Genomic DNA, 288,358 nt, shown 5'->3' with positions numbered 1-288,358 from the left:
GAAAACTCTGTAACTCATCTGCCATTTATTTGTTCATTCAACAAATATTTCAGTTCCTCCAGTAAGTCAGGATTGTTCTAGCTACCGATGATACAGCAGTGGACAACATAAACAAGGCCTCTTCTTTTATTAAGCTTAGTTAGGAAAACATAAAAAAAAAAGAACAACAGGCCAGGCATCAACATGGGCAGACTGTTTGAGTTCAGGAGTTCAAGACCAGTCTGGGCAACATAGCAAGATCACATCTCTCTAAAAAATACAAACAATTAGCTGGGCATGGTGGTGAACTTGTGGTCCCAGCTATTCGGGAGGCTGAGGTGGGAGAGTCACCTGAGCCCAGGAGGTCAAGGCTGTAGTGAGCCACGATCACACCACTGCACTCCAGCCTGGGCTACAGAGCAAGACCCTGTCTCAAAAGAAAAAGAACAATTGGAGATGTGATCTGAACACAATACAGTGAAGTCATGGAGAGGCCTCCCTGAGACAATACCATTTGAACAGAGTGCCAGTCAAGGAGCCAAGTAAAGATCTGGAACAAGTGTTCCAGGTAGAGGAAAGGGCAGTGCAAAAGGCCTGAGGCAGAGAGGAGTTCAAGGAGCAAGAAAGTCTAAGGGTAGACTTCAGTGGGTGAGCAGGAGGGTGGGAAGAGAGGAAGCTGAACACAGAGGTGAGGGAGAGGTTAGAGAGACCAGGGAGAGGCTTTTGTGGCAGCCCTGGAAGAAACAGCTTATTCAGATGAGTGACTGAATTAATTTTAATTCTCCCAAGAAGCAGCAGAACACTATGCAATACTGCATGTGGATAAGAGCAGAAACTGAAACAGACTGCCTGTCTCTACCACTAACTAGTAAGCTGTGTGATCTTAGGCAGGTCACTCAGTCTCTCTGTGTCTCAGTTTCCTCATCTATTAAGTAAGGATAACAGTATCTACTTCATGGGACTGTTATGAGATTACATTAATTAATACAGGGAGAATGCTTAGTGCAGCATTTGGCACACAGTAAACATTCGGTAGGGCTCCTAAGCATATTGATCTGTACTTTGATGTATTTATTTTATCATGCCTGCATGATTTTTTCACGGTATTTGTATATTATTTTTATTCCAGTTATTGTATTTTTCAGTTGTATAATTTCTACTTGATTCTTTTGTATGACTTCTATTACTTTGCTGAGGTTTTCAAATTTTTCATTTGTTTCAAGAGAATTCATAATTACTTGTTGGAGTATTTTAATAACGATGGCTTCAAAATCCTTCTCAGATAATCCAGCATCTGAATCGCCTCAGTCTTGGCATCAGGTGATTGTTTTTCTCATTCAAACGGTGGCTTACCTTGTCTTTGGGATCATGGGTAAGTTTCCATTGTATCCTGGGAATTTTGGTTATGTTAGGAGACTCTTGATCCTATTTAAATCTTCTGTTTTAGACAGAAGGCAGTCGCCCTGTTTAGGTTTAGTGTGTAGGTTCTGGCCTACTTCTGTGGGCTGTGGGTCCAATGCCAGCTCAGTTTCCTGAGCCTTTGTGTGCTATTCTGGTCTGCTTCGTTCTTCTGGCACTGCTGGGACTTCTGATTAATCCTTACTGGTGCCATCTGCAGGAGCTCAGCCTACTTCCCTGGACCACTTTCTATGGAGAGTGCAGAGAGCCAGAGAGGCTGGGCCTGGGTCTCCTTATGCCCCTTGGTGTCAGGAGGGAGACATCAGGCTCTGCCAATGTTGCCATGTGGGTAGCATGACCTGCCCTTTCAGTGCCCCACATGTGGGATGGGCATTGAATTAACCCAAGGCTTCACTACTGTGCATGCAGGTGGATAGCAATGACCCCACGTGCACATACCCAGAGCACTGGCAGGCAGGCTGATCCCGATCCTGAGCTTACCTGCCATGCTCTGGGTATGGGTATATGGAGCATGGAGGTCAGTCTACCAGGATTCTGAAGCTGCTGCTGTGGGCAGATGGGTCACCAAACCATGCCCTGGTTGTGGAAAGAGGATTGCAACTCCCTTCTAGGTGTCCACTGGGCTTCCCTTCCCTTTCCTAGTCCTTTGGCCAGAGTACAGGCTTTTCTTGGGATTTATGCCTATGCCTATTGAAATAACAGACTGTACTGCACATTTATCCAGTGCCCAGTCCAGGGGTGTGTGGAAGACAAGCAGAAAACCCGGAGAACCCACCACATTGTCATTTCTCTACTCCCGTCATCTCTACCCAGTCTACCTTTTTCTCTCCAGGTTTCGGAGTCCTTCTATCATTGTCTGTAGAATAATTTCCACAAATTTAGTTGTATTAGAGGCAGGAGCAAGGAAAAGTGAATCTGTACCACCCTGTTCCCTGTACATGATTTGTGATATAAGCTACTACAGATACTTTTTGAAAACAAACCATATATACATTATGAACCAATACTACTAGTGAGCAGAATGCTTAATTATATGACTGTGCCTTCAAAATATGATCAAGATATGATCAGTTCATATTTCAAAATATGATAAAAATACTTCAAAATATGATCAGTTAAAATACAATGGCAGAGACTTCTGGTTGGGACAAGATGAACCTATTTCTCCATGCCCCTCCACCCTAAGCACAACTGTAAACCCTGGAAATAATGCAAGAGGCAACCAAAGGAAAACTCTGAGAGGTGGTAATAAAAGAGTGAGCTGGTTTGGGACCCCAGGACTGTACAATCAGCACTGCATCAAGCATCTTGCATCCCCCGCCTGCACCCTGAAACCCAGACCCAATGTTTCTCAAGCCTGACCTAGCAAGAAAAGGCAACCCAGGTAGATCCATTCTTCCTTCCTTAAGTTCCTCTAATAATATCAGGCAAAAGAATTTTGGGGGTGGTTAATAGAGATAATACTCTCCTTCCTCCCTGGGTCTGAGACACCCCTTTTCCACCACAAGATACTGAGGGTGTGAGCCAATCTGCCTAGAGACCCAGCTTCAATAAGCCTCTTGGTCCAGGAAGCCTCTTTTTCTGCAGCCTCACACTCTTCCATTCCCCAGAGGCAGCCGGGAGCATCAGTAGGAGGAGCATCTCCCTCAAGGAGAGAAGTCCTAAAATCTAGCCTGGGGAAACCCTTCTCCCTGCTCAGGTAGAACCAGCAGGGAGCAGTGGGAGCCCCAGAGGCACCAGATAAACCAGGCAGGCTGAAACAACACCACAAAGGCTCTGAAAACAAAAAACAAAGAAAAAGAAAACCTGGAAGCAGGCAGAAAAGTAACACATTACATGTAACAGTGATTTGAATGACAACACATTTGTCATTGAAACCAAGAAAGCCAGAAGGAAGTGGCATGACAGGTTTCAAGGGCTGAGATAAGAACTGTCAGCTACAATGTCTTACATCCAGCAAATTTATTTTCAGGAATGAAAGGGAAATAAAAATATTCTCAGGCAAAGGAAAACTAAAAGAATTTGCCACTAGCTGACTCACCCTTAGAGATTGGCTAAAGGAAGTTTGTCAAAGAGAAAGGAAATGATGAAAGAAGGAATGTGGTAGCACAGAAAAGAAAAAACAGGAAGAGCAGAAATATGGATACACACAATACACTGTCCTTTGCCTCACAACTTCTATGAATCGCATTTGATGAAACAAAAACTATGCCTCCATCTGGTCCCTAAGACAACGATATTTAAAAAGTGGGGAAGGTGAAGAGTCCTGAATGGAAAAAAGATTTCCACACCTCGCTCAAAGTGGTGAAATACCGAGAACAGACTGTGATAAGTCGCATGTGTCTATTGTGATATTCATGCAACCACTGTGAGAACTACACAAAGATATGTACTCAAAAACACTACAATTAAATCAAGATAGAGTCCTCAGTGCTGTTTAAAGTAACCCTCAGAAAGGCAAGAAACGAGAATAGAAGAATAAGAACCAAAGGGAACGAATGGAAAACAAGTAATAAAGTGGCAGACTTAAGTGCTAACATGCCAAGAATTACCTTAAATGTAAATTATCTTATATAGTCAGTCAAAAGACAAGACTGGCAGAGTGAACTTAAAAAGAAAAAAAATGGACTGGATGCTGTGGCTCACGCCTGTAATCCCAGCACTTTGGGAGGCCGAGGCGGATGGATCACAAGGTCAGGAGTTCAAGACCAGCCTGGCCAACCCTGTCTCTACTAAAAATACAAAAATTAGCTGGGCACAGTGGTGCATGCCTGTAATCCCAGCTACTCGGGAGGCTGAGGCAGGAGAATTGCTTGAACTGGGACCTGGGAGGCAGAGGTTGCAGTGAGCCAAGATGATGCTACTGTACTCCAGCCTGGGCTACAGAGCGAGACTCAATCTCAAAAGAAAAAGAAAAAAAATGACTCAAGTATATACTGTTGCCAAGAAACTCACTTCAAATTTAATGGCTTAGGCAGGTTGAAAGTAAATGGATGGAAAAGACGTAACATGCAATAGCAGGAGTGGTTATGTTCACATCTAATAAAACAGAATTCAGAGCAAAGAAACTTATTAGGGACAAAAAGGGACTGACTTAGTCCATTTTCTGTTGCTTATAACAGAATACCGGAAACTAGGTAATTTATAATGAAAATTTATAAAGAAATTTCTTTATAAATTTCTTACAGTTGTGAAGGTCAGAAGTCCAAGTTCAAGGGGCCACATCTGATGAGGGCCTTCTTGCTGATGAGGACCCTCTTCAGAGTGCCAGGGTGGCCCAGGACCTCACATGGCAAGGGGGCTGAGTGTGCTGGCTCACGTCTCTTCCTCTTTTACAAAGCCACCAGTCTCATCCCCATGATAACCCATTAATCCATTAACCTGTGAATCTGTGAATGAATTAATGCATTCTTAAGGGCGGGGCCCTCATGATCCAATCCCCCACCTCTTAAAGTCCTCACACCTCTCCATACTGCCACATTGAGGATTAAATTTCAACATGAGTTTCAGAAGAGACAGATATTCAAACCACAACAGGGACATTACATAATGATAAAAGGATCAGTCCACCAGGAAGACACAACCATCCTATATGTGTTCACACTGAACAATCAAATTGCCCTTTCTTTTTGTAGTGTAACACTGTAGCCTTACTTCAGTGAATTCAGGTTATTCTAGCAAATCTCACCACTGGGCTGGGGATTTCCAAGACCACCTCCGCTTTCAGGGATCCAGTAGAAAGAATCACGCGACTTAGCATACAATTGTGACACAGTAAAGACATCCAGGATCATGATGGAAAAAAGGCAGAGTCTGGTGGAACCCTTCTGGGGCTTCCTATGTGCTCTCCCCACCCCCCATGAGGGATCATACAAAGTGCACTCCTCCCCCGGCAATGAAATGCAGCAACGTGTGTTTGAGGTTTCTGCCCAGGGAAGCCCATTAGAGACTCGGCACCCAAAGTTTTTACTGAGAGCTGGTCACGTAAGCACCCTCTGTCTAGCACATGCCAAAATGATAGACTCTTAAAAGGAAAGCAGGTGTTCAGCATAAACCATGATGTTTGTACAGTCTAGGCACAGGGAACCACTCTTATCAGTTAACGGTTGACTGGGAACACTCCAAGAGCCAAGTTCCCAGACCCTAGCCAAGGGCCAAACTTGGCAGCAGAGCTTTCTACAGAGAGCAGTCTCAGGCCTGCAGTGTTATCTCTTTTCTGCATAGCTGCGTAACCCTGTGGATATGCTTTTAAAAAACATTGATTTGGACTTTTTAAATAGGTGAATTGTATGGTATATGAATTATCTCTCAATGAGTTTTTTTTAAAAATCCCACCCAGATTTTCTTGTAGACATAGCCAAACTTATTCTAAAAATTTATATGGAAAAGACAGTTGCTCAAACAAACTTGGCAAAAAGGAATAAAATGGGAGGAGAACATTCTTCCTTACATTAAGGCTCACTGTAGAGCCACAGCAGTCAGGACAGTGTGGTATCAGTGGCAGCATGGACACGCAGATCACTGGAACGGAGTGGAGGATACAGAAATAGGTCCACTTGGCTGGGCGCAGTGGCTCACGCCTGTAATCCAGCACTTTGGGAGGCTAAGGCAGGTGGATCACCTGAAGTCAGGAGTTCAAGACCAGTCTGGCCAACGTGGTGAAACCCCCATCTCTACTAAAAATATAAAAATTAGCTGGGTATCATGGCAAGTGCCTGTAGTCCCAGCTACTCAGGAGGCTGAGACAGGAAAATCGCTTGAACCCAGGAGGTGGAGGTTGCAGTGAGCCGAGATTGTGCCATTACCCTTCAGCCTGGGTGAGAAAAGTGAAACTCCATTTCAAAAAAAAAAAAAAATCTCAAATATGTTGAGATTTTTGACATATGTTCCACTGATTTTTGACAAAGGTACAAAATTAATTCAGTGAAAGGGGCTGCTTTTCAACAAATGGTGCTGGAACAATTAGAAAACCACAGGCAAAAAAATAAATAAATAAACCTCAATCTAATCTTTACAACGTATAATGAAAATTAACTCAAAATGGATAGCAGACTTAAATTTAAAACATAATATTACACTTTAAATACATGGGATAAAATCGTTGGGACTTGCACTAAAAGTTCCCAGACGGGAAACCAGAAGCACAATCTAATTAAGCTGGACCACATCAAACTCAAAACTTTTGCTCTCAGAAAACCCATGTGAAGAGGAGAGAAAGACAAGCTACAGACTGGAAGAAAATATTTGCAAACCACATAGCTGACCAATGATTAGTAAGTATCTAGAATATAGAAAGAAGGCTCAAAACTCAGCAGTAAAAGAAATAAACAGTCCAATTAGAAAATGGGCAAAAGACATAAACATACAATATACCAATTGTAAACAAGCACATGAAGGGACACTCAGTCCGTTAGTAACTGTGGAAATACAAATTATACCCCAATGAGGCTGGGCACAGTGGTTCACGCCTGTAATCACAGCACTTTGGGAGGCGCGGTGGGTGGATCGCCTGAGGTCAGGAGTTCAAGACCAGCCTGGCCAACACGGTGAAATCCTGTCTCTACTAAAAATATAAAAATTAGCCAGGTATGGTGGCAGGTGCCTGTAATCCCAGCTACTCGGGAGGCTGAGGCAAGAGAATCGCTTGAACCTGGGAGGCAGAGTTTGCAGTGAGCCGAGATCGTGCCATTGCACTCCAGCCTGGGCAACAGGAGTAAAACTCTGTCTCAAAAAACATAAATAAATAAAAAATAAAACCACAATGAGATATTACTACACACCTACCAGATTGAATAAAGTAAAAAGTAGTGACAGCACTCAATGCTGGCAAGGATGCAGAGAAGCTAGGTCACTCACTGGATGAAAAGGTAAAATGGGCTAGCCACTCCGAAATACAGTTTGGCAGTTTCTTATAAAACTAAACATACAATTTACCATCCAAACCAGCAATTTCACCTTGGGCATTTATTCCAGAGGCATGAGAACTGATATCCATATGGAAACTTACATACAAACATTCATAGCAACTTTATGTGGAATGGCCCAAAACTGGAATCGGCTTAGATGTCCTTCAATAGGTGACTGTAAATAAACTATGATCCATCCATACTGTGGAACACTACTCAACAGTAGAGGGGAAGAAACTATTATTTTGAAGCAACCTAAGTGTCCATCAACAGATGAATAGATAAAGAAAATGTGGTACATATACACAATGGAGTGCTATTCAGCCGTAAAATAGAAGCGGATCCTGTCATTTGCAACCACATAAATAAGAATGAATAAGACCTAATATTCGCTAGCAGGTGATGATAGTGAATAATAATTAAATTATTAAATTATTAAATGGCTGTATTTAATAATTATTAAATTATTAAATTGATGATAATAATAATTTAATAGTATATTTTAAAAATAAAAGTAGAATGGGATTGTTTGTAACACAAAGGATAAATGCTTGAGGTGATGGATACCTTATTTATCCTGATGTGGTTATTACACATTGCCTATATCAAAAATCTCATGAACCCCGTAAATATACACACCTACTGTGTACCCACAAAAATGAAAAATTAAAAAAAAGAGTAACAAACTATTGATACACAATGACTTGAATGAATCTCCAGGGAACTTTGCTGAGAGAGAAACTCCAGTCCCAAAAGGTTGTATAGCATATGAGTCCATCTGTAAAATATTTTGAAATGACAACATTTTTGAAATGGAGGACAGGTTAGTGGTTGCCAGAGGTTAGGGACCTAGGGGTGGGAGAAGCTAGAGATGGGTGTGGTTGTTTGTGGTGGTGGATACGTGAACCTGCACGGGTGATACAATTGTATAGAACTAAATATACACACAAATGCACAAATGAGTTTAAGTAAAACCTGGGAAATTTGAGATCAATGGAGTGTCTCAATGTCAGTGTCTGGGTGGTGATATTACACCACAGTTTTTGCAAAAGGAAACCATGGGGAGAAACTAAGCAGGGTGTAAAAGGGATCTCTCTGATTTCTTTTTTTCCTTCCTTTCTTCTTTCTTTTCTTTTCTCTTCCCTTCTATTTTTTTCTTTTCTTTTTTTTTGAAATATCTGTCACCCAGGCTGGAGTGCAGTGACATGGCATGATCATGGCTCACTGCAGCCTTGACCACTTGGGCTCACGCGATCCTTCTGCCTCAGCCTCCTGAGTAGCTGAGATCACAGGCATGCACCCTCATACTAGGCTATTTTTTAAAAATTTTTTTGTAGAGACAGGGTCTTGCTGTGTTGTCCACACTGGTGTTAAACTCCTGGCCTTAAGGGATGCTTCTGCCTCAATCTCCCAAGTAGCTGGCAACAGTTGTGAGCCACTGAACTTGGCTAACTTTTTTTTAAACATTTTTTGAAAGAGATGAGTCTACTGTGTTGCCCACGCTGGGCAACTCCTAGGCTCAAGTGATGCTCCTGCCTCAGCCTCCCGAATTGTTGAGATTACAGGCGTGAGTCACTGCACCCAGCCTGAATTATTTCTTACAACTGCATGTAAATCTATAATTATCTTCATAAAAATTTCAATTACAAATAATAAATCAAGCAGAATCCTGTAATTCAGGAAAAGACATCATGGCAGGCCCCATGAAGTATCCCACAGCCCTCCCCTGTGCATTTCTCGGGGGGGGTCTGAGGTCTCAGAGTTTCTTTCACTGACACCCATCCTCTCTTCTCAGGGTTGGAGTGCAACGCCTTCCTTTCTTTCAAAGCACTCTCCTGGCATTTTCATCCATGCATACAGTTGCTTTTCCTCTGGTCACACAGGCATCAATCATTGCCTTTAACAGACCCAGAGGAGGGATCCTTAGCAGAGGGAGGCCAGCGGCCAAGAGAGGACCATGGCACTGCCCACCTGGAGGTGTCAGTCCCCACAGTGTGCAGCTGTGTGTGCTCAGGATGCGTTCTCTCACACAGCTTTTACGACTGCGATCTCTATTGTGTTTAAAACCCAGAAGCAAGCCTCCAACTAACCCACGATGAGGATGTTGGTCTTTTCCCAATGTTTTATGCCTGGGTGAAGCAGGCATTTCTCTATGTGTGCAGCAATTGAGGACTGATTTACAAAAACTCTCCTACTAATATTTGCCTAAGGGAGGAACTGGAATTTCATTTTGGTTAAGGGTGGGTGTGGTTAAAAAGAGCGTGCCCGGCTGCCTTGCTGGGAGCATCTTAGAGTAGAACATACAAGCTCTCCTCTCCCAAAGCAACTCTCAGAGTCACAGAGCTGTGCACAGGCTGTTCAAGGGCATTTCATTTGTCTTTACCTCTTCTTTCTGGATCTTGTGTTAAGGAAAGAAATGGAAACACCAATAAGAGCATCGTTGTAGAGAGATTTGGCCATGAACCAGGATTGTAGCAAAGGGGTGACTTTTCTCACTATCACCAAGTACTCCAAAGAAGCATAGAATCTAATTAATTTCCTCCCTATTGCTTCCATATTTCCCCCAAGCCCCATAAGTTTAGAAATTCTGATTCCCAGGCCCCTGAACCTGCACATCCCACTCCTCCCTCCACACCCGTGTGCTGAGGAGGGGAGAAGAGAGTGCCCACAGATACAGCAGGGCGGTCACGACCAGAGCCAGGAACCAGGGCACTGGTGGTCCACTTAACTGCACACCTGGAGAGTGGCTGAGCAGCGGGTGGGTGCGTTTCTTTTCACTGGGGTGAGATGGGGATTGTGGTGAATCATGCTGAAAACTGCAGAGGCAGCATCCATCCTCACCAAGGAGAGACCAAGGTTTAATTTTTAAAACAAATGAACAGCTTGAGCCTATTTTTTTAAATGACAATGACCAAAAATGTGCAGTGTGTGCCATACGGAAAAGACTACCTCACAAAATCCAGAACATTCTCCCTCCCTTCCTGCTCCCCCGTCAGGGCAGAATGGCCTCCCCAGATTCCCATCCCATTTAGTTGGCAACCAGATTGAGGCTTGGATCTGGGTATAATTGCTGATCTACAAATTCACGGAAGAATCCAGGCCAAAGTATAAAATACTTTATTATTGTCTAGGGGAACAGGGGAGTGGAGAATGTGTGTGTGTGTGTGTATGTGTGTATGCACATGTGTATGTGTGTCTACGTGTGTATGTGTGTGTGTATTATATCACATCTAGAGAAATAGCTCTGTGTAATTAACCTTTATTCTGTATCTCTTAGGCAAAATCCCTGGGTTTTGTTTCAAGGATACATTTTTTGTCATTTTTCAAACATGAACCCCCATTCTGTGTCATGTAAAGTCTGCAATCAGCCATTGGGAGTCTCGGGTTTCCCTTGGGGATATGTGGAAACTAAGCCTCGCCCTCATCCCTCCCAAAACATATACACTCTCCTCTCTCACTCTGTCAGCTTTTTCAACTCAGCTTATTAAAGGCCTTTAAAAGCTTCTAAAACTGTGCCTTCAACACGCCGTGCCTTTGTTCTTCCACGCCTTTGTTCTTTTGCCAGCCATGAGCTCAGGGGGCTGCCTGGCGGGCCTAAGCCTGGGGAATGCAGGGCGTGGGTCCACAACTGGCTATGCCAACGGAGCAAAAGAGGGAAAGGGGCTCATCTTCCAGGCTGCATCACGCTGGGGGCGAGCGGGTTCACAGGGAGCCGGCGGCAGTGGACACCACAGCCTGGTGATGTCAGACACCAGCGGTTTTCAGAGAAGTCTCTCCAGCCCCAAGCGGCAGCCTGTTTTCCTTGTGTGTGTGCAGCCAAAGCCCCTGGAGGGGCTGAGAGTGGGGGCTGAGTCTACCTTGGGCCAGGGCCCCCCCACAAGGCCTCCGATGAGTCCTGGAGGATCTCCCTCTCAGGTACTAATAAGGTGTCCAAGTTGCAACACGCTTTTTGGCCTTGTCCACCCTATGGTTTTCAAGGCTGCTTAAAACTTGCTAATGTTAAAATATGTATTACCTGCTTGTTGTCTGGCAGCTTAAAATACCTGTGTGGAGAATAACAGCCTAGACGGCACCCATCCTTGCTGAGAAAGGTTTTAAAAGGAGGTGCCGCTTCGAATACCCCTCACATCAGGAATTGTATCATTTGTTCACAGCGTTGCTCACTTGCCGATCTCCAGCAGACAGATGCCTGTGCAGTGCAACGTGTTATTTGCTGTCTGCCGGTGAAGCTTGACTCCCAGTGGCTGAGTTTTGCCTCAAGAAGGTGAATGTGGATGTCTTATTCTTCCCACACTTCCACAGGTCTCCCCCTAGGCCATCATTTTGCAGTTAAGCTGTTCATAAAATCGAATGGGTCAGGATACAGTTAAGTGATTTAACAGTAGTGGCCCCAGTGCAGAAAACAACGAAACCACAACGCACAGAAGACCAAATTGGAAAGCAAGATTGTTCTTGGTAATTTTCAGATTCAAAAAATTGATATCTTACTTTTTACTTCTTGTGTACGTTATTTTCTTGGTCACACACGTGATTCTATCTTAAAAGACAGAATCATAGAATAGGTAATATTCCACTCGGAAGTCAGAGCTAGGTCTCCAGCTCTATGAATTCTGTTTGTCCTTCTTCATCTGCAAATTGGGGATAATTCTTATCTACCTTCCCCACAGGTGTTCATGATAACTAGGGTAAAACAAGTAAAACATTTAGGATGAGTAAGTGCTGAGTGCATTTTAATGATTAATATTATTAGTGTAATCAAAATTATATTAGTTTTTTGAAATCATAATGACATATGTCTTGATGTGAATATATATATTTACTATTTTAACATATGTAAAAATATTCATCAAGTCAAAGATATCTTCTCTTAATCAAAATGAAAATAATTATTTCATGTGCTTTGAGGACGAATTGCAATGGAAGCCTTTAATAATTGGAAGATGAAGCGCCTTTGCTCTGAAATCTGACACGGAACAAGTATGGTCCATGAATTAGGTTTTATTACATTTTTATCCTCTTACCTTTGTAATTGCTTCAAGTTGTTTCACCACTGGTTAGAGTGATTTGCAAGGGCAAGTTATGATGCCAAAATGATGTCAATGAAAGTCTGGACTAATGACAAATGATGTCAAAACCTGAGAATGTGAATGCAGATTGTAGTTAGACTAAGAGAAAGTTAATGCCAAGAAGCACATGAAGCTAATGCTACACGTGAAAGACTATGGGAAAAATTAAAGAAACGAGATGAGATATGTGCCATATAATCGTGTCTCTGTCCTCTTTATGCCTGACTTTTTTTAGACAAATTGATCATAAAAATTAATTAAAGTAAAAAGCGGTTCTCAGTCTGTGTCTTCACTGTACTGAGTGAATTGGACAATTTGCCGGTGCCCAGAAGAAAGCAGGCCCTCCTCCATTACCTCTGTGTGAAGCCCAGAAGGAACCTCCAGACTGTTGTGTAAGACCTGGGGTACCTCTGAGTCCTCGTATTCCAGTGGAAGCTGGAAAAGATCTGGGGGGGTCGACAAATTCCAATCCTTCCCTTTATAGGGATGCAAAATTGAGGCCCTGGTGCTCATGTGACTTGTTCAAAGCAATTATTGCCAGCTAGCTGCAGAGCTGAACAAGCAGGCCTGTTCCATTGTGCTGGGGAAATTCTCAGCCCTCCTCCCTCCCAGGTCTTCCCCATCTGGGGTCCCCTCCCTCCAACCCCAGCTGATGGTTATTTATTCATTTATTTATTTCCCTCTAGTGGTTATTTATTCATTTATTTATTTATTTATTTATTTTTATTTTCAATGAGCATCAAGTTCCACTCTCTCGTGGTTATTATATCGTAACATCCCAGGCAGGGTGTTGGTTTGGGCCCCTCGGAACAGCCACTGAGGGGGCAGCTCCCGAGGAATGCAAATGATCCGAGGATGGACTCACCTGGGGGTCACTCCTGTGTCACGATCTGCCTTGTGCTCTGGTGTCTTGCTCTGACTTAGTGACTTGGCACTGTTAAAGCATCACAGGCCTCGGAGAGCAGGTGGAGAAGACGCCTTTTGGACTGGAAGCCCTTCCTTCACAACGAGGCCAGCTCTGGATGTTGTGTGTGGTTTCCTCGGCACCGTATTTTAGCAATGACTGTGCTTTTGATCACAGCCTGATAAATGTCCCAAAGGCCTGACTCAGAGCCACACTCTGGAAATGACGCAGAGAGCAGTAAGCCCAAAGACACAAAGCTGTCCCGATGGGCACTCTGAGGGCTTCTGTCTGAAACAGTCACCTCCAGGCCTGCTCTGGCCTCACACCCCCTGCAGCATCGCTTGGGTGGTGGCCCCATATGGGGAACTGCACTGTGGTGGAGCGCTGGTCTACCACAACCTCCCTTTCTAGCCTAGCCCAGCCTTACCTGCCAGATGACAGCCCGGCAATGCCTGCGGTGTTCACTCCTCCAAATTTGCCAGCTCATCGGGGTACTGACGACCTGAACGTGGACCCTAATGAATCCCCACCTTGCTAGTCTCCAGTGACTCTCTGCTCACCTGCCTTGTAGCCCAACTATGTTGTGCCTCTTAATCCCCTGTCACTTGAATATTTTGGATCTTTGTTTGCAGAAGCCTCGGAAACTAGATGATTTTAGAAAATAAATATGATCTCATTAAACCTACATATTGACCTGTGTTGTGAGCCAATCTCTTAAATTAGGGCATTCCAGAAGTGTAAAGAGACAGCTTTGCCATTCATTCCAACAAACAAGCTGTCTTTGTCCAGCCAATTAGAGATGAGGACTTTTTCATAGATGATCCCATTTCTCCATGAGGTTGAAATATTTTCTCTTTGTCACCATTAGATTAATGCACAAAGTCCCCCAATTAAATGCTAAAAAGTAACATAGCTCTCCCAATAAGGATTCCTGCTACACACGGGCCCCTATATGGCAGGCAGCTCTCTTCAGGCTTCCCTATAAAGATGAGGAGGGTGATGCCACCTTCCTTTCAATTGCTGTTGAATTAAACCCATATTCTGCATTGAACACAGGCAGAAATTCGGGAGTATCATTTAGGAACTCAAAATAATTGAGAGCATTACTCAGTTGTAATGAGTATTACTCATTACTCCAAAGCTCCCAGAGTCGGGGTGGAGGGAGGGATGAGTGATAAAGTTGAAAGTTTTCCTTGTCCTTTTTCAAGTCTGAAAGCAGACATTCTAGGTTTGAAATATCTGTTTCTGAGTATCTACAGGAATACCCCATGAAGATCAATGTCTCCATTCAAAATTGTTTAATAAGTGCTATCTTCATATGGTGATGTGAGGAACACCAACCAGATGAAGCTAACTGATCACAAAGGCATCTCTCCTGAGCTCATCAAGCTGCCGATGGACAGGCATGTGCACTGCTGGACTAACAAGAGAATAGGATGGCCCCCTGATATACGTTTCCCAACACTTCAGCTGTCATAAACCTCACTCAACATCTTTGTGACTATTTGTTTGACATTTTTCCTCCCCCATAGGCTATAATCTCTGTGAAAACAGACCTTGTCTCCCTGGATCACAGCTATATCCACCAAGGCCTGGCACAATGACTGGCATTCAGTAGGCACTCAATAAACATCTGATGAATGAATGAGAGATGGATTGATGATGGATGGATGGATGGATGGATGGATGGATGGATGGATGGATGGATAGATGGATGGATGGATGGATGGATGGATGGATGGATAGATGGATGGATAGATGGATGGATGGATGGATGGATAGATGGATGGATAGATGGATGGAGCTCAACGTATTCATATTGTGGTCTTGCATTCGTTTTCCAAAGAAAACATAGGAGTAGCATGCTGACACAATGTGGAATTGGGAGAAATTGCCCTTCCTCCAATTTAATTGAAGAAAGCTTCACATGTAATTTTTAGACTTCTCTGAAGAGTGATGACCATATTTTTCTGGTTACATTTCTTTTCTATGAGCCCTTTATTTTGTGAAATTTCACTTCTAATATTTTCTTCCATCTAATTCCATTCTAGTCTTTATTCTAAGTTTGATTTATTTGTTGTTTTTGTAGCTATAATGTCCCAGGATCTGTGGCAATGGGCTGTTTATAAATTTTACCTGAAGAAACTGCATAATTGTCACACCTACCCAAGATATATTGAGATATGATGCATTCCCTTGGGCTGTCATAACAAAATACTACCGACTGGATGGTTTAAACAACAGAAATTTATTTTCTTACACTTCTGGAGGCTGGAAGTCCAAGATCAAGGTGCCCCAAAATTTGGTTTCTGGTGAGGGCTCTCTTCCTGGCTTGCAGTCAGCCACCTTCTCACTGTGGCTTCACATGCTCTTTTGTTTGTGCACACGGAGAGAGAGAAAGATAACAAGTTCTCTGGTGTCTTCTTTTAAGGACACCAGTCCTGGATTGGTTTAGGGCCCCATTCTTATGACCTCACTTAATCTTAATTATCTCCTTAAAGATCCTATTTACAAATACAGTCACATTGAGGGCTAGGGCTTTAACACGGGAATTCAAGGAGGATGCAACTCAGTCCATAGCACACGACAAATGGAATTCCTAAGACACTCCAAATTCTTTGCCTGTGGCTCCTCTAGTGTTGCCCATCACCCTATGTGCATGTGCAGGACTTATCTATATACTCTTTCGGGTGGAACAGATACCGTGTTTTGCAGCCGTTGGAAAGTCCAAGGTAAAATTTCTGTTTTGATAACAACTCTTATTAAAAGATGAAGTGCCTTTCTAGTGGGTTTGTGTCCAGACCCTGAATCTATGTGCCCTGTTTGGAAATAGAACATTATGTGAACATATTTATCAGATGTGTATCAAGCATTCTAGCCAGTTTTCTATGACTTAGTTTGGAGAATGGACTGACCTAAACCTTCAGAAGCGAGCCCATAGGGCTTTCAAGAGGCTGGGTAGGACATAGAACCATCCTGTGTGGAAGGAAAGCCATTTTCCTCCACCTTCCCTCTGCCTCCCGCCTCCTCCCAGGTCCTTCCACCTGGATGACTATTGTCCAGCTTCCAGAGCGCAGCAAGAGGCTGCTGACTTCCTCTTCCCTTTTTTATGTTCAGATAGAGCTGAAACCATCAGTCATGATGTGTGTTGACTTGGAGAGGACAGAGACACCAATGTCATGTCTATCCTTGACTCAGCCACAACTCTGGGGCGGAGAGGCGGAGAAGTGGAAGGAGACATCCCCACCTCTGGCTTCTTGAGAACGGACAGTCCCTGGTGCAAGTGGACTGGGCTCACAGTTTCTCGAATGCCCATAATTGAAAAAAAAAACACACCGTACCGCATGGATAGGACTAAATCTATTATGCACAAACTTCTCCGTTATCGTATATGAATCCAAGAGCCACGGTAAAATGAAATTTACATCTGTATTATTAATTACCAGTTTCTTTGTCCTATAAAGGTGTTCTACTATATCCATCAACTCAGAGGCTATCATTTCTGTATTGATCATTTAAAATGCACCAAAATCAGAAAATAATAAGATTTCACGTTCATGATGATTTCTCTTTTCCTACAAGAGCGAATTCTACCCATGATGATATCATATTCTTGCTTCTGAAAGAAATAAACCTTAAAAAATAAATGCGTAGTTGTTCCAGTTAAAGAAATGGATTTTTTAAAGCCTGAGGCATATGATCATTACTATTTGTGGATAGAAACATGGCAGAGGGTTTTTCAATAAAAGTTACACCCTCCCAAACAAATAACCTTGCTGCAAAAGAAACTTCATGCTTCTGCTCAGAGACAGGTGTCTTGCTAAAATTATTTCTCTATTATCTGTTCCTTCACAGTGGAGATGCCATTGCGTTTGAAAAATCTACTAATTCTAACAGCATTATCCAACAAGAAGAAACAGTGAGTGTTGAATCAAATAGATTTACTATAATAGACCCCCAACCCAGCAATACTCAGTGATTGCTTAGTTCGATGCAGCTGTTTTACTGTGTGTAATGTGCTTTCTCCAGGTAGCCCCTAACCATTCACCCATCTGACCATGAATGTTGAGTGCTCACCACCTTCCACACACTGTGCCAAGAAAGACATAGCCCCTGTCCTTAAGGAACCTACTGTTTGGCTGTACATTCCCTGCTTAACTGTGTTTCTTCAGCTAAAATTAAAAACGATATATAGGCTGTTGGCAATAAATGTGTCTGAAGCGTCTCCCTATTACAGTTATAGCTGTGTGAATTAGGACACCAGAACTATGAATAACTAATCTATGACATCACGAGTTGATTTTGTTTTAGTGGGCCAAAACGATATGATAGTACTTGGATACTGTCTTAGCACGAGCTGCAAATTATCATAGACAGGGTGACTTCAGCACCAAACATTTATTTCTTACAGTTCCAGAGGCTGGAAGTCCCAGGTGCCAGCATGGCCAGGTTGGGGGAGGGCCTTCTTCCAGGTTGCAGACGACTTCTAACTGTGTCTCACATGGTGGAAAGAGAGGGAACTAGCACTAATCTCATTTATGAGAGCTCCACTTTCATGACCTAATTACCTCCCAGAGGCCCCACCTCCAAATCTCCAAATACCATCACATTGGGATTAGGGTTTTCTTTTCTTTTTCTTTTTTTTTTGGAGACAAAATCTCGCTCTGTCTCCCAGGCTGGTGTGCAGTGGTTCTAACGATTCTCCTGCCTTAGCCTCCCGAGTAGTTGGAATTACAGGTACCCACCACCATGCCCAGCTATTTTTGTATTTTTAGCAGACAGGGTTTTACCATGTTGGCCAGGCTGGTCTTGAGCTCCTGACCTTAAGCGATCCATCCCCCTCATCCTCCCAAAGTGCTGAGATTAGAGACATGAGCCACTGCACCCAGGAAGAGATTAGAGTTTTAACATATGAACAAAAGGAGTTACCAATATTCTGTCCATAACAGATACTGTCTTGTTGACAAGTGTTATTGAACAGATAACCTTTTATAAACCTGTTTTGTGACTAGCCATCTTGAGGGATGAATGGGTTGTGAAAGAACAGCAAACACCAAAGCCCCTCTACTTAAGCAGAACACAGTTTTGTAGTCGGAAAGCTAAGACAGACATGGAACAATGGGCACCATATCAAGTGGCCAGTGCAGGCCATGAGTGGTTTGGGAACGCCAAACTGGAGGCGAGGGAGAAGGGCTATGGGAGGCAAGTGTGATTAGGGGGAGCTGCCCAGAAGAGTGTGGTTCCTACTGTTGCTGTGGCAAATTAGCACAAACTCAGTGACTTAAAACAACGCAAACTTATTCTCATACATCCCTGGAAGTCATAATTCCACGCCATTCTTACCAGACTAAGATCAACATGTTGGCAGAGCTGTGTTCCTTCTGGACATTCTAGGGAAGAATCCATTCCTTTCCTTTTCCAGCTTCTAGAGGTCACTCTCATTCCTTGGCTTACAGCCTCCACCCCATCTTCAAAGCCAGCAAAGGCAGGCCAGTTCCTTCTCATGCTGCAGTCTGTCTGGCTCACTGCAGCTGGGGAAGGTGGCCCTCTCTAAAGCACCTTTGTGGTGACGTGAGGCCACGTGGATAAGGCGGGAAAACTTCCCCATCTCAAGGTCCTTAACCTTAATCACATTTTCAAGGTCCCTCTTGCCACACAAGGTAACATAGGTTCCAAGGTTTAGGGTATGAACATTTTTGGGGTGGAGAGGCCTGATTCTGCCTGTCACACTGCCCTTGAAGCTGTCCTGGAGAGGGCGCTGGCTCCTCTCTTAGGCGTGCATTCATTTTGAGGGTGTAGCCTGCATTGGAGCTGGGAGGTGATGACAAACGTGTGTGGACCCCAGCGTGTGTATGTTGGGGAGCGGCGCACTGGGCAAGGTAGGTGGAGAGGGTCAGAGTGCACAGAGCTTGCCAATGTTAGGTGGAGAACTTGAATTTGACCCAAGAGACTGTGGGGCACCATCAAGGCATCTTCAGAAGAACAACAGGATACGTTTACTTTGGGGACAATAATTCTGGGAGCATCCAGTGTCTGCAAGGATGCAGGAAGGATAAAAGGCATTCAGGAGAATTGATGGGGTAACTCAAAGGAGGCAGATGGTGCCTGGTAAAGCAGGTGATGGTGGGAAGTTGTCACACATCAGACTCCCAAGGGTGACACCTAGTGAGCGCTCACTAAAGAGTAAATACATGAATGGTAGCATGTAACTCCAATGACATTTCTTGAATTTATCGAAAATCTCAGACTGCATTTAATATACCTAAATGATCTAAGTAGAATTTCTCACTTTTTTATTTGCCATTGTTTTAGATATAGCTTTTTTTTTTTTTGCCACGTATTTGTCATTATGCAGTATTTATGTATTTTATTTTTTAGAGACAAGGTCTTGCTCTTTTGCCCAGGCTGGAGTGCAGTGGCGTGATCACAGCTCACTGCAGCCTTCAACTCCTAGGCTCAAGTCATCCTCCCACCTCAGCCTCCTGAGTAGCTAGGAATACAGGTGCATGTCACCATGTCCAGCAATGTTTTTTTATTATCAATATTATTTTTATAGAGATAGGCTCTTATTATATCGCTCATGCTGCTCATGAACTCCTGGCCCCAGGCAATCCTCCTGCCTCAGCCTCCAAAAGTTCTGGGATTATAAGCATGAGCCACCACGCTCAGCACAGTATGAATTTAAAAATTGGTGGATTTTTAAAGACTAATATATAATAGATGCATATATTTTCTGGATACATGTGATATTTTGATACCTCTGCATACTGTGTGAAGATCAAATCAGTATAATTGGAATACCTATCACCTTAAACATGTATCTTTATCTGGGGGCAGCCGAATTATTCTTTCTGGGTATTTGAAAATATAAAATAGATTCTCGTTAACTATAGTCACTCTGCTGATTGATCGAAGCCTAGGTCTCATTTCTTCTGATGGTCTGTTGGAACCCACTGATCAACTTCTCTCCATCCCCTTCTTTGCTTTGCTGAATTATTGTTCCTGCACGGAATTCCTCAGCACGCTTCCTGAACGCCTTCTCCTGCAGAGTCTCCTGCAGGGATCCACACTTGTACTCTACTTTTACTTTAGATTTCTGGTTATGTTGTTAAGGAAATATTTCAATTTATGATTTTAAAAATATTGTTTGGGAAAGACCAATTCTTTTCAGTTTTGAATGGAAGGATTATGGCTATAAGTAATGTCTATGGAGAAAGAGCCCTCAGGGAATTGACCTCAAAAGCTCATGAATTTGCTCTTTATTATGTTTTGTAATAAAACACTTGTATATTCTCCTTGTAATCATTTCTTGATTATCCCAACAGTACATTGTCAGATGTCTTCTTCTGAACAGGTGATGCTGTGTTCTATGTGCCATGTTGAAATGTAGAGATTTCTGCAGCATTCAACAAAGAACCATCTGCCTAAAGCTGCAGTTCTCAGCATGGACAAGCAGAAGGCTCAGTAGGGAAGCTGGTTATACATCTAGAGTTCTGATCTCATTGGATTCCCTAGAGGCCTAGGAACATGGATCTCAAGTGCCCCAAGGGATTCTGATGTGTTTGAAAACACACCTTTGGGAGTACCAGCAGTAGCAGTCACTCAAAAAACATTGACATAACCAGGAGGTCAGGGTGTGAGTGCTATGGAAAATGTGGCTGTAGTTGGGGCCTTGCAGTATGGGCAGCTAGCCCAGAGTTGAAACTGAGGATTCCTCAGTTCACCTACAGAAGCGCTGATGATCAGGCCAATGAACTTCACGGAATAGCTCCATCCTTCTGCATGATGAACTTAAGCATCACCCACACCCACTTACAAGAAGAGCCATCATCCGACAACTTTGAATAAAGCCAATATTCTAAAGTGCGGTATGAATGAGGCTTGGACAGCACCCAGTAGACAGACCCCTTTGATTTGTCACCTCTCTGTTTCTGCTTTACATTTATTTAGACATCTATATCCCTACGTCATTCCAATAATATTAATGGGGGAAGTTTTAATGTGGCATCTTGATAATACTGTATGCATAGTATGCATTTTCTCCAGGGAGATAGTCAGTTGCTTTCATCAGACTCTCAAAGAGGTTCAAAATCACAACAGAGTTATGAAGGACAGATTTTAGGGCACCGAGAGGACAGTTGAGCATTCTCCCTAAACTCCTCTGATCCTCAATGCAGTACTGGTTGATACCGGGGCATCAGAGAGGAGGAAGACACAGTGGTGTCTGTTTTCTTGTGTGTGCAGCACTGCGTGGGATGACGGCTGAGCTCACTCCTCCTCTAGGGTGGGCACAGGTGGTCAGAGAAGCTGACCTGCCCTCTGATGCCTTATAGACAGGAATGAACCAAAACCCACAGAAGCAATTCTATAAGTAAGTAACTTAGTGAGGCTTGGGGTGTGTAAGGACTGAGCAGGCTAAGGATGGAATGCTGACCTAGGAACTATAGGGTCAGAGGGAGGGTCATGAGATTGAAGAGAAAATGGCGTAGCAGAGTTGGCAGCTCAATTTTCAACTTGGAGGAATTCTTTCATCCTACTTTATTGTAAGGGAAATTATTCAAAAGCAGTTTATGACAATGCTGAATAAATCATTTCAAATAAAATTCATACCCTTTATTCAGACTAGGAGTCCTCCCCGTGGCCAGAGAGCACAGCAGCATGAGTAACACGGGGAGGAATGTCACACTTGCTTTCTGCCATGCCACCTTTCGTCCTCCTTCCCATCCTGTAATTGGTTCTTTTTTTTTTTTTGAGATGTAGTTTCACTCTTTGACGCCCAGGCTAGAGTGCAGTGGTGCGATCTTGGTTCACTGCAACCTCCACCCCCTGTGCTCAAGCAATTCTTCCACTTGTCTTCTGAGTAGCTGGGACGACAGGCACCCACCACCACACCCAGCTAATTTTTGTATTTTTAGTAGAGATGAGGGTTTCACCATGTTGGCCAGGCTCGAACTACTGACCTCGAGTGATCCAACGTGCCCAGCCCTGTAACTGGTTCTTCTAAAACAAAGTCTGTGCTCCTCATTTTCCTCATTGGCAATGGCCCTGAGATTTCTGTTATAACCAACCGTTGTTATGAAATAGGCAGGATGACCCAAACAGGGTATGATTTTACTTGAAGAAGGAACAATTACATGGACAAGGGTTGTAGAGGTATATGTGATATTAAATAACTCATAGATAATAGTATTATTATACTTTGCTATACAGGATTTGTAAATAGATGACCACAAGAGTCATACATTTGGGTAATATATTAAATCCTAACCCTTTCCTGATGGCCATTGTTCACAGAATTACAGATGACAATTAGCAGCATTTGGAATAAAATACGAGGGGAAAGCTGCTGGAATCGGTAATGTGTGCAGAGGTGTGGCTAAAAGGTTATATACAATATTAACTTAGAGTAGTGAGATCATAAGATGATTTATATGCCAGAAAATAATGTGTTTTACTTTAAAGACATAATCCATTGCAAAAATGAATTTTAGTGTGAAGATCATTCACCAATTAAGACAGACCCAGTTGGATCCCCTTTGTCTGAATTCAGGAGATGTCCATTTTGGGAGCAAGAACTGGCAAAGAAGCACTCCTATAAAACGGTAGGTTTACACTCGTGGGGAGCTTAGCCTTTCATGCCGTGTGATGCGTAGGGCAGTAAATAGCTTCCTTTTGTGCCTGTGGCCATGGTTGTTTCACATGGAATTTTATTTGCCTTTATGGGACAGTGAGGACCAGCAATCTTCCCTGGTTTGATGGTGCTCAGGAAGTTCAAGGCTCCCTATTACATCCTATGGCAAGGGTCCTCCTGGGACTGCTTCTTCCCCAAGACAAAAAAAGGAACAGATACACAGATTTTCTAGAAATTAGGGCTGAGGATTATGGAGAGGGAAAATTGAAGTTTAGAGAAAAAGATGTCAACGTTTGGTGGCCTTTGTAGTGGTCGAACAAATCTGCAGATATGAGTGATAACACTGAAGTGAAAGGCATACATGAACTATCACCCTAGAAGGTCTGCATTACTTTATAGAAACAAACAGACAAAATGCTGTGGTCCAAGTGAAGAGCCCAGCTATTGTCATATGAGGATTGCAACAAGAGCAGCCTCTGAGAGCTTCAGAAAAGTCTGTGAGGATCAGCTCATTTTTGAAGTGGCCCACGAGCTTAAATAATTTTCCACATTCTTTCTAGATGGCCTTCCTTGCTGACGAATACTGCAACTATTGTCGAGATGTTTTCCTCAACGTGAGGAATAAAGAACTTGACAGGGTAGGGTTTTATCTATAAAATACAAGCATTTATGAGTCATTATTAATCATTTTATTTGAAGAGACCCCATCAACAGATGTCCGGGGCACTGAAGTGCTTATATGCTATGCACTTATGTTGTAGTTATTGAGTTCTTGAAGGTGACATTGATATTCAGTATAATCAGTTGGAAATTCTCCAAGTCGCTAGTACAAATAACTTAAGGCTCTAAATACAAATTCAACTATTTTTTAGATCCAAATTCTGCTGATTTTGAATAAAGGATTAGTAATAAAATTCACCCTGGACTCTTCAATGGTGCTGAAGAGCCATTTTATTGATCCGCGCTAACTGAAGATGGAGCAGGACTTCGCAGCTGAGTGATCTGGCATGGGTATTGTCACGATTGGATTTTATCCTGGAATCTGCTGCGGAAAACATGAATAAACCTTTCAGCTGTTCTGAATTTCATCTTTTGCAGTGTGAGATGAAAAATCCAAGAAAAAAAATGCACATTCAAATGAGTTTTTTCCGATGCTTTGGTATATTCTAAGCACTTCAACTTTGGGTGATAACGTTCATTCAGCACGAGCTCATTTGCTACCTACTCGGCATAAAGCATTCTAGTGAGGGCGAAACCAAGATACCTTCAGGATGCCCCCTGTCCTGTTGATGCAATGTTATAAATATCTATCCACACTGCATATGTGACATATTCCTTTCCCTCTTCACTTACTCAACAAATACTTATTTAATTCCTATCCTGTGACCTACGCCATTACTGGGACTAGAAAGGTATTCTCCATAAGACTTGAGAGTTAGTAGTCTGGTAATGAAAGGAACAATATTACCCAATAAATAAGATGCAATGTGGAAAGTTCTAGAATAGTTGTATGATTAGACTGTTCTGGGTCCCAGAGAAGAGTAACAGAGAAGGCCAGGGAGTGCTTCCAAAGCAGGCCACGTTGCTGCTGACTCTAGTAGGAAAGGCAGAGGTGCAATAGACAGAAAATGGGGTAGGAGAAGGATTCCAGGTAGAGCCCATGGTACAGGTAAAGGCAGCAGGATGTTTATGGGCACGACAAAAAGGCCACTATGACTAGATTTTTTTATTATTATTATTATTTTTCTGAGACAGAGTCTTGCTCTGTCACCCTGGTTGGAGTGTGGTGATGTGATCTCGGCTCACTGTACCTCCACCTCCTGAGTTCAAGCGATTCTCCTGCCTCAGCCTCCCAAGTACCTGGGACCACAAGCGTGCGCCACTATGCCTGGCTAATTTTTTGTATTTTTAGTAGAGATGGGGTTTCAACATGTTGGACAGGCTGGTCTCGAACTCCTGACCTCAGGTGATCCGCCTGCCCCAGCCTCCCAAAGTGCTGGAATTACAGGCGTGAGCCACCGTGCCTGGCCTAGATTTTATTATTTCTAAAGAAGAGAAGCCAGAGGGGAGGTGGGAAAGTAGGCTGATACTAGAAAGGGTGTCAGATGCCCCAGGAAAAACTCTGACTCATTGAGAAGACAATGTGGGAGCAGTGATAACAGGGCTTGGCCTTCATGGGGCAGAAAGGCAGTGAGGAGGTTTTGTCACAGTTGAGGTGAGAAGCGACAAGGGTCGGATCTGTGGCAGTGACAGTGATATCAGAGAGAAATGGGGGCAGGCTGGAGAAATATTTCAGAGGCAGGCGCAACAGGGTTTGGCATCCTGTGGTGGGGGATGAGCAGAGATGGGTTTGTGGGGGTGGCTCCACTCAGACCCCCTTCCCCAAAGCACCATGCTCCAAGGTTCCCAGCCTGAGAGAAAAGGGATTGCTACACCCTGTATTGTATTTTTCAGAGTCTCTTTGGAGAAGTCTTCTCTAGAAGACTTGATAACAGGATTTTAAATCAGGGCCTATGGCCATGTGATTCAGAAGCTGACTCTAACTTCTTCCTTGACGACCTACGCATGGGGCCAATGCCTTGTCTGGTGTCACTGGCAGGTATTAGCACCAGAGCCAGGGAGGTAAGACAAGGCTGTGATGCCTCGCAGTACATCCCAAACAGGCAAGAGTCTTTATTGGCTGCAACGCAGATTGGCCACCTGGTTCAAGAACGGAAACTGAAGAGTCAACATGGGAAAAAACAGAAAAGAGGAGCCGCCATTTTGATCCTCCATGAAGCTGTCCACATAAGTCTTTAGAGAAGGCTCCTGTGTAGAGCTGCATCAGTCCCCTTTTCTTCTACAGTCGTTAGGTGACTTCTAACCTGATGGCAAGGAGGAGGTCTCTTAGATTAAGTACTATCACACCTCCCTCTGAGCTGAAAAATGATTGAGGCAGTCAGTCAGCCAGTCAACGAACATTTATTCTCTCTTGCCTGTGCCCTATGGCCCAGTCCCCATCTTAGTATAGTCAAGTGGAGCCCCCTTGTGGTCAGAAACAGCTTCCCTTCTGGAAACTGCCTTAAAATTTTAATAACGTTCTATATTATCCCATCCAACTCGCAGGCGCTCTCAGACAGGTTGCTGGAAAAAATTCTTCCAAAATACAGCTTAGAAAAGCTGCGAGGCAAAGCTTTACACGCACTGGAACAAAACTCATCCCATTGTCATCTGGGGCTAAGGAAGTATCTGGGGGAGGTCGTTAGTCTTGCGAGGTGCAAAATGAGTTTTGGCGATATTCTCTGTTACTTACCCCAGGTAGAGGACTTGCTTACTTCCTTCTGGAAGTCTCGGCCGCAAGACACAGTCATGCTGATGTCATTACCTGACGTGTGCCAGCTCTTCAAGTGCCACGACGTCCAGCTCTACAAGGTAGGAGAACGCGTGAGTCTCTGGGTTATATCCGTTGCAGACATTGGCAGCAAACGCTGGGTTTGGACCCACAGCTCCAGCTCTCTGCCGTCTCCATGGTCCTCTGAGGAGTGAATAGTGGGGTGTGCGGACCAGGAGCCCTTTGATCTCTGCCTAACACTCAGCTTTCTTTTGTGAATTAGCTAGTGGAAACCAAAAGCCGATGCACGTAGCGACCTATGGTTTCACACCAGTGAGGTCCGAACTAGTCAAGTTCTTTCTCTGGGAATTTCTGTAAAAGAAGACGTTCTAAAATGACTAATTGGAATAATTGCTTTGTAATAGGCATAACTTCAGGGTTTTTGTTTTGTTTTGCTTTGCTTTGGTTGAAGCTGTATCTCTAAAGTGATTGCATTTGGAGGGTCAGGTCTATATCTTTTCTGGTTTAAAAATGTGTTCTCCTTCAGCGAGTCATAAGCCTTATCTTTTATTATTATTATTTTTTAAATCATCTAGTACTTCCAAGTTTTTAATACAAATATTGAAAACTGGAAGCTGGGTTCAGCCCTTAAATACGTTTGGTTTGACCCACCTAGTATTGGCCAGCAGTGTGTGTGTATGTGTGTGTGTGTGTGTGTGTGTGTGTGTGTTTAATTTGAATCAGTTATCAATCTTTTAAAAACATTTGAAAAAAATTCCAATTGTGGCTGCACCAGCCTGACGGCCTGCAAGAGAAACAGTGGCGGGGCTGCGTGGTGCTGCCCCCTCAGACTGGGTGGGGACCGGCTCTCAGACTTGTTGACACACGCCCTGTCCCTGTGGCATGGGTGAGCTCTGGTCACACCTGCACCATCAGTAGAATCATAGTGTCTTGATACTTTCGTTGTAGGGAATTGAGGACGTTCTCCTTCATGACTTCTTGGAAGATGTTTCTATTCAGTACCTGAAATCTGTGCGGCTATTTAGTAAGAAATTTAAGCTGTGGCTTCTTAATGCTCTGGAGGGTTTTCCAGCCTGCTTACAGATCTCCAAACTCAAAGGTAGGTTTCAATGAAAAAAAAATGAATTCAGGGCCAGTGCAGTGGCTCACGCCTGCAGTCCCAGCGCTTTGGAAGGCTGAGGCAGGAGGATGGCTTGAGCCCAGGAGTTTGAGACCATCCTGGGCAACATAGTGAGATCTTGTCTCTGCACAAAAAAAAGTTTTAAAAATCAGCTGGGTGTGGTGGCACACTGCTATGGTCCTAGCTACTCAGAAGACAGGCGGGAGGTTCACTTGAGCCCAGGAGGTTGAGGCTGCAGTGAGCCATGATCATGTCACTGCACTTCAGCCTGGGTGACAGAGCAAGACTCTGTCTTAAAAGTAAATAAATACATAAATAAATTCTGTAAGCATAGATGAAGCATCTGATTCCATCCTGGGTGGTAGCTTTCGGCTGCTGCCCCATGCGCTCAGCTACAGTCCAGAAGGCCCAACCTGCTCAGGATTTCTGACTTTTAGTGCTGGTGATGGATGTGTGCACTGATTAAGCCACACCCCTCTTAGCTATTTCTCTTCTGAATAATAACATGGACTTTTGGCAGGTCAAGGGGTTCTAGGTGTGCATATTCACCAGGGCATTCACGCCTCATACCTGAATTACAGCATCTCCCTGTTGAGTTTCTAGACTGCTTTCCCCTTCTGTCTGGCTGCCAGGCTGCAGTCTCTGAATGCTGCTTCCACTGGGCTATTTATCTGTTCAAGGCCTGCATGTGAAATTGGGGTTGTGGGACACAAACATTCAGATCATAGTAGCACTCACGTCAGATGCTGGGGTTACTTAACTTTTCTGGCACATGGGGACATGTCAGCTAAGTGGCCCCTGCCAGGAACTCCTAGCCACTCCGAGAGGGCTGGCAGACAGTGGGTGGGGAGGTTGCAGTTTAGCCAGCTGTGCCTTCTTACCCCAAACATGTACCTCCGCTTCCCCACTGCCCACATGAGAACTTGAAGTTATATTAATAGCCATATGTGTTGTTCTTAACAGAAGTTACTCTATTTGTCAAAAGACTAAGAAGAAAGACGTAACTTTCCAACATGGCTAAGGTAGGTTTCAGCCAAGTAGATAGGAGGGAACAAAGCAGTTTCCTGAAAAGAAGTGAAAGCTCTAAGTCCCTTTTAAGAGCAGGTGGTCACTCCATCCTTCCGCAAGGCAGAGGGCAGGCTGGGTGGCCTTGCCTGGTCACTGGCAGGGGAGTCCAGGTGGCCCCTGTGACTCAAAGCTAGAAGCCTGCCCCCTCTCCGCCCCTCCTCAGGAAGGCTCCAAGCTCCTGGCCTCTCAGGGCAGGAGGGAAAGCAGGTCAACATTTAAAAGATGCCTGATGGTGAGGCATGGGGGTTTACACCTGTAATCCCAGAACTTTGGGAGGCTGATAGGCAGATTACTTAAGGTCAGTAGTTCGAGACCAGCCTGGCCAACAGGGCAAAACTTTGTCTCTATCAAAAAGAAATTTTAAAATACAAAAACTAGCTGAGCATGGTGGCACGTGCCTGTAGTCCCAGCTACACTGGAGGCTGAGGTAGGAGAATCTCTTGAACCTGGGAAGTGGAGGTTGCAGTGAGCTAAGGTTGTGCCACTATACTCCAGCCTAGACAACAGAATGAGATTCCATCTCAAAAAAACAAAAAAATAAAAATAAAAGATGCCTGAGAGAGGCCCCACACAGAGGTGACAGTGTCAGAGATAACAGTGCCTTGTAGCAGAACCTATGAAAGACAGAGAAACACATTCTTCACCTGTGTGTGTGGCCCTGTGGACTCGGTGTTGCCAGGACACCAGTTACTTCAGCTCTGACCTTTTCACTCCTGGGGCAATTTAGAGAAAGGTTGAGAAGGGCTGAAGAAAACACTCATGATGCTGGCACATGGCTCGTGGGCCACCAGGAGTTCCCTCTCAAGTCCTGCAAGTGCCCTATTGGGACAGAGCCTGGGGACTGTCACTCTGTTCCAAATCAGTCTCCTCTGGGAGGAGCCCAGCTGGGGCTTCCGTGACCCGGTGCTGGGCTCCAACCTCCCAGCACAGACCCCTCTCCAGACTTTGCCACTGCAGTCCTCACGGCCGGTCCTGTTCTCCAAGGCTCTCACAGTCCTGACTCGGTTGGTCTGGCAATGACCCTGGAGCGTGCTCTTCCACTCAACCCACGCAGAGCAACAAGCATGGGTTCTGGAGCCAACCCCTGCTCTGAGTCTTATCTTCCCACTTACTGCCCCTCAGGAAAGTTACTTCATACCCTAAGAGCCCTCGGTGTCCTCCTCTGTGAAAGGGAGGGGTAACTCGTGCCTTCTCCCAGGACTGCTGTGAGGACCACTAAGTGCATCCCAGGCAGTCAGACAGGGTCGGGGACTAGATTGTCCCCATTTGACAGCTAAGGATATCACCTCCCAGAGGCTAAATTCCTCATGGCCAAGGCTCCCACGAGGAAGGGACAGCCAGCTTCTGAATCCCGCAGCCACGCCCTCAGGATCGGTGCAGTCTCTACCTACACCTTCCTCACAGAGGCCCAATCCACGGGCTCCCTCTCTAGAGCCATTTGGGCTTGGGGTAAGTGGGGTGCAGAGAAGCAGCAGCAGCCATGCCCAGATAGCCCTGAATGCATCGATCTGGAGATGCCTTCTTTCTAAATGCTGCTTTTCAGAAGGGCAGTTTTAGAATGTGTGTAATTTTAACCTTTTCATTGTTAAGATTCATTTTTAATGGGTAATACCTGCAACAATGTTTCTTTCCCCCCACAACAAAAGTCTTGGCAATTAGGAGGAGAGTTAGGCAAAAATAAAATGACAAGATTGAATTAAGTATCATGCCTCCCCATCGTCTTTAGATTATGAGAATGGTATTGAAAAGTAAGAGGCAAGTCAGTGTTCTGAAGTCGAATCTGCAGGCCATCATCAATCAAGACACTTTGGCTACTTCTAAGAAAGCCCTGGCAAGTGACTGGAGCGGCACAGATGAGCTGGAGAACAACCCAGAGATGAAATGTAATCTTCCTTCTGCAGCTTGCTTTATTGGCACGGCGGGCATAGGTTTGGGTCTAGCATGGCCATGGTTAACTCATGAGTTTCTTAATAGAGATAGAACTTTATAACTCTGATGTTCTAACTTGTCTGCTCACACTTCTATTCCTGTAGTGGGGTGATGAACACCCCAGGGAATGCGCTATCCCTGTGCCCCCAGGACCTACCCCAGGGCCGGACAGGGCAGCAGCGCTAATACCTGCTGGTTGAGCTAATGAACGACTAGATGAGTGTGCTTGCTGCTTGACAGTGCCACCAGAATATCTCCTGTGGGGGAAAAGTTTAGTTTCTGCATCTGTGTTGTACGTGCACAGGCTCCTGCGTCTCCTCAATCATGCCTGAATTGCCTTGAGCTAGATGTCTGACTTGCTACATTCTCCCACCACTCTTTTACTTGCAATGTGAAGTTTAACAATGGTGCCTTCACCATATTTCATTACTTTCCAAACAAGTGATAGGAAACAGGTGGATATTCTTGCCCTTTGCTATTGATCATTGTCATTGTCTTTCAAGAAAAAAAAAAATCCCCCTTCATTAAAGAGCTCAAGTTGCTGGCTGGTGTGTGTTGTTATGTCCCTGGCAAGTGAACATAGCGGCAGAAGGAGCTCTCCAGACTCAGGGAGGATGTGGGAAGCAGGGAGCTGCCGAATGGTTACTGATGATGGATTATGGGCATCTCTAGGCCCTCCTATGATGGCTACAGAGAGGGTGCCAGGCTCCCCTGTGGGTGCCCTTTCCAAACACTCACTACCGGATGCCCCAGGTAAGTCAGATGGCCACTCCCTCTGTGGGCATAACGCCTTGCTAGTACTCTCGGCTGTGTCTGTAGCTGCCTGCCCAGCTCTCGTGAGCTCCTTCAGGCTGTCGGCTGTGTGTTATTCACCCTGGGCCACCCAGCATTGCACTGGCCCACAGGAGTACTTCAGTGTTTTGTGACTTGATGGATACAGGATTCGTGAGTACACAAAAGCACCACCTAAAAATTAGCCCACCCTCTTTCTTTCACCTGGAAGCAGGCCTGGCTTTGGTAGGGCTGTGCCAGTTATTAAAATACGTCCCTATTGGTGAATGACCTCGACCTCTGCCTGCTCCCCTCCACCGTTCTGTCTCTTGATAGTGTCCCCTGGCTGACCCCGATCCCAGATCCTCCCATAAGGCACTTTTTTCCCCACCAATCCAGCAACTAAAGGGTTAACACCTAATCCAGCAGGCTTCAGAGCTGTTAGTAGAATTACTAATTCTGATTAGTAATTCTGCAGTTCTTATTAGTAGGAACCCAAAAGGTCCCTGTTCCCAAGGCACTACTCACCAAACCCTGTTCTTGCCCCCAGCTGGAGCCCAGGGAGTTCCAGGAGGGCATGAGACCCCCACTCCCGCCGACCGCCAGGTGCCTTCCAGACTGCACGCTGGTCTGGCCAGGGATCCTGTGCTCCTACTGGCATCTTCGTGAGTCCCAACAGGAAGATGTAGTTCTGCAGGGAGATAGGAGACTGACAGGAGACTGACAGCCGCTGCTGATACCTGCAGGCAAATGCTTCCAATTCCAAGTCCAAGTGCACCTCTCCCAAGCCGTAGTAGGGGGCCACTGCAACGGACTCAGTGTTCCAAACTCTGTTTGGTATGCAGAAGCACTCAAAAAGCTAGCAAGGCCAACGGCCGTTCTTTCTCTGTCAGTGCTACCTGTGCAGGTGGAGGACCCAAGACCTGACCTCACACCAGGCTCCACCTCACTGAGTGCATAACCCCAGGCGAGGCGCTCACCCTCTCTCAGCAGCTTTGATGTCTGCCATCACTTAAATGACATTAATAAACCAGCCCTTTTACAAAGACGGCAAGGATAGGTGAGGTCACGTCTGTACGTGCAGTGAGCTCATCTGAAGACAAGGTCTGGATAATCGCAAGGTGTAGTTATGGTTTCAAAATATTTCTATTTCAACAAGTGGCAGAGATGGCTCACAACAGGCATGTCCATGTAACCCTGAATAGATGACCGCAGAGGTGACAAAGCCAGCCTCAGGACATCCTCTGTGTTCACAATGAGCATGAGGCCCTGGGGAGTCCCTTTGAGCTATTGTTCAGTGATGTTCCCTAAGTTACCCAATACAAAAATATCTACAGAGAAATTCTGCTCTGGTGCATGCAATCTTTTGGTTTGTTTATTTTGTAACTTTGTAGGTTTAAGAAACTTAATTTCTTTGCTGGGAATATCAACAGATCTCAGTGTATTCCTCAGCTGTCTGTCTTCACATCTCCAAGCATTTGTGTTCCAGGTAGGAAAGTGTGACTTTAAATTTTTAAAAAAAGCATGTTGACCATTCTAGGTAAATAAGTGCCCATTGCCTAGGGTATGGAAAAGAGGCTTCTTAGGCTCTGGTCAGAAAGGTGTCAAGGGTGGCCTGGGTGTGAGGGCAGGGGGTAGCACTGAACTCTGTAGTAAAGAGGAGAATGGGGGCTTGGGGGAGCACATCACACAAGTGTGTGTGTGTGCATATGTTTGCGTGCATGCGTGTGGGGGGCAAGCCTGCGTGAGCATGTGTGTCAGTGTGTGTGTGAGCATGTGTGTCTGTGGGTGTGGTGAGCATGGTGTACAGGTGAGTGGGTGCGCGTGAGCATGTGCAGTGTGTGTGTGTAAGTGGATGAGCATGTGTGGATGAGTGTGTGGACAGGTGAGCATGTGTGTGACTGTGTGTGAGCATGTGTGTAAGTGGGTGTGGGTGAGTGGGTGTACAGGTGTGTATTGCACCAATGGGAGTGTGGAAGAGGAGGAGGGGTTCTGTCTGTTTTTGGGGGGAGAGCAACGCTTGTCTGCATGTTTTGCACATATGTTCCAGTAAAGTATCTGGCTTGATTTCAAAAGCCCAAAGATGGCTTGGTTGTGGATATGGGCAGGTTTGGTCGTTCTCACCAATGTGGCTCTTGGGATTTGCTTCAGTGGCATCCTGGGCTTGATTTTCATCATCCTCTGTTGGGGGAATCACCTGTGGAGAGCTGAGAATGTCACGAGAGAAGCCACGGTCCCTCGTTCCATGGACCCAGGGCAGGTGGGGAGAGCTAGGGGCTATGGGTTAAAACCTAGAGGGAGGCCAGGCACGGTGGCTTATGCCTGTAATCCCAGCACTTTGGGAGGCCAAGGTGGGGGTATCACATGAGGTCAGGCGTTCGAGACCAGCCTGGCAAACATGGTGAAATCCCGTCTTTACTAAAAATACAAAAAAAATTAGCTGGGCATGGTGATGCATGCCTGTAGTCCCAGCCACTCAGGAGGCTGAAGCAGGAGAATCGTTTGAATCCGGGAGGCAGAGGCTGCAGTGAGCCGAGAGCCACTGCACTCCAACCTGGGCAATGAAAGCAAGACTCCATCTAAAAACAAACAAAAAACACCTAGAGGGAATGAGGCAGCCCAGGCCCCACCTCTTGAGACACTGTGCTTGCCAAGGCTGAAGTGCTTGGGAAAGGCCTTGAAGAGAAGGTAGGACTTAAAACTGGGATAAGAAGCATGTGTAGGATTAAAATAAGCTGAGAGGGGGAATCGGGCATTCAAGAGCAGCAGTGAGCCTACCTAGGGAGGAAGGAGCACTCCACACTGGTGGAGAGAAGGAAGACTCCAAGGGCCTGGGGCTGGGCGTGTGGCTTGGGGCTATGTCTTTAAGCTTCTGGCCATGTTGCAGCCAGTTCCTTGTGCCATCTGCCTTGCCTTGTCTGTATGTCTCACCGCTCAGTTGAGAAGAAAGGGGAGAAATAACAATCGAGACCAAGAAGACTGAAGGGGCTTTAGGATCTTAAACCTCCTAGATATGAACCAGAAAAATCCTCAGGAAAGAGCTCAAAAGCCAGTTCCAACCTTTGGCAGGTGTCTGGTCTCATTTGCTTCTTGAAAATAATTATCCCAGATTCTGTATGGTTTTTATTCCTCCTGTTGATCTCAGGCAAAGCTTATTTATAACAGCAGTGACCATGTCCAGAGCTGGATGGCTATTGAGACATTTATTCATTCGCTAGCTGAAGGCTTGTATTGTGCATCCTCACAGATAGCTGTCCACCGTCTGTTCCTTACATGGAAACTGGAGCTCAGCCTCCAGCTTTAACCAGATGAACCCACTGAGATCATCACCACCAACCCTGCCATCCTACATCGTAAACCACAGAGTGCTGTGTTTCCCAAGTCCGTCATTGCACCTTCAGCCCTCACAAAGGAGGCATGTTAGAAAAATGGTGTTTTTGTAACTGCATGTCTTTGAAGGCCTTTTTTTGTAAAATAGCTGAACTGGTTTTTACACACCAGATTATTGTCAATCAAATGCTCAGACTGTTAAGATGCACACCCTTGGGCTTGTCAGAGATGCCCCATGGCTTCAGCTAGCATCTGGCAGTCAGCGAGCACAGGGCAGTTTGGGTCCTGGAGGAGCTTCTATGTCCGGGGACATGAAGTGCTGCACTGGAGGTGATGGGCAGAACCCTCAATGGTGTTTATGGCTGACTTTCAAATGTTTGTGCAGAGAGAGCCCTGGTCACTCAGAGCTGTATTCCTCGATACTTTTAGGAAGTATCCTTGTGGGTTGGTTGATTTATTTATTTATTTATTGAGATGGAGTCTCGCTCTGTCACCCAGGTTGGAGTGCAGTGGCAGGATCTCGGCTCACTGCAACCTCTGCCTCCGGGGTTCAAGTGATTCTCCTGCCTTAGCCTCCTGAGTGGCTGGGATTACAGGTGCCAGCCTCCCCGCCTGGCTAATTTTTGTATTTTTAGTAGAGACAGGGTTTTGCCAGGTTGGCCAGACTGGTCTAGAACTTCAGACCTCAAAGGATCCGCCTGCCTCAGCCTCCCAAAGTGCTGAGAATACAGGCGTGAGCCACCGTGCCCGGCCAGATCCCTGTGGTTTTGTACTCACATTGTCCCTTCGGTGTAAAATCCTCTGCTGAACACCGATGGGAAGGGGCTCCTCCCAAGAGTTCATCTCAGATAGTGAGAAACACTGAGGAGGATGCTGCTACCGAAAGGACCTCATGTCCCCTGAAGCTCAGGGCCACTTTCTGGTGTGCCAAGGGTTTCGCTGGGGCAGAAGGGAAAAGAAGCAATGACAAGAAAGAGCATTTCTTTGTTCCTAGCCAGCCTCTCCATCTCTTCCTCAAAGACATGTGGTGGAGCTGTGGTTGGTCCACAGGCATGTGAGTGAGTTTGAGAAGAGGCTTGGAGCATGGCTATCAACAGATGCATTTGAAATCCATGACTTATGGCTTACAGTTGGCTTCAAGTGTGGCCCAAGGCTGCTCTCTGTCTGGGTAGAGGGAACTTCTTAGTCTGCATGCAGCAGCATCTTATTGGTACCCAGGTTAGTGCCAATGAGGCTGTCAGATGACCTTGGTTCCACTGGATGCAGGGGCTGGGACTTTCCAGTCTGGAGATCGCTTACACAGCAAGCATGACGACCAGCTTTTCCAAATAGGCACCTCTACTTTTCATCATTATGGGATTCTGTGCCCCCTTTACACAATCAGATTAGACATGCAGAAGTGCAAGAATAAAACAGCCCCCACCCCTCTCGATGGCCCTTCCCAAGCGGACTTCAGTGAGGCTGTCCCTACAGTGTTTCTGTGTCACACATCACAAGTGAGCTCTTTTTCTAAAACTGAATAGTGCTGGGCATGGTGGCTTATACCTCTAATCCCAGTGTCTTCGGGAGGCCGAGGCAGGAGGATCACTTGAGCCCAGAAGTTCAAGAACAGCTTGAGCAACACAGTGAGACCTTTATCTCTACCCCACCTCCCCCCGAAAATTAAATGAGTCATGGGCAGTGGTGCATGCCTGTAGTCCCAGGAGGCTCAAGTGGGAGGATGTCTTAAGCCCAAGAGTTTGAGGCTGCAGTGGGCCAAGATCGTACTACTGCACTCCAGCCTGGGCAACAGGAAGGCCATGTGTTCAAAAAAATAAAAAAATTGCATGGTGATTTTAAGAGAAAAAGCAAGCCAATTTTCCACGTCCCTCCCTCCTTCTCTTCACCAACTTTAAAGGGCTCTGCCCTGGAACCATCTCCATGGAAGATGGAGAAAGACCAGACATTGGCCCCACTGCCTCAGTTTCCACTCTTGTTATTTCGACTTTCTCTTCTTAGGCTCTTTAAAAATGCGTGTGCATGACAAATGTGTGCATTTGAAATCATACTATGCTTCTTGATTTTATCATAAACTGCAGCCTTTTTTCTCACAAAAACTTAATAGCCAAATAGAAGCAAAGAAGAGTTTATCAAATTGGCCGCCAGCTTCCAGCTGAGATGGAATCTTCTTCTCACTGCTGTGAGCAAAGCCATGACCCTCTGCCACAGAGATAGTTTTGGTGAGTCAGAGATTTCAAAAATATCTTGTATTCTACCTTTTAAAAATGTCATTATAGAATAAGTATTTTGCATATTGCTATGTAGAATCGAACATCTTCTTTTAACTTTTTTATGTAAAATCTAAGATACAGCAAACCATACAACACCATAGTCATTTTTATTTTTAACGTCAGTGTGATAGGCTGTCAAATAGATGGACTATGCTTTTCCTTCCTGTTTCATCAGCGTTAGACACACAGGAAGGCTCCCCTTGTTACTGAATTATGAGCTTTGTGACATTTTGAAAAAAAGCACTGAGAGAGACAACTGAGATAGAGGAAAAAAATGGGTTCTTTGGAGCACCCATACTTAACTCTCAGGAATAACGATTAGGTTGCCATTGTATGCAGATTACAGAAAGAGTGAAGTAATATTCATTTTGCAAACTTCCTGGTCAAATCATTGATCTTCCTCTGTTGGGGAAGGTTACATCTTTGATGCAGTTGCTTTATAAAAAGGGTTGTAGGGGAGGATGGCTGTGGCTAATGCCTGTAATCCCAGCACTTTAAGAGGTCAAGGCGGGTGGATCATCTGAGGTCAGGAGTTTGAGACCAGCCAGGCCTAACAGTAAAACTCTGTCTCTACTAAAAAATACAAAAATCTGGGAGGCTGAGGCAGGCAGATCACGAGGTTAAGAGATCAACACCATCCTGGCCAACATGATGAAACCCTGTGTCTACCAAAAATACAAAAATTAGCTGGGCTTGGTGGCGCACACCTGTAGTCCCTGCTACTTGGGATGCTGAGGCAGGAGAATTGCTTGAACCCAGGAGGCAGAGGTTGCAGTGAGCCAAGATCATACCACTGCACTCCAGCCTTGCACCTGGTTACAGAGTGAGACTCTGTCTCAAAAAAAAAAAATACAAAAATGAGCTGGGTGTGGTGGCAGGCACCCGTAATCCCAGCTACTCTGGAGCCTGAGGCAGGACAATCGCTTGAACCCAGGAGGCGGAGGTTGCGGTGAACCAAGATCGCACCATTGGACTCCAGCCTGGGTGACAAGGGTGAAACTCCACCTCAAAAAAAAAAAGGGGGGGTTATAGTAAGGGAAGTTCACCACTCAGCCCACCAACTTTGTGAAATGGATCATTCTTTTGAAAGGTATTTCTTGCTTTCCAGGCCCTTTCCTGGGCACTTGGCATATAGCAGTGGAAAGATAGTCTCCACTGGCAAGTGATCCCTGCACAGAGAGCTGCCAGATGCCCTCACAGCAAGTAGGCAAGAAGGAAGAGAAAGCAAGCCCTATTCTAGACCAGTTCTGCAGACACCCTGGAGCTCATGAGGGCTGCTGCTGTCAGCTGCCATATAAGTGACACTCACTTATAGTGGGACTCTTCCCTTTAATGAAGTCCAAACTGACTGTGCTTTATGCTCATGCTCTTCCAGAGCAGAGTTCACGTGCATCATGGAAAAAAATCAAGCCCTGAGCTGGGTGTGGTGGCTCACGCCTATAATCCCAACACTTTGGGAGACTCAAGTGTGTAGATCTCTTGGGCCCAGGAGTTTGAGACCAGCCTGAGCAACATGGTGAAACTTCATCACTACAAAAAAAAAAATCCAAAAATTAGCCAGGTGTGGTTGCCCAATACTCCCAGCTACTTGGGAGGCTAAGGTGGGAGGATCACTTGAGTCAGGGCAGCAGAGGTTGCAGTAAGCAGAGATTGTGCCACTGTACTCCAGCCTGGGCGATAGAGCCTGACTCTGTGTCAAAAAAAGAAAAGAAATCTAGTCTGTAGTTGTTACTTTTTCCAGTCTACCTTCTCTGTACCTCCATATGAAATCAGTGTATTCACATCAGTAGTTTGAACAGTGGTTTCAAGACTTGGACTATGATTTTCCAAGGTTAAATAGTCCAGATGATGTTGCCAAGTTCATCTCAGGCAAGGTCATGCCTTCCGCAGGTGCAGTTATCTCTCACCCAGATCCGTGAAGGAATAGAACATTACTCAGGGAAAAAACTGTGAAGGGCTTTTGAAATGGATGAAAGATTACTTGAAATGAACAAAAGGCTTTGAAATGGACAAAGGGTTGGCACAGCCTTCTGGGTTCTCTCTGCCTTCCATTGTCTTTGAGTTAATTTTACAGCTCTGTAAGTTGCAGCAAACTGATAATGCAGGTGACCCTCACCCACAGAAATACAAGCTAGTTGTGTCAGGTGGTTGTGATTGATACTGCCCTGAGGACAGAACCCTTTTGCATCTATTTGTCAGAGCGTTCTTTTCTGTCTTAGTATATATTTAGTACTTTGAATTCTCTTGTGAACCAGTGGCAACATCTTACTGAGGTAACAGTAAGATGTAATACATCATTTAATTAATGAGTTAAATAAAACCTTTGATTTGTCCATTCCATATCTGTAGAAGAGTCATGGTTTTACCTTTATTTAAAACTTATGTTCTAACAATTGCAATAGGCAAGATTTCCCCTTCTGTTTCTAAGGCAAACATTAATGATTGTTTTCCTTTCTGGGAGAGCAAAGGCCTTGGGATTTGGGGCATTTAGCTAAGTCACATACCCTCCTGTCTCTCCAATGACAGCACCTGCAGCCCCACCTGAGAGGGTGCCTCTCACAGGTGGAGCCCTAGCTGGCTTCCTTACCCACTTCCCACGCAAAGAGCTGCAGCCACAGGGTCAGCTGGAGGGGCAAGGCACTACGTTTCAAGCACCACAAAACAGCAGCAGGGCCCCTTCTGCACGCTGCCCCCATTTCCTCCCACCCCTTCTGGACGTTCCTGTGTGTCATACATGGGGCATGGTGAGGCCGAGGGGCACCCTCTCCAGCTCTGGGAGCAGCACTCAGGTCCCTGTAGGGTTTGTTTTCCTCCCATCTCACACTGGATGGGTTCTAAGTTCCTTTTCATGGCTTAGGGTATTTAGCTCTCAGTCCTTTCCGTCCAAAAGCTGCCGTGCCAGGGGTCCCCTACTTATGGACGCTGCATAAGAGGCCCAGGCCCCTTCAGGGTCAGCTATTGGAATGAGGCTCAGGTACACAGGTGTGAGCCACGGAAAAGTTGTTAGTTTCATAGTGATTTGTTTACTGTCTGTCTATCAAATGTATTCATTTTTGGTTATTATCTAAATGTAGGCTCCTGGCATCTGTTTCACTTGCTGCTTTTGGAATATGTGATTCATATACTTCAGTCATGCCTAGAGGAGGAAGAGGAGGACATGGGGAATGTCAAGGAAATGCTACCAGATGACCCGACTCTCAGCCAGCCAGACCAGGCACTTTTCCACCCTCTGAATTCCTCACTGTCCCAGGCGTGTGCCAGCCCCAGCGTGGAGCCACTGGAGGTGATGCTGACACACATGGGCCAAGGCCGATATCTCATGGGTGTGAGCAACGTGGTCCTCAGGATCCTGGGCTTCCTGGTGGACACTGCCACAGGCAATAAGGTAGGGACACCAGGACCCCCTTCCACACAGCTGTTTCAAGGGAAGTAAGAGCCATAGGCGGTTAGGAAAACCCTCAAGATCACATTGTCCAAACAATGATAAAGGATTTCACAATCATCTTTGCCCTAGGTGATTTTGCCAGTGGTGAGTATAATTCACTACCTGTAGATTACTGGTCGCTCAGGTTTGTGGTTCATTAATAAGTGCCTGGCACGATTAGAAGTGTGGACCATCTGGATGGCCTGGGTCTTTCTTGCCTTCTCAGAGCATACCTGGCTGGGCGAGATTAACTCAGCAATAGCACACCGCCAACCTCTGAGTGGCATGCACTGAAAATACTTCTAGTGTTTAAAAAAAAGGAAGCATTGAATAGTCTGAACAGAGGCTTTTGAAAAGATTAAATTGGGATACCTGTTGAAAGATATAAACATAAAAGTTTTACCTATTTACCTAATACCTACTATATAGCCCTTATGTATGTTATTTTGAAGCCATACGATCCTGTAGAATATTTGTTCTTGTCATTCTCATTCGATTGATGAGGAAACTGAGGCTCAGAGAAGCTGAGTGACTTGCACAAAGTCACACAGCAAGGAAATAGTAGAACAGAGATTGGAGCCCCAGCCTGCCTGATCTCAAGTCCATTCTTCACCCACAATCCTAGACAGGAGGTTGGTTTATGCCCTGAGGAGTGCAGGACCCAGGTTAGAGAGGTTGGACATGGACCTCAGTGCCACGAAGCAAAGTTGGACTGATGGAGGAATGACTGCAGTGCCTCCATGGAGGAGCAGGGAGTGGACTGGTTAAAAAAGGAAAAACTGACAGCAGTTGTCTTAGGACTAATTTCTCTGCACATTTGATGTTTAGCCACTATCCATTATCTTCTTTTTATGACAAATTCCCCTCTTGCGCAGATGAGTTGTGCTTAGTAGGAAATTGAAGCAGGTGCAATCATTCAACCTGAAGCAGGTTAATAGTGGTCTCGGCTGTGGCAGTGAGTCATAGCCTAAAACTCTTCATGCCTTAGAGTTCGCAGAATAATAGAAACCTTCCAGGACGCTTTCTTTCCTAAGCAAACTCTCATTCTGAGTTTTCCAATTGCAGAGATCCTGCACACACTGTTATTGAGCAATGCTTGGACAAGACACCTCCATAGACAAAAAAAGAAAAAAAAAAAGCAGGAGCCAGGGAAATGCATCTCTCAGGTTTATCAGTTCTCTATCTGCACTTGGTCTTTGTTTTCTCACCTTGAGATAGTAAGTCACATATCCAGCTGCATTCAGTGCTCTCTGTGAGGTAGATTCAGATGTGTGTCTGTAAACCTCCTCCATGAGTGTCCACGTAAAAAAGCAGACATGATCAATGAAGCATGCAATAGTGAAACACTGACCCCAACTTGGGGTTGCTGATGAGAGCTGGGCCTCCTTAGATGGCAGCAGCTAAGGTGCTTTCAGGAAGCATGTGTTTTCAGAAAGTTCGCAGAAATAAGACCCAGTTAGATCTGAAGAGGCGATGGCTTTCCTAGGCTGTGCCCAGGAGAATGGCTCTCCCTGCTGCTGTACCTGGTGGCAGAGCCCTCCAAGGGCCGCCAGTGTCAAGCACCTGAGTGTTCTCCAGGGTATTCTGTAGAGCCCTAGCAGGACCAGCATTCGTGCTGGGCTGCAGTGTCCAGCTCCAAGTGAGCAACTCTTTGCACTCACCATCTGGGGCGAGAGGTCAGAGTGTAGCATGACAACTTGTTAAAGGAAAAAAAAAACCTTTCAGTGACACTTGTTAAAGCACCATAAGGAAGGCTTTATCCATAAGGAAGGCTTTATTCAGTACCATCTCCATAGGGCTTTTGCAGTGGGGGAGGGAGACTGGGCTTAACTCTGAGAACAGCAGGGATAGGGGTGTGTGGGTGTGGAATTTATAGCCTAGGAGCCAGGTGTGGGTCAGTGGATGGGAACTTACTAAGAAGAAATGTCAGGGGTAAGGGGGATTCTGGCTAAACCCACCTAACAGGATTCTTGTAGAAGTTTGGCCAGCTGGGGTGACCAGACATCACCTGGGAGCTGGCAGAGGATGAGGAAACTGATCAGATATGGAGATGGGGCATTCTTGCTAAAGTGACTCAGCAGGGTTCTGGCTAAAACTGGATTTTACAAGGAAGTGTGCGACGGAGAAGGTTCAGAAGCCAAACAAAAGTTCAGCCAAGTGGATAATGTTTGTCAAATTGTATACACATGCTTCTTAGTCAGCAAAGTAACCAGGAATCAGCTTTTACCTCTTCAGTCACAGTTAGAAGGCGTGAAGATAGACGCTGACAGTCTCCCTGAGCCCAGTGTTTAAATGCATCTTTCATCTCAGTGAAATAGGTGTTATCATCAAGCCCATTTTACAGCTGGCATGACTGAGGCACTTGAAGGGGTTGAGGAATTGTCTCAAGGTCACCTCACTAATCACTGGGAGAACAGGAATTTACACTTCCACAGCTCCTTCCAAGTCTGTCCTTCTCAGCATTCTCTCTCTTTTCCAGAGCGTATGCTACCATCTGCTTTAATTCCAAAATTGGTCGCTTGGGATTAATTACTAAAAATACCTTCAAGTCTGATAAGGCCAATTCTGGTACATACATTTCTGCATTCAAATTCTATGTCTTCCACTTATTAGCTAGAACCTTGGACAAATTGCTTAACTTATGGAGATACTCATGTCTAATTCTATAGGGCCATTATGAGGTTTAAATGAGTTAATTGTTGTAAAATGCTTAGACTGTTTCCTAGCATATAGTAAGTACCCAATAACCACTGGCCATCATGATTATTTCTCCACCACAGCCTCCTAAGCTGAGCACTTTCCCTTAACACTCCTGGCCCAATTTTTAGCGTCTCTGAAGTTCCTTGCAATGACGTTTGACCTATATTTAATGGGTGGAAACAATAGAGATGATATTAAATACTTAATTGAACTACATAATTAAGCAATACAAGCAGATGAATGTCAGGCAATCCAAGGTAATACACATTAGAGATTAATTAAACCTGCTTCTGTTCGTTCATGCCTGCTGAATTAGCTATAATGACTTAAACAATCACACCAAAAAGTTACGCTCATCTGATTTTCGTTGCATCCATTATTCAGCACTTGCACTCATCATCAACAAAAAGCACACCCTGTGTGTCCCATCTGCATTCATCTGCCATGAGTTAACACCCCATTTGGCTGCACAGCTGTGGCAGCCTCATTCCCTGAACAATTTAGCACTGGCCTGCACCTACAGTAACAACTGAAGTCAGCATTCTGGATTGCCATATCCATCTGTTCCTCTTCTACAGTCTAGTGGTGTTCAAAACAGTCAGATGCCAATGCATGTTTAAGAACAAAGTGAAAAACTATAATGATATTAAATAATGAATTTGGGTCATGTACTCCAGGATTACAGAAGAGAAAAAGAAAAAGATTTTTTTAAGTGTCTCTTCACCTCTAGGTAAAGGTGAAAACAATTTTTTGAAAAAGAAGAAAAACATCTTTTCATTGGATGGTGATGGTGTTTGTCGAATTTAGAGAAAGAGGGAGACATACTTTCATGATCCTTGCATTTGAAGTAATCGTGCACACATCTCTATCAAAGTATACTAGCTTACAGGAGGTTTATGGATGAAATCAGACCAAGCAAATACATTTCTGTTGGTTTTAAAGGAGTCATGGCCAAAGATTTGCAAGTCTTCCAAGTTTCTCGGAGCTAAGGGAGGGATGGTATATTTGCCATTCTCTGATAGAAAGATGTGCTGGGTCAGCTGAAGTGGCTGAGGAGAGCTTCAGCTAACTTAGAACCTCCACACCTCTTGAATCTCTTCCGTCCCAATTGAGTAACCAATACCAGATTGCTGTTTTCATAGGTTCCTCCCCACCCCCATTTAATGGTTTATTTGACAATGAGGGAAGGAGAGCCTGTGTGGGAATTTGACCTGACTATGTCAGCTCCAGAGACTTGTTGAGAATGTGGGGATTAGTACCCGTCTGGAGACTCCCAGATTGACGGGTGCTACAGCCACATGGAGACCGTGCGTGCCTTTTATAGGCTCCCTCCTGACTTTCACGACCCATCTGCTTTCTCCAGTGTCTGTCTGTTCTCCAGTGTCTGATAAGGAAGAGTGTTAGTTTGCTCTCACGAGGACATTTCTCACAAATTGCAGAGCCCTCTTCCTTTCCCTAAAGAGAGCCCATCAGCTCCCCACCCCTGCACCATCTCTGCCTTGCAAAGCCTCCCACTGAGTCCTCCCCAGACCCTGAGTGTTTTCCTGAGAAATCAGGAGTTCTCTTAGTAAGAATAAATGCATGGGCCAGGCACAGTGGCTCACGCCTGTAATCCCAGCACTTTGGGAGGCTGAGGCAGGTGGATCACCTGACGTCAGGAGTTCGAAACCAGCCTGGCCAACATGGTGAAACCCTGTCTCTACTAAAAACCCTGTCTCTACTGGGCATGGTGGCACATGTCTATAATCCCAGCTACTTGGGAGGCTGAGGCAGGAGAATTGCTTGAACCTGGGGGCTCAGGTTGCAGTGAACTGAGATGGTGCCATGGCACTCCAGCCAGGGCAACAAGAGTGAAACTCCATCTCAAAAAAAAAAAAAGAAGAAGAAGAAGAAATGCATGAACTTCCCCTTTACATCCCAGGGTAGGAGCACAGGCTTGGTAGAAGAATTCAAATGGTAGTTCCTGCAGCAAGAAATAGTATAACTGTCTCTTTTTGGCTTTTCCCTTTAAACATTTCCCTCTTGCAGCGCATCCAGGTGCTGTTGGAAGATGAAGCTGCAGACAGCGCAGTTAAACTCAGCCTTCCTATGGGACAAGAAGCCCTCATAACCCTAAAGGATGGACAACGATTTGTGATTCAGATATCAGATGTACCCCAAAGCTCTGAAGACATTTATTTCAGAGAAAGCAATGCTAATGTGTGAGATTATTTATTTGAATAGAGAATAAGAAAACAGACTTGCATTCTTAAAAATATTAAACACTAAAGTTTTTCTACTGACTAAAGAAGATGTTATGTATATAATAGATGTAGCATTATCTATTTTATGTTTATATGTATTTCAAGGAGGTGGTTTTGATAAATGTATAAACTGATTTGGACAATAATTTTTGTCTCTGTTTTCTTTTGAGGATTTCCAAGTATTTCTATTTTGAGACATAACAGAAAAGAAATTTGAGAATGCCTGTTGGGAGTAAAGAAATGGCTAAGGCTCCAAAGAAAGAAAAAGTTCAAAGTATACCAACTGGTGCAATCAATAAAATGCCAGTGGTAATGTTTTTCTTCCCCTTGGTGGAGCGCCTCGATCGAAATAGAATTTGTAGATAGATCCTTCTCAGGCAATGAGGAACAGAAAAAAAAAAATCAATGTGATATCACTGTTAAATTCACTCACTGGTCCATTAAACACCTTTGGTTCACTATCCTGATTTTCTTAAAGTGAGATAGAATTTTGAATGCAACAATGTCTGTAGCAAAGGCTAATGTCCTGCTTTGAATCACTCTTTAGTTCTCTTTTTGTAGCAAAATCCTAAAAACTGCTGAAACTAAGAATAGAGCATTGCTACACAAAATCCATTTCTATGTAACTGATTATAGTATTTCAAAGCAATTTTAAAATTCGTGCTTAACATGATTTCCAGTATATATGGAAAAATAGAGAATATTTTATTGATCTCATATTATATATGAAATGAACTAAATTTCACATATATTTCATAAGGAATGAATTAAATTTACTTATGAAATGAATTTCATTTCCCTAAATGCTTGGAAATTTAAAAAAAAAAAACCTAGTAACTACATGTCTGTGGATTCATTAAGAATTACTCATCTTTATGGTTAAAAAAATGATCATTTTTAAGAGCCCTTTGCAACTACATTTAATATATTATCTCAAGCTATCTGGGAGGAGTTGTTCTTTGTCAAACAATGAGTCAGAGAGACATTTATTCTTTTGCTCACTGCTCAGTGACTTTGCATGTCAGGTGTTTGCTAATAAGTAGACAGTTGGTGAACTGAGTCACAGAACAAAGGCAACAACAGGATCTGTAAGTCTGGGAATGGTGAATTTTGTTTGCATATTTTGGGATAAACTGATTAGCAAAGAGCTAGCAGAAGTCATTCGGGCATTCCGTCCTTGAATGCCCAAGCTTACCAAGGAAAACAATTTTCATTGTTTCTCTGTAGCGTTAACATTAGGATAGGGGATGAGGATGGGTAGCAACAGAGAAGGGGAGGGACTTCTGGGACTGTTGTGATTTATATTATGGTTTCTTTCTTATTTAATCTTGAAGCCTGTCTAGGAGAGCCCTGATAAGGTGGGTGAGGGAGAGAGTAAGGTTTGGGTGTGTTGGTGAAACTAAAATGCAAGAAGCAGAGAATATTGCTCACAGACCCAGAGAGGTTAGGAGCACCGAGGCACTGGGAGGCCCAGGAGGAGTCAGAGGCAGCAGGGAGCTCAACCAGCCTGCGGCTGAGCCTGCGGAACCTGCCTTTATTAAGGCTCAGGGCGCTATTCCTTAGGCTTTCCCTCGGGACTTAGGGATCTGGGTCATTTAAAGAAAACATGCATAAAGGAGGGAACTCATTTACACGACTCCAGTGTTGACCATTAGATTTTTCCGCAGCCAGCAGCCAGCAGCTGTGGCCTGAGCTGGGTTTGGTGTCAGTGAGATGAAGAACAAGCAGACTCTATTGCAAACACCACACAGAGAGGAGAAGCCTCACTGAGGCCAAGGATGACAGGATTCAGCTGGATTTCAAACAAACAGCTTATGTCAGGCCTAAAAACGGGTGTCAAGGCTGCAACTCCATGAAGCCTATGCCAGGAACCCTCATGGTGCTCCCATTCTTGGTCTGGGGACTAGCCATACAGTATAGTAAGTTCACCTTGCAAAAAATGTGTCTCGAAGCTTGTGATTTGACTTGATTACATTTCTGCATATGTTATATATGAAAGTATATCTTAAAAAAAATACAAGGTGGCCGTGCACAGTGGCTCACGCCTATAATCCCAACATTTTGGTAGGTCAAGGTGAGAGAATCGCTTGAACATAGGAGTTCAAGACCAGCCTGGGCAACATAATGAGATCCCCATCTCCACAAAAGAAAAAAATCAGCTGGATGTGGTGGCACGTGGTTGTCGTAACAGCTACTCAGGAGGCTGAGGCAGGAGGATTGCTTGAGCCTAGGAGTTCAAGACTGCAGTGAACTACGATCATGCCACTGCACTTGGATGACAGAGACCCTGTCTTAAAAATAAATAAATAAATGGCATTGCCCACTTTATGGGGACTAGATTGGCAGTTTCTGATGGGAAAAAAGACTAAAAAGCACATGAGAGGATTTCAAGAGAAAGCGAGCTACGCTTGAAAAGCCGTCAGGTGCAGTGGCTCATGCCTATAATCCTAGCACTTGGGAGGCCAAGGCGGCTGGATTGCTTGAGCTCAGGAGTTTGAGACCAGCCTGGGCAACGTGGTGAAACCCTTGTCTTGATGAAAAATATCAAAATTTAGCTGGGCATAGTGGTGAGCGCCTGTAGTCCCAGCTACTTAGGAGGGTGAGGCAGGAGGTTGAGGCTACAATGAGCTGTGATTGTACCTCTGCACTCCAGCCTGGGCCACAGAGTGAGGCCCTGACTGAAAAAAAAAAAAGAAAAAGAGAGAAGGGAGGAAAGAAGGAGGGAAGGGAGGAAGGAAGGGAAGGAAGGAAGGAAGGAAGGAGGGAAGGAGGGAAGGAGGAAAGGAGGGAAGGAGGGAGGGAAAGAGGAAGGGAGGGAAGGAGGGAGGCAGGGAGGGAGGGAAGGATGGAGGGAGGGAGGGAGGAAAGGAGACAAGGAGGGAGGGAGGAGGGAAGGAAGGAAGGAAGCCTGGTCCACCAGAGCCAACAAGCACTGATGTGAGAACAGAGCTGCACCTGCCTCATAGGCAAGTCTTTGTTTTTAACTCCCAATCCCCCTCCTTGATGAGCTGAGACAGGAGGCCCAGCAAGGAGGAAAATAAAGAAATAATCTAACCACGTCCGCCTCACCCACCTCAGCCCTCATGTCCTAAAGCAGATAGCAGGAAAGAGGAGAAGATGTCAACTCTAATAACGTTTGACATTTTGATTATCACACTGACATGTTAATTATGAAAGAGAGATGGTTCCTATGATTGAAAGTAACTGGTGGTCTATTACCTGAAAGTGAACATGAATATGAACAGGAAATCCCCCATCCTCTACCCCAAACTTAGATTTTTCTTCAGGAGCCAGAACGAATCCACAGAGGAGGTTGCAAAGGTTGCTTTCTGCTTGTACTACAGATCAGTTCACTATTAAAGCATAACAAACTAATCCTTCATGGCTTAAAACAACCACCATCTATGTATTATTCCTCGCCAGTCCACAGTTCGCTTGGGTGGCTGGTTCTGCTGTTCTGGGCTGGACTCAACAAATCTCAGCTGGGCTCACTCAGCCCTTCAAGGTTCCTGACAGGTGTGTAGGGGACTGGCTAGTCTAGGATGGTCTCAGCTGTCCTCCGTGTGGTTCCCACATCCCTTCAACTGGCCAGTTCATGCATATTCTTATGGCAGGAGGGAGTCCAAGAGAGCAAATGTGGAAACACACAAGCAAGTTTTCACATCTCCCTTTGCATCAAGTGTGGTCTTGTCCCACTGACCAAAGCAAGTCATGTTGCCAAGCCCAGGGTTAGCAAGGTAAGGTACTCCTAATGGGTACGGGTGCAGGGAGGGGTCAAAGAACTGGAGTTGTCAACCACGTCACTCTACCACCTACCTTACCCAGTTCACCTCACTCAAAATAACATCTAAATCATTATCCCAATAGCTCTGTTCACAAGTGGAAATGACCTGCTCAGGGTCCTCAAGTAGCAGTGAGATCCTGGTCATCTGAAGATTCCACAGTCAATCACCCCCATCAGTTGTGACATTATTACAGCACTGCCCTCCATGCAACCTAACTCGATAGGAAACAAATGCATAGAGTTAATATTATTTACTGAATCAGTAATTTGAAACAGGAATAATAATGAGAACCTGTACAGACAGATATCCCCCTAGGGCACACTACTGGTTACCAATATGGTGAGTACAGAAAGAGGCACATCACGTTTCTCTTCACGGTAATAATAGCTGCACCAATATGTATCTTGGAACATAAATGTTCACTCATGATGATGATAAGTTGGAAGCCCACTACCATGCTGGCAGCAGACAGATTTTTCAGAAACATATATCTGATCAAAAATGTACAGTAATGTATTCCAAAATTAAGTATTTGCCATGGATTTTTTCTTTTACCAGGTGCTCCTTAACACTTGGAATTGTAGGGGTAGAAAGCTGTGATACCTTTCCTCACCCATCATAAAGGTCATGGCCAACACTTCTGTATCAAAAGAAAAATAAGAAAAGCATAACAAATGTATTTAATATTTGATCAATTGTATTAGACCATTCTCACACCGCTACAAAGAAATACCTAAGACTGGGTAATTTATAAAGAAAAGAGGTTTAATTCTCATGGTTCCACAGGCTGTACAGGAAGCATGGTGGCATCTGCTTGGCTTCTGGGGAGGCCTCAGGAAACGTACAATCATGGCAGAAGGTGAAGGGGAAGCAGACAAGTCTAACACAGCCAGAGTAGGAGGAAGTGGGCAGGATAGATGCTATACACCTTTTTTTTTATTGCATTTTACGTTTTGGGGTACATGTGAAGAACATGCAAGATTGTTGCATAGGTACACACATGGCAGTGTGATTTGCTGCCTTCCTCCCCATCACCTATATGTGGCATTTCTCCCCATGCTATCTCTCCCCAACTCCCCACCCTTCACTGTCCCTCCCCTATTTTCCCCAGACAGACCCCAGTGTGCGATGCTCCGCTCCCTGTGTCCATGTGTTCCCATTGTTCAACACCCACCTATGAGTGAGAACATGCGGTGTTTGATTTTGTGTTCTTGTATCAGTTTGCTGAGAATAACGGTGCTATACACTTTTAAAATGACGAGATCTCACGAGAACTCACTCACTATCAGGAGAGTAGCACCAAGGAGGGTATCCACCTCCGTGATCCAATCCTCCCAGCAGGCCCCACCTCCATCGCTGGGGATTACAATTCAACATGAGATTTGGGCAGGGACACAGATCCAAACCATATCATTGAAGTTTTATGTGATGTGGAAGCCTAAATAAATACTCAACGAAGCAGGGAAAACTGTCCATTTTCATGCTCAGGTGCAGTGAAGAATGAACAACAATGAAGAAAGTGACTGGACAAAAAGTGAATGATCTAATGGTAATAGACTGAGTAGGAAAACCCAGCAAGGCCTGTCTATTCAGATTCTTCTTCCTCCTTCTGTGTGTCATTCCCTTCCCCAAGTGTAGGGCAGGACCCCTTCTGGAATGAGGTCTCATGACCTACTCTCAGACAAGGTGGGTCCAAGAATCTCTTTATGGCCAGCTCCTATACAGAAAGGCAGAGGGGTTTAGAGTCATATTTCTAGGCTTTATGACTGGCTTTGAAGGAGAGGGGTTCTAATTTCTATGATCCATCTTTGGGAAGAGAAATTCTAGTTCCTGTCACCTGCCTTGTGGGAGAGAAGGGAGCAGGAGAAAGAAAGGTAGGAAAAGGCCAGAAAGAGATTTTGCTTCTGAGGCTCTTCCACTGTCCTTTACTTCAAAGTACTAGCATGTCAAAGCATTATACTCTAGGCATCATTTTCTGAGCCCCATCAGTATCAACCATGAATAAAATAGACAAATCTCTGCTCTTATTAAGCTTATGTTCCTGGTACGGGAAGACTGACACTGAACTAGTCAGCAAGAAAAAGCAAAATATCTTAAGTAGATAGAAGTGTTATAGTGAAAATTCACTATGGGGATGGGATTGCTGCTTTTTTTTTTTTTTTTTTTTGACAGAGTCTTGCTCTGTCGCCTAGGCTAGAGTGCAGTGGCACGATCCAAGTAACTGGCATTACAGGTGCATGCCACTATGCTCAGCTAATTTTTGTATTTTTTAGTAGAGACGGGGTTTTGCATGTTGGCCAGGCTGGTCTTGAACTCCTGACCTCAGGTGATAGGCCCACCTCGGCCTCCCAATGTGTTGGGACTGTAGATGTGAGCCACGGCACCCAGCCGGATGCTGCTTCTTATAGGGCATTCAAGCAAGATCTCTTTCATAAGGTGTAATTTGAAAAGAGACCCGAAGAAAGTAGAAACTGTGTGAGAGTTTCCTAAAAAGGGGGAGGAGAATGAATCAGAGAAGTAAGAGAGCACTACCAGGCAGTGCTAATGCCCCTTTAAAGTTAATGGCCATAAATCTGAAGTGATTAAGGAACTTAAAATCATATATATACTCTTTATATATAATGTATATGTAATTAAAATCATATATGTACTACATATAAATCATATATACTGTATATATAAAATCATATATACTACACATGTATATGACCTATATATATAGACTTTAGATTTATAGCCATTAACTAAATTATACATATATATGATTTTATGTCCCTTAATCACTTCAATATATATAGTATATATAATATATTGATAAAAGAAATTAAAGGCAACACGAGTAAGTGCAAAAACATCCCATATTCATGAATCAGAAGACTTAATTTTGTTAAATTGTTCTTACTACCCAAAGGAATATATAAATTCAATTCAATCCCTATCAAAATCCATATAGTAGCTGCAGGTAGAGGCTCACACCTTGGGAGCCCAAGGTGGGAGGATCATTTGAGACCAGGAATTCAAGACCAGTCTGGACAACATAGCAAGACCCCATTTCTACAAAAAATGTTTTTAAATTAGCCATGCAAGATGCCATGTGTCTATAGTCCTATCTATTCCAGAGGCTAAGGAGATAGGATTGCTTGAACACAGAAGTTTGAGGTTACAGTGAACTGTGATCATTACCACTTCACTCCAGCTTGAGCAACAGAGTAAGACTCTGTCTCTAAAACAAACAAAGAAGAATAGTAAACAAAATCTGCAATGATATTTCCTTACACCCATTAGAATGGACATTATAAAAAATAACAACAGGGATCTTCTGGGTCTGCTGGCAAGGTCACTGAATAAGAACAGCTCCAGTCTGCAGCTCCCAGCGAGATCGACGCAGAAGGCAGGTGATTTCTGCATTTCCAAGTGAGGTACCCGGTTCATCTCATTGGGACTGGTTGGACAGTGGGTGCAGCCCCCAGCGGGCAAGCCAAAGCAGGGTGGGGCGTCGCCTCACTGGGAAGCACAAGGGGTCAGGGGAGTTCCCTTCTCTGGCCAAAGGAAGCCTTGAGAGACTGTAGTGGGAAAAACAGTGCATTCTAGCCCAGATACTGTGCTTTTCCCATGGTCTTCACAACTGGCAGACCAGGAGATTCCCTCCGGTGCCTATGCCACCAGGGTCCTGGGTTTCAAGCACAAAACTGGGGGGCCATTTGGGCAGACACCGAGCTAGCTTTGGGAGTTTCTTCTCATACCCTAATGGCACCTGGAACACCAGCAAGATGGGACCATTCATTCCCCTGGAAAGGGGCTGAAGCCAGGGAGCCAAGTGACCTGGCTCGGTGGGTCCCACCCCCACAGAGCCCAATAAGCTGAGATACACTGGCTTGATATTCTCACTGCCAGCACAGCACTCTGAGGTTGACCTGGGACACCTGAGCTTGGTGGGGGGAGGGGCATCCACCATTGCTGAGGCTTGAGTAGGCGGTTTTACCCTCACAGTGTAAACAAAGCCACTGGGAAGTCTGAAGTGGGTGAAGCCCACCACAGCTCAGCAAGGCCGCTATGGCCAGACTGCCTTTCTAGATTCCTCCTCTCTGGGCAGGGCATCTCTGAAAAAAAGGCAGGAGCCCCAGTCAGGGCCTTATAGATAAAACTCCCATCTCTCTGGTACAGAGCACCCGGGGGAAGGGGCAGCTGTGGGTGCAACTTCAGCAGACTCCCTTCCTGACAGCTCTGAAAGGAGAAGTGGATCTCTCAGCACAGTTTGAGGTCTGATAAGAGACAGACTGCCTCCTCAAGTGGGTCCCTGACCCCCTTGTATCCTAACTGGGAGACACCTCTCAGTAGGGGCTGATACACACCTCATACAGGAGAGCTCTGGCTGGCATGTGGTGGGTGCCCCTCTGGGATGAAGCTTCCAGAGGAAGCAACAGGCAGCAATCTTAGCTGTTCTGCAGCATTCACTGGTGATACCCAGGTAAAGAAGTTCTGGAGTGGACATCCAGTAAATTCCAGCAGACCTGCAGCAGAGGAGCCTAACTTAAAGGAAAACTAACAAACAGAAAAGAATAATAACAGCATTAATAGAAAGGACGTCCACTCAGAGACCTGATCCGAAGGTCACCAACACCAAAGACCAAAGGTAGATAAATCCACAAAGATGCGGAGAAACCAGTGCAAAAAGGCCGAAAATTCCAAAAACCAGAATGCTTCTTCTCCTCCAAAGGATCAAAACTCCTTGCCAGCAAGGGAACAAAACTGGATGGAGAATGAGTTTGACGAATTGACAGAAGTAGGCTTCAGAAGTTGGGTAATAACAAACTCTTTCAAGCTAAAGGAGCATGTTCTCACCCAATGCAAGGAAGCTAAGGACCTTGAAAAAAGGTTAGATGAATTGCTAACTAGAATAACCTGTTTAGAGAAGATCATAAATGACCTGATGGCGCTGAAAAACACAGTACAAGAACTTCATGAAGCATACACAAGTATCAGTAGCCAAACTGATCAAGTGGAAGAAAGGATATCAGAGATCGAAGATCAACTCAATGGCAAGAAGACAAGATTAGAGAAAAGAGAGTGAAAAGAAATAAACAAAGCCTCCAAGAAATATGGAACTATGTGAAAAGACCAAATCTACATTTGATCGGTGTACCTGAAAGTGATGGGGAGAATGGAACCAAGTTGGAAAACACTCTTCAGAATACTATGCAGGAGAACTTCCGCAACCTAGCAAGGCAGGCCAACATTCAAATTCAGGAAATACAGAGAACACCACAAAGATACTCCTTGAGAAGAGCAACCCCAAAACACATAATCATCAGATTCATCAAGGTTGAAATGAAGGAAAAAATGTTAAGGGCAGCCAGAGAGAAAAGTCAGGTTACCCACAAATTGAAGTCCATCAGACTAACAGTGGATATCTCTGCAGAAACCTACAAGCCAGAAGAGAGTTGGGGCCAATATTCAACACTCTTAAAGAAAAGAATTTCAACTCAGAATTTTATATCCAGCTAAACTAAACTTCATAAGCAAAGGAGAAATAAAATCCTTTACAGACAAGCAAATGCTGAAAGATTTTGTCACCACCAGGCCTGCCTTACAAGGGCTCCTGAAGGAAGCACTAAACATGTAAGAAAAAAAAAAAAACTGGTACCAGCCACTGCAAAAACATATGAAATTGTAAAGACCAACAATGCTATGAAGAATCTGCATGAACTAATGGGCAAAATAACCAGCTAGCATCATAATGACAGGATCAAATTCACATATAACAATATTAACCTTAAATGTAAATGGGCTAAATGCCCCAATTAAAAGACAGACTGGCAAATTGCATAAAGAGTCAAGACCCATCATTGTGCTGTGTTCAGGAGACCCACCTTACATGCAAGGACACACATAGGCTCAAAATGAAGGGATGGAGGAATGTTTACCAAGCAAATAGAAAGCAAGAAGAGCAGGGGTTGTAATCCTAGTCTCTGATAAAACAGACTTTAAACCAACAAAGATAGATCAAAAGAGACAAAGAAGGGCATTACATAATGATAAAGGGATCAATGCAACAAGAAGAGCTAACTCTCCTAAATATATATGCACCCAATACAGAAGCACCCACATTCATAAAGCAAGTTATTAGAGACCTACAAAGAGACTTAGACTCCCACACAATAATTGTGAGAGATTTTAACATCCCACTGTCAATATTAGACATATCAACGAGACAGAAAATTGACAAGGATATCCAGGACTTGAACTCAGCTCTGGACCAAGCAGACCTAATAGACATCTACAGAATTATCCACCCCAAATCAATAGAATATACATTCTTCTCAGCACCACATCGCACTTATTCTAAAATTGACCACATAATTGGAAGTAAAACACTCCTCAGCAAATGCAAAAGAATGGAAATTGTAACAATCAGTCTCTCAAACCACAGTGCAATCAAATTAGAACTCAGGATCAAGAAACTTACTCAAAACCACACAACTACATGGAAACTGAACAACCTGCTCCTGAATGACTAGTGGGTAACTAGCAAAATTAAAGCAGAAATAAAGATGTTCTTTGAAACCAATGAGAACAAAGACACAACGTGCCAGAATCTCTGGAACAAATTTAAAGCAGTGTGTAGGGGGAAATTTATAGCACTCAATGCCCACAAGAGAAATCAGAAAATATCTAAAATACACACCCTAACATCATAATTAGAAGAACTAAAGAAGCAAGAGCAAACAAATTCAAAACCTAGCAAAAAACAAGAAATAACTAAGATCAGAGAAGAACTGAAGGAGACAGAGACATGAAAAACTCTTCAAAAAAATCAATGAATCCAGGAGCTGGTTTTTTGAAAAAATCAACAAAATAGACCACTAGCAAGACTAATCAAGAAGAAAAGAGAGAAGAATCAAATAGATGCAATAAAAAATGATAAAGGTGATATCACCACCGATCCCACAGAAGTACAAACTACCATCAGAGAATACTATACACACTGCTATGCAAATAAACTAGAAAATCTAGAAAAAATGAATGAATTCCTGGACACATACACCCTCCCAAGACTGAACCAGGAAGAGGTCAAATCCCTTAATAGACCAGTAACAAGTTCTGAAATCAAGGCAATAATTAATAGCCTACCAACCAAAAGCAGCCCAGGACCAGATGGAGTCACAGCAGAATTCTACCAGAGGTACAAAGAGGAGCTGGTACCATTCCTTCTGAAACTATTCCAAACAATAGAAAAAGAGGGAATCCTCCCTAATTCATTTTATGAGGTCAGCATCATCCTGCTACCAAAACCTGGCAGAGATGCAACAAAAAAAGAAAATTTCAGGCCAATATCTCTGATGAACATCAATGCAAAAATCCTCAATAAAATACTGGCAAAACAAATCCAGCAGCACATCAAAAAGCTTATTCACCATGATTAAGTCGGCTTCACCCTGGGGATACAAGGCTGGTTCAACACATGCAAATCAATAAACGTAATCCATCACATAAACAGAACCAATGACAAAAATCACATGATTATCTCAATAGATGCAGAAAAGGCCTTCGACAAAATTCAACAGCTCTTCATGCTAAAAACTCTCAATAAAATAGATATTGATGGAATGTAGCTCAAAATAATAAGCGCTATTTATGACAAACCCACAGCCAATTTCATACTGAATGGGCAAAAACTGGTTTGAAAACCAGCACAAGACAAGGATGCCCTCTCTTACCACTCCTATTTAACATAGTATTGGAAGTTCTGGCCGGGGCAATCAGGTAAGAGAAAGAAACAAAGGGTATTCATTTAGGAAAAGAGTAAGTCAAATTGTCTCTGTTTGCAGATGACATGATTGTATATTTAGAAAACCCCATCATCTCAGCCCAAAATCTCCTTAGGCTGATAAGCAATTCAGCAAAGTCTCAGGATACAAAATCCATGTGCAAAAATCACAAGCACTCCTATACACCAAAAACAGACAGAGCCAAATCATGAGTGAACCCCATTCACAATTGCTACAAAGAGAATAAAATACCTGGGAATACAACTTACAAGGAATGTGAAGGAACTCTTCAAAGAGAACTTCAAACCACTGCTCAAGAAAATGAGAGAACACAAGCAAATGGAAAAACATTCCATGCTCATTGATAGGAAGAATCAATATCATGAAAATGGCCATACTGCCCAAAGCAATTTATAGATTCAATGCTATCCCTATCAAGGTACCATTGACTTTATTCACAGAACTGGAAAAAAACTGTGAAACCAAAAAAAAGCCCACATATGGAACCAAAAAAGAGCCCACACAGCCAAGATAATCCTAAGCAAAAAGAGCAAAGCTGGAGGCATCATGCCATCTGACTTCAAACTATACTACAAGGCTATAGTAACAAAAACAGCACAGTACTGGTACCAAAACAGATATATAGACCAATGAAACAGAACAGAGGCCTCAGAAATAATACCACACATCTACAACCATCTGATCTTTGACAAACCTGACAAAAACAAGCAATGGGGAAAGGATTCCCTATTTAACAAATGGTGTTGGGAAAACTGGCTAGCCATATGCAGAAAGCTGAAACTGGATCCCTTCCTTACACCTTATACAAAAATTAACTCAAGATGGATTAAAGATTTAAACATAAGACCTAAAACCATAAAAACCCTAGAAGAAAACCTAGACAATACCATTCAGAATATAAGCATGGGCAAAGACATCATGCCAAAACACCAAAAGCAATGGCAACAAAAGCCAAAATAGACAAATGGGATCTAATTAAACTAAAGAGCTTCTGCATGGCAAAAGAAACTATCATCAGAGTGAACAGGCAACCTACAGAATGGGATAAAATTTCTGCAATCTATGCATCTGACAAAGGGCTAATATCCAGAATCTACAAAGAACTTAAACAAATTTTCAAGAAAAAAAATAACCCTATCAAAAAGTGGGTGAAGGATATGAACAGACACTTCTCAAAAGGAGACATTTATGCAGCCAACAAACATATGAAAAAAACCTCATCAGAGATGGATCCAAGATGGCCAATTAGGAGCAGCTCAGGATTGCAGCTCCCACCGAAAGCGCAGAGGGTGAGTGGATGCCGCATTTACAGACAGATTTTTATTGCCCACAGACCAGGAGATTCCCAGGCAGAGGAGCCCCATGGGTCACCAGCATGGCTGTTTTGGCCAGCGCGGCTGTTTTGGCCAGTGTCCTGGCACTGCGGGTCTCTGCACAAAATACATGGGTCTGGGCACCATTTTAGCTGGTGATTGGAGCTCCTGGGAGACAGAGTCGCCCATTTAACTGATAAAAAAGGGGACTGAAACAGGAAGCCAGGCCAGGAGATTCCTGGACAAAAAAAGCGCCATGAATCTCAGTGCAGCTGTTTCAGCTGGCGCAGTGGGTTGCCCCACAGGAAATCACACAGATCCCAGTGCCTTTTCAACAGGTGACTGGAACACCTGGGAAATAGAGTCACCAGTTCAACTGAAAAAAAAGGGGGGTCTGAGGCAGGGAGCCAGGTGATCAGGCTCAGCTGGTCCCACCCCCACAAAAAAAACAGCAATCTGAAATGCTCTGGATTGAGAGTTTCACAGCAAGCACAGCTGAGCCTGGGACAGTCCAGCTCTGTGGGGGAGGGGCGTCTGCCACTACCGAGGCACTCCACCACTATGGAGGTAGTCCACCATTGCCAAGGCAGCCCACCATTACAGAGACAATCTGCCATTACAGAGGTGGGCTGCCATTATCGAGGCAGTTCTAACTATACCCGTATAAACTGGACTGCAGGGAAGTTAACACAGCAGTTGGGCAGAGCCCACAGCAGCTCAGCAAAGCCTCTGCAGGCAGACTGTGACTAGGTTGCCTCCTCGCTGGGCAAGGCAGCCCTGAAAAAAGGCAGCAGCATGACATAAACTTATAAATAAAGCCCTAACTCCCCAGGACAGAGCACCTGGGGAAAAAAAGGGGGGGTTATGAGTTCAGCTGCAGCAGACTTAAACGTACCTGCCCAGCAACTCTGAATGAACAACAGAGCTCACAGCTCAGAACTTGAGCTCCTATAAAGGACAGACTGTCTCCTCAAGCAGCTCCCTGACCCCCTTATATCCAAAGAATCACCTCATAAAGGAGAGCTCAGACTAACATTGGGCGGGCATCCTTCTGGGACAAAGATAGCAGAAGAAACTGGCAGCAACCCTTACTGTTCTGCAGCTGCTGCAGGTGATCCCCAGGCAAGCAGGGCCTGGAGGGGACCTCAGCAGTCCTGCAGCAGAGGGACCTGAATGTTAGAAGGAAAACTAAGAAACAGAAAGAAATAACTTCATCATCAACAAACTGGATGTCCACTCAGAGAACCAATCTGAAAGCCAACAACTACAAAGATGACAGGTGGATAAATCCACAAAGATGGGAAGAAACCAGCACAAAAAGGATGAAAACACCCAAAACCAGAATGCCTCTCCTCCTACAAGGGATCACAACTCTTCGCCAGCAAGGGAACAAGGCTGGATGAAGAATGAGTGTCATGAATTAACAGAAACAGGCTTCAGAAGGTGGGTAATCAGAAACTTCTCTGAGCTAAAAGAACAGGTTCTAACCCAATGCAAAGAAACTAAGAAATTTGAAAAAAGATTTGATGAAATGCTAAGGAGAATAAACAACTTAGAGAGGAATATAAGTGAATTGATGGAGCTGAAAAACACAACACGAGAACATCATGAAGCATACACAAGTTTCCACAGCTGAACTGACCAAGCAGAAGAAAGGATATCAGAGGTCGAAGATCAACTCAATGAAATAAAACGAGAAGGCAAGATTAGAGAAAAAAGGGTAAAAAGGAATGAATAAAGTCTCCAAGAAATATAGGATTATGTGAAAAGACCTAATCTACATTTGATAGGTGTACCTGAATGTGATGGAGAGAATGAATCCAAGCTGGAAAATACTCCTCAGGATATTATCCAGGAAAACTTTCCCAACCTAGTAAGACAGGACAATATTCAACTCCAGGAAATACAGAGAACACCACAAAGATATTCCTCAAGAAGACCAACCCCAACGCACATAATCATCAGATTCACAGGGTTGAAATGAAGGAGAAAATGCTAAGGGCAGCCAGAGAGAAAGGTCGAGTTACCCACAAAGGGAAGCCTATCAGACTCACAGCAGATCTCTCAGCAGAAACCCTGCAAGCCAGAAGAGAATGGGGGCCGATATTCAACATCCTTAAAGAAAAGAACTTTCAACCCAGAATTTCATATCCAGCCAAACTAAGCTTCTTAAGTGAAGCAGAAATAAAATCCCTTACAAAGAAGTAAGTACTCAGAGATTTCATCACCACCAGGCCTGCTTTACAAGAGCGCCTGAAAGAAGCACTAAACATAGAAAGGCACAACCAGTACCAGCCACTCCAAAAACATACCAAATGGTAAAAAGCATTGACACAATGAAGAAATTGCATCAACTAATGGGCAAAACAGCCAACTAGCATCAAAATGGCAGGATCAAATTCACACATAGCAATATTAACCCTAAATGTAAATGGACTAAATACCCCAATCAAAAGACACAGACTCGCAAATTGGATAAAAAGCCAAAACCCATCGGTGGATTGTATCCAGGAAACCCATCTCACATGCAAGGATACAGAAAGGCTCAAAATCAAGGGATGGAAGAATATTTACCAAGCAAATGGAGAGCAAAAAAAAGCAGGAGTTGCAATTCTCATCTCTGATAAACTAGACTTTAAACCAAAAAAGATCAAAAGAGACAAAGAAGAACATTACATAATGGTAAAAGGATCAAAGCCACAAGAAGAGCTAACAATCCTGAATATATACACACCCAATGCAGGAGCACCCAGATATATAAAGCAAGTTCTTAATGACTTACAAGGAGACTTAGACTCCCACACAATAATAGTGGGAGACTTTAACACCCCATTGTCAATATAAGACAGATCAATGAGACAGAAAATTAACAAGGATAACCAGGACTTGAACTCAAGCCTGGACCAAGCAAACTTAATAGACATTTGCAGAACTCTCCACCCCAAATCCACAGAATATACATTCTTCTCAGCACCACATCACATCTACTCTAAAACTGACCACATAATTGGAAGTAAATCACTCCTCTGCAAATGCAAAAGAAAGGAAATCACAACAAACAGTCTCTCAGACCACAGTGTAATCAAGTTAGAACTCAGAATTCAGAAACTAACTCAGAACCACACAGCTTCATGGAAACTGAACAACTGGCTCTTGAATGTTGACTGGATAAACAATGAAATGAAGGCAGAAATAAAGATGTTCTTTGAAACCAATGAGAACGAAGACACAACGTACCAGAATCTCTGGGACACATTTAAAGCAGTGTCTAGAGGAAAATATATAGCAATAAATGCCCACATGAGAAGCAAGGAAAGATATAAAATTGACACCCTATCATCAAAATTGAAAGAGCTAGAGGAGCAAGATCAAAAAAATTCAAAACCTAGCAGAAGACAAGAAATAACTAAGATCAGAACAGAACTGAAAGAGTTAAAAACATCACCAAAATAGACCCCTAGCCAGATTAATAAAAAAGAAAAGAGAGAATAATCAAATAGATTTAATAAAAAACAATAAAGGGGATATCACCACAGATTCCACAGAAATACATACCATCATCAGAGATTATTACAAACAACTCTATGCACATGAACTAGTAAACCTGGAAGAAATGGATAAATTCCTGAACACTTGCATCCTCCCAAGCTTAAACCAGGAAGAAGTCAAAACCCTGAATAGACCAATAACAAAGGCAGAAGTTGGGCAGCAATTAACAGCCTACCACTCAAAAAAAGCCCAGGTCCAGATGGGTTCACAGCCAAATTCTACCAGACATACAAAGAAAAGCTGGTACCATTCCTTCTCAAACTATTCCAAACAATCCAAAAAGAGGGAATCCTTCCCAAATCATTTTATGAGACCAACATCACCCTGATACCAAAACCTGGCAGAGAATCGGCAAGAAAAGAAAACCTCAGGCCAATAACCATGATGAATATAGATGCAAAAGTCTTCAATAAAATACTAGCAAATCGATTGCAACAGCACATCAAAAAGCTTATCCACGATGATCAAGTAGGCTTCATCCTGGGGATGCAAGGCTGGCTCAACATACACAAGTCTATAAATGTAATTCACCACATAAACAGAACCAAAGACAAAAGCCACATGATTATCTCAATTGATGCAGAGAAGGCCTTTGACAAAATTCAACAGCGCTTTATGCTAAAAACTCTCAATAAACTAGGTGTTGATGGAACATATCTCAAAATAATAAAAGCTATTTATGACAAACCAACAGCCAATATCATACTGAATGGGCAAAAACTGGAAGCATTCTCTTTGAAATCTGGCACTAAACAAGGATACCCTCTCTCACCACTCCTATTAAATATAGTATTGGAAGTTCTAGCCAGAGCAATCAGGCAAGAAAAAGAAATAAAGGGTATTCAAATAGGAAAGAAGGAAGTCAAATTGTCTCTATTTGCAGATGACATGACTGTATATTTAGAAGACCCCATCGTCTCAGCCCAAAATCTCCTCAAACTGATAAGCAACTTCAACAAAGTCTCAGGATACAAAATCAATGTGCAAAAATTACAGGCATTCCTACACACCAATAACAGACTTAAAGAGAGCCAAATCAAGAATGAACTGCCATTCACAATTGCTACAAAGAGAATAAAATAACTAGGAATACAACTGACAAGGAACTTAAAGGACCTCTTCAAGGAGAACTACAAACCACTGCTCAATGAAATCAGAGAGGACACAAACAGATGGAGAAACATTCCATGCTCATGGTTAGGAAGAATCAATATTGTGAAAATGGCCATACTCCCCAAAGTAATTTACAGATTCAATGCTATCCCCATCAAGCTACCAATGACCTTCTTCACAGAACTGGAAAAAAACACCTTAAACTTCAGATGGAACCAAAAGAGAGCCCACATAGCCAAGTCAATTCTAAGCAAAAAGAACAAAGCTGGAGGCATCACACTACTGGACTTCAAACTATACTACAAGGCTACAGTAATCAAAACAGCATGGTACTGGTACCAAAACAGAGATATAGACCAATGGAACAGAACAGAGTCCTCAGAGGCAAGACTGCACATCTACAACCATCTGATCTTTCACAAACCCGACAAAAACAAGCAATGGGGAAAGGATTCCCTGTTTAATAAATGGTGTTGGGAAAACTGGCTAGCCATATGCAGAAAGCAGAAACTGGACCCCTTCCTGACACCTTACACTAAAATTAACTCCAGATGGATTAAAGACTTAAACATAAGACCTAACACCATAAAAACTCTAGAAGAAAATCTAGGCAAAACCATTCAGGACATAGGCATAGGCAAGGACATCATGACCAAGACACCAAAAGCATTGGCAACAAAAGCCAAAATAGACAAATCGGACCTAATCAAACTCCACAGCTTCTGCACAGCAAGAGAAATAGTCACCAGAGTGAATCGGCAACCAACAGAATGGGAAAAAATTTTTTCAATTTACCCATCTGACAAAGGGTTGATATCCAGAATCTACAAAGAACTAAAACAGATTTACAAGTAAAAAACAAACAAACCCATTCAAAAGTGGGTGAAGTATAGGAACAGACACTTTACAAAAGAAGACATACATGAGGCCAACAAACATATAAAAAAATGCTCATCATCACTTGTCATTAGAGAAATGCAAATCAAAACTACATTGAGATACCATCTCACACCAGTTAGAATGGCAATCATTAAAAAATCTGGAGACAACAGATGCTGGAGAGGATGTGGAGAAATAGAAACACTTTTACACTGTTGGTGGGAGTGTAAATTAGTTTAACCATTGTGGAAGACAGTGTGGCAATTCCTCAAGGACCTAGAAATAGAAATTCCATTTGACCCATCAATCCCATTACTGGATATATATCCAAAGGTTTATAAATCGTTCTACTATAAGGACACATGCACACGAATGTTCATTGTAGCACTGTTTACAATAGCAAAGACCTGGAACCAACCCAAATGCCCATCGATGATAGACTGGACAGGGAAAATGTGGCACATATACACCATGGAATACTATGCAGCCATCAAATACGATGAGTTTGTGTCCTTTGTAGGGACATGGATGAACCTGGAAACCATCATTCTCAGCAAACTGACACAAGAACAGAAATATCAAACACTGCATGTTCTCACTCATAGGAGGGTGTTGAACAATGAGAACACATGGACACAGGGAAGGGAACATAATACTCAGGGACTTGTCAGGGGATTGGGGGGCATTAGAAGAAATACCTAATGTAGCTGCCAGGTTGATGGGTGTGGTAAACCAACATGGCACGTGCATACCTATGTAACAAAGCTGTACATTCTGCACATGTGCTCCAGAACTTAAAGTATAATATAAATAAATAAATAAACATAACAACAGGTGTTAGTGAGAAGATGGAGACATTAGAACTCTTGTGCACCACGGGTGGTAATATAAAACGATGTAGCCATTTTGGGAAACAGTATGGAGGTTCATTAAAAGTAGAATTATCTTGTGATTCGACAATCACACTTATGGGTATTTACCCAAAAGAATTCAAGACAGGGTCTCAAAGAGGTATTTACACTCAAAATGTTTATTGCAGTAGTAGTCACAATAACTGTAAGGCAGAAACAACCTAAACATCCATCAACGATGAATAGAAAATGTGGGCCCGATGCAGTGGCTCATGTCTGTCATCCAAGCACTCTGAGAGGCTGAAGTCAGAGAACTGCTTGAGCTCAGGAGTTTGAGATCAGCCTGGGCAACATAGTGAGACCTCATCTCTACAAAAAATAAAAAAGAACCAGGTCTGGTGGTTTGCCTTTAGTACCAGCTACTCAGGAGGCTGAGGAGGGAAGATCACTTGAACCCAGGTTATCCAGGCTGCAGTGAGCCATGATGGTGCCACTGCACTCCAGCCTGGGCAACAGAGTGAGACCCTGATTTAAAAAAAAAAGGAAATGTGATATATGTATGTGTGGACGCAGAAGGCTAAACAGAAACTCAGAAGAATGTAACTACTTGTGTCTCACCTATCTGTGACCTGGAAGCCCCCTCCCTGTTTCAAGTCTTTCTGCCTTTGCTTCAAGTTGTCCTGCCTTTCCAGACAGAACCAATGTACTTCTTACTTACATTGACTAATGTCTCATGTCTCCCTAAAATGTGTAAAACCACGTGCCCCAACCACATTGTGCACATGTCATCAGGACTTCTTGAGGCTGTGTCACGGGAGCATCCTCAACTTTGGCAAAATAAACTTTCTATATTAACTGAGACCTGTCTCAGATTCTGATTCTGAGGGCCCAAGATATTTTCCTTTCACACATGAGATGGAATATTATTCACCCTTAAAAAGAATAACCTCCTGTCATATGCTACAACATGGATGAATTTTGAACATCATGCTAAGTAAGGTAAGCCACTCACAGAATGACAAATACTATCTAATTCCACATATAAGTGGTATGTGGTTATCTAAATAGTCAAACTCATAGAAACAGAAAGTAGAATGATGGCTGCCAGGAGCTGGGGGAGGGCAAATGGGAGCTGCTGTTCAATGGATAAAGAGTTTCAGTTATGCAAGGTGCAATTCTAGAGATTTGCTATGAGCAATTTTCTTTTCTTTTTTTTTCTGTTAAAAAAGAAGAAAGAAAGAGAGAAAAAAGAAAAGAAAAAAAAAGAATGAAGAAGAGGAAGAAAAAGGAAGAGAAAGAGGGAGAGAGAAAAGAACAGGAATATTGGTTTATTGCCCAGTCGAGAATGCAGTCTAAAAATGGGAATTGAAAACCTCTTTTATGCCAGTAATTGTGCTTAACAATGGAGACAGGAAGGAATAAGGGAAGAAAATAACAAGCAGCCAACCAATATTTCGTTTAAACCTACGAAATGCTATGCAATTATTGAGGAGTAATTTACTTGCAATTATGTAGTCACTTTTGGAATAGGTGTGATATGGTACTGATAAGAATGTATGTTTTGTGTATTTGAAGTGGAGAGTTCTATAAATATTTATTAAGTTTACTTGTTCCAGGCCTGAATTCAAGTCCTGGATATCCTTGTTAATTTTCTATCTCGTTGATCAGTCTAATATTGACAATGTGATGTTACAGTCTCCCACTATTATTGTGTGGGAGGCTAAGTCTCTTTATTAGTCATTAAGAACTTGCACAAGAAAAACTGCCAAAGTCCCTGAGGATGAATCATTGCTCCCTGTGGGAAAGATTACCCTGCAGCTGCCCAGGTACCCTGAGAGCAGGATAAAGGGAAATGCTCACTTCCCAGAGCAACAATATCAAACAGTTAGAAACGCAGTGGCTGCAGTTAATGGCTCTCTGGGCAACAGAAAAGAGCTCTTCCAATAGGAACAAGACACTGGCAAGGTTGCAGAGAAAAGGGAACACTTATACTCTGTGGGTAGGAGTGTAAATCTGTTCAACCATTCTGGAAAGCAGTACGGTGATTCCTCAAAGAGCTAAAAACAGAGCTACCATTTGACTCGGCAATCCCATTTATAGAAATACAAATCATTCTATCATGAAGACACATGTACATGAATGCTCATGGCAGCACTCTTCACAATATGGAAGACATGGAATCAACCTAAATGCCCATTAATGACAGATTGGATAAAGAAAATGTGGTACAGATACACCATGGAATACTATGCAGTCACAAAAAAGAATGGGATCATGTCTTTTGTGGGAACATGGATGGAGCTGGAGGATATTATCCTTAGCAAACTAATGCAGACACAGAAAACCAAACACTGCACGTTCTCACTTGGAAGTGGGGACCAAATGATGAGAACACATGGACACAAAGAGGGGAACCAACACTGGGGTCTACTTGAGCAGGGAGGGAGGATGGGAGGAGAGAGAGGGGCAAAAAAGATAACAATTGGGTACTAGGCTTAATACCTGGGTGATGAAATAACACGTATAACAAACCCCTGTGACACGAGTTTGCCTGTATAATAAACCTGCCCAGGTACCCTGAACCTAAAATAAAAGTTTAAAAAAATGCATCTCCACGCCCAGCACAATGCGTTTTTCTAGGATGAATACATGGCCTGCATAAGCAGCAAGGGACGGGCCCCTCCTCTATGACCATTCCTATAAAATCATGTTAGAACAATCCTGGAGAGAAAAAGCCTACCACAGGAATAGCTGCGGTGGAGAAACGTCCTTAGGGCATTAAAAACACAGACAATTATCTTCAGGAATAAACGGCAATATTCCATTTGCTAAAAGTGGAAAGTTTTCTCTGCTGTTAAATAGGCACACTGGGCTGGGCATGGTCATTCATGCCTGTAATCTCAGCACTTGGGGAGGCCAAGAAGGGTGGATCACCTCAGATCAGGAGTACGAGACCAGCCTGGCCAACATGGTGAAACCCCATCTGTACTAAAAATACAAAAGAAAAATAAATGAGCCAGGCGTGGTGGCACACGCCTGTAGTCCCAGCTACTTGGGAGGGTGAGGCAGGAGAATCACTTGAACCCAGGAGGTAGAGGTTGTAGTGAGCTGAGATTGCACCACTACACTCCAGCCTGGGCAACAGAGTGAAACTCTGTCTTTAAAAAAGGAAATACGTACACTGGTTGGCTATGTAACTCTGAGCAAGGTTTCACAGACTCTAAGAAAACTTGATTCAATCTGCAGTTTTCAAACGATAGGAGAGTGAAATCCCAGAATCAGACCTTCTGATGCAAATAAAATATTGTTGCCTGGTTTATGGTTATAGTAAATTTGATAGTGTTTATTATTTTTGTACTATTGAGCATACATGGTCCTGACAACCGTAAGCAAAGAAAGGATCATCTTTCAAGTAACCATTCTTGGATATTTCTGTGTTTACAGAATAATTCTCTTCCAAGAGCAATGAATATGCAGCTGGACACATATGGCAAGATCTGACCTTCTAAATCACTCTTCCTGGAGTTAAAGAAAACATTGTCTGGACATTCTTGTGATAACATCACAAGATGAGTCTCTTGAGCACTTATTCTGAAACCCAACATATAAATATTCTTTGTACCGAGGCCACCTTGGATTGCAGCAGCCATGCTGGCATAAGATTCAATGCTTTCCTGTAATTGTTCAGTTATTGGCCTTGAAAGTGGCTGTCATTTATTTCATCGCAATTGAGAGCTGTTTTTCCAACATATATATTTTTTCAATAAAGGGTGCCGTTCAGCTGTGAGACAAGAGGCTCACTGCTCATTCTGCACCCACAAACATAAGAATAATAATTTGGGAATTTGAAATAAGAACTATGAAAGGACAGAGAACTATGAATTGTGGAATTGTAAAAGCTGGAAACAAATCCCCAGATTATTTATGACAACTTCCTCATTCTATGGATGGAAAAACTGAAGCCCAGGCATATTTATGAAAAAGAGGGTCCCATGAGCTTTCTCAAATAGCCATCTGACTTAGAGAAAATGAACTCCCAATCTAACTCAAAAGGCCATCTGTGTGGGTCAGGACAAGCACCAGCCCAGCTGGGGAAGGGAGACGGTCTACACCCTCTGTCAATCTCGGCAGAGCTCTGTTTCTGTTGGCAGCTGGTGAAAGGGGTACATCTGTTTTCCTCCGAGGTAAGAATCATGATCATGATACTCATATACCCGGTGTGTGTTTTCCACCTCCTCTGATTCTACAGGACCAGGACAGAAAAAAAAAATCTAAGGGAGTAAACTCTGAAAATAAGTAGGGTTCCACATTTGCTCAAAGTATAACTGAAATTATGAATGTCATCATGATGAATGTCATCATTAGTGATGTGATGAATGTGATACCAGCTCCCAGCAGGAACAGTAGCAGCTGCTATCTGCTCAGTGGGTCCATCTGGGAGGAGGCACTTGGCCCTGTGGTTCAGCTCCCAATTCTACAGAACTATTTCTGAGAGTGGTGGATCCCTCTTCTACCGTGTTGCTCATCTTCTAATAACTCATTACAGTTCTATAATGAACAGAGAGCATTTCTACTCAAACCAACAGGGCAGGGCATAAAATGAGCACCCGCTGCTACCTAGGAGCACAGCAGGACCCACCGTGTCAAAGCAGGCCCCTGAAGGAATTCTACACAGTTACATACAGCACAAACTCCAAGCATCAGAATAACAGTCCGTAAGCTAAAAAGCAAGCTCAGAGTTTCCCTTCTATTACAATGTGTTTAAAAGTATGCCTATTGTCCTACATTAGAAATCTCCTATAACTTGCATTTTTTTTTTTTTGAGACAGAGTCTTGCTCTGTCGCCCAGGCTGGAGTGCAGTGGCATGATCTCAGCTCACTGCAGCCTTCGCCTCCCAGGTTTCACTGATTCTCTTAGCCTCCAGGTTAGCTAGGATTACAGGCAGGCACCACCACGCCCAGCTAATTTTTGAAAATTTTTTTTAGTAGAGATGGAGTTTCACCATGTTGGCCAAGCTGATCTCCAACTCCTGACCTTAAGTGATCCACCTGCCTTGGCCTCTCAAAGTGCTAGGATTACAGGCACAAGCCACTTGCATTTTTTAAGTCCCATGAATACCTGATTGCTCATTCATTCATTGAAGAAACATTGGTTGAGCTGGAACTATGTATCTAATGTCATGAAAAGTGAAGATGCAAAGATTAATAAGATGCAGGCCCCTCCCCTCAAGGAACTTGTTATCTAGTGAGGAAAAGAAATATATACCAAACAGATTACCAAACCCCGTACTTAAGGCGTGCTGGAGGTGCACAGGTATGATGGGCACACAGAGGAAGAGCCCCTGAGAGAGTAGGCAGGTGTTCCAGAGAAGACACTATGCTGGGAAAAGGTCAGCCAGGTGATATGGCAGGTTAGGTCAAGGGGAAGGGTAGGCAAATCCAGAGAAATGGCAGAGTAGGGTAGGCAGAGAGCCCAGGAAGATGGAAGATCCAGTCAACAGCCAAGGCAATGAGGGCCTGGGTGCCTTGTTCATGGACTTGGATGTGCCTTGCAGGCAGCGGGGAGACAGACAGTCCAGTGAAAGTTTACTGCATGGAAGTCTGCCTTTACTATGCAAAACTGGGGGCAGTGACTCCTAATATCAGGGTATCAGAGTCCATTTCTGAATCATTTCTTCAAATGAAAGTAGGACATCTTGGTTCTATAAAAACTTATTAACCTAATTGTGCACAATCCATTTACTCTCTCTGAACTCCACATCCCTCGTGACAGGTTATCAATAATTCCTACCCCTTAGCTGTTACACAGGAATGCTGAAAGCATCAGGCAACAGCTTGCAGGGAGTTACCCAAATATAAGGCGCAACCCCTCCTTATTTCATTGAATCAAATTCCAAATCACAGTTTCCTGGAGTTCTTATTCCTCACCAAGCAAAATCCTTCCCTGATGTCATTCCCGCTTCGGTCCTGAATAGCCAGGATATTTGAAAAAGCTGGATCTTAGGGTACAGGCTTGACTCCAGGCCAAGGGAACTAAATCGGTGAGACAGGTGCTAGGTGCAACTCACAGATCTGGGGATGGCCCAGAGAAGGCTTTGATCTCTGAGTCTCTCACCATCCCAGCTTTGACCAGATATTAGAATAGGTCGGCTGCAGGGGCTCTTGCCTGTAGTCTCAGTACTTTGGGAGACTGAAGTAGGCATTATCATTTGAGCCGAGGAATTCAAGACCAGCCTGAGCAACATGGAGAAACCCCAACTCTACAAAAAGCACAAAAATTTTGCCAGGTGTGGTGGCAGGTGGCATGCACCTGTAGTCCCTGAAACTCAGGAGGCTGGGGTGGGAGGATCCCTTGAGACCAGGAGGTTGAGGCTGAAGGGAGCCGTGAAAGCACCACTGCTCTTCAACCTGGGTGACAGACACCATGTCTGTAAAGAAAAAAAAGAAAAGAAAAGAAAAGAAAGATGTAAGAATAAAGGCTCAGAGGGCCAGGGAGCAACAACGCACAGCTACTACTAACAATTCATACTGATTTTAAAAGTTCACAAGCTTATCAATGTGATTCATCTTTAAATCTTCAGACTCAAAAACTGTAAAACAAAGTATGGGCGGGGAAGATGTCAAAGCTGGAGGAACATAAAGGGAAAAGGAAACAGAAAGAGTAAAGGGAAGAGGTGAGGGGTGGTGACAGGACAATGAAAGGAAGGAGGTGGGTAAATGAAATGAGGCAGAAGGGAGGCAAAGACCCTGCGCACCAGGAAGCTCACTTTTTTTGAGACGGAATGTCACTCTGTCACCCAGGCTGGAGTGCAGTGGCCCTATCTTGGCTTACTTCAACCTCCACTTCCCGGGTTCAAGCGATTTTCCTGTCTCAGCCTACCAAGTAGCTGGGATTACAGGCGTGAGCCACCATGCTCGGCTAATTTTTTTTTTTAACAACAGGAAGATTTCAATCAAAGGAAAGGCTGCCATGATAGACAGTCTCCCTTGGCTTGCTAGCTCAGGCCTTGGAGTTCCAGGAGCCTGACTGATCCCTACAGGCAAAGCCTGAAGAGGTCAGATTTGCAAAAGAAGTCTCCTTCAAGCATCCTTTTCCATGCGCCCTTTACTGACTATCTACTTTGATCTGACCTCAATGGGCCCATGTTCTCCTCCCCCTTGGAACCCCAAAGTGCTTCTCCTTATCAACCCTGCTGTAGGAGACTCCTCTAACATAGTCATTTCCTAAGGAGAAATCTGTGAATGTCTTTCAACACGTGCAAAAGCAGCTTTGGTAAGTCAGTCCCTGGATCTTTAGATGCCACCAGGGATCTGCATGGGACATTCAGTTGCTTATGAACAATCAATCAGAGCTTTCCAATCAGGAAAACTGTCTATGTGGGCTCTTTTAAAAAATATATTCGAAAAGTGCAACGTTTTCATGCAATCTCCCTGTTCTCTACCAACCGTAAGCACTGGGAAGGGTGCCCACCACCTATTGCTGAGACCTTGCCAGCAGAGAACACACACAGGACCAGGGTCTTTAAGAATACTTGTGGAATGGATGAATAAATGAATGGATGGGTGGATGAATACAAACATGTCAGAGTACAAACAAACAGGCAAAAATTAAGCATGAAAAATGAGGAACATATGTGAGCAATCCACTCTGCAAAGCAAACCCAACATGTACTGTGCTTTGGCATATGACATCATGAGGTTCCATCGCTGCCCTCATCCCTCCTTCCAGATAAGCTGCTGCTTTCACAGTGTATAGAACTCTTGTTATTATGTTTGGACTCCAATCCCATGTGAACACACAGCTGAACAGTCCAGGATGAGGCCTGGCCAGGTCAAGAAGCAAAAAGCCAGCTGCGAGTCATGCCTCCTTTAGGAAGAACACAGAGATCTCCAACACAGGCTCCAGGTGTCAGCAGAAGGCCCTGATGTTCTACAGACATGCGGTGCCTAAATCAAAGATCCTCCATCCAAAGGCACAGGACTCTCACACCTGGAAATGTGCTCCGAGAACATCCCACACCATTTTGTTTTCCTATGGATGGGAGTATCTACACACAAAAACAGCTCACTCCCAACACTCTTCATTCATGTAGCTAAATGGTCTGTTTTAAATAGAAATTCTGATGAAATGGAGAGGGCCATCAGGTCAAGGAAAGTTGCTGTTTTATAAACTAGAATAATGGATCAAGCCTTGGACTTCCTAAAGTGGGAGAATCACTTGAGCCCAAGAGTTCAAGGCTGCAGTGAGCTGCAGGGCTGCCACTATGCTCCAGCCTGGGCCATAGTATAAGACCCAGTCTCTACAAAAGAAAAAAAAAAATTGTATCAGTTGGAAATGGTGGTGTGTGCCTGCAGTCCTAGCTACCTGGGAGGCTGAGGCAGGAGAACTGCTTGAGCCCAGGAGTTTGAGACTATAGTGAGTTATGATGGCACCTGTGAATAGCCACTACACTCCAGCCTGAGCAACACAGTGCACCCTGTCTCAGAAGAAGGAAAGAAGGAAGGAAGGAAGGAAGGAAGGAAGGAGAGGAAAGAAAGAAAGAAAGAAAAAGAAAGAAAGAAAGAAAAGAGAAAAAGAACGAAAAAGGTGTATCTAGCATCCACTTGAAATCTATTTTAAATTGTTGGATTTTTAAACAATCTTAGTTTGTAAGATGTAAAACTGACTGTGCTTCCTACTGTATAATATATTTATGGATTAATTTAATGAGCCTTTACTATAAGCATGTACAGGCAGGTGTCAGAGGTGTACTGTAGTTTACATAAACTGGTAACTTCCAACTAAAAATAAAAATAAGTAAATAAAAATCTTCATCTCTGATAGTTCTGTGTGAGACAATGCTTGAATAAGGTAAACTGCTGTCTTCTGAATTATTCTTTGAATATTGAATAAAAAAAGAAATGGGAAAACAATAAATATCAAGTTTCTGATCCAAAGTCCATGCCTACAAGAGAGTTACATGCGTTTTGATGTCCTTCAGCCTTTTGAACCCAGCAGACAAGAATGTGTTGAGTAACCACCGTTTCCCATGTGCTCTGTGAGGCACTGGGAAGCAAGATAAAACAGTCTATCAAGGAGTTCCAGTCTAGTTCTAGCTCCAAATAATTTTTTTTTTTTTTTGAGATGAAGTCTTGCTCTGTCACCAGGCTGGAGTGCAGTGGTGCGATCTCAGCTCACTGCAACCTCCACCTCCCGGGTTCAAGTGATTCTCCTGCCTCAGCCTCCCAAGTAGATGCAACTCCAGGCACACTCCACCATGCCCAGCTAATTTTTGTATTTTTAGTAGAGACGGGGTTTCACTATGTTGGCCAGAATGGTCTCGATCTCTTGACCTTGTGATCTGCCAGCCTTGCCCTCCCAAAGTGCTGGGATTACAGGTGTGAGCCACCATGCCCGGCCTTAGTTCCAAATAATTTAAATCACCTTTAAGATCCCATCTTGTCGTTTAATCCCAAAACACGTCAACTGCAGCACTGCAGGACAACCACAGATGCACAGGCTAGAATGGCTGATGGCCTCACGCCCATCAATCACACCAGTGTGGGGACAGAGGGAGACCGCATCCTGCGTGCTACTGCTCCACCATGCCTTCCCTGAGGGAGTTCTGAACACTTCTACACCTACAAAATGAAAACACCCACTTTCGCTCATGGCAGGGTTCTTCTCTCTCCTCCCAAGTGCCGATCGCTGTTGACTCTTTTGGATATCTGAGGTGCCTATGACCCCCCACCCCCATGCTGGCCTTTCCCTTGGCATCCAGCAACTTCCATGAATGACTGGCCACCTCCTTCTCACTTCAGTCCTGCCGCTCTGTGGGGTTTCTCTGGTGCACTGCAAGAGGACTCTGTCCCAAGAGGCTTGCACACTTCCTTCTGCTTCATTCATTGACTGCTGGCTTCTTACTAGTTCCAAAAGTTGTATTAACCCAAACAGACAGGTCTATTTCCTTGTTGACTGACAAGCTCCATATTTACATACTACAAGGACATTCTGACATTAATTCTGTTTAGCCATGAAAAGAAGGCCACTGCTTCTGCCACAGATGTCCCTCACCTCACTCAGGACCGTATGCCTGGAGGATCTTGAGACTGCAGACAGAATCGGGGCAGTAAAGGCTTGGGTCATGAAGTCTGAGTACGAGTGTGAAGTCTTGAGTTCACACCAGGTGTGACACTACCCATGAGCACTGGGTTGGACCTGGGAGACCAGATGCTTCTCCAGACCCCTCGTGACATCCCCATGCAGGGGGCATGTTTAACCGCAAGAGGAAAGCCAAGACTCCCAGGAGCAAAGCAGTGATCAAATCTTAGAAAAGGGAGAATGACAGCTGGTGGGGAGAATTTTTAAGTAGATGTTACAAGAGAGCTATAGTAGTAGGGTTTTCTAGAGAAGTAGAACCAATAAGAGATATACATTGATTTATTGCAATGATATAGCTCATGCAATTACAAAGGTAAAAAAGTTCCAAGACCTGCAGTCAGCAGGCTGGAGACCCAGGAGAGCCAATGGTGCAAGCTGCAGTCTGAAAACAGCAGACTCTATAGACCCAAGAAGAGCCAATGTTTCAGTCTGAGTCCAAAGGCAGAAAGGACAAATGTCCCAGCTCAAGCAGTCCAGTTGGAGGAGTTCCCTCTTCCTCAGTCTTCCTGTTCTATTCAGGCCTTCAACTGTTTTGACAAGGCCCCTCACATTATGGAGAGCAACCTGCTTTAACTCAGTGTACCCACTCAGATGTACATCTCATCCAAAACACCCTCCCAGACACACCCAGAACACATGACCAAATGTTTGGGCACCACATGGCCAGTCAAGCTGACACATGAAAGTAACCATCACAGGAGCTAAAACTGAAATCCACAATTCAGGATGACAGAGGAAATTCACTTGACTCACCCCAAAGTCAAAATGCCAGCCTAGTCTCCAGGAAGACTCAGTTCTCAGCCACTAGTGAGAGCACATGCATTTTGCTTCAGATGGTCATCTTGAGGAAGTGACCTCAGTATAATGCAACCTGAGATGAACACTTAATAAATGTGGCTTTGATAAAATTCTCATGATAAAACTACACAGAAGAACTCAACGTCTCATGTTTCCATTCACCCAAGCTCAAGGAACTTTGTACCTCATGGCATCTGAGTCAAGAGAACAGCTTACCAACTCAAGCCCTACGCTGACGGAGGAGGCAGACTGAGTCACAGAGACTGAGTAACTGGCCCTCGGCACAAGACAGGAGTAAACTCCTCCTAATTAGCCAGTCTGATTTTTTGGCAATATTCTACTGGGTGTTTTTGACTGCAATTTAAACAGCTTTCAGTACTGGAAGTGGTTTAACAAGCAATCTTGGGTCAAAGTATGCAGCATAAGGCCTCACAGAAATATTCAAATGTTTTTTAAAAAAAGAAATGTTCAAATGTTCCTCCCTTGGTGTGTTTAGTGGTTAGAACTCAGGTTATTAAGTTAAACTGCCTGGGGTCAGATCTCAGGGCTACCATTTAGAGGCTGAAAAACCCTGAGTTAAAGTTGCTTTGATCTTTGTTTTCAGTGTCTTTACCTGTAAAAATGAGGCTATCAAATATGTATACACTGTCTATGATGTGCAGGCTTTTAAACAACCTGCCAAAAAGACAACAGCATTGTCCCCGTTTCCCAGTGGAGGAAATGGAGACACCACAAGATTAAGTGACTTGGCCCACACTGCACAGGCTGAGAAACCCAGATGTGAATTCAGGCCGCCTAGATGCAGTCCCCAGCATCCTCTAGCCTACCGCATCTCCCTGTGGCTGTTTGTGAGACGGTAAACTAAAATGAGGAGGAACCTATGTGCCCAGAACAGTTCCTGCTCTGTAGTATGCCCATCAACAGCCTTCATTGACTTGTGACCGTGGAAATGCATTTTAAACTATGGCAGGCTAATAAACACCATGGAAACACAATTCTATGCATTCATTGATGGTCTTCTAAATTGTGGGGTGATCTAAATCTAGTAACACTTGAAAAAAATTTATATAAATGCACAATAAAACGTTCTTTGAGTTTGGTTTTGTTAAAGTTTAATTGGTAGACTTTAATTGATAGGAATTCCTGTACTACTAAGACTTCCTGCAAATGTTTTTTGGTTTTTTGGTTTTTTGTTTTGTTTTGTTTTGTTTGTTTGTTTTGTCTAAAACACCTTCAGGATAGTGTTTTTAGTATTTTTTACTTTCCTTTATTATTATAAGACACTCATTAGTAGAGTCAGCACCAAATATGTGAGATGTATTTGGAGTTGTTTTAAAGACAGTTCTCCTGATTCTAAGCCCAAATTTTGATTTATTACCTTCCAAAATATGTGGAAGGGAGTGCGGGACTTAAGTTCAGCGCTAAGTTCACTACTGCGTGGAGGCCAGCCACACATTTCAGCTAACAGGGTTAGCCTAGTTCCATTGAAAACCCCATTGGAGATATGAAAGTAAATATGACTGATTCATTTAAAATCAGAAAAACACTCAATATTTTCTTCCCTCAATTTCTGGTAGGCAAAGATATCACATGAGTGTGACTTAAGAAAAACTTAATCTTTTTCATTTAAAATAAGCCATTTTTTAAAAACCAAATGGTTCAGTTACTAAACGTCTATCCGAGTCAAGGAGCGAGGTCACACTGCAAACTCCATTTATTTCTACTAAAGAAAAATAGCCCGGACACCCCCGCGCAGACCACCATGCCAGGACAACCCGCTCGGGAGTCGGGCCTGGAAGCAGGGGGACAGCGTCGCCTCCCTGCAGCCGCCGGCTGGGACCCGCGGCCAGCCTTTGCCCAGGCTCGCCCGGCCCCTGCCCGCATGGCGGTGCCCCACCTGGTGAGGACGTGGACTGCAGTCCTCCCTCTGGGGATGGGTCGGTGGGCTCCTCTGAGCTCCGGCGCCCCCAGAGTCTACCCCCCTCCCACTGCTCCTCTCCCCTCTCCCCAAGGTCTTTCCACCCCGCACCCCCAGGGATCGGCGCCCCTCTCCCGGGTGTACCTCACAGCTCAGCACCTTTCTCCCGGCTTCTCCCCGCACGGTTCGGCTCCCCTCTCCCCGTGGTCTCCCCGACCCCAGCTCTGCTCTCCTCTCCCCAGCTCCCCAACTCCGGCTCTGCTCCCCTCTCGCCCGGTCTCGCACGGGGATTCGGCCCCCTCTTCCGAGCCCCGGTGCCTAAGCCCCTCGCCCTCCCTCCGGGGCGCCGGGGGTTGGAGGTACTCACGGCGCCGCAGCGGGCCGGAGACTCCGGACCGGGCGGGCGGGCGGCTGGTGACTGCAGCTCCGGGGCCGGCCGAGTGCAGCCCAGCGAGGCTCCCGCCCTCGAGAACCCCCGCCGTGTCATTTGACCATATAAGGAGACGCACGCCTGCGCTCGCTGGCACCGGGCGTCGGGGCGCGGGGGACGGGCGCCCCCAGGCCTCGCGGTCGCTGGGCCCCCGCCCCAGGCTGCGGCACTCCCGGCCCGTCCCCTTTGTTCGCCAGGGCTCTTTCTTCGTGCCCTCCGGGTCCTTGGAGCACCGTGGTTATCCCGAGCGTCGCCTCGGGCGTGGGCTCTCGGGCGCGAGTTTCGGACGAGGCCGGGGCGCAGTGGCAGGGGTCTGCTCACGCCGGGACCTCTGCCTGCTCCCAGGAGCGGCGGGTAGTGGGGGGCCGTGGAGGGGGAGCTGGCGAAACCCGAGGAGGGGCGGGGGGCGGCGGAGGGAGGAAGGATAGGGCCACTTCTCAGGAGGCCTGTGCCTGGCATATATTTGCATCTTGGATTTTTTTCTTTCTTACCCTGAAGATGCTTCTTCGTGAAATGAACCCCACAGATGACCGTAAAGAATCCTTTGTGCCGGGCGCGGTGGCTCATGCCTGTAATCCCAGCACTTTGGGAGGCCGAGGCAGGTGGATCACGAGGTCAAGAGATCGAGACCATCCTGGTCAACATGGTGAAATCACGTCTCTACTAAAAGTACAAAAAATTAGCTGGGCATGGTGGCGTGTGCCTGTAATCCCAGCTACTCAGGAGGCAGAGGCAGAATTGCTTGAACCCAGGAGGCGGAGGTTGCGGTGAGCTGAGATCGCGCCATTGCACTCCAGCCTGGGTAACAAGAGCGAAACTCCGTCACAAAAAAACAAAACAAAAAAAAAAACCACCTCTTAGGGCTTCCAACTCTGGACTCAGTAATTTACCAGAAAACTACGAAATGTCAGTTTCTGGAGTGGGGGAGGGAGAGTGGAGTAGAGGTAGACTAAACATAGACTAGACTCAGGAACTCTAAACAGTTGAAAGTATTACTTCCTCTGTCAGTTACTTCACCTAGATAAACAGGAGGTAGAAAAATTGCAGCCAGTGGGTCTGAGCTGTACAAATGCTGAAATTTCATTCTCTGGGAGAGGCCAAAGGCAGAGCTTCTAGGAGTGTGCTTGAAACTGCCACCCTGTGGTGGAGTTGTGAGGGGGCTGCTGGTGGGCTAGATCCATCTGTGCAGGGACAAACAGTAGCCTCCTACCTGGATGAGGGCTACCCCAGGGGGATTAGGATGACCTCATCATTGCCAGGAAGAAAGTGAACACATGAAAATATGAGCTGGGAGGGTCAGACCTCCCTAAGTTTGTTACCCTGACTGACCACTGCCATTAAGATTTTTAAGCATTTTGTCACCGTTAAAGGATTTCACACAAGCTGTTCCTCCCACTCAAACCTTGGCCAAGAAACTGGTGGATGATTTGCGCTTGATTCAGAGGTAGTCATTCTTAATTGCCTCACATGGTTGGAAGGTGAGAAAGTGTCTAAGATCATAAAGGTTGGTGGGAAGGGGTCAGGAATGATCAAACCAGCTCCCCTCCTGGCAGCGGGGTCAGGAGGCAGGACCCTGCATGTCTTCTTATGACACAGTAGCAGATCCCAGGGCGGTGGCTCAGAAAGCTGGATTCGCTTTTTCTGAAAACACTATTTGCCCAGATCCAACAGGAAAGTCTATGGAAGATGACTCTACAGGCAGGGTCTGCACCTGCCTGTGCCCGTGGGCTGGGTGCAGTTGTGATGGCAGACCCAAGGGCCTCCAGCAAACAGGAGAAACTTGATCTGGTTACAGCGATGATCTTGCAGGATTCAAACTTTGTTCCTTTGCCTGTCAGACTTTCAGGAAAAGCTCAGCTTTCCACAAAGGGCAGGCTTTTTTCCTTCCCTTTCGGCTTCTGCCCTGCTCTGGTTAGGAGGGAACATGCTTGGCTCTCTCTCGAGATAGAAAATTTCCACATCCCATTTCTTCCCTCTCTCCTTTTTCACAAACTGATTTATTGGATGTAAATAGTGTTTAAAGCCTCAAAACATGCCTGACTTTGAGCCAAATCCACAAACAACTCCATGATTCCGAGTTTCCCATCCGTGGTTAGAGTTTATTTGGAGCACTGGATACAAGTTTCCAGTGTGGTTTTGATACCGCATTAAGAAAGGCTATGTTTGGTGCATCAGTGACCAATAAAATGGAAGTATTCACACTCACAGTTCATTTGGGCTAGTAAATGTTGCTGGATGGTTTCAGACGAAAAGTATTTCTAAGGTAGACTCTAAAAAATTTTGCTTCTTGTTTGAGATCTCTTTGTCTCTGATTTCAATCCTTTTCAGCAGCAATCTATTCATGTGTCTGCTTGCCTTCTCTTGCAGTTTTACTTCTGTTTTTCCTCTGTCAATGATTCCGAAATCCATTTAAAGGAAGTATTAATGTCCAAAGTCTGTGCAAACCTAGCAAAATTCTCTTTTGAATGAACTATTTGCTTCCCTAAAATACCTGAAATACCAGGAATTTCTGAAATGGGAGTTTTATGCCTCACTTATTTTTCAGAATGTTTATTTTATTTATTACTATTATTTTTGAGATGGAATCTCACTGTTACCCAGGCTGGAATGCAGTGGGGCAATCTCTGCTCACCCTGGTTCAAACGATTCTCCTGCCTTGGCCTCCGAAAGCGCTGGGATTACAGGCGTGAGCCACCATGCCCAGCAAGAATGTTTATTTTAAACCACACTGAAATCTGTTAGTCTTTGTGAATTAACTTTATGAGTCAACATTAAAAATTTGAAATCCCAGGTTCTCTCTCCACTGCCACCAGTCGTTTTGTGCTATTTCAGCTTTGATTAGGGTCATTAACAGAAAATCCAAATGGTCTGGCCAGAAAGAACCTGGACTGGCCAAGCTCTAGGAGGGAGGGGCGAACTCCAGGCCCAGGAGCTCCTATGGAGCAGTGTGTGTGGCCACAGGTAACACCCTTCACTTTTTGTGTCTTCTTTACCTTACCTGTGAAACAAACAATGTACCACCTCTCTTCTTACTTTAAAGAGTTACTTCCCGTTATCTATTTTTTCTTCAAGCCATTTTTATGGCTGATTGACAATTGAGAATGTCTCCTGTGGCTAATTCTGCCCCATGGTACAGATTTGTGTGTGATGAAAAGCTATGCTTTAAGTTCTTCTAGAGAGCAAGTTTAGGAATATCCTTCATGTATTTCAGAAGGTGCTTTAAAATTGGACCTGGAAGTCATAACAGAGCTTCCTGGAACAACCAAGCTTCTTTCTCCCTCATTGCATAGTAGTTGACTGCCGAAATACCAGAAACAGATTTTCTAAAATACCTGACCTTCAGCATCTCCTGGCAAGACTATCTGCCAAAAATAAAAAACCTTCAAAAATTCTGGGTCATCCTAACTCTATAAATATCCCTGAAATCATATGCAGAGTCAGAGATTCTGAGCAATTACTCCTCAGTAAGACCAGAAAAGTCACTGTCACCACGGGGGCTAGAGGGGGTCCAGCGGTGAATCAGTATCAGATATCTCAACTATTCATGTAGCCGTCTTTAAATTTGAGGGCTTTTTCTTTTCTTTTCTTTTTTTGCCTTCCTTTTAATAACTTGAAATTTGATTTCCATTTGGCACATGGCTGTAATGTAATCTAGCTAACATTTTCTGGACTCAGTTCTCTTTCCCACCCTCTTGGCATGGAGGGTCTATCTGTATTGCTGTATTGCTTCTGGTCCCTTGAGTTTCCAGGTCAGGCCAGAAGCAAATGGAGAGAATGCTTGAGAGGTTTTCTTTTTCTAAGAATACATTTGGAAAATGATGAGGACACGGAAGCAGATACTGCGATCCTGTGCAGGAGAGTCTTTGAGAACCCTCCCCGCTCATTCCCTTTGCACCTCACACCTTCCACCTTTGGCCAGTGAGGGGAGACACCTTTCATCCTGTGACTCCTGGAACTCCCTTCCTCACTCTCTTCCACCTGGCAGACTCCTGTTTATCCTTAGATCAAATAAAGTATTCCCACTAGGAAGGCTGCATGGGTAGCCATCATAGCCTCATTTTTGACCAGTCCACACCGTCTTTCCCATATTTATAATAACAGAGGAAAGACTGTGAGCAAGAACTGAGACATTTGTATCTGTGTTCACAGCACTTTGTAACTTTATCAGTATCACTGAATTTAATTCAGTTTCCTTGAAAATGCCTAAGCCAATAAAAGGCTGCTATCCATTGGCTCTATATGGCCCTGCTCAGATCAAACACATCAGGCCCATTTCCCATTTAGGCAGTTGAATTATTTGGGCTTTGCTCTGAGATCCAGTTGGCAATTAACCTGAATTAAAGCAAAGCCAAGAGTCTGGCCTTCCAGATGTCAGCAGATGCAAAGTGGGAATCTCTGCCTGAATTAATGGAAGTAACCCCCAGGTTATAGCATCCACAGGTACAATGAAGAGCTGAAAATGAGGCTGCAGGGAAGTGTGCATGTGGACGTTCTGGGGGTGGTGCTTCTGTCTCAGAGTCCAGCTTTTCTTCACTAGTGAGGGGCTGCTTCTCCTTCCCCAATCCTTCTCCACCACCACCAGCACCACCATCAGCCTAGGCCTTAATCACAGAGAAGATCACTCATGGAGGGACTTCCTTGAAGTCTGCATTCTGCAAACTGAAGCCACCATCTTCATTTTTAGGAGTCTATCTGGGGAATTCATGTCTTTAGTTTCTGCTTGGGGTGTGTTGATTTTCTAACAAATGCTTAAAAAAAATTTTCTGTACAAATGTCACATACAAAGTTAAACAAAAATTCTGTCTCCCAGAGAAATTGCATAAAGTTTCTTTCATCTCTACCAGCATGAGTATGTGTCATTTGTGGAAGCAGGCCTACTTGCCATGACAACAACTCTTCTGTGGCTTTGCAGAGGCACCCTCCACAGTCGGGGTGTGCTTTTGCTAGGCAGCCGGCAGGGATGGCCCACATAGGACCATTGCCTTTCAACCCTACCTATTTTAAGGTGGATTCACTTGGATTGAGAAACTGGTATTTTCCCCTCACTTGCACATATTTTGGATGTGTAAATATTTTCAAAAGATAGATTAGACTAATACATGCACACCTTCCTCGACCGTCAGCATCCGAACCCACAGGGATGACTGGGAATTTCCAAGTCATGTAATCCTAATGTTGATGTGAGCATGCGCAGGCTGCCTTAGAACACTGGCCAACGCTGGAACCAGCACTTTGGCACTTGCAGAATCACAGCCTTCCTTTACGAGAAGAACGCCTTCACCCAGCCAGTTGGCTTTGTATCTAGAATTCATTTATTTTGGACAGGTCTTTCTTCCTCATTTACAACTGGCACACGGATGCAGAGAAAGGACAGCAGGTCCTGGCTGGAGCAGAACTAATGGGGCAGACAGTTAGCGAGTACTGCTGATGGCCCGGATCCTAGATGTGGAGTTTGGGGGAGCAATCATTCATCATCACTACTACGACCATGATGTTCATCTTATCAGTATATTTCAACTGCTGATAGGGTGGCATTTTTGGTGTAGGAAGGTGAGACCTGGAGTGGGTTTAGACTCAGAGTCTTGAAAGATTACTTTCTTTCCCTTTCCATCTGAAGCTCTCAGAAGAGAGGCAGCAGTTTCAGAGGGACCCTACATCCAACGTGAGACCAGACTGAGCAGAGGGGAGACCAGGCTGAGCTGAGGAAGCACCAGGCCATGGTACCCTCTCTGTGGGTGCAAGAAAGCAGCAGGAGGTGGCGGTAGGAATGGCTGAGGGGAGGGGCTATGGCCCAGTGGAGGAGAATGCCTTCAGGCTACGAGGTTTTAGCTCACAGAGAAGGAGCCTCAGAGTCCACCTGGGAAGAGCAGGCCCAGTGAGAACAACAGGAGACCCTCTGCAGGAAAAATGGGCAAGTGAGGGAAAGAAAGACTATGGGGAAAGCAAGCCAAAGGAAGTTTTTGTTGGGGAAATATTCAAGGATTCTGTACTTGGCAGGTGTGCAATTTATATGTGCAAACACGGCGCTGGGTATAATTCACCTGCTGATTTCTGAAAGTCGACAATCGTTTCAGAAGAAGAAGGTGAAGTTGCCCCCGATGGTCTCCCGTGATGCCCATGTGTGGCTGTGGCCATTCCAAGTAGGCCCTGGCATTATAAGCCCAGCAAGATAGCCAGATAGGGAAGGAGAGGGGAGATTTGCCAGCTCTTCATGTCAGCCTCCAAGTTAATGGTAGATTTTACATTTTTGTGCAATAAAGGCATTAACATAATTAACAGCTTGGTGCCAGTTTAAATATGCGTGTGTGCTTAGGAACAATAATACCATTTTGTTCATAGTTTGAGAGAGCCCCATTTCTGATGTGCTAGTAAATAATGTGATATTATCGTTCACATGCCCATCTAGCCTCTTTGTCCCAGAAAAATAACACAAAGGGGTGACATAAAATCCACCTTGGAGCCATCTTAGTGCTAGTTGTTCTTGATTCCCCTGAAGACCTTGAGCTGCCTGTGTGAATCAGACTGGAAAATCACGTGGCTGCACTTTTCCACGAAGCAGGTAACAAAGCCACAGTTCCTGCCTGGGAAACCTGCCCTAGCATCTCCGCCAGGAGAGCAAGCCGACTCATGCCTGGGCTCCCACAGGAGTCCTGTGCCAAGTTCACCGGAATGAAGGGACACTGCTGAGGATCAGGAATACCAGGAGCTCAGCCCAGTTACCAGGCTGGGCTGGGGATGCTGAGACGACTTTGCAAACTCAGACAGAGCTGAAAACTGAGTCTGCCATCCAGAAGGCAGGACCCAGACAGAGTTCAGGAGTCACACCAGAATCAAGACACAGGAGAAGTTTGCTAACTTAAGTCCAACCTAGAATCAGATTCAGAGCAGAAGGGCAGCGAGACAGTTTTGTTTCCCAAAAGGAATCAGGCAGAGGCCAGAGAGGCAGCTTGCCAGCTGAGAGAACCCCTGGGCAGTCTTAAACCCAGGCAGGTTATTGGGAGTTGCTTCACCTTCTCGTGGCAACATTAGGATTACATGACTTGGAAATTCCCAGTCATAACTTGCACGCCTGCTTTCCCTGAGCAGATAACCCCACACAGCTGCAAAATGAATTGTTTTCTCTTCTTCTGGAGGGTCCATGACCAGTCTCTTGGCAGTTGGAGAGGTGAGGGTTAAACTGAATGGGAGTCTGTGTCAGGGGCCATGACCTATTTTAATGGAGGGTCTCTGACAGCACCAGTCTCTCAGTAGATATCACCTGAATGGTGCTAAGCCACCTGTTAGCAGATTTAGCAGGGTGATGCCTTTTGAAGTCTAAAGTTTTGACTGCTCATCTCTGGGAAATGTGTTGCATCCTATGCTATTATTTGGTGGTGGCGTCCAAAACCAACACTTTGGTCTTTCTCAGACGAGAAGGATTCTTGGCACAGGCAAGCAGAGGGAAGTGTGTGGTATGTGCGTCTTCCTGTATCAGCTTGTGTGTTGTGCTGGAAACCTGAGGTGTCCTCACTGGTGGACAAAAATGCTGCCAGATTTAAGGTGAGGAGCAATGGAATGAGTAATCCTTCCAGAGAGAAGTTAGCAGTGCCGGACCCTGGGGGTGGCAGTCACAGCTGCCAACATTCGAAAATGGACTTAGTTATTCTAGGAAGCCAAGTGCTGCACGTTGAGCCAACCTCAGGGGAGACGTCATGGGGCCAGTACATAGAAGGTTTTTAAGATTCTACATTCCATTTCATCATTTACAAAATGTCCGCCGTTTTGACCCTGAACCTACAGCTTGCTAACTGAATCTTCGTGAAATTTAAAAGGGAGAGGGAAACAGTAATGAGACCCAACAGAAGAGAAGTACCAGTGAGCCTCTGTGGACACAGGTGTGTGTATAACCATCATCATGCTAATCTCTAGATTCATTCTTTCTCGTTTCAGCCAAAAAACAGATTCTAAAATTAAGGCAGACTGACACCCACTATGTCCTAAACTGTAGACACATTAAAGGTTATCAGCACAATTTCCTAGTATTGTCTTTGAGTTTGATTTAAAATGTAACTTTTTAAGATAAAAACTGTCAATGCTGTCATATACCGAGTTTTTTTAAAAAAAAAAAACAAAGTATAATGTACAATGTTTTTTCCCTCATTCTTTTTCAAGCACAGCTTGATAAACCTTGTCTCTTACTCCTGGTTTTAGATAAATTCTTTTTTTCTACTTACCTAGAATCCTCACCTTAGAAATGAAGAATTTGTAAATGGTCCTGAACTTAGGACCTTTTTGACTTTAAAAGTTCTCATGGTTCCCAGCACTTTGGGAAGCCGAGGCGGGCAGATCATTTGAGGTCAGAAGTTCAAGATCAGCCTGACCAACATGATAAAATCCTGTCTCTACTCAAAGTATGAAAATTAGCTGGGCATGGTGGTGGGTATCTGTAATCCCAGCTTCTCAGAAAGCTGAGGCAGGATAATGGCTTGAACCCGGAGGCGTTCAAGGGAGGCGGAGGTTGCGGTGAGCTGAGATTGTGTCATTGCACTCCAGCCTGGGTGACAGAGCAAGACTCCATTTCAAAAAAACAAAAAAAAAGTTCACAGGGTGTCCTTCTCCTAGTACTTGGATTGAGTAGAGTGCCAGGAGAAAACTATTCAGCAGGAAGTTGTTTGCTAAGTGACTCATCCTCACAATGCCACCAAGGTGAATAAATCTCAACCATCGCTTCTAAGGCTTAAAGTCCAGTGTGACTGGAAGGGAGGGAGCCAGCTGGGTAACGATGAAATTCCATTTAGTTCTGGTCAAGGTTAAGATATGGAAAGTATACTCCCTAATAGAATCGAAAGCAGGGTTTGGAAGAAATACTTGCACACTCATGTTCACAGCAGCATTATTCACGATAGCCAACAGGTGGATGCAACCCAAGCTTCCGTAGATAGGTGAATGCCTGAGCAACATGTAGTACATCCATACAATGGGCTCTTATTCACACTGAAAAAGGAAGGAAATTCTGACACACGCTCCAACACAGATGAGCCTTGAGATCATTATGCTAAGCTTGAACAAGAATTGCTTGAACCCAGAAGGCAAAGGTATCTTAGATAACCAAAAGGTATAATCATCAGGAAAATAGAAAAAACAGGCTGGTGGTGGAGATGAATTCAAATTTGACCAATTGAAGCAGAAGCAGTTTGGGGACAGCCATCCAAATAGAAAAATTTCCTAAACTTGTAGAAACGTGAGATTCAGGGGGAAGGTTGGAGCTGGTGGTATGAACATAGGGGTCATTAGCCAAATGGTAGGTAAAAATCAGTAAAGCAAAAGAGCAAATAAATAAACCAGGAAAGTGAGTGAGGTCATGCAAGAAAGAATGTGAATGGTTAAGAGTGGGTCGAAGGTCAAGTTCCAGGGCAGCCTAAGGTTTAGGGGGCAGTATCCACAGAGGTGACTGAGAAGGAAGCATCAAGGAAGGATAGGGAGAAAGAGCCAGGAGCCAGTACAGTGAAGTCAGTGACTGACATAGCCAAGGAGTGGTGGCCAGGGGCTGCTGGGAGTGTGTTGCATGTGGCAGCACAGTGGCTGTTGGTGACATCTGGATGTGCTCAGTGGCATCATGGGGACAGAAGCACATTGCAGTGGGCTGAGGGTCAGTGGCAATGGAGGTGTGGAGATGGTGGTATAAGAGGTCTAATGGGAAAAAAGGAAGAAATTCTACATAGCTCAGTTCTACAGGTAAGGAAACTGAGGCCCAGAGAGGGCAAATAATGTGTTCAAAGTCAGAGTTAATGGTGCAGAAGGACAGGATGCAAATCAGGACAGTGTGTGATGGTGTGACTGCTCACATTTCCTGGTTCTGTCCCTTCCACCAGGCTGCCTCACGGAGCAAGGCAGTGATCAGTTTCTGAGCTCTCATGACCCATCCTTAAAGCTTCTCCTTCTCAACTAGCTCAAGAAATAAAATAGTCAAAACAGCCAGGCGCGGTGCCTCACGCCTGTAATCCCAGCACTTTGGGAGGCCGAGGCAGGTGGATCACGAGGTCAAGAGATCGAGACCATCCTGATCAACATGGTGAAACCCCATCTCTACTAAAAATACAAAAAATTAGCTGGGCATGGTGGCACGTGCCTGTAATCCCAGCTACTCAGGAGGCTGAGGCAGGAGAATTGCTTGAACCCAGGAGGCGGAGGTTGCAGTGAGCCGAGATCACGCCATTGCACTCCAGCCTGGGTAACAAGAGCGAAACTCCGTCTCAAAAAAAAAAAACAAAACAAAATAGTCAAAACAGAAAAGCAAAGCCTCTCCTCAACCCTCTTCCTTATTTCTTCACCCTCCTGACAAAAATGGACTGAACATTTTCCAAGATCAAGAAGCATAAAGCCTGATTTCTTTTTCTAGTCAGGCTAAGGAAACTATTTTCTTTCCACTTTCTTTTAAAGAAAAGAGGAACAACACCTCTCCATGGAGCTATTCTGGCAGTTAACAACCAAGCTAAGTGCTACTTACCATATAACTTTGTAAGATATCAGAGAAAAACAGTTTACAAAAATATTTTTACAGGCGGGATCTTGCTCTGTCACCCAGGCTGGAGTGCAGTGGCACAATCACAGCCCACTGTAACCTTAAACTCCTGGACTCAGGTGATTCTCCTACCTCAGCCTCCTGAGAAGCTGGGACCACAGGTGTGCCACCATACCCAACTAATTTACTTTTATTTTTGTTTTTGTAGAGACAAGGTCTTGCTATGTTGTCCAGGCTAGTCTTGAACTCCTGCCCAAGCAGTTTTCTCACTCTGGCTTCCTAAAGCCGTGGAATTACAAATGTGAGCCACCATGCCCAACCCCAAGCTGTTTTTTTCCTATTGGATGCTCACAAAACAGAACACTTCTGTAACCCCAGATGAGTGTGATTTCTCCCCCACATACCAAGCAATTCTGCAAGTGATTCTCCAGGAGACACCAGCTGGGTGTCCTCAAATTCAATTCAATTCTGACACTATATGCCCAGAGTTAGATCCCACAGGTTGAGGGTGCAGTCCCACAAGACTGCTGCCCCAAACATCAGATGCCACATCCAAGTAGTAGGTTGTCACTTATACTTCTGACCAACAGGCTATTAATTGGGGAGGGGAGTCCTAGAACCCCTCTTTGGATTCCATTAATTTGCTAGAGCAACTCACAGAACTGAGGGAAGCACTTTATTTATGTTTACCCATGTATTATAAAGATTTGTGGGATACAGAACAAGGCAGGGGGAAGGCATGCGGTCACCACCCTCCAGGAACCTCCACATGTTCAACCATCTGGATGCCCATCTGAATCCTGTCCTTTGGGTTTTCATGGAGGCTTCCTTGCATAGGCCTGATTGATTAGACCATTGGCCACTAGTGATCAACTTAACCTTGAGTGCCTCTGTCCTCCTGGGAGGTTGTGGTTGGGGCTGAAAGTCCCAACCCTCTAGTCATGCCTTGGTTTTTCCAGTGATCAGCCCCCATCCTGAAGCTGCCTAGGACTCCCCAGCCACCAGTATTTCATTAGCATACAAAAGTACTCTTATCACTCAAGAGATTTAAAGCCTTTTTGTTTTGTTTTGTTTTTGAGATAGAGTCTCGCTCTGTGGCCCAAGCTGGAGTATAGTGGCAGGATCTCACTCAGCTCACTGCAACCTTCACCTCCCAAATTCAAGCAATTCTCCTGCCTCAGCCTCTCCAGTAGTTGAGATTACAGGTGCACACTACCATGCCGGGCTCATTTTGTATTTTTAGTAGCGACAGGGTTTCGCCGTGTTGGCCAGGCTGGTCTCAAACTTCTGACCTCAAGTGATGCACCTGCTTTGGCCTCTCAAAATGCTGGGATTACAAGTGTGAGCCACTGCACCTGGCCAGATTTAAAGGATTTTAGGAGATGTACATCAGGAAACTGAAAGAAGACAAACTATCTATTGCACAATATCACCAGCTTCTTTAAAATTTCTCAGTAACCTAGGACTTACAATTTTCTCTAACACAACTGTAGTGTAAGTGATGTTGGCTTACATACCTTTTGATCCTGAAGTTATATTTGTATATGTTTGTTGTACACAAACACAGATGTATGCAGACACTAGAACGTTGTTTAAGGTAGCAAAAGTTGGGAAGCAATCTAAATGTTTATAGGTAGGGGGAAGAGTCAAGTCATTCGTCCATACAATGGAGCAAGCACTACACCGCTATAAATAGTGAGGCAAACTCTCTCTCTCCGGGCCAATCTCCAAGACAGGGTGCTAAGTGAAAGAAGAAAGTTCAAGTCATTGTGTGGAGTATCCTACCATTTGTTAGAAAAGGGTGCGTGGCCATTACACGTTTGGAATATCTCTGAAAGGATGCACAAGGAGTTGGCAATAGTAGTTGCTTCTGAGGAGAACTAAGGAAGACTTCAATGTGAAGGGAAGGGGAAAATCACTTTTAATTACTCTCTTCTGGTACCTTCTGAATTTTGCACCATGTGCATTGATTATCTGGTTAATAACTAAAATAATATAAAACAAATAAATAATTCACATCTCTTACCACAGCAAAGGCGGTTTAAATAATGCCTTTAAACAACTAAATTCAATAACACTTTTAAACAGAGATTGAAGGTGGCTTCACAATGGGCAGGGAAATATGTGACACTATTTGCAAGAAAAAAAACCCGTGTCTGTAAAAATAACATTAAAATGTGTTGGGAAACAGCCCGAAGAAAAGCTGTTCCTAAAATAGAACCAACAATAAATAAATAAACAAATAAAGTAAGCAATGCAAATTCCTTAAAAGCACAGAGATTCTGCATCTCTAAATTACTTCTTTGTGGCCCTAACCCCAAGTTAAGCAGCAGGGACTCCTTGGAACCAAATGGTACAACATGGTGGGAGCAGAGCCCAGAGGGTACAATTATCTAGATGCTTTTAGCAAAGAATACATCTATAACTCGGTGTTTTATATAATGGAAATATGTGGGGAATATTAACAAGAATTGAAACTGTGTGTGGAAACATATTCAATCAATTTCAAGTTTAATTAAACCAGCTACTCTCAACCCCTATTCTCAAAGAGTGCCTCAAGTAGCACAACCCTATATATTCTTTAATACTATTAAGGATCCCAAAGGGCTTTTGTTTATTTGGGTTGTATCTATTATATTTATGGCATTAGAAATTAAAACTTAGGAGCTAACAAATTAATTCACTTAAATTTAACAACATTAAGTCTGTAACATGTAACACAGAATATTTTCATGAAAAATAACTATATTTTCCAAAACAAAACAACTAGTAAGAAGAGTGGTGTGGTTTTACGTTTTTGCAAATCTCTTTAACATTGAGCTTAATAGAAGACAGCTGGAAAGCTCAATTTTCATGTCTGCTTCTGCATTTGATCTGTTGAATATGTGGTTTTGGTTGAAATTTAAGAAGGAAATGCAATGTTATGCAGAAATGTAGTTGGAAAAGAGAAACATTTTGATAGCCATCTCAGATCATCATCTCTCTGTCTCTATAGATAGATAGATTTTGTTTGTTTGTTTGTGTGTGTGTGTTGTCTACCTACTGTGTCCCATGCTTCTTTAAGAAAAAAGTGATACATGTGGGGATTAAAATCAAGAGCATCATTGAACTTCACCTTCCCTCTACCCAGTTGCCCCAAACTCCCCTGCCCTCACCCGTTGTGTTCCCAATCCCTTCCTTAGTGAACGAAGAACTTAATCCTAAAAGCCCTGGCACAAACCCCAGGTTCTCTTTCCCTAGCTTCTCCTCTCTCCCTGTCCCCCATTCCTAGAAGGACAGGCACCTCAGTTGAAATGCATGGGAGAGCCCAGAGTGGGGACAGAGACGGAGGAAGGCTTCCCCCTCAGGGAAAGGGACCGAGGAGTACAGTGCAGTGAAGTGAGGGCTCCCATAGCCTGGGGTACCAAAACGGGGCCCTGGGGCCAGAGGAAAGGACACTGGTCCCCCTGAGAAAGGAGACCCAGCAGCCTCAAAATCCTCTCATTGTGCATAGTCACTGCTTGATCGCTTGCCCTTCTGGCACCGGTTACAGAACCACACACGGACCACATTCTTCTCGAGCCCAAGCTGCTGGGCGATGTGGCTGATCTGCTGAAGTGTGGGTTTCGGGCACTGCAGGAACAAATTCTCCAGGTTGCCTCTCACTCGGTTCTCGATACTGGTTCGATTTCTCTTTCGGACCTGCACGAGGGCTTCTGCTTTGCATATCTCCTGAAGATTTTCATTGTTGTCAGCTTCCTCCATCCACTTCTGCAGTAAAGGCCACAGCTTACACATGTTCTTGAAGCTAAGCTGCAGAGCCTCAAAGCAGCAGACGATTGTTTGGCTGAACACGTTTCCAAACAGAACCCCCAGGGTGAGCCCCACATCAGCCTGTGTATATCCCAGGGTGATCCTCTTCTGCTTCAGGAGCTTGGCAAATTGCTCAAGTTCTTTCTGCAGAGCTTTGATGTCTTGGGACTCCTCCGGGGTTTGTTCCAGCTTCTCCTTCTCCAGCTTCACGGCACCAGCGGGGACGGTGCAGGGCTCCGGGGAGGCCCCCTCGGAGTTGCTCTCCACCCCGGCTCCTGCTTCACCCTCAGGCTGAGAGGTCTCCAAGCCGCCTTGGGGCACTCGCCCCAGTCCAACCTGGGGCCCACAGTATGCCATCCCCCCACAGAACTCATACGGTGGGGGGCATGGGAGAATCCCCCACACCTCAGAGCCTGGCCCAACCCCTGGCCCGATTCCTGGCCCTCCAGAAGGGCCCTGGAAGCTTAGCCAGGTCCGAGGATCAACCCAGCCGGTCTCCGGCCCCCCTGGCCCATCACCTCCACCACGTGGAGGGGGCGAGAAGGCGAAATCTGAAGCCAGGTGTCCCACCATGGGGAAGGAAGGCGCCCCAAGCTGGGGGCCTGGTGAATAGATAGATTTTACACCAAAATTTGACAAGTAGTTGTTTCTTAACTACTTCTTAAAGATTGCAACATGGAATCTGAAACCACATCAAGAAACGTTTCATATTCTATTACACTAAAGCCCATTTGGTCTATCTTAAGCTTCAAACAGATCTTTAACATACACATTATTTTGTTAGATATAGAAAACAGTGCTTCTACAGATCTTTCAAATGCTGATACATTTCATTATACAATATTAACAGATTACAATAATTTTTTTTTTTTTTTGAGACCGAGTTTCGCTCCTGTTACCCAGGCTGGAGTGCAATGGTGCGATCTCGGCTCACTGCAACCTCCGCCTCCTGGATTCAGGCAATTCTCCTGCCTCAGCCTCCTGAGTAGCTGGGATTACAGGCACGTGCCCCCATGCCCAGCTAATTTTTGTATTTTTAGTAGAGACGGGGTTTCACCATGTTGACCAGGATGGTCTCGATCTCTTGACCTCGTGATCCACCCACCTCGGCCTCCCAAAGTACTGGGATTACAGGCGTGAGCCACCGCGCCCGGCCAACAGATTACAATAATTAATATCACCATCCATCTAATCAGAGGTTTTTAAACACTGGGAAACTGCCGAGCTCACAGTTTCCCAAAATACTGATTTTCACCTGAAAACTCAAATTTTATCCTTGAAAACAAAAACAAATACTGTTCATTGTTTCCCTTAGAATGACAGGCTACTCTTCATTTTTGAGAAAATATCTACTACCAAAATCTAAGTATTTGTTTGTCAGTTGTTGTTTCCGGTGAAAATGGAAGAAATGTCTTGTTGAACTTACAACTTGGGCCATTGCACAACTGCCTTTCCTCAAGACAGCCACAGTTCTTTGATATGAGCAGAAGTGCTTGATGCATCTTCTCTTTCGTCGCTCAGAATATCAAAAAGATGGGTGTTGCTGGGTGCAGTGGCTCATGCCTATAATCCTAGCACTTTGGGAGGCCGAGGGAGTGGATTGTCTGAGCTCAGGTGTTTGAAACTAGCCCGGGCAACATGGTGAAATCCTGTCTCCAGTAAAATACAAAAAATTGGCCAGGCGTGGCAGTGTGCACCTGTAGTCCCAGCTACTAGGGAGACTGAGGCAGGAGAATTGCTTGAACCTGGGAGGTGGAAGTTGCAGTGAGTTGAGATTGTGCCACTGTACTACAGCCTGGGCAACAGAGTGAGACTGTGTCCAAAAAAGAAAATAATGTGTTTAAGTGTCCAGATTTAATAACAATAATTTTACTGTGGCCAGGCGTGGTGGCTCACACCTGCAATCCCAGCACTTTGGGAGGCCGAGGTGGGTGGATTGCCTGAGGTCAGGAGTTCAAGACCAGCCTGGCCAACATAGTGAAACCCCGTCTCTACTAAAAATCCAAAAAAAAAATTAGCTGGGCGTGTTGGTGGGCACCTGTAATCTCAGCTACTTGGGAGGCTGAGGCAGGAGAATCCCTTGAACCTGGGAGGCGGAGGTTGCGGTGAGCCGAGATCATGTCATTGCACTCCAGCCTGGGCAACAAGAGTAAGAATACATCTCAAAAAAAAAAAAAATTGTTACTGTTTCATCAAGGTCGTTCTGGAATGCGACGGGGCTTTTCTTTTCCCTCTTAGTGCTTGGTGATGAAGAATATCATGAATACTGGTTTGGTTTGGAGCCACCACCTTGATTCTTGCTAAGGCACCAGAAGTTTTCCCACCGTGACTTTAGTACCAGCATAAATGTCAACACAGTGAAAAGACAAGTAATTATATCCTACTAGTATTAAAACAGCTTTGACCACACAAACTCTTTGAAAGGGACTCAGGGTGTAAGAACCACATATTGAGAAACATTGAATTAAAACACTTTAGTCTGGGGAAGTCATTATGCTTTGTAATAGAAGTGGAAGTAGTATATTTTCCATCATATGGGTAAATGGTGGGGATTCAGACAGTCTGGAAAGCTAGTGTCTCATATCTGTTCCCATTCTTGACTCTGCAAATGGTCACCCAAGGCTGCCAAGGGCTCATCATTGAGATGGTGGTGGGCTTATTGAGCTGGATATCCTAACACCTGGACCTTCTGGTCTGAAAGATGTGGGGTAGCCAGACAGGTAAGCACCAGGGCGAGCCACCTGAGTCACAGGGATACACTCTCTCCAACAGAAATTATTTATTTTATTCCTATTGGAAATAAGCCACAGAGACCCAGAGGGTCAAACAACATCAACAAAAACAAACAAAAAACACACTTTAATCTCATAAGTAGGTCAGAGTTGCACATTTCATGAGAATTGGATCCAAAAGACCAGGTACCACTAATTCTCCAGATATTTCAGTTGAGCTGATTTAGTGAGCAGCTTCTGTTCTGCACTTTACATTTTTATGAATACAGCTGTGGATAAAGTATGTGCAGACATAGAGTGTTCTATTTCTTCTTTAAGGTTATATCTGTCTATAAAATGTATTTATTCTTACAGTAGCTGACCCTGCCACCCCACCTTATCTGCAGTTTCTCTTTCCATGCTTTCAGTTACTCATGGTCCACAGTGCGGCTGAAAATAGATTAAGTACAATACAATAAAATATTTTGACAGAGAGCGGCCACATTCACATGTGTTTTATTACAGTATATTGTTATAATTATTCTATTTTATTAGTATTGTTAATCTCTTGCTGTGACTAGTTTATAAGTTAAAATGTATCATGGGTATGTATGCATAGGAAAAAACATAGTATATGCGGGTTTTGGGACTACCCACAGTTTCAGGCATCCACTGTGAGTCTTGGAAAATATCCCCAGCAGATAAGGCGGGACTACTGTGTAGTATTTGTATACGAATATTTTATTTAGTATATGTCAGTCTACAAAGTAGGCTTTCCTGTACCCATACATCAGAAAGCCAGACATGCAGATCTATAGAAGGCCACTGGAGGATCAGAATATGCCACACCAAAATATGTCACACCAAAATATGCCACTTTGGCATAAAGATTTAAATTTTTTTTTTCATAGGTTTTTGGGGGAATAGCTGGTGGTTGGTTACATAAGTGAGTTCTTTAGTGGTGATTTGTGAGATTTTGGTGCACTCATCACCCAAGCAGTACACACTGAACCCAATCTGTAGTCTTTTATCCTTCACTCCCTTCCCACCCTTTCTCCCAGAGTCTCCAAAGTCCATTGTATCATTCTCATAAGGATTGCTTTGAAGTGAAGGCAATTAAGAAGCAGCAAATGCAGAAAAAGCAGGACATAGATTTCCCTTTGTGAAGGTGTTTCTCCTCTCCTCTTCCATACTAAGAGGAGAACAACTCTTGTCACTAGAGGCAGAAAGTCTGGACCAAGACAGTTCTGCATAAACATATCACCCCTACCTTTCATTGGATTCCCCTATATGTGTACTCTTCCACTCCTAGAAGCCCAGGTTGCTTTTTGATTCTTTTGAAACCCCATCTCTACTTAAAAATACAAAAATTAGCCTGGTGTGGTGGTGTGCATCTGTCATCCCAGCTACTTGGGAGGCTGAGGCAGGAGAATTGCTTTAATCAGGGAAGCGGAGGTTGTGGTGAGCTGAGAGCAGGCCATTGCATTCCAGCCTGGGTGACAGAGAGTGACTCTGTCTCAAAAAAAAAAAAGAAAAAGAAAAAGAAAAAGCCAACAGAGCAATGATGTTTCCAAAAAAGGCAAGATGCAGCTTTTAGAATGATTGGAAATTACAGTTGAATTTTGAATTATTTGCAAGCCACTTGAAGATTTCAAAAACTAATTTCATCAATTCGAACAATAGCCCTTACTGGTATAATTATCTGCATTTTACAAGAGTAGAGATTGAGGTACAAAGAGAGGATACACTATACTTGCCTGAGGGTCCCATGAAGCTTCTGACAATATCGGGGGACATACTGATACTCCTAACAGTATTTTTAGCTATTCAGTGGAAAACAATTGCATCACTTTTTTAAGATCACAGTCATTAAGGAATCCACCATATTTCTGTAATAGGAAGAATGTTTATCTCTGTGTCTTGTCCTTCTGGTTAAAGGGTATTTGCTTCCTCTTTGGCAATGTAATGACCACACTATGTCATCACTGGGGCTGTCTTTCTATCTTGGATGCAAGATTTTACCCTGTGCATTTGTCAAACTGCTCTTAGCTCTTGGAAAAACAGGTTCTCTGCTCCCATAAGGAAGTGAGAATAAAATAATTTTCCAGCTTTCTAAAAGGCAATGTGCGTTCTGTCTTAGCCACTTCCCATCACCCCTAGCCCCACCAGGAAAAGTCAGTATTCATTTTAGATGTCTAAAAGTAATTGCAACTAAGTTACCTTAACCAGACTCCATAATTCAAGTCAAAAGTAACCAAAAGCGGAATGAAAAACACATGGTAAAGAACGGAAACAGCACGTCTATTAAAACACCTTTGCAGTTTGCTTTTATCTCTCCTTCCAGACATCCTGCCTAGGGTCGCTGTCTTCTGCTCTGCACTATGTTCCCCCTCCTCCCTTCCCTGAGCCAGCAGTCCTGGAAGGCAGCCTTTGACGTGAGGGCTCCCCACTCCTGCATCTACCTTCTGCAAAATTACAGGAAGAGGCTGGAAGCCCCTGCACTGCTGCAGAGATCCTGAAAGAATGCAGAAGTGGGGCCAGGCACTCAGGCAGGGATATTTCCTCTTATTTTGTGGCACAGAAGGGAGGTGCATGAGAAAACACGCACTCCCACACTTAGGCACAAATAGTGCTGGGGTGCAGATGCTGCCGAGGAGGTGTGGGGTTGCTGAGAATTAGCCGAGTTGCTTTGAAGCTTCTCAGAGATCTCTCCTCACATGGCCCGATCGGTCTTTTGTGAATGGTGCGAGGTTTGACCTCGTGATCCACCCGCCTCGGCCTCCCGAAGTGATGGGATTACAGGCGTGAGCCACCGCGCCCGAAACATAAATCTTTATCAAAAAAAGAAAAGAGGCCGGGCGCGGTGGCTCACGCCTGTAATCCCAGCACTTCGGGAGGCCGAGGCGGGTGGATCACGAGGTCAAGAGATCGAGACCATCCTGGTCAACATGGTGAAGCCCCGTCTCTACTAAAAATACAAAAAATTAGCTGGGCATGGTGGCGCACGCCTGTAGTCCCAGCTACTCGGGAGGCTGAGGCAGGATAATTGCCTGAACCCAGGAGGCGGAGGTTGCGGTGAGCCGAGATCGCGCCATTGCACTCCAGCCTGGGTAACGAGAGCGAAACTCCGTCTCAAAAAAAAAAAAAAAAAAAAGATTTATGTTTATAGAACTGATCACATAGGAAGGCATTTCATTGACTCTAGCCTAAAGGATCAAACTAAGCCATTTGCAGCGAATGGAGGATGACTGAGAGGGGTGCGTAGGAGTAAGAGAGCTGTCTTTGGCACTGTAAGAATCCAGGAAAGGAAAAAGAAAACCTGCAAAGATGGTTTATAGCAGGACTGCAAACTTTGGTGGCAGCCCACACCCGGAAGTGCATTTTTACATCACAACCACTTCAAAGACCCTCACATTCAGTGCTACAAAAATATACTGTCATGAAAAAATTATGGAATTTCTTACTATGTGAAAAGCATTCTATCCCCTTTCATTCTATTTTTTCCTACTCTAGTTAATGTCATTTTGTTGTTAAAAATATACTGCCCTCAATCCAATGAACTGATTTCATAACCCATAACATGCACTATGAAACTGACCCTGAGCTTGAAACACTTTTGTTTCAGTGAAGCCTGGACAAGAGAGAGTGCCTTGTGAACTTGTGGAGAGGGTGGCAGAAAAGCACCCCAATTTAGAACAATGTCACACACACACACAAAAAGCTCTGGGGGTTGGGGTTGGAGATGCAACTCTCAAATGTCAATAATCAATAGGAGAAATGTGTGCCTGACTTTCAAATGGAGGCCCTTGTGAGGGAATTACTTTGTCGATCTGCCTTCTAAGAAATTGTACTTTGGCATTTCTTGTCTATCATGTGAAAGGAATAAGAGTGTTTGAGGTTGCAGGCAAGTACTTAGATGTTGAATAATCCCTCTAAACCATTATGCTTACAGCTAAGGCAGCTTCACGATGGCCTGGGTGCTTGGGTGTGAGGCTTTGGACCCTGAGAACCTGCAGTTACACCTGTGGACCTGACATACTTATTAAAAGTGCTCTCAAAAGCACCTCAGTTTGGACCATAAATTCAAAGGTTACCCTAAGTATGAATAGCTGAGGAAAGTGTATCTAGAGTATGCAATCTACTTTATTCTTACTGCTTTGTCACATAAGTACACAGCCCATGCGAATTCACCTCTGATTTCTAACACCATGTTGCTCACATTCAGGAAAGGATCAAAGTAATGCAACTGGATACCAAGTCATCCTGTCCCCAGAACTCACGGTCGTAACAGGTCCCAGGCGGCTAGAAGGCTGCTTAGGGTGTTCCCTAGTCCTTCCCACCTGGAGGAATAAAGGCCCTTTACGATTCCAGCCCTTGAGGCCCTGAGCCATCCCTGACTGGGTGGAGGTTTGTGTATACATGTAGGGGCGGCCTGTGCCACTCACAGGTAGAGTAGAGGCCTGGACATAGTTCAGCTGACATAGCTTTGGGAGCCAGGGGCTTCCCGAGCTGTGAACACCCCATCTTCCCCAAACTGCAGCTCATCTCCAGCTTCTACTTTCCCTGCAACCCCACTTCTTTTGTACCCAAATAAGGCTCGTGTCCTGTTGGCTTGCCCCCTCCCTGGTGGATCAGAGCTGGCTCTTTTGCTGGGCCTTGGAACCACGTTTGGGATCTTTCCAGCCCTGAGAGGTTAGGCTCCTCAAAGGCCGCCAGCCTGACTTGGAGCCCGCCCACCCACTGCGCCCTCCTGTGGGCAGGTCCACCCATGGCTGCCACATGACCACACTTGTCCTGTCCCTTGGCTCTGTATGCGTCAGCTTGTTCGCCACCTTGCTGGGCTGGTTCCTGGAGCTTCTATCTGTTGTGACCTGGGTCATCACCTTCTCCCTGGTCACCTGTGTGGCCAGACCTTGTGTCCTTCACTGGAGCATCCTGAGCTAGGTTGCCCCAGCTTTTCCTCACCTGCTCCTCTTTCTGTGGGGATCCTGCTTCCAGGTCTGCGCTTGGTGGCTGCGCTACACTCTGCACAGACACTCTGTTGGACAAGACGGATGTCATGGCCTGTCCCCACACTGAGCTTTCATTTCTACTTTGTAAACTACTTTTACCGAACATCTGTGGTTGCTTAAGAGTCAATAATATATTTGGAGATGAGGTGAAATGGATTGTTTTAAACCCTACCTTGATGAGATAAAACAATATTGAAAGTTAACTGTGAGACTTTGGCATCCTATACTGCCGAGGAGAAGGACAGAAGGGGATGACCTGTCTTGTTTAACGTGGCATGCAAAACCCGAATCTGGGATCCACAGCTTACCATACTCCCTCCACTGCCACAGGGAGGAAAAGCACTTCATAAACACCAAAGACTTTACTTCAAGAAATAGGCCAGGATTCAAATCACAGTTCTGCCTCTTAGTAATTGGTAGCAAAATGATGGTCTCCCAAGATATGCACGTCTGAATTCCCGGACCCATGAATGTGACACCTTACTTGACAAGAGTGGCTTTGCAAATGTGATTAAGGATCATGAGATAGGGAGATTATTCTACATTATCTGGGCAGCCTCCAATGTAATCACCAGCGTCCTTATATATGAAAGATGGAGTCAGGAGAAGCAGAGTGAAAGAGACATGTGAAGATGCTGTGCTCTGGACTTTGAAGATGGAAGACCATGAGCCAAGGAATGCAGGCATTTTCCATAAGCTGGGCAGGGTGGGGAAACATTTCTTCCCTAGAGCCTCCAGAATGCAGCCCTGCTGATACCTCGATTCTGGCCGAGTAAGATCTGTTTCAGATTTCTGTCCTCCAAAACTGTAAGATAGTAAATTTGTGTTGCTTTAAGACAGTAAGTTTATGGTAATTTGCTACGGCAGCCATAGGAAACTAGTAAAGCAACTATAGCTTCTTAGTTCAGATACTTTTTTGGATTTGTTTCCTCATCTGCAACCTAGGAATTGTAATTGTCCCTGCACCAGGTGGCTGCTGTGAAGACGGGACAGTGCAATGCAAGTCAAGTGCACCATGTACTTTCTGCCACACGGCGTGGGCTCAGTTGATGGTAGCCATGGTTATTAGCGCCTCCTTGAATCCCTACAAGTGGCTGACAAGGTTACTATATTACTCCCATTTTACAAATATGGTTCTGGGAAGTTAAAATCTTGCCTGTGGCCCGTGTGAGCGGCAGAACTAGGACCTTGCGCCCTGGCAGCCTGACTCATCAACTCCCACCCTCCTTCCTTGACAAAATGCGAGTGTAGTGGAAGTTTTTAAAATGAATTTTAAGTGGTGAACAAGGGACATTAGACTTGGATCCTAACAAGACCTCTGTGTCCAGTGATAAGCATTGTTGGGGCTCAGCAAACAACACCCCAAAGTGTGGCGCTGTGGCTCGCTGAGTGCTTGGAACCGAAGCACACTGGAAAGGCCTCTGAAGCAAAGTCTCTCTCTGATCTTCTTCTGTCCTCCTTCTGTTTTGTTGCCTCCCTTAAGGCAGGTCAGAGAAACCAGAACCACTCTTTCCCCAAAATAAAACCTAGAAATAGGCCAGGTGCGGTGGCTCATGCCTGTAATCCCATAACTTTGGTAGGCCAAGGAAGGCGGATCACCTGAGGTCAGGAGATCGAGACCAGCCTGGCCAACATGGTGAAACCCCATCTCTACTAAAAATACAAAAAATTAGCTGGACGTGGTGGCACATGCCTGTAGTCCCAGCTACTCAGAAGGCTGAGGCAGGAGAATCGCTTGAACTCAGAAGGTGGAGGTTGCAGTGAGCCGACTTTGCGCCTTTGCACCCCATCCTGGGCAACAAGAGTGAAACTCGTTTAAAAAAAAAAACCCTAGCAATATTACTCTAAGCTTTCCCCTGCCTTTTTGTGTAGGAGTTGGCCATAAAGAAATTCCCGGACCTACCTTGTCTGAAAGGAGATCCTAAGACCTCATTCCAGAGAGGTCCTGCCCTGTGTCTGGGAGGAAAGACTGCCCCATAGAAAGGCCAATTTGAATGAGAGCAGAGAGTCCTTGCTGGGGTTCCCCACTCAGTCTGTTACCATTAGGTCATACCGATCATGTCCAATCACATTTTTACACAACTATACACTCTTAATCAAATCTAACCATAAAAATGACCAGTTTTCTGTTGGATCTTTGGGTCTTCATTTCTGAAGCCTCCCATGTCATGAAATAAATTAGTTGGCTATTCTCTTGTTAATCTAGATTTTGTAATAAGAATGCCAGCCATGACCCTTATGATGAGGAGGAAGAGTTTTGTACCATTCCGACTCTACAATATGAATTACAGTCAAAAAGTTTCTAAGATCTCAAATTAAATGTATAAAAATAGATTATTCACACCTTCATCCTTCAAGAGACATTTATTTAGTACCTAGTAGGCAGCACTCACTGTTGTAGGTATTGGGGATACCTCGCTGAACAAAATAGAGTCTCTGCATTCATTGGAGTGCACATTTTGTTGGAAGAGAGATAAACATATATAGATATGCAGGTGTGTATATGTGTGAGAAGGCAAGTAAATCAGCATTAGAGAGCTAGAGATTGATAAGGAGTGTCATTTTAGATGAAGTATTTAGGGGTAGTTCTCATGCTGAGCGTGAATGAATGAAGGCTAATGATTGTCTTAGGGAAGAGTCTGGCAGAGATGCCAGCAATTGTGAAAGCCCTGGGGCAGGCAGGGCAGTACTTGGCATAACTGGATCAGGGCAGTGTGGCTGGATCCCCTCTAGATGGACAGGGAAAGACAGAAGAGATGAGGCCCCAGATTCCTGGGGCCCTGATTATGTAGGGCTCTGTCAGCTATGGTTAGAGTTAGGATTTTATTTTGACTCGGGAAGCCATTGGAAAATTTTGGGGAAAGGAGACACACTATCTAATTTAAGTTACAAATGCGATCGCAAATTTTAAACAGAGGCCTGCAGTTAAATTGAGCTCACATTGGCCTCTGGGGTTGCTTGGCTGCTCCTGCCCGAGGCCGGTGGAGGTTTGCTGACACGTCCCAGGAAAGAGTGAAGCACAGCAGACAAAAGTAGAAGCAGCTCAGGGCAGCGTGCCAGGATCCTGCCAGAGCTCATCAGCAGCCACGGTGGAGGATATGCTGCCACTGCTGCTTAATAACGGCAGCTGAAGGGTTTATCAATCCTTCTACCTAACTTTCATGATTTAAACAAAGTTGAACTTGCCACTATTCATTTCCAAACTGTCTGACTTGTGGAGAGCCCTGTCTTAATTAGAAGGTCCTTATCCCGCTCTTCCTTGCTGCCTGCAGAGCTTTTCTTCCTGAGAGTGTTTGTAGACATGGAACCGTGGGTGTGCAGATTCCTCCCCTCACTTGGATGATTGCCCATGCTCGTTAATTTGAGTGCCAACACATTTGCACCTGCTCATAGGTTTTTGCATTTTCAGTTTGCAGGAGTAGAGAGACAGGGACCCAAAAGGAGTTTGTCTCATGCACTTTCCAGATCTCAGCTTTATGTCTTACACACGCTATTATTTTTTCACTGAACCTAACTGATCTGAATGTCTTGTTTGACCTCTGTCTTTTGATTTTGGGATTGGAAGAGCATAACATTTGACCACTGGTCCTCTATTCGATATAAATAAAGTTGAAGTAAAGAGACTATTCTCTCTCACCTGCTTTTTTGGTTCCTAAATTATATTTAAAGAGAGCAAAATATTACTGTTTCCTAGTAAGTTAATTAAAAGATTCTGAAGAAAATTGGACAGCTTTTCAAAAAGAATTTTGCAGAGTTTAGAATATTTTAGCATTTTCATCCTATTCTCTTCCTCCAACACAGACAGACTCATACGGAGACACACACAGACACACGCAGAGACATATATACACAGAGACACATGTGCACATAGACACACCCACACAGACTGATACATTAGTAAATGGAAGATTCCAAATCAAAGAATCTACTCTTTAAGTAGATTATCATCAAATGTTAGTACTTATTGCATCCAAAAAATTCCATTTAAAAACCACGTCCTTGTGCTATGTATCCAAAGGTAGGGAGTGAATATGAAACCTGGTTCCCAGCCAGGATTGCAGAAGGGAAAAGTACTGGGCAAGAAGAAAAACTTGTAGCTCCTTCCTTTGGATTTCGACACTCCTAGAACTCAACTGAATTACACACAACAGTTTGGTTCAGCAAATATTTATTAGGCAGCTGTACACTGTGTGCAAGTTACAGTGCTAGCTCTCAGGGCTTGAGTAGGGTGATGAATACCCTTCCCAACCTCTTGAGAAGGTGCTGGAACTAAAGGGAGAATTAAAAATGAAAAATAAAAATAAGGTCAAAGTCCTCATTTTTCTTTTTTTTTTTTTTGAGATGGAGTCTCTCTCTGTTGCCCAGGTTGGAGTGCAGTGGCATGATCTCGGCTCACTGCAACCTCTGCCTCTCGAGTTTAAGCAATTCTCCTGCCTCAGCCTCCCAGGTAACTGGGATTACAGGCACATGCCATCACACCCAGCTAATTTTTGTATTTTTTAGTAGAGATGGGGTTTCCCCATGTTGGCCAGGCTGGTCTTAAACACCTGACCTCAGGTGATTCACCCACCTTGGCCTCCCAAAGTGCTAGGATGACAGGCGTGAGCCACCGTGTCTGGCTTCATTTTTAAGATGAGGTCCTTTCTCCATTGTGGGGGCTTTTCCAAGTGTCTAGTGGGATTAGTGTGAAGCTGGTATTGCACTGCCTGCATTCAAATTCAGCTTCCCCTGTACTGCCTCTGTGCCCCTTTGCTTCTCAGTGCCTCAGCGTCCTCATCTATAAACAAGGAAACTGTTAGCATTCCTTGTGGAGCCACCCACCCTGCACATCCTGAGTGTGTGTGTGTGTGTGTGTGTGTGTGTGTAGCACTCACAACGCTGCTGCACTCGCCATGAGCACTTGAACGCCAACAAATATTATCTCTCTAATTCAGAGCTTCATTTTATTTTAAATCTGGAATCCAAATTAGTCTTATTCCAGATACTTAATGAAAACCATGTTTTTCTTTTTTGCCCTTTTATTTTGGGGAGCCAAGAAACTTCCTTATTTCGTCTTACAAAATGTTGGGTTTTAGAAATATCCCAAAAAGAACAAAGAGAAGTGAGGCAGCCCTTGTCCTTAAGTCATTACCCAGCCCTCAACACATTTAGCACGTTTTCTGGTACCTTGGAAGGAATCTTATCACTTTCCATCTCCGTATTGTTCACATTCCTTCCCACCTGTAATGTTCTCAGTCTCTGCTAATTCCTCCTTTTGTCCAGGTGCCATGTCCCTTGCTCTGTAAACTTTATGCCAAGTATTTAAAAACATCCATAGATTTTTGCCCTCAATGCCTGCAGCATTCATTTATGTCATTCAAACCATGCTGCCCATTGCATATGGTAAGAGGGTTGCTTTTTTGCCATTCAAGTCTAAAGCCAACTGGATTGGAAAGTACCAGAAAGAAAGACATAGGCCAGGTGCGGTGGCTCATGCCTGTAATCCCAACACTTTGGGAGGCCAAGGTGAGCACATCACCTGAGGTCAGGAAGTCAAGACCAGCCTGGCCAACATGGTGAAACCTCGTCTCTACTAAAAATACAAAAATTAGCTGGGTGTGGTGGTGCATGCCTGTAATCCCAGCTACTCAGGAGGCTGAGGCACAAGAATCGCTTGAACCCAAGAGATGGAGGTTGCCATGAGCCAGATTGCACCACTGCACTCCAGTCTGGGCAACAGAGTGAGATTCCATCTCAAAACAAACAAACAAGCAAAAAATCCCAACAACAACAAAAAAGACATTATCTTTAACTTGGTTGCACCCTCAGCAATGAATAGCATGGTCCTAAGCTTCAGTTTCCTTCTCTGAAAATAGGACTAATAATAAAATTAATAATAACATTTGCCTATAGGGCTGTTGTGTTAAATGAGCTAAAACATAGTTCCTGAATATAAAGATCATTTAATAAATTTTAACCTTTTTTTTTCCAGTTCGGGTCTTGTTTTCTTGCCCAGGCTGTTTTCTAACTCTAGGCTCAAGCAATCTTCTCCCTTCGGCCTCCCAAACCAGCCATTATTCTTAATAGGCTAAATCATTCTGATTGGTTATTTACAATTTTTATAATTGGTGGTAATAATTAGAGTGTTTTATGTTTGCATAGAATTTTGCATTACTAAAACTTTTATCATTAGTTTTCATGTAGAACATTTAGTAAACCATTTAAAATGTAAAGAAAAATATAAAATTACTACTAATCTTATCCTTCAGAAATGATAATTGTATATATTTTGGTGTATTTTTTCAGTACATATATTATGAATATTGCTTTGTATTTAGAGCTTTAAAAATTGAAAGTTCTATGTAAACTTTATTTTTGATGGTTGCCTATATTCCATACTATGGCTATATTATATTTTATTTAACCATACTCCACTTTTGAGCTATTGCACTGTTTATTAGTTATTACATATTATTACATATATATATACACACACACACACACATACAATGTTTTTATGTAACCCATTGTGCCTTCATCTTAACCATTTCATCTTCTTATAAAGGATACGACTTGAAGTAGAATATTCAAATCATGTCATTTTCTATTTTGTGTTCATATGAAACCACGGGCTGATATTTTGAAATTAGTTTAGATTTAGCTGAACAGAACTAAGCCCAGGCAAAAAGCACTATGATGGCTTTTACTTAATATGAAAATAGGTGGTCCCCACAGCCACTTCAGATACCATCTAGACATGCTTACTCTTTAAACACCAGAATAACAGCACTTTGGCAGGCAGAGGCAGGCAGATCACCTGGAGTCAGGAGTTCGTGATCAGCCTGGCCAACATGGTGAAACACTGTCTCTGCTAAAACTATGAAAATTAGCAGGGTGTGGTGGCACATGCCTGTAGTTCCAGCTACTTGGGAGGCTGAGGCAGGAGAATCACTTGAACCTGGGAGGCAGAGGTTGCAGTGAGCTGAGATTGCACCACTGCACTCCAGTCTGGGCAACAGAGCAAAACTCTGTCTCAAAAAAAAAAAAAAATAGTAATAATAATAATAATAAAAGAGCAGAATGAAATTCTTGCACTTTCCTCTTCATATCTAATTGTATGCTCCCCCTTAATAAAACACATCAAGTATGTTTTCCGAATTGTTGGCTTCAGATGGTTTTAGTTCAGTTTAATTTTTCAGTATTGCTCTTTAACTGCAACAAAAGTCCTGTGTTAAAATGGATTTTTATTCCTCTTTTCCCTATCTAAAATGTATCCATTAAATTCAAATAAAGTCCCAAATTGTAACACATTAAATTACTCAGCACTTATGTTGGTTCTTCTCTATTTTTCATCCATATTTTAGTGTATTAGAGACTAAGTGAGGAGGTGCTGACAAATCAATGGTAATAAAAAAAAAATCAGTAAATCAGATTTTGTAAGGCATGGCAGGCATGCAGATCAAGGCACAAGATGGTTGAGTTTTTCCTGATTCAAAACGGACCAGTACTAGGGTAGGAATCAATTACCAGATCATACTTCAAACTGATGTTATATCGCTATATTCTAATAAAATATCTTATCTAAATCTTTATGCCCTTTGACTCTTCATCTATCCAACTATTGTGACTATTTTAATATATTGACTAACCAAAATGGGTCATAATGATGTATAGAGATAACTGATTTTCAAGGAATTAGATTTTGAATCAGCAGTAAAAGACATTGACCATAAATTGGAGAGAAAGCAGATTACCAAATAACTTGATTGATATATATGTTTCTGCTAATTGTAATTTACAGTTTCCCAAATAACTTAATGTTTTTGGATTCACCTTAAAATATCTCGTACTATGAAGTGAATGGTTAGTCTTTCAATCAAAGATACCTAAGAATCAATAAATAATTAAAATGAACAATAAATTGCAAGAATAGTTACCTTTGAGTAATAAGAGTATATATAATTTTCCATTTTCTTCTTGTTGCTGGCCTGTATTTTCTATAGTAAACACAGATTATTTGTAGAGTAAAAAAAAAAGAAAATGTAAACACTCAATATAATTTTACCTCATCCTTTGGTGGGGAGAGAATGAATTAAAATCAGTCTCTGGGCCATGTATTGTAAACATGAAATATTTTAGAGATCAGTGGAAAGTGTGTAGGTCCCTGTGCTTCAGGTCATGGGAATGCAGTGAGAGGCATGGCTTGGCCTGACCTTGGGGATTTGAAATCAATGGAGAACTCTGGAAGCTCTAAATAGAACAATGAAACTTAAAAGTATGAGATGTTCTAAAAGACAAGGTGGTGGGTGAGCAGTCAGGGAAACCTATGTTGGAAAATATGCAACTTTTCATGGAAGTAATATATTAAAATATTTTTTAATATAAGAAAAAGCCTCCAAAATGTAATCATTTGAGTGGATTAGTCAGCTATTCAATTAAATATAAAAACTTGGGTCGGATGGATCTCAACATATAATAAACCTTATTCCAGCCCATCCTGGATACCCCAAAACCCTGATTTGATCATTACACATTCTGTGTATGTACTGAACACTCACAGGTACCCCATAAATATGTAAAATATCACGTATCAATAAAATTGTAAAAGCCTAGCAATAAAATAAAATTCAAATAATATTCTTCAAGAAACAAATAAAATGATGAAAATAAACTTACATACAGCAAATGTGAGCTACAATAGCATTAACCTGTAATGCAGGTGTTTATTAACACTCTTCGTACTCCAGAATAATTTAGAAACAAAAACCGGACTGATAACTCTTTCTTTTCTTTTTAGATTAGACTTGATAAAGTGTCTTGCATGGAGTCTGGCTAGAGGATATTTATATAGATGATGTCTATTATCATATATATGGCATCCTATCAGTATTGAGATTATTACACAATTGGCCAGGGCATTACTCAGGACTGTGCATCCTGGAGTTTGCCCTGCTCTGGAAATTGTAAAATATTCATGCATTTCCTTTTTAAAGCACGCAACAGCTCTCTGGACTTTCAAACCATCAGCCACGAAGAGTCATGTTGTATAAACATACTTTCCCAGGGTAATCAGACTCATCAGTAATTTGCCATTTCAGCCCAGGCTTTCCGGAAATTCTGTCAGGGAGAAAAAATTCAAGTGCACTGTGGTTTTCCCCCTTTCCAATGTTTATAATATTTCTTCTTTTGCTTTCCCCTTAAAAAATGTTTTCCGGTGTTCAAATCTGATTCCCACTGAGTGGGGGCAGGGGTTCAATTTCATTTAAACCTCTCCTTATTCCCAATGAGCAGGGTTCTCTATCTTCAAGCCGACACCCCTGTATCTCTGGGCAGGGTGCCTTCTCTTCCTGGGCTTTGCCATTGGTAGGAGCCAGCAGCCAGCACCACCTGCATCTCTGCTGGGGTCAGTGAGCTCCCAGTGCCTGAGAGCCTTCTCCCAGGCCTGGGACACTCCCTGTGCATGGAGCAGGATGCCTACATGGCTGCTGTCCAAGCCTGCTGCAGAGTCAGGCTGGGAAGGATGGCAAGAGTGAGAGAAGGGCACGGGGAACCAGTGGTCCTTACCTGCAGTGTCAGGGTTCTGTCTTCTGTCCTCCAGCCTGTTGAGCAGGGACAGCGGCTGTGCAGGCAGACGGCCTGGTTAGATGGCCCCAACGTTCTGTGCAGCTGCCGGCCAGTTGCGCTGCCCTTGTCAGTGGCACTATAAATAAGGTAAGTCTGGACATTGGCCAGGCTCAGGAGATAAGAACCCAGCCCCTGGCTCCTACATGCCATTTAAGGTCTTCACATTAAAGGAGCCTCAGCTCCCAGATGGGAAAGGGCTGCCATGTCCTCATTTGTCCTGCCTGCCTCAAGGACACCTCAGGCCTGACATTTTCCAGTAATCCAAAGGGTAGCTGAAGTGGAAAGGCCACCAGTGCCAGAAAGGGACCTTACTTTGGCAAACAAGAGGCAAAGCCTCCAACAGGCTGCCCAGCTGCACTTCTGTGCACCCCTCAGATTAGATGCCTGGCATGGAGGCCCAGGAGTGGAAGGACACTTCCCCCACACAGCCCCTTTGTGAGCTAGGAAATGTGGATTCCTAGTTCTGCCTTTTGGAAAGAGCTCACTGACCTTCTCTTTGGCTTATGAGGTCATTTGCTTCGCTGAGAGGATGTTAGGGAAGACCGAACAATCGGCTTAATAAATGGCAGGCATGTGGGAAGCCATGGCGTGAAATACATTTGCAGAAAGGTCTCTCCCTCCCTTCCTCCCTGCTCATGCATGATTATAAGGGTTTCTTTTTTTTTTTTGAGACGGAGTTTCGCTTGTTACCCAGGCTGGAGTGCAATGGCGCGATCTCGGCTCACCGGAACCTCCGCCTCCTGGGTTCAGGCAATTCTCCTGCCTCAGCCTCCTGAGTAGCTGGGATTACAGGCACGCGCCACCATGCCCAGCTAATTTTTTGTGTTAGTAGAGACGGGGTTTCACCATGTTGACCGGGATGGTCTCGATCTCTTGACCTCGTGATCCACTCACCTCGGCCTCCCAAAGTGCTGGGATTACAGGCTTGAGCCACCGCGCCCGGCCTATAAGGGTTTCTTGAGCCACACATTGTTTTCTCTATGGAATTAAAACAGTGAAATCTTCCCAGAGCCTTTTAAAAGCCATATGCTGGGAGAGGAAAGAGAAAACTAATTTGGAAGACCAACAGCTCCTGATTCTTTTTAAATTTCTTACTTACGAGTATGCTGAAAAGGCACTCGCCCACGGCGAGGGCCAACTTCTTCCGATGATTATTTGGTGACAGCTGTCTGCATCACCAAAACAATTCTAGGCCTGCAGATTTATCCCGAGGAAAGAATAGTGTATGTGGGCAGAGATAGAGCTGCAAGGACATTTCTTGAAGCTCTTTTTTTCCTCAAAATCAGGAAAAGTTGGAAACAACGTAAATAGCTCACAAGAGGGGACTGATTAAATGAGAAATTGTGTATGGTCTGGGCGGGGTGGCTCACGCCTGTAATCCCAACACTTTAGGAGGCCGAGGCAGGTGGCTCACGAGGTCAAGAGATCGAGACCATCCTGGTCAACATGGTGAAACCCCGTCTCTACGAAAAATAGAAAAATTAGCTGGGCATGGTGGTGCATGCCTGTAGTCCCAGCTGTTCGGGAGGCGGAGATTGCGGTGAGCCGAGATCGTGCCATTGCACTCCAGCCTGGGTAACAAGAGCGAAACTTTGTCTCAAAAAAAAAAAAAAAAAAAGAGAAATAGTGTATGAAGAAGCAAAACAGACCAGTCGCAGTGCTTTATGCCTGTAATCCCAGCATTATAGGAGGCCGTGTCAGGATGAAAAATATGCACAATATGCAATTACTATTAAATATAATTTGCCCATAGTTGCACACTGAATTCCTTATCATGGTAGTTAAGTATCAGAGCTTCTGGTTTTCTCACTCTTCATTCATGTATTTACCAACCATGTGCTGAGGCACTAGGACAAGCACTGGAATTATAAGATGAAGATGATACAGTCCACCGCTCAACAACTGTATGCTATAATCTGAAAAACAAACAGGCAATTCCCATAGAGAGTCATAGATACAATGACAGGCATTTATCAGAAGACACAGAAGGGATACTAGCCCAGGTTTGTGTCAACATTGTAGGCTTTTTGGTGGAGGTGACTCATAGGTTGATAACTGAAGGATAAAGAAAACATACGTAGGATAGAGGGAAGAAGTAAATGCAAAGAGCTGGAGATGAGGACGATCACTGTGGAGCTCCATGTAGTCTAGTGTGGCTGGATGCTAGAACAAAGGGGCAGAGTATGGTGAGTGGTTAACAAGGCATAAGTATACTCTTTCTTATGATTATGTTTTCACATTTTTCACTAAAGGGATATCAGAAAAAATATTTAATGCAGTTTTTATTAACCAAGCAATGGAGAGGAATACAGTACACTACTTACATTTTATTTCAGAAATCAATGATTTGAATTTAATTCATAAATTTTGGCAACATACCTTCATCTACTTCTGTAGTTTCATTTTCTTGCAACACATGTTGCATCTGAAATAAATCAAATATTACTTATAATGTTTCAGTCAAACAAAAGACATTACCATGTAAACCTGTTGTAAGTCAAGGAGCAACTGTACTGTAGATTGATCATTCCTAATCTAAAAATCTGAAATTCAAAATGCTCCAAAATCTGAAACTTTTTGAGCATAGACACGACACCACAACTGCAACATTCCACACCTTACCTCATGACAGGCTGCAGTGAAAACAGTGAAAACTGTTACCTGCAAAAAATTACTGTAAAACATTGTAGAGAATTACCTTCCAGCTATGTGTATAAGATGTATAAGAAACATAAGTGAATTTCATGTTTAGGTTCAGGTACCATCCCCAAGATATTTCATTAGGTATATGCAAATATTCCAAAGTCTGAAAAAAATCTGCTTCTGGTCCCAAGCATTTTGGACAAGGGATATTCAGCCTGTCCTACTGGAAAAATAAAATTCCTTTTCAGTATGATAGAAATTAAGAGATTGGCTTACCAAAGTTGAACTTTGCATGATTTTCTGAAGCTGCTCAATTTGGTCGTCTTGCTTTTTAATTATATTTCTTATCGTGGAATTTTCTATGTGAAGCCTAAAATGTGCATTTAAAAATAATTACTCTCATATACAAATGTTTTAAAATCATGTAAATTCTAAACAAACTTCTGAAGGTACAGTTACACAAATTCTTAGAGATTTTAAAAACAGATGTTTGGGCAACTGTGTCATTTTTCTACCTAGGAATAATGTAGAAAAATGATGTGTTTCAATATAGTTTACAAATGAAACTTTTCCTTGGCTTCACAAAGGCATACTTATTATCATAACTGATAACAATTCTCATACTACAGTGCTCTTTTGCTTTATAAATACTCAAGTTATTTAGTGTTCAAACCGTACTTTTGTACATAGCCTTCTATATTCTCAGCACATCTTAAAGTCGCTGTAAGTTGATCCTGCATTTCCTGAAACTAAAACAAAGAATTAAACCATTTACATTTGGAAATGACCTAAATGTCCATCAGTAGATGAATAAATCAACAAAATATAATAGATATAAAATATTGTTTTAGACTATCACAGTCTTTTTTATTTAAAAAAGGTCATAATCCAGGAAAAATCATCCCATTACCTGTTTTTTTGTAACTAATTTTACTGGAACACTGCTATACCCCTTCAATCCACATATTGTTTATGGCTACTTTCAGGCTATAACTGCAGGGTTGAGTTATTTAAGAGGGATCTTACGGCTCACAAAGCCTTAAATAATACTATCTGGCCCTGTACAGAAAAGTTGACTGATCCATTCTCTAGGACTAAAACACAATATTCTTCCTGCTTTTGAATGATATTTTATTAGATAAATACTCAAATTTACAAATTGGTAAAATGTGGAAAGATAAAGGATTACCTTATGGTAAGCATTTATATTTTTGAATTCCAAACACTACCACATCAACTATAATTTGAGTTTTTTGTATGTATGCATTTAGTTTTATTATAGCAAAGCAACTTGCACATTTTTAATATTTAAAACTAAGCATCATCTTTCCTTTGTAGGAAAAGTTCAAGAAATTTTAAAAATAAGCAGGAACAAAATTAAAACAAAGTCCATTCCAAGTAAGATCTTACAAGATCATATTGACTCTCCCATTGAGTAGCAGGACTCAAGGCATCATTAAAAGAGAAGTCATTAAAAAGCATCATCCTAAACTGCAAGGTGTCCATTAAACATGCTAAAGGAGAAGCCCTGTTGTCTAAATGCCCACTTAACCCACCCAAACATCTCAAACCCACCCTTTGCTGATCTTCTATAATCCCCTTTTTAGTTTTTTTTAATAAACAAGAGAAAATAGATACATGTTGGCAAATGCTAACTGTCTATGTTCATGTAGAAACAGAGTGTACTCTCTGAGCCCAATACAGAGTAAGGATTTTCACCAAAATAAAAATTTATTCAGTAGAATGGCCTTTCTGTACAAAATTAACCTGAAATCTATGAAATAAGTATACACAGGTTCTTTATTCATTCAGAAAAGTAGAGATTAAAAATAAGATAATTTTCTGAAACATTCCATTAGACATTATCCTCTGAATTAATCTGGCTTTTCTCATCATGGCAATAGAGAAACCACTAAAAACAGACTAACAGGAAAAAAGAAAAACCTCTCTGAACTTATGTGAGAAAGGATGCATAATTCTCAACTTTCCTAAGGTTAAATATTTAAGGAAAAAATATTTGTATAAAAATGGCAGAATGAAAGCCAGAGATTAACAAATAGGTGTATTATAAAGATAATAAAATTTTTATAAAATTACTTAGAATGAAAATACAAAAGAAAGGCATCCACTATAAAATTTTAATAAAATTACTTAGAATGAAAATACAAAAGAAAGCCAGCCACTAAAATTAGTACCCCAAAAACTTTATATTAGTTAACCACCTACAGATTAACTGTTGTTGGCATGTGAAGTTTCATACATACTTGACTTCTCATCTGGCCTGCTTTCTTCTTTGAATCCTCCAGCTTACTTTCTAAATGGACGGAGTGATGCAATGACGCATCCACCAAAGTTTTTGATGTTGATGCTTTGTGTAGGGCATCATCCCGTTTTTGTTGAAGTTGTCTCACAAGTACCTGATGTTATTTTTGTTACTGGTTTTACAAATCACCTTATTATTGAACCGTTAATAATATTTAACTCTAAAGTATACACTTTGAAAAATATCACCACACAGACAGATTCACCTTCTTTTCCTCATATGTACACATTCCTGTTTATTACTGAATCCCATTAAGGATACAGAAGGTGTTATCTTCCTATCAAACTAGTATTGTTACTCACGCAACATATTCAGCTCACTAGTCATTCCTCCCCTGTTGAATTTGTAGTGCTTAAAAGCCTTCTGAAGTCTCAAAAAGAAATGAGTATGTGGGTGGGACTGATGGTAGTAAATTACACATTGTGGAATGATTTCCCTCTTTTTTTTCTTTATTAGAAACTCAAATCAACCTCAGAGTTCCTCACATTAAATCATCTGCTTAAATCCTTCCAATAGATTTCTATCACAGAACAAAAGTAAAATTCCAATGGCTTTAGATGATCTAAGTAATCTGCCCTCCACCTCCCGACCTGACCTCAGCTGCTATGTCTGACTACTCCATTCCTACTCTACATGAATCCTGCCACTCCTCATTAGTCTGAAATCCTCCTTAGTCTGAAAATTGGGGCATAGCATCACAGATGGCTATGCCTCTATTTGTCCTAGACAAAGTTATATCCAAATGATAGTAATTAAGCCTTGATGTAAAAATTATAAGCAAATTTTTCATAAAAACAACAAAGTGAATTATAAATGCCAGTAGGAAGATTAAATCAAATACAGTTTGGCTAAAATTTACCACATTTTCCTCATACTATAAGTAAAGTTAGATGCCTTTAAAGGGTGGAATGATCATATCTATATATAATTTGAGATTGAAATAGTTTCAGATTTAAGACGAACAGTTTCAGATTTAAGTCAAATTGACATGAAGAAAAACAAAACTGTACCGACTAAGATATATTTAAAGCTACTGAAGAAAAATAATTATGACACAGGGAGTACACTTCGGTTCATCTGGAAAATCTGATATTAACTGTCAAAGTACCCCACTTAATTGAATAAATTTCAAAATACCATTTTAGGTATATGCATTTCCATATATCTGATTTATCATGGTCTTAAAATGTGGCAACACAAATACATTAAAATTATTATTTCAGCAGTATAAGACTACATTAATATTAGTCTATAATAACAAAATTTCATAAGTGACACATTGACTTTAATCAGAGGAAAGCATCTCTCAGTTCTAACTTTGATTTGCTGGAAACAAGGAATGTTTCTAAGCTGATATAGCAGATATATTTATCATATATATCCTTTTTTATATTCAACTAGATTCAACATTTAGCTGTAACCAAATATTACTTTAAATTTTACTTATATTTTTCTTGATACTCACTTCTCTTTCTGCTTTCTCTCTTTCATACTGACATTGTTTTTCTTTCAATTGATTAACTTCATTGATCAACCTCTGATTCTCTTCTTCTAGCAAAATACAGAGCTTTCTGCACTCAGCTTGAACATTTTGTACTCTAGCATCACATTTGGCTTGAATATTCATTAATGTTTTTTCTTGATTGTCAGCTTTGTTGTGAGCATCATTCAGTTCCTGTTGAAGCAACATACTTTGTCTATGTAGTTGACATAATCTTTCCTGCTTTTCTAAGCATTTTTCTACTTTATCTTGGCCATTTTTGTACATTTTTTCAATGTCCTTCATTTGACACTGTGTTTGATTTAGGTCTCTTTGCATGCATTCAAAAACCAAAGTCTTGGCTTTCAGAGCCTCTCTTGTGTAACAGAGCTCAGTTTCGAGGCCACTGGACTTACTCTCAGCTTTAGAAAGTTGCTGAGAAAGAATCAGAACATGAGAATTCAAATTTTCCTGTAAATGACAACATTTATCTACTGTGCCCTGGAAAGCAAGCTCTTGGTCTCTTTCTGATGACTGACTTTGATCATGATCACGTACAACAGCATTCAGTCTACAACGGTATGATTCAATTTCTCTTTCCAGTCTTTGGTTGCTTTCCTTTTCCTTCTCCAGTTTGGAATGGAGCACTGTGTTCTCATCTGTCAGAGCAGTAAGCCGTCCACTAGAACGGGCTATCATTTTTGTTAATGTTTCCCCAATCCATTTTAGAGTCTTTTGAAGGTCTTCATTCCTCCCTTTTATAATTTCAATGTCTTTTAAATATTTCTTTTCCAGGTTTTGATATTTAATTGTGTCTCTTTCCATCCTAAGCCTGGCAATTGCATCTTGCATCAAGTGGTTTTTATGCAACAGGTCTTCTTCTTTTCCATGACTATCAGAAATCTAAGCAAAACAAAGAAAACTTTTAACTAGTACCCAATAGGATAACATATTATGATTGCTTCTGAAATTAAATAATAACCTGTACATTTATACAATGAGAGGGTTGCCATAACTGGATATCTAACTGGAAAAAAAAGTTGAGTCAAAACCTCAAACCTCATAGAGGTTTGAATTCCCCAAAGTTTAAAAATTTGAAGACAGTGAGTCTATGAAGGCAAAAAAGAAACCACTAAATAATTTTTTTAAATCTCAGAATTAAAAAAAAAGGCTTTTACTGAATTACAACAAACCCCAAGGCATAAAGGAGTAATAACTGCGACTATTTTATAAAACTGGGTTAGCACTCTAACACCTAATCTATGCTTCTCCCTAGAGTAAGAGTCGTTAGCTTGGCAGATATTTGGACAGATGAATGAAATTTTCCAAATTCTTTAAGTTCCTTTTTCCTAAAATACTGTATAGATATTCTACTTTTCTAATATTGTTATGGTCAGTTTTAAGAATGACATTTACTGATAAATGATATATCTAGGCACTGTACTAAGTACTTCTACATGCACAAATCAATGAACTCATTTACTTATAATTCTATAGTGAAAGTTTAAAAATATAAGCAAGCTGCAGGATTTTCCCCAGGTTTTCTGACTCTACTTCTAGTGCTCTTCCACCAAATCAGTTACTTCTGTTAGGTAGATATACACATACAAAAATAGTCTTTTATTTCCAAACACCAAAAGTCAAGAAAATTAAATTTATTGAGCTCCTCTTAGAAAATACGAGATTATTTACTATTATGATAACTTTTATTTCCTTTCCATAACATTTGAAACAGTAATTAACATGAAATAGGGAAAAATATGCTGAACTATGTCACTAGGAACAACATTCTTACAATACCATTACGTATATATTATTGAATATCATTGTTTTCAAAAGGTTTTGAACTAAAACAAAATATTGATGTCAAGATTTATTATAAATAATTGTAGCTATAAGTGCCATGATTCATTTTTTAAGATAAAATAAAATTTTTGGTTTGTTTTATGCCTAAATAATATATACTAAATTAAAGAGATATTATAACTAATATTAATAAAAGTAGAAACATGAAGTTTCACCAAACATTAATTTACCTGATTTGAATCATTTCTCATAGTCTCCAATTCCACCTCCAGTGATTTGATAGCCAGTTTAAGTTGTTTTATCTCTTTGGCGTCTTTCACATATTGCTCTTCTATTATTATCTTTTCCCTAACTTTTTCGTGCAACTCTTCAGAATTTCTTCCTTTCTCTTTTTCTTGTTGTGTGGCATACCTGTAAATATACTTACCTTAGAATTTATTTTATCAGTGAAGATTAAGCTCTCTGATTTTTTATCTTGCCCAATTCCTACCTAAGGGGTCCAGGGAGTCACGTTCTACAAACCATGGATTCTTATCGGATTGGTTTTATTTGACCCTGTACATTGTGACTTGCTTTTCAATCTGACTCTGGCATAACATTATGAGAAAAGGAAGAAAATATTTAATCAAAATATACTTCTTTGTCATGCCTTGAAATTGCCCTGCAAAGTCTCTTGTGGGAAAAAGTCACATTCTATACCTTCCTTTCTTTGCAGATTCAGGAGATAATCAACAAAGAGCCAGGCACCCTTTTGGGTCCCATGAGAAACATTTTATGATCTGCTTTCTCTCTCTCTGAAATCTGCTGAGAGATTCCTCTGCAAAATAAAACTTCATCCCCACAATCATTTATCTCAACCTGAACATTCTCTTCCATTAATCCCAGGTCTCCAAATAAACTCAACCAATTGTCAACCAGAAAATGTTTAAATTTACCTATAGCCTGGAAGTCCCTGCTTTGAGTTGTCCCACCTTTCTGAACCAAACCAATGTATAAAATGTATAAAACCAAGCTGTGCCCCGACCACATTGGGCACATGTTCTTGGGACCTCCTCACGGGCCATGGTCACTCATATTTGGCTCAGAATAAATCTCTTCAAATATTTTACAGAGTTTGACTCTTTTTGTTGATATCAGAAAATAAAACATTCATATGTTGGTTTATTATCCTCACAAAGTTTCTATGTTCTTAAATATTATTTTTCTTTCTAGTTCTCATGTTTTTAATTTCTCACCTCGATCTCATCCAAAGGACATGTATAAATTGAAGAGTATTGATAAAAGAACATCCTGCTAATCTGTAAATTTCTGTTACTAGTAACTCTAGTAAATACTATTAAAAGGGATGTTGAAAATTATTCAGTAAAGTTGCAAGATAAAAATTATCTTTTTTCACACAGTAATTACTCCTCAATTAGAATGGATCATTTACAGTTAACTAATTAAAATGAAGTTACTTTTTATAAATAAGTCAATACATTCACTAGAAATAAATTTTCATCTTCATGAAACATTGCAGGTATCCCTTAGCATAATTTACATTGTACGATAGCACTTTCAGATGTCTTTATGAAAAATGTATCAGCAGATTGCTGTAATCCAAGACTAGATTAAGAATCTAATATGTTACCCTACACTTTTTAAGATTGCTTTTTGGGTAACATTTTCAACCTATCCTGTTGATTAGTATATATTTTATAAACAATTTTAAAATCTGTTTTAAAACAACACAAGATCTAATATTTAAACAATAAAGAATAATCTGTGTCTTCAGCATAGAACTTTGAATTAATTTTATCTATGTAGCAGAGAGAGATGATGAATAAGCTAATCAGTAATCACTTTCCATTTTACTTTTTATTCCCCGCATATTAAGAATAAAATGATAATTTTTGTTTGTTTATTTATTTATTTATTTTTTTTTTTTTTTTTTTTTTTTTGAGACGGAGTTTCACTCTTGATACCCAGGCTGGAGCGCAATGGCGCGATCTCGGCTCACCGCAATCTCCGCCCCCTGGGTTCAGGCAATTCTCCTGCCTCAGCTTCCTGAGTAGCTGGGATTACAGGCACGCGCCACCGTGCCCAGCTAATTTTTTGTATTAGTAGAGACGGGGTTTCACCATGTTGACCAGGATGGTCTCGATCTATTGACCTCGTGATCCACCCGCCTCGGCCTCCCAAAGTGCTGGGATTACAGGCTTGAGCCACCGCGCCCGGCCTGTTTGTTTATTTTTTGAGAGGGAGTCTGCAATGGCATGATCTCAGCTCACTGCAACCTCCACCTCCTGGATTCATGTGATTTTCCTGCATCAGTCTCCCAAGTAGCTCGGATTACAGGCAAACACCACCACACAAAGCTAATTTTTTGTATTTTTAGTAGAGATGGGGTTTCACTATGTTGGCCAGACTGATCTAAAACTCCTGACCTTGTGATAAACCTGCCTCAGCCTCCCAAAGTGTTGGGATTAAAGGCATGAACCACCACACCTGGCCGATAATTTTTTAAATAATTGTTCTGGGAAGAGAAAAATATCTATTTCATGCTCTGTTGATTCAATTATAAATTAATATAAACATTCTTAAGAACAATTTAGAAACTTTGATCAAAGATCTTTTTTAAAAAGTTTCTATGCTTTAACCAGAATAATTTACTGAAAGTAAATAATTAGAAATGTAGAAAACCATGTATATGTAAAAAATGTTCTTTGCAGCATTAATACAAAAACTTTTTAAAACCTAAAATTCAATTTGTCAATTAAATAATGACATTTCCATAGGGTAAAATTCTATACACTCATTAAAACTACGATTTAAAAGAATATGCATTTAGTTATTAGGGAAGTATTCACAATTAAGAACTTGTGATATTGGCCGGGCACGGTGGCTCAAGCCTGTAATCCCAGCACTTTGGGAGGCCGAGGCGGGTGGATCACGAGGTCAAGAGATCGAGACAATCCTGGTCAACATGGTGAAACCCTGTCTCTACTAAAAATACAAAAATTAGCTGGGCATGGTGGCGCGTGCCTGTAATCCCAGCTACTCAGGAGGCTGAGGCAGGAGAATTGCCTGAACTCAGGAGGCGGAGGTTGCGGTGAGCCGAGATCCCGCCGTTGCACTTCAGCCTGGGTAACAAGAGCGAAACTCCGTCTCAAAAAAAGAAAAAAAAAAAAAAGAACTTGTGATACTATATTGAAGAATTTCGCACTCCACATGATTAAGAAGCTTTCTTTCCTGTTAAATCCTAGAAAGAAAATCAGCGATTACAAAAATTCTCCTTATACATCCTTAGTAATAAATAACTCAAACATTTCTTAAAAACTAGAATGTCATACCTCAAACTGCAGAGTGCTTTTTCCCATTCATGTTTTTCATGCTCTAACTGTGATATTATTTCTTTTTCTTCAGATAGTCTCTTTTGTAGTATACTAATCTTATTTTTCATTTTTTGAATTTTTCCTGTAAGTCGCTCACAGTGATTTTCTATTGATCTTTCACGTAAATAAATTGCATTTTTAATTTTTAATAGGTGAACACAATCTGTAAACAGGAAAAAACAAAGTAGAGATAAAATACATGAGTAGATTTTTTGATATAAAGGACTGTGCATTTTAACAAGCATTGATTCATACACTGAACAAATATGTACATATTGAATGCCTACAAGGTGGAAGACATTATAGTAAGCTCTGCAGATAAGAGAACACCTCTGCTCTTGTTTTAGCTTAAAGTACAGTGAAGAACCAAGATAAAAGGTGACAATTATAAACTCAGATAGGTACTGTGAAAAAAAAAACATAGTTATATGATTGCATAAGATAATTTGATCTATACTTCACCCAGGGAAGATTTCCCTGAGGAAGAGATGGCTACACGGAGAAATGAAGGATGAGAAGGAAATAGGCAAAGAGGAAAGCAAAGCATTCTGACCAGTTTGCAGCAGGTGATGAAGCTCTGCTGCAATCTGCTACTAGCCCTGATGGAGAACAGGTACTGATTTTTCTTCTTACCTAAAAAAATATAAAAACAAAACAGACAAAATACATTAAACAATGATTTTCAACACAGTGGACTTCAGGCAATGAAGATGGTAGGTGATCACTGAAAGGCAGAAAACAAATACAGCAGGCCTTATAAATGTCCCAGCTCTTTTAACAGAGTTTTGACAGAGGTTCCAGGCCATGACAACGGGAGAAAATCTGACACAGAGCTGGGGTGATGAAGCTGAGAGGCTAGTAAAACTAAAGCAGATAGAGATGACAGGACAGAACACTGGAGAGAAGAAAGCAGTACAGGAAACAAATCCTGAAGATGTGCAGAGATTCCCATTTGAGTATTCAGGAGAGTAATGAAAAGTCCTTGTGTGCTAGGAAACTTCCTCAGAACAATGGAAAATAAAAAAAAAAACACTTAAGATTATCAGAAATTATTTCTGGGGTTCACACCATGCCTGGAAGAGGGTCTATTCCCATGAGCCAGGCTAAAAAACCCTCATACTTCACAGGACAATGAATAATCAGAAAGGTCTTGCCTCAGGAGTGAGGAATTACCCTAAATCTAACAGCAAAAACGGAAAGATTATAAGTAAATCGCTGTACTCCAAATAAAACTCAAGAGAGTAAGTGAAGGCATGGAAGCTATTAAAAAAAAAAAAAAAAAACCGGGCCAGGCGTGGTGGCTCACGCCTGTAATCCCAGCACTTTGGGAGGCCGAGGTGGGGGGATCACGAGGTCAAGAGATCGAGACCATCCTGGTCAACATGGTGAAACCCCATCTCTACTGAAAATACAAAAAATTAGCTGGGCATGGTGGCGCGTGCCTGTAATCCCAGCTACTCAGAAGGCTGAGGCAGGAGAATTGCCTGAACCCAGGAGGCGGAGGTTGCGGTGAGCCGAGATCGCGCCATTGCACTCCAGCCTGGGTAACAAGAGCGAAACTCCGTCTCAAAAAAAAAAAAAACAAAAATAAAAACAAAAAACCGAAACCATATTTGCAAAGATGCAAATTACATTTTCAGAGGTAAAAACTACAGTGGATGGAAAAAAGACAAATTAGGGATAACAAAGGAAAAGATTCCTAAATTTGACACAATAAACTGTGAGAAACTTTCAAGCAGCTAATATAGATAACTCCGCAAATAAAAAAGAGGGGACAGAAAAAAAAATTAAAGAAAAAATGGACAAACATGTTCCAACCTTAATATAAACCATAATCCCACAGATTCAGGAAAGAAGTGTCTGGGACAGAAAAAAATGAAAGTGTATCATTGTCATCTTTTATACCATCTACGATGTATAATATTACTTGAAGGTGGACTGTGATAAGTTAAAATTATATACTAAAAATCCTAAAGTAAACATTAAGATAGCAAAACAGTTATCTCTAATAAACCCAAAAATATATAAAATTGAATCATAAAATATAGCTGACTGATCTAAAAGAAAGGAGAAAAAGAAGGGGAACAAATAACAGCTGGGACTAATAGCAATCAAACAGCATGATGACAGAAAAACATGACTATATCAATAATCACATTATAAATGACACTTGTCTAAAAACCTCAACTCAAATGCAGACTGCCAGACTCAGTAAGAAAGCAAGACCCAACTACATGCTGCCTATAAGAAATGCACTTTAAATGTAAAGACACAAATTAGTTAGAAGGTTGGAAAAAGATACATGTTAACACTTGCCAGAGGCAGCTGAGTGGGAGTGGCTGTATTAATACCAAGTAGATTTTATAGCAAAAAAAAAAAAAAAAAAATCCAGCAATAAATAACAAAAGGTCATGTCACAATAGTAAAAGGATCAGTTAATGAGGGAAAACATAACAATCTTAAGTGTTTATACCCCTAAAAACAAGCCAGCTTCAAAATATATGAGGCCAAAGTGGATAGAACTACAAAAAGAAATAGACAATTTCTAAGTAACCTGAGGTTTCAATACCCTTTACTCAATAAGTGATAGAACAAGAAGGCAGAAAATCAGCAAGAATAAACAGACTTGAACAACACTATGCTTCTCAAGTACCAATGGAACACTTACCAAAATAGACTATATTTTAGGCCATACCATAATTCTCAATTAAAGGACTGAGTCAGAAGGATTGAAGTCATACAAAGTATATGCCCTGACCACAAATCAATCAGATTAAAGACCAATAAGAAAAATAACTCTGAGAAACACTCAAATATTTGAAACTAAGTAACACACATCTAAATAATCCTGGGTCAAAGAAGTAATGAAAAATAGAAATTAGAAAATATTCTGAACTGAATAAAAATGAAAATACAATGTGTCAGAATTTGTGGAATGCAGCTACAACCGTACTTGAATACAAATGTTAGCACTGCTGAATGTCTATATTAGAAGAGTCTCAAATCAATGACCCTGACTTCTACCTTAAGCAGCTAGGTAAAAGAAGAGTGAATTAAACCCAAAGCAAGCAGAGGAAAGGAAATAATAAACATCGGCTGTGGTCTGAATGTTTGTGTTCCCCAAAATTTATATCCTGAAAGCCAATCACAGAGGCGATGGTATTAGGAGGTGGGATTTTTATAGGTAGTTAGGTCATGAGAGCCAAGCCCTCATGAATGGGATTAGGGCTCCTATACAACAGACCCCAGAGCTCCTTCACGCCTTCTGCCAAGTGAAGACAGAGAAAAAGAATGCATCTGTGAACCAGGATGTGGTCCCTAACCATACACCAAATCCAATGCATCTTGATCTTGGACTTTGCAGACTCCACAACTGCGAGAAATCAACTTCCATTGTTTGACTCAATCTATGGTATTTTGTTATACTGTTGGCTTCAGAAGAAACAATAGAGAAAGTCAACAACACAAAACACTTTGAGGAGATCAATAAATGTGATAAAACTCCATTTAGCCTGGCTGCTCAGAAAAAAGAAATAAAACAAATGACTAATTTCAGAAATAATGAGACATTATTACAGATTCTATAGATAATAAAAATATAACAATATTATAATTTCTATGTAAATAAACATGACAACTTAGATAAAATTAATAAATTCCTTTAAAAATGAAAATTAGCAAAACTCAAACAAGAAGCAGTAGATAACCTGAATTTCCCATATCTATAAAAGAAAGTTAAGTTATAACTGAAAACCTTCCTAAAAGAAAACTTCGGACCTAGCTAACTATGCTGGTGAATTCTCAAAACATTTCTGGAATAATACAACTGTACAAAAACTACCCCCACCAAAAAAACAAACAAACAAACAAACAAAACAGAAATATATCTTAACTCAGTTTGTAATGTTAGCTTTACTCTGAACCAAAACCAGAAAATAGTATTACCAACAAGCAAATTCCGTCATGAACATGAATGTAAAACTTCAACCAATTTGTGATGCAAATAAGACATCCTCCAATAGCTGAGTGAATAAACTGTGGTTAAACAGTCATACAGTGGAATATCACTTTATGTGAAAAAGAAATGAGCAATCAATCTATGACAATATGTGAAGGAACCTTAAATGCATATTACCTATTGACATAAGCTAATCTGGAAAGGCTACTTAATGTATGATTCCAACTGTATGAAACTCAGGAAAAGGCAAAACTATGGATAAAGTAAAAAGGTGCCAAAGGGTTAGGGATGGCAGGAAAGGATACATAGGCAGAGTGCAGAGGATTGTACCTTTGTCCAAACCCACATATGTACAGTACCAAGTATGAACCCCCAATGCAAATTATGGGCTTTGAGTAATTGTGATATGTCAATTTAGGCTCATCTATCATAGCAACTACCACTATGGTGAAGGATATTGGTAATGAGGGAGGCTACATATGTGCTGGGGTGGGGGTATACAAAAAAATGTCTGAACTTCCCTCTCAATTTTGCTGGGAACATAAAAATGGTACCTAAAAAATAAAAACCTTTATAATAAATTTTAAATGAGACTTTAGTAAATTGAATCCAACAGTATAATAAAAAGATAATATATCATAAACAAATGAGGTTTATCCTAGAAATGCAGCGTTAGCTTAACCTCAAAAAATCATAATTATTTACCATATAACAAAGTAAAAGACCCATAGGATCACTCCAACAGATAGAGGCATCTGATAAAATTCACTCCTGATGTTTTAAAGCAGAAACACTCAAGAACATAAGAATCCAAGGGAACTTCCTCAGCATGATAAGCAACACCTATGATGGATCTACAGCTAACATGCAGCATAGTGAAAAATGGAATGCATTTCCCGTCAGATGAGGAACAACAAGGGAATGTCTGCTGTCACCACTTGTAGGTAGCATTGTTCTGAAGATTCTAGTTAATACAGTCAGAAAAGAAAAAGAAATAAGAGGCATCCACGCTTAAAAAAAAAAAGAAAGAAAATAGTCTTTATACATAACCATGGCCATACAATAGGTATGGGTAAACCCCAACCTGTGGGCCAGCTTCTTGTCTTTTATTGGAACCCAGCTGTATTCATTAATTTATAGATGGTCTATGGCTGCTCTCATACCACAATGCCAGAGTTTATCAGCTGCAAAAGAGACCCCTTTGACACGTCTAAAATATTTACCATCCTTAGTAAAAGGGTAGTTTGAGAAAGAAAGGTTTGACAACCTTTTGTCTACGTAGAAAACCTGATCAAATCTACCAAGAACGTGCCAGAACTAATAAGTGAGTTTAACAAGATTGAAGGATACAAATTCAACATAGAAAAATCAACTGTATTTCTATATGCCAGCAATAAACCATCAAATTAAAAATTTTAAACATTTTTAGTTTTATAAAAATGTATGTTTAGATTAGCGTTGCTCAACCTGTATAAAGTCAAATACATCTACACTAACTAAACTATAATTTACAACTTCATTAAAAATGAAATACACATAAATCTGATAAAATATGGGAAGACCTATAAAAACTAAAAAATATTACTGAGAAAATTTAATATTACCTCTATAAAAGCAGACACACACTTTATTGAGGAGTAGATTCACTATTGTTAAGATGTCAATTCTCCCCAAATTAATCTACAAATATGACACAATCCCAACCTAATTTCCAACAAGCAAGCAGTCTTTATTTTATTGATAAGCTGATTTTAAAGTTCATGTGAAAATGCAAAGGATCTAGCATTGTCAAAACAGAACAAAATTAGAGGAATCATTTCAGGAATTACTATAAATCAACATTAACCAAAACAGTATGCCACAGGTACAGGTTGAGTATCCCTTATTCAAAATGTTTTGGACTAGAAGTTTTTCAGATTTTGGATTTTGGAATATTTGCATAAGCATGGTGAGATATCTTGTGGATAGGACCCAAATCTAAACACAAAATACACTTATTTTTCATATGTACCTTATACACAAAGACTGAAGGTAATTTTAAACATGACTTTTGGAGAGAGGAGCCCAGGCCGCTCGCGCTCGCGCCTCGCCGGCCCCTCCCCCGGTCGCTGCAGCCGCCGCGCCGCCGCTGCAGGTAGGAGGCTCCCCTTCCGGCGGGCCGCAGCGGGGCGGGGTCGTGGGTGGGGAGGGCGGGCCGGGCGCACGGGGGCCGCGGGCGGGGGGCCGGCATGGCGGGCTTTCGGGCCGCGCCACTGCGACCCCTGCTCTGCAAGCCGGGCGCCGGGCGGCCGCCTCCGCGCGCCGCGATGGGACTCGGATAGTTAGCGGCCATGAGAAATATAGTGGAAAATGCAAAACAACGAAATTATAAAGCCTGCCAAATACTTATCAGAATTGGAAAAGAGCATCCTGCTGGCTTTAGTAGAAAAGTACAAATATGTGCTGCAATGTAAGAAAAGTGATGCGGGAACTATTGCCCTTAAGCAGCGTACCTGGCAGGCGCTGGCCCACGAATACAACTCTCAGCTGAGCGTGTCCCTGCGGGATTTCAAACAGCTGAAGAAGTGCTGGGAGAACATAAAAGCTCGGACCAAAATAATTACGGCCCATGAAAGGAGAGAGAAGGTGAAACGGAGCGTCAGCCGGATGCTGAGTACTCACGTCCTAGGGAAGGAGAAGATCGCCAGCATGCTTCAGGAGCAGCTCTACTTCCTGCAGAGCCCCCCGAGGAGGAGCCCGAATACCACCCCGACGCGGTGGCCCAAGAATCATTTGCTGTTTCAAATAGAGAACTGTGCGATGATGAGAAAGAGTTCATACATTTTCCAGTATGTGAGGAGACCTGTCAACCTGAACCCTCTCGTGTCAGAATAACAGCCAATAAAAACTACAGGAGCAAAACCTCTCAAGAAGGTGCTTTAAAAAAGATGCATGAGGAAGAACACCATCAACAAATGTCCATCTTACAACTGCAGCTGATACAAATGAATGAGGTGCATGTGGCCAAAATCCAGCAGATAGAGCGAGAGTGTGAGATGGCAGAGGAGGAACACAGGATAAAAATGGAAGTTCTCAATAAAAAGAAGATGTATTGGGAAAGAAAACTGCAAACTTTTGCCAAGGAATGGCCTGTTTCCTCATTTAACCGGCCCTTTCCCAATTCACCCTAAGACTTTGGGGGTGGCTGTCTTGTAATTAATCTGTGTTGGCAAAGAATGTCTGGAACATGGACTTGTGGTCAGTAACCTGTAACAGAGTTACAACTAGGAAAATTAGAGTGGTAGTAGTCACTTATTTAAGAATTCATTCAGGTACCAACAGCTGCACCCTCTGTATTCCTTAAGTGGCAAAGAAGCTGTTATAGTCTTCTGAAAATTATCACTATGAGTGCTATAATTCTGAATGTAATGTCTCTTAATTAGAATTCATACAAGAACCATGAAGAAACACACACACACACACACACACACACACACACACACACGCAAAACATGACTCTTAATGATTAGGGGCATGAAACAACATTTGTATACATGAGGTCAGATGTGGAATTTTTCCACTGTGGCATCCATGTTGGCAATCAAAAAGTTTTGGGTTTTAGAGTATTTCAGATTTGGGATATTTAAATTAGTGATGCTCAACTTGTAAAAAGAAAGTCAAACACAGACAATCCCCAACTTAAGGTGGTTTGACTATTGACTTTACAATGGGTTTACCACAATTTGAGGAGCACCTGGAAATTAATAAAACTCAACAGAGAGTTCAGAAATAGATAACACATATGCAACCAGCTTATGTTTGACAAAGGCAGGATGGCAATGCAGTGGAGAAAGGGTAGCCTTTTCAACATATGGTGCTAGAACAATTGGATGTTCATATCCAAAAAGTGAACTTGAATCCATACCTTACTCCATCTGCAAAAGGAAACTGAAAATGGAGCATAGATTTACATATAAGACCCAAGTCTATAAAATTTCTAGAATAAAGCATAGGAAAAAATCTTTGTTACCTTGCGCTAGGCAAACTTTTTACATCTGACACAAAATGCAAAATCTGTAATTCAACAATTAAATTGGACTTCATCACGATTAAAACTTCTGCTCTTCAAAAGATACTACAAAGTGAGTGAAAGGTGAACCCCAAAACTGGAAAAATATCCTTATAAAAAAGTAGCTAAAAAGTAACAGTATCCAAATACATACAGAATTACTAAAATTCAACAAGTAAGTAAACATCAACCTATTTTTTAAATGGCAAAAGATTTGAAAAGACAGTTCGCCAAAGAAGATATATAGATGGCAAATAAACGCATGGAAAGATGTTCAACATTTTTAGTCATGAGGATTATGTACATTAAACCCATATTAATATACATAATACACACTCATCAGAATGGCTAAAATTAAAAAAATAAATAAATACAGCAGTAGTGTGACAACATGGCAAGCAGAATTGTCATTTGCTGCTGATGAGAAGGGAAAATAGTACAAATATTTTGGAAAACCATTTTGCAGTTTTTAAAAACAGGAATATAAAGGGGCGTGAGGAGACTTTAGTGGGTGATGGATATATGTTAACTATCTTGATGGTAATAAGTTTCACAAGTGTATACATCTGTTAAAACTTATCAAATGGTACCTTTTACATGTGTGCACTTTATCATATATCAATTATTTCACACTAAAGCTACTGATTATGGGAGCAAACACCTAAGGCACTGGCTGTGATACCGAGAAAGGAATGCAATGATGCAGTGCAAAGCTAGAGGATTGAGATCTGTACCTTACTGCAATAAGTGGCAGCTGAGTTTTCAGCAAGCAGGTAACATGATCAGTATTGATTTTTTACAACTATATAATTATGATTGCAGAACAGGCCATGGTTTTGGAAGGTGGAATAGTAGGAAGGACAGTTATAAGGTTACCACAGTATTTCAGGTGGGAGGAAATGGTAACCTGACCATGGGTAAATGGGTAAAGGCACAAAAGAGAAGCAGAGTAAACAAACACATTGGGAGTGCCATTCACACTGATAAAGGTACAGTGAAATGATCATAGCTCTTTAGCTGAGAGTGTACAAGATACAGTAGTTCTCATTCTTAAGGCATATTTCTGAAATGAACATTCTTATAACATATCAGCACTCTATGGTACAGTGGTAAGCAGTGTGTACATACACTGCTATAGAATAGAAAAAAGCCTTATATTTATGCATTATCCTACCTTTACACTGCATTCCATGTTTATCAATGAGTAATATAACTTTCTTACAATTAGAGGAAAGAGAGTCATCATCCTCTGAGGCTATTTGAGATGACTGAATTATGCCATCAAGGTCATCCCTAAAATGTATTTGGTTTTTCATCTGGAAAATAAATAACACTGTTTCAAAATGTCCCCAAAATAGTTATAACATATACTAAATGTAGAGAAGTGGGAATTATTCGACTAGCACAAACACAGTATTTTTTTTTTTAGCAATTTCCTTTATGTTGACACTTGTTCAGAAAGTCACATGGTATATATGGATAAATTAGTTTCCCAGTCCCTATGCCATTTAGAAAACTGACAGAGAGACTTGAGTTAATTAAGGAACCAGGATTAGGATAATGTCTTCCTGAGCTTGTATCATTTCAACTGCAGAAACAATCTATTTCTACATACAATAAGTATTTAGATAACCTCATTCTACACAGGAGATTTTCATAAATAAAATTTTCATAAATAAAAAATTCAAATGGATCAAATAATTGGTGAAGAGAAAAAAGAGCAGCATCAAGTGACCCTCTAATTCTTTTTGAAGTTGAACTTTCTCCAAAGCCAGGAACTCTACTTTACTTGTAATATGCTTACCTCATTCTTAAATCTACGCATGTATCACTTAATTCCACTTCTAGACATACTGTTGATGTTCTGTCATCATGTGGTGGAGAATAATGCACATTTTCTAATTAAAGTTGTATGCCTTTATACTTTTCTTGCACTACGGTTGTCATATAATGGCTTCTGGAACAAATTCTGTATTGGTTTTGAATCATTGTGTTTGTAACAACAAAAAGACTATGATCTTTTTTTTTATTATTATTATCACATGCTTCATTTTTTTGAAGCAGGTAAGCCACATATCTAAAAGGTTTTTTGAATCACTAAACTGAGGTATATGTCTGATGTTTAATTTCCAATTAGCGGTACTTTGGTTCTTATTTTTTTGTCATTTGCCTAACAACCTATTAGTCTTCATTTATTTCAACCATAACTACTTCTTGATTTCTTGCTTTTGTACTTTTCGTATTATTATAACAATTTTCCTGGTCTGGGTTAAAAACATGTTCAGTATCTGGTTTGTGGTCATTTTCACAGTCTACTTTAATTTCCATTTAAATAAAGCTTAGAAGGTGACTGGCAAGCATATTCTGGGGACCCAGAGTATGAATGAGATAGAAAGGCATTTTTGAGACTGGGTTATTTTTGTTCAGGAAATACCTGGACTACTACAGAGACAGACATGCCAGACACATCACTTTTCTGACAATCAGGTGAATCATTTGTCAAATCTGAGGGTATTTACTTAAGTTTGTTCTTCCTGTAGAGTTACCATGTAGTCACTCTTCCTCAATACAAGCAGTTTTGTAATTTTCACCAAACTCTGCTTTATTTGTGATGAATTTTAAAGCTTTTTTCACCCTAATTTGTCTTGTTTGATCCACATTCTCTCATACTTCTGCATACAAGAAAGTTCTGCATATATAAAGAAGTCCTTTCTATCACAACACTTTTTCACTACTAGTTGTTGAGACAATTTTTGCACATGCAACAGTGGAAGAGTAATTTGCTAGTTTTGTTTCTCAGATGACTTTTCTGAGTGTGTGTTTTCAAAATAACTTTAAATAATTAAGTGTAAAACGAGAAAAATTAAAAAATAATTAGAATTTAATATTAAACTTCTTAATCTATGTTTACCTACTCCCACATCACTGGATTGTAACTAAGAAGTGAAAAATAATTTGGAATAGCCTAAAATAGGTGAAAAACATAAACCATGAAACTTTCATTTGTCACTGTTTGTTTGGACTAAACTTGACTAATTCATTATGTGTTAAATTTACCAAAAATGAATTATGAGATGACCAGTGGTACTACAAAGGCACCACCACTTAAAAAGATTTTATCACTATACCTACAGTGTACACTTGAGTGTTTTTCCAAACATTACTAAATGATTAGGCAAACTTTAAATTATTAGGAGCCAAAATCAACACCAGTAAGAAAAGCAAATTCTTACATTTTAATGCTAATTATGTATTGTAATATGATTGACAGTGTTATATATTTATATAGATTATAGGCTTAAGTTCTAAGGTCCACTAATGACAGTGGATTTAATACATTTAATAATATTTACAGATTTCCTATATTGAAATACAGCAGGAAGTTATTGTTTGTACACTAATGCCAAAGATGCCGTTCTGCAAGATATGATTCTCTTGATAGACAGCTGAGTTGACTTTATGATCCATTCTCTTCCTGAACATAGTAGCTAAAGTCGGAGATCACAAGGGAAAATAAATTCTTAACTTTGGTATGACTGGCAATAAAAGAAAAAACTGCAAAGTTTGAACCACTAGCAAGAATTACTCCTTTAGAATCCAATAAAGCGGTCATCAGTGTTAAATTGTTCATAATTTCTATTGCTTCAAATTGCAATTCAATATTTGATGTACCTTCTTTATTATAATAGGAAGTTATAAAAATAGAAGTGCAAACAATATCAGGAACTTTTAACTCAATTCCAAGAGTAAAGATTAGATATAAGTTACTATAGATTCCAACACTATTTTGAGTTCTATGACTAGTTAAAATGTTTTTTAAATGGAATATTAAATTACAATCAACTGATACTAAAAGGCTAATCCAAAGGTAAATTCACTTGGAATATGCTATATTACCAAAGCAAGGAAAACAAGATTAAACCAGATATTTGGTCTAATCTATTGATTTTAAATTTTTACATACCCATGGCTGGTTATTTTCATATTCTTCAAACCTCTTTTGCTCTCCCTCTGATGCCATTTTTAAGTCTTGTTCTGCTAAAAAAAAAAATTATATATTTAGTTAAAATGAGCTACACAGAACATTTAGATAAAAGCCATAGTCTTTCTAAAAATAAAAAATAAAATTATTTTATAAATTGAGAGTTTAAATGAAGGTTAATCTTTAGTATAATATTTACTTCTTTAAGAAATGCTTTTAATCCTCCAAAACTTCAGCAAACCACTTGGGGAGGCACTAGATGTCAACAGGTTCGAGCCATACAAACATTGTCAAAGATTCACTCAGAAATTCATCCATCCAACATCAATGAACAAAACCATCAGAAATAAAACAAAAGGTAAAAATCTGGTAGAAACAGATAAAAGTAACAGTACATTGTTCTTTACTTCTTAATAGTAGCTTTATAACAACACACTGAGCCTGCTGTTCATTATTAATGATTTCCAAAATGACTGCTACTGTTTACACTTTCATCAATGTGCAGTCTCTTCTTTATATCCTAAATATTTTCCTCAACTATTCTGATGAATTTCTCTCATCTTTCTTAAAAGATGAAAGACTCAGACAGCTACGTGAAGTCTTCCTTGATTCTGGCTATCTTTCCTCAGATAAACAGTTTTATTTAATATAGGTTTTAAAAATATATATAGTTAAGATTTCAAAAGTGAGATTATGTCTCAACTAACTATAATTAAAATAGAACACTGTATCTATTCCAATGTAAACATGCTGACTGATAATGAGAAAAATACTCTTTAATAAGAATAGCAAATCATGATCCTGAGAGAATAAGTGTCAAAGCTGATGGGAGGATGCTATGGTCTGTCTTTAATGCAATCCATCAGGTTCAATTATACCATTATGCTACAAGTACTTATTATTTTCAACTATTTTTCCTATTATTTAGGAAGTACAAAGTTGTGAGGACACTTCCAATAAATATATAATTTATTTCTCATCAAAGAAACTGTTTAAAATTACACAGCTTAGATAGACAGAATAACAAAAGAACTATTCATTTTTTTTTCATTCTCAGGTGGGCTACTACTATGTCTACATTGCTCATATCCTACAGTTTGGCCCTGTCAAAAAGTTTCTTGATCCACTTATGCAAGAAGATTTTTAAAAACATCAAAATAGTGTATAATAAGTTTCAATGTGTAAATAATAGCCAAAAATGAAAAATTTAATTTTCAGACTTATTAATAACTTTTTATACTTCAAAATCAGTGCAATATTCACTGAATATATCAGTTTTGTTATTCAAATAATGAATGCTATAACTTTTTGTTTCTAAAATTGATTTGATATATCATGCTTATCTCTAAGGTACTTTCATGGAATTGCGATCTTATAAAAAAATAGGTTTCTTATTAAAATCAAAGTTTCTTAGTTCAAATACATTTACTTTGATTAATATCAAAACTTCTATATAACTTTCATGAATTATTCCCACCCCTTCTTTCCTCTTTATTTAACAGTAGTATCTTACATGTATAATTTCTATTTCCTAAATTTTTGTTCCTTCCCCTCTGGCTAGAATGATGCTCAGAAATAATAGCAAAATGATACTTCTGCTTTGACTCTGTCATGTTTTGAACTGCTATCAGATGACAAACAGGTATATGGAAAGGTTCTCAGCATCTCTAATCATCACAGACATGCAAATCAAAGCTACAATGAGGTATCTTCTCACCTCACTTAAAATGGCTTTTATCCAAATGACAGGCATTAAGAAATGCTGGTGAAGATGTGGAGAAAGCGGAACCCCTGTACACCATAGGTGGCATTGTGAATTAGTACAGCCACTATGGAGGACAGTATAGAGAGTCATCAAAAAATTAAAAATACAACTACCCACTTGATCCAACAATCCCATTGCTAGGTAACTACTCAAAAGCAAGGAAATCAGTATTATAAAAGAGAAATCTGCCCTGACATGTTTATTGCAGCACTTCTCACAATAGCCATAATTTGGAATCACTCTAAGTATACATCAACAGACAAATGGATTTAAAAAATATGATACATATACTGCTCAGCCATATGAAAGAATGAAATCCTCTCATTCGGAATAACATGGATGGAACTGGAGGGCATTATGTCAAGTAAAATAATCCAGGCAAAGAAAGAAAAGCTTCACACGTTCTCACTCCTTTGTGGTTGTGAGAAATTTAAAAAATAGAATTCATCGGGTCGGCTGCGGGCGGCCAGGCGATCCCTCTGCGGCTGCAATCTCCTCGGGCCTTGGGTGAGACGGCGAGTGCTCAAAGGCTCCTGGGACGGTGGTGGAAAAAACCGAGTCATCGTGGGCAACCGGATGGACGCCGGCGGAATGAGTGGCAGCTTTTGGGGGTGGTTTCGGCCCGGGACACTGCGGTCGGAGAGGAGCGGTTAGAACTCGGGGAGCCTCCAGCGCCCCACCAAGGAGACCCCAGTGGAGAGGGGTGCCTTAAGACTTAAGGGAAAGGCCCAGCGCGGTGGCTCACGTCTGTGATCCCAGCACTTTGGGAGGAGGCTGAGGCCGGTGGGTCGCTTGAGCCCAGGAGACCAACCTGGGCAACATAGGGAGGCCTTGTCCCTACCAAAAAGTGAGAAATTAGCCGGGCGCTATGGCGCACACCTGTAGTTCCGAGACGCTTAGGCGGGAGGATTGCTTGAGCCCAGGAGGTGGAGGCTGCACTGAGCCCAGATGACACTACTGTACTCCAGCCTGGGCAACAGAGCGAGACCTTGTCTCAAAACAACAACAAAGACTTGTGGGAAAGAACGACGCCTTGCTGACCGAGTGGGGCCAGGCCCCTGCCCACGCTGTCTACGGTCCTGCGTGGGGCCCTGCAGCGGCTCCCGTCTGCGGCCCCCAGAGGCAGAGTCGCCCTCCCAGCCCCCTAAGAGGAGGAAGAAGAGGTACCTGCGACATGACAAGCCCCCTACACCTACTTGGCCGTGATTGCCTTGGTGATTCAGGCCGCACCCTCCCGCAGGCTGAAGCTGGCCCACATCATCCGTCAGGTCCAGGCGGTGTTCCCTCTGTTCAGGGAAGAATACGAGGGCTGGAAAGACTCCATTCGCCACAACCTTTCCTCCAACCGATGCTTCCGCAAGGTGCCCAAGGACCCTGCAAAGCCCCAGGCCAAGGGCAACTTTTGGGTAGTCGACGTGTCTGATCCCAGCCGAGGCACTACGGCTGCAGAACACGGCCCTGTGCAGGCGCTGGCAGAACGGGGGTGCGAGAGGAGCCTTCGCCAAGGACCTGGGCCCCTACGTGCTGCACGGCCGGCCCTATCGGCCTCCCAGTCCCCTGCCGCCACCCAGCGAGGGCTTCAGCATCAAGTCCCCGCTAGGGGTCTCCCGGGAGGGGGCACCCTGGCCGGGGCTAGCTCCACAGAGCAGCCCAGTTCCTACAGGCATGGAGAATAGTGGGGAAGAGGCCGTGCCCACCCCACTCCTGCCCTCCTCTGAGAGGCCTCTGTGGCCCCTCTGCCCCCTTCCGGGCCCCACAAGAGTGGAGGGGGAGGCTTCCCAGGGGGGAGCCATCGGGCCCTCCACCGTCTCCCCAGAGCCTAGGGCCTGGCCTCTCCACTTACTACAGGGCACCTCAGTTCCTGGGGGGCTGTCCGGGGGGGGACACAGGGCCTCCCTCTGGGGGCAGCTGCCTACCTCCTATTTGCCTATCTACACTCCCAATGTAATGCCCTTGGCACCACCGCCCACCTCCTGTCCCGTGTCCACCGTCAACCAGCCCTGCCTACTGAGGTGTGATCTCTGAAACCCGAGGGCCCCCAGGGCTGCTCTGGGATCTAGATACCCTCTTCCAGGGGGTGCCACCCAATAAAAGCATCTATGACGTTTGGATCAGCCACCCTGGCTGATCCAGCCCTGGCAGCCCCAGCCCCAGGCTGACTGCTCTCTTGGTGCAGCCTGTGAGGCCTCTAAGGCAGGGGCTGCTCCTCCCTCCTGCTCCCACCCTCGGCTTGTTGACAGGGAGCCAAGGCTAGTGGGGAGTCTGCAACCACAGCAGCCTCAAAACAGCAGGCAGCAGCCTTGCTGGGAGTCCACGGTGTTTATTGGACTACCTGATGCGTGGCCATGGCCCACCTGGGCACAGCCCTCGCCCCGGTCAGTCATGTCTGTTTCCCTACACCCAGAGGCAAAGCTGGAGGGACAGGGCTGAGCCTGGAATTGCCCTTCCTAGTTTCCTCTTCTCAGCCCACCACCCATCCATCCGTCTCTGGCCATCACCTCCCCTCCCTCCCTTGCTCCAGGCTGCGGGAGGGAGAGCCTAATGGTGAATCCAGCCTGAAGTCCTGCCCTCTCTCATCTATCTGGGAAGGACGTAGCACCTTTTTCAGGAAAGGGGTTAGGGAGTAAAAAGACTGGACCCTACATGATCCTAGTGGTGGGGAAGATAACAGTAAAGGAATTTGCAACATTTAAAAAAAAAAAAAAAGAACTCATGGAGATGGAGAATAAAATCAATGTTACCACAGTATAGGAAGGGTTTGAGGGTGGTAGGAAATGAGGATGCTTAATAAGTATGAACTATAGTTAGATACAATAAATAAAATGTAGCATTTTATAGTACAAAAACATGACTACAGTCAGCAATAACTTGTACATTTTAGCATTACTGAGGGAGTAAAAATTAAAAGACAGCACAAAGAAATTGTGAATGCTTGAGGTGATGGATAACCCATTAACCATGATGTGATTATTACACATTGTATGCCTCTATCAAAATATCCCATTTATTCCATAAACATAAGCACATACAATTTACACATTAAAATTAAAAACAAAAATATATATATAAAGTAACACACACATACACAGACACACACCGTGCTAATCAAAACATCTGATTGGCTTAATATAATAAGGGTAACAAAACAGACCAGAACCTATAAAAGTTAAATATGTTACCAAGTAAAATATTTCATTAGATAAAAACTATACTTCGAATTGACTTTTAAAGCAAAACAAATATTTTAGAGTATCAAAATTGATCTCTTTAAATTGCTAAAAACTATTGAAATTCCAAATCAAAAACTTCAGAGTATCCAAATATAAAAGCAGAAACATCTGAATACACCCTTATTTTTCAGGTCATGTGTGGTGGCTAACTCCTGTAATCCCAGCACTTTGGGAAGCCAAGGCAGACGGATCGCCTGAGGTCAGGAGTTCAAGACCAGCCTGACCAACATGGAGAAACCCCATCTTTACTAAAAATACAAAATTAGCCAGGCATGGTTGTGCATGCCTCTAATCCCAGCTACTCAGGAGGCTGAGGCAGGAGAATCCCTTGAACCCAGGAGGCAGAGGTTGCAAGATTATGCCATTGCACTCCAGCCTGGAAAACAAGAGCGAAATTCCCTTTCAAAAAACAACACAAAACCTTATATTTTAAAAATATACTTTCCTTATGTGTGTAAATCTGATTTTTAAAAACATAAAAAAGATAACAGCTATATTATTTATAAGAAATCCTGAAATAAAACATAAAAAAAAATAATTGAGAATGAAAAGACTATGAGCATTACAAATAGATTAATGTACTCCTTTCCAGAGTTAAATTTGCATTGCAAAGTTTACCTGGCAAGGATGTTTGTACATCCTTCATTTTGATGGCTATATTCAGAACAGAATCTTTATTTTCAGTTGTAACCTGAATGGGTTTTAAAATAAAATGATTAGCACATGATGTATGTTGTATAGGATATGATGTTAATAATTAAATATATAAATATAAGAGTAATTACCTTCAAGGTGGGAAGATTTTCAGGATATTCTAACAAGCAAAAAAATATATATATAATCAATCATATGTGAATACGGTAAGGCCAATCATACATTCATGGAGTGTTAGCATCAAACTAAATACTCTTGCTTGTGTTAGTGTAGGATTTCATGTTTTTCTAGTTTATTTCTTTGAGACAGTAACATGACAGAAATACACTGAAGAAAATGAGAATACCGCCTTCAAAAAACATATACTTACAAGTTAAAAAGTGAGATTATGCACCATGTCTATCAATAAAAGAAAGTATTGCTATCAATGTGGATAAGCTAATAAGAGAAATGTGATCTAAAATCAGAGGAGCAACTCATACACCTGGAAATCAATGTCAAAGCAGGTGGTACATACTCCTGCACATCTTTCATGCAAGACATCAGAAGGATTTATACCATTATGCTACAAACATTCATCATGCTCTTTCACTTGCCCAATAACTAAGAAGATACACAATAACAATGACACTTCAGTTGAGTGTATACTTCACATCTCTTCAGTGGAAGTGTCCTGAATTGAGCCGTTTGGATATATGTTTGGTGAATCCTAGTAGATAATATTCCTTATTTATCATAACCATGTGGTGTAATAATGTGCCTACATTTCTTGTATCCTCTAGTTTAGCCTTCTGAAAGTTTCTTCATCCACTCATGGCAAGAAGATAAAATATATAAACCCCATCAAAAAGTACAATAAATTATACATACTTATACAAAATGGAATTGCTATAGGCATTAGATATTAATAACCTTTTATATTTGGAAATCAGTACAATATTCATTGAAAGTAACCATTTTAGGATTCAGTTAATGCATTCAACATTACTTTTTTCTAAAATTAGTCTAGTTTGGAGTATCACTTTAATCTATAAAGAATTTTCATTAAATAGCTATTTTAATAAAAAAGCTAGCAAAAAACCTAATGCTTTCATATTAAATTTTAACTCATCTGAATAACTAATAAAAAATATATCTCTGATGTCTGATAGTAATAAACAGGAATAATGAGTCACTGTGGTTTATCCCAATTCTACACTCCTTCCAGATTCCAGTAGTCATTGGAGAAGCCAGAAATCAAATCTGGTAGGCAAATATTCTAAATACATCTGAAGTGAGTTCACCCAGGTTTCCTCAGCAGAAGCCCCAAAATTACCTAAAAAACTTATTCCTTCCCCTCTTTCCTGCCTTGTAATCCCTCTTTCTTGATGAAAATAATTACATCAGTGGTCACATTGCTTCTCATTCTACAGAGTTTATGGATTATTATGACAACTTCTTCCCTCTGGTTTTAGCAGTACCATCAGACATCTATAATTTCTATTACTTCGTCTCTTTCTCCTTCCCCTCTCCAATGAAACATGCTATGAAATAAGAGCAAAATTATGCTGTCCCCTGATCCTTTTATGTCTTGAACTGCTTTCCAATAGTTCTTCTTCCTGATTTCAATGTACAGAAGTCTATAACCTGGCTATTCAGATCATGGCCAAGGACCAGCAGCATCAGCATCACCTGAGAACGTACTAGAAATGCAGAATCTCAGGCCTGCTGAATCAGAATGTGCATTTTCAAAGAGCCCCGTGCTGATTTATTCAGGGGTGGGAAGCCCTCTTCTATCTTTAGTGCACATGACATTAAATATCTATTGCTAAATTACCTGCTCCAGATTTTTCAACAACCGTTATTCCTGTGGCAATATTTGAAAGAGAAACTTTCTTTTTACTTATAGCCTGAATGGAATGAGAAACAAAATAATCAATAAATAATATATACTTCATAGATTATATAATTAGTAATTCAACATATAAATGAAAGAGTCATTACCTTCCAGGCCGGTTGTTTCTGAGAAGACACTGAAAAGCAAAATGGATATATAATCAATCATATGTAACTATGATAAAGCCAACCATACATTAATGCAGTGTTAGCATCAAGCTGTATCCTCCTGCCTGTACTGAAGCAGGAGATGAGGGCAGAAAAACAAATTTTCCTCCTTGCCTTTGGTATAAGCAAACTTCCCTGAGTCCTTCCCCCTCCTGTGGAACTGTACCCTGCTCTGCAAGTTTTATGAGTTTATAGATTCTTGTATTCTTGTTCTCTATAGCTAATAACTGCAAGTTTTCTGTTTTTCATCTAAGCAGCACAGTGAAGGTCATGAGATACGTCTGAGCAAGTCTGGATTGCAGCCATCTAGGTGCCATAGCAAAGGATGCAAGATAAGCTTGTGTGAGGCTCTTCAGCAACCTAGATAACGGCCATCTAGGTCACATAGCAAAAGTCGTATGTAAGCCTGAGTTATAGGCTCGTCATTGCTTGATAAACTGCCTTTGTTCTGCTCTTGTATTTTGTGTATAAAAGTCAAGCCCTGGGCCAGGCGTGGTGGCTCACGCCTGTAATCCCAGCACTTTGGGAGGCCGAGGCAGGTGGATCACGAGGTCAAGAGATCGAGACCATCCTAGTCAACATGGTGAAACCCCGTCTCTACTAAAAATACAAAAAATTAGCTGGGCATGGTGGCACGTGCCTGTAATCCCAGCTACTCAGGAGGCTGAGGCAGGGAGAATTGCCTGAACCCAGGAGGCAGAGGTTGCGGTGAGCCAAGATCAAGCCATTGCACTCCAACCTGGGTAACAAGAGTGAAACTCCAACTCAAAAAAAAAAAAAAAAAAAAGTCAAGCCTTGTCTTTGTTCAGAGCTCAGCCTTTGAATGCAAATCTGTTGAACTGGTGCACACCTTAATGAAATCCTCCTGTTCCACCAATTGGTCTCTCTGGTCTCCTGATTCCCGTAACAGTACTAGTGTAGAATTTGATGTTTTATAGATTATGTCTTTGGGACAGGAACATGAGGAAATATACTGAAGAAAATAGGAATACAGGCTTCCACAAAATATACAGTTATAAAATTACAAAGAGATATTATGCATCATATGTATATTACCAAAATAAAAAGTATCAATATCAATGTGGATATGCTGAGTGATGAGGACCAATGTGATCTAAAATCAGAGGAGCAACTCATACACCTGGGAATCAATGTCAAAGCAGGTGGTACATACTCCCGAATGTCTTTCATGAAAGATATCAGAAGAATTTATACCATTATACTACAAACATTCATCATGCTCTTTAACTTGCCTGATAACTGAAAAGATACACAATCACAATGACACTTCGATTGAATGTACACTTCATGACTCTTCAGTGGAAATGTCCTCAATTGATCAGCCTGGATATATGTTTAGTGAATCTTAGCAGATAATATTCATTATTTTTCATACCCATGTGGTGTAATAATGTGCCTACATTTCTTATATCCTGTAGTTTAGCCTTTCTGAAAGTTTCTTCATCCACTCATGACAACCAGGTATAATATAAAAGCCTCAAGAAAAAGTATCGTTAATTATCGATTTTGACATATTTCTACAAAATAAAACTCCTACACAGATTAGTTATTAACAAGCTTTTACATTCAAAAATCATTCCAATATTCATTGAAAAAAAAATTTTAAAAGTCAATTAATAAATTCAACATTATTGTTGTTTCTAAAATAGTCTTGTTTAAAGTATCATGTTATTCTCTAAGGAATTTTCATTAAATAGCTATTTTATCCAAGAGTTAGCTCCCTGAACAACGAAGACAATATATTCATATTCAAATTTATCTAATTTGTATAACTAAAATCAACAAAACATGTATTTCTGATGCCTAAGAGTAATATAGAAGAGTAATAAGTCAGGGTGGTTAATGCCAATTATAGCACTTTTTCTTGCTTCAAGTCATTCCTGGAGCAGCCAAAATCAAATCTTCTTATATGTAAATATTCAAAATGAATGTGAAATGAGTTCATTCAGGTTTCCTCAGCAGATATCCCAAAATTAAATAAATAACTTCTTTTTTTCCCTCCTTCCTGACTCACATTTCCTCTTTCTTGAGGAAAATAATTACTACATCAGTGATTTCCTTAGTTCTCATTCTACAATGTTCATGTGTCATTATGATCACTTCTTCCCTCTAATTCTAGCAATACTATCTGGTGCCTACAATTTCTTTTACTTCATCTCTTTCTCCTTTCTCTGTTTATGAAAACATAGCTGTAGATGTAAAGCAAATTATGCTGCCGCTGAGACTGTTACATCTTGAACTGCTCTCTGATGGCTCTTCTTTCCAATTACAATGTAGAAAGGTCTATAATCTTACTATTTAGATCATGGCCAAGGAACAGCAGCACCAACATCTCCCAAGAATCTCAGCCCTGCTGAATCAGAATGTACAGCTTCAATGAGCCACCCACTCATTTATTTTGGGGAAAAGGCATTCTCTTCTATCTTGAGTAAACATGACATTAATTGTGAATTGCAAAATTACCTGTCTCAGATTTTTGCCCATCCTTTATTTCTGTGGCTATATTCAAAACAGAATCTTTCTTGTCAATTGTAGCCTGAATGGGATGTAAAACAAAATAATCAATACATAAAATATATTTCATAGACTATACAGTTAATAGTTCAAAATATAAATGAGAGTGTAATTACCTTTAAGTCCAGCTGTTTCTGAGAATACACTGAAATCAAAAGGGATATGTAATCAATCATATGTAAATGTAATAAAGGTGTCCATGTATTCATGTAGTATTAGCACCAAGCTGTATCCTCCTGCCTGTATTACTGGATGCTTAGATGTTTTACACTTTGTGTCTTGAAACAGGATCATGACAGAAATACACAGAAGAAAATAGATATAAAGGTTTCACAAAACATAAACTTCCAATTTCAAAAGTAATAATATTTTCATATGTCTATTACTACAATAAAAACTTGTTATTATCAATGTGGATATGCTGAGTAATGAGGACCAATGTGATGTAATATCAGAGAGGCAACACATACACCTGGGAATCAATGTCAAAGCAGATGGTAAAGGCTCTCGTATGTTTTTCATGCAAGACATTGGAAGGATTTATACCATCATACAACAAATATTCATCATGCTTTTTGACCTGCCTGATAATTAAGCAGGTACAAAATGACAATGACACTTTAGTTGAATGTACACTTCATAACTTCTCAGTGGAAGTATCCTGAATTGATCAACTTACATATATGTTTGGTGAATTCTACTATATAATATTCTTTATTTCTCATATCCATGTGGTGTAATAATGTGACTACATTTCTGGCATCCTCTAGTATAGCCTTCAGAAAGTTTCTTAATCCACTCGTGGCAAGAAGACATAATACATAAACCTCACAAAAAAGTATGACAAATTATTAAATTTGACATACATATACAAAATAAAGTTACTACAAGGATTAGATGTGAGGAAGCTTTACATTTAGAAATCACTCCCATATTCATAGAAATAACTACTTTAAGAGTCAATTAATGAATTCAACATTATTATTTCTAAAAAGTTCTGGTTTGAAGTATAATGTTGTTCTCTAAAGCATTTTCATAAATTACTTTTTTATCCAAAAGTTAGCTCTTTGATAAAAGAAGACTAAGTATGCATATTCATGTTTATCCCATTTGAATAATATCAACAAAACATATATCTCTGATGCCTAATAGTAACGTAGAAAAGTAATGAGTCAGGGTGGTTTATCTCATTTCTAACACACTTTCCTGCCTCCAGTAGTTCCCAGAGAAGCCAAAATCCAATCTTCTTTAATGCAAATATTCTAAATGCATCTGAAGGGAGTTCACTCAGGTTTCCTCAGCAGAATCCTCAAAATTACATGAATAACTTCTCCTTTTCCCTCTTTCGTGCCTCACAATCTCTCTTCCATAAGGAAAGTAATTACTAAATCAGTAGTGTCCTTAGTTGTTGTGCTACACTGTTTATGGGTTATTATGATCACTTCTTCCCCGTTTTGGCAATATCGTCTGAAGCCTATAATTTCTATTATTTCGTCTCCTTCTCTTTCCCCTCTTGATGAAAACATGCTGCAGAACTAAAGAAAAATTATGCTGTCCCCTGAGTCTGGTATGTCTTCAACTGCTCTTTAATGGTTCTTCTTCCCAATTTCAATGTAGGGAAGACTATAATCTTACTACTCAGATCAAGGCCAAGGACCAGCAGCATCAGCGTCAACCAAGAAATTATTACGAATGCAGAATCCCAGGCCTCCTCAATCAGAATGTGCGGCTTCACTGAGCCTTCCGCTGATTTGTTCAAAAAATAGAAGTTCTCTTCAGTCTTGAGGGAACACGACATTAAATGTGTATTGCAAAATTACCTGTCCCAGATTGGTCTCCATCCTTTACTTCGCTGGCTATAACTGCAACAGATGTTTTCTTGTCACTTGGAGCCTGAATGGGATTTGAAACAAAATAATCAATACATTAAGTATATTTCATAGAGTATATATAGAGTTGATAATTAAAAATATAAATGAGAGTGTAATTACCTTCGAGGCTGGTTGTTTCACAGAAGACACTGAAAATAAAAAGGGATATATAATCAATGATACGTAAATACGATAAAGTTAACCATACATTCGTGCAGTGTTAGCATCAAGCTTTATCCCCCTGCTTGTATTAGCGTAGGCTTTGATGTTTCATACTTTGTGTTTTGGAACAGGAACATGACAGAAATACACTGAGGAGAACAGAAATACAGGCTTCATGAAACATACACTCACCGATCTAAAATCAGAGGAGCAACTCATACACCTGGGAATCAATATCAAAGCAGGAGGTACTATTCCCGCATGTCTTTCATGCAACACATCAGAAGAATTTATACCATTGTACTACAAATATTCATCAGGCTCTGTAACTTGCCCGACAACGGAGAAGGTACACAATTACAATGACACTTCAGTTGAATGTATACTTCATAGTATACATTCATATTCATACTTCATGTCTCTGCAGGGGAAAGGTCCTAAATAGATCAGCTTGGATGTATGTTTGGTGAATACGCGTACATAATATTCATTATTACTCACACCCATGTGGTGTAATAATTTTCAACATTTCTGATATCCTCTAGTTTAGCTTTCTGGAAGTTTCTTCACACACTCATGCAACACGATATGACACATAAGCCTCAATATACAGTATCAGCCTTTATCGGTTTTGACATACTTCTACTAAAAAAACTACTACAAGCATTAGATATTAATAAGTTTTACATTCAGATATCACTCCAATATTCATTGAAAATAACCATTTTTGGAGGCAGTAAATGAATTCAACATAATTTTTGTTTCTAAAATAGTCTTCTTTGAGGTATCATGTTATCCTCTAAAGAAATTTCATTAAATAGCTATTTTATCTAAGAGTTAGCTCCTTGAACAATGGAGCCAATGTATTCATACTCTAGCTTATCTTATTTTTAATAATTAAAATCAACAAAACATCTATCTCTGATGCCTAATAGCAACAAAGAAGAGTAATGATTCACCGAGGTTTAGCCCAGTTCTAGCACTCTTTCCTGTTTCTGGTAGTTTCTGGAGCAGCCAAAATCAAATCTTCTTTTACGCAAATATTCTAAATAAATCCAAAGTGAGTTCACTCACGTTTCCTCAGCAGAAACCCCTAAATTACATACATAACCTCTTCTTTTCCCTCCTTGCTGCCTCACAATCCCTCTTCCTTGGAGAAAATAATTTTTGCATCAATGGTCTCATTAGTTCTCTCATTCTACAGTGTTTATGGGTTATTACAATCACTTCTTCCCTCCGGTTTCAGCAAAACAACCTAGTGTCTATCATCCCTATTACTACATCTCTTTTTCCTTTCCTTCCTGAAGAAAACATGCTGTAGAATTAAGGCAAAATTATGCTGTTCCTTGAGCTTGCTATGTCTTGAATTGCTCTTCAGAGGTTCTTCTATTTAATTTCAATGTAGAAAAGTTTATAATCGTACTACTCAGATCATGGACAAGGACCAGCAGCATCACTGGTGCTAAATAACTTATTACAAATGCAGAATCTCAGGCTTCCTGAATCACAATGTACACTTTCAATGAGCCCCCTGCTGATTTATTTGGGAAGGGAAGTTCCCTTTTATCCTGAGTGAACATGACATTAAATGCGTATTGCAGAATTACCTCTCTCAGATTTTGATCCATCCTTTTTATCTGTGGCTGGATTCGAAACAGGGTCTTTCTTTTTACGTGTAACCTGAATGGGATTTGAAGCAAAATAATCAGCACATAAAGTATATTTCACAGACTATACAGTTAATAGTTCAAAATACAAATGAGAGTGTAATTACCTTCCAGGTCCATTTTTTCTGAGAAGACACTGAAAAGAGAAAGGGATACATAATAAATCATATGTAAATATGATAAAGATATCCATACATTGATGCAGTGTTAGCATCAACCTGTATTTTCCTGCCTGTATTAGTGTAGGCTTTGATGTTTTATACTTTCTGTCTTGGGACAGGAATGTGACAGAAAAACACTGAAGAAAACAGGAAATCAGGCTTCCAAGAGTTAGCTCCTTGAACAACAAAGACAATGTATTCATATTCAAGTTTATCTCATTTTTATAACTAAAACAAAAAAATATATATCTCTGTTGCCTAACAGTAACAAAGAGGAGCAATGAGTCAGTGTGGTTTATCTCAATTCCAGCACTCTTTCTGCTTCCAGTAGTTCCTGGAGCAGCCACAGTCAAATCTTCTTTTATGTAAATATTCTAAATGCATCTGAAGGGAGTTCACTCAGGTTTCCTCAGCAGAATCCCCAAAATTGCATAAATACCTTCTTTTTTTCCCTCCTTCCTGCCTCACAATCTCTCTTCCTTAAGGAAAGTAATTACTCCATCAGTGGTGTCCTTAGTTCTTGTTCTACAGTGTTTATGGGTTATTACCATCACTTCTTCCCTCTGGTTTTGGCAATATCGTCTGAGGCCTATAATTTCTATTACTTCATCTCCTCTTTTCCCTCTTGATGAAAACATGCTGTAGAACTAAAGCAAAATTATGCTGTCCCCTGAGTCTGGTATGTCTTCAACTGCTCTTTAATGGTTCTTCTTCCCAATTTCAATGTAGGGAAGTCTATAATCTTACTACTCAGATCAAGGCCAAGGACCAGCAGCATCAGCGTCAACCGAGAAATTATTATGAATGCAGAAACCCAGGCCTGCTCAATCACAATGTGCAGCTTCACTGAGCCTTCCGCTGATTTGTTCAAAAAATAGAAGTTCTCTTCAATCTTGAGGGAACATGACATTAAATGTGTATTGCAAAATTACCTGTCCCAGATTTGTCTCCATCCTTTACTTCTCTGGCTATAACTGAAACAGATGTTTTCTTGTCACGTGGAGCCTGAATGGGATTTGAAACAAAATAATCGATACATTAAGTATATTTCATAGACTATATATATAGAGAGTGAATAATTAAAAATATAAATGAGAGTGTAATTACCTTCGAGGCTGGTTGTTTCACAGAAGACACTGAAAAGAAAAAGGGATATATAATCAATCATATGCAAATACGATAAAGTTAACCACACCTTCATGCAGTGTTAGCATCAAGCTTTATCCCCCTGTCTGTATTAGCGTAGGCTTTGATGTTTCATACTTTGTGTTTTGGAACAGGAACATGACAGAAATACACTGAGGAGAACAGAAATACAGGCTTCATGAAACATACACTCACCGATCTAAAATCAGAGGAGCAACTCATACACCTGGGAATCAATGTCAAAGCAGGAGGTACTATTCCCACATGTCTTTCATGCAACACATCAGAAGAATTTATACCATTGTACTACAAATATTCATCAGGCTCTGTAACTTGCCCGACAACTGAGAAGGTACACAATTACAATGACACTTCAGTTGAATGTATACTTCATGTCTCTGCAGGGGAAAGGTCCTGAATAGATCAGCTTGGATATATGTTTGCTGAATACTCGTACATAATATTCATTATTACTCACACCCATGTGGTGTAATAATTTTCAACATTTCTGGTATCCCCTAGTTTAGCTTTCTGGAAGTTTCTTCACACACTCATGCAACACGATATGACACATAAGCCTCAATAAACAGTATCAGCCTTTATCGGTTTTGACATACTTCTACTAAAAAAAAATACTACAAGCATTGGATATTAATAAGCTTTTACATTCAGATATCACTCCAATATTCATCAAAATAACCATTTTTGGAGGCAGTAAATGAATTCAACATAATTTTTGTTTCTAAAATAGTCTTCTTAGAGGTATCATGTTATCCTCTAAAGAAATTTCATTAAATAGCTATTTTATCCAAGAGTTAGCTCCTTGACCAATGGAGCCCATGTATTCATATTCTAGTTTATCTTACTTTTAATAATTAAAATCAACAAAACATCTATCTCTGATGCCTAATAGCAACAAAGAAGAGTAATGAGTCACCGTGGTTTATCCCAGTTCTAGCACTCTTTCCTGTTTCTGGTAGTTTCTGGAGCAGTCAAAATCAAATCTTGTTTTACGCAAATATTCTAAATAAATCCAAAGTGAGTTCACTCATGTTTCCTCAGCAGAAACCCCTAAATTACATACATAACCTCTTCTTTTCCCTCCTTGCTGCCTCACAATCCCTCTTCCTTGGAGAAAATAATTTTTGCATCAATGGTCTCATTAGTTCTCTCATTCTACAGTGTTTATGGTTTATTACAATCACTTCTTCCCTCTGGTTTCAGCAAAACAACCTAGTGTCTATCATCTCTATTACTACATCTCTTTTTCCTTTCCTTCCTGAAGAAAACATGCTGTAGAATTAAAGCAAAAATACGCTGTCCCTTGAGCTTGCTATGTCTTGAATTGCTCTTCAGAGGTTCTTCTATTTAATTTCAATGTAGAAAAGTTTATAATCGTACTACTCAGATCACGGACAAGGACCAGCAGCATCACTGGTGCTAAATAACTTATTACAAATGCAGAATCTCAGGCTTCCTGAATCACAACGTACACTTTCAATGAGCCCCCTGTTGATTTATTTGGGAAGGGAAGTTCCCTTTTATCCTGAGTGAACATGACATTAAATGTGTATTGCAGAATTACCTGTCTCAGATTTTGATCCATCCGTTTCTTCTGTGGCTGTATTCGAAACAGGATCTTTCTTGTGACGTTTAACCTGAATGCAAATTTGAAGCAAAATAATCAGCACATAAAGTATATTTCACAGACCATACAGTTAATAGTTCAAAATACAAATGAGAGTGTAATTACCTTCCAGGCCCATTTTTTCTGAGAAGCCTCTGAAAAGAAAAAGGGATACATAATAAATCATATGTAAATATGATAAAGATATCCATACATTGATGCAGTGTTAGCATCAACCTGTATTTTCCTGCCTGTATTAGTGTAGGCTTTGATGTTTCATACTTTGTGTGTTGGAGGTGGAACATGACAGAAATGCACTGAGGAGAACAGAAATACAGGTGTCATGAAACATACTTATAATTTCAAACGTGATATTTTTCTTTATATGTCTATTACCACAATAAAACAGTGTCATTGTGCATGTGGATATGCCGAGTGATGAGGAAAACATGTGATCAAAATCAGAGGAGCAACTCATATGTCTGGGAATCAATGTCAAAGCATGTGGTAAATCCTCCTGCATGTCATGTCTTTCATGCAAGACATCAGTAGGGTTTATACCATTATACTACAAATATTCATCATGCTCTTCTACTTGCCTGATAATTGAGCAGGTGCACAATGACTATGATGCTTTATTTGAATGTATGCTTGACAACTACTCAGTGGAAGTGTCCCAGAACGATCAGCTTGGATATAGGTTTGGTGAATCCTAGTATATAATATTCTTTATTTCTCATACTCATGTGGTATAATAATGTGCCTACATTTCTTGCATCCTCTAGTTTAATCTTCAGAAATTTTCTTCATTCACTCATGGCAAGAAGACATAATATATTAACCTCTTCAAAAAGTATAATAAATTATCAAATTTGACATACTTATACCAAATAATGTTGCTACAAGGATTAGATATGAATAAGCTTTTACATTTCAATCTCACTCCAATATTCACTGAAAATAAACTGTTTAGGAGTCAATTAATGATTTCAAATTATTTTCTTTCCAATATGGTCTGGTTTGAAGTATTACGTTTTTACCTAAATAATTTTTATTAAATTGATATTTGATCCAAAGTTAGCTCCTCGAAAAACAATGTCAATGTATGTATATTCATGTTTATCTCATTTGAATAACTAATATCAACAAAACATATATCTCTGATGCCCAAGAGTAACAAAGGCTAGTATAGACAAAGACAGGATAGAATATTAAAAACATAAAAGGACACAGTGGCTTGTTAATATAATCTCAGCTACTCAGAAGGCTGAGACAGAAGTATCACTTGAGCATCCCAGGAGTTTGAGACTAGCCTGGGAAACACAGCAAGATTCTATCTTTATAAAAATAATCATGCAGGCTGGGTGCGGTGGCTTGTGCCTGTAATACCAGCACTTTGGGAGGCCAAAGTAGGTGGAACACTTGAGGTCAGGAGATGAAGACAAGCCTGGTCAACATGGTGAAACCCCATCTCTAATAAAAATACAAAAAGTAGTCAGGTCTGATGGCACACACCTGTCATATGCGTATTTCTAAAACACTGAGTGTCAATAGCAATGTGGATACACCAAGTGATGAGGACCAATGTGATCTAAAATCAGAGGAGCAACTCATACACCTGGGAGTCAATGTCAAAGCAGGTGGTACTATTCCCGCATGTCTTTCATGCAACACATCAGAAGAATTTATACCATTGTACTACAAATATTCATCATGCTCTTTAACTTGCCCGACAACTGAGAAGGTACACAATTACAATGACACTTCAGTTGAATGTATACTTCATGTCTCTGCAGGGGAAAGGTACTAAATAGATCAGCTTGGATGTATGTTTGCCGAATACTCGTACATAATATTCATTATTACTCACAACCATGTGGTGTAATGACTTTCCTACATTTAGGGAATCCTCTACTTGAGCTTTCTGAAAGTTTCATCACACACTCATGCAACACGATATGACACATAAGCCTCAATAAACAGTATCAGCCTTTATCGGTTTTGACATACTTCTACTAAAAAAAACTACTACAAGCATTGGATATTAATAAGCTTTTACATTCAGATATCACTCCAATATTCATTGAAAATAATTTTTGGAGGCAGTAAATGAATTCAACATAATTTTTGTTTCGCAAATAGTCTTCTTTGAGGTATCATGTTATCCTTTAAAGAAATTTCATTAAATAGCTATTTTATCCAAGAGTTAGCTCCTTGACCAATTGGGCCAATGTATTCATATTCTAGTTTATCTTATTTTCAATAATTAAAATCAACAAAACATCTATCTCTGATACCTAATAGCAACAAAGAAGAGTAATGAGTCACCGTGGTTTATCCCAGTTCTAGCACTCTTTCCTGTTTCTGGTAGTTTCTGGAGCAGTCAAAATCAAATCTTTTTTTATGCAAATATTCTAAATAAATCCAAAGTGAGTTCACTCACGTTTCCACAGCAGAAACCCCTAAATTACATACATAACCTCTTCTTTTCCCTCCTTGCTGCCTCACAATCCCTCTTCCTTGGAGAAAATAATTACTAATCAATGGTCTCATTAGTTCTCTCATTCTACAGTGTTTATGGTTTATTACAATCACTTCTTCCCTCTGGTTTCAGCAAAACAACCTAGTGTCTATCATCTCTATTACTACATCTCTTTTTCCTTTCCTTCCTGAAGAAAACATGCTGTAGAATTAAAGCAAAATTACGCTGTCCTTTGAGCTTGCTATGTCTTGAATTGCTCTTCAGAGGTTCTTCTATTTAATTTCAATGTAGAAAAGTTTATAACCGTACTACTCAGATCACGGACAACGACCAGCAGCATCACTGGTGCTAAATAACTTATTACAAATGCAGAATCTCAGGCTTCCTGAATCACAACGTACACTTTCAATGAGCCCCCTGCTGATTTATTTGGGAAGGGAAGTTCCCTTTTTTCTTGAGTAAACATGACATTAAATGTGTATTGCAAAATTACCTGTCCCAGATTTTGATTCATCCTTTTTTTCTGTGGCTGCATTTGAAACAGGATCTTTCTCATCATGTGTAGCCTGAATGGGATTTGAAGCAAAATAATCAGCACATAAAGTATATTTCACAGACTATACAGTTAATAGTTCAAAATACAAATGAGAGTGTAATTACCTTTGGGGCCCGTTCTTTCTGAGAAGACACTGAAAAGAGAAAGGGATACATAATAAATCATATGTAAATATGATAAAGATATCCATACATTGATGCAGTGTTAGCATCAACCTGTATTTTCCTGCCTGTATTAGTGTAGGCTTTGATGTTTTATACTTTGTGTCTTGGGACAGCAACATGACAGAAACACACTGAAGAAAACAGGAATATAGGCCTCACAAATTCCAACATAATATAATTTGTCATATATCTACTCCTAAAATAAGAGAGTTTCAATAGCAATGTGGATAGCCTTAGTGATGAGAACCAATGTGATCTAAAATCAGAGGAGCAACTCATAAACCTGGGAATCAATGTCAAAGCAGGTGGTACTATTCCCGCATGTCTTTCATGCAAGACATCAGAAGGATTTATACCATTATACTACAAACATTCATCATGCTCTTTCACTTGCCCAATAACTGAGAAGGTACACAATTACAAGGACACTTCAGTTGAATGTACACTTCACATCTCTTCAGTGGAAGTGTCCCTAATTGATCAGCTTGGATATGTTTGGTGAATCCCAGTAAATAGCATTCATTATTTCTCACGTCCATGTGGTGTAATAATTAGCCCACGTTTCTCATATCCTGTTGTTTAGCTTTCTGAAAGTTTCATGATCCACTCATGACAACAAGATATTATATAAAAACCTCAATAAAAAGTATCATCAATTATCAATTTTGACATACTTCTAAAAAACAAAACCACATTAGATATTAAATGCTTTTACATTCAAAAATTACTCCAAAATGCATTGAAAAACTCATTTTAGAGTATATTAATGAATTCAACAATACTTTTATTTCTAAAAGTCTTGTTTGAAGTACCATATTATTTTCTAAAGAATTTTCATTAAATAGCTATTTTATCGAAGAGTTAGCTCCTTAAACAATAAAGACAATGTATTCATATTCAAGTTTATCTCATTTTGATAACAAAAAATAAAAAAAAGGTATCTCTGTGGCCTAACAGTAACAAAGAGGAGCAATGAGTCAGTGTGGTTTATCTCAATTCCAGCACTCTTTCTGCTCCCAGTAATTCCTGGAGCAGCCACAGTCAAATCTTCTTTTATGCAAATATTCTAAATGCATCTGAAGGGAGTTCACTCAGGTTTCCTCAGCAGAATCCCCAAAATTACATGACTAACTTCTTCTTTTCCCTCCTTCCTGCCTCACAATCTCTCCTCCTTAAGGAAAGTAATTACTCCATCAGTGGTGTCCTTAGTTGTTCTACAGTGTTTACGGGTTATTACGATCACTTCTTCCCTCTGGTTTTGGCAATATGGTCTGATGCCTATAATTTCTATTACTTCATCTCCTTCTCTTTCCCCCTTGATGAAAACATGCTGTAGAACTAAAGCAAAATTATGCTGTCCCTGAGTCTGGTATGTCTTCAACTGCTCTTTAATGCTTCTTCTTCCCAATTTCAATGTAGGGAAGTCTATAATCTTACTACTCAGATCAAGGCCAAGGACTAGCAGTACCAGTGTCAACCAAGAAATTATTATTAATGCAGAAACCCAGGCCTGCTCAATCACAATGTGCAGCTTCACTGAGCCTTCCGCTGATTTGTTCAAAAAATAGAAGTTCTCTTCAATCTTGAGGGAACATGACATTAAATGTGTATTGCAAAATTACCTGTCCCAGATTTGTCTCCATCCTTTACTTCTCTGGCTATAACTGAAACAGATGTTTTCTTGTCACTTGGAGCCTGAATGGGATTTGAAACAAAATAATCAATACATTAAGTATATTTCATAGACTATGGAGTTAATAATTAGAAATATAAATGAGAGTGTAATTATCCTGAAGGCTAGTTGTTTCAGAGAAGATACTGAAAAGAAAAAGGGATACATAATCAATCATATGTAAATACGATAAAGTTAACGATACATTCATGTAGTGTTAGCATCAAGCTTTATCCCCCTGCCTGTATTAGCGTAGGCTTTGATGTTTCATACTTTGTGTCTTGGAACAGGAACATGACAGAAATACACCGAACAGAACAGAAATACAGGTGTCATGAAACATACACTTATAATTTCAAATGTGATATTATTCTTTATATGTCTATTACCACAATAAAATAGTGTCATTGTGCATGTGGATATGCTGAGTGATTAGGAATAAATGTGATCTAAAATCAGAGGAGCAACTTATACATCTGGGAATCAATGTCAAAGCAGGTGGTAAATGCTCCTGCATGTCATGTCTTTCATGCAAGACATCAGAAGGATTTGTACCATTATACTACAAATATTCATTGCGCTCTTCTACTTGCCTGATAATTGAGCAGGTGCGCAATGAGTATGACGCTTTAGTTGAATGTACACTTCACAACTCCTCAGTGGACGTGTCCCAGAATGATCAGCTTGGATATAGGTTTGTTGAATCCTAGTATATAATATTCTTTATTCCTCATACCCATGTGGTGTAAGGTCGGTTGCCTCGCCACGAGCTCAGACGCACACGCCTCCCCCTTTTGTCTGAAAGCTTGGACCTGCTCAGGCATGTTCCCTTCTCCCCTTCTCACACAGCCTGGCCTTCCGTTAAAGAACCCAGTATGCAAGCAGAGTCTTGTGATTCTAGCCAACAGCAGTCAAGTCTTTCTAGCCAATAGCAGCCGAGTCTTTCTAGCCAATAGCAGCTGAGTCTTTCTAGCAATAGCAGCCGAGTAATTCTAACCAATAGCAGCCAAGTCCTGTATGCAAACAAAGGCTTGTAACCTTAACCAATAGCAGTCCTGCTGTCCCACAACCAATCGAGCTCCTTCACTCCCTATAAAACCCCACATCTGAGAGGAGTCCGTGCGACTTCTCTGGCCCCTCCTGTTGGACCACAGAACCTCACCCGTGAGCCTGAATAAATTCCTTCATATTGGATCTTCTTGTGTTGGCCTCAGTTTCTTCTTTTTAAACTTGGCAAGAACCCAAGAACAAACCTTACATGTGGTATAACAATGTGTCTACATTTCTTGTATCCTCTAGTTTAATCTTCAGAAACTTTCTTCATTTCACTCATGGCAAGAATATACAATATATAAACCTCTTCAAAAAGTATAATAAATTATCAAATTTAACATACTTATACAAAATAAAGTTGCTACAAGGATAGATATGAATAAGCTTTTACATTTGAAACTCACTCTAATATTCATTGAAAACAAACCTTTTAGGAGTCAATTAATGAATTCAACATTATTTTTGTTTCCAAAATAGTCTAGCTTGAAGTATACTATTCTCTTAAAAATTTTTATTAAATTGCTATTTCATCCAAAAATTAGCTTCTGGAGAAACAAAGTTAATGTATATATATTCATGTTTATCTCATTTGAATAACTAATATCAACAAAACACGTATCTCTGATGCCCAATAGTAAATAAGAGTAGTAATCAGTTACTGTGGTTTATCCTAATTCTAGCACTCTTTACTGCTTCCAGTAGTTCCTGGAGCAGTCAAAGTCAAATCACCTTTTATGCAAATATTCTAAATACATCTGAAGTGAGTTCATTTATACTTGAGTCATAATTTTAAAAATCATTTTCTTTATACTCCTCAAGTCTCCTGATATACCTACATTTTCTGAGTTCAGCAGTTCAGCACTCTTGCCATCTGTTTGTCCAGTTTTGCAAAAACATACACGTCAACAAATAATGTTTCCTAGGAATACAACTAACAATGGATGTGAAGGACCTCTTCAAGAAGAACTACAATCCACTGCTCAAGGAAATAAGAGAGGACACAAACAGATGAAAAATCATTCCATGCTCATGGTTAGGAAGAATCAATATTGTGAAAATGGCCATACTGCCCAAAAGAATTTATAGATTCAATGCTATCTCCATCAAGCTACCTGTGACCCTCTTCACAGAATTTGAAAAAAAACACCTTAAACTTCATATGGAACCAAAAAAGAGCTTGCATAGCCAAGAGAATCCGAAGCAAAACAACAACAACAACAACAAAACAAAGCTGGAGTCATCATGTTACTGACTTCAAACTATATCACAAGGCTACTGTACTCAAAACAGCATGGTACTGGTACCAAAACAGAGATATAGACCAATGGAATAAATAGAGGCCTCTGAAAGAACACCACACAACTATCTGACCTTTGACAAACCAGAGAAAAGCAATGGGGAAAGGATTCCCTATTTAATAAATGGTATTGGGAAAACTGGCTAGCCATGTGCAGAAAGACAAAACTAGATCCCTTCCCCACACCTTATACACAAATTAACTTCAAATGGATATAAAAATTTAAACATGAGGCCTAACACCATAAAAACTCTTGAAGAAAACTTAGGCAATATCATTCGGGACATAGGCATGGGCAAGGACTTCATGAGTAAAACACTAAAAGCAATAGCAACAAAAGCCAAAATAGACAAATGGGAACTAATTAAACTTAAGAGCTTCTGCACAGCAAAACTATCAATAGAGTGAACCGGCGACCAACAGAATGGGAAAAAAGTTTTGCAATCTACCCATCTGACAAAGGGCTAATATCCAGAATCTATGGAGAACTTAAATTTACAAGAAAAAAACAAACAACCTCATCAAAAGAATGGGTGAAGGAAACGAACAGACAATTCTCAAAGGAAGACATTTATGCAGCCAACAAACATATGAAAAAAAGCTTATCATCAGTGGTCATTAGAGAAATGCAAACAAAACCACAATGAGATACCATCCCACGTCAGTTAGAATGGTAATCATTAAAAAATCAGGATACAACAGATGCTGGAGAGCATGTGTAGAAATAGGAATGCTTTTACACTGTTGGTGGGAGTATCAATCAGTTCAACCATTGTAGAAGACAGTGTGGTGATTCCTCAAGGATCTAGAACCAGAAATACTATTTGACCTGGCAATCCCATTACTGGGTATATACCCAAAATTTATAAATTGTTCTATTGCAAAGACACATGCACACATATGATTATCTAAGCACTGTTCACATAGCAAAGACTTGGAAGCAACCCAAATGCCCATCAATGATAGACTGGATAAAGAAAATGTGGCACATATACACCATGGAATTTTATGCAGCCATCAAAAAGAATGTGTTCTTGTTCTCTGCAGGGACATGGATGAAGCTGAAAACGATCATTCTCAGCAAACTAACACGAGAACAAAAAACCACATGCCGCATGTTCTCACTCATAAGTGGGAGTTATGTGGACATAGGGAGGGGAATATTACACACCAGAGCCTGTCAGTGGGTGGAGGGCTGGAGAGGGATAGCATTGGGAGAAATACCTAATGCAGATGACAGGATGATGGATGCAGCAAACCACCATTACGCTATGAAACAAACCTGCACATTCTACACATGAACCCCACAACTTAAAGTATAACTTAAAAAAAGAAGATTGTCACTAAATCTTCTACTGCCATATATTATAGCAAGATACACTCAATTTGAAACAGAATAGGAATATTTGCTGCAGAATTATAGTATATAAAAATACATAAAGGCCTAAAATTAAGTTGGGGCTATAACTGCTGTAAAGAAAATAATTCACATGACAGTCATAAGACTGTCATTTTAGAAAGACCTACATGCAAAACTGGCCCTTCACTGGTGTTTGGAAATTTATATTTTAAAGGTTTCTCACCATTTTCTAACTGAGAAAAGTAGATCACTGTACCTAAACTGTTTGCATAAACAATGTAGTTGACTCTGAACAGCTGCTTTTCTTCTGGAAGTCTGGAACTTTTGCACGTGTGAGAGAGGATGCCTATGTAACTAGCTTCCATAAAATCTTTGGATACTGTGTAAGTCTCTATGAGACTCATAGTGGTAAACAACATTGCACATATGCTGTCAAAATTCAAGGCTACAGGAATTAAGCACATCCTGGTAACTCCACAGGAGGGCTCCTGGAAGCTTGTGCCTGGCTTCCCCCAGATATGCCACATGTCCCTTTGCCCTGAGCTAATTTTATTTTGTATTCTTTCACTGTAACAAATCAAAGCCCTGAGTATGACTGTTTGCTGAATCCTTCTAAGTGAATCACCAAACATAGAGGCAGTCTTGGGAAACCCTGACACAATTGCATTACATGAGATTTTTTTTTTCCTTCACGTGACACAGACGGTTTATTCACACCTCTCCACCTGCCACAGTTCCACATCCCAGCTCATTTAAACAGTGCTTTTTTGTAATCAAAACATCCTTATTCTTTTTTATCTATGGTAATACCATCGAGAGTAATTCACTGTTAGAAATCTTACCTGGATTGCTATTTATAGAAAGCGCTTTAGATTTCTTTTCTTCTTTGTATTCAGAAATTAGTTTGAGAATGCTATGCATAAAATTAATAAAGGAAATTTACATGTTAATACTATTATTAAAAAAATTTACCAAACATACTAAATTACTAGAGTATTTTAAACAGTATCAGGATGTTAATTATCCTACACACTTCTCTTCTGTAAGCTCTACAAACTTCTTAGTACCTTTCGAATTAAATAATAACGACAGGTGAAGTACTCATGAAGTGAAGGCAGTATAGCTCATAAACTAACTCACATCACCTTGACATAATAGAAAGTCACCTTCCTGGCTCTTACTGATAAGTCCTGGCTCTATAGCCTACAGGTATTTCCTGTTAAACAGGTTGCTTCTCTTAGGCGCAATGTCTTCTTCTAGATTGCACTGCCTTCTTTCATGAGGTTGTTTTACATGTTTAATGAAGTAGCATTTTTAACATTCACAGAGAAATAGTAAAGTAGTGGAATCTGTTCTTAAATTTTATTGCTGGAACTATTTTGAAATCCCAAATCAAACCCAATTTGTGTTTTTTCATAGGTTCTAATATTCAAATGCTTCAGTTTAAGAAAAATGTTGTCCTAATTTTGTTTATTGTTCTATTATTTGTGGCTTATAATTCAGGGCATCTCAATTATTTCATAATTTGTAAATCAATTTATTTATGAATACATTATTTCATTAAAATAGGTAACATGATTGTCCACTATTACTGAGCTCATCAATTCCAAGGAGAGAAAACTAACAGATGTAAAGATCTGGCTTGGGCTACCACTATCACTTCTCTACAGATTCTAACTGAACCAGCAGATGTTTGCTAGAGTGACAGTTAATCTCCATGTTATCTCCAACTGACATGGAAGACAAAGCCCTACTTTCATTTATTTTAAGTTCCATAAAATAGATGAAAGTTGACATTTTCTCATTTCCAAGATACATACTAACAAAATATTTACACAACACCCCATGTGTTACTTAGCTCCATTCTCAGTTTATAGATCACCTTTGTAACGAAAATCACAATTCTAATATAAGGTGCCACCCATTTTGTTTTGATTCAAACTATTACTTAGCTGGCCAGGAGCCAAATGACCTTCCTGTGACTGCAAAATATGAAATGCTTCACCATGCTAATTTTCTTTGTATTGTTCCAATTTTAGTATTTGTGCTGCCAAAGCAAGCACAAAACCTTTTACATATAAACGCTGATGAGCCATGGATGAAACTTAGTTCTGTTAAATCTAACTAACCAACTTGAGACTCAGATAATTCTGATGAATGACTTCCTATAAAGCAGAATTTAAAAATATTTTAAAAACTTGAGATAGCGATGCAAGCAGCTTGAGAGATCTTCATTATTATAGAAAACAGACCACTTGAGGGGCCAACCACAAGTTGATGCCTACTGCCCTAAGGAAGGATGGCATAGAAGCTTCCACTACCTGAGAAAAGCTCTCACACTGTTTATTTTAAAAGTCTCAGGGTACATATCTGGTAGCAATAAAAAAACCTGTAATTTCTTTCTACAACATTATTTGAATATCTCTGACAGTTTAGAACTATCCCAACTAATATTTGCTTTAAAGAGAAAAAGAAAACAACAAAAAAACCAAGGGACTCAAAAAATAACTCACCACAAAGGTCTTGAAGTCCAGCTTAAAATGTGGGCTCTACATCAGGTTTTGAGTGTGGGTGAAAGTGTCAATTTGCTCACTATGTGTATTCATAAAGTTAGAATTCCAGCTAACAGAGCAAGGTTCTGGTGTTTTGGAAACAATGGCTGAACATATAAGTATATGCATGTGAACTAAAAAATAGTTGTAACTTTGAAGTTTTTTAATGGATCAATGTGAAGATTGAGTGATCTCAAACAGAAAGGGCATCAGGGCAACCTGGGTGGCAAAGGTTAATCATTACCAGACTGTAGGAGCACTTTCAATGGCAAGAAAGCAGCAACAGAATCAATGAAAACAAAACAATGATTAACATGTCCTTTCCCCCTCCCTTTCTGACTTATAAAAACTATTTGTCTTCCTTGAACTTATGGAACCCCTTAGGTTCTTGAAAAATTCAAGGATCAGGCTATAGTAGATGGTCCCCAGTAAACAGCACAAGATTTTTTTGATAAACTGGACATTTCAAGATCCAAATAACTAATTAGAAAAATCAAAGATGTGAAACTACTTTATCCTATGCATAGGGGTTATACTTGAAATAAAAAGAACATTGGAATCCCTAATGAGAAAAGTCTTAAAAGTTTCAATATCAAGAATCCTGTACGTACTGCCACTTATCTGGCCTTTTGCTTGATTTCTGGCTGATGAAGTTCCATAACTCTTGAAAACTTAAAAATTTGCCACTTGAAAACTACCTGAACCAAACTATGAAGTCTCACCTGATACATAAGATGCAATTGTTACAATTATTTTAAACTTCAATTTAGTGTTCACTAGCCTTTTTATGTAAAGACTTACATTTCATTTTTAGCAGCAGCAGCATAATTTTCTGCGGTCTCCCCATATACATCTTGAGAAAACACATCAATATTGTGCTGCAGAAGAAGAATGACTATATCTCTTTTTTCAAGACGAACAGCAAGTGTGAGGGCTGATCTAAAATAACAGAGAGATAATTAAGAACTTTAATAATGTTTTTAAAAGCTAAATATATATACTTTATCAACTTAATATCTTGCTTGTCCATGTAGAATTAACACAATTACATGTACTAATAAACAAGCATCTTGGGTGCTCAAGGGTTTATCTTTGTAAATTATGACAAAGGTTAAAAGCAATGAACAAAAAGGAAGCCTCTTGTCCCACTGTGGTATGACACAGTTAAAGTTGTTGACTTAAAGTCCTTTGATGGGCAAGAAACTATGCTCTGGCCACCTATCTAAAGTAGGTAATTTTAAGTGAAGAATTATTCATTTCTTCCCTAGTCTGATATATTATAATGCAAAATCAACTAAGGGGTCAGATAAGAGCTATCTGTAGGCTTAAAACAATAAAGCCTTAGCTTCAGTTAATGACACTGATAATCATGTGCTAGGCATTTAATTAAATGTCACATATATATATGGAGGATAATATATCCTTTAAGGGTGGTTGTGTGCGCACACACACACACACACACACACACACACACATATATGAGCACATACTTACATGCTTAGCCATTGTTTCCAAAACACCAGCACCTTGCTGTGTTAGCTGGACATTCTAACATTTTATATATATATAATGACTTATACAAAACCACCCTTGAAGAATATATTATTATCCTCCTTTTCACGTAAGAAAACATACTTGGTGATAAGTAATATTCCCAAGGTCACACATCTAGCAAGTGGGAAAGCTTGGGATTAAACCCAGTCCTGTGTGAACCTAAAGCTTGTCTTCATTAAAGTTTTACTCATTTAAAGCTATCTTTTCTCCCTCTCCCCATATCAATTAAAAACAACATCAAAATACAGTAGAAATGAAAAACATGAAACTCCTTTAGCTAATATAAAATCATACAATCAAAAACATCACATTATTACATTATAAATAACACATCATATTACAAATAACAAACATCTGTCAATATACAGAGACTTCTATATATAGAAGCCTTCTATGTGTATAATGTCTATATATAGAGACAAATCCTACCAACACTCTTATGTTACTCATCCAAATAATTGTTTTTCTACCTAAATTATAATCTGTGTTGATATTTCTCACTATATCCCAATAATTAAAAGTTAGTCTTCTTATTAATGTAATATTTCTGACTTGAGTGGCTGCTATCACTCTAAAATGACACTCAGGTTTTAAAACAACACAACAAGAACTAAAGTCTGTACCTTTTAAGAGAATCAAGTGCATTTATATTTGCATTTTTCTTTAATAAAAATTCCACCATCTCTAGTTTTCCTTGACTCACAGCAAATAAAAGTGGTGGAGGTTCTTCCTGTAAAACAACAGCAACAATTTATAATTCACAAAATCACATATTTATCAACTGAATTGAAAACCTTATACAAGATCCTATGAGCTTAAATATATACAATTGAAATAACATAAGAGGTGTCTCTTTCTTTTTACTCCTCAGTGCTTTTCTACGTGCTGCTCCTTCCCCTGGAAACAACCCTACTCTGCCTCACTGTAAGAACTCTGGTCATCTCCAAAAGTCATTTCAAACATCTACCAGTTCCAAGAATCTTTGCTTCTGTCACCGCATTTAGCATGGTATTTTGTAAGGATTTTATTGTTTCCCACCTGAACCAAGAGCTTCTTCAGAGCAAGAGCTGTATTTTTTTCTCTATGTCCTCAAACCCTAAGACACAGTAATAAACGTTTCAGGTATTTTTATTAATGATCTAAATTATTATCTATGAGCAGTGTTTCTTAAACTATTAATACATTCCAAAGAATATTTACTTTACCAGAAGTTGAAGAAAGACTCCAAAAGAAAGACTCCATGATCACCCAAGTTTGAAAAATGTTACAAAACTGTGCAGTATGTAACTAGTATTTGAGAAATCTTTTGAACTTCACCTAATCCATATTTGTCAATACTTTTCATGTAGAACATTAACATTTGAGGAATTAGAGTTTCAGGGATACAGTTGTGAGAGCTTACCAGTAAAGGTGGAGGTTTCCTCTGGGTGATACACATTTGCTTGTTTCTATCAACGGTGTCAGAATCTCCTGGGGAGCACCTGACATTGTCATCTGAGATTCTGACATGATTGACAGTTCATTTGAAGCCTATCTCTTTTTAATTCAGAGAGCTGGGCTCTGAATTAAAAGAGATAGGCTTCAAATAAACTTTCACTCCTTATTATTAAATAGTCCATGGGTTTTCTCTAGTAGCATTTTTATCTTAGCTGTGAGAAAGCTCTATATGAAATGTTATTCTCAACTACAATCCTAGGACCCTGGTGCAAATAATTATGTAATTATAATCATAGGACCCCGATACATAACTCGTTTTAAAATTTATTTGTATTCTAGTTTTCATATTGTTACTTAAAATTTTTTTATTTTAGATAAACTATAAATCAGAAATAAAAATACAATGGCTTATCAATTAAAGCTCTAATAATTACCTATATGAATTATTTATAGCATAATAAAAGCCACTAAATTACCTGCATTTTTAGGAGACAATGCTGAAGAGAAAGATATAATATTGTTGGCAATATGCATAACCTATGCAACTATACCAACTGATAAACCTGAAAAAGCTTACCTGCATTCTAATAGGAAGATGATTCTTTATAGTATATATAAAGAAAAATAGTTTATAAAACACTGTCTAAATTCAAAAGTTCAACCCCATCACTAAAGGATTTATATACAATATAGACTACATATTTGAATAAATATAAAATATCTTGAAAACCTTGAAATATTTACTAAAATATAATATAAAACAGGGCTTGTAAAATCATCCTTACAGAGGCAAGGGAGATGACCTGAGGAAGTGAAGTACCTAAGTAGGTATAATAGCAAAATGAAGACCACATGCCTCATAGAAAGGCGCAACCTCTGGACAGCATCCTTAACAGTGAGATGGGCTCAAGGGACACCAGACTAGATCCTTTAAAAGAAGCCTGGAATCCAGATCTGTGTACAGTCTCCCAAACCTTACATGCTGACACAATTTATAGAGGCAAACCAAACACATCTATGGGCCACATTTAGACTATAGACCTTGTATTTTTATATTTGCTATGGATATATCTCTAAGCGGTTGTGCATAAAGCAAGTATTTTCATGCAAAATACTTCTTTTGTTTCAGATTTTTTTTTTCTAAAACAGGCTCAAAAATGCAATAAAAATTATTATTAAGAGTCATAGTACCCACTTCAAGCACTTTTACAACATTCATTCATCTATAATTTATGTTTACTTTTCCCAGATTAGCCAGGTGCGATGGCTCACGCCTATAATCCCAGCACTTTGAGAGGCCAAGGCGGGTGGATCACGAGGTCAGGAGTTCAAGACCAGCCTGGGCAACACAGTGAAACCCCATCTCTACTAAAAATACAAAAATTAGCCAGGCATGGTGGTGGATGCCTAAAATCCCAGCTACTTGGGAGGCTGAGGCAGAGAATTGCTCGAACCTGGGGAAGCAGAGGTTGCAGTGAGCTGAGATCATGCCACTGCACTCCAGCCTGGGTGAGACAGAGCGAGACTCCTTCTACCACAAAAACAAAAAAACCCAGACTGTTCACCAAATGGATAATTAGTTTATAGGACTGCTGAAACTAAATCATTAAAAGGATACCTCTCCGTATTCTTACTAACTTCATGGTTTTCAGTGTTTAAAACTGCTATCCTGATTATGCATTGTTCTATGTACTTGACATACTGAGACAGTCCATAATAGAGCTTCAGCTTTAAAAAAAGGTTTAGAATTTATTACTATTATAATTGAGAGAACCTTGCTTTTAATAATGATGTATTGACCTAATCACCAGAATGATTACAAAGAGACTCAAAATCCTGAGTCAGTCTCTACTTATTAAAAGACTTCTCAATAGCAAGATGTTAGAAAAGATGTTAGTCTTAAGCTGATAGATACTGCAAATAATAGTCCTTTTAACTTCCCAACCACAGAGGTAGAGACAGATAAAAGTTAGGCTAATATTATTAGGAAGGAGAGATTTAAAGGAAGCAGCACTTATCAAACTCCAACTCTTCTGGAGATTTCTTAAGTTTTTGAGATAGGGGAATTTATATTATACTTATCTATACAGTGGTTCTTAACCAGTAGTGTATCAGTATCTCAAGAAACTTGTTGTTTTTGTTGTTAGAGACAGGTTCTTATTCTGTTGCTCTAGCTAGTTGTACCTCCATGCCCAGCTTCAAGGAAATATTTTAAAACATACATGCCCTGGCTATATTAGATTTGCTATATTAAAATCTTCAGGGGATATTCTAGACTTATAGATTTGCTTTTAATTTCCTCAGGTTACTGTCATGCACAATTCTAGCTTCGAACTAGCGCAGTTGATAATCACTTCAGTCTCATCTCTCATCCACATAGCAAATCCCCTTTATCATTTGGGATTTGGCCAAAAAGAGTAAAAAGCAAAAGATAGAGCCATTCACTGAAAACTCCATTTACTTTTCCTGGGTAGGGATAGAGAAGAGAATAGTAAACTCAAAATCCAACTTGATTTTACTATATATAAGCTCCTTATCTCCCATTGGCCCATAAAGACATTCTGAACTTGAGAGTACAGTTTAGATGCTTATCTAGGTGGCTGTTTCTGCCAGAATTGAATAATGTCCATTATTTATGTGTTCTTCTCTTTGCTGAACTGTGTCCCACTTCATCCCCACTATTCACTGCCAATCTGGTTTCCTCAGAGTCCTACCAAAATTGATCCATAGGCAATTTTACAACTTACAAACTCTTTCCCAAAGTAAGAAACTTGTCTAAACATATAAATTGAAAACAACACACAAAAAACCTCTTCTCAGTATTTTCCCTCATCACCTAATTTCCAAATTAGCTTGTGTATTTCTGATTGCTCTCCTTTTCATTTTTCCCTCTTAAGCTGCCTTTCCACAGGGGAATCACTTTTTTTTTTTTTTTTTTTTTTGAGACGGAGTCTTGCTCTGTCACCCAGGCTGGAGTGCAGTAGCGTGATCTTGGCTCATTACAACCTCTGCCTCCTGGGTTCAAGTGATTCTCCTGCCTCAGCCTCCTGAGTAGCTGGGATTACAGGCATGCAGCACCACGCCCAGCTAATTTTTGTATTTTTAGTAGAGATGGGGTTTCACCATGTTGGTCAGGCTGGTCTCGAACTCCTGACCTCGTGATCTGCCCACCTTGGCCCCTCAAAGTGCACTTTCAAATGAAATCACCTTCACATACCTTACTTGTCAACAGCAGCAAGATTTACATTTATTGTGAAATGCTTTAATTTTCTTTGAAATTTAAAATAAAGCATATTTACAAGGGTAAATTTTACTTTCCTGTGTCACTTTACACTAATCAGAAAAAAAGAGTAATTTAGTGGAAAAAAACTTAACTATTACCTTTCCCAAATTCAGTTACCATGAATTACAAATTTATTGCCATTCATTTTTTGTTATAATTATTTACCGTAAGTGCATAAAAGAAAGCTGTACCCTGTAATGCTTCTTTAAAAGTTCCAATATTTAAAGTAAAATCTTAGACAGTTAAGGCATTTAAAAATATTTTCATTCAAGGAATATTTGAGATTCCAAATATGAAAAAATGACCCTTATATGCTAAAATAAATGCATTTCAGGTAGTCTGAAAATAACATTGGTTGATCTATACCTTGCTGCTTCTTTCAATATCTGTACCATGTGAAAGTAGTCTTTCTATCATGTCTGTATCTTCATTGTACACAGCGTAGTGTAGAGCAGTCCTGCCATAGTAATCTGTAATATTTGGATTGGCGCCTTTTTCCAGCAGAATAGTTGCACAAAACACCTGCTTAAGTTGTATAGCCTGTCAATATTAGACCAAGAAAATGATTGTAAATACTGGAAAATAAAAATAAACACTCCACAGGATTTACCAACTAGTTACATAGTGGTATTACAATGAGACAAATTCATTTTATTCTATGTACTTAAACCAAATCCATCTCATGCTCAGAGTTGGCTTCTATATACCTTGATCAGAGGTGTCCTGCATTCACTGTCGAGGAGGTTAAGCTGGCAATTGTTGGTCACCAGGAGTTCTACCACTTCATATTGGCCAGTGGCACGGGCCAAATGTAGAGCAGTCCTGTGAGAATGAAAGGACTTTTTAAAACATGTAATTGACAGGGTGATGGATGCAGCCAACCACCATTGCATGTGTATACCTATGTAACAAGCCTGCATGTCCTGCACATGTATCCCAGAACTTAATTCACGTGTTATTTCTCTGTCTTCAAAAAAATATATTTAATTTTCTTGTAAAGAAAGTACAGTCTTTGTTAGCCCTTAATACTCACCATATTAATAAAAGAGCAGGCTGTTTAACACAAAAAGCTTGGCCTTTGGATTCAGTTTAATTGGGGGCCTGAATTTTACTTTAAGCTCTTTTTAATAAATTTTACTTTATTTTAGCTAAAATTTAGCCTTTCTTTGCTTCAATTTCCTCATCAAGAAAATATATAAGAGAATAGTAGTTATCCCACAGAACAACACTGTGATGCTTACATGAGAATCTATGTATGGCATTTAGAACAGTTCCTCACACAAATGACAGCTCAATAATTTTTAGATATTACTACTTACAAAGACATTTTATTTAGGTAAGATGATACAATCATAACTACATTGAGGTACGTATTAAAGATTAGAAGTATCACTGCATTTCAATCATTTTCAGATGTTCATGTTCTCATTATTCTCTTATATAAGCTACTATTCTCTTATATATTAACATCTCCTGAAACTGGAATACCATTTACAATTCATTATTTATTACAATTATAACTGGCAACATTTTAAACATTCTCTTAATGATATATAAAATAATGTGGTATCACCCAATCCATAGTGCCTTACATTAAATGGGATACAGTACATAGAACAGGCAGTTCTACTCATGTAATTAGCACCTAAATAAAGTACTATGAAAAAAGAAGACCAAAATAAAAACAACAAATTAACACATCTTAGATATGTAATCAAAACAACAAATTCTTAAAACGAAGTAATTCTTACTTCAATTTTCAAAAAAAAAATTAACCCAAAGAAAACTCAGGATTCAAATGAATAGGTGTGGCTCATTTTTTTCAATACTTAGATTTATAGACTGTTACGTAAATTAGGTATTTGCAATGATTAATAGTTGAGACTGTCATAGTTTTTGAAAAGGCAGTTAGTTACCTTTTACTATTTTCTAACTTCAGAAGTGCTTTTGTTTCAAAAAAAAAAAAAAGGAATAAAAGATTCAGCTGGGATTCAGTCCTAATACTTCCATTTTAAATCTCTCAGCTTGCTCAGGCTGGGAAGGTAAACATGAAGTTGTTCAACAAGAAGTTGAACAGTCCTGAGAGACAGTAGAATGAGTCTGCTACACAATAGGTATCAGATTATGTTTGATGAATAACTGGATTGAAAGAATGCACACATCAGTTGGGGAGTTTATTATGAAAGAAAACTATAAATTAAAGCAGTGGTTATGGAATAGTAATAATCACTTATATTTGCTCATTTTCATGAGGACACTGGTAAATGAACTTAAAATTGTTTGCATATATGTAATAAAACTATAATAAAAACATTTATATACTAAAATCTATGCATAATAAATGAGCACAAATAAAAATATTCTCTCTACCTCTGAAGAGGCTAAAAGTTCACAAAAGATACCAATAAACAAAAATAAAAATGAGGCCAGGCACGGTGGCTCACCCCTGTAATCCCAGCCCTCTGGGAGGCCAAGGCGGGGGAAATCACTTGAGGTCAGGAGTTTGAGACCAGCCTGGCCAACATGGTGAAACCCTGTCTCTACTAAAATATACAAAAATTAGCCAGGCGTGGTGGTGCAAACCTATAATCCCAACTACTCAGGAGGCAGAGCTGGGGAAATTGCTTGAACCTGGGAGGTGGAGGTTGTAGTGAGCTGAGATCATGCCACTGCACTCCAGGCTGGGTGACAGGGCAAGACTCCACCTCAAAGTAAGTAAATAAACAAATAAATAAATAAAAATAAAATAAAATAGAAAGTGAGAATTATTTTCTTCTGTGCAAGATTTATATTTCTTCTCTTCCCAAGGATAATTTCCTTAATAAAAAAACATTTACTAGAAGTTTTATACATGGTCATCATTTATACATCATAACAAGAAAAAATCACAATATACCTGCCAGAAAAGAAAAAATGTTATATTTTGTACACATACTTGGCTTACAAACACCATAGACTGTGTACATGTATAATCAAATCTCCACTGAAACGGCCCAACAGAACCGTTAGGACCAGCGTGAGCGCGCACCTCAGCCGTCCCGCGTCACAGGCCCGAGGCGGAGAAACGGTGAAAACGGCTCTCTAGCGGGCCACGTGCAGGCGGCGGTTGCTGCCGAGGCGCCTCAGGCTGGCTGGGCTCCTTGGAGCGCGAGGCTCCTCGCTGCCCCAGGGCCCGTCTGACTGTCGCCCGCGCCCCCTTACCTTCCTCCACCGACTCCCGACATGCGGACCCCCCTGCGCTGGGCCCTCTGCAGCCCAGAGATGGGGCTGAGTGGCTTTTGCGTGGTGCAGCTGCCCAGGCCACAGCCCGACTTTGTGCTGCGTCGTCCCGGGGTCCGTGCTGATGGGCGCTCGGCTGGAGGGCGGGATCCGGGGTTGCCACCGCTGCAGCCTGCACCCCACTTGCAGGTGGCGGCTGCAGCTCCGGCTCCGTCGCGGGCCGGCGGGGCTCCTGGTCGCTGAGCGTGCGGCCCACCCGGCCGAGGGTGTTTCCCTCCTGCACCAGGGGCTGAAGTCCAGGCCCTGCGCTCCTGCCGCTGACTGCCTGACGTGCCGCTCGCTGCCCAGCTGGCTCCGGGGGCCACGCAGTCCTGGTGGGGGATTCCCAATCCGCGGCGACCGCTGGTCCTTGTGCTGGTGGCGGCTGGGCACTCTGCAGGCTCTGGCGGCGGCGGCGGCGCTGGCGGCGGCAGCGGCGCAGGCGGCGGCAGCGCAGGCGGCGGGGGCGGCGGCGCAGGCGGCGGCGGCGGCGCTGGCGGCGGCGGCGGCGCTGGCGGCGGCGGCGGCGCTGACGCTGACGCTGACGCTGACGCTGACGCTGACGCTGACGCTGACGCTGACGCTGACGCTGACGGCGGCGGCGGCGCTGACGCTGGCGCTGACGCTGACGCTGGCGCTGACGCTGGCGCTGACGCTGACGGCGGCGGCGGCGCTGACGCTGACGCTGACGCTGACGCTGACGGCGGCGGCGGCGCTGACGCTGGCGCTGACGCTGACGGCGGCGCTGGCGGCGGCGCTGGCGCTGGCGCTGACGGCGGCGGCGGCCCTGCAAGTCTGACTCCGACTGCCCCGTGGACCCCGGGACCTACAGCCCCACGGCTCTCCCCTGCCCTCAGGTACTTCCCAGGAACTTCAGGATGGAGCTCAGTCCCCAGGGCCCTAAGAGGCTGGGAGCAACCCCAGATTTGAGGCTGGAGCTCAGCATTTCAACTGTGGACATCAGGCCAGTCCTCAGTGCCTTGAGGGAGGGACTCCAACGCCCCCAACCCCCATTCCCCATCCTTTCCCGACTGCCCCACTGTACCTCCAGGCCACCTGCCCCTCGGTTCCCCAAGACCTGAACCAGCAGAAAGGAAGGATGCTGCATTGACCCTCCCAGCGGCTAGGCACCCTGACCATACCCATCTTGGACCTCAGAGATGCCACTTTGTGTCCAATGCTTAGGGTCACTTCTGCCAGCCAGGGGCTGCTTGGCCTGCCCTGTGCCACCGAGGGCACTACCAGCCCTCCCTGGGCTCGGATGCCTGCCTCCCACGTCCACCAGGCTTTTACTGCCTACATCCCGGCACCAGCACGCCCAGACTCTGCCCAGCACATGCCTATTGCCCAGCTGGTATGTCAGGAGCCCTCAACTCCACACATGTCCCAGGCCCTCTTCCTACTCCCAACACCCCTGCCTGCCTGCCTTTCATTCATTTACTTACACCCTATGGACTGCCTACTGTGTGTCAGACACTGAGCTCACACCAGGACTATCAGAGGTAAAGCACACCAGCCTCCAGCCTCCTTTTGGCCCAAGTCTCCCACTCCCCCCAACCCTGTTTCTCTTCTTCTCTTCGTCTGACTTTGAGTCCAAGTGCCCTGCATGGACTTGGACACTGTGCATGAGCCACACTCACACACACACGCTCACACACACATGCTCAGACACACACGCTCACACACACACACGCACATGTGCACCCACACACATTTTTATGCACATGCACACATTCATGCACACAGATGCTGTCCCCAGGCAGCGGAACAGACAAATAGGTGTCCACAAGAATTCATAATGCTTGTCACATCTTAGGTAAACCTAGGAGGAAATCCTCCTGCTGGTTGTACATAGCCTTTGTGAGCATTTGATCTGTGGGAGATGTACATGCGTGCTCCCCCCATGACCATGGTGTTAGAGGTGTGTGTGCCCCTTTCAAGGGAGTGGGCTTTTACCCCAGAATGCTTAGAACATCCCAAGTTCAAGGAAGCTGGTTCATTGTCCCCAGGAGTCCCTGTTTTACTAGTTGGCCCCACTACTGACACCATGAACAGCTGGGAAAAGAGGGTGGCCCTGTTGAAGAAGTGGGGACTCCTCATTCTCAGCCTCCCCTAACCCCACATTCCCCTTCCAGTTTCTTACCTCCTTTCCTGGTCAGACTTTTTTTTTTAGTAGATTGAGCTGTGCCCTTTAAAACTTTTTCCCTGTCAGGGGCTTTCTTTTCCTGGCAATGTGTAGTTAGTGTGCATAGCCAGCCACAGGCACCGAGACAACGCTGAGGCTGTCAAAGCCCCACTCCCAGGGAGCAGAGCCACAGATGTGACAGGAGGAGCAGGGGCAGCACAGGCACATCCCTCCCTCCAAGTCCCTTGGCAGGCCCGAAGGAGGAGGGAGGAGGGCTAAAGGCAGCTCCCAAGTGAGACCCACTTACTTGAGGACCTACCAGCAAGGCTCCACCCAGTCCCAGAGAGCCCGCAGGGGTCCAGTGCACAGTGAGCTCCTCACTGAGCCTGGCTAGATACAGGGCCCCTCACCCCAAAGCAGTTTTGCTGCTGTTTAAAAATTCTCCACTAGAGTTACCTCTCTGTGACAGGCACAGTTTTGTCCTCTTCCACTTGTAAAGGACAGTCATCCTAGGGGGAGAGATCGAAGTCCCCTGGCAGTGATTTCATTCATATCATTTGCCCTGAGAAAGCAGCACAAAAACCTAGCACCTCCTGGTGCAGTGAGATGCTGGGGACGGTGGGGGCCCGTCGTGGGTCAGACTGTGTGTGGAGGTGGCCAGTCCACACACGCTGATGTGACCTGAACCCCTGGAGGCCATCTTCACTCAATGTCCCCCCTCTTCTCCAGGGACGTGGTCTCCACCACAGTGTCCTCCAGGGACCTTCACTCTCCAGGATGCATCAGGTCTCCGGGAAGAGGGTGACTGTTCCATCTGTCCCCAGGGTCACTACTGCAGGTTAGTCACTGCCCAGAGCCATTCACCTCCTGCCACCGGGTCAGACTAGAGTGTGGGTGGGAGAGCAGGCTCGATGCTCTAGTTCAGGTGTAGGGGGTGGGGGTTGAGACCACCGCCCTGCCTGGCCACCCAGGCCTGAGTGGGGAGAGAAAACCTGACCATTAGGTAAAGGAGAGACAGGACAATTAGCACAGGACAAGTTTGAAAAAAAAAACCACAGGAAAAAAAAAAAGACAAATGCATTCAAACTGAGAAAGGATCCGCATAAGGTGGAAAAGCTCTGCCCAGTTTCTGCCTTAACATGGGGAAGCTCCTTGCAGGCAGAAGTCTGGGCCTCCAGGGGACACCAGTGTACTGTATGCACATTCAGGGGACAGATGGACAGTTCTTCCTTCTCCTACTTCCAAATTTTCTTCCATATGCAAAGCACTTGTGGTTACTTGGCCAGGGAGAAACAATAAATGGTACCTTTAAACAGGATGATCAGACATTAGGCCTGAGGGCACCCAAATTCCACCTGAACACCCTATGCCCACTCAGTGTGGCCTGGCTTCTGCATCTGGATGGTAGGGACATTCTCATGGAGTAGAAGTCACTGGAGAACTCTAGACCTGGGTCAGAAACTGACAGCCTCTAGGGCTGGATGGATGGGGCAGGGCAGTTCCCTGACTCTCAAAATGACACTGGGCTCACACCCAGAGGGAGCCACAGCACGGGGGTCTTGGTCTAGGAAAGTCCCCAGCACTGGCTGAAGGCAAACACCTGCAACTCCATAGATGGTGTAGGGCTCATCCACAGAAGAGTTGCTTGATATTTCATGCAGAAGTGGACCTGCTGCAAAGCATATTTTTTTCTGCTTAAAAGCTGATCGCAGAGGATTCCTCAGGCTCTGTCTGGAGGTTGGTCTCCCTCGGCTCAGGAAGTCTGTCCCTAGGTCTAGCCTGCTCTCTCCTGCTGCAGAGCTGGAGATCAGACTCAGGTTGCCTTGAAGCCTAGGATTAAGCCCTTGGGGACCCAGCAGGCCCCAGACATTCCAGGAACAATGCAGGATGCAGGTGCAATGCCTGCCAGTGCCCTCTGTCCCCATTTTTACCGCAGGTCTAGCAAGGCCACTGAGCTCTCCAGGAGCTGTCCGCTGCTGGCAGCCCTGAGTCCTGCTCTTGGTCCATGGAGCTCCATATACTCCAAAGAGGAAAAATGCGCAGGAAGCTACTGCTTGCTGGTGGAAGCACACAGTGGGGCTGTGAGCCTCGTGCTGGGCCTGGCCAGGGGTCAGCCTCCCGCCCCACTGTGCTGCGCACACATCACCTTGTCTCTGTTGTATATTCAGGCCATCCGTCTAAGGAAAGAGGCCGAGCCACAAAATATAAAGAGTTTACTTAAGCCAAAGTGAGGACAGCTGCCGAGAAGACTCAGCCCCAAGTAGCCTTGGATCTGAGCTCTATTTGGCCTTTGTAACAAGGAGGCGTTTAAGGCAAAAAAGGGGAGGCTGGGAGAGGGCAGGTACAAAGTTGTTCGTCAGGAATTCTCACTGGTTCACAGAAAAAAACACTTGATTAGTGATTGGCTAGACATTGTTAAGCCATAGAGCATGGGTTACCAAATCCGGTGAGACTTTAATAGGTTAATTTACAGCTGCTTGTGGCAATAGCAAACAGTTTCAAGAGATGAATACACAGCTCAGAGGGGGCGGACGGGATTGCTGCCTCATTTTAATGCCTTTCTGGGCCTGATCATCTAAAAGGACTCACATTCCTCAGATAAAATTCTTTTCTTTTCTCAGGGCCCATTCAAAGTTCTCTTAGGGCACAGGCAAAAGCACGTCACCCTGTGGGCACGGAGAAAACTAAGACCCGGGGCAGGCTCCCCCCAGCCCAGGGCCCGGGCTCCAGGACTCATAGGGGGCCCTCCTTCCTGGCTTCTCACTCTTCGCCCTCTCCTGGTCTATTAGAGTTGGACAGGTGTTGGGGAAATGTCCTGCTGGTTACTTCTGTCCACCTGGGACCTCTGAGGTGAGGATGCCAGGACCCAGGCAGCCCCAGATGCTGTGTCCCCAGAGACAGTGGTGCACAGAGCTGTGTCCGACAGGTGACCACCCTCGCATCTCACCTGTGGGTGTGAAAGAAGCCCAGGACCACCTGTGCAGGGAGTTCTTTAATTGTCACTGACAGACTAAAAGCAGGTGACCCCAGTCTTCCTACATTTACCGTGTGTGCACACGTGTGTGCACGTAACATGAATCTGCTCCCAATGCAATTTGGATGGTGGCTGATTTGACAAACATACAAAGCAAGTTGGGGCAGGACTAATGCCCAACCCTCTCGGCTCCAGGCCGCCCCTGGACAGGGTCCCCCACAGTCCTGGCACTGTGCCCTGCCTGCCTTCACAGGCACCAGCATGTCCCCTTTGTTCTCTTGGATTTTACTGCCCTGAGGGCAGTGAAGAGCCCATTCCTTGTCCACCTCACACACCAGCGGCTGACCCTGGAACCAAGCAGAAAGAATACTGTGGGCCTTGCCCCCCTGGGCGCTGGTGCAAAGCAGGTGAGGCGGAGGGCAGTGGGACCTGTGTCACAGCCCGGAATGTGCTGCTTCCTGAGGGGAGCCTGGGGAAGCCACATCTGGGGAGGGAAGTGAGGGCAGCCCTTGCTCTGCAGGCACCCCAGCCACTCAGGCCTGCCCCTCTGGCCACTACTGCCCTGGAGGGAGTGAGACCCACCCAGGAGCCCCCCAGGCCTGCCCTGAGCATACCTACCTGGCAGGAGAAGGAGGCCAGAGTCAGGTGGAGTGCCTCCCCTGCCCTGCCGGGTACCACTGCCCATGGCCAGGTGAGAGCCTGTCTGCAGGCTGGATGTGTGGGGGCCTTGGGGAGGAGAGGGAAGAGCCTATTGGGGGCCCCATCAGGCAGCCTTCTTAGCCTGATGCTTTTGCTCCCAGGTCTCTCTTCCTTTGAAGACCACCCATGTCCTCTGGGCCACTGGTGTCTAGGTGACCAGGGTGCCCTTCTCTGCCCACCTGGCACCTTTCAGTCAGAGCCAGGGGCATCAGCACAGGAAGACTGTGAGCTCTGCCCTCCAGGCTACCACTGCCCAGACCCTGAGCTTCAGGGCCATGCAAATGTGTTTTCCATCCCCTTCCGAGCCGGATCTGAGTGTCCAGCAGGTGAGGCTGCAGGATGACCCCAGCCCCTTGCCATCACTCCCCTCATCCCTGAGACTCAGGCCTGGGCTCAGCAAGAAGCCCTGATTGAGCTCAGGCCACAGATATGGACCAACCCCCACAAGGCCCGCACAGTCTCTGGTGGCATCCACATCACCTGGATGTCCCCAGACCAAGGTGCCTTCAAGCCCCCTCTTGCTCCTCATTTGAGTCAAGGAGGAGGCTGGCCAGAGGTTTAACTAGAAATAGCATGCCCAGTACAGAGTGTCCAGTGCCTGCCACAACTCAAGGCACAACCAAAGTCACCCTCCTGTTGGCTGCCTTCAGGGGAGCTGTGGCCTCAGTGCCACCTGCCCTATGCGTCCTCACCAGAGCTCCCACCCCCACCTCATGAAATATATCCTCCTTCCTGCCCCGGCCACTGGCTCAACAAGGACAAAGGAACTGCCTGCCATTGATTACTGTTTGTGACGTCACCACCCGCAGGCGTTGCCTTCCCTGACCACATGAGACTCCTTTCACCCACAACTTCCCACTCCTTCCTGCTTCCCACACTGCTCCCCAGCACCTCAGAGGCCTTACACCACTGCTGTCCTCCCTGCCCAGGCCCCACCTGGGGAGCCCAGGGACCCTCTTGGGTTCTCCTTCAGCTCTGGACCTCCCCTGGCTTCCAAGTGCTGCTGATGGGTGAAGAGGGGGCTCGGTGTGTTTTCCCAACCACGCCCACGTTGTGGCCTGCTCTCCCGCATCCCGGCCCTGTCTCCTCAGGTGCTGTGACTGAGGTCCCATGCAGACCCAGCTCCTACTGCGGGCCTCAGATGGGGGTGCCCCCGCTCTGTCCGGGGGGCTGTGCCTGCCCAGCCAGCTCCTCCACCTACAGTGGCCCAGGACAGCGGTGAGTTCCCTCCCCCATCCCCCGAGAGCCTGAGCCCCAACCCCAGCCCCTGGAACTGCTGTCAGCATCCTACATGAGGCCCCACCTTGACAAACCTGTGTGCCTCAGAAATCCAGCCAAGGGGCAGGGCCCAGAGGCAAGCCCCTGTGACCCACTGCCTGGGCTTCCCAGCTAGGGCCAGCCTCTGCCTGCCCCAGGAAAGGGGGTCGGGGGGAAGCACATTGCCCTGGGATGCCCCTGTCAGAGTGCAGGCCCATTCTGTGTGAGGCAGCCAGATGGAGCTCACAAAAATACAGCAGCCCAGTTACATTTGAATTGCAGGTAAAGGATAATACATGTTTACTATAAGTATGGCCCATGCAGTATTCAGGGTGCACTTCTACTAAATCATGCCTCTCTTGTTTATCTGAAATTTGAATAGGACTGGGCATGGAGTATTTCATCCGGTAAGGGCCATCCCATGTCTGGGACTGAAACTCTGACATGATATCCACTCCACAACACCACTCTGCCCAGGGTGAAATGGGCAGGCAGGGCCGGCCTGGCCACCTGGGCATGGCTTATCCACCAACAGGAAGGCAGCTTGGTGCTGTGGCCCCACCAAACTCAAGGCAATCCCAGGACCCCTGACTGGGACAGAGTCCCCCTCCCCCAGCAGCTGAGGCCCCAGGCTAGGGAAATTTGGCCCCTGCTAGTGAGAGGAGAAACCACTGCACACACTGGCCTGGCTCTGTCTCTGCAGCTGTGTCTTTCCCCACTACTGCCCCCCAGGCAGTACCCAACCTCGTGCCTGCCCCGGGGGCTCTGAGGCCCTAAACGGGAGCGGCCTCAGGGTCTCTGAGGAGATGGGCTGCCGCCTCTGTGAAGTGGGCACCTACCAAAGCTGGGTTCTGGATGCCCTGCCCTGCCAGTCCTGCCCACCTGGATTCAGCTGCTCCCAGGGTGAGTCCCAGATTCCAAATTGTATATATTTTATGGATTCAATTCATTCAGTAATTCGGCAAATAACAAACAAGCAGACATAAAGTGAAAATATGTCAGTTAGTGATAAGTGCTGTGAATAGACAAACTAAAGGTGGAATGGTAGAGGAATATTGATGTGTGTGAACATGTATGTATTTGCACTTGGGCAAGCCTGCTGTGGAAGACTTTCAGCAGAGTGCTCAGGGAGGACCTGTACATTATAACTTCATGTCAGCAAACTATAAGGGAAATACAGTACTATTTAAGTGACAATAAAGAAGTAATTAGTAGCTCTCTGAGGAAAGTAAGTTTAGTCACACTCTATCTTCGTGTCAAACAAGAAAATTAATTGTTTGTGGATAAAAAAAGTTAAACGTAAAAACAAAACAGAACAATATTGAGCCATAAAATTGAGGACAATATATAAGCATCTATTTGACCACCGAGAGGAAAGGATATTCTACACTTAAAAGTAATGAAAAAATCATGGCTGGGCACGGTGGCTCATACCTGTAATCAGGCAAAAGAATGATGGGTTTGACTACATCAATATAAATATTTTCATCTATTAGCATAACAAAAGAAAGTAAACAACAAGTTAGACAAACATCTGAGAACTGGACAAAAGACAAGAGATGGTTCATAAACATGAAAATAAAATGACTGATAATAAGTGATTAATATGTGTCTCATTTATACCCAAATAAATGCAAATTCAGAAAACAACGAGATAACATTTTTCTATTTTGGCTGTCTAATTAGATTTTAAAAGTAAAGTTCCTCAGTGATCTCCTGGGTGTGGTTGATAGCTACTGTCTTGTGCTATTGAGTGAGAGAATATGAATTATTGCAGCACTTCTGGAATGCAGTTTGGGAGCATGCATTTGCCGGGTTTAAATGTAGTCTTCAATCACTGTTCTGCCATCAAGTAACACCCAGGAAATAATAAGAAATGTAGACAACATTTAAGTGGTATTCACAATTCACCAGACACTTGCAATAGTAACTCATTTAACCTTCACATCAGCTCCAGGAGATGGTATTATTATCCCTTTCTGTGGATAAGGAAATTGAGGCACAGAGCAGGTAAGTCAGTTGCCCACAGTTGTTCAGCTGGTAGAGGGTAGAATGGAGATTCAAATCCAGCCAGGCTGGCACCTGAGCCCATGTTGCAAAAAAACCGAGCCATCCTGCCTTACCCATGAAGATGATCATAGGATTATCTCATAATACAATGCATCTGGTAAATGATAATATATCCACACGAAATAATATTAGGTGGCAATTAGAATGGTTTTAACAAAGAGTTTTATGACACAGGAAAGATGCTTATTATATCATAGTAAGTGGAAATGCAGGATATGCAATCATTTAAACATCTTAATTATGTGACATTTATAAAAAGTTCAAGAAAACATGCTAAAATATTATGCATGTTGAGAATATTTTCTTCTTCCAGTCTTCATTTTGTAAATGTCCTACATTGTATTTAAATTGCTTTAGAAATCAGAAAAATTAAAAAAAAAGAAAGAAACTTGAGTTATTATGTAAGAGCAAAAATATTGATATTAAACATAACAATCAAAAAACCCTTAAAATTCTTACATGTAAGGCACTTAATATTTATATTCTTCTGTATCTATTTTATTAATACTTGCTAGAGTACCTTTACATTTATTAGAATAGTTCTTTTTCTGGAAATGAATTTATTATTTAATATAACCTTAATCTTTTAAATTCACACGTAAAACTTAAGTACATTAAAAATTTTATATACACACATCCACATTTGCAGAATGCTGTGTAAATACCAACTATTTTTTGTATACTGGGATCCTATTTTTCGTATACTGAAATCTTAATATGTTTCATATTGAAACTCAGAGTTAACTTAGTTTGCTGACACATCTTCTAATTTTAACTTTGTATCTTGGTAGATATTGAATTTTTTTTTAAGTGATGCTTTTTTATAAGGTTATATCAGCCTTAACCAGAGTAGTGACATAAAGGAAATAACATTTTTTATTCTATCCAAGATAAAAGAAAAGGCAGAGTTAATAATAAAACGTGTGCGGAGGTAGTGGGGGAGGTTTCAAACCATAGAACTGGTCTAATTTGATTATGCACAGTTGGTACTTTCCATTCATACTTGTCCCTTTTGTCTTTACATTATTGATTATTATCTCTTGGAAATTCCACCAAATATTTGATGATTTTCCCATAAGTCTGGACGTGAATGTTTTGGCAGCTTAGCCATTAAGCTTTATCCTGGATTTAGGCATTGATAACACTTTTTTTTTTTAGGATGGAAGGTGAGTAGTCATTGGTGAGAGGAAACTATTCTGGGCTGAGAGGCTGCCATGCACTCAGGAAGTCTGCATAAGCCTTAGATGGTTTAATCACTGGATAATTCCAGAGGCAGGCCTTCTTATTATCTCTGGTTTGGTAATGAGCAAACAGGCTCTAAGACTTGCCCAAAGTTGTGCAGCTTGTCAGGACTCAAACTGGAGTGGCAGCCCAGGTTTGTGTGTTTCTGAAACCAGACTCTGCCATCAGGCTGTGCTCCCTGCACTCAGGATGGTTAAACGAGGAACATGGTATTATTTATGCAGTATTTAGACTCTGAATCATCTCCACTGTGGGAGATCCTTCCTCCAATGGGCTCTCAAAATTGTAATCAGAAGTGTGAAGGCAAGGTTATAGTAAGATCAAATTTTAATGCAGATCTTTGTTCCAAGGGTTATGGTCAATGTAAAGGAGGGGTCTGGAGTGTAGGAGACTGTAATTTTGTTTTTCCATTTCCCTGAAGTAAACTCATATGGGCAGCCACAGACACATGCACACACATACACACACCTATGCTTCAGTGACACGTTAGCGAGTGCTGGCGATGTGCTAGGTGTCATGTTGGATTTTAGTGATACAATGAAGAACAAAATAGACTTAGTTACTAGACTTATGAAACCTACGTTCTGAACAAGGAAGATAGAGTTTTAAAAATTCAACCCCTGAATGAAGATCTCATTACAAGTCATGATGAGCATTTTGATGTGAAAACACACGCACATTCTCTTACGTGGGCAGAACTGCCATACATAGCTCAGCATGTCACAAATTTTTTATTCATAGTATGGTAATATTTTTAACAGTACTATTGTATTCAACTTTGACCTTGGAGGCAGGATTTAATAGACCAGGGCAGAAATTCATCAGGTTCTGTTGTGTCAGAAAAATGAATTATTAAGGATATCTTCCAGAAGCAAAAATTCATTGCCTTGAAATTTTATTTATTTTATATGGCTGAAAGTTCTGAGAATTGGTTACTATGAAAATCTTCTAAGTTGATTTTCAAAAAATATGTGTGCCAGAAGATTTTTAAACCTTCATAAGATAGGTATGCTTTTGTCTGAAAGCTTTGACTGAATCTGTTTTATTCTATTTTCTAGAGAAGCCATTTGAAGCAGAATCCAAACCATGAATTGTAGAGAATTAACGTTGACCCTTTGGGTGCTTATATTTGTAAGCACCACAGGTAAGTGATTATAAATACTCACAAACATATTTTATTAGTAATTGAGAAATGATGCTCAAGTTTTTTCTTTTAATATAAAGATGGCTACTGAAGATGCTGAATTTATTAAGATTAGTGACCTAATTTATTAAGATTGGTGACGTTGCCAACCATTTGGTATCCCAGACTTAGAGATAAGAGTCACAGGAATGGGATCAAGTAAAAAAGACGTACATGGTGTTATCAGAAAAGAAAAGATTCTGCAGTCCAAGTTTATGTAGTGAGAGCAGAGTGAAAAACTTGCATCTTGAAGTAAATTACATTTGTCTGAGGTGAAAATTTCTTTCATGTTACTTGAAATTGAGGAGGTGATAGCCATCTTTGTTATTGGGTTTTAGAAAGTTTGAAACACTCTCCTTCCTGAGAGGAGGCAAATATTCATCTCATTATTTAAGTAATAATGAAAAATGTAAATGAAAAATATATTAGAGAGGTTTAAAAAAATAAAATGAGAAGGCATATACAAAAAAGAGTCTGGCTAGACCAGGGAGTTCAAGTAGGCTTCACAGTAGATGTCAAATACCAATTTTAATTTATTAGCAGTGATTGTCTAGAGTTCTTTTTTTTTTATTGAGAAGGATTCCGAGACTCCATTCTTTAGAGTTCCATAATTGAATAGCAAGACATTCCTTAGGCTTTGGGAAAGAAAATGGGAGCACAAATATTAATTTGCCTTGCTGTATTATCTGGGAGAGGGAAGCACATGGGCCTGTGTTCCCTGCTTTGAGAATTACTGCTGAAGAGATAGCAGAATTAAGCTTTTAGTACTTTCAAATAACACAGGTCCAATCTCAGGGTATATTTACTTATGTGGATCCAATTATTGTTGAGATACCTGCAATACAATCCTACCCAGATGGTAAAGGAATGAGGTAGATATTTGTTTTTTTCATATGCAATGATCTGTCAGAAATAAGTGGAAAAGCAAGGTGAAGGAAAATGTGTCATGAGTCCCATGTCCTGTGGACATACACTAACAGCCTTGCACCTCGTTACAATGACAGCATGATTCAGGCACAGAAACAGCCATGTAGCCTATTGTGCAAGGTTGCCAAATTCCTCGCTGTCTGCCCTGGAGAGCACTTTTCATGAATGGTTTCCTCTAGGGAGACATGACAATGTTCTACATATAGGATTCACTGAACCTAGTTGAGTTTAAGTGACAAAATTTTATGATTGTTCAAACTGAAGACAGTTTCAAACACAGACTTTATTGTTGTTGGCCCTGCTGGGTTCTTATACTGTGTTCAAAGAAAAATAGGAGTGCCTATTTTGGCACTTGGAACTCTGCACACCTTGAACTCCTCTCATTTATCCCAACAAGGACCATTTCCAACAAGCATTATGGTAATCAAAAAGTCTCTAATGGTAAACACATAATTAGATATCCAAAGCTACTAGCTGCCCAGGGGATGAGGTGTGGACTTTTGACTATCAACCTCCCACCTCTGGAGAGTGTGTAATTCAGATTAGGTTTTTTCAAATGATAATACTTCCAGAGAGCACATGTCCATCCAACACAGTCATGTGTTTATAGAAGCTTTTTAAGACCCGCCAAAACCTGGAAACCCAGAAATAACCCAATATGCAATAGACATTTGTTTAATAAACCAAATCCCCAACATGTATCCCTTTATAAAATGGATAAATTGCCAAATAATGACACAATTAGATACTACATGACAATGAGAAAGGAACACATCACTGCTATAGCATGAATGCCTTTATAACTTAATCATGTCAAAATAACACAGACATAAAGGAGCACATATTGTATGGTCTATACATTTTATCATATTAAGTCTAAAACAGGAAAATAAATGAACTGTTAATGACTCATCATGGTTTTCAGTGTCAATTGAAATTGACACCCACATATACAAATGTATCACACCTTCTATGTTAAAGTATTAATGTAAAATAGCGATTGCATAGCAACCAGAAAACATAAAGTTGGCGCTCCATAACTCTTGTTCTTTGAGTTAGATTTGACATCCATGTCTTCAAAGAATGTGTATTAGTTCATTCTCATGCTGCTAATAAAAACATACCTGAGACTGGGTGATTTATAAAGAAAAACAGTTTTATTGGCTCACAGTTCTGTATGGCTGGGGTGGCCTCAGGAAACTTACAATCATGGTGGAAGGGGAAACAAACACATCCTTCTTCACATGGTGGCATCAAGGAGAAGTGCTTAGCAAAAGGGGAAAAACCCCTTATAAAAACATCAGATCTCATGAGAACCCACTCACTATCAGAACAGCATTAGGGTAATTACCCCAATGAATAAATTACCTTTCACCAGGTCCCTCCTATGACACATGGGGCCTATGGGAACTACAATTCAAGGTGATTTGGGTGGGGAGACAGCCAAATCATATCATTCCACCCTTGGCCTCTCCAAAATCTCATGTCCTCACATTTCAAAACACAATTATGCCTTTCCAACAGTCCCCTAAGGCCTTCACTCTTTCCAGCATTAACTCAAAAATCCAAGTCCAAAGTCTCATCTGAGACAAGTCAAGCACCTTCCTCCTATGAGTCTATAAAATCAAAAGCAAAGTAGTTACTTCCTAGATACAATGGAAGTACAGGCATTGAGTAAATACACCCTTCGAAATGAGAGAAGTTGACTAAAATGAAGGGGCTACAGGCCCCATGCAAGTTCTAAATTTAATAGGGCAGTCATTAAACCTTCAAGTTCCAAAATGATCTCCTTTGACTCTATGTCTCATATCCAGGTCATGCTGCTGCAAGAGGTAGGATCTCATGGCCTTGGGCAGCTGTGTTCCTGTGTCTTTGCAGGGTACAGCTCCCCTTCTGGCTTCTTTCATGGGCTAGTGTTGAGTTTCTGGGCTTTTCCAGGTGCATGGTGCAAGCTATCAGTGAATCTATCATTCTGGGACCTGGAGGATGGTGGCCCTCTTCTTTTAGCTCCACTAGCAGGGTCCCAATGGGGACTTTGTGTGGGATCCCCAACACCACATTTCCCTTCCATAGTACTCTAGCAGAGGTTCTCCATGAGGGCTCCACCCCTATGGCAAACTTTTGCCTGTACATCCAGCATTTCTATACATTCTCTGAAATCTAGGCATAGGTTCCCAAACATCAATTCTTGACTTCTGTGCACTTGCCGACTCAACCCCATGTAGAAGTCCAGGCTCAACACCATGTAGAAGCTGCCAAGGTTTGAGGCTTGCACCCTCTGAAGTCACAGCCCGATCTGGTATCTTGGCCTGTTTTAGCAATGGCTAGAGGGCTGGGATGCAGGGCACCAAGTCCCTAGGCTGCACACATCAGAGGGCCCTGTGCTCAGCCCAGGAAACCATTTTTTCTCCTAGGCCTCTGGGCTTGTAATGGGAGGGGCTGCTGTGAAGATCTCCGACATGCCTTAGAAACATTTTCCCCATTGTCTTGGCAATTAACATTTGAGTCCTGCATAAGAACATTTCTTATGCAAAATTATGCAACCAGCTTTAATTTCTTTCCAGAAAATGGGTTTTTTTCTTCAACCACATCCTCAGGCTGCAAATTTTCCAAACTTTTAAGCTCTGTCACCTCTTGAATGCTTTGCTCTTAAGAAATTTCTTTTGCCAGATAATCATCTCTCAAGTTCAAAGTTCCATAGATCTCTAGGGCAAGGGCAAAATGCAACCAATCACTTTGCTAAAGCATAACAAGAGTCACCTATGCTCCAGTTTCCAACAAGTTCCTCATCTCCATCTGAGAACACCTCAGCCTATACTTTATTGTCCATGTAATTATCAGCATTTTGGTCAAAGCCATTCAACAAGTCTCTAGGAAGTTCCAAACTTTTCCATATTTTCTTATCTTCTGAGCCCTCTGAACTGTTCCAACCTCTGCCTGTTACCTAGTTCCAAAGTCACTTCCGCATTTTTGGGTGTTTTTACAGTAGTGCTCCACTCCTGGTACCAGTTTACTGTATTAGCCCATTCTCACACTGCTAATAAAGACACACCTGAGACTGGGTAATTTATAAGGGAAAGAGATTCAATGGGCTTACAGTTCCGCAGGGCTGGGGAGGCCTCAGGAAACTTACAAAAGGGGGAAAAGCACCTTATAGAACCATCAGATCTAGTGAGAACTTATTACCTTCCACTGGGTACCTCCAGTGACATGTGGAGATTATGGGAATTACAATTCAAGTTGAGATTTGGGTGGGGCCACAGCCAAACCATATCAGAATGCTTCTGCCACAACACTTCCTCTTTATGCTGTGGTTAACAATTTTGAGTTAAAACCAGATTGCTGCTTTGAGAAATAAACCCTGACTACACAGAGGGCATTCTGTTCATGTCTGAGAGAAAATGTTTCATTCAATTTAAATATTCTCATCCTCAAAATGTGATAAAAGTGCACCCAAGAGCCATCAGAAGATTGATTATGAGAAAGACCCATTAATGCTGACCTTGAAGTACCAGAGCACAGAAAGAGGGGAAGGAGCACCTATCCTGTGTAGATGAGGGTCAGGTATATTTTCAAAGCCAGACAATCTGGGTCAATCGAGAAAGAGGGAAAGTGACACATATGCAAATTTGGATTGATATTATATAAATGAACTCTTGATTATCCACATGGTGACCTACAGCAATAACAAATGTACACACACCCTAAGTTACATAGGCACGCCTTTAACCACACTTACACGTGCTGGGGAATGTCAGATAGGCAGGGTGAATGCAAGGTGTGTGAGATTTCTGATGATGCAGAGGAAGAACGCCAAATTGCTAGGTTTCTTGTTTTTCACTGAGACTCCTCAGCTGGGTATGTTTTGAGGTAGGTATGAAAACGCTGTGACTTCTGTGGCTTTCCTTATGAAGAAGTTAAAATGTGTAATATTTTCTTTTAAAAGATGACACATTTATCAGTCTTCTAGCTACGATTATTTAAATTCTGATACCCTCCTGTTGGGGAGAAGCTGTCAGAAGTTGTGTTTTCATCTATGTTCTGAAAGTGCCTTATCCCTTCTAGTGTTGAAAAGGTTGATGAAAAAATAAAAGAACCCACAAGAAAGTGACACCAAGATTTCTCAGGGCTTTCTTACTGACTTTGCTTCTTCACCTAATACATTAGGAGACAGAAAGTTACCTTTGTCATTTTGGTTTTTGTTTTTATTTCTTTTTACTTTACTAATCTTTTGAAGAGTCTTCTTGTACTTCACGTCCCCACATTACTGCGGTTGAAGGGGAGCCTTTCTATCTGAAATATTGCTCGTCTTCACATGAACATAAGATTGAAGCAAACACCAGAAGATGGCAAAAAAGCAGTGGATCACAGAAACGTGTGGAGCTGAACCCAAGCAGTTCACCAAGAATTGGTTTGCAAGATCATGCTTTGGAGTTTTGGCCTGTTGAGTTGAATGACACGGGATCTTACTTTTTCCAAATGGGGTGAGTAACGGTTTCTTTTTAGAGTGTATTTTATAGCCCTCTTGTCCTTTGTTCAGCAACTCAAATATGCATTAATCTGAAAGGTCAAATAATCAGCACATCTTTTTCTTTCCTACTCTTCCTACAACATGAAATACGTTCTTTGTTATAGAACAAAATAAATTTATCTCTCTCTGTTTATTTTCTTAATGACCTTAGTAAAAGGAGGTTACCTTAATAGGATTTCTTTTTAGGGGATCCTTGTCAATAAGAAGTCGCAATTGCATGAAAGTCAGTTTTAAAATTCAGCTGCTCCTATTGTCTAGATGCCCCCAGTCAAATGAAATCAGTGGCTCAGACTTCACAGTAATATTAATGTATTGTGAAGGGGACAGTGTCAGCTTCCTGGGTGGCATCCTTGGTGGGGAACAGACATGGGGTTGATGCAGACACACATGAGTCCAGTCTGCAGTGGTTCAATGGGAGCCAGAAGGCAGTGCTAGTGGAGCGTGTGCATCTGGCAGCCAATCACAACCCACAGCTTGGGGCAGTGAGAGAGTGCAACATGGAAATGCTTTGAAGTTTACTCATGGGGTGTCCCTAGATTTTGCCAGGATACTCATAATTTAGTTGCGTAACTTCCATGAAATGAGTGCAGTCAACTGAAAGCATCACCTACACTTACTGAATGCGTTTCTCTTTAGATGTACCTACCTACATATGTAGGTATTGTTATAGAGACTTGAGACTGACCTGCAGGAAATAGCTCAGGGCCAGCTGAAGGATGATGGTGTGCAGATTTCATATGTAGCAGATTTCTTTTAGAAGCACTTCTAGACTGAGTCTTGATCATTATCAACCATGCTGTTGAGAGCAGAGTGAGCTATCACTATGAAAGCTTGGTAGCAGTCCTGTGGTTTTGCACCAAATTAGGTCATTTTTGTTTGTTTTTATACATAGGAAATCCCAGGCCTTAGAAAAAATTAAATAGATCTTTTGATAAACACCAATACATCTTCAGGTGACCTTTGAAAAACAATAATTACAGAAATGGGTCACAACTGGGATTTTTCATAACTCTAAGGACGAATGAATACTCACAAATGGGGTAAAGGAAAAAGAACAACAAACACATCTGCCCCCGCTTTTGACTCCTGATTGAATGAAATTTATTTAAAGGAATAAAGTATTCTGGACAGGGCATAGAGAGCACATTGAAAGGAACAGCCAGGCATCTATGATCATCACTTGGAAATAACAGAAGCAAATGGTATTGGTCATCTTTCTGACATAGGGAGTAGAGAATACAGCCTGACTTAGGAAACAACAATGGAAGCAAAAGATTGAGGTAGGATTTCAGAGAGGTGTGGAGAGACAGGGTAGCAGACAGGAGATGCTGAGAAAAATGAGGTGTCCCAGAGTGGATATTGGAGACTGATCACTGTGAGAGTGAAGTGATGAGGAGAGAAGCAGCTTTGACGATGGCTTTGACGATAAATGGGATTCTACATGGAAGCAGGTTGTTTTAGACACCTAGGAGCATAGAAGATACAGACATCTTCAAATATAGTGCAATTGGTAAGCAGTATTTACTGCAGATGTGTGTGTGTGTGTGTGCACATGCATGTACAGACACGTGTGTTGTGCAATTGGTAAGCAGTATTTACTGCAGATGTGTGTGTGTGTATGTACACATGTGTGTTCTAACTTAGGTGTGTAAGCCTTTGTAGTTTGATGTGGAATCTATCACTGAACAGACTTTACACCTGAAATTTTCCCATTAGAACAGTAATTCTTTAATTCTTAGGAGTCCATTGCTAATGATCAAATGCCACTAAAGACTGATAATTCAGTCCTGCAGTGAAAATCACTTTGTCTCACCAAATTTTAAGAAAAAAAACAACTAAGAAGGAAGGGGATATAGGAGTTTTCAATGATAGAGGTGAAGAAATGAAGGTGTAGAGAAATGCACACACAGAAATGTAATAATCAGATCCTAGGCTGACAGGCAGCAAGTTCAGCTTGGTGAGCAGCCTCAGAAGAGGGGGCTGGTGCTTATCCCCTGGTGTGTGTGGACAAAAATGAGTGGCCTTCATAACCAGGATGGGCTGGGCCTGTGGCAGGAAAGTGTGGTCACAGCCTTGGGCCAGTTGGCCTAAGTGTTCACCAGCCTTGGAGTTCCTGGATGGCAGGTGCAGTGTGATGTTGCTTGTTTCAGCATTCCCATTGCAGTGTCCTGCACATGGAGTATAATCAGTCCTCTAGCATTTGTTGAGCATTAGGAATTGAGGATTACAGAGGTAGAGAACAATGCAATCTGACAAGATGGGAATATTCATGTACTCTATTCCTTTTAAGCAACAGGTCAGAGAGATCCAGAAATCTCTGTCTCTCCAGTTCATCAAGGCTGGGGAGACTTTACAAAAATACACTGGAGAGGAAGATTCTGCCAATGGGATTCTGAATCCATTTCAAGGACCAGATAGCTCTATCATGTCCCATGGCTGCTGACCCATTGTCTCTAACCATGACAACAGTCTGCCACCTTCTCCAGTCATGGCCAATCTTTCATAAAGTCATGCCCAAGGTGAAGGGGCCAGATTCATTGGATTGTGAAAGTGATTAGAATTGTGCAAAGCACTTCTGGCCTTTGGGGCCAAATAGATGTGCATTTGCATCCTGGCCCCATCTTGTAGCAAGTGTGTGCCCTGAGCAAGTTGTTTAACCTCTCTGAGATTTAGCATTCTCATTGGAGCCTAAGGAAAATAGTCCTCTCCCTTGCACTTACATAGTCTAACACTTGGAACTCAGTAAGTGCTAGTCCTGTTTTCCTTCTATCCTATTGAAGGGGAACTGGAAGAGCCTAAAGTGAGCACACATGTGTCAGGCATATAGGATAACTTAACAACAAGTGTCTGCTGTGTTTAGTAAACGAATCTACATATCCCAGGTGCAGGGTAAGCTAACATCAAATTGGAAACATTTTCTTTTTAAGAACTTCATTTAAAAAATACTGTATCTTTTTCCAATTCTAGATCACTAATTTATTTCTTCCTTCCCTTCCCTCCCTCCCTCCCTCCCTCCCTCCCTCCCTTCCTTCCCTCCTTCCCTCTCTTCTTTCTTTCTTCTTTTTCTTTCTTTCCCTTCCTTCCTTCCTTCCTTCCTTCCTTCCTTCCTTCCTTCCTTTCCTTCTGTCTGTCTTCCTCTCTTTCAACAGAGTTTTGCTGTTGTTACCCAAGCTGGAGTGCAACAGCACAATCTCGGCTTGCTGCCACCTCCGCCTCCTGCCTCAGCCTCCCAAGTAGCTGGGATTACAGGCACCCACCACTACACCCAGCTAAGTTTTGTATCTTTAGTAGAGACGGGGTTTTACCATATTAGTCAGGCTGGTCTCAAACTCCTGACCTCAGGTGATCCACCTGTCTCAGCCTCCCAAAGTGCTGGGATTACAGGAGTGAGCCACTGCACCTGGCCTAGTGATAGTCCTGATCACTAATTTCTGATCAGGAGGAAAAACAACTATAAAATCTACTCATACTCACTTTTGGTCAGTAAGGCATTTAAAGAGCTAATTCAATTACACTGAGGGCAGCAACTCCAGACTTTGGTTTATTCAACAGTAAGAGAAGGGGATTGGAACAAATTGCCTTGAGAAACATGAAACCTAACGCATATACACACACATTTAGAAAACAACATCAGGAGTTTATAGACTTGGTGAAACCAAAGCCAACCTCCAATCCTGGACTAAGACTCTCTAAACTTATCCATCACCAAAGATCATTGACATTGTAAACATCTCCTGTTCTGACATCCATAATATATTGTCTGCAGTAGGATATGTACGTGTGTGTGTGTTTGTGTGTTTGCGTGCATGTGTGTGTTTCTCTGTGTGTGTAGACTGCTCAGGTTTTCATTTTTTACCTCCTGCTCCCATGACAGTTGTTAAATTTCTTGCTCCTCTGAACCAAAAGGAGGCAGAGCAGGGTTTGCACATCAATGAATCGATCTCTTTAAAAAAATAAAGGAAAAATATAGCATTGGTTACTAAAGGGAAGAGGGTGACATTTGCAAAGTTTCTGTAGCATTATAAAATACATTTACATCTTTATTCCATAGAAATCATACTCAGGAATGGAACTTAAGTGTCATCAGAAGAAATAAACACAGCTGTTTCACTGAGAAACAAGTAACTAGTAAAGCTGTGAGAGTTAAAAAATTTTTGCAGATAACCTGTGAAAACAGTTACTATCAAAAACTGGTCAACAGCACATCATTGTATAAGGTAATGCTTTTTATAATATTTTAACTTTAAGACTTGATGGAAAAGATAAAATTCCCAAATCAGGGGCTGAGAGCTACCATTTTGGTCTCATAACAAAGAAGCTGCCTGACCCCACATGGCCTACTGGCCCTGTTTGAGCCAAGTTCCTCACTGGTTTGTTGCCAAGAGCTGATACATAGTATTGATATGTGTTCCACAGTAGTTTCCCTGGATTTGGTGTTCAATAAATGATCACAGCTTCCTCTCCCACACCCTTCCTTCATTTTCCTTCTCTTTCAATAAGTTAATTTTTAGGAATGCTAATTTAAGGATTTCCATTTCTCCTGTCACACATACTTAATATTTAAAACTCGATTGTATATGTTTTTCTGAATATATTAGTTTATTTTATAAAATTAGAAGATGGAAAACTGAAAAATGAAGAAAGCAAAAATCACTCATAATTTCATCAGTTAGAGACTTTGTGGTTTTTTTCTGTGAAGCATCTGGTTTTTAAAAGCGGTCTTTTTTTTTTTATTGCTTTTTTCTTCTAAAAATCATGTTGTGACTATCCCTTCACATCTTTAAATAATCTTCGAAGCATGGGCTTTCATTTTGCATGTGCCTGGTTTCATCTAACTTATCCCATTGTTATTGGACATTTGTGAATTTCCTATTTTTCACCATTATTTAAAGATGAAAATGATTACCATTTCCACAAATCCTTGGGTGTTTATGTAATTTGTCGTTCAATCAAATCCCTAAATGTAGAATTATTGGATCAAAGGCTGAGAGCATGTTAGCATGTTTATATGGCTTTTTCTCCACACAATCAAATTCATCTCCAGGGAGTTATGCCAATTTTACCCACACTTGATAAAAGAATTCCAATTTTCTGTCACCTCCACAACACTGGGAAATAATACTCCTAGAATGTTTAAAATTTGATATGAGGCCGGGCGCGGTGGCTCAAGCCTGTAATCCCAGCACTTTGGGAGGCCGAGGCAGGTGGATCACGAGGTCCAGAGATCGAGACCATCCTGGTCAACATAGTGAAACCCCGTCTCTACTAATACAAAAAATTAGCTGGGCATGGTGGCACGTGCCTGTAATCCCAGCTACTCAGGAGGCTGAGGCAGGAGAATTGCCTGAACCCAGGAGGCGGAGGTTGCGGTGAGCTGAGATCGTGCCATTGCACTCCAGCCTGGGTAACGAGCGAAACTCCGTCTCAAAAAAAAAAAAAAAAATTGATATGAAAAATTTCTAAACCTCCTAGTGGTTTTTCACTTTTCTTAGTAATAAATTAAACTTTTGTATATATTTATTAGATCTTAACCACAATAAGGCAATTTTGTGGATTGTCTGTTTATTTTCTCTGTTTTCTTCAGTTGAATTTTTAAAGCTCTTATACACCATTAAAAAGCATACCTCTTACTTGTTGAATTTTAAAAGCTCTTATACACCATGGAATACTGTATAGCCATAAAAAATGATGAGTTCATGTCCTTTGCAGGGTCATGGAGGAAGCTGGAAACCATCATTCTCAGCAAACTAACACAGGAACAGAAAACCAAACACAACATGTTCTCACTCATAACTGGGAGTTGAACAATGAGAACACATGGACACAGGGAGGGGAACATCACACTCTGGGGGACTAGGGGAAGGATAGTATTAGGAGAAATACCTAACATAATAATGGGTTGATGGCACGTGTATACCTATGTAACAAACCTGCACGTTCTGCACATGTATTCCAGAACTTAAAGTAAATAATAAATAAAAGCTGTTTTAGACCATGCTATAGGAATTATATATACACATATATATAGTGTGTGTGTGTATAGAGTGTGTATATGCATAAAAAACATACACATTCCTATCCATGCACACACACAACACGAATTGTGTAGTTCAGGGATCCGCAATCCCCGGGCCACCCCACCATCACTCACATTGCCACCTCCTGTCAGATCAGCAGTGGCATTAGACTCTCATAGGAGTGCAAACCCTATTGTGAACCAGGCATGAGAGGAATCTAGGTTGCACACTCCTTGTGAGAATCTAATGCCTGATGATCTGTCACTGTCTCCCTTCAACCCTAGATAGGACCATCTAGTTGCAGGAAAACATGCTCAGGGCTCCACTGATTCCACATTATGGTGAGTCATATAATTATTTCATTATATATTACAATATAATAATAATAGAAATAAAGTGCACAATAAAAGCAATACACTTGCATCATCCCCAAACCAACCATATCCCTTCAACCCCCCCACCCTCGGTCATGGAAAAATTGCCATCCATGAAACCAGTCTCTCTGTCAAGACGGTTGGGGACAGCTGATGTAGTTTATATTGAATAACAAGTATGAATCATGTGCTTCTGTCATGGAAACTTTAAAGAGCTGTAAGAGAGAGTGGTCTGAACAGAACTCAGGAAAGCTGAAACAAGTGATGATGATTTCCCTGAAACCTTTGTTTGTACCTTATGCTTGAGCACTGTTTACTTGTGGTTTTCAAAAACAGCTCTTATTCTGAAATGTTTTCTAAACATTTGAGTCAGTCCTGAGTTGACTTGACTCTATGTCCCATCAATGTACTAATGCATTACAGTACATTTAAATTAGTGAGGCTTGGTGTGCCAAGTTTTAAGAAATTCCAAAATACAGATATTTAAATTAAGAACATTGGTGCATCAAGGATGTTTAGCTAAACAATTGACTACAGGGCTAAGTATTCTAAGCCTGTTGACTGACCATGACTTTACCTGAGAGCAAGGAGGGTAAATCAGTAAACCATTAACTGGAAAAGAAAATGAAGAGTCTTTCATCTTTTCCACAGCTTGGAAAAATTAGTCTGGTTTTATAAAACTTTGACTTATACATAAATAAGTTACTGATGTGAGGTACACATGTGGGTGCTTCATGGGCACATTCTATGCACAATGGGGTCTAGCCCCAGTGGCTGCCAGCTCTGAGGAAGAAGTCTGTGGGCAGTAGATTCTCTTTGCCTGGTGTTTGCAGAAACAGTGTCCATTGCTCAAGGATGGTCATTCAGCCCTCAGCCCTCCTATGTGGTCCTTGGATGACTCCGGGACCTACGTCTGGATATCAGATGTGCTGGATTGAAGAAAGTGATTTTATTTATTACAATTAGTATTAATTCCTGTGACATGTATGGAAATGTGTGTGTGTGAAATAGAGATGTTTGGGTGTACCTATGGATTTGAATATTGTTGATGCATTTCTAATCAGCTTGCTGGCTTCTGGCGAAGGTTGTTAAGGGCATGGGTGGTCTGCTAGCTACTCAGGTCTCTGAGTAATTCTCCTCCCACCCCACTACCCACCTCTGGGACGTGTAGGGTGGAATACACAAAATTGGACTGAACATGTGGGAAACAGAGATGTCACTCAAGCAAGGATTTTTGTTGTAGTGTTTTCTCTGTCTCTGTCTCTCTGTTTGTATCTCTGCATGCGTTTAAAGGAGAGGTGAAAGGAAATTGACAAAAGCAGCTACAATGCTTCTATTTCCTCATGCTGTACTTCCCAGTATGTATTAATAACGACAATCATAACAACAGCAATGGGACTGCTTTTTATTCTTTCAGTAAAAGTAGTATCAAGTAACAGACATATACGCAGGAATTGCTTCTTTCCATTCTTTTTTCCTTTTTCTCTAAAGATATTTAACTCAAAAATTTGGATAATTGTAATATGAATTCGGCTTTTACTTAAAGTATTTTAACTTGCTTTCTTAAAAACAGAACTGTAAAAAACTACTGGAGCACAAGGAAAACCCAATGATAAAGAAGAATGCTGAGTTTGAAGATCAAGGGTATTACTCCTGCGTGCATTTCCTTCATCACAATGGAAAACTATTTAACATCACCAAAACCTTCAATATAACAATATTGGGAGGTAAGGGAAATCTTAGAATTGGGAAGAAACAGATGTATTTTAGTAAAGTGGAATTTTTTTTATTCTTGAAAACTGCGTAGGAATTGAGAAACCACTTAGTTGGGGTTATGACCACATCACTAGTTCAAATATAAGGGTCAAAATCTTCATTTTGGTGAACCTCTACTTGGCTGAAAAACAACCTCTTTTTGGGAAGGAAATGAAAATCTATATAAATAAACCACACATAAGTCAGCTCTTTCTCATATATTTGAGTAAATTCTGGAATCTTTTGTTGTTAAATTTACATTTTCACGCCATAAATATTTATTGAAGACATCTGTAGTCAATAAACTGTACTCAGCACAACGAGGCAGGGAAGCAAGGAAATATGAGATGAAGTGAGCACTGTACTATTCTCAAGGGATTTGATTGTAATCAGGAGAGGCAATAAGCTACATGAAGGTGCCACCGTATCAAACAGCATCACCTGTGAGGCTGCAAGAGTGCAAGGGGAAGCTGGAGGAAGGACAGATGCAGGAGACTCAATTTGACCTTGGTCTTGGAGGGGGAGCTTCATGAATGAGGGAAGACCTGCTGAGGAAAGGGCTGTCGGCTGAGAGAGTGTAAGGAACACTGATGTGCTGATGGGAAGGGAGCCATGCTGGGCCCAGGCTGTGTGTGATGGAAGAACAGAATCCTGGGACATTAAAGGTATTTAATTAAACCTCACCCAGTGAAGATATTCATCATAAAGCACAGTCATTAATTGATCATCCAGTCCCTTCTTAAAAACTACCAAGGAAATGACCAAATCACACAGCAGCGTAATCCAGATTTTAGTATCTGATTGTCGAAGTCTTTTTTTCTGTTGAGTCCAAATATTCCCTTCTCGTAGCTTCCAACCACTGATTTTGGTTTGCCTTCAAGAATTTCATAGATTAAGTCTGGCCCCTTCTTAAAATGACAGCTCCTTTGATGATTTGAAGACAATGGTTTATCCAGCCTAGACTTCCCCCCGCCATCATCCTGAGGAACTGGAAACTGTAACACCTGTGTGGGTGGCTTGTTTAGCAAAATCTGTGGGCTCGCATTCGGTACAGCCTTTGCTTTAGCAGCATCTTTCCTCTTCACTACAACTGTGTAGCGATATACACCCACGTATTGCCAGGGTAACAAATTGCCCCAAGTTTAGGGACTTTGCTAAAATCAAAGTTTTGGCAGGATTCGCTACTTCCAGAGACTCTAGGGGAAAATACATTTTTTTTGCCTTTGCCTTTTCCCATTTCTAAGAGGCCACCTGCAGTTCTTGGCTTGTGCCACTTCATTTCAGAGTCAAACACATTTGATTCCCTCATCCCATCTCCTTTTTGACTCTGACCTTTCTGTCTCCCTGATGACCTTGAGACTACATTGTGCCCACCTAGATAACCCAGGGTGATCCCCTTGTCTCAAGATCTTTAATTTAATCACATCTAGAGGTTCCTTTTGCCATGTAACGTATCTTATTCACAGGAACTCGGGAGTAGGATATGGGAAACTTTGGGGTCTATTATTCTGCCTGCCACAGCCCAGAGCCTAGGAAACCCAAAACTGAATTTTTAAACTCAAAAACTTAAATTCTATGTATAATCATCTACCTTGGGCCGGGCCAGTGGCTCATGCCTGTAATCCCAGCACTTTGGAAGGCTGAGGCAGGTGGATCACAAGGTCAGGGGTTCAAGACCAGCCTGGCCAACATGGTGAAACCCTGTCTCTTGTAAAAATACAAAAATTATCCAGGCATGGTGGCAGGTGCCTGTAATCTCAGCTACTCAGGAGGCTGAGGCAGAGAATTGCTAAAACCCAGGAGGCAGAGGTTTCAGTGAACCAAGATCACGCCACTGCATTCCAGCCTGGGTGACAGAGTGAGATTGAATCTTAAAAAAAAAAAAAAAAAAATCATCTACCCTAAAATCTCCAATTTTACTTTCTTACATGTATTTTTATCTTATATGAATCTCTGTTCCTTTGATTCTTTCAGAACCTACACCCTCTTTCCCACCATCTTTGCTTTTGCTTTCCACCCATCAGCAACTCTTTCCTTCCTTCTTTGACGAAGCCATAAGAGTATCCATTATTAAAAGGGTACTTGCTATGGGCCAGGGATTGTGCCAAGTACTTGAGTTGAATCATCTCATATCATCCTCACAACAGTTCTGTGAGGCTGTGGCCTTGGATGAGTTAATTTCCTTAGTTCCTCTCTGCCTCAGCTTCCTCATGATGAAATGGGACAGTAATAGTTCATCCCTTGTAGGGCTGGTTGATGACGACCGAGTGAGTGAGTGTGTGTACAGCTCTAGGATGGCTCCAGGGACAGGAAGAGCTCTGCTGTAATGACCATATCCCACTGCTGGGTTCCCATACCTCACCTGCAGCACAAGATATTCTTCTCCCATAATTTTCCCTCTTATTTTTCTTGTCTCCTTGGAGAATGTCAGCTGAGTCTCTAAGGACTCCACTAAAATGTCCCTCCTCCTTCATGCCCCCATGACCTCTTGTTTGTATTTCTGATTGCTGTCAGAGTTGCATTACATGTGTGTCTCAGTCAATAACTTTATAAGTGTCTGGAAAGGTTTGCACTGAGTTCTGTTCCTCATCTTTGCATCTTGAATACCTATGACTGGCACTTGGCACATAATAGGTGCTCATTACATGTCTGTTGTGTGCATTATTGAGAGAGCAACAACTCCTTCGATGCTACATACAACAAAAGGTCTAGACACTTCACCATCCTAGCTATGTTTTTGGATTTGGTAAAGTTGCCATCAGTTTACAGAAATTAGAGCTTGTAGTTGGAGAGGACCGTCAGGGGGTGTTCTGGCCTGTATTGAGGACAGTGGGGCTCTGAACTCCTGCCTTCTCCATGTTGTGTCTTTATTATGGTACACTTGCCATCACAGATGGAGATCTCTTACCTGCCACATGGTGACCGCTGTAGTGGTGGAAAAGTGTGATACCTCTCCTCCCCATGATAAGGGTCATGACAATGCTCCCATAAAAAAGACAGATTAACAAGAAGCAAGCAAAACGAGTTTATTTAATCAAACTTTTCTGTGACATGGAAGCCTTCAGAAATGAAGACGCCAGGGCCGGGTGCTGTGGTTCATGCCTGTAATCCTAGCACTTTGGGAGGCTGAAGTGGGCGGATCACCTGAGGCCAGGAGTTTGAGACTAGCCTGACCAACATGATGAAACCCAATCTCTACTAAAAATATAAAAATTAGCTTGGCATGGTGACAGAACCTATAATCCCTGCCTCTTGGGAGGCTGAGGCAGGGAGAATTGCTTGAACCCAGGAGGCGGAGGTTGCAGTAAGCTGATAGTATGCAAGCCTGGGTGACACAGTGGGACTCAATCAAAAAAAAAGAAAAAAGAAAAGAAAGGAAGGAAGAAAGCAAGGAAGGGAGGGAGGAAAGGAAGGAAGGGAGGGAGGAAAGGAAGGAAGGAAGGAAGGAAGGCACACCCCAAGACTCAGGGAAAACTGTTTTTTAAGTCCTTAGGCTCTAGAAGCATGGACAGCCACATAGAAATATGATTGGACAAAAGGGTATGACCTAATGCTAATAGACTCAGTGGGGAAACCCACCAAGACCTGTCTGCTCAGATTCTTCTTGGCCTCTCTGTTGCATTTCTTTTTCCTGGGTAATAGACTGAGTGGCAAAACCCAGCAAGACCTGTCTGCTCAGATTCTTCTTGGCCTCTCCGTTATATTTCTTTTTCCTGGATAGAGGGCAGAGGGTATTAAGATCTACTGTCAGACCAAAGAAGGTCAAAGAATTTTTGACCAGCTCCTAGACAGAAAGGCAGAAGGTTAGAGTCATGCTTCTAGGTTCTATGGCTTATTTTGGGGAAAGGATTTTAGTTTTTATGATCTGCTTTGGGAAGAAGTCTGGTTTCTATGACTTGCTTTGGGGAGAATGGGGGCATGAAGCAGAAGGGCAGGAGAAGGTCACAGAGATCTTGATTTTGAGGCTGCTTTGAGGCCTTCCAATGTCCTTTAGTTTAAAGTACTCAACCTGCCAAAACGCCATACTTTGGGCACTGTTTTTGGAACCCAGGAGTACCATTGCCTTCAGCTCATGCCCGTGAATCACAGTCACCCGAATTTCCACCGGGCATCTGCCACTTTCCTGGTCTCATGCTATGGCTGATCTGGTGGCATCTCCTCCTACTGCTGACGACCTCTGTGCCATTTTGATTCTGATGCTAGCCTCCTAGGTAGACTGGTCACGTCAAGGGTATGCACTAAGGTGCTGTCTTCCTTTTGTGACCTACATGGGACTGCTTTCTTCACTTTATACCAGTTGTACAAACTCAGGGCTGATCTGGATTTCCTATGATTTCATTTGAGTGTTAGTAGACAGCACCCTTTGCTTAAGATGTTCTTCACAATTCCCCTTCTCAAATCTTCCATGCAAGTTTTTTTGGGGAAAAAAAATCGATCCAGAGAAAGGTAGTCAGTAGCAGTTTTCCCCTTCATACGGAAATTGCTTCCTGCCTCTTTGTCTTTGAATTCAAGTCCATGTTGCTTCATGCTGCCAGATCTGAAAGTTAGTTCCTTCCCTAGATACATCTCAGCTCCTCTTGCCTGTCTGCCAGAATTTCAGGCTTGCCCAGAGACTCTGAATCCCGGGGAACCCAGTCCTGACTGTCAACCCCAGGGTCTACTGTGCTGGTTTCATTCTCCTGTTCCTGCTCACATATCTGCCCACTGCATTCTCCACTGCTCACTCTGTGGCACTGCACTTTCTGAGAGGGCTCAGGGAGGTGTGGAAGCTGCAGGAAAGCTTTTGAGTCCCACTATACTCCACTTGACCAGGCATTCTGCTTGCTGAGCACCCGCAAGTCCCAGAAGCGCTGCTCTGGACATTGCTTGGAAACGCCCCCAAAGCACCGTGGTTACTAGAAGGGAACAGTCCTGGTCATGAGGATCATTACCAATGCAGATATCAGGGTCAACAATAACTTAACTATGTACCAGTTTAAATTTATGACCACAGCTGCTCTTAGGGCTTGCAGTTGTCAGCTGCCTTAGGCAAGAGCCTGCTGAGTGATGATTTACTTCCCAAGCATCACCAGATGGGGACTGAGAAGACAGGATTTATGTGCAATCCTTCCAGTCGAGGTCAGAAGCCACTCAGGAGCAAAAGTAGAACTTGGCCTATAGGCATGGACTTAACCAACAGGGCCAGGGCTGAGGTGAGGTCCCTGGGGCACAATATGGAAGGGACACTGCTCTTAGCATCCTGCCAAGGAACACTGGGCACCTAGAAGGATTTGCTTTTTTTACCCTGTCTTGGCCCCATGCCCTGTAAATCCATCACAGGCCAGCTGAGGAGGACAGATGGAGGGAATCACGACAGAGCAGAAAGGCTCTTCCCAGTGATTTTGCATGGTCCAAGTCCTGCTTGTTTGATCATCTGGGAGTCAGGCAGCAGTGGAGGGGCATCTTCCTCTGCCTTTTAGTTAAAGTGAGCAGAAGCTGCAGATCTGAGTGAGAGGAAACCACGTATAAGGTGCTTTAAGCATCTCTGTGGGTAGGGAGTTGATGGAAAATGAAACAACAAACAACATATCTACAACCTTTAGTTAATGCAAATAGGACTCAAGTGAATGCAAACTGCTGACTACTGGAATCTTTGTTACATGAAATGAGCACATTCTAATAGATGCTTGTCTTAGAGAAGCTCAAGGCAACACTAATATATTTGTCTTTTCTTTTGTCACTTCTAGATAGCGGTTATATAGTTCCGGTTCTTCTTGGATCAAAGCTTAACCATGTTGCAGTGGAATTAGGTATACTCCAACAGACGTATATTCTGTATTTATGAGTAGGGGACATAATACAGTCTTCCAAGGGTAAATATGATTCATTATTGAATGACACCAGATACACATTTCATATTTAGCAAATAACATTACAAAACTAGAAAAAGGGTGGCATTTTTTGAATGTTGCCACTTTTAACCTGACTTAAAAGAGGCAACATTTTGAAGTTCAAGAGACAGTGGAACTGCCTGTGGTCTATAGACTGTTTTTGTTGTCCTGTGTGTGGCTTTTATTTAACCGTCTCCAGGGTCATTTCTAAATATGAAAATTCAGGCTGGGCATGGTGGCTTACACTTGGAATCCCAGCACTTTGGGAGGCCAAGGTAGGCAGATCACTTGAAGTCAGGAATTTGAGACCAGCCTGGCCAGCATGGCAAAACCCCATCTCTACTAAAAATACAAAAATTAGCTGGGCATGGTGGCATGTGCCTGTAGTCCCAGCTACTCAGGAGACTGAGGCAGGAGAATTGCTTGAACCTAGAAGGTGGTGGTTGTAATGAGCCAAGATCATACCACTGGACTCCAGCCTGGGAGACAGAGCAAGACTCTGTCTCAAAAAAAAAAAAAAAAAAAAAGAAAGAAAAATTCAATGAGAACATTCTGGAGAGATGATTCAAACTAATTTAGTGGTTTGAATGTTTGATTAATTGATTGACTTTGAATCAATTTACTGATTTGACTGTATGTATATTTAGGGTTTGTCTAGCTAGATCCTATGAATCAGCATGTCCAATTGAGTAATTTCTTTCGAAAGAGGAAAAAAAGAAGGAAAGGAAGAAATTCACATATACTAAATATGCTAAGCCAGGTATTGTGCTAGGTCATTGAAATATATTATTGAATTAAATCCTCCAAGCAACACTGAGGCATGTATTCTCATTTTATGAATTAAATAACTGAAGTACAAAAAGGCTAAGTAACGTGTCCAAAGTTGAATCACTGAAAAGTGGCAGTCTCTGTTGATTGCTTCCAAAGTCCACACCTTATAACCACAGTTGGAGCCACAGTGGTTTATATGACCATATGTGCCCAGTGCAGCTGGGGTCCTATGCCATTTGTACCTGAGGTTTACCTGCTTTATATTTTTATTTATTTATTTGTCTTTATTATTTTTTCTTCTACTCAGTGGGGCTTAACCTGCACCTTTTGTTCTAGTTTGTACACCTGAAGAGTTAGATAATTAATTTTAATTATCCACTGGTAGTATATACATTCAAGTTTCCCAGTAAGCACTACTTTAGCTGTTTGTCATATTTTCATACTATTCAGTTTAAACCATTTCTTCAAGTTTCCCTTGTAATTTGTTTTTCCACCAAAAAATATTATTGTTTTAAAATTTCCAAATATTTGGGAAACTTTCTAGTCATTGTCTCTTGTTGATGTCCACTTTAATTTCATTATAGTCCAAGATTATACACAGTGTCATTTCAACCTTTTGGAATTTGTAGTGACTTACTTAAGACCTACAATATGGTATATTTTGCTGAATGTTCCAAGGGCATTTGAAAAAAGATATAGTCTATTGGTTTTGGTTTTATTATTCTTTAAATGTCAATTTGGTTAAGTTTGTTAATGGTGCTGTTCAAAAAATTTATATCCTTACCAATCTCTTATCTGCTTGTTCTATCTGTTGCTGAGAGAGGCATGTGAATATCTCCAACTATTAAGGTCAATTTGTCTCTATCTCCTTTTGTTCTGTAAATTTTTGTTTTATATACGTTGGAGCTATCTTATATGCCTACACAGATTTATGCTTGTTGAATTGACACTTTTATCATTATGAAATATTTCTCTTTATCTATCATAATATTTCCTTTCTCAATGTATTGCTGTGATTGCTGTGTCATATGAAATAGCCACTAGTTTTCTTTTGCTTGGAATTAGCATATTTGTCTTTTTTTTTTACATCCCTTTACTACTAACTTTTTTTTGTTCTATACATAAGTGTCTCTCATAAACTGCATGTATTTGGATCTTTCTTGAAATCTGGTCAGCATGATGTTTAGTCCATCTGTATATTTAAAATTACTGTTATAGTCGGTATATCATATATCCATGATATAAAAATATTCATTTTATTCTTTTTAAAATAAATTACATTTTGTTGAAAATGACCATATTTCCATCCACTTGTTCTTCTTTTCTCTGTTTTCTTTCAAACAGTTATTTCGAGTTTTTATCTACTAAAATCTGCCTCTGTAGGCCTGCTTCTATTATCTATCTTTTCTATTGATAATTGTGCACATTTTCTGTCTCTTTGTGTGTCTCTTAACTTTTTATTGTTGATATTTGTGTATCAAATAATTAAAGTGAATACGGTTTGTATTATTTTTTCTTACAAGTAGGTAGTCTGAGAGTTTGGGTATCTCAGTTGACTCAGAACTGAGCTGGGGTGGCTGGGATGTAGGTACATTAGATCCAATCTGCCTTGATCTCTGATAGCTGTGGGGAGAGGGATTGCTGTGGTCATGTGTTAGTTGCAGCCATTTTCTCTGATAGGACTTGCTCTCCCGATTATCATGGAACTCATGGCTTATCCACCAACAGGAAGGCAGCTTGGTGCTGTGGCCCCACCAAACTCAAGGCAATCCCAGGACCCCTGACTGGGACAGAGTCCCCCTCCCCCAGCAGCTGAGGCCCCAGGCTAGGGAAATTTGGCCCCTGCTAGTGAGAGGAGAAACCACTGCACACACTGGCCTGGCTCTGTCTCTGCAGCTGTGTCTTTCCCCACTACTGCCCCCCGGGCAGTACCCAACCTCGTGCCTGCCCCGGGGGCTCTGAGGCCCTAAACGGGAGCGGCCTCAGGGTCTCTGAGGAGATGGGCTGCCGCCTCTGTGAAGTGGGCACCTACCAAAGCTGGGTCCTGGATGCCCTGCCCTGCCAGCCCTGCCCACCTGGATTCAGCTGCTCCCAGGGTGAGTCCCAGAGAGGCCTGGGCAGGAGCAGGGGGACTGGGCCTGGAGGGGATTCTGAGTGGAGCTCGGTGAGGTGGGTAGAGGCGCAGACAGGGAGGGACCCTAAGGGCCTGGGGACACCTGGGGTGTGCAGGAGAAGAGGCCTGGAGCAGTCCAAGTCACAAACCCAAGAACATGGGGAGGATGGGGACACAGAGCAGGTGTGTCAGCTGCCTCCGTGTCAGGTTTAAAAGTCCTCTAGATGCAGAGCAGAGCAGCACGCACACAGATGTGTTGCAGCCAGTGGCCCAGGCACTCTGGAGACTAGGGCAGCCACTGCCCAGCGTTCTGCAGTGCCCAACACCCTTCCCTACACCTGGCTGAGATGGACAGCAAGGGCTGTGGGGGGTGAGGGGGTTACAGGGTACAGAGCCCTCCACTGCCCCCACAATCTAGATCCTTCCCCCATTTTCTGTGTGGTTTCCCCCTCTCCCTCAGCATGTATATCCCTCCCCTGGACACCCCCAGCCCACGCTCAGTTGCTGCCGTGGCCGGGGCAGAATTTCTTCTCTGCGTTCCTCCAGGGTCAGAGTTATCAGGGCCAGCCCTGCCTGGTGGGCCACTACTGCCCTGCAGGGACTCGAAGCCCCAGGCCCTGCCCAGCAGGGACCTTCAGAAGCAGCAGCAGAGCCAGGGCTGCTGAAGAGTGCCAGGGGTGCCCTGTGGACACCTTCAGTGCCCTGCCTGGCCAGGTGGGCTGCCTTACCTATGGCAGTGCTGCTTTCTCTCCACCAGGTGAGTGTCAGGCCTGCCTGCTCCAAACGGCTGACTGCCATCTGGGACCTGCAGCTCTGAGGGTCCAAGATGTAAGGTTTCAGGAAACAGCCACCTATGGCCGAGTGGAGCTGTTCTAGGAGAGCTGCAAGTGAGGGCAGGTGCCTGTCTGTGACTCCCAGGCACTGGGTTGGATTATATGGATGGAACCAGCGTGCATGCAAGGACTCTAGCAGGCAAGGGGGTGGGTGTGAGGGAACCAGCTCAGACCAGGCTCAGCCACTTGCTCAAGATGGCTCAGTGGATGGGGCCAGCTCTGCTGAGGGCCGACTGGACACTGTGGCATGTACAGGTGGAATGTGTGTATGCATGGGAATGTACAGCAAACTCACAGGGCTGAACTTTAATTGAGTGTCGTCAGGCCTCCCTGAGCAGATTCCAACCCCAACAGTGGCAAACAAGCCAGAACTGCAGGAACCACCGTTGGCCACCAGGTGCCAATCACCACCTCAGCCCCGTGCCTCTCCCAGAAGAACAGAGCCCCTTTTTGTCTCCCAACTAAACCTGTGTTTTCCCCTGCCCACCTTCCTGTCCTGCCAGCTCTGCCTGTCAAATCCAGTCCACCCTTCAGGCCTTGGTCTCTGCAGACCTCGCCTCTCCCGCCATCAGGAGGCAGCCTGTGCCATGCTGCAGGACCGCCCCACACAGCTTTGTGGGGTCGTGGATGGGAACGAGGCCTTACATCCAGTGTCTAGTGCATCCACAGTTCTCAGCCCAGCACCTACAGGGCTTTAAAAAGGCAGATGCGCTGACCTCATCTCATACTTTTACCTAATTGGCCTAAAGGGGGCCTGGACACCAGTGTTCCTTAAAAACCTCTCATGAAAAGTCAGGGTTGACAATGACTAAGAAGATCTCATTCAATCCCTGTAAAGCCATCTAGAGTCAGAACTTTGGTCAAACTCAGTGTCTGATCTCCCCACTGAGGCCATAAATTCCCTGAGCACAGGGACAGAGCTGGCCCCAGCCAGGCTCAGTGCTGGGTGCCTGTGAGGCTAAGGGACTTCTCTATTCCCAGGTGCCTCTACCTGCACATGTCAGGGCCTGAACAGGATCTTCCAGAAGTCAGATGGTTCCTGCATCTGTCAAGCAGAACACGTGTCCTTCAACAACAGGGGCCTGGAAAGTGAAGAGGAGAGCAGCGGCCATGAGGACTGCCAGCCCCAGGAGAGCCCCTGCAGCCTCTAGACCAGCAGGCGCAAGGAGAGGTGAAAGGAGAGGTCTGGGGGTGCTGGTGGGCTGCGCCCAGGCACTTTGGCTTAGGTATTTGGTTTCTGCTTGGTCCTCTGAGCCAGGTGCATTACTCCTTTGCCAGTGAGAACGAGTTAATTCCTTAACATCTAACAGCAATGCTGGCTTCGCCAAGCATCTTAGAGAGTAATTCGTGAGTGTGCTCCCACTGCTGCCTGTGCAAAGCTCGCTAGACTCTGAGGAGTCCTTTGGAGCAGCCTATGGGGATGCTGAAGCTTCAGGTGGGCTCACTCCCTGTGGCAGTCTCCCCTGGGAGGGGGGTGACCTTGCCCTGTGCCCATGCCTGGGGCAGCTGGCAGGAAGGGCCACATTCCATGTGGCTGGGAGGCCAGCAGAGGAGCACAGAGCCCCTCCCCAGGCATACGGCTCCCACAGCAGCATCAGAGACCCTCCTTTCACGACTGGAGGCTCTGGAGCTCATTGCTTTTGAAAAGGCAGCAACTTCTTTAGAGGGAGCCATTTTATCCCATCAGTCATTTGGTGCAGAAAGCCTTGTGCAGGCCCATAGCTCAGCCAGCCCCTCCTGGACAGAGCACAGCCCCCTATCCCCCTTATACCCACTACCCACCAACTGCAGGCCCCACTTCAGACAGCTCATGCCTGTTCAGAGGTTTCCCCTTTGAACCTAAATCTCCAGTTACTGGTGGGTTCCAATCCCACATTTCAACCACAGAGTCATGACCCCAAGGCCAGCCTGGCCCCCTCAGTCATGTCTCGGAAGCCTCAGGTATTCTCTGCCTACCCTTCTCATTTGCATTCTGATTAGGCAGCTCTACCTGCCCCTGGGAACCCAGCCTCTGGGAGGGGGCAAAACTAAGGGACTGTGTCCTGCTGCTTCATCTGTGCCACAGAGAGGCTGTTGCCAGCCTCTGGCTGTGGCCCCTCCACTTCATCCTGCCCTGGCTGGTGTCCAGCACCCTCAGGGGCCCTAACTCACCTGGCGCTCACTTTCCAGCAGCCTCTCCTCTCTGGCCCTGCTTCTGCATGCAAAATGGCCTGCATCCTGCCACCTTCCAGCCTAGCAGTTCTCAAAGCAGGGCCTGTGCACCAGCAGCATCAGCATCATCTGGAAATGTGATGGAAATACACATTCTCAAACCCTACACCAGGCCCACTGGGTCAGAAATGCCAGGGGTGGAACCCAGCCATCTGCACTTCCACAAGCTCTTCAGGCACCTTTGAAACCCATTCAACCTAGCCCCCCGCCAAGGCAACCTCAGCCGAGAGCCCCTCAGCTTGGGTGAAGGGCTGGCCCCAGGGGATATCCTTGGAGTCTATCCCTCATGCCAACAGCCCTGCCTCAGGCCAAAGCTAGGGCCCCTGACAGGCCCTAGGACACAAGCTCCCTCCTCCTGGTAGCCAAGAACACCGAGTCCCTGGCGTCTGTCTCATCCTCTAGCTTCCCTCTGTCCCTCGGGGCTGAGCTGCTGGGACTGGGATGGCTCCTAACTGCTCCTTCCACTCCAGAGACCAGGACATCCTCAGAGCAGCCCCAGCACTCACTCTTCCTGACCTCCAGCCCCAAATCCCCCATCACTCCTCCAAGCCCTGTGAGCCTGACACACGCCAGCTGGCCCAGCTTCTCACCCCTGCAGGTCAAACCTGCCCCCTTCACACCTAAAGAAGTTGAGATGCTGACTAGTCATGCCATCAAAGACAGCACAGGAGGCACAGCAGGGGTCACCACTGAAGTCAGATGTTCCTCAGTCAGAGGCATGGTTGCTTCACGGAAACCATCTCAACTCATCTCTGATTGGAATAGGCAGACTCCCTCATCCCCAAGAGGCCAGGACTTTTCCCAGGCAGAGGGCAGTCCAGGCCTGAGACCTCCCAGCCCACCCCAAAGTGGGTGTGACCAGCCCTAGGGTACAGAAAAAAATATCCAAACTACCCAGATTCATGTTTTCTTCTCATTCATTTTTCATTTATATTTTATTCTATCTTTTAAGTATAGTAAAATATATGCTATAATTTTTTTACAACAACCTTTTACTCTTGATGGAGCATGATCAAGTTTGGCTACCACTGGCCTAAATACTCGGCCTGCTCCAATGGGCCTGTAGCATCCGTGACTTGACCCCCAGGGAAGAGGCTGCAGTTCCCCTGTCCTCCCTGATCCTGGATCCACACTCTCAGGAGGGTGTCATGGAAACAGCCTCATTTGATGCTGTGTCCTCTGGTGGACACAGGTCCTGGTGATCGGCCTGTTCTCCTGAAACACTGGCCATTCTGACCTGTAAACTGCAGTGTCCTCCCCACACCTACTTCACAGCCAGTCTCACCACTACCCTCTCCAGGAAGCCATCCCTGACTAATCCCGAACTAGAGCCCCGGTCATCTCCCCAAGGCAGCCCATTGTCCTCTGTTATTTGTGGGTTTCTTCTACCCCCAAGTCTAACTCTAGTCTTAGCACAGTGAGTTAATGACCTCCGGAGAAGAGTCTCATTCTCCCGAGGTTCTGCCCTGTGTCTCTGGAATGTTCCGTTATACTGACAGCGCCCCCCCCCCACACCTGGGCCTGCAGAGGTGCCAGGGCCAACACTGTTCTACGACCCCCTCCGCAGGTCGCCAAGCGCCGCATGCCTGGAGAAGTGCGCCTGGCTGCCACCTGGGAGTGTGTGTCCCCGCAGCAGCATGACTGTACCTCCTTCTGCCACCCGGTGGGCGGGGAGCTCAGCGCTGAACTGGGCATGTAAGTGAGGAAAGAGAATGAATCATCTCCTGGCAGGCCCTCACTGTCCCACAGGGCCTGTCCTGAAGGGTGTCTGTGGACCCAGCCCTGATGGGAACTTAAGCCAAGCACAAGCTCCTTCCAGAAGCTTCCCTGGGTCAGCATCCCCAGGGGTCCCCGCCAACACCTGCCAGGCCAGAGCCGCCCAAGGCTGAGGAGTTGCTGGCCCCATGGAACAGTGGTCTAGGCCCTAGGCCCTGATCCAAGTCCAGGAGCTGACTCCTATCACATGGTAAGCCCAGAGGGGGCCTCCAGTTCTGTCCTGAGCCCCAATCCTGCTGCCGACTTGTGGACTGGGCAGAGAGGGGTTGCCTCTGGATCAAAAGGACTATTCGAGGCCAAGCAGCTTTCTTCCCACACCTGCCTCTGCAGGACACCAAAGCAGTAGTATATGTCCCAGACCTCCATTAGAAGTGCAGTGGCTGTTTAGGAAGCAGGCAGCCTGCCCTCCTTGGGGAAAGGCTGACGACTCACCCATCCCTCCTGAGGGGCCTGCCTTGGCTGCAAGGATCAGGGCCAGGGAAGCCTCTCCACACCCACTAGGGCAGCCCCCCACCCCTCCTCTTTTGCAGCTGCCAGTGTCACAAGTATGTCTCAGCAGAGGAACTCTGTGACGCCCAGTGTCTGGCCCAGGCCCTCCAGCTCTCCTTGGCCTGGGGCCCCAGCAGGGAGCTGATCCTCAGCGTGAAGAACGAGGCTGGGGACAGCATCCAGATGGTGAGCCTGACTCAGGGAGGCTGGGTGGGAGGCCACCTCTGCCCTCTGGGGATCGGGAGATGGAGCCACCCAGGCACCACGTCTAAGGAAACTAAGTGGCAGAGGGAAAAGCCCATGTGGTGACTGGTCTTCCCTACCCAGCCCTGCTGTTTGCATGGCTTTCCACTTGTAAGCTGAAGGCAAGGGCAGGAAGGAGGTAGCAGGTGGTATTTTGTACATTAACATCAATCATTCTGTTTAAATGCCAAATGAGACCCTGCCATGGCCAGTAAATGGTGTGCACTCTGCTGGAGCCAGCTCTGGGCCTCCCTTGTTCTCAGTAGGACCTCTAACCACAGGGCAGGGCCATGTGTTGGCCTTCAAGGTGATAGCTGTAGCTGTCTTCAAGGCCTTGATGCCTCCTTGGGGTAGAGGGTGCAGGGGGCCAGGGCCTGGGCCAGACCGGGCCGGTACATGCAGAAGGCAGGTCAGGCTGGCCCTGCATGGATTGCATCTGCCAGGGGGTTCTGGGTGGTATGCTGTCTGCAGCCACTGAAGGGCCACGGAGGATCATCTGGCTTGGGACTGAGCAGCAGATTGGGGGTGATAGGGAGATGTTTCCAAGTCGGTCTCTAAATAGGATGTTAGTAGGTGGAGGGAAAAGGGCACGCAATGACCCAGTAGAGGGTCCGGATTGAATGATTGAGTTTGGGTGTGTTCTGAAGAAAAGGAGGGAGATGGGGCCCAGGAGGCCACACTGGGGAGGCTGAGGGTGGCTGTCACTGCATCCCAAGGAACACCAGAGCCTGGCTTGGGTCTTTGTCTGTCCACCTGTGCCTCCCTTCCTCCCAGGCCTCGTAGCTCATGCTGCACTTTCTCAGGAAGTATCAAGCACTCTGAGCCCAGACCAACTTTTCCAAGGGAGTGCCAGCATCCATCTGGTCCAGTTTAGCCCCCGTGGCATCTTTGGCTTCATCATCTCCAGGGCAGATGTGCTAGACTCCTTTCTCCTCGGTAAGTGGAGGAGGAGGCACCAAACCCAGGCCTTCCCAGAGAACGTAGGGGGTGTGGGGCATGGCTGCATTCTCCTGGCAAGGGCAAAGCATGGGAGCTGCAGGGCCCACCTACAGGTCCTCGGAAACGTCTCAGCTGTGTCCCAGGTGCTGTGGAGAGGAGAATCTGGCAGAGGTCACAGAAGATCACAAAGGAGAGACCTTTCGATGGAGAGGGACCAGCAGGGAAGGGAGGCGGGTGGGGCTAACAGGTGAGCACAGGCTTTCCCCAAAGCCCAGGTCTTCAACAGGCCTTCCCCAAACTCTCCCAGGACCACCTGAGGCCAGCCCCTAGCTGCAAAGGCGTTATCAGACCTCAGGCCCAGAGCAGACTGGTCCCCAGTTTCATGGCATCAATCCTCGTGCTCCAAACCCTGTGGTCTGCTTGGGAGCAGGGGACGTGATCCTCTTCCAGCTTCATATCCTTGCCCACAGTGAGTGCTGCCCACTGAGCTCCATTCGGGCCCTCTGATCCTTCTCCTGGCCTTCCAGGTGACTTTGCCTAAGACCAGGACTTGTCCCCAAGTACTCACTTCACCATGGGCTGCGTTTCCATATCCATACATTCAGGGAGTTGGGACAGATGTTCCTGCTCCGACGTTCTGCAGCATTGAGACCTCTGTGCTTCAAGGTGGTGGGGATTCACCCAGGCCAAGCATACCCCTGCCTGGGGCCCCAGGCCTTCACAGACCTTCCCAAAGCCCAGCAACCCTTGCAGTGGCAAGCACCAGCTGTGCCACACTGTCATCCTACAAAGCTGGACCCCAAAACACCACAGACTGCTCTGTTTGGGGGCACCTCAGTTGATAAGGAACATCTTCCTTGCATTGAGCTGAAACCTGTTCTCCCTGTGGCCCCAGCCCTGGGAACCTGCAGAGCAGGCCTTAGCCCTCCTCCTCTGACAGAACGGGGCACTCAGACTCTCCTGGTTGTGGCTGCATCCTCTCTACACGTGGCATTTTTATTCCATCCACCAAACGCTGGCCCTGGAACCCTCAGCAACCCAGCTGCCTCCCATTCTCCTCACGCAGCACTGGTGATCTGCAGCCAAGAGGGAACTGAACCCCGAGAAATGAGCTCTACGTCGGGCCTGTGCTCTCCGTAACCCACTGGGACCTGGGCAGCCCCTGCCCCTCTAAGCCTTGGTCTTGTCATCTGTGAAGTGAACCCAGTCACTTCCCCTTTCTCCACACACACAGCCCCATGTTGGACAGGAGCTGGGGCTCAAGAAGAAGAATTGACAGCCATGCTCAGCAAAAGGCCTCCTTGTGTGGAAGAACTGCCAGGCCAAGCCACTTGGGTTTCTGTCAGAGGCCCTACCACTCCCTTGGCAGCCCGTCACTCAGCCACTTGACAGCACACATTTAGCACCTGCTGCATGCCCGCACCATGCCACGTGCCGGGGGCAGAGAGAGGAGCAGCCTCTCTTAGGAGAGGGCCAGGTGCTGACTGCTCACCCCCAAAGGCATGAGTCCTGGTGGCTCTGCTCAGGACATGCTCTCTGTGTGCTGGTGGCCTCTGTAGGCAGAGGGAGGAGGGCTTGCCCTAGCACCAAGATCATTCAATGCACCATCATGTGCATGACAGGGTGAAACATGTCATCACATGGGAAGCACGCCTCAGTTCCCCTCACTCTTCTGAGAACAGGTACTGCGCAGTGTACCCATTCTGAGAACCCATTCTGAGTCCTGCTGAGACTAACCCTGGATCTGGGCTGCTCAGGGGTGGGATTGGGACAGGCACTGGAACCCAGCCCAGCCCCACATTCACCCCCAAGACCGCTCGGCCAGCCACTACCCCGTGTACCAGAAGCAGCATCTGTTCAACAGCAACCTCCACTGGGACTCCGGGGCCTTCCGCAGACTCAGCCACCTGGTGCAAGAGACGCACCTCAACTTCTCAAGGTAACTTCTTGAGTTACCTTCTCCTGCCGGGAGCTTGGGAGGTGGGAGGGGAAGGGGTGAGGTTCCTCCATGTGGCTCACAGCCTTTCCCTCGACGGGCCAATAGGAGAACACGGGAACCTGCAGACCATGCAGGTGGCCAGACCAGAGCCCAGGGTGAGGAGAGGCCTCCTGTCTGCGGGGCGAGGGGAGCTTGGCAGGTGGGGACTCCTGGTGCCCAGCAGGGGTCACGGCGGCTTCTCTGGACAATGTTGTTCATACGCAGGGAGACATCTAGACTCGGCTTGGTGTGAGTGGCCCATAATGGCTGAACCCCCACATTCTGACTCCTGATCTCTGCTTCTCAGGTTTGCCCATCAGTTCCTAGATCCAGGCACATACATGTTTCAAGACAACGGGCAACCAGAGAACCTGGCCGTGGTGCTGGTGAAGGAGGAGGGGGTGGCCTGTGGTCCCGGCCAGTCCCCTGTGCAGCCCTCATCCCCGTAACAGCTGGGCAGACACGGCATCCTCAGGCACAGGCTGCCAAACCTGGGCCCAGACTGGGTGATGATCACAGGTACTGACTGACAGGACGTAGCAGCGAGGACTGGAGCAGGCAGGGAGGAGTGCCGTGCCCGGCTCCGAGTGTGTACTGTGTGTCAGCCTTGTCTGAGGCTCTGGGCATGGCTTCCAAACTCCAGATATGTCCACAGTGACAATAGCATGGTGCAGTTTGTCCTCGACCTGGGACTTCATTTGCAGACAAAGAATTTTCTCCATTTGGGCCTCCTTTCTTGCCTCCCCTTTCCCACTTCCCATGCTCCGTTGATCTGGAGAGCTGCCCCAGTGGACAGGGTCCTTGAGTGGAGTCACAGGATCACAGACACCCTAGACTAGCCCCCACTGTGGGTTTCCTGTCTTCCTTCCTTCTTTTCTCCAGAGGTCAGCACTCTACACTAAGCTCTTTAAGCTGGCGCCTGCCCAGTGGGCAGAGAAGACACAGCCCTTTGATGGCTGAGACTGAGAGCCCTGAGCACAGGGCAGCAGCTCTCTCTCTCTCTCTCTCTCTCACACACACACACACACACACACACACACACACACACGTGCATACATGTGTGCATGCATACATACACTCAGAGCACAGGCTTCATGTGGGGCTGTCCCAGGAGAGACTACACAGGGAAGGGCACAGGGTAGAGGGGAGGGCCTCCCAGTGGGAGACTAATGGCAGAAAGCCCAGAGGCAGGAAGGGAGCTGTGAAGAGTTAAAACTGCAAGGGTAGCAGGGCAGAGGCCAGGGCCACCGAAGCAAATGCAAAACAGCAGCTCTCAGGGTCCCAGGCAGCCTGGAGGGGCTCTGAGTGGCCACTATATTCTCCTCTCCCGTCCACCTTCCAGGGGTGCTGCTGGCTGTTGGCTTAGCGACTGTGCTGTTGACAGGCCTGGGCCTCCTGCTGAGGCCCTCCCTGCCCCACACCTGTCCCATGCAGGCTTGGAGGCCTTGGTGGAGAAGCCTGGGACAGCCTCAGGTGCCTGCTGAGTGTGTGCTCCTCAGGGAGAGGTGAGTCCTCCCTGCCCGCTACACACTAGGCCCAGCCCTGGCCCAGCCCAGGGACTGCTGTGGTGGGTCTGGACACTCCCCGGGCACTGGCCAAGCTCCCCCTGTCCCTGTGAACTTGAGACAGATGTCCCCCAGAGTTAACCCATGGTGTGGGCTTCATGTGGGGTTCAGCACTGCTGCTCCTGTCTGGGCACTGAGGCCGACTCTTCCTTTTAGCCTCCCATTCTATGAAGACCTTGGCCCTGGGGATCTGGGGAAGGAGCTGGCTCCGAGAAGGCCATGGGCCGGGGCACAGGTACCATGCTGGTGTGCAGCCAGCCCCACCTCGACAACACTTGTTATATTCCTTTTACTAGATAGTAGCTATCCTATTGGGGGCATATACAATGATATCTCCTTGTAGTTTTGATTTGCATTTGTGCCTAATGATGAGTCATATTAAGCATCTTTTTATGTGCTTATTGGCCATTTGTATATCTTCTTTTGAGAAATATCTATTCGAGTTCTTTGTCCAGTTTTGAATTAAGTTGTTTGGTTTTTGTGGTTGTTGTTGTTGAGTTTTAAGAGTTCGCTATTTATCACATGTATGATTTGCCAGTATTTTCTCTGATTCTGTGGGTTGCCTTTTTACTCTGTTTATAGTGGGTTTTGAGGCACGAAATTTTTTAAGTCGTGAAATGCGTGTATTTTTTCTTTTATTGCCTGTGCCTTTGGTATTGAATTTAAAAATTTGTTGTGATATCCAATGTCGTGGTGTTTTTGTCCTGTGTTATTGTCTAAGAATGTTATTGTTTTAGGTCATACATTCAGGTCTTTGAGGCATTTTTAGTTAATTTTTGTGTATGGTGTTAGGTAAGGGTCCGACTTGTTCTTTTGCATGTGGATCTCTAGTTCCCTCAGCACAATTGATTGAAAAGACTGTCCTTTTCACCCCTGAAGTCTTCCTTGTCAAAAATGATTTAACTGTATCTGGAAGGGGTTATTTCCGGCCTCTCAATCCTTTTACTAGTTATAGGTCTATTCAGATTTTCTGTTTCTTCATGATTTAGTCGTGGTGGGTTTTGTGTTTCTAGGAACTTGTCCATTTCATCTAGGTTATCTTCATTTGTTGACATACAATTGTTCATAGTACTCTTAGAATCATTTTTTATTTTTGTGGACTTGTCCTCATTTTCATTTCTCATCTTAGTAATTTGAGTCTCTTCCTTTTTTTCTTAGCTCATCTAACTAAAGATACGTCAATTTTGTTACTCTCTCCAAAGAAACGACCTTTGATTTCCTTGATTTTCTCTATTTTTTCTATTCCTTTTTTTGTTTATCTCTGCTCTAATCTTTGTTATTTCCTTCCTTCTGCTAGCTTTAAGTTTGTTCCTCTTTTTCTAGTTGCTTAAGTTGTAAAGTTAGATTGTTGATAGAGATATTTTTAGTTTTTTGATGTAAACATTTATAGATACACATCTTCCCCCTTAGTGCTGCTTGAGTTTTGGTAAGTGGTGCTTTTTTATGTTCATTTGTCTCTATTTTCTAATTTCCCTTATGATTGCTTCTTTGATCCATTGGTTGTTTGAAAATATGTTGTTTAATTTCCAGCATATTTTTGGTTTTTCAGTTTTTCTTCCATTACTAATTTCAGCTTCATCCCATTGTGGTTGAAGAAGATACTTTTTATGACATCCATCTTTTTAAATCTATTGAGACTTAATTTGTGGTCTAACAAATATTCTATCCTGAAAAACATCCCATAAGCACTTTAGAAAAATGTACATACCGTTTTTGTTGAGTAATGTTTCTGTATATATCTGTTAGATCTAGTTGATTTATTGTGTGTTTAAGGCTCCTATTTTCTTACTTATATTCTGTCTGGTTGTTCTGTTACTAAGAAGTGGGTACGTATGTATCATGGAACACTATGCAGCCATAAAAAAGAATAAGTTCATGTCCTTTGCAGGGACATGGATGAAGCTGGAAGCCATTATTCTCAGCAAACTAACACAGGAAAAGAAAACTAAACACCACATGTTTTCCCTTATAAGTGGGAGTTGAGCAATGAGAACCTATGGACACAGGGAGGGAAACTTCACATACCGGGGCCTCTTAGGGGGTGTGGGCAAAGGGAGAGAGAGCATTAGGACAAATACCTAACGCATGCGAGGCTTAAAACTTAGGTGATGGGTTGATAGGTACAACAAACCACCGTAGCCCACATATACCTATGTAACAAACCCGCACATTCTGCCAATGTATCCCAGAAATTAAAGTAAGATTAAAAAAATAAATAAATAAATAGGCATTAAAGTCTCTAATCATTATTGTAGAACTATTTCTCCCTTCAATTCTGATAGTTTCTGCTTTACATAAATTTTAGTGGTCTGTCATTCAGTGTGTCAATGCATATCACTGTTATATCTTCTCGCTGCACTGAAACTTTTATTAGTATTAATATATAGTATACTTCCTTGTCTCTTATAAACTTTTTTTATTGAAAGTTTATTTTGTGTGATACTAATATAACTATCCCTGCTCTCTTTTGGTTACTCTTTTTATGGAATATCTTTATCTGTTCACTTTCAATTTAGTTGTGTCTTTGAATGTAAAGTGAGACTTTGTAGATAGCAAATCTACAAAGTTGATCATGTGTTTTTATGATCATGTGTTGGATCATGAGTTTTTATTCATTTTGCCAATCTCTGTTTTTTGATTGGAGAGTTCAATCCATTTACATTTAAGGTAGTTACGATAAGGAGAGCCAAGAATCATTTTGCTATGTGTGAGAACAGGTGGACGGCTGTTACAAAGTCAAAAACAACAGATGTAGGTGCAGTTGCAGAGAAAAGGGAATACTTATACACTGCTGGTGGGACTGTAAATTAGTTCAGCCATTGTGGAAAGCAGTTTGGAAATTTCTCTAGGAGCTTAAAACAGAACTACCATTGGCCCAACAATCCCATTATTGGATATATACCTAAAGGAATATAAATCAAATACCATAAAGACACCTATATGTTCATTGCAGCACATTTACAAAAGCAAAGACATAAAAACAACCTAGATGCCCATCAATGGTGGATTGGATTAAAAAAATGTATATATACATCATAGAATACTATGCGGCCATTAAAAAACAAAACAAACAAAACATGTCCTTTGCAGCAACATGGATGCAGTTAGAGGCCATTATCCTAAGTGAATTAACATGGGGACACAAACTGTTTTTATTTACAAGTGAGAGCTAAACATTGAGTACATATGGACCTAAAGATGGGAATGCCAAACATCAAGGCTCGCTTGAATAGGGAAGGTGGGAGGAGGATGAAGGTTGAAAAACTACCTACCTGGGTGACAAAATCATTTGTACATCAAACCCCAGCAACATGCAACATGCAACTTACCCATGTATCAAACGTGCACATTAACCCCTGAACCTAAAATAAAAGTTGAAACAAAAGACTTTAAAGGCAACAGAGGCTGGGCATGGTCCATAAATAAGGACTCATATAAAATATATAATAATTAACCCAAATGTTTTTTTAGTTCACATGACATAAGTAAATCTTTGATAAATTAATTATTTTCAAACTTGTTGACAAAATAAAATTACAGATGGCTTCAAAATTGTCAACATACATTATTGCCTGGGTTTGCTAGTTTACATAAACACCTTATATAAAGCTACATATATATATATGTATATGTATATAAAGTTACATACATATATATGTAACTTTCTCTATTGATATGTGCAGTGACATTATCTCAGATCAATGCAACCTCCGTTTCCTAGGTTCAAGCAATTGTCTAGCTTTAGCCTTTCAAGTAGCTGGAATTACAGGTGCCCACCACCACGCTAAGCTAATTTTTTGTATTTTTAATAGAGATGGGGTTTCATCATGTTGGCCAGGCTGGTCTCAAACTTCTGACCTCAGGTGACCCACCCGACTCAGCTTCCCACCGTGCTGGGATGACAGGCATGAGCCACCGTGCCCAGCCTTAAAATTCTTTAAGCAACATGAAAGCCAAACACCAAAAGCCAAAGGTGAGTTTGCAAAATTCAATTATTTATAACTTCTATGCATTGAGTTACTGTAATCTTGGATTTACTGACAGACTTGCAGCAATTAGCTATACAATACACAAGCATTTTGTTAAAACCATTTAAGCTAAAGAATTCAGAGACTTTCGTTGTGTTGTAATGCTTTTTGTGGTATTTTTAATAATTTGTCCTAAAGTGGCTGGCAAAAAATATTTTATATATATCTGCATAAATCTCAACTGACAGCACCATACCAGGAGACTTTGTCACCAGGTATATGGATTTCTTTTAATTCCATAGGAAGCAGAAAAATCTTTATGGTTGGAATGGATTGAAAAAGCCACCTAATGTCCCAGGAGGTAAAGTCCCTCATTTTGCCAGCTGTTTAGGCATCGTATGCCCATCCTTGATTTGGAGGGTTCAAACTCATTCTATTCCTCAAAATCAGCCCTTGAAATCTTACATGCCCAGCTTTTCTGCAGTAGTCCCTGGGCCTCTTAGAGGAAAGGTGCTTTTATAGTTTTGGCAGGAGGGCATTAGTGATAAAAATAGAATGGTAGGCCCAGTGGGATTCTAAATCATTTTTAAGTTTTGAAGCTATCAGGTAGAGAGAGAAAATGTGTTTCATTTTACCCAATTTTGTAACCTATAAATAGCTCAAAAAGAAAAAGACGCCCCCCACCCCCCACTGAAAACAAAGAATAAGTGACATTTTAAACAAGAAGAACGTAAGTCCTGCCTAGCTCTAATCATGACAGGAAGAGGAAACTGACAGACAGCTAAATATTCCAACTATTTAGTATTAAGGCAGAGAACAAGCTATACTAATTCAGATAGAGGCAAAATCATTACATGAGTATTTGTGACTTTGTATAGAGGGCTGATCCCATGTCACATGATAGGAGTTTATCTTGGCTGTCACCTTCTACCAGGCCTGAAGATGAGGCTTTGGTTAAATTGAATTTGGTGCCAAATACCAGCTCAAGATTCAGTAGGATTTGAGGCATCCTTATAGATGAGATAAGTGTACCCAGGAGTCAAAACTCTGAAACTTAATAGCACAATGATTGCTTAACAATACTGATGAAGTCCCTTTCCAAAGGGGCTGGAAGGGGTTTCTTTTTTTTTTTTCTTTAATAAATCTATAGTTTTATTAAGACAAAAACTGACAGTGTAGTATGAAATTTACATTTAAACAAAGTTTTCACAGAAATCTAACACATGCCTAAAAATATTTTACAATGTAGTTCTAGATCCAAGTCTAGACAATATCAAGAACTGATGGATCTCATGACTCAAGAAAGAGCATTTTGGGTATGTTACTTCTTAGGATTTCTTCAAAAAAGTGTGTGTGTGTGTGTGTGTGTGTGTGTGTGTGTGTGTGTGTGTTTTAAAGTGAACCACTGCCCCGTATGAAAGTTTAATCTTCTCCTGGGACCAAGGTTTTTTAAGTGACCCAACTCTTGAATCAATTCAGTGAAACTGTGCTGTCAGTGACTGAACCCTGCCACCAATGGTTTCAGAGTTCAAATCTCAAAAAAAGAGAACGGCTCCAAGAGTTCTCCCCACTAAGAGCATAGGCCCTTGTCTTTCCCTACTGTCTTATCTCCTCTACCACCCTCTTCCTCTTCCCCAACACCTCAGCCAGTGGCTTGGATGAACAAGCTGATATTTATAATTTTGGTACTGGAAAAGAAAGGTCTTCTAATTTCAGGAATTAGCACCTCTGAGACAGAATGATCTGCTTGTATTGTATACTCTCCAATAAAAGACCTTCCCTCCTCAGTCAATTTCCATTTCCAAAATGGCAACTTTGATAACTTAGAAACTGGCTTAGTCCTTTGTGGGGAACAGCAGTAAGTTTAGGCAGGGAACACCTTGGCTTATAGGTTTCAGACATTCACAGCTTTTAAACAGTCTCTCACAGTCCTTATTTATGGTGCCAATGACATTTTTTTGAAAAGTAAAATATTCTGGACATAGAAGCATATCATTAGTTGTCTGTTCTTTCCATTGCTTCACCATTTCCCCTTTCAGGCCCCCAAATTTAATCAAAATGATAATACCCATCTCCCTTTCTCCCCTCCCCATCCCTCCCTCCCCCAAGTAATACACCGCTGATAGCCAAAAACTACACACATGCTATGCTGTTAAAATGCAGAGTTAACTCTATTGGGAAGAAGGCTGTGGGTTGTGGGGATGCTCTTGGAAGATCTACAGTATTTTTTTGCTCTCCCACACACCCAATTCTGCAAGTTTTGTCCTTCATAGAAGGCCCTTTGCTTTTCTCAGCAAAGTGCAGAAAAGGTTGCCTTGAAACACTTATCCCCCTTCCCCTCCACTGGGATGGGTGTGCAAACTGTATAGCTTGGAACGGCTTTAAAGCACTTGGGCTGCTGCAGGGCACAGAAACTATACTGGCCCTTCAAAGGACATCTTCTCAAGCCACCTCTGTGGTGTCAAGACAAGTAGAACTCCTTCCCTTCCCACCTGAAACCCACAGTCAGATGTGACAGGGGCTGGTACTCAGGAGAGTTAATTCTTGTCATCTTTTTTGTCATCATCCTCCGAGGGGTAGGAATGCCATGTGAGCCTTTCCTCATAGAAGGATATGACAACCTATGGGCACTTGACATTGGCTTCCTTGGCAGGGTCCAGGTCAGCCTCATCAGAGTTTTTGCATTTTATTAGGAACATGAGCTCTCCACTGGAGTCTGTAGCTCCAATAATCCGCTCCGGCTCCAAACCTCGAGCAAAGCCTTGTGGCTTTTCTGACTCTTCTTTCTTCTTCTTTGCTTTGCTCTCCTCTCCCTTGTCTTCAGAATCAGAATCAGCTTTGAGCTTGCCTCCCTCCGATTTATCTGTCTCATGTGCTGTTTTCTGTGACTTCAGAAACTCGGCAATGAGGTCAGGGCAATCCAGATTCCCTTCTGGCTCCCATGTGTTGTCCTCATCTGAGAAGCCCTTCCACTTTAGGAGGTACTCCACTTTGCCCTTTACCACTCGGCGGTCGAGAACTTTTTCCACCACATATTCCTCTTCCTCCTCTTCTGGCACCTCCTCCACTTTCTTCTTGTTTTGTTTTTTCCCCATAGTGCCCGCTAGCTTTCTGGTATGAAGGGTGAGGCTGCTCAGAGCAGCACCCAAGAGCCGGAGAGGAATCGGAGCTGCGCTACTGGCGCCCCCGGGGGGAGTGGCACCCAGGAAGGCAGCAAGCCCGGTGGCCGCAATGGAGCACCTCACTGGAGCGGCTACCGCAGGCCCCGGCCAATGACCCTCCCCTCAACCGAACCGGAAGGGGTTTCTTAACTGAAGTCTAGTTATCAGGTTGGAGGTGATGATACTGGAGTTTATGACATAATTGGGTGTAAAAGATTTTATAACCTGGGGGTGATTAATTTTTATAGTGTTAATAAGCCCCCAGCAGTAAGTCTAAATCAGAGACATAATATAGGATTTGACTTTTGAGGATGTTCATCAGAAGATATTAACAGGCTCAAAACACTTGATTAAAACAGAATCTCAGTTATTCATTTAACCAGAGGGATAATCAAAAGACTTCAAAAACTATATGGAAAGTTACGTGAGTATAAAAACGGTTAACCCTTTTAAGGTTTAGTTTTTTAAGTACTACTTATAATCTAATAAAAACAGCAGTATGCCTGGCATGGTGGCTCCTTTGGGAGGATGAGGTGGATGGATTGCTTGAGGCCAGGAGTTCGAGACCAGCCTGACAAAACCCCATCTCTACAAAAAATACAAAAGTTAGCCAGGCATGGTGGTGTGCATGTAGTCCAGCTACTTGGGGGGCTGAGGTGGGTGTGCCTGTAGTCCCAGCTACTTGGCAGGTTAAGGTGGGAGAATCAGTTGAACCCAGGAGACAGAGGTTGTAATGCCATTACTCTCTAGCCTGGGCTAGACTGTTCTCTGCCCTGGCAGCCACCTCACTCTTATATATTTAAAAATACACAGGAAAAAGGTATAAAAATACACAGAAAAAAAAATCACTAAAGAAGGCTTTTATTTTTCCTTTTTGGTAACTAGCCTAAAAACAAAGATTTTACATTCTATCAAGATAATTCGGGCTGGGTGCAGTGGCTCACACCTGAAATCCCAGTACTTTAGGAAGCCAAGAGGGGTGGATCAACTGAAATCAGGAGTCTGAGACCAGCCTGGCCAATATGGCAAAACCCTGTCTCCACTAAAAATACAAATATTAGCTGAGCATGGTGGCACATGCCTGTAATCTCAGTTACTTTGGAGGCTGAGTCAGGAGAATCATTTGAACCCAAGAGGCGGAGACTGCAGTGAGCTGAGATCACCCCACTGCACTCTAGCCTGGGCAACAAGAGTGAGACTCTGTCTCACAAAGAAAAGAGATAGATCCTTATGGAAAGCCCATTTGGATAACCTGAAAACCGAACCTGCTGAAAGGAGAACTTGAACTAGTCAGAAAAAGGAAGTATGTTGGTGTCATGAGTGAACACTGTTACAGAGGCCTTGAGCAGGAGAACAAATGGTTCCCAGCAACAGCCTGGGAAGTTGCCGGGTTATACTGACCACTTGGGACATATGTTGGGGCTCAAAGCAATACCCACAAATGAAAGCCTCAGAAGGGCCTCAGAAGTAAACATTTTTCTGTGGCCTCCCTCTGCTTTCGTGTCCCTTAGTCCCATTTTCTCTCAAGGGAACTAGAATCTTTCTTCTCCAAGGCAGGTCCCAGAAATCAGACCTTCTTTTCCTCAAAGCCAGCCATAAAACCTAAAAATATTACTCTAAATTTTCCTCCACCTTTCTATGTAAGAATTGGCCATAAAGAAATTATCTGACCTTACACTGGGCAAAGTGGCTATGCCTGTAATCCCAACATCTTGGGAGGCCAAGGTGTGAGGATCACTTGAGTCCAGGAGTTTGAGACCAGCCTGGGTAACATAGTGAGACCCCATCTCTAAAAAAAAACTAAACAAAATTAGCTGAACATGATGGTGCATGCCTGTAGTCCCAGTTACTTGGAGGCTGAGGTGGGTGGATTACTCGAGCCCAAGAAGTAGAGGCTGCAGTGCACTGAGATCACTACACTGCACTTCAGCCTAGGTGACAGAGTGAAATCCTGTCAGAATTAAAGAAAGAAAGAAAGAGAGAGAGAGAGAAAGAAGGAAGGAAGGAAGGAAGGAAAAAGGAAGGGAGGGAAGGAGGGAGGGAGGGAAGGAAGGAAGGAAAGAAAGGAAGGAAGGACCTGGCCTTTCTTGTTCGATTATAGGTCATGAGACACCCAGACCCAGAAGGAAGGAATGCATGCTCAGGGAGGTTAAGAATCAGAAGGTTAACCCAGCAGACCTTTCTGGTTTTTTCCATACAGTCTATTAGCATTAAATTACATGCTTGTTCAATCATATTTTTATGTAGCTGTTTATACTTTGTCAAACCTAAGTGTAAAAATGGACAATTTTCTCTATACCTTGGGTCTTTATTCTAAAAACTCCCACACATACATGCCAAACAAATCTGCATGCCACCTTTTCAAATAATCTATCTCTTGTGAGTTAATTTTTCAGAAAAACTTCAAACTAAAACATAATAAGACAGAACAAAAGTACAGAATTAAATTATCTGGAGGAAAACATTGCCTTTTTAACCTTCAAGATAAAACCTTCTGCATCACACCATAACAACAGATTTAGAACTGAAAGGGAAAAAAATGTCATAAGAGCCAAAAAAAGTTGAAGGATGAGTTACCATCCCAGGCCTTCTCAAAGTGAGAAAACCTGAGGCAACAGACTACAGCAGAAGTTGGACTCCTGAGCTATCCAGCTGAGAAATTTCAAAAAGAAACAGCTTATGGAATTTTAAATGTACAACTTCTTGCAATTTTTTAAGAGTAAATCAATATTTTAAGAAAATCTTGTTGTTCTTTAGTCTTGCAGTAGTGGATTTTTTATATCAAAGCCCAATCTCTAGAAAGACAAATTTTCTTTTAATTAAAGTTAACTGGCTGGGTGTGATGGCTCACACATGTAATCCCCCACATTTGGGAAGCCAAAGCAGGTGGATCACTTGAGGCCAGGAGTTCGAGACCAGCCAGGCCAACATAGTGAAGCCTTGTCTCTACTAAAAATACAAAAATTAGCTAGGCAGGATGGTGCACATCTGTAATCCTAGCTATTCGGGAGGCTGAGGCACACACAAGAATCACTTGAATCCAAGAGGCAGAGGTTGCAGTGAGCTGAGATCACGTCCCTGCACTTTAGCCTGGGTGACAGAGCAATATTCTATCTCAAAATAAATAAAGTATAAAGTCAACTTAATCACATAAAAATTATTTTATAAATTCTTTTTGCACTGTGTGAGGCTACTCTTTGACTCCTACAAAAAAAAAAAAATACTTGAGACTGGGTAATTTATAAAGAAAAGAGGTTTAGTTGGCTTATGGTTCTACAGGCTGTACAGGAAGCACAGCAGCATCTGCTCCTGGAGAGAACTCAGGAAGCTTCCAGTCATGGTGGAAGGCAAAGAAGGATCAGGCACATTACCTGGTGAAAGCAGGAGCAAGAGAGAGAAGGAAAATGCCACCCACTTTTAAACAACCAGATCTCACAATAACTCACTCACTATCAGGAGGACAGCAGCAAGGAGATGGTGCTAAATCATTCATGAAAAGTCCACCCCATGATCCAATCACCTCTCACCAGGCCCCAGCTCCAATGCTGGGGATTACAATTGAACATGAAACTTGGGCAGGGACACAGGTCCAAACTATATCACAAACCTTATCAGATTTACACAGACCATTTAAAACATGCTTGGACTTTGTTTTCTCCTAAAAATCACTCTTTCTTAAATAACTAGTCATTTTATATCAGGACAAAAATTTCCATACAGGATCCTTTCTCATACAGAATTATTTTCTTCTTAATCCTTCTTACCAAAACCACCTTCTCACTCATATCTGTAATTTTCTTTACATCTCTCTTACTTACCAGTTCCTTTTTACCTAATTTATAAATAACCATTGACTTATACCAAAAAATATTTTAATAAGAACATTATTTTCATAATTTTTTCATCAGAACACATCTTACTTTGGCATACTTTATATGCAGATTTATATATTAACTAGAATTTGTATTTTTGGTAACTTAAAATTTTTGTGAAAACCTAGAAGTAGAAAAATTTTTAAACAGTTTTGCTTGTTCTTTTTATTTAATGTACAAAGAGTAGTACAGAAAGTAAAATGTCCATACACCATCACCTAGACTCAACAGTTATCACTATTTTGCCATATTTGCTTTATTTATCCTCATGTTTTTGCCTGGAGATCTTTAATAAAAATCATAGAAATAAAATTTCACCCCTAAATATTTGACTATGAATCTCTAAGAATAAGGGAATTTCCTGACTCATAATGCTATCACACCTAAGAGAATTAACAGCTCACTGATATCACCTGACATGCTGTCATACTCATATTTCCCTTACTGAGCCAGAAATGTCTTTTTCAGGATGGGCAATAGTGGCTCATGACTGTAATCCCAGCACCTTGTTTGGGAGGCCAAGATAGGAGTACTGCTTGAGGCCAGGGGTTCAAGATCAGCCTGGTCAACACAGTGAGACCATGTCTCTATTAAAAATAATAGTAATAAATATAATAAATAAAAATTGCCTGGGTGTGGTAGCATGAGCCTATAGTCACAGATACTCAGTGTGGAGGCTGAGGCAGGAGGATCCCTTGAGCCCAGGAATTTGAGGTTACAATGAGCTATGATTGTGCCACTGCACTCCAGCCTGGGCAGTAGAGTGAGATCCCCCCCTACCAAAAAATAAAACAAAAGCAAGGTATGGAAAGATGTGGAAGTTAACTATATATGTATGAAGTTAATACACATACATATATATATATATATATATAATTCCATCATTATAACTTTCTTGCAAAATAAGTGTTTAAGTATTATCTCCATTTTGTAAATAAGTTTAAGCTCACTACCAGAAACTACAGAACCTAGATATAAACCCATATCCTTCTGGTTAAGTTAGTGTGGCATCCTAAGACTTTAAACATGTACCTGTGGACATCTCCTTTTTCACAGTCAGAGAAAGAATATCTTGCTACTTCTTGTTTATGTATAAAGCATTCCATCGAAAACCCATTTAAGAATGCTGGTTTACCAGTGACTGAAGGCATCCCTGGACATCTTCTTACCACTGGCTGAGTCATCTCAACAAGTATACTTTGCCTAAGACTATTTTCTTAATTTTAAACTTACTTTGTAAACAGCTTATTACCCACATCCCAGAGTTGGTCTGAAAATACTGCAACTCCTGGAATGTAGTGAGGACTCAGTAAATACTAGCTATGTTTGTAAGAAAATTCTGAACAAAAATAGGTATGCCATCCTGCCCAGTGATTCCTATTTCAGTCTCTAACATGGTTCTAACTGTAATGTTCATTATTAATAACTTTTCAGTTCTCTTCAATGTCATAACAAGTTGCTGTGTTCTAAAATACTATGCACAATAGCAAAGAATATAGGCAGAAATAAAAATTATGTGGAGCAATTAGGTTCCAAGAAACCTGATGTTGCAAGTGCTACCAGTTGGTAGCTTCTGGGGATAACAGAATAAAAATGTAAAAGCCCGTTATGTTAAAGGCTAAAGATGCTTACTCTCTCCCTGTGGTGCCCTCCTCACCCCACCCCTTTCAATTGTGCCCTGTGGTTTAAGGGTTGCAACCTGCTTCTGCTAGTAGACAGCTTTGTATGTGCCCAAAATAGCACAATTCAACCTTTATACAGAGGAGGCAAAGTTGACAAGTTCCAATTTTGTTAATCCCCTTCAAATCCCATCATCACTTTCTGAAACACAGAAACAATCACTCTTGTACTCAGCAATGTGCCAAGGTTCACACAGGAGACAGGTAACCCCCATGTCATTCCTGGGATGGAGGCATTCCTAGCATTGTCTTATTGATGGTTGTTGGGACAAAATAAAACTTCCTTCTTGGAAATAGTGAAAGTGTGAAAGAAAAACTTGTGGGCAAGGGGGAATTGATTCATGGGTATATTAATTCAGTAGCTTCCACAATTCCCATTTAAAAAAAGCAACAACTAGTAAAATAGCCTATCAGGTAGATTTTCATTAAAAACTGTTTATTTATTACATTCATAAACAGATTCTGAGAGGTTTTGAATCAGATCTTACACGAAAATAAGGCCAAAGAGGTCCAGTAAAAGTATCAGTGAAAGTATAGATGTGAGATTTCTCAGTCATGTTATAGAATGAGATCTCACCTGGCTAACGGTCCAGGAAAATACCAGTGCCTCTGACTTTCACTTCTAACAAGAGAGGGGCTTGACTCCAGATGGATTAAAGACTTAAACATAAGACCTAACACCATAAAAACACTAGAAGGAAACCTAGGCAAAACCATTCAGGACATAGGCGTAGGCAAGGACTTCATGACCAAAACACCAAAAGCATTGGCAACAAAAGCCAAAATAGACAAATGGGACCTAATCAAACTCCACAGCTTCTGCACAGCAAAAGAAACAGTCAATAGAGTGAATCGGCAACCAACAGAATGGGAAAAAATTTTTGCAGCCTACCCATCTGACAAAGGGCTGATATCCAGAATTTACAACGAGCTAAAAAAGATTTACAAGAAAAAAACAAACAAGCCCATTCAAAAGTGGGCGAAGGACATGAACAGATACTTTACAAAAGAAGACATACATGAGGCCAACAAGCATATGAAAAAATGCTCATCATCACTGGCCATTAGAGAAATGCAAATCAAAACTACATTGAGATACCATCTCACACCAGTTAGAATGGCAATCATTAAAAAATCTGGAGAAAACAGATGCTGGAGAGGATGTGGAGAAATAGGAACACTTTTACACTGTTGGTGGGAGTGTAAATTAGTTCAACCATTGTGGAAAACAGTGTGGCGATTCCTCAAGGACCTAGAAATAGAAATTCCATTTGACCCAGCAATCCCATTACTGGGCATATATCCAAAGGATTATAAATCGTTCTACTATAAGGACACATGCACACGAATGTTCATTGCAGCACAGTTTACAATAGCAAAGACCTGGAACCAACCCAAATGCCCATCGATGATAGACTGGACAGGAAAAATGTGGCACATATACACCATGGAATATTATGCAGCCATTAAAAACGAGGAGTTCGCGTCCTTTGTAGGGACATGGATGAACCTGGAAACCATCATTCTCAGTAAACTGACACAAGAACACAAAATCAAACACCACATGTTCTCACTCATAGGCGGGTGTTGAACAAGGAGAACACATGGACACAGGGAGGGGAGCACTATACATGGGGGTCTGTTGTGGGGGAGTGGGGGGGACAGTGGGGGGGTGGGGAATTGGGGAGGGATAGCATGGGGAGAAATGCCAGATATGGGTGAAGGGGAGGAAGGCAGCAAATCACACTGCCACGTATGCACCTAAGCAACAACCTTGCATGTTTTTCACATGTACCCCAAAACCTAAAATGCAATAAAAAAAAAAAAAAAAAAAAAAACAAGAGAGGGGCTGGAAAAGCTCCTGGTGCATGAGAGCCATCATCCTGCAGCAGAATCCTCCAACATCCTTGCTGGACGGATGGTGGTCTCTTTTCTTTTGTGGGAAGAGAATCTTTGCAAATGCCAATAGCCTATTCGGACTTAATCTCCCACTTCTACCTCCCAGAAATGCTTGTCAGAATGAAAATAGAGTAACACAGGACAACTGGTTTGACTACAAATCTTTTTGGAAAACCAGGAATCTTTTGTTTTTTCTTTGTAAATCTCACACATTTTTTATCCTCAGGTACAATTAAGATAGGGTGTGCTGTTTCAGGGCCTAGAATTATGTCTACTTTAAATTTCTTTATAATTATCTGCAGAGCAGAATATTGGGGAGGAAACTGCAGCCTCTCTCCTTAAATTAATTGAAAAGATTGACAGGCTATTCTCATTTTCAGACTCGTAGAAAATTTTAATTTGTGAGAGCAATTCCACTTCAGATAACTCACTGAGCTGTACAACCTTAATTAATTGGCTTTTGAGTGTATAAATCTAGATTTAAAATGCTGTTATGTGTGCACTGAGTTTCTGCTGATTGCCCTTCTCTTCAGCTAACCTGCAGAGAACTGCTCATTGCTCATATTCTAAAAACTGGCTCAGGTGCTCAAATTCAGAGGATAATTCCTACTTTGGTTTTCCACCTTCTCTCTCAGTTCTAAGGAGTTTTTTGCTTTGAATGCTTATTAATTTTTGAAGGTCTGCCAGTTGCTTTTTCAGGGGCTGGATGTAACTGCAGAGCCTTTTCCTGTAATGAGAGGCAGTTCTCTGGGTGTCACGTAGTGGCCCTGGTGGTAAGGGGACTGAGTCTACAGGGGACACAGCACCACTAGGTCCACCTCTCAGAAAACAATCAGGAACTGGTTGTGCTTCCCACACAAGGGTGTCTCTTCCTGTCTGTCTTCAATGCTGTGGAGCTTGACCATTTCAATCATCCTTCCCAGCTGGGTGTTGCTCCTGATGTGTGCCCTCTCCTCTCAGCACTGGTGACAACAGACAGGGCAAGGAAAACTTCCCTGTAGATAACTCAAGACCATGCCAAGCACTGAACAGAGAGCTGCCACTGGTCAGGGCCACCTCCACTCAGGATCCCTCTGTGGTTGCCAGATGTAAATCAAAGATAACAACCCAGGCAAGTTGCAATCATTTCAGAGGTTTATTTGCCAAGGTTAAGGACGATGGCCCATGACATAGCCTCAGGACATCCTAAGAACATATGCCCCTATATGAGTTCTCACTTATTTAAACCAAACAAAATAAAATTTCCTAAGCCATTTCTGACTGACTACACCTGATTTTATTATGTAGACACAACTTATATCATAATACATGTATATATGCAGAAACATATCTAAACACACATACACACATATAAAGATCTTAGAGCTCTAATTTTAATATCAGTCTTGAGGTAATAAAACATATAAACTTATGTGAATAAAAAAAAGATCCAGATTATTTTTCTGATAAGATTTGATAAGATTAAACTTTAGTATTTTTTTAACAGGCAGTTTTACAAAGGCTGTGAACAGAATTTGGAGTCAAGCAGTTCAAGTCAGTTTCCACTATACTGGACTGGACAAAGAAAAATTAACTGTGCAAATGTGACTCAATTATATAAGGAGGCCCAAAATATAAGAGTTCTAACAAAGTTTGAATAGTATTTTCTCGGACTTGGTTTTTTGTCCTTGAAGGTAAGAATGTCATTCCTTTTGTTATAGAGAAGATATCTTTTTATTTTTGAAATAGGATCTTGCCTTGTCACCCAGGCTACAGTACAGCACAGTCTGGAGAGGTGTCTTTACATGTGAATTTCACTTTTTGTTTTTAAGAAACAGTGTGAAGGTCAAAATATTTTTTAAATATCTGCTGGTTTTCAAGTGTTTTTACTTGAATAATCAGTATGCCAGAATAGCTAAGGAGTTTTTGAAACAAAAGTGTTTAGCTAAAAGAGGGATAAAAAGGAGGAATTGCAACAAGGGGAGAAGAACGCTTCAGAGAGGAAAGCACCTCAGCTGGCTCTGAGACTATTTTGCAGCAAGGAAATTTTTGAGCCCTGAATGTTGGTTTTTTTTTTAGCCTCAAGCTACCAATGAGAAGTACATGTCTTATTTGGAATACATAATTTTATAGCCATGATCTTTTAGTTTAGTTTTAAAAACAACAAATCGTGTTAATGATCCCTGTAATGTTTAGATGTGTTACCAGCTAAAGTCCCAGAAAATATCTCAGCATGCTTTTGAACTTTGAGACCCCATTTTGAAGGTGCTCTAGTTTAATGCCAAATACACAAAAGCCAATTAAACACAAGTGTCTAATACTCAAAGGCCAAACAAACTCAAGTGTCAATGGAAAGTAAACAATGTACTTACTAGGAAGGATGATAACCATTTTACACTGAAAGGAAAAAATCCCCTCACTTAAACCTTGAAGCCCAAATCTTGCAGCTGAAGTCCACAGAAGGAAATTGATTCCCTCTCCAAAGGAAGTCTCCCAAATGGGAGGGGGAAAGACCACTACTCAACCAAATTCTACATAAAACATAACTCCAACAAAATCAGGAGTTTCATCCAAGAAAGACTCACCAATAAGGAGTTTCATCCAAGAGAGATTCACCAAGAGAGACTCACCAAGTGGAAGTGGGGGACTCAGGGGGCCCCAGTGTGGGTCCTCACACCCTACTTCCAAGGACTCATGATTGTGCAGGCGAGGCAGCTTAGTATCCCGCTTCTGACACCATGTAGATTAAAGTCAAAATAAAAATGTAAAAACAAATCTCTAAATTTAATGTTTCATGTGGGGAAGAAGAATTGAACTTTGGGTATACATGCAGACTAGGTTGTTTCTGATATGTCCAAAAAACAAAGGGAAAGTTTCAGATTTTGTGAAATAGAGAAATGTTACACATTGCTTTTCAAGAAAGATTATTGGTACTAATAAGAGTTTGGGAAGCAGACAAGGGTGGTGAGTGATGGTAGTGGACAAAATTCGTTTAAGATTTACAGCAGTCCATTTCAGGAACTATTAGTTAAAACCGATCTCAGGTGTCAACATTCAGATTCAGCAGCCAGTCTTGCAGAGAATCACATTTCAGGAGGAACACTGTGTCCTGAGTGCTTTTTCCCCCTGCTTTCTCAACTCTGTTTTAGTTGGGTAAGACAAGAATGACCCAATTTGAACAAATAATTCTAACAATACCCAGAGTACAATATGCAGCTGCATCTTCCTGGTAGACCAGAGGAATAACATTTGGTGGCATCTGTGTGGTTGGAATTGCTGATCTCAAGACACAGTGAAGGGCAGTCTACTCTATCATTCTGAAGTTTTTCATGCATACTGTGCACAAAGACATAAGGAGAAATAAATATATGCACACATATAAATGTAGAGTTTTTAAGTATAAAACAAATATGTGATATTTGTAAATATATGCATCAACATATAAAAATAAAAATTGCAATATGGATATTTATACATAGAACTTTGTAGCACAACTTGTCACTCTATGGACATCTTTCTCCATATAAGACAGATGAAAACTAACCCCTAAGGATGGTCCAGAAAATGGTGTGTCAATAGGGGTGGGTAGAAGACATACTTTCCACAGAGAGGTAGAAAAAAAGTGTATGAACCCCTAGGTTTTGGTGGAGAAATTGGAAATGTGAGTTGATAAAAATAGTAGTGAACTGGAAAGACAGCCAAGCCATGATAAAACTGCACTAATGGACACTGAAATCTTTTGGGATGAGGAATGTGGCCCCAGATGCTGAAAGATACACAATCCCAAGGAAACCTATTCTTCCATCTGCAGTTGGTGGATCTGGAGATACCTATAGACAGAAATCCACAAACAGGAGTGAAGAACACCAAGAACAGACATGGAAAACATAGGTCTGAATTAAGAAATCCTTGTGTACCCCAAAGTAGGTAGCAGGTGAAGAAAGCCAGGTCAGATGAAGGCTACTAACACTGTCAGCCAAGGTGGATGGATGATGCTGTTGTACAATCTAGTGACCAGATTGTACAACAAGACAGTTTCAGCACGGTGGATGTGAACAGTGCCTGTGCAAGCCCCCAAGGCTGTGGGCCCATGTATCTGTTTTGAGGCCAGAAGCTCTGTTATTTTTTCAGCTGGCCTTTGGATTTCAAGTCTACGATGAGAAGTGTATGGCCAGGCAAGGACCCCTGACTCTTACATTCTTAGACTCCTGGGGAGATGGCAACCAGAGGGGACCTGACTGGAAGACTGATTGATGTTACCTGGTCCCATAGGCTTTTGGTGGAGAAACAAATGGCCCTGACACCCAGAGGCCAATGCACAGCTGCTTCTTCCCAGTCAACCAGAGGAATGACACTAGATGGCATCTCTGTGTGTTGGAATTGCTGTTCTCAAGAAAAAGTGAAGTGCAGTCTGGCATTCTGGAGTATTTCACATCAGCAAAGACATGACAAAATATAAATATATACATGCACATAAATGTGGCTACTATTAAATATAAGAAATATGTAATACGTAAATATATGCATCAACACAGAAAAATAACATTTAAAATATATATATTAATATGTACAACTTCATAGTCCTGACTTCCACTAGGTGGTGGTATTTCTCCATGCAGGACAGAAATTTATGCACATAGATGAATATATAAATAAAGATATCATATATGGTTATATATAAGTATAGACACATTTATAAGGAAATACAGATAGATATAAATAAATATGCAAAAAATAAACGTTATCTTAAAAAAACACAAACTCATGAACACACACAGATTTACTTGCATGTATACTAGGGGCCATTGGGCCCTCTTGCCACCTGTCAGTGAAGGGACACAGAAAGGCCACTGGAGTCTTTCCCTGAACATTCCATGTGACCCTACCCTGATGGCAAACACCAGGCCAGGGACTTTAACCAGAGCCTATCAAAGTGCTGTCATCCTCTAGCAGGAAGCTGTCCATTCCTCCCAATCCTTTCAATCATGATAGATGCTTTTTTTTTTTTTGATACAGAGTCTCACTCTGTTGCCCAGGCTGGAGTGCAGTGGTGCAATCTCAACTCACTGCGACCTCTGCCTCCCATGTTCAAATGATTCTCGTGTCTCAGCCTCCTGAGTAGCTGGGATTACAGGTGTGAGCCACTGCACCCGACCGATGCTCTTTTTTTAAACGTAAAGGTGTGTGAAAACAATTTTGTCCCAGTATGGGTGAGTGGAAAGAAGGCTTTCTGCAGAAAGGCAGAAAGGCAAGGTCTGAGCCCCCAGGATTGTCTGAAGGCACTGTGAGTGTGGAGGAGTACAATAGTTCTGCACTGAAAAACAGCCAGGCCAGCTTAAAACTGCGCTGATTGTCGTTGGTGGCTTTAGGGGAAAGTAAACCCAGATACTGAAGGTTACACAGCCCTGAATAAGCCTGTTCTGGCAGGTTTCAGCTAGGTCTACAGAACCCTGCAAAACAGACATGAAATACCTAAATTCAAGATACCTGGGGTTCAGGTGCCTGAGGCCTCTATTGCTAGTAGTAGAAACATGGACAAATATATGTGACTTGACATACACTGCTGGACCCCAAAGTAGAAGACTGGAAAAAAAAAACAAGTTCAGACCATGCATGGTGGCTCATGCCTGCAATCCTAGTACTTTGAGAGGCCAAGGCAAGAGGATTCCTTGAGCGCAGGAGGTGGAGGCTAAAGTGAACCATAACCATGCCACTACACTCCAGCCTAGGCAACAGAATGAGATCCTGTCTCAAAAATAAAAATCCCAGGTCAGAGGTTACTTGGTGACCCTGCCAGCCCAGGTGGATGGAAGAAGCCTATTCCCTCACTGGAGTCTGGCTTGTGGGTGGAGGCCAATCCATCACAGTGGGTGTGAACTGCACATATGCAAGCCAGGAAGCTAAACAGTGACTGAGAAACTGGGCAGGGCATCCGGCCCTGGGCCAGGACAACTGCTAGCTTTTAAGCCTGATTTAGTTCCCAAGATAATGTCAACTCATGGATGGCCACACAGAAAGTTCCATCTTTTCTGTTGTTAGAGCTCAGGAAGGTATAGACCAGATATGACTTAATGAAAGACTACTGGATTTTACTTGGTTCCATAGGTTTCGTGTCCCCATTCACCCAGAAACGAGTCAATTCTGTCTACTTTCTCCTAGTGCAGGGGCATAACTTCTTCCAAACACAAGCGATTACATAGTCAGTTGCAAAGCTCTTTCTTTTAACTAGAACAGAAAAGCAATGCTCCATAAGGTCGCAGCTTTTGGAAATCACAGCTCTGAAAAACATTAGAACGCAGTTTGTCAGTGTGGAGTATATCACACCTTCAGGGCACAAGCAAAGAAACAAGTAATAAGTATAAACATTATGTGGACATTTTTAAACATATAAAAGCATAAATAACATATAAATACATGGATCAAGATATAGACAAATAAAAATTAAAGATATTTACACATGTGACTTTCTAGTGCTGTCTGCCAGTCTATGAAGATGTTTCTCCATGTAGAGCATATATACATGTACATGAATCCATATATAGAGACACACATATATAAAAATAGAGATATTGAGTATAATTACCTATAGGTGTGTGTGTGTGTGTGTATATATATATCTATATACTCAAATACATAGAGCAAAAATGTATAAATATAAATATCTATCTGTGAGATCAATATAAACTAAAAGAAGCCACAAACACAAGCACACACAAACACACAAACAGATGCATTTAACATCATAGTAGGGGTCACGGGGACCTGTTGCCATCTACTGTCAGCAAAGACAACCAAAAAAGCCACTGCAGTCTTTCCTTGTCAGTTCCATGTGACCCCACCCTGATGGCAAACCCCAGGCTTTAACCAGACCCAACCTAAGAGCCATTACTCAATAGTAGGGAACCTGTTCCCTTCTCTAAAACCTTTGAATCAGGAAATGTACTCTTCTTGTAAATCTGAGGTGGGCACCAAATGGTATTTCAGGTGTGGGTGGCATTTTTGGGTGGGTGGAGACGAGGCTTTCCAGAGAGAAAAGAATGAGTAGGTCTGAGCCTACAGTATAGCCTGGGGGCACTGTGACAGTGGGTTGTTTAAGACAGTGCTGAGCTGGAAGTACAGTCAGGCCAGGGTAGGTCTGCACTGAGGGCCACTGGTGGCCTTTAGGGGCCAGGCAAATGGCCCTAAGTGTGGAAGGCTACACAGTCCTGAATAAGCCAGCTCTGGCCAGTTCCAGCTGGATGGGCAGAACCCTACAGGGCAGTCAGGAGGAACCTCTGATTAAAGACACCTGGGGGCCAAGTAGTTGAGACCTCTGTCACAAGTGTGTGAAACATAGCAAAAGGTATGTGTCTTGACATAAATTTCTGTATGCCAAAGGAAGAGGCCAGCGAAGAAAACTGGGTAAAAGGCAACTGGTGGATTCTGCTAGTACTAGAGGATGGAAGCAGCCTGTGGCCAAACTGAAAACAGGCTTCCGGGCTAAAAGCCACACCACTGTGGTGGATGTTAAACATGCATGGTCAAGCCAGGAAGCTGAAGAGAGACCTAAGACCCTGGGCCAGAAGCACTGCTAGCTTTCTGGTTGGACTTTGGATACCAAGACAAGACCAAGAGGTCTATGTCCACCTGCAAAGACCCATCCCTTTTATTCTTTGAAGTGCAGGATGTCATGGATGAGATAGAACTTGAATGGAAGACCACCTAATCTTACCTGATCCCATAGGACTTTGGCACTGCCATTACCCCTAAAACAGCAGTTTGCTCTTTCTGCTCTCCGCTAGTGCAGGAACACACTTTTCCCAGTCACCAAGGAAACCGGTGTCTCCTCTATTCATAGTGCAGTGTACAACCGTGTCTTCTTACAGGACCAGAAAAACAATACTCCATAGGGTCCTTTTTGGAACTGCTGCTCTCAAAAAACAATAGAGCATAGTCTGTCTGTCTGGAGGGGATCACCAATACAGGGCATAGGCAAAAACATGACTCAAAATCAATAAATACACACAGGTAAATGCAGATGTTTTTTAATATATTAAGAAATATGTGATGCATAAATATATGTCTCAACATAGAGACAATAAAAATTAAAATAGAGATATTTATACACACAATTTTCTAGTGTTGTCTACCAGACTGTGTTGGTGTTTCTCCCTGTAGGAGAGAAGCAAATATATGTATATATTTGTACATATATGTGAAGATGTATAATATATAATTATCTACTGGTATATATACATAAATATATAAAAATAAATAGAAAAATCTATCTTTGAGATAAATATCTGAAAGAACCCACAAGCACAGTCACATACCAACGCACATACAAGTGCACCATTGCCACCTCTTGGAAGTAAAGAGAGATGAACAAGCCACTGAATTCCTTTCTTGCCAGTTCCTTGTGACCCTGCCCTGATGATAAATACAAGACCTGAGACTTTAAGCACATAAGCCTAAGTGCCATCATTCAACAGGGGAAACCTATTTCCTTCTCTAAAACCTTTGAATCAGAAAGGGTGCTATTCTATCGAACTTCTGAGGTGGAGTTAGTGAATGGTGCTTCAGTTTGGGTGAGGGAAAAAGAGGCTTTCTGTTTAGAGAAAGAAAGGTTACACGTGAGCTCCCAGGATAAGCTGAGGGCATTGTGACAATGGGTTAAGTAAGACGGTACCAGGCAAAAAGGTCAGTCAGCCCAGGGTAGGTCTGCAATGAGGGTCGTGGGTGGCTTTTAGGGGACAGGCACTGGCCCTACACGTGGAAGGCTACACAGTGCTGAGCAAGCCAGCTCTGCCTCATTGTGGGGGGATCAACAGAATCTTACAAGGCAGACTTGAAGAAACTCTTATTAAAGGCAGCTGGGGCCAGGTGGCCAAGGCCTCTTTCACAAGTAAGAAACGTGGACAAATGTATGTGGCTTGACATACACTTCTTGTCTCCAAAGTCAAAGGCCAGTGAAGAAACAGTCAGAGGCCAACTGCTGAACCCTGCTGGCCCAGGTAGATGGAAGCTGCCATAGAGAGTAGCAAACATATTATATATACATAAATGTATATGCACATATATAGAGAGATTTTACATGTAACTACCCATAGGTATATATACATAAGTATATTAAAAACATACATAAATCTCAAAATTTATCTGTGGGATAAACCTAATCTGAAAGAACTAACAAACAGGCAGACACCAACACATGGACAGATGTGTTCAGATTATAGCAGGGGTCACTAAACACTTTGCTACCTGCTGTTAGCAAAGGGAGCTGAAGAGGCTACTGGCTCTTTCTTTGCCAGTTTCATATGTATCTTTCCTGATGGCAAACACCGGACCAATGACTTTAACTAGACTCAGTGCAAGTGCCATCAACCTCCAATGAGAAAAGTTTCAACTTCCTGAAACCTTGCAATCAAGATAAGTCCTCTTATTTTGAACACCTAAGATGAGTTTATACAATCATGTTCCAGTGCGGGTTTGTGTAGAACTGTTTTTGTGCAGCCAGAATTAAAGGGTAGATCTGTACCCTCAGAATGCTCTAGGGACAAGGCAAGTATGGCCATATGCTTTGGCTCTGCTTTCCCACCCAAATCTTGTCTCAAATTATAATCCCCATAATCCCCATGTGTCAAGGGAGGGACCTCAAAGGAAGTGATTGAATCATGGGGGCAGTTTCCCTCATGCTATTCTCACAAGATCTGATGTTTGTTTTGTTTTTGTTTTTGAGACAGAGTCTCACTCTGTCACCCAGGCTGAAGTGTAGTGGCACCATCTCACTGCAACCTCTGCTTCCCAGGTTCAAGTGATTCTCCTGCTTCAGCCTTTCAAGTAGCTGGGATCAACAGAACCCTACAAGGCAGACCACCACCATGCCTGGCTAATTTTTTGTATTTTTAATAGAGATGGGGTTTCACCATGTTGGCCAAGCGGGTCTCGAACTCCTGAGCTCAAGTGATCCACCTGCCTCAAATTCCCAAAGTGCTACAATCACAAGCATGAGCCACTGCACCCCGCCTGATGGTTTTATAAGCATCTGCCATTTCCCCTACCTGCACTTCTTCTCTCACCTGACACCATGTAAGATAACGCTTGCTTTCCCTTCTGCCATGATTGTAAGTTTCCTGAGGCCTCCCCAGCCCTGCAGATCTTTGAGTCAATTAACCCTCTTTCCTTTATAAATTACCCAGTCTCAGGCAGTTCTTTATAGCAGTGTGAGAACAGACTAATACAATAAATTGGTACCACATAGTGGGGCACTGCTGTGAAGATACCCAAAAATGTGGAAGCAACTTTGGAACTGGGTAACAGGTAGAGGCTGGAACAGTTTGGAGCACTCAGAAGAAGACAGGAAGATGTGGGAAAGTTTGGAACTTCATAGATGCTTTTTGAATGGCTTTGACCAAAATGCTGATAGTGATGTGGCCAATGAAGTCCAGACTGAGGTTGTCTCAGGTAGAGATGAGGAACTTGTTGGGAACTGAAGTTAAGGCCTCTCTTGCTATGCTTTAGCAAAGAGACTTGTGGCTTTTTGCCTCTGCCCTAGAAATCTGTGAAACTTTGGACTTGAGAGAAATGATTTAGGGTATCTGGCAGAATAAATTTCTAAGCAGGCTGGCATTCAAAAGTTTACAGAGCATAAAAGTTTGGAAATTTTTCATCCTGACAATGCAGAAAAAAAAATTCCGGGGAGAAATTCAAGCGCACTGAAGAAATTTGTAAAAGTAACAAGGAGCCAAATGCTAATTGCAAAGACAATGGGGAAAATGTCTCGGCATGTCAGAAACCTTTGAGGCAGCTGCCCCTCTCCCACCGCATCACAGGTCTAGAGGCCTAAGAGGGAAAAATGGTTTCCAATGTGTAGCCTCCAGACTTGCTGCTCTGCATCCCAGCCACTCCAGCCATGGCTAAAAGGGGTCAAAGTACAGCTCAGGCTGTTGCTTCAGAGGGTGCAAGCCCCAAGCCTCAGTAGCTTCCACATGGTGGTGTTCCTGCAGGTGCACAGAAAACAAGAATTGAGGTTTGGGAACCTCCACCTATATTTCAGAGGATGTATGGAAATGTCTGAATGTCCAGTCATAAGTCTGGTGCAGGGGTGGAGCCCTTATGGAGAAAGTGGTGCAGAAGGGAAATATGGGGTTGGAGCCCACACACAGTCACCACTGGGGCACTTCCTGGTGGAGCCATGAGAAGAAAGCCACCATCCTCTAGACTCCAGAATAGTAGATCCACTGACAGCTTGCACCATGCACCTGGAAAACCCACAGATTTTACAGCAGTGTGAGAACAGGCTAACACATATGCATAGCTATGATGATACTGGGCTGGAAAAACAACCAAGCTAGGGTTGGTCTGAACTGAGGAAGAATGGGATTTTGTGAGCCAGCAATATGGCTCCAGATGTTGAATGTCTCACAGTCCTGAATGAGCCTGTCCTGTCCGATTTTAGCTGGATCTTGAGGACCATATAGGACAGGCTCAAAAAACACCTGAACAGCAGACACCCAGGTACTAGGTGCTGGAGGCCTCTTTTACAATTTTGAGGAGCATGAGAACCGGAAACTGAATTTACAGTCTCCCCTTCTGTATGCCAAAGTAGGTGTCAGACAAAGAAAACTAGGTTGGAAGCATGGTGTTAGATCCTGCCTCCTTACCTGGATACCTTTTACCAAATTAGGACCCAGATTGTGAGGCTGGGCTGGTCCATCACTGAAAATGTGTACTAGAAGTACCACAACTTTTTGGTCTGGTCTTTGGGTCATCAGTGCTAGGTTGAGAAGTTTATGGCCATGCAAGCCCAAAGAGCTCCATCTCTTGTGTTGTTAGAAGCTCAAGGAAGTAGTGGCCAAATGGGATTTGAATGAATAACTACCTGATATTACTGTATTCATGGGCTTTTGTCTCCAGCATTCACCCTGAAACACCAGTTCAGCTCTCTCTGCTCTATTCTAGTGCAGGAGCACAACTTCTCCAAAACACCAAGGCAACAAATGGCCCTGACACACAAAGTCCCATCTACATCCACATTCATGAGGGGTCTTAGGATTTTGAATTGCTGCTCTCAAGATATAGTGCAGCACAGTCTGTGACTCTGGAGTGCTGTATGCACACAGGTCACAAGCAAATACCTAACCAGAAATATGCCTATACATGTAAATATGTATGCTTTGTTTCTATTTTTTAAATTTTTATTTGTGCAAACTTAAGGGATACTTGAGAAATTCTGTTACATATATATAATGTTTAGTGGTCAAGTCAGGGTACTCAGAGTGTTCATTACTCTGGTATGATACATTTTTGTTCAGTGTAGTTATCCTACTCTACCATCAAATGTTGAATTCATTCCTTCCATATTATTGTTAGGTTTGCACCCTTTAACTCACTTCTTTTTATCCTTCCCCCTGTCATCCATTTACCTTTTCCAGTCTCTTATATCTGTTTTTCCACTGTCTGCCTTAATATGTTCTAAATTTTTAACTCCCAGAGTTAAGTGAGAACATGCAATACGTGTCTTTCATGCCTGGCTTATTTCTCTTAACATAATGACCTCCAGTTCCATCCAAGTTGCTGCAAATGACATGACTTCATTATTTTTAAAGCCAGAATAGTAACCCATTGTGTATATATACCACATTTTCTTTATCCATGCATTCACTGATAGACATTTAGGTTGATTCCATCTTTGCTATTGTGAATAGTGCTGAAATAAACATGCAAGTACAGGTATCCCTTTGATAGATTTACTTCTTTTCCTTTGGGTAGATACCTAGAAGGTATTGCTTAATTAAATGATTCTTCTATTTTTAGTTTTTTAGAAATATCCATACTGTTTTCCATAGTGGCTGTACTTGTTTACATTCTGACTAACAGTGTATAAGTATGCACTTTACTCCACATCCTTAAAAACATCTGCTTTTTTGTTTGTTTGTTTTTGTTTTTGTTTTTGTCATTTTGATAGTAGCCATTCTGACTGAAGTACAATAATATCTCATTTGTTGTTTTGATTTGCATTTCTCTGATGATTGGTGATACTGAGCATGTTTTATATACCTGATGCCATTTGTATGTCCTCTTTTGAGAAATGTCTATCCTTACCTTTGCCCACTTTTTAATGGGATTATTTGGTTTTTCCTGTTGAGTTGTTCAAGTTCCTTGCAAATTCTACATATTAATGTCCTGTCAGATAAATAATTTGCAAATATTTTTCCCTTTCAACAGATTGTCTCTTCACTCTCTTGATTATTTCTTTTGCTGTGCAGATTTTAGTTTGATCAAAATCTCATTTATTTTTGTTTTGTTGCCTGTGCTTTTGAGGTCTCAGCCATTAAATCTTTCCCTAGACAAATGTCCAGAAGAGTTTTTCCTAGATTTTCCTATAGTTCTGGGTCTTATGTTTCAGTTCTTTAATCCATTTTAAATTGATTTTTGTAAACAGTGAGAGATAGAGGTCCTGTTTCATTCTTCTTCATATGCCTACACAATGTTTCCAACACCATTTTTTAAGAGGGTGTCCTTTCCCCAATCTAAGTCATCGTTGCCTTTTTTGAGGATCACATGGCTGTAAATACGTGGCTTTATTTCTGGGTTTTCTATTCTGTTTGTCTGCTTTATACCAATAGCATGCTGTTTTTATTACTATAACCTTGTTATATATTTTTGAAATCAGGTAATGTGATACCTCCAGCTATATTTTTTTTGCTCAGAATTTATTTGGCTATTTGGGCTCTTTTTGGATTCCATATGAATTTTAGGATTGCTTTTTCTAATTCAGTGAAAAATGACATTGGTATTTTAGTAAGGACTGCCTTGGGTCTGTAGATAATTTTAGGCAATATGATCATTTTAATAATATTAATGCTTCTGAGCCATGACATGGGATATTTTTTCATGTTTGTGTTACCTATTATTTCTTTTGTGTTTTATAGTTTTCCCTGTAGAGATCTTTCACCTCCTTGGTAAAATTTACTCCTATGTATTTTTTTGTAGCTCTTGTAAATGGGATTGCCTTTTTTGTTCCTTTCTCAATTAGATCATTATTTGTGTGTAAAAACACTACTGATTATTGTACATTGGTTTTGTATCCTGCAGCTTTCCTGTAATTATTTATTTATCAAGTCTAAAGGTTTTTTGGTGGAGTCCAGGTTTTTCTAGATATAAGATTATATCATCAGCAAAAAGGAAAAATTCTCTTTTCCAATATGGATTTTTTTTTTTAAATTTTACTTTAGGTTCTGGGGTACATGTGCAGATCATGCAGGGTTGTTGCATAGGTGCATACTATATACAGCATTTCTCCCCATGTTATTCCTCCCCACCCTTCCCATCCGCCGCTGTCCCTCCCTTAGCCCCCTCCAATTGCCCCCAGTGTGTGATGCTCCTCTCACTGAGTTCACATGTTCTCATTGTTCAACACCCGCCTATGAGTGAGAACATGTGGTGTTTGGTTTTCTGTTTTTGTGTCAGTTTTCTGAGAATGATGGTTTCCAGATTCATCCAAGTCCCCACAAAAGACACAACCTCATCTTTTTTATGGCTGCGTAGTATTCCATAGTGTATATGTGCCACATTTTCTTTGTCCAGTCTATCATTGATGGGCATTTGGGTGGGTTCCAGGTCTTTGCTATTGTAAACAGTGCCTCAGTGAACATTTGTGTGCATGTGTTTTTATAGTAGAACGATGTACAGTTCTTTGGGTATATACCCAGTAATGGGATTGCTGGGTCAAATGGAATTTCTATTTCTAGATCCTTGAGAAATTGCCACACTGTCTTCCACAATGGTTGAACTAATTTTACACTCCCACCAACAGTGTAAGAATGTTCTTATTTCTCCACATCCTCTCCAGCATCTCTTGTCTCCAGATTTTTTAATGATCGCCATTCTAACTGGCATGAGATGGTATCTCAATGTGGTTTTGATTTGCATTTCTCTAATGACCAGTGATGATGAGCATTTTTTCATATGTTTGTTGGCTTCATATATGTCTTCTTTTGAAAAGTGTCTGTTCATATACTTTGCCCACTTTTGAATGGGGTTGTATGTTTTTTTCTTGTATATCTGTTTTAGTTCTTTGTAGATTCTGAATGTGTTTCATCTCTTTCTCTTGACTGATTGCTCTGGATAAGACTGCCAGTGCTATGTTGAATACGAGTGCAGAAAGTGAGCTTCCTTGTCTTGTTCCAGTTCTTAGAGAAAAAACTTTCAACTGTTCCCCATTCAGTATAATGTTATCTGTGTGTTTGTTGTATATGGCCTTTATTATTTGCAGTGTGTTCCTTCTATACCTAGTTTGTTAAAAGTTTTATCATGAAGAGACATTTGATTTTATCAAATGCTTTTTCTGTGTACATTGAGATGATCATACTTTTTTTTTTCTTTCATTCTTTTGATGTGATGTATCACCTTTATTGATTTGAAAAATCCTGGCATTCCTGGTATAAATCTCACCTAATCATTGTGTAGTATCTTTTTGATGCACTGTTGGATTTGGTTTGCTATAATTTTGTTGAGGATTTTATGTTTATCAGGGATATTGAACCACAATTTTCTCTTTTTATTGTATCACTGTATGGTTTTGGAATCAGGATAATGCCGAACTCATAGAACGAGTTAGGGAGAATTCTTTCCTCCTCCATTTTATGAAGTAGTTTCAGGAAAATTTATATTAGTTCTTTGTATGTTTGATAGAATTCAATTGTTAATCCATCTGTTCCTTGGCTTTTGTTTGTTGAGAAACTTTTATTGCTGATTCAATCTCACTTCTCATTACTGCTCTGTTTAGGTTTTCTATTTCTTTTTTATTCAATCTTGATAGATTGTATTTTTCCAAGAATTCATCCATTTTCTCTAGGCTTTCCAGTTTGCCAGCCTATAGTTGTTGATAATAGTCCCATGATCTTTTGCATTTCTGTGGTATCTATTGTAATGTCTCCTTTTCCATTTCTGATTTTGTTTGTTTGGGTCTTCCTTCATGGTTAGTTTAGCTTGCAGTTTATAAATTTCATTTTGTCTTTTCTTGAGGAACTTTTCATTTTGTTGATAATTTGGGGGTATTTTAATCTTCATTTAGTTCTGCTCTAATCTTTATTATTTCTTTTCTTCTGCTAATTTTGGGTTTGGTTTGATCTTGCTGTTCTAGTTCCTTTGGGTGCATTTTTAGATTGTAAGTTTGTAATCTTTCTACATTTTTGATGTAAGTATTCGTTGCTATGAACTTCCCTCAGTTTGTTGTGATTCTATTTTTATTTGTTCCAAGGAATTTTTTATTTCCATCTTAATGTCTTTATTAACCCAGTAGTTATTCAAGAGCATGTTGTTTAATTTCCACATATATGTATTGTTTCCAGAGTTCCTCTTGGCATTGATTTTTAGTTTTATTCCATTGGGGACTGAGAAGACGCTTGATATGATTTCAATTTTTAAAAATTTGTTGAGATTTGTTTTGTGGCCTAATATATAGTCTGTCCTGGAGAATGTTCCATGTGCTGATGAAAATTATATATATTCTGCAGTTGATAGATAAATGTTCTTTAAAGATCTGTTAGGTCCATTTGATCTAAAGTCTAGTTTAAATCCAATGTTTCTTTATTTGGTTATTTTCTTTTCTAAATTATCTGTCTAATGTTGAGAGTGTGCTGTTGAAATCCTCCACTGCTACTGTATTGCAGGCAATCTCTCTTTGGATCTAACAATATTTGCTTTATGAATCTGGGTGGTCCAGTTTTTTTTTTTTTTTTTTTTTTGTGTGTGTGTGTATTTGCCTTTTCTCTGTTTTTTTTTTTTTTTGTTTGTTTGTTTTTGCTGTACTTGACTTAAAATCTGCTTATTTCTTTCTGTGACAGACAGAAACTAAAAGCAAGCAAGAGTATTACACCTCTACTTTCTGTCTATTTGTGTGTTTACTAGTTAGGTAAATTTCTTAAAAACAGCATATAGTTGTATCATGCCTTTCAATATATTCATTTATTCTATACCTTTTGAGAGGATAATTTAATTTGTTTACATTCAAGATCATTATTTATATGTAATGCTTCACTTCTGTCATACTGTTGAGTGCTTTCTAGTTGTTTTATATATCATTTGTTTATTTCTTTTTCTCTTAGGGTTTGTTGTTGTGGTTTAGTGGATTTCTGTAGAGTACCATTTCAGTCCGTTCTCTTCCTCCTTTAAATGATTGCTTTACCAATGAACTTTATATTTTTATGTGTTTTAATGATGGTGAATGTCATCTTTTCACATCCAGATTTAGAGGCCTCTTGAGTATTTTTTTGTAGGACCAGTCTAATGGTAATAAATTCTTTATGTATTTGTTTGTCTGGGAACGACTTCAATCCTCCTTTATTTATGAGGTATAATTTTGCTGGATATAATGTCTTGACTGTCTGTTTCCTTTTTTCAGTGCTTTAAATATATCATCCTATTTTCTTCTGGTTAATAAGATTTCTGAGGATAAATCCACTGTTAGTCTGATGGGGTTTCCTTTACAGGTGACTAGATGCTTTTCTCTTGCTGTTTTAGGATTTGCTTTTTGACTTTCACTTTGGATAGTCTGTTTATAACATGCTATGGGCAAAAGCTTTTTGCATTATATATGCCCGGGAATCATCAAGCCTCCTGTATCTGAATGCCTAAATCTCTTTTAACATATTTAAGTGTATCCACCAGTATATTAAAAAAATAACAAAAATATTTATACATATATATTTGTATCACTGCCAGTTGGTGGCAGCATTTCTTGATGCATACAATAAGAAAATATAGATTTATAAATATTTATAAATAAAAATAGATATATAATTACATATATGTATATATAAATATAAATGAAATCTATTACATATTCATATATATACACACACACCTGTAGTAAACATAACTTAAAAAAACAACACATACATACAGATGCACTTACATTTATACCAGAGGTCATTGAGCCCTCTTGAACCTACTGTCAGTGAAGAGAGCCATAAAAATCCTAAGAGCATAAGAAGCATTCCCTTGCTGTGCTATGTAATCCTATGCTGATGGCAAATACCAGGCCAGTGCTTTTGAGCAAGACCCAGCCCACATGCCATCTCCACCAGTGGGAAAGCTCTCCACTTTTCCCAAACTTGTCGATCAGAATAGGTACTTTTAGAAAAATACCTAAGGTAGGTGCATACACTGGTGTTCTAGTTTGAGTGAGTGGATGAAAGGCTTTCTGCAGAGAGGAATAAAGGCTAGGTCTGCACCCTCAGGATGCTCTGAGGCAGTGGGAATGTGGATAAGATCATACCAGCCTGGAGGAACAGCCAAGCCATGACTGGTCTGCACTGAGGGATGATGGAGGCTTTTATGGGCCAGATAAATGGCCCCAGATGTTAAAGGGTACACAGCCCTGCATAAGCCTGTCCTGGCTGGTTTCAGCTGGATCTAAAGAATCCTGCAGGGCAGATTTGAAGAACTCTTGGATTAAAGACACCTGAAACCAAGTACCTGAGATCTCTTTCCCAAGTTTGAGAAGCAAGAAAAACAGGAGACTGGTTTTGCAAATCTTTTTTTTTTTTTTTCATGCCAAATTAGGTGGTAAAGGAAGAAAACAAGATCAAAGATAGAACGTTGAGCCCCGCCTCCTCAAACAAATGGCTGACGCTTGTTGCCAAACTAGGGCCCAGCCTCTGTGGCTAGGTGAATTCCTCATAGCAAATGTGAACTGCACATGCATAAGGAAAGCCCTGAGACCCTGGGTAAGGCATCTGGCCTTGGGCCAGGAGCACTAGGATCTGTCCCATGAAAGCTTTGGATAAGCAAAGCTGTTAGAAACTCAGGGATATGGTCGCCAGACAGGACTTGAATGGAAAACCCCTTAATATCACCAGGTCCCATGGGCCTTTGTCACCTTCACCTGGAAATACCAAGTCAACTCTCTCTGCAGCACTGTGGCCAATGATGTAATGCTTAAAACAGGAATTGGAGTGATTCGAATGTGGGCAGATGAAGGTAGTCGGCTTAGCAGGTTTCGAATGCTCTTTACTTCCTCTGAGGAGCCTCCCTGCACGGGCAGCACTTTCTTTTGCCATAGCAACATGTGCATCAATAATTCTTTAGTCTGTAATGGTGTCCAAAATTGTGCATACCCTTGGAATGAAAATCATTGTAAAGAAAAGAAAAAACCAGACTCTTTGAGCAAATCACTAAAACGCATGGGACAATTATTGGCATTACTTCAGGGATTGTCTTGGTCCTTCTCATTATTTCTGTTTTCGTACAAGTGAAACAGACTCGAAAAAAGGTCATGGCTTGCAAAACTGCTTTTAATGAAACCGGGTTCCAAGAAGTGTTTGATCCTCTTCATTATGAACTGTTTTCATTAAGGGACAAAGAGATTTCTGCAGACCTGGCAGACTTGTCGGAAGAATTGGACAACTACCAGAAGATACAGCACTCCTCCACCGCCTCCCGCTGCATTCATGACCACCACTGTGGGTCGCAGGCCTCCAGCGTCAAACAAAGCAGGACCAACCTCAGTTCCATGGAACTTCCTTTCCGAAATGACTTTGCACAACCACAGCCAATGAAAACATTTAATAGCACCTTCAAGAAAAGTAGTTACACTTTCAAACAGGGACACGACTGCTCTGAGCAGGCCCCAGAAGACCGAGTAACGGAGGAGATTCCTTGTGAAATTTATGTCAGGGGGCGAGAAGATTCTGCACAAGCATCCATATCCATTGACTTCTAATCTTCTGCTAAAGGTGATGTGAATTCTTTTTTTTTTTTTTTGGAGACAGAGTTTCGCTTTTGTTACCCAGGCTGGAGTGCAATGGCGCAATCTCGGCTCACCGCAACCTCCGTCTCCTGGGTTCAGGCAATTCTCCTGCCTCGGCCTCCTGAGTAGCTGGGATTACAGGCACGCGCCACCGTGCGCAGCTAATTTTTTGTATTTTTAGTAGAGACGGGGTTTCACCATGTTGACCAGTACGGTCTCGATCTCTTGACTTCGTGATCCACCCGCCTCGGCCTCCCAAAGTGCTGGGATTACAGGCGTGAGCCACGGCGCCCGGCCGATGTGAATTCTTAAGTGTGTATGTATTCAGCCTCCAGGACACCATACTGTTTCCAGCAGCCAACCTTTTTCTCCCATCGCAGCTACGAAGACCTTGATTTACCATTAACCTATCATATGGTGATGTTTTTATTCTCTCAGGCAGTCTATATATGTTAAACCAATCAAGGAACTTACTCTATTCACTGTGAACAATAATCATCATCTATTGCTTTGTGTCATTTATAGAAAGCACCCAGTCAAATAGCATTGGAAGAGGTGGTTGGATGGAGCCAGGCTCAGGCTGCCTTTTCGTTTTAGCAACGGGAATACTGCTCTTGACTGATACAGCTCTGTCAATATTTTGATCCTACAATAAACTAAGGTTTTTCTTTACAAAAATAAAAATAATAATAAAATAAAATAAAAGCTATAAGATCTTTATGTGTGTTTATGTATACTTGTCTGTTTCTGCATGTGTACATATACTATGTTATATGTTGTGTCTACATAATAAAATCTGATGTAGTCAGCCAGAAAACTATCAAAATCCCAATACCATAGCCAGAGACATTTAAACTGCAAACCAGGAAGAGAAATTGATATTTTTCACATGGCAGACAGCTTTTCCTAAGACATTAGAACAAGAATCCATGTAGTAATGAAAATCCTACTCCCTCTCAATGCTATTTTTCACTTGACAAAATAATGCATAATTAAATATTCACAGTCAGTGACTGCTACAGGTAATTTGAAAAAAAAAAAACCTGACCTTAAAAAATCCTTCTGGCCAGGTGCAATGGCTCACACCTGTAATCCCAACACTTTGGGAGGCCGAGGCAGGTGGATCACTTGAGGTCAGGAGTTTGAGACCAGCCTGGCCAACATGGTGAAATCCCATCTTCGGTAAAAATACAAAAATTAGCTGGCTGTGGTGGTGTGTGCCTGTAATCCCAGCTACTCGGGAGGCTGAGGCAAGAGAATAGCTTGAACCTGGGAGGCAGAGGTGGCAGTAAACTGACATGTTGCCACTGCACTCCAGTCTGGGCAACAGAGGAAGACTCCATCTCAAAAAAATAAAATCCTTTTAAACTACCTGGTGGTCGCTGTTGATAATAATCCTAACACAACTTTTTGTTCAAATTGTACTGCTGGTACCTTTTGTAGAGTTGGCATTCTCTGCTTTAATTCAACTCAGTCATAAAATGCTACTCGGTGGTTAAAATAGTTCTCACCCCGTTTCTCCCATGGTTTTTAAAATTTGTTTCCTTGGTTTTTCTTAGGCTTGAGATCCTGGCTTAAAATCATTGTGTAAACTAAATTTAATATTGTGGTTAATTTTTTTTAATTTTTAAGCTTTGTTTTTCTTGCCTGTCTAATCTTTATAAAGCCATCTCTCCCAGCAGGATAAGATTAGCCCAATGCTTTGTGATAACTGCTAATACCTTGGAACTGATAAGGTGGAACTCAATGCTAGACTCCAGGCAAAGTTGCCCTGAAGATTTTTTTCTTTCGACCCCGCTGCTATTCAGTGTGTACTGGGTCCCTCACATAGACTCTCATACATCAAGGAACAATTAACTTCAAAATGGTTCATCATCAATGCCTTCAGAGAAAGGTCTTGATCAAAAGGGGAAAAATGAAAGTCAGTCATGCAAATTGGATTATTCTTTTCATGCCCAACTAAAAGAGAGTTGAAAAGCAAGAAAGGAAAAGCACTCAGGACACATAACATTGCTCCAAGAATTTAATTCTCACCAGGCCTCACTGCTGCAACTTCTTGTTGCAACTTGAAACCAGTTTTATATAATAACTTCTGAAACAGCCTGCTGCAACTTCAAGACTGGTTATCCTACTGCAGTCACTCAGCAGTCAGACATTGCCAGGTCCCAAAACTTTACTAGTCCTGAAGAGCTTTCTTTCAAAACAATACGTGACGTTTCTCTTTCTAATAAAACCTCTAACCTTCTCGTTTTTTCTTTAGATATACCAAAGACCACTCAGACTGTTTGACTGTTTGTATGCTCTAAATTGCAAATCTTGCTTTCCAAATAAAACATTTTAAATTTAGAGATTTGTCTCTCTTATCCCAACAAACTTAAACAGAACACCTAGTTTAGAGACAGCTGGGGAGCCAGGTGGCTAAGGCCTCTTCCACAAGTTTGAGAAGCATGGAAAACAGGGTCCTGGCTTTACAAACCCTTCTGAATGCCAAAGTAGGAGACAGACAAAACCAGGTCAGAGTTAGCGTGCTGGACCCTGCCTCTGCACATGGATGGATGATGTCTATTGCAGAAGGAGGCCCAGCTTTCACAGCTAGGCGGGTTCTTCCTAATGGAAGTGAACCACACATGCACCAGCCAGGAAGCAACAGAGAGTCCTGAAAACCTGGAAAGAGCATTTGGCCAGGAGCCAGGAGCACTGCCAGCTTTTGTTTCAAGACTTTGGATCACTTAAGGCTAGGCTGAGTAGTATATGACCAAGTAAGCCAAAAAGAGCCCATCCCTTCTCTTAGAAATTCAGAGAGGCAGTGACCAGACTGGACTTAAATAGAAGGGTTCATGATATTATCAGGTCCCATAGGCTTTTGCCACCCCTGTAGCACATAACAGCTAGCCAACTCTGTCTACTCTTGCCTAGAGAGAGAGCAAGTCTCCTCTCAAGAACCAAGGAAGCAAATGACTCACACCTGTAGTCTAGTATACACTTGAGTCTGCACTAAACCAGAGTACCAACACTCAGTTGGGTCTCAGTCTTGTAGAATCACTACTCTCAAGAAACAGTGTAGCACAATCTGTCCATCCAGGCTGTTTCATGCAAACACAACATAGACAAACACATGCTAGAAATATATATGTACACAAAAAAATGCATATATGTTATAAATATACAGAAAAATATTTAATGTATATAACAGATACATCAACATTGGAATTAATACAGAAATATATATAGATATACATATGAATATGTAGCTCTGCCTCCCACTCTGGGCTGTTTCTCTATGTGGTGAAGAATAACAAACAGAAATATATATATACATACATATATATACACACACACACACACACAATGTATACATATATATTTAGAAATAAATAAATATAGAAAGTGTACATAAATACACAGATGTATAAACAAATGAATATATAAATGCAAATATGCACATATAAAATAAACATAATCCAAGGAAACACACATACACACACACTCACACACACACACACGCACACACACAGACATTCACATCAAGGGCCAGTGAGCCTCTGGCCGCCTCCTGGCACTGCAGGAAGCCAAAAGGCCACTGGAGTTTTTCACTGCCAGTTCCAGGTGTCCCTGGACTGATGTCAAGCACCTTATGCCAGAGCCAGAACAAGGGCCATCCTACTCCAACAAAGAAGCATCTAATTGTCCCGACCCTATCAATCAGAATCAATGCTCTTCTTTTCAAGTGCCAAGGGGAGCACATAGAGTGAGTCCCATTCTGGTGGGAGGAGTGCAGCTTTTAGTGGAGACGAACAACTGCTAGGTCTGAGCCCACAGGTATACTGATGTCAGTGGCAGTGTGGGTGGGTGAGGTGGCATCAGCCTGGAAGGATGCCCATGCCAGTGTAGGACTATGCTGAGGACGATGGGGGCTTCCGAGGGCCAGGAAAGTGACTCTACATGCTGAAGACCACGCATTTCTGAGTAAGCCTATTCTGGCCAACTCCAGCTGGATTCACAAAGCCCTAAAGGGAAGACTTGAAGGCTACCTGGACTGGGGACACCTAGGGGTTCAGATGCTTGAAATCTCTTCTACATGTTTGAGACACACCAAAGACAGGGTGTTGGCTAGACAACTCCTTCTGGCTGCCAAAGCAGGTGACAGTCAAAAGGAACTAGCTAGGAGACAGTGTTGCACTCTGCCTCCCCATGGGGATGGGTGATGTTCATGTCAAACTAGGGCACAGCTTGTGGCATGAGGTATGTCTGTCATGGCAGTTGTGAACTGCACATGTGCAAGCCTTGAGTCTACAGAGAGCCCCCAGGCCCTGGGCCAGGCACCTGTTCTCCAACCAGCAGCATTGCAAGCTTTCAATCAGACTCTAGGATTGTCAAGACTAGGCTGAGAAGTGCATGGCCATCCCAGCCAAAAAGAGCTCCATCTCTTCTGTTTTTATTTTTCTCTTTTAAGAGAAAGTGTCTCGTACTGTCACCTGGGCTGGAGTGCAGTGGCGCAATTATAGTTCACTGCAGCCTCAAACTCCTGAGATCAAGCGTTCCTTCTGCCTTAGCTTCCTGAGTAACTAGGATTAGTCGTGAACCACTACACCCAGCCTCTTCTGTTTTTAAAAGCTCAGGAAGTAACCTCTAGATAGGAGTTAAATGGGAGACACTATGGTATTCCCGAGTCCCATTGGCTTTGCGGCTCGCCCCACCCCCGTGTTCCAAAACAGTCAGCCAACTCTCTGTGCTCTCGGCTTGAGCTGCAGACCAAGTACCAAGGGATCAAATGGTTCTGATCCATGAATTTGATATATAGCCTGCATCTTCACTCTAGAGCAGTGGACCAGCACAGGGCAGGGTCTCAGTCTTTTGAAATCATTGCCATCAAAAATCAGAATAGTCTGTCAGTCTGGGGTGTTTCATGGATACAGGAGAGAAGCAAAGATATAAATAGAAATATATGTACATCCACACATATAAACATCTATGAGTATATATAAAGTAATAAAATGGATATAATTATAGACAGCAACATTTAAGTTAGTTAATTCATTATTTGCCTTAATTTGGTCATCACACCTTGTATACATGTATCAAAATACCACTCTGTACCCCATAAATGTGTACAATTATTATGTGTTGGCTAAAAATTAAAGGAAACAAAGAATTCTATTCAGGAAAAATATTAAGAAAAATTTTTTTCAAGTGAACAGGCCACAAAAGAACTTAAAGCAGGTACTCAAGCAAATACTTATACATGAATCTCCATAGTGGCACCATTCACAATCACCAAAGGTGGAAACAGTCTAGATGTCATCAAGGGCTGAACAGATAACTAAAATGTGGTCCATTCATACAATGCAAGATTATTCAGCCACAAAAGGCAATGCAGCACTGATAATGTTATCACGAGTGTACCTCAAAGATACATGCTCAATCAAAGAAGCCAGGGATGGGCCAAGAGGCAGATTAGAAGCAGCTCATGTGTGCGTCCCGGGAAGCTGCTCATCTAAGAAACCACGTCAGAATCCATCCAGGCAGCCAGGGCGCAGAGTGGAGTGAAGCGGAGCAGAGAGGAGCGAAGCTGAGCTGCAGCCTACCGGAGAACAACTCGGAGCCAGGAGAAGCTCCCCAAAATAGGAAAGGGTGAGTGAGTGGGAACCCCTGGGGATTCCCACTCTCCACAGGGACCTGTGCAAGGCTGGGAACCAGAGAATCCCCCGGCCCCCGCCACGCCCCCCGCCACGCCCCCTGCCACGCTTCTAAACTGAGGCAGAAAGCCACCGGGATGTTTTGTAGAAGCAATTCTCAAGTCCAAGGGGACCTCTGCAAGCCTTGGACCCCAGAACAGACTGGCACCAGTGCCATAGCCTCAATGGAGTCTTGGTGCCTGGGAGCAGTAAGATTGCTCCACCCGCCCTCCCCAGACAAGTCTCCTCCAGATCCTGGCCCAGCAGTCTCATTTGTCTGAACTCAGCCAGTGGCGCAGCCTCCTGACGCTCCGGGAAACACTCGGATGACAGGGCGGCTGACCCCACGGGTGGACAACACCTGCTAAAGCCTCCAGCCCAGCAGTCTCGCTACTGTCTAAATAAAGCCTGCAGGCGCAGCCTCCTGATGCCCTGGGAAACACTCAGAGAACAGGGCCAGGCACTCCACCCATCCCGCCTCTAGCGGCCAGACAGGCCACACTCGCTAGAGCTTCCAGCCCAGTGGTCCTGTTTCTGCCTGAACTCTGGGGGCGGGCACAACCCCATCTTCCCCCAGGAATCCCAGAGAGCCGATGAGATGACCTCACCCACCCCTGAAGCTCCTACCAAGCAAGACTTGCTGGCTTGTGGAGCCGCGGAGCCAGCTGTATGCTGTCTTCCAGAGACTCATCTCACACATGCAACGACACAGATAGGCTCAAAGTAACAGGATGGAGAAAAATCTACCAAGCAAACAGAAAACCAATAATTAAATAAATAAATAAAAAGCAGGGGCTGCTATTCTCATTTCAAACAAAACAGACTTTAAAACAACAACAATAAAAAAATACAAAGAAGGGCATGATAAAGTGTTCAATTCAATGAGAAGACTTAATTCTTCTAAATATATATACAGCCAACACAAGAATTATGTGTGCACCCAGGGAGAACCAGGGAGCACTGAGATTCGTAAAAATAAGTTGTTAGAAACCTATAAGGAGACTTAAATTCTCACACATAGTGAGAGACTTCAACACTCTACTGACAGTATTAGACAGATCATCAAGGCAGAAAGCTAAAAAATATTTGGGACATGAACTCTACACTTGACCAAATAGAACTAACAGACATCTACAGAACTCTCCACCCCAAAACAACAGAGTATATATTCTCATCACCATATGGTGCATACTCTAAAACTGACCACGTAATTGTTTTTGACAAAAAAAAATTCTCAACAAATTTTTAAAAATTGAAATCATACCAGCCACAGTCTTGAACCACAGCATAATAAAAATAGAAGCAAATACTAAGAAGATTGCTTAAAACCATAAAATTACATGAAAATTGAACAACCTGATCCTGAATGACTGCTAGGTAAATAATGAAATTAAGGCAGAAATTTTTTTTAAAGTCTTCAAAACCAAGGAAAACAAAGATACAACATACCAGAATCTCTACAACACAGCTAAAGTAGTGTTAAGAGGAAAGTTTAGAGCATTAAATGTTCATATCAAAAAGTTAGAAAGATCTCAAATTGACGATATAACATCACACTTAGAAGAACTAGAAAAACAAGAGCAAAACTAGAAAGGCAACCCCAAAACTAGAAGAAGATAAGAAATAACCAGAATCAGAGCTGAACTGAAAGAAATTGAGGCATTAAAAAAAAATACAAAAGATCAATAAAACGAGAATTTGGTTTTTTGAAAAGACGAAATAAGATAGAATACTAACTAGACTAACAGAGGGAAAAAAGAGAGAAAATCCAAATAAACACAATCAAAATTGACAAAAGGGGACATTATCAGAAATACAAAAAAACTCTCAGAGACCATTATGAACACCTCTAGGCACACAAACTAGTAAACCTACAAAATGTGGAAAAACTGCTGAAAGCACAACTGCCCCAAATTGAACCAGGAAGAAATTCAAACGCTGAACAGACTAATAATTAGTTCTCAAATTTAGTCAGTAATAAAATAATTTCCATGTAATTTTATGTTTTTGAGCAAGAAAAAGCCCAGGATCAGATGAATTCACAGCCAAATTCTACCGGACATATAAAGAAGAGCTGCTACCATCCCTATTTGAAACTACTCCAAACAATTGAGGAGCAAGGACTCCTCACTAACTCATTCTATGAGGCCAGCATCATTCTCATAGCAAAGCCTGGCAGAGACACAACAAAGAAAAAACTACAAGCTATTATCCCTGATGAACACAGGTGCAAAAATCCTCAACAAAATACTAGCAGACTGAATCTACCAGCACATCAAAAAGCTGATCCACCATAATCAAGCAGGCTTCATCCCTAGGGTGCAAGTTTTGTTCAACATGTGCAAATCGGTAAATGTCACTTACCACATAAACAGAACTAAAAACAAAAACCACATGATCTTCTCAACACATGCAGAAAAGGCTTTTGATAAAATTCAGTATCTCTTTATGTTAAAATCCCTTAACAAACTAGGTATTGAAGGAACGTATCTCAAAATAATAAAAGCTATCTATGACAAACCCACAGCCAACATCACACTGAACAGGGAGTAGCTGGGAGAATTCCCCTTGAGAACTGGAACAAGACAAGGATGCCTACTCTCATCACTCCTATTCAACACAGTACTAGAAATCTTAGCCAGAATAATCAGGCAAGAGGAGGAAATAAAGGCATCCAAATAGGAAAACAGGAAGTCAAACTATCTCTGTTTGCAGACGATATGATTTTATACCTAGAAAACCCTGTAGTCTCTGCCTAAAAGCTCCTAGATCTAATAAACAACTTCAGCAAAGTTTCAGGATACAAAATTGAGGTACACAAATCAGCAGGATTTCTTTACACCAACAATATCCAAGCTAAGTGCCAAATCAATAATGCAATTTCATTCACAATAGACACATATACACACAGAAATACCTAGGAATATAGATAACCAGGGAGGTGAGAGATCTCTATAACAAGAACTACAAAACACTGTTGAAAGAAATTGGAGCTGACCCAAGCAAATGGAAAAACATTCTATGCTCAAGGACAGGAAGAACCAATATTATTAAAATTGCCATACTACCAAAAGCAATCTCCAGATTCAATGTTATTCTTATCAAACTTTTTCACAGAATTAGAAAAAAAACTATTCTAAAACTTATAAGGAACTAAAAAAAAGCCCAAATCACCAAAACAATCCTTAGCAAAGGGAACAAAGCAGGAGGCATCACACTACCTCACTTCAAACTATGCTACAAGACTACAGTAACCAAAACAGCATAGTAATGGTACAAAAACAGACACATAGACCAACAGAACAGGATAAAGAACCCAGAAATAAAGCCACACATCAACTACAACCTACTAATCTTTGGCAAAGGTGACAAAAATAAGCAATGGTGAAAGGACTTCCTATTCAATATAATGATTCTGGGATAACTGGCTATCTAGATGCCAAAATGAAATTGGACCCCTACTTATTACCATAAACAAAAATTAATTCAAGAGGGATTAAAGACTTAAATGTAAGACCTCAAACTTTAAAAACTCCCAGCACTTTGGATGGCCAAGGCAGGTGGATCGCCTGAGCTCAGGAGTTCAAGACCAGCCTGGGCAACATGATGAAACTCGTGTTTACGAAAAAAAAAAAAAATTAGCTGGGGCCAGGCGTGGTGGCTCACACCTGTAATCCTAGCACTTTGAGAGGCTGAGGCAGGTGGATCGTGAGGTCAGGAGTTCAAGACCAGTCTGGCCAAGATGATGAAACCCCATCTCTACTAAAAATACAAAAATTAGCCGGGCAAGGTGGTGGGCACCTGTAATCCCAGCTACTTGGGAGACTGAGGCAGAGAACTGACTCAACCCAGGAGGCGGAGGTTGCAGTGAGCCGAGATGGTGCCACTGCACTCCAGCCTGGGCAACAGAGTGAGACTCCATCTTTAAAATATAAATAAATAAAAATACTAGCTAGGCGTGGTAGCACACATGCCTGTAGTCCCAGCTATTCAGGAGGCTGAGGTGGGAAGATTGTTTGAGCCTGGGAGGTGGAGGTTGCAGTGAGTCAAAATCACATCTCCAAACTCCAACCTAAGGGACAGGAAAAAAAAAAGAATTATGGAACTAGATAGTGTTAAGAATGTCCTAAATGTCACTGAATTATACATTTTAAAGTGCTTAATCTTATGTGAATTTTTCCTCAATCTTGAAACTTTTTCAAATTCTTGAAAAAAAGAAATATGTAACATATATAAACATATACATTAACATAAATATGTATAGTATAAAAATTTGTAGCATACATACATAACCTCGCTGCCATTCTGGGCTAGCTTACCAATAAGGCAGAAGCAAACACATAAAAAATAAATATACATATATAGATATACATACACATAAATATGCATATTTATAAATTTAGAAATACAAAACATAGGTGACTATACAAGAAAACATATATTTATGAGCATATAAATATATAGGTAACATACATAAATATATTTAATATAGAAATTTACACATATATATGTAGCACTCTGCCACTCTGCAGGGTAGAAGCAAACATACACACCCACATACATGTGTATCCACATATGTATGTTTTTATATATGGACGTACAACTACTTATATTTATTAATATATATGAAATACATAAAAAGTAAATATATACATAAGTAAATATATACATAAGGTATTGTTAAATTGAATTAACTTTGTCCTAAAACTGCTTCCGTACTTATTTTAAGTTTGGCCTAACAAGTTCTCTATACATAGCTAGTTGTAACCTAACTTAATGTGTAAAAATAACTGTAATTTAACCTAAGACTATAACCTTGTAACATGTAATGGAGTCTCAGCCAATGAAAACAGCTGAGCCTTCAGCCAATCAGAGGCTGAAAGCAGCCAAAACATGACTATATAAGGCAAATGCCAACAGCAGCCAATGAGGCTGTTTCTGTGCTCTTCTTTTTCTCTGGCTGTAAATATAACCTGCACATATGGTGTCATGGAGCGTTCTGAGCCATTTTTGGTGCAAACTGCTGCCTGATTCCTAAATTGTTTCTTTGCTCAAAAAAACTCTGCTAAATTTAATGTATGTAAGGGTTTTTTAAACCGATTAGTGTAGGAAATGCAATCTGAAGTAGAACTTCCATCAAACCCCAGAAGCACAAAGTGCCCAAGCACAGTGACCCACCAGGCCCATTGTGCACAGCAATCTCTCACAGCAGAAAGGGTCCTGGGCAAGTTCTCTTTCAAATTTTGAAGCTCCAAGGATTTGTGTTTTGAGCTATGCATTTGTTTAAGCAAATTTTTTTATCCAGACTGGGTTTGGAAGTTGATTCTGAAATAATAAATAAAAGCTAAGTAAGATCTTTAAACTAAATTTGTTGTAATTTTGTCTTTTGAGAGTTCTGGCAAGCTGAATGGGATCCACCTCCCAAGACCCTTCGAGGAATATAGGAAAGACACAGCTGGCCCCTCTCGCTGGCCCCTTTGTCCTCTTCCTCTTAGGCCAGCCTCTATTCTCTTTGCGTTGAACCTTGATCCTTTTGGGTTTCGAATTCCAGGGTTTTGTACTGTGAGATGGCAAATGACCTTGTGGTGGGTGCCAATGGCCAGTTTGTGCTGTGAGAGGACATATGGCCTTTTAAGGTTTGGGTAGCTGATAAGTCATTGGCAAAAATTGGAATAAGTCCAGCATCAAATTGGATTTGATGGGGAACTGTATTGAATCCAGGTAAGAGGCCACTCAGTCTGATGATCAGATGGAAACTGGACTGGATTCAGTAGATAGGTAAGTTCCACCTCCCTAAAGATAACCTAGAGTTACAGTGGCCGTATTGGGGAAACCATTACAAAGGTAAATAGGTGCATGTCTTCCCAGTTACAACAACTGCAGGGATTGAGAGTACTTGTACCAGGCCACTGGAAAAAGAATTGTCCGCTTTTACAGCAGCCATCTCATGGGTCATCCCTTTGGCCCGGACTGTTTCCCCACTAAAGGAAGCCCCCAGAGGTGTCACTCTTGGGACAACTATGGACTAATCTAATTAGCCCGCTCTGGTTTTTTCTCTCTCTCTCTCTTTGATCCTACTTCTCCCATGGGAACCTCTCAGTTGACTGAAACCACTCTTTTCAAACCCTTGCTGCCATTTCTTTTTTTTTTTATCGTCATGAACTTTGCTATGTCCCCAAAGTCTTACTTAGTGAAATAAGCCTTTCTGACTTAATTTCCTTGTTGAGAACAGGAGGGTGACCAGTAGCCAGGCCAGTCATAGAATTAAATATGCCACCGAATTCATTAATTTCCTACAGTGTTGAGAGAAGCACTAACAGTGCCAGTGACCATGTAACATGGATTTAAGCTACAAGTCATAGAACTGTGATGAGAAGCCTCAGAGCTGAACAGAGGGTAGAGGAAAGCATTTCCCCTCCTCTCTCGAATCAGCTTTCCCAGGTATACTTCTTGAAGAATAAGAAGTTGAAGTGTTCAGGACTTTTATACCTGTTCTACTTTGGCTTAGTTTAAATGATTCTTACTTTATTAGCCTAGAAATGGCCAAGAAAACTTAAGGCTCAATAATTAGTTACAAATATAAAATATCCCCAATTTTTAAGACAGAAACAACTTATAAATGTATTTGTCTGTAAAAATTGTGTATAGTTTTACAGAAAGTCTATTTCTTTGAAACAAAGGGAGGGGAGTCTCACATTACATTAGTTTTCTGCTCTGTCACCCAGACTGGAGTGCAATGGTGGGATCTCAGCTTACTGCAACCTCCGCTTCCCGAGTTCAAGCAGTTCTCCTGCCTCAGCCTCCCGAGTAGCTGAGATTACAGGTATGTGCCACCATGGCCTGCTAATTTGTGTATTTTTAGTAGAAACGGGGTTTCACCATGTTGTCCAGGCTGGTCTGGAACTCCTGACCTCGTGATCTGCCCACCTCGGCCTCCCAAAGTGCTGGGATTACAGGCCTGAGCCACCACACCTGGCCAAGGAACCTATTTCTTACCGTTTTTCTATGTTAAACTCTGTCCTGGTCAGTTCTAGAGTGTATGCGGAACCAAACGATGTAATCGTATTCAAACTTGCTGTCGTGGAACAAATGTGACTCATAAGTATGCAGGCTCTAATTGTCCTGTCTGGTTTTGGTAAGTATTCCTTAGATAGGTTTTTCTTTGAAAACCTAGGATTGAGAGGTTGATGAATGAAAATTAATCCTTTCACTTTGTTGTATATAGGTTTGCAATAATTAGATCAGAGTGGAGTTTTAAGGTCATGAGGGGGCTGATGACTTACAAATAATGGGCTCTGATTGGGCAACTACTCATCTGAGCTCCTTCCATTTGATCTAACTAAGCTTGTAAAATTTACACTAAGCCCATGAGCTCATCTTTAAAAAGTTTTTACTAACAGATTTTCAGCTGTTCCAAATGGGATTTATTAGCGGAATGTGTTTAAAAGGATAATATCAGATGGATGAAAGGTATTTGATCCCTTGTTTCCTTAATAAATTATAAAATGATGACTTGGAAAAACAGGCTAGAGTCTAAGCACAGTGCTATTATTAGGCTTTCTTGTTAAACATAGGTCTAAGCCTAAGTATGTCAATACAACAAATACTGTTTCATTTCTATTAAGAAAAAAAAAAACATCTTTCTGGCATAAGGACGATTTTCATCTGGTTATTTTGAAACACTTTTGTAAGATAAATTTACATCTATAAAGAAATGTCTCTGGGCACTGGAAGACAAGGAGGACTAAATCACTAGGAACTCTTATGATAAAGAAGCCATTGGCTTAAATCAGCAAAACAAGCCGTCCCTTTGTTTAAGGTGTTTTTCTGGCCACCTTGTCTTAACTAGAACTGTACCTCCACCCTCCTTTTTGGTTTAGGCAAATGACAGTATCTAAACCTGAAGTCTCAGCTCTGTGCCTTCTACCATGTCTTCTCTAGAACCTGATAACTATCTCTTTAAAATGCGAGACTCATCAGAAAAAGAAGAAAAAAGAGGTATTTGGAAATTGTGCAAATTAAAGCAGCCGCTGATGCCAAAGGCCTGAAGAGCACCTGTATGGCAGACACCTGAGGAGCCAGGTGCCCGAAACCTCCTCCAACTGCTTGAGGAGCACCAAAGCCCAGGTGCTGGCTGGACGACCCCTTCTGGCTGCCTAAGCAGGGGGCAGAGGATTGAACCCTGCCTCCCAGGTAGGTGGAAGATGCCTGTTGCCAAACTAGGGCCCAGCTTGCCAGTGAGGAGGGTGAACTGGTGATCCCCTACAGAGTGGACCTCAGAACCACACGGCCCCGGCTTCACCTAGGCCAGCGAAGCAGAGAAATGGTTAACATTAACTGCACGAGGCCCACTCTAGCCTTAACCTCTGCAATGCAAACCCTTCCCTCAGAGACAAAAGCATGACAAGGAATTCTGAGGTCATGGGACAAGAACCGTAAGTTCCCCAGTGGGAGACTGAGGAGGCAGGGTCCCTCCTGCCCTTGGTCTACTGGCTAAGAACCTTCCTCAGCCTGACCTTTCCACATTGCACTTTCAGATCTGTTTGCAATATTCCTCTCTTAGCGCTGAGGGAATCACAGTGTTAGATCCTGAAATCTATAGGTTCCTAAAGGATGGTTAAAAGAAACCTCAGCAAGAGAAGCAGAAAATGTTTCCTCTTCCTGAAAAACTGTAGAAAGGCAGGCACCATTCTGGGTGAGAACATGGTCCTTTATGTTTTATTAATTTATTTGTTTATTTTGGGATGGAGTTTCACTCTTATAGCCCAGGCCAGAGTACAGTGTGTTGCAATCTCTGCTCACTGCAACCTCCGCCTTTTGGGTTCAAGCGATTCTCCTGCCTCAGCCTCCCAAGTAGCTGGGATTACAGGTGCCTGCCACCACGCATGGCTAATTTTTTGTATTGTTAGTAGAGATGGGGTTTTGCCATGTTGCCATGTTGGTCTCGAACTCCTGATCTCAGGTGGTCCACCCACCTTGGCCTACCAAAGTGCTGAGATTACAGGTGTGAGCCACCGTGTCCGGCCTGCAAATGTCTTTAAAGACAGTGCATTTCAGAGGCTGTGGCAGTGCCCTGTGAATGTACCAAAACCCCCAGCCCTGGGAGCTCTGAGGGGCAGGCCCAGCTCCTTGCCAGGCTAACAGTACTGAAACCCTGCTCTTCAAGACATAACCTGATGACCCTGCAAAATTTCTTAATCGACTGTGGACCATGAGAATCTGCATCTCATGTTAATTAAGACAAGAAAAAAAGAACAAAAGAGCAACTCCCAGGTTATAAAGAAAATGAATTTTAATATAATATTCAAGTGTGGCATTGCTAATAATAACAAACATTTCCCCTCCCAAATGGCAAACACTTACACTGGCCTATCACACAAAAATTCAACCACCTTCCCTCTGCCCCGCATATCTCCTCCCCAGTGATCCCTCTCTCATGCAGCCTCATGAGCCTGGGCAGCGATGAATGGCACTTTCAGGGGCATGAGACTCCACGTGAGTGGGACTCAGCTGGGACCCCTCTCCGTGTGGAAGCTGGAGAAGCTGCCCTAATACCAGCTGAAAGTGTCAGTGACGTCGCTGCTGCTGAGGTACGGGCTGCCTCTGAGCTGGTCTCAGGGTTGAGCTGCTGCTGGTAGTGGGCTCTGCCCTGAGGGCCTGATGGCTGGTCAGAAGGGCAGGCACACATGGGTGCCTTCCCAAGGACTCAGGCCACCTCCCTACTGCAGCCCCTGCACTGTGTGCTCCAGGCATGTGCTGAGTGGCTGGTCAATCACCAGTGCCCCACTGATCCCAGTCCCCAGAGAGATCATTTAGCATCACTCCACTTCACAGAGGGGGAAACTGAGGCCCAGAGAAGTAAGGTGACTCTTCCCAGTCATAGGGCTGGTCAGCAGTAGGGTGGGAGGCTAGTCCCTTGCTGTCTGACTCCCTGAGCCCACCCATAGCCCAAGGCAACCAACCTCTGCCCACCCTGGTCCAGGCCCCCTGTCGTGGGTGATGTCTGTCTTCCTGGCCTTTGTGCTCCTAACCAACTGGGATGGAGCTTCCAGCTGGCATGACAGGTTGTAGCTACAGACAGAAGGGTGGCTGTGAGGCAACCAGGAGTCTCACCAGGACGCCCTCCCAGGGCCTGTCCAGAGTGGGATCTAGGTTCCAGGCATTGCCAGGCCACAGGGTCTGATGCTGACCAAGAGGCCATGGCCACAGACTTTCTGGAAATGGCCCCCAGGGAGAGTTCAATCCTACTGTCCCAGTTCCTGCCCTGGCCTTACTTGGCCTGCTTCATGGTCCCAAACCAGGAGCCAAAGTGCAGCTTGGGCTTGAGGTTGTAATTGTTTGCAGCCAACCAGAGCAGCGGACCTCCTTGGTTACTTTGAATTCCTGGGGCCAGAGGGAAAAACAGGGTGGTGTCAGGCCTGGCCAGGGATGCTGGAGGGGCCTGTCAGGGTATTAGATAGGGGAGTGACCAGTCTTTGTTCATAGGGAACCCCTTCCTCCTCTCCAGTCCTGTCTGGACCCCACCTGTTCTCAGAGCTGGCTCAAACAGCCACTCCTCCAGGAAGGTGTCTGTGGTTTCAACCTGGTACTCCCACCTGCCCGTCTTCCTGGAGCCCCTCTTCCTTCTCTCTGTATCCTCATAAATCTAAGATGAAGGGGATGGATCTGCCCGCTGCTGCTCACCTTATGACTCTTGCGAGGTTGATCAGTCTCCCCTGGCAGGCCGACAGCCAAAGTCTATCAGAAAGGGTCCTCTGGCCCAGAGCCAGCCCCTGCCCACCCCTGTCATGCTGCACCCAGGGTGAAAGACCCAGGTCAGGTCTGGGTGACAAGAGGGGGACATAGGGGCTGAGGCCCAGGGACCTTCTAGCTTAACCTCTCTGAAGATAGTTGGGAAACTGAGACCCCAGGCAGGAAGGTATGGCTCTGAGAGATTATTCTCATTAACCTGGAACGTTTTTGCAAGCTGTTAGGTATAGGAAGTCTGTCACAGGTAAGAGAAATACTTTTCTAGAGCATGAGAGACAGCAGGTTCACCAACTGCCATAACTGAGAGCCATTGCAGATGCACGGCCCTCCCCTGCAACCCCTGGACCTCCGCATGGTCTGGTCCTAAAGGGTTATGCCTCATGGCAGGGAACAGGGCCCTCAGGACCCCCCTGCCCCACTCCAAGTTCTGCCACTGCTTTGACTGGTCATGACATTCAGATTGTCACCAAATATAAGGATGTTAGCAGGAAGACTCATTCAATACAAGTGAGTTCAGACATAGAAAGGACAAAAGGGGTTGAAAAAGCCCCTTTTGTTTCTATTTTTTTATTTTGGAAAAATACTTTTATTGTGAAAATTCACATATATATAGTAAAACATTCAATCAATGCAAAAGATAGACAATGATTCACAAATGAGTTCCCCTTCCACTCTAGATCCCCACCCCAGATCCAGACCTCCTGAGCCCGCTTCCCCGGTCTCATCACAGATCCAGACCTCCTGAGCCCACTTCCCCGGTCTCATCACAGATCCAGACCTCCTGAGCCCGCTTCCCCGGTCTCATCACAGATCCAGACCTCCTGAGTCCGCTTCCCCGGTCTCATCACAGATCCAGACCTCCTGAGCCCGCTTCCCCGGTCTCATCACAGATCCAGACCTCCTGAGCCCGCTTCCCCGGTCTCATCACAGATCCAGACCTCCTGAGCCCGCTTCCCCGGTCTCATCACAGATCCAGACCTCCTGAGCCCGCTTCCCCGGTCTCATCACAGATCCAGACCTCCTGAGCCCGCTTCCCCGGTCTCATCACAGATCCAGACCTCCTGAGCCCGCTTCCCCGGTCTCATCACAGATCCAGACCTCCTGAGCCCGCTTCCCCGGTCTCATCACAGATCCAGACCTCCTGAGCCCGCTTCCCCGGTCTCATCACAGATCCAGACCTCCTGAGCCCGCTTCCCCGGTCTCATCACAGATCCAGACCTCCTGAGCCCGCTTCCCCGGTCTCATCACCAATGATTTCTCGGACATCTGCATTAGTTGTCTATTGCTGCTACAACAAATAGCTACAGACTCAGTGGCTTCCATTTACTATCTTATAGTCCTGGTGGCCAGAAGTCCTAAGAGGATCTCACTGGACTAAAAGTGCTGCTGGGGCTGTGTTCCTTCTAGAGGTTCAAGGGAAGAATTGGGTCCCTGCCTTTCCCAGCTTCTAGGTGCTCCAGCTTCTAGAAGGTCTGTGGCCTCCTTCCATCCTCAAAGCCAGCAACAGCAGGTGGAGACCTCATCCATCATGCATCACTTTCCCTCCTGCTTCCTTCAATTATTTTTTATATTTATGGGGAACGAGTGCAGGATTCTTACACAGTCAAAAAGCTCCTTATAGAGAAGCTTAGAACTTTCAATACAGCTTTCATTTTTGCCATTTTAATTTTCCGTTTAATTTAAATATATTCTCTTATTTGACCTTCATACTCTATAGAGAAATATTTCTGTTTCAGCTTGTATTGACAAGCTGCTTGCACACAGCCCCCCAGTACCCAACCACCCAGCAGAGATCCTCATTCCCATGAAACAGTTAAAGCAACTGAGGCCCAGGAAGGCTAAGGGTCCTGCCAGGGTCATTCAGCTTCCAAGATAAGGAGCCAGTTCCAGACCTGGGTTTGTGCAGCTCCAAGCTCCTCCATCTTTCTACCATGGTAGACTTAGACTATGGCAATCTAGCAAGTGTGGCCACACAATGGCCAAGTTGGATTTAGATGATGTTCTCTATAAATCCATTCTCCTCTCCCATGTAAGCAAGGCAAAGTACTCCAGGCCATGGGGAGTCCCTGAAGACTCGATGAACTGCAGTGGCAACGTGAGGAGGTTGCAGGTTGACCAGAACTCACCAACACAGCAGGAGAGCAGCGTGGAACCTGCAACCCAGCCAAGACCCTGTGCCTTGGATTGGGGGAGAAAATATGTGGCCATTTCTCTCTCTCTCTCTCTCTTTCTCTCTCTCTCTCTCTCTCTGTTGGTCTGGCTTTTCCTGCCAGAGCCACCCCTTTCCCTCTTCCTAGAGGGATGGTGGTTCTTTAAGGAAGGGAGAAGAAAAGTGCACGGTGTAATAGGGCAGGGAGAAAAGGAAACAGAGAAGGGGACTTTCCCATGAGCAGGCAGAAGAAGAAAGGCAGTTATGGTGTGTAATGGACATGGATGCAGTGGCGTAAAAAGTGGGGTCAGCCCTAGAGGAGAGACAGAGAGAAAGACAGACAGAGAGTACTGACCCTTACGATTAGCATGGGATCTGCCTGCAAATGCTGTTTAGGGCCATCTCCTCTTCCTGTGCTGCTGTTTTTGAGAGTGATGCTCCTGAGCCCCACGACTCAGTCAAACTTGATGTCCCCTTGAGGCAGATTCAGTGCTGGGAGTCCAGCATGACCTGCCTGGATCTTTCTGCATTGAGAACAGGGCAGATCATGACTCCAATACAGGGGCTGAGTGTAAACAGGCAACAGCTGGGTTTCTGAGTCAGAAAGACTTGGTTAATTGCTAATTGCTTGGGTGAGTAATTTAATTTTGTTGAGTCAGATTCCTCAGCTATAAAATGCAGATGACAATACTTATTCCTCTGGGTTGTGAAAATGGAAATGCTAAGCACGATGTCCACTTCACAGAAAGATACCAATTTGGTGGCTTATTTTCCTTTTTACCTTCAGATGTGGCTATCCTTGCCTCCCAAACAGACCCTTGACTTTCAAGTGGTTGGGGTCCCATTTGCACAGGGGGAGACCTTACAGCCTACGTTGAGTCTATGCTTACCACTTAGTGAGCACTGTATCCCCTCAGGGGCCTCTGCATCATCTTTCCTCCCCACCACTGCATCTGCACACATTCCCCTCCTTGGGTTGGGCCTCTGATCAGTGACAACCTTGGTATGGTTGTGATGGTTAGTCTTTCCATCAAATGAGCTAGGTTATATCATTGGTTATTCAATAAAACACTAATCTAGGTGTCACCGTGAAAGTATTTCGTGACCTTGTTATGCACATGTTACAAGTACACAAGATGCATTTACTACAGCATAGCATTTGGCCTGTGTGCCAGCCTGGAGTCTGCCCGACAGATCATAGCCATGTTAGTCCCACAGTCACAGGGGCCAATCGATTAAATTCTCTTCTCTCCCTTGAGAACTAAAAATAAAATCCTAAGCCCCACAACTAACTTAACAGACCCCCTCTCGACCAACAAAACCTCAAATAAATCTTAAAATTGAGTTCCTGGCCATGACAGAAAGGAGGTAAGACATACCTCCCTGTACCTCATTCCTTCTTACAGTTTAGACTCAACAACTGAACAGCATAAATGTTAAAATAGAGATCATGAGACTGACAGAATACACAGTTTGTGGCAATAAGACCCCAAATTATAAACAGGACCCAGGGCCATGCTAGGCAAGGGTTAAGTCATGCACCCTACACTTAATGAATAAGCCAAGTTCTAACTACCACATGGTTTTTATTTTTTCTCTGGCAGCCAAGCAAGCACTGGCCTTGAGAGAAGCAAGATTAAAATAACTACAACTCACCCAGTTCACAGATACTGAGCAACTGCCCTCCTGCCCCACCAACCTTAATGACAGCTTTCACTGGACAAGGGACTGATTTCAGTAACTTTCTCCTGATAAGAGACCATCTTCCATGGACTAGTTCTGGCCAGTTTTACAGAGGCTGTGTGCCTTTACAGAAGCTGAGTAATTTTATGTCTCTGCTTCACTTTTTGATGTGTAGGACCCAATTATAATGCATTTAAATGTCAAGTCTCCCCCGAAAAATGAACATGCATGTTTATTTAATATGCATATGTTAGGACCTCTTTTATGAGTATTCTCATAAAATGATATCGCTCCTCTGATATCCTGTTGAATATGTATATGTGGCCAACCCATTGGCTCAAATTCCTGTCCTCTCCTTCTCTCCCTGGAAGTGCCTGCTTCTGGCCTTGGCTGGAGGCCACACTTCCCAGCCTGTCATAATGGCCACCTTGCAGAAGAAATAAAGTCCTCTTTTCTAAATTTATAAATTGTGTCACTTTTCAGTTGATGGTCTCTTTCTACACACACACAATTTATACAGAAAAAATCTGGAGACTGTATGTGGCGATGGATATTAAGTGTGTGGCACCAGGGCAGGTGGATCACAAGGTCAGGAGTTCAAGACCAGCCTGGGCAACATGGTGAAACCCCATCTCTATTTAAAAATACAAAAATTAGCCAGGTGTGGTGATGCACACCTGTAATCCCAGCTACTTGGGAGGCTGAGAATTCTCCTGAGAATTGCTTGAATCCGGGAGGCAGAGGTTGCGGTGAACCGAGAGCACGCCATTGCACTCCAGCCTAGGTGACAGAGCGAGACTCCGTCTCAAGAAAAAAAAAAAAAGACAACCCACAGAATGGAAGAAAATATATTCAAACTACTCATCTGACAAGGGGTTAATAATCAAAATATATAAGGAGCTCAACTCTACAGGAAAAAATCTAATAATCCAGTTTAAAATGGGCAAAAGATCTAAATAGACATTTCTCAAGAGAAGACATATATGGCAAACGGGCATATCAAAGGTGCTCAACATTATTGGTCATCAGAGAAATACAAATCAAAACTACAATGGGATATCATCTCACCACAGTTAAAATGGCTTATATCCAAAAGTCGGGCAATAACAAATGCTGGCAAAGATGTGGAGAAAAGGGAACCCTCATACTCTGTTGGTGGGAATATAAATTAGTACAACCACTATGGAGAACAGTTTGGATCGTCCCCATATAACTAAAAGTAGAGCTACCATATTATCCAGCAATCCCACTGTTTCCTAAAGAAAGGAAATCAGTATATGAAAGAGATATCTACACTCCCATGTTTTTTTGTTTGGTTGGCGTTTTTTGTTGTTGTTGTTGTTTTGAGATGGAGTCTCGCTGTCACCCAGGCTGGAGTGCAGTGGCACAATCTCGGCTCACTGCAACCTCCACCTCCAGGGTTCAAGCAATTCTCTGCCTCAGCCTGGACAGGCGTGCGCTGCCACGCCCAGCTAATTTTTGTATTTTTAGTAGAGACAGGGTTTCACCATCTAGGCTAGGCTCGTCTTGAACTCCTGACCTCGTGATCCACCTGCCTCGGCCTCCCAAAGTACTGGGATTACAGGCGTGAGCCACCATGCCCAGCCGCATTCCCAGATTGTTGCAGCACTGTTCATAATAGTCAAGTTTAGAAGCAACCTAGGTTTCCATCAACAGCTGAAAGCATAAAGAAAATGTGGTACTTATATACAGTGTTGTTTTTGAGATGAAGTCTTGCTCTGTCACCTAGGCTGGAGTGCGAGTGAGTCTTGGCTCACTGCAACCTCCACCTCTCAAGTTCAAGCGATTCTAGTGCCTCAGTCTTCTGAGTAGCTGAGATTACAGGAGTGCGCCACCATGCCCAGCTAATTTTTTTTTTCTTTTTTTTTTAGTAGACACGGGGTTTCACCATGCTGGTCAGGCTGGTCTCAAACTCCTGACCTCAAATGATCCACCTGCCTCAGCCACCCAAAGTGCTCAAGCCTATAGTGAATAGTCTGTCTTTACAGTGCTAACAAATTATATTCATATTTTTTAAAATGACTTAAGACCTTGCCAACACGGTGAAACCCTATCTCTATTAAAAATGTAAAAATTAGCCGGGCGTGGTGGCTCACACCTGTAATCTCTGCTACCTGGGAGGCTGAGGCAGGATAATTACTTGAACCCAGGAGGTAGAGGTTGCAGTGAGCCGAAATTGTGCCACTGTACTCCAGTCTGGGCAACAGAGTGAGGCTGCATCTCAAAAAATAAATAAACACACAACAAAGCCACAGCTCATATGAAGAAAGAAAGAAAGAAATAAACTCACACTCATAACTAATAAGAGTGGAGAAGATAAAGGATTCAGGGACGCAAAACTTCCAACTGCTTTTCCCTCATCCAGACGGTCACCCAGGGTCATCAGAACCAAGTATTTGGTTATACTAACAAGAAAGGAGAAGACCCAAACAGATAAATTCCCCCACCTTTCTCCCTTCTGTGGACAACTTCAGATGCAGTTCCATCAATGTCAATCAACTGGTGAACAGGTAACAAATGTGGTACAACCACAACCAAAAATTCAGCAATAAAAAGGAACAAAGCACCACACTGTGACATGGTCGAACCTCAAAAACATTAAACACAGAAGACCACACATTGTAGGATTCCATTTATATGAAATGTTCAAAAAAGGCAAATTAATACTGACAGATTAGTGGTTGCCTAGGACTCTGGGTTAGAATGAAGATTATGTAAATGTAAATCAGAATAAGGAATCTTATTGGCATGATCAAAGTGTTCCAATATTGATCTGTGGTGATGGTTGTACCACTCAGTAAATTTACTAAATATCACTGAAATGTAAGCTTGAATTGGATTAATTTCATAATACAGAAAATATACCTCAATAAAGCTGCTTTAAAAAAAATACTGCTGAACAAACTCCTTTATCTCTCAAAGGCTTGTTCAGAGCAGCAGCCAACATGGTAATTAATACATATCATGGCACTGCTTGGCATCTTGCCTCACTTTCCTTCCTCCTCATCCTCATCTCCCTCGGCTTGCACTTCCCAAATTAAGTATCTCTGACAGACATCATGCAGTAAGGTCAGAGAGGTTACACACTGCCCACCCTTGTTTTCATTTTTTGTTGTTACTGTTAATGTTTTGTTGGTATTGTTATTGTTCTGGATGAAAAGAAACACCTGAGCAAAACCCTAAGTTCAAAATCAAATACATAACTTTTGGTTAAACGTGGTAAACCGATCACATGAATTATTAAGGATTACTTCCCATAAAAATGGTTTTAAAGTAAACAGAATAAAGAGTAAAGAGGGAAAGAGGTAGTAGAGATCATTTCTCTCAGATTTTAAGAGCTAAAAAGTGGATGGTGAGAGGCCAAGGTGGGCAGACCACTTGAGCCCAGCAACCTGGGGAAGATGTCAAATACATCTCTACGAAAAATTTAAAAAATTAGCTGGGCATGGTGGTGCACACTTGTAGTCCCAGCTACTCAAGAGGCTGATGTGGGAAGTTTGCTTGAGCCCAGGAGCTCAAGGCTGCAGTGAGCTGTGATCACACCACTGTACTCCAGCCTGGGAGACACAGCAAAACCCTGTCTCAAAAGATGATTGATTGAGAGGAAGTGGCTCACGCCTGTAATCCCAACACTTTGGGATGCCAAGGCAGGCAGATCACTTGAGGTCAGGAGTTCGAGAACAGCCTGGCCAACATAGTGAAACCCCGAAATACAAAAATTCGCCGGACATGGTGGTGTGCACCTGTAGTCCCAGCTACTCGGGAGGCTGAGGCATAAGAATCACTTGAACCCAGGAGGCAGAGGTTGCAGTGAGCTGCGATCGTGCCACTGCATTTCAGTCCAGGTGACAGTAAGACTCTGTCAACAGAAAGGAAAGGGAAAGGGAAGGAAAGGGGAAAGGGAAAATGAAAGGAATGGAAAGGGAAAGAAAAAAGAAAGAGAGAGGGAGGGAGGGAGAGAGGGAGGGAAAGAAAAAGAAAGAGAAAGAAAGAAAAAGGGAAGGAAGGACGGAAGGAAGGAAGGAAGGGAGGGAGGGAGGGAGGGAGGGAGGGAGATGGAGTAGTAACTGACTTAGTAAGAGGAAACAATGACACCCTAAGTGCCTACTAAGGATACCAAAAAGAAGCGAGACAGTTGGACCTACAAAACCATAAGAAGATCATCATTTGGAATAAACCAATACCAAGTGAGGTGCAAGGACAAAATCAGAACTGATCAAAGTTTGCATATTTAGTGGTTGAAAGCCCCAGGTACCCTTTGCCTTACACAGTCTGGCAATTGTCTCGCATCACTCCACACCCACAGGAAACCAGAGATTTAGTCCCTAAAAAAACCAAAAGCAGTATGTTCCAGACAAGAGATGAGGCAGTGATGGGACAAAGGGATTTTCAGCCATACAAGGACTTAAAACCTTAATACCCATATACTCTTTCTTTTAAAAACCACTAGAGGACGTGCTTCAGGAAAATAAGATAGTAAACCAAAAAGAAAGACTGTGAAATCCAGGAAACAGACACTCCAGGACTACAGCTACATGCCAGGTCCCGGGGCAACCATACCTGCCCAGCTATGAGGAAACTCCAGGGAGAAAAAATGGAAATCAATAGGTTATCTGCAACAATAAATTATCTGATATGTGGTGTTAAATTAAGCATTTGGAAAATGTAATAAAGATTAAACTTTGCTAGACATTTGTTATACCTTTAGGGTATCTGAGAGGGAAGGCAATGATATGTACTAATGATAGAAAACTAAGCAATGACAGAAAACTAAGCAAATGAAAAAGTAAAAGCAATGTGGGGGCAGGGGGCTGTTTAAAAAAGGAAATGTAATCGTGTAAGACTGCTTGGCTCACATATAAATGGTATTTACATTGTCATGATAAAAGAAACAACTATCAGCCGGGCGCGGTGGCTCACGCCTGTAATCCCAGCACTTTGGGAGGCCGAGGTGGGTGGATCACGAGGTCAAGAGATCGAGACCATCCTGGTCAACATGGTGAAACCCCGTCTCTACTAAAAATACAAAAAATTAGCTGAGCATGGTGGCGCGTGCCTGTAATCCCAGCTACTCAGGAGGCTGAGGCAGGAGAATTGCCTGAACCCAGGAGGCGGAGGTTGCAGTGAGCTGAGATCGCGCCATTGCACTCCAGCCTGGGTAACAAGAGTGAAACTCCGTCTCAAAAAAAAAAAAAAAAAGAAGCAACTATCATTTTAACCCAAAATTATGATACATCCATTTAAGGGAGGTAGCAAGTATAGGAGTTCAATATTCAAATACTATTGAAAAAAGTAGTTCAGTAACTATAACTACTGCTAGAGGAAGTCAATAAATGTATAAAACTGATAAATCAAGAAATAACCACATAAGTATATAATTTAGAAATATAGCAGTAAATTTCAGATGTAACAGCTGAAAGAATTGAAAATAGATGCTTCGGGAGAACTGAATAACTCCGACTTTTGATATGAGCACTTTAGTATTATGTGATTACAATTGCATTCATAACTGGTAAGTTAAGACCCTATTTATCATATAAAGGATTTTTTAAAGTTACAATGTAAAAGTGGGTTTTTTCTTTCCTTTATTTAAATTTAATAGGATAACTTGTTCATAATTAGCCATATTTGAGACAGTTCCAAAGCACAGGGGTCAAAGATGTTTTGGCACTTAAGCACAAAGCTGTAAGCAGCACCTGCTCTAGCTCCCCACTGTTCAAGGGTGGGAGAACCAACTACTGGGCACAGACAACAGCCCTCAATTCTTCAGCTCACTAACGCACCAACCACCCAGAGCTTACTAATTCAATCCTGCCAGTTCAGTGTTCCTCAAAGCGTGGTCTCCTGACCACATCGAGATCATTTCCAAAATTAAAAATAAGGGTATAAAAACTTGATCACCTGAGTTTCTTATGCTTTTAAAAAAGAAAACAAAAACAAAAACTTTTACAGCAATTTGACTGGGTAAAACTGTCTTTTGATTCTAACAGAAAAAAAATAGACTGATATTCTACATGTCTACCTTTTCATTCACTTTTCTCTTCTTTTTTTTGAGACAGTCTCACTCTGTTGCCCAAGCTGGAGTGCAGTGGCGCGATCTCAGCTCACTGCAACCTGCACATCCGGGTTCAAGCAATTCTCCTGCCTCAGCCTCCTGAGTAGCTGGGATTACAGGTGCGTGCCATCACACCTAGCTAATTTTTGTATTTTTAGTAGAGATGGGGTTTCACCACATTGGTCAGGCTGGTCTCGAACTCCTGACCTCGTGATCCTTCCGCCTCAGCCTCCCAAAGTGTTGAGATTACAGGCATGAGTCACCGTGCCTGGCCTCATTTCACTTTTCTACTCATTTGTTTTTACTATAATTTAAAGCACAGAGAAGCCCTGCTGAGGTTGAGCCACTTAAAAAGAATACATTGCAGCAGGTGCCATTTCCATGTGTCAGTGCATTCATTGTGTCTGAACACAATTGTGCTGGGCAGGGGACCCAGGGAGATGCAGACAACACAGAATGTATGACTGACTTTCCATATCTGGCATTTTGTGTCCATCCCCGTTTTTCTTGAATTCCATTAGGGTAGATGGATCATCTGCTTCATTTACCACTGAGTATCTAACTCTCAGGAGTCAGCCAGCACACATCCACAGTACTTGCGTTTGGTTAATATGGTTAATCGTTTTTCACTTTGTCTCCCCAATTTAGTTCTACCTAATGCCACCTAGATATCAAAGTTTCTAAGATTCCAGTTTTTAAAACCTGGGATGTCCTAAAACTTACCATTGTGACTTTTCCTTAGAGATTCTTACAGAAAAAAACTACTTCCCAATGTATCACTTTATTAATGACTCAAGAGTCATGTTTTCTTCTGAATAATGCTCACCAACTCTTATTACTGAACCAGCTCCATAATAAAAGAACAAATTCTGTTTGGTGAGTGGTGATATAACATTATAAAACCTAAGAACCACTGCTGCCACAGTGGTCACCAGTAATAAATATAAGATTACCTTGGCCTGCATTTTCTTCCTAGTCATCTTTCCATGTCTAAAAACTTTACCCTGACCTGGGTTCGAGACAAGCCTGGTCTGTATGGTGAAACCCTATCTCTACTAAAAATACAAAAATTAGCCAGGTGTGATTGTACACGTCTGTAGTCCCAGCTCATCGGGAGAATCGCTTGAACCCGGGAGGCGGAGGCTGCAGTGAGCCGAGCTTGCACCACTGCACTCTAGCCTGGGCAACAGAGCAAGACTCTGTCTCAAAATACACACACACAAACACACACACACACACACACACATATTTATAAAATATTGGTTTAAAAAAGGCAAAATACAAGTTTGCAGCTAAGCAAATGAATGTACACTTATCAAAGTTTCAAGCAGTAAGGAGTTAAAAATCCATCATCAGCAGAGTTTTGTTCGGTCGTTGTATTTTCTGTAGAGCTTTTGATGTTTCTAAGTAAAATAGTTTTTAAAAGTCTGGAGTTGAAACTCTAAGAGACTAACACACCAATACTTGTTCAACAGGGCTGATTTCTTTCCACCTTGCCCAAGTACAGAATCTTCCAGCATGAAGGAAATCTATGTCTCAGAACAAGCCTGAACATGCCTCTCAGAGGCAGATCAGCTGACACGATCTCCTCCTAATGACAACATCTAGTTTTACAAAATTCATTTTGCCCCACTGGATGTCTTTACCTCCAATGAAGAGTAAGAGATGCTACACCTAAAAGATAACACTTAGAAAACCCCTCACAGAAGTTTAAGTACTTGCTCCAAAATACTAATGATTTTTTTTTTTTTTTGAGATGGAGTCTCGCTCTGCTGCCCAGGCTGGAGTGCAGTGACACGATCTCAGCTCACTGCAACCTCTGCGTCCCAAGTTCAAGCGATTCTTCTGCCTTAGCCTCCCGAGTAGCTGGACTACAGGTGCACACCACCACACCTGGCTAATTTCTGTATTTTTAGTAGAGACGGGGTTTCACCATGTTGGTCAGGCTGGTCTCAAACTCCTGACCTCGTGATCCGCCTGCCTCAACTTCCCAAAGTGCTGGAATTATAGCCATGAGCCCTGGCCCCTAATGATTTTTAAAAGCCAGACAATATATATGGCACTTAACCACTGAGCAACTGAAAGTAACTTTAGCACTTTCACCTCTTTTTTTTTTTGGGACAGTCTCACTCTGTTGCCCACCCTGGAGTACAGTGCTTCGATCTCTGTTCACTGCAACCTCCGTCTCCCAGGTTCAAACGATTCTCCTGCCTCAGCCTCCCAAGTAGCTGGGATTACAGGCGTGCACCACCACATCTGGCTAATTTTTTTATTTTTTTAGTAGAGACGGGGTTTTGCCATGTTGACAAGGCTGGTCTCCAACTCCTGACCTCAGGTGATCCACCCACCTCGGCCTCCCAGAGTGCTGGGACTCCCAATGCTCCTCCTAATACCGTGGGCAAAGAGTTTACCCACTTAAAGGGACATACCAAAACCTGCAGAGAACAGTGAACTCAACAAGTTAAACCTAGCAAAAAGTAATGCCCAAGTATCCACCCCACCCTCTCCTCCTCTCTACCACCACTGCCACTATCCTGCCTCGGCTTTCCCCTCCTGTCAGTGGACCACTGCCCAAGGCCAACCATCTTACCAGCTCGTTCCCAACACACATCTGGATCAAGCCCCCTACTTCAGGGATCCCCAATTCCAATGAAAACTTTCCGTAGCTCCTCAATGCTTAAAGATGTCTCTCCTCAAGTCCAAATCATATCTCCTTGAAATTCCCACTACTCCCTAACCTTCCTACCATTCCCAAAGGTCACTCTTAGCCCTACTGCCTCACACACACACACCACCCCTCCCCTGCCTTTCTTCAATAAATGAGGGGGCTACCATTAGCGCAGTGTTGAATGGACGTCAAATGAGCGAACTCTTAGTGTTAGCTCCCCTTACCATCAAGGTCTTTGGGCCTAGGGTACATTCGTCCTCACCTCCAGGGTCCACATTATACCCTTCCTCCGATGACAAGATCAGAATGGGTCAGTCTTCCATAAAGTCTATGAATGATCCCTCCTTTGAGTGAACCTTGATTTCAGACATTTCACCTGCTGAATTCTGAACTCCCTGACTTCCATGTTACTGTTACTGGATTTTCCCTCTGGCCCCTTACAGTCCTTCCAAAACTCAGAATTGTCCTCAGGCTGACAATCTTTTTTTTTTTCCGAGACGGAGTTTCGCTCTTGTTGCCCAGTCTGGAGTGCAATGGCGCAATCTCGGTTCACTGCAACCTCCACCTCTCAGGTTCAAGTGATTCTCCTGTCTCAGACTCCTAAGTAGCTGGGATTACAGGAACCCACCACTATGCCTGGCTAATTTTTTGGTATTTGTAGTAGAGACGGGGTTTCACCATGTTGACCAGGCTGGTCTTGAACTCCTGACCTCAGGTGATCCGCCCACCTCGGCCTCCCAAAATGCTGGAATTACAGACGTGAGCCATCGTGCCCAGTCAGCAATCTTTTATTCAAGACATTTGGAATACCAGCCATCATATGCTCACAGAAAGCAAAATAACAATAGTTACCCCAAGAAAAACACAAAAATTGTCAAATAAATACTTAAAATAACAATAAGGCCGGGTGCAGTGGCTCACGCCTATAGTCCCAGCACTTTAGGAGGCCAAGGTGCAATCACTTGAGGCCTGGAGTTGGAGGCCTGGAGTTCAAGACCAGCCTGGCTAACATGGTGAAACCCTGTCTCTACAAAGGATACAAAAATTAGCTGGGTGTGATGGCACACGCCTGTAATCCCAGCTACTCAGGAGGCTGAGGCAGGAGAATCACTTGAACCCAGGAGACGGAGGTTACAGTGAGTGGAGATGGTGCCACTACACTCCAGCCTGGGCAACAGAGAGAGACTTCATCTCAAAATAAAATAAAATAATAAAATCCAAAATAACAAGGAAACAAACTTGATTTACGTCTGGTTTTACTTTTTCACACTATCATTGTCACCACTGATCATACCACAGACACTTCTTTTATAAACATACGGTATTCTGAATGTAACCTTGTGAAGAAAAATTTACAAATTTTTTTAAGTTCATTGAGTATTCTTCTCTCAAAAACCTAAGGGTGAAAATAAATTTCTCTAAACAGAATACACAGTTTTTCACCTCGCTCTGTTAAGATGAAGTTATATACTGTTCAACTATACCAGACCATTTACCACTGTTGTCAGAGATACAGAAAATTCAAAGTTTTCCCCCAAAAAAACTGGATCAAGTCACCTACTCTCAAGGATCCCCAATTCTAACTAAATCTTTCAGTGGCTCCTCAATGCTTAAAGATGTCCCTCCTCAAGTCCAAATAATATCTCCTTGAAATTCCCTCTATTCTCTAACCTTCCTACCATTCCCAAAGGTCACTCTTAGCCCTACTGCCACACACACACCCCACCCCTGCCTTTCTTCAGTAAATGAGGGGTGTACCATTAGCACAGTTTCACAGGGAAGTTGTTTACTCCAAAAATGGCTATTTCATAGAACCTATCAAATCTCAGAAAACTCTCTTTTCAACTCATTCACTTCATGTAAATGTAGATGCCTCAAAATAAGCAACCTCTGCACTAATGAAAAATAGAAAACGTGACACTAAAATAAATTAGGACTACAAATTCTGCTTACAGATTTAACCTGAAATTATGCTTAAAAATAAAGACATTTTTATAAATAACAAATCAGTAACAAGTATCTTTCAAACTTTAATGCTATTCATCCTAAAGGTTGTTTAGCAGCAATAAACAAACTCTGGAGTGTTAATAATCTAATCCCAAAGCTACCACAAGCAAATCATACTGACAAAAATCCTAAATTAACCCCTATGCATAATGGCAAGTGGTTCTAGAAATCAAATACTTAAAAAGAAAAAAAAAGAGGTGTTCTGCTATTTTCACCACCTCTAAGACTGAAGCTCCCAGTACCTGCTGATAAACATTAAAAAACTTCTGGTTATAGTTAAAAAAAAAAAAAAAAAGTATAGTAAAAACATTTTTCTTGATGTATGAGACAATCAGGAAAATGTTAACACTGGATATATGACATTTTTCTAAGTGTGATAATGTGATTGTGTAAAAAAGAAACATTCTCAAGTATTTATGGCTGAAATGGCATTTGGGGTTTACATTAAGATAAAGGAGGAGGAGAAGAATACAGATGAGACAAGTTTAGTTATGTGCTGATAACTTAAACTTAACTCTCTAGTCATTATGTTTGAAATTTTCCATAATAATATAAAAATGAAATTGCTTATGAGCAAGATCTCAGGCACTATTTTGTTCTGTACTGTAGGCAACTTTTGCACAGATTTCTTAATTCCTTAGGTTTGCATCATTAGAGAAATTCTCAACCTATGTAGAGACTTTATAGCAGACAGCTGTGTCATGCCGGTATCCCAAATACTTCCCAAACGTAGTGCTCAGCAAATCTACTTCAAAAGCTTGGGAGGGTGGGGGCGATGGATCTAAAAAGGCAATGAGGGGAAATAACAATGAACCTGCCCAAACCCTTAGCATAAACAGCTCCCACCTCTTAAAACCAACAAATACAAACTGGGGTTTCCTTCTTTCCTTTAGTTTAAAGACTATGTTGCCTTCTAGCTTACTTCTCTGCCCTTAACATCCATGCTGACCAAAAAAGACACAAACAATCCAACTACTGTGTAACCAGGTCAAAAACAAGCTCTGGCTAATTCATTTGGAAGACTACACTCACCACTCAGATTTGGCCAGAAAAACTGGGTTAGAAAAAAACTGGTGCTTAAACAAACAGCGGACGGAGGAGGTCTTTTAGCCAGTACCAACCACTCAGTGAGTTGCAACACAATCTTTTCCAAAATTTTCCAAAGCCTTCCAAATTCAGTTGAGCCCGGCAAGCTGAGTTAACAGGGCTCTCTTTCAAATTCAAAAATCTGGCCTCGGCCCCAACAGTTAACCAACAAAACACATGCTAATTCACTTGAGATCACCTAAGAATACTGACCGAAGTTCGGACCACAGTCCAGTCAGTACATCGCCCAGACTAAAGAAGTTTGGGCTGAGGAGAGGCGTTCAAGTGACAGATAAACTCTACTCATAAAGGAGAAGAGACAATAAGATCCACACTTAATCTGGTCTAAGAAAACGTCTACACTCAGCTTCCAACCCCCCACTCCACCCATTTTTAATGAGACAATGACAATTCTTCATGGTGAACCACAAAGCCCTGCTTCCCCAACCTTGTACCGACTCTAACAGAACACTCCCCCAGTGCAGATAACTTTTAGAAAACGTTCAGTAATGAGAAACAAATCAAGACAGGAAGAATTTAACATTCTGTTCTGAATTTTCATGGCCTGCGCCTCCATCCCGTACAGGTCTTTCATAATCTCTAGAATGTGCACTGGATAAAATGAACAGTTAGTCACATCAGGTGTCAGCTACTCAGCGCAGACTCAGTCTCCAGATTTGCTAGTTTCATTTGTCGTTGGGGGTGGCGGGTGGGTGTTAAATTTTTTTAAAAGAGAAAGACCTGGGTGGGTGTGAAACCAGGACATCCTCTATACTCCGCTCCCCATCATTTCTGTTTCAATTACACAGCTGTCAAACAGGTTATTCCTGGAATTCAGATTTTATAATCCCCACACTGTAATTCTTCCTGCTCCTGTTGCCCAAACACACACTCCTCCCTGCTTCCCCAAAATATGTATCCATCAATAGAAAGGATGACAGCCACAGTTATAAAGTATTCCCAGGTAATGCCAAACTCCCCACCTTGAGCAACTGGCAAGCACTGAGTGGAGGCTGAAACATGATGACAATTTTCACAAAGGCCAAAGCAGTGGTTTAGGATCATCAGAGGCAAGGCCCGCCTCCACGGGATTTTAATTCACACACAAACTCAAAAGGCCAGATTTAGGGAATAAAAAGAAAAAATTCAGATTGTCTTTTTTTTTTTTCCATTTTGTTGAAGGAAACTGCATACCTAAGAGTGTAGCTTATTTCCTAATCTCAAAGCCAGGAAATGAGGTTTTTTAAGGCCAGTCTGAATATAAACTCGGTGTGCAAAAACAGAGGGACTGCAAGGCGAAACCCCTTTCCCAACTTTGGCCAAGCGGCGTGGCCTCCGGTCAGCAGCGTGTTTATCACCCTCTCCCTGTCTCCCAACAAGAAGTTTCCACATGCCACGGGAAACAAAGAAGGCGCCCACACCGACCTTATAGACTTGTCCATAGGTGCCATTTCCAACCACTTCCACCAGCTCAAAAATCCCAGCAGGATCCTGGAGAGGAAGGAGGGAGGGGTTATCATTTAAAAGAGGCAAAAAAAAATGAATAAATCAAGCAGGGCAGTTGGAGAGAAAGGGCGGTGACAAAAGAGATGGGCTTCGCCCGGCACCGTCCCCCGGCGCTCGGGGGTCGTGCGGTGGGCCCGGGGCGTGGGGGCGGCGGAGGGTCGCTCCCGCCCTGCACCAGCCGGCACAAGCAGACAAAGGGGCCGCCGCGCCCGCGGCTCTGCCCACGCCCCGGCTGCCCGCTTCCCGCTCCCCGCGCGCCCGCCCGCGGGCCCACTCACCCGCAGGGAGGAGAGGTCGATGTCCACCAGACTTTTTGCAGGGGAGTCGTTCGCCATTTTCCCTTTTTGCCACCAAAAAACAAATAACAATAAATATCCCTGTCGCTGTGGATATCCCCGCCGCAGGCCAGGCCGCCGACGGCGCTCCTCGCGCGGCAGCCGGCCGGCCCGGGACTCTCCTCGCGGGGTCGGGGGCGGCGGCAGCGTGCTCGGCCGCGCTCTCGGGCCGCTCGGGGCTCTCGGCCGGCCGGGCCGCGCGGCGGGCGGGAGCGTGCGCGGGCGGTGGCGGCGGCGGCGGCGTTCACACCATGGCGCGGGTCCGGCCGTCAGGCCCCCGGGCGTCGCCTGCCGCCTCAGGCCCCGGCGCCCGCGTCCCGCGCCGCGCGCCTCGAGGACGGGCCTGGAGCGTGGGGTCGCGGCGGCGCCGAGAGTTGAACGAGTGAGCGCGAGGCAGCGAGACAAAGATAACCCGGGAGGCGGAGGCGGAGGGGGAGGGGGAGGGGGAGGGGGAGGGGGCGGCGGCGGCGGGGGCGGGGGCGGGGGCGGGGAGCGAGGTGGGGAGGGAGGGGGCGGCGGCGGCCGCGCGGGAGGAGGAGAAACAGGACACCAAAAATATATTCTGAGAGAGAAAACAGCTCCCCCTTTCCTCCTCAGGCAGGAAAAACGGGCGGAAAAGCACTCACACCCCGAGCCTTGCCGGGGAGGGCGCGGGTCGAGGCGCCCGCGCGGCGTGAATATTCATCAGGGGTGGGGCCCGAACAATGGCTGGGCCGAGGCGGGCAGCAGCCCCAACTAGACGCCGGGCGCCCAGGGTGCGGCCTCAGCGCCCGACCCCGCACGGCGCTCCTGAAAACGGCAGGAGGGGGAGGAAACGGGCTGGGGTTTCCCCGGGGAGGAGCTGGGGTGGGGAAACGCCCCTACCTCGCGCTAACAACAAATGACATGAAACTGAGCTGGACCGACACTAAGAGGCCACCGACCCTCGCGTCTCCCAGGTCGAGGGTGTGTCCCTCTGGCCGCGCCCCGGCTCAGGAGAAACGCGAACCGGGTGTCGCCGCGCGGAGGAGGGGCCTCTCACCCCATCCCCCACCCCACCACCACCTCCCCAGAGATGGAGACCCTTAAGTCCCTCGTTTCCGTCTTCCCTGCACGGTTTTCTTTTCCTTTCTCTGCTTTTGCAGACTAAATGTGCAGTACGATTGTGGTTGTAGTTGGGGGATTCGCTGAGCATCGCTGGGCTGCCCGGTCAAATCCAAAACAGCTCCTTGTAACTGCCTGGCGCTGCGCTCCGGGCTGCGCTCGGTAGGTGGGCACTGTGTTTGGGGCCCTTAGTACCAATCTGCGTTTTGTAACCTGGAGATTACTAAGGATCAACAAACAGGTTTCTTCCGGCAACATCGGAAGCCAGTCGGTAGTTAAGCACTTTAATGCCAGTGAACCGACAGTCATTTATGTTGCATTCCTCCACCGTCTGAAAACTTTCAGTGGCTCCCTGTCACCTGACAGGTGTTCTCAAAACGTGAGTACTTCAGACAAAGTGCCGATTGCCGGGCCCTGCCTCCAGAGTTCCCGTTTCAGGACGTTTCCGATGGGCCTGAGAATGTGCATGTGTAAGTTCCCAGTGTAGCTAAAGTCGCTGTTACGTGGATCACTCGTGGAGAACAGTGGCCTCCGGCTATTCATGATTAGATTTTCACAGACATCACCATTATCATCTACCAATTCTTATGCACTTACTGTGTCTCCCCCACACAAATGCGTTGTGATGAGTCCTTTACACTACAGCCTTGAAGGAATGTTATCCTTTTTTAGGTAAGGAAAGCAAAGTACTGAAAGATAAGGAATATGCTCAAGTTCCTTAAAAGCACAGCCTGGAAGTGGAGCAGGGATTTTCGCCAGGTTAGCTATTCCCAAAATCCTAATCTCTGATTCTGCCAAGTTAGTCAGCTCTACCCAAAGTATGCATAGCACTCTCCTGCTTCAACAGTTTGGTTTCTGAAATTTTTGACTACGAGAATCCCTGGGAAGGGTAAAATATATTGAAGGGCTCCTGGCATCATTTATAAGGAAAATTATAGTAACCTAGTGTTCTTATGAATGTACTGGTGCTTTTAGATAATTTTGGTTTTTTTCAGTCAGCAGCAATGGCATTATCTATGAGTGTAAATAAAATAATTTACTCAAAGAACTAGACAGAAACACATCTGAACTTTTCAGCCTGTCTTACTATTGATAACATTGTTTCCTTTCTTTCTTTTTTTGTTTTGTTTGTTTGTTTGTTTGTTTGTTTGTTCTGAGATAGTATATTGCTCTGTCACCCAAGCTGGAGTGCAGTAGTGTGCTCTCAGCTCACTGCAACCTCTCCCTCCTGGATTCTGGTAATTCTCCTGCCTTAGCCTCCCAAGTAGCTGGGACTACAGGCACCCACCAACACACCCAGCTAATTTTTTATTTTGGGTAGAGACAAGGTTTCACCATGTTGGCCAGGCTGGTCTCAAACTCCTGACCTCAGGTGATCCGCCCACCTCAACCTCCTAAAGGGATTACAGGCGTGAGCCACTGTGCCTGGCCTATTGATAACATTTTAATAGTGTTTATTATGAATAATATAATTAATAATAGACAATGTGCTAAGTCCTTCATATGTATTATCTCATTCTGCTCTTAATTTCCAAATGACACTCTTATTTTTCCCACTTTACACATTAGAAAACCAGCATTTAAAGAAGTTAAGTAACTTGCTCGCTATGCACAACTAGACCTGATGCAGAAATGCCAGGGCCTCCCCAAAGCAGCCTCCTTCTACAGGTTCAACTCCAAACCCATGACTCTGAAGCCCACCTCACACCACCCCTTCCTCTCCATCTATCCAAATTCCTTCATCACCTCAAGCCCAACTCAAAATCATCTCTTCCTTCTCCTTCAGGTTTTCTTTAAATCGGTCTTTCTCCTAAGCTTCTATTGTCTCTATCACCATTGTGACCGTTATCTCCTACTTTCAAGTCAGTACCTATTCTGGAAATGCCTACACAGTGCAAGGCACTGGCTTAACTATTGCCTGGGATATCAAAAGATCAAGAGAGTCTACCCTCGAAGAGCTTACACATTGATAATTGGCATAAGACAGCTTCATAAATAGCCATAGCACAAAGCAGAACAGTATAGATTTTAGCAAGATGGAAACAGCACTAAACAGGTCTAGTGGAAAGTATGCTGGATTTGGGGCAAAATTGAACTGAGTTTGAATCCTTGTGATTTGTCAGTTGTGCAACCTTACATGTGCTTCTTCTGAGCTTCCCTTTCCTCTTCTGCATATCAGATGAAGACTGGAGATGGGAAGAACAAGCAAGAGGCAAGAGCCGATGCCAGGGTAATAAGTAATGAGATGACAGGAGATGTTAATATAAGAGGTCTTGAGACAGTAGATTATCTAAGGCTTGGCATCTGATAGGATGCCAGAAGGCAGTGTAGACAAGAAGGTAAGAGACTTGTTTGTGGTTCAGAGCCTGGGAGGATGTCCACACTTGGGACGATGTTGTCACAACAGAGTAAAGGATGGCAATTACTAAATGGTAGCAATAAAGGAAGATTTTGTTTTGAATCCAAAACCAAAGTTAATTACCTTTACATGCAGGAGCAACGTACACATGCCTAGCTTGAAACTCCACTCTAGCGCCCAGCGTAGGGGTCATGTTTTCAATCAACACCCATGTATTAGCTTGGGCTGCCATTACAAAATACTACAGCCTAGTTGGCTTAAATAACAGAAACTTATTTTTTTGCAGTTCTGGAGGCTAGAAGTCCAAGATCAAAGTTCTGGCCAGCTCGATTTCTGTTAAGGGTTCTCTTTCTAGGTTGCAGACAGCCTCCTTCCTAACGATGTTTACACATGGCCTTTCTTCAGCACTTGCTTGAGGAGAGAGAATGAGCTTTCTAGTGTCTCTTATGAGGCACTAATCCTACACATCAGGGCCCCACCCTTAAGACCTTGCTTAACCTTAATTACTTCCTTAGAGCCTCTGTCTCCAAACACAGCCACACTAGGGATTCAAGCCTCAACAAATGAATGGAGAGATTGGGGGAGGGGACACAAGTGCTCAGTTCATAATAAGCTGTGTGTAGTACATGATGCCAGGAGGTAGTCTTGCCACTGCTTTCATCCTTAATAATCTGTTGAGGACACAAATCCACCCAAAAGGACAATCAAGACGATACACTGGAAAATAAATACCAATTTGACATTTTACATGGGGAGGAAAACAATATAGCTTGCTTGGACGAAGAATGAGAAGTTGAAAGAGTAAGCAGATTGGCCCCACTGGGCAGAGGACTCAGTTCAAAGAACCTTGAGAAATACAGCAAGATGGCCGGGCACAGTGGTTCATGCCTGTAATCCCAACACTTTGGGAAGCTGAGTCTGGAGGATCACTTGAGCCCAGGTGTTCCAGACAACCTGGGCAAGGTGGTGAGACCTGCCAGACACAGAAAAATTTTTTTTAATTAGCTGGACATGGTGGTGCACACCTGTAGTCCCAGCTACTCAGGAGGCTGAGGCAGGAGGATCCTTTGAGCCCAGAAATTCAAGACAGCAATGACCTATGTCTTCACCACTGCATTCCAGCTTAGGCAACAAAGCAAAACCCCATCTCAAAAAAAAAAAAAAAAGGAATAGTATTTTAACTTGTTTTTTGTTGTTGTTGTTTTTGTTGTTGTTTGGGTTTTTTGTTGTTTTGTTTGTTGAGACAGGGTCTCTATCACCCAGGCTGGAGTGCAGTGGCACAATTGTGGCTCACCGTAGCCTTGACCTCCTGGGATCAGGCAATCCTCCCACCTCAGCCTCCAGAGCAGTTGGAACTACAGGTGTGCAGCTCCACGCCCAACTGATTTTTGTATATTTTTTTGTAGAGACAGGGTTTTGCTGTGTTGCCCAGGCTGGTCATGAACTCCTCTCAAGCGATCTACCTACTTCAGCCTTTCCATGTGCTGGGATTACAAGTATGAGCCACTGCACCAGCCCTGAATAGTATTTTAAATGCAGAGGAACTTGCTATTTATAGAAGACCTATCTGAAACATTTTTTAAGGAAAATTGCTGTTTCTTAATTTATCCTTTTTATAAATTTATATTTTTATATATCAGGATTGCCTAAATCAAGTTAAATGATATAAAGTTCTTTACCAGTGAAATCCTCAAAGGGCCTCAAAAATTGGGTCAGAGATAGCCCTAGCTTTCGAAATCTAGATGGGATTGTAGGAAGTAGTTGGGCAAAGCTGGATGGGGATGATAGTAATTGTCAGGTTTATCTGGTTTTGTTAGGTGCTTGGGTGAAGGGAATCAGGAACTCTGCCAAGGAAAGGCTGAGTTAGACCTGCTAGCTAAGGAGATAATGGACTTTTATTTACACTTGATCAAATATTTGTGTTCTCAGCCTGTGCAGCTAAATCTCAGTATTGACCAGGCCAGTGGTCCTCTCTTATCCTCAGACATTTAATATGTTACAGTTGAAATAGAATCATGAGTTATAACATCATGCATCAGATCCTGACCGCATGCATAAGAGCCCTCACTGAAGAGGAGGTTCAATCATAATCAAGTTGATCCCTTTAAAAATGAATGAACCACAAGCCTCCATTAGTAATACTGAAGGCTCGCCCATCCTATTGATTTAGTTTTCAGTTAATTATAGTGATTGCAATCTCAAAGCCTTCTAAAATATGTCCTATAACAAAAGATTAAGTGGCGACATACCAACAATAAACTATGAACTGTAAATGCCATATTTATGAATTAGACTTTGAGGTCTTTCTTGCTCTTGCTCTTTTAAAT

The 288,358-nt window shown here is 42.4% G+C and overlaps 5 protein-coding genes, 1 long non-coding RNA gene and 4 pseudogenes across 19 annotated transcripts; 6 read left to right on the top strand and 4 right to left on the bottom strand.

Moving 5' to 3' along the window:
• Positions 1–88,822: 88,822 nt before the first annotated feature.
• LOC135272714 (POU domain, class 5, transcription factor 1-like) lies at positions 88,823–95,704 on the bottom strand (annotated as a pseudogene).
• Positions 95,705–106,877: 11,173 nt separating this feature from the next.
• LOC135272713 (ankyrin repeat domain-containing protein 36B-like) lies at positions 106,878–282,646 on the bottom strand. 11 transcript variants are annotated; one of them, XM_064371293.1, is made up of 36 exons: positions 282,533–282,646; positions 282,174–282,239; positions 167,870–167,984; positions 167,529–167,702; positions 163,066–163,172; positions 161,690–161,827; positions 159,179–159,249; positions 154,745–154,772; positions 154,577–154,650; positions 152,895–152,923; positions 152,728–152,800; positions 149,879–149,907; positions 149,711–149,783; positions 148,087–148,115; positions 147,912–147,984; positions 146,926–146,954; positions 146,759–146,831; positions 145,110–145,138; positions 144,939–145,011; positions 143,235–143,263; positions 143,068–143,140; positions 140,524–140,552; positions 140,357–140,429; positions 138,672–138,700; positions 138,505–138,577; positions 132,874–132,947; positions 130,084–130,225; positions 120,862–121,066; positions 117,760–117,940; positions 115,709–116,626; positions 114,185–114,337; positions 112,599–112,669; positions 112,197–112,290; positions 111,657–111,702; positions 109,218–109,353; positions 106,878–108,770 (listed from the first exon to the last, which is right to left on the bottom strand). In XM_064371293.1, the coding sequence occupies exons 2-35, from the start codon at positions 282,197–282,199 to the stop codon at positions 109,226–109,228; spliced, it is 3,561 nt and encodes a 1,186-aa protein (XP_064227363.1). In that variant the 5' UTR covers positions 282,200–282,239; positions 282,533–282,646; the 3' UTR covers positions 106,878–108,770; positions 109,218–109,225. The 11 variants fall into 11 exon arrangements, 9 of the variants coding, with proteins under 9 accessions (XP_064227363.1, XP_064227365.1, XP_064227368.1 ...); XM_064371295.1 differs by lacking the exon at positions 106,878–108,770 and adding an exon at positions 111,111–111,193 and having other exon boundaries at positions 109,267–109,353; XM_064371298.1 differs by lacking the exon at positions 106,878–108,770 and adding an exon at positions 111,355–111,440 and having other exon boundaries at positions 109,335–109,353.
• On the top strand, positions 127,187–128,209 carry LOC135272715 (myb/SANT-like DNA-binding domain-containing protein 3; annotated as a pseudogene).
• Positions 135,605–136,604, top strand: LOC135272746 (forkhead box protein H1-like; annotated as a pseudogene).
• Positions 170,506–206,339, top strand: LOC135272745 (uncharacterized). The gene is made up of 7 exons (XM_064371340.1): positions 170,506–170,946; positions 171,606–171,774; positions 173,275–173,383; positions 175,773–175,926; positions 176,040–176,544; positions 177,310–177,436; positions 206,143–206,339. The coding sequence occupies exons 1-7, from the start codon at positions 170,506–170,508 to the stop codon at positions 206,252–206,254; spliced, it is 1,617 nt and encodes a 538-aa protein (XP_064227410.1). The 3' UTR covers positions 206,255–206,339.
• LOC135272718 (uncharacterized) lies at positions 187,292–199,902 on the top strand. Its single transcript, XR_010340707.1, has 2 exons — positions 187,292–187,381; positions 195,393–199,902. It is a non-coding gene; the product is annotated as an uncharacterized LOC135272718 (long non-coding RNA).
• LOC135272716 (uncharacterized) lies at positions 206,328–219,545 on the top strand. Of its 4 annotated transcripts, none has more exons than XM_064371305.1 (6): positions 206,341–206,596; positions 208,940–209,067; positions 209,679–209,823; positions 210,684–210,816; positions 211,347–212,758; positions 213,105–219,545. In XM_064371305.1, exons 1-5 carry the CDS (start codon positions 206,576–206,578, stop codon positions 211,358–211,360), a joined length of 441 nt encoding a protein of 146 aa, XP_064227375.1. In that variant the 5' UTR covers positions 206,341–206,575; the 3' UTR covers positions 211,361–212,758; positions 213,105–219,545. The 4 variants fall into 4 exon arrangements, with proteins under 4 accessions (XP_064227372.1, XP_064227375.1, XP_064227374.1 ...); XM_064371304.1 differs by having other exon boundaries at positions 211,127–212,758; XM_064371303.1 differs by having other exon boundaries at positions 210,933–212,758.
• On the bottom strand, positions 217,745–221,863 carry LOC105717341 (chromobox protein homolog 1). The gene has a single exon (XM_064371306.1). It carries the CDS (start codon positions 221,423–221,425, stop codon positions 220,952–220,954), a length of 474 nt encoding a protein of 157 aa, XP_064227376.1. The 5' UTR covers positions 221,426–221,863; the 3' UTR covers positions 217,745–220,951.
• On the bottom strand, positions 221,883–229,957 carry LOC135272744 (tripartite motif-containing protein 75-like; annotated as a pseudogene).
• Positions 247,967–248,790, top strand: LOC135272717 (neuropilin and tolloid-like protein 2). Its single transcript, XM_064371307.1, has one exon. It carries the CDS (start codon positions 248,182–248,184, stop codon positions 248,626–248,628), a length of 447 nt encoding a protein of 148 aa, XP_064227377.1. The 5' UTR covers positions 247,967–248,181; the 3' UTR covers positions 248,629–248,790.
• Positions 282,647–288,358: the final 5,712 nt, after the last annotated feature.

The sequence above is a fragment of the Aotus nancymaae genome, unplaced genomic scaffold, assembly GCF_030222135.1.
Source record: "Aotus nancymaae isolate 86718 unplaced genomic scaffold, 86718_ANA_hifiasm-v0.15.2.pri h1tg000131l, whole genome shotgun sequence".
Classification (NCBI taxonomy): domain Eukaryota; kingdom Metazoa; phylum Chordata; class Mammalia; order Primates; family Aotidae; genus Aotus; species Aotus nancymaae.
Note: the sequence above shows the minus strand (reverse complement) of the source record. Positions and strands in the feature narration are given on the sequence as shown.

What these genes read in the sequence shown, in the direction of transcription:
- LOC135272745 (XM_064371340.1), top strand. Translation starts at nt 170,506, where the DNA reads ATGGGCGCTCGGCTGGAGGGCGGGATCCGGGGTTGCCACCGCTGCAGC. An exon ending in ACATGCCTATTGCCCAGCTG is followed by an intron (nt 171,775 to 173,274) that starts GTATGTCAGGAG and finishes CCTCTTCTCCAG; the next exon opens with GGACGTGGTCTCCACCACAG. An exon ending in TACAGTGGCCCAGGACAGCG is followed by an intron (nt 177,437 to 206,142) that starts GTGAGTTCCCTC and finishes CTCTATTCCCAG; the next exon opens with GTGCCTCTACCTGCACATGT.
- LOC135272716 (XM_064371302.1), top strand. Translation starts at nt 208,955, where the DNA reads ATGCCTGGAGAAGTGCGCCTGGCTGCCACCTGGGAGTGTGTGTCCCCG. An exon ending in CTCAGCGCTGAACTGGGCAT is followed by an intron (nt 209,068 to 209,678) that starts GTAAGTGAGGAA and finishes CCTCTTTTGCAG; the next exon opens with CTGCCAGTGTCACAAGTATG. An exon ending in CTGGGGACAGCATCCAGATG is followed by an intron (nt 209,824 to 210,683) that starts GTGAGCCTGACT and finishes GCACTTTCTCAG; the next exon opens with GAAGTATCAAGCACTCTGAG.
- LOC105717341 (XM_064371306.1), bottom strand. Translation starts at nt 221,425, where the DNA reads ATGGGGAAAAAACAAAACAAGAAGAAAGTGGAGGAGGTGCCAGAAGAG.
- LOC135272717 (XM_064371307.1), top strand. Translation starts at nt 248,182, where the DNA reads ATGGCTTGCAAAACTGCTTTTAATGAAACCGGGTTCCAAGAAGTGTTT.
- LOC135272713 (XM_064371293.1), bottom strand. Translation starts at nt 282,199, where the DNA reads ATGGCACCTATGGACAAGTCTATAAG. An exon ending in TGAATCAAAATCTGGGACAG is followed by an intron (nt 149,908 to 152,727) that starts GTAATTTTGCAA and finishes TTTTCTTTTCAG; the next exon opens with AGGCTTCTCAGAAAAAATGG. An exon ending in TGAAACAACCAGCCTCGAAG is followed by an intron (nt 145,012 to 145,109) that starts GTAATTACACTC and finishes AATCCCATTCAG; the next exon opens with GCTCCAAGTGACAAGAAAAC.